This window comes from Dermochelys coriacea, chromosome 2, assembly GCF_009764565.3.
Source record: "Dermochelys coriacea isolate rDerCor1 chromosome 2, rDerCor1.pri.v4, whole genome shotgun sequence".
NCBI lineage: Eukaryota > Metazoa > Chordata > Testudines > Dermochelyidae > Dermochelys > Dermochelys coriacea.
This window is the reverse complement of record NC_050069.1, coordinates 229,301,409-229,589,766: the sequence shown is the minus strand read 5'-3', so window position 1 is coordinate 229,589,766 and position 288,358 is coordinate 229,301,409. Positions and strand designations below refer to the sequence as shown.

The window sequence follows — 288,358 nt, the reverse complement described above, 5'->3', positions numbered from 1 at the left end:
GAATACTGCATACAGATGTGGTTCCCTCATCTCAAAAAAGATATACTGGCATTAGAAAAGGTTCAGAAAAGGGCAACTAAAATGATTAGGGGGTTTGGAATGGGTCCCATATGAAGAGAGATTAAAGAGGCTCGGACTTTTCAGCTTGGAAAAGAGGAGACTTGGGGGGATATGATAGAGCAGTGTTTCCCAAACTTGGGACGCTGCCTGAACTGGATAAATTCATGGAAGTTAAGTCCATTAATGGCTATTAGCCAGGATGGATAAGGAATGATGTTCCTAGCCTCTGTTTGTCAGAGAGTGGAGATGGATGGCAGGAGAGAGATCACTAGATCATTACCTGTTAGGTTCACTCCCTCTGGGGCACCTGTCATTGGCCACTGTTGGTAGACAGGATACTGGGCTGGATGGACCTTTGGTCTGACCCAGTATGGCCATTCTTATGTTCTAGGCACTGTGGGATTATTTAAGAATTGAAATTCAGCTTTACATTGAAACTCCTTGCCAGACCACTAACGTGGGTTTTTTGTAGCTTAATTTCTTTGGGTTTTATTATTGCAATTAAATATAAGTTAACACAGCAAAAGAATGGAAGGACAAATTTTCACACGTTGTGAATATGTACCATATTGCAGAAGTTTCAAATGAATTCATAATGAGATATACCCCAAGGGCTAAAATGCTTACAAAAAATAGAGTGAGTCACAGGATCACTATGAAGTAGTTTAGGCCCAATACTTAGATTGTGTAAAGAGAAAATTACAAACCTAGTGTTTAGAAATGTTTTCTTTTCTTTCTGAATTTCCATACCATGTAGTATTGTAGGTTACTGTTCTTCTCCATACTGTTCTTTCTAGGCATTTATAACATGCTCACTATAGTTGTATCTGAACATGTTAATTTTGACAATGTAATTTTGTAGTAACATTTTTTCTTAAACTACCATTTAAAAAGAGATAATACTTTGGGGTGGAATTTTAAAGAGCACTTAAGTAATTTAGGAGAACATGTCCCATTGGAAGTGAGTGAAACTTTAACTCCTAAACCACCTAGGCACTTCTGAAAAATCACACCCATAATCCATCGATCACTAGCCACTTAAGGCCTGATCCTGCACAAGTGGACTGAATTCATTGGCACTACACCCATGCACTAGAATTCACCCAAAGGGATTCATTCCAGCAGGTCCTAAATCATCAGTCTGTTAAGATAATGATTGTTCATATAAAACTAAATGCAGGGGGCCAAAATAATATGGCAGCCTGAGCTCTGAGGTGATAGCAAAGTACTTTGCCTCCACTAACCCCACTAAACCTACTAAACTCACCCCACCCCCAATCCCCACCACCAGCCAGAAAAAAGCACAGAATTGCAGAAGATATATTCTCCAAAAATCCACAAATTTAATGAGATTAATAGGTTCCAAAGTCAGAAGATGCCAAGGAGCTGCTGGGGCTGCCGCCTGAGGGATGGCCTGAACTCTCAGCCTCCGAGAAGCTCCCCCACAGAAGGCCCTAGAAGGGGAGAACCTGACAGGGGATCACCAAGTTGGGCAGAGCACACACTGACAGCGCGCCTGCCTTGCCGGAGGATCCGGTCACTGAAGAAGACAGTGCCATGCCTAAGGCAGATGGGGGGAGAGCTAGCTGGGATGCAGCGATGAACTTTTGCCGAGACCAGAGAGACGACCCCACATGGAGACATATGTATGAGCAACTGGCCTGCATGGACAGGGTCCTGGTAGATGCTCAGCAGGCTGACCAGTGGCCGTGATTTGAGCTCACACAGGATCTACTCTACCAGGTTGAACGAGACCCTCAAAGCCGCAAACCATCGTCCCAGCTAGTGGTCCCAGAGTGTCATAGATGGGCCATGTTGAACCTAGCCCACAACATCCCAGCGGCCAGCCACCTGGGTCTGGAGAAGACCCTACCTTGAATTTTATCCCATTTCTACTGGCCCAGCATGCACCAAGACACTAAAGATTACTGTGCCTCCTGCCCTGAGTGCCAGTTGGTGGCACTGCCTGGAGTACCAAGAGCTGCCATGGTCCCTCTCCCAGTAATAGGTATGCCCTTTGAATGGGTAGCTATGGACTTGGTGGGCCCCCTCACAAAGAGAACTGCCAGATTCTGGTATATCCTCATGATGTTGAACTATGCAACCATCACCTGAGGCCATCACCCTGAGGAGTGCTACAGCCTGCATTGTAGCCTCCAAACTCCTATTGATCTTCACTTGGGTGGGCCTGCCCCGGGAGATCCTCAGGGAGCAGGGCACAAACTTTACCTCCCGGCTATTCCAGGAGGTTTGCAATCTTCTCGAGATCAAGAGGCTGAGAACGTCCATGTACCATCCCCAGACAGATTGGTTGAGAGGTTCAACCGGACTCTAATGAGCATGCTCCAGAAGTTTCCCCCGGAGGAACTCCGCCACTGGGACCGACTTCTCCCTCCCCTATTGCTGGCTATTCGGGAAATGCTGCAGGCATCCACGAGATTTTCTCCATTCCAGCTCCTTCATGGCCATCAACCTTCAGGGGTGCTGGACCCGGTGGTAGAGACGTGGGAGCAGACCCCACCCTGGGCTGAGGGAATACTCCAGTATATTTTACAGCTGTGAGAATGCCTAACAAAGACCGGGACCCTTGTGAAGGAGAATCTTCAAACTGCCCAGTGGGTCCAAGAACAAGGGTACTACCCGGTGACCCATGAGTGGACCTTTGAACCAGGTGATTAAGTGCTTCTCCTGCTCCCCTCTGCCAAATCCAAGCTGTTAACCCGCTGGCAGGGTCCATATGAGATACCCCGCTGGACGGGCCATGTTAATTATGAGATCTGCCAGCCAGACCACTGGAAAAAGTGACAGATTTATCTTGTTAATCTGCTGAAGCCCTGGTGTGAGCAGGAAGGTTTATTGGTCACCCCATACCCCCCTCCCCGAGCCAGAGCTGGAACCACAGGTGCCTTTAGAAGCAGAACCCAAAACCCCACAGCTTGGGGATAACCTCTCGGAGGAGCAACTAAAACAGGCCTTCCCCAAGACTTCCATGGCTGTCCCCAGATAGACTACCCAGATGTGCCACACCATCATCACCAATCCTGGAGAGTCGTACGGAAGACAACCTGACCACTCCCACTTCACATGCAGGAAGCCGTGGAGCAGGGGGCAAAAGCCATGTTAAAACTTGAAGCAATCGAAAGGTCTTCCAGTGAGTGGCAGAGCCCTATTGTTCTTGTCCCCACTCCAGACAGTATCTGCAGATTTTGTATCGACTTCTGGAGTGTCAATGCAATATCCCGGTTTGATGCATACCTGATGCCCAGAGTAGATGGGCTACTCCACCAGCTGGGGGAAGCCCAGTATATCACGACAAAGAGTACTGGCAGATCCTGCCAGAGGCCTAGTCAAAGGAAAAGGAAACCCAATCAGATTCTTCTTCAAGAAACGCATTTTTAGGAGGTGCAAGTTGTGGGCATGAAAAGTAATTCGTTTCAGCAGACCTTTTATTGTTTCAACCAAAGAAAAGAAGAGGAGAAAAACATTTGCTAAATATGTACCTTTTCAGATTAAAGACCAATTTAAGTATCAGGAGGGATGTTTTATTTTATTTTATTCAATTTCTGGATTTTTAATAACAGTGCGCTCTGTGAATGAGTCCAACAAAAAGCAAAGAAAAAAATGTTTATAGGACTTCTTTAAAATAATGCATGACTTTGAGGAAGGGGAAATTATACTTGGAGGATATTTCAATTGCACGTTCACTTCTTATGAGGACACATCTGACAAAAAAGACAAGGCATAGGGAAGCAGGTACAGCATTGACTTCTCTGCGCCAACAAATTAGTCTCTCAGACTGGCAGAGAGAATTGCACCCAGGAATTACACATTTTAGTCACATCCTCATCATTTATATACGAGACCAGATTTAATGTTACTGTCTAGATCTTTAATGAAGAAGACAAGATCTGTAAAAACTGACAGTATTGCAAGGTCAGATCATGTACCAGTGGAAGTAACATTTGATAGCTGTGTTCTGAGTCCCAAAGATCACTTTATTGGAAAATGAACTGCTTGCTTCTGCCAGACAAAGATCACACTGCAACAGTTAAGGACATTTGTTCAATGCTTTCAAATAAATGAGGAAAACAATATACAAAGAGGCCTTATCTAGGAGACTGGTAAAGCAGTAATTAAGGACCAGTTGATAAGCAGAGCTTCTTGGCTGAAAAAAAAAAGAACTCCAGGGAAAAAAATATAACTGGAACAGGAGCTACAAAGCAGACATTTTATGACAAAGGAAATAAATGTGGTCAGCTGTTGACTTAAAAGCTTAAAGGAAGTCAAGAGCAATGTATTGTTCCACTAGTTAAAAACAATCAGCAAAGGAAAGTTCCACACCCTAATGAAATATGTGCTGTTTATTATAAAAACCTCTATACCTCAGACACTCAAAGCTCTGAAGTTATTCAAAAATAACTGGAAATAGCAGGCTTGCCAAAGATAAACAAAATTGATAAAGAAACTTCAGGTAAATAAGTTACAAAAGAAGAAGGGTAGAGGCTATTATGAAAAGTGGTAAAACTCTAGAACCTGATAGCTTTCCAGCTGAATTTTACAAAGTATTTACAGAAGTAAATCCTTGAAGTGGTGCCTTCAATGCCATTCTAATGAGGAGGAAATTCCACAACTATGAAAAAAGCTATTTGTTTTTTTCCCTAAAGCTGAAAATGACTTTTCTTTATTCAGCTCGTATAGATTCAGATCACCGCTGAATTATGACAAAGATTTTAGCAAAAATACTAGCTAACCAATTGCAGTCCATGATCTCAGTTTATATAAACCCAGATCAAAGTGGATTAATTAAAGATAGACAATTGTCAGACAATATTTGAAGAGTAAGTGAAAGCATCCATAATGCCAGATAAAAAAAAATATAGATTTCTTTTATCACTTGGTGCAGAGAAACCTTGATAGAACAGTGCCACTTTGTTTCAAGTCCTGTCCCCTGTGGAGATTGGCCTCTGTCATAAATATAAAGGGAAGGGTAAACATCTTTAAAATCCCTCCTGGCCAGAGGAAAAACCCTTTCACATGTAAAGAGTTAAGAAGCTAGGATAGCCTCGCTGGCACCTGACCAAAATGACCAATGAGGAGACAAGATACTTTCAAGGCTGGAGGGAGGGAGAAACAAAAGCTCTGTCTGTCTGTGTGATGCTTTTGCCAGGAACAGGAAAGGAATAGAGTCTTAGAACTTAGTAAGTAATCTAGCTAGATATGCTTTAGATTCTGTTTTGTTTAAATGGCTGAGAAAATAAGCTGTGCTGAATGGAATGGATATTCCTTTTTTTGTGTCTTTTTGTAACTTAAGGTTTTGCCTAGAGGGATTCTCTATGTTTTGAATCTAATTACCCTGTAAGGCATTTACCATCCTGATTTTACAGAGGTGATTCTTTTACTTTTTCTTCTATTAAAATTCTTCTTCTAAGAACCTGATTACTTTTTCATTGTTCTTAAGATCCAAGGGTTTGGGTCTGTGTTCACCTATGCAAATTGGTGAGGATTTTTATCAAGCCTTCCCCAGGAAAGGGGGTGTAGGGTTTGGGGAGGATTTTGGGGTGAAAGACATTACCAAGTGGGCTCTTTCCCGGTTATATATCTGTTAGACTGTTAGTGGTGGCCGCAATAAAGTACAAGGGCAAAAGGTAAAATAGTTTGTACATTGGGGAAGTTTTAACCTAAGCTGGTAAAAATAAGCTTAGCGGGTTTTCATGCAGGTCCCCACATCTGTACCCTAGAGTTCAGAGTGGGGAAGGAACTGACAGCCTCCAATTCCTTAAATGAATAACTGTTCTTTCCACCAGTCCCAAAGATGGTATGAGGTTAAATCTCTCCTTTGAATTAGAGAGGGACTAGGCAGGCATGTCCATTGACTCCTTTACTTTTTGCATTGGCCATGGCGCCTTTTGCACAGAGGATAAGAACAATGAATCTATCACAGGAATAAAACTTGCAGGGCCACATCAAAAATATATGTATATGCAGAGAATGCCATACTATTTGTATCTAAAACAATTATTTCTCTAATATTAGTATCTAAAGAAATCCATGAGTGTAGGAAAGCATCTGGATTTAAAGGAAACTATGGCAAATCTTAAATGCTAGCTATAAATTTACTAGACTCTGAGAAGTCATTCCTCCAGAAAACATTTTGGGTACAAATGGGCAACAAATTCCATGAGTTATCGGGGAATTCAAATCTCAAACAACCTAGAAGAGTGCTATGATTTAAATGTCAAGTTCCTACTTCAGCAAATGAAAAAAAGATCGGGATCGTGGGGAGAAGTATGCAATTTCTTGATTGGGAAGCATAGCGACGGTCAAAATGAACATTTTTTGCCAAGGATATCTTTCTTGTTTCAAAATCTTCCTGTAATCATCCAAGATAAAACCCTAGCAGGACTACAGAAGATGTTAGAATTTATATGGAATAAGAAGAGACCAAGAGTGAGTGCAGATACTTTGAACAAAAAAATTATGTTGAGTGTGAACATTACTAGGCTACCGTGGATTAATAAATAACAATAAAAATCATACCCTATGAATTTTATACACATCTCTTAGCAGAAATTTATACACATCTCTTAGCAAAGGTTTGGGATAGAACAAGAGATAAAATAAGTTCTTGTCCCTTGACAATGACACTCATTGCAAACAATTCTTATAATTACCCGAATCACAAAGCTTTAGAAACTGGGAAAGTCATGGAATACAAATGGCTGGCCAGTTATTCAGCAGAGAAAGTTTTCTAACTTATTTAGAAATCAAAACTAACTTTAACTGGCCCATTCACTCATGATACCAATACTTTCAAGTTAGGCATTATGTTTGTCATCTTTCTAGAAAAACTATTTTATACAGAAAACTAACATTAGACAGCTTAGACAACTGCAGTGGCACAGGAGCCAGCAAACAGAGCTGTAAACAGGGGAGTCTGAATGGGAGTTCTGTTGGAGGAGAAGGTATTTAGGCTGGTAGGGGCAGTGTGCTGGGAGAGAAGCTGAGCCCTGATTAGGAGGGGGGGGCTTCTCTGACTAGGGGTCCTATAAAGGTAGCCAGCCAGCCAGGCAGCAGCATAGACAGCTGCAGTGGCACAGAAGCCAGCAAACAGAGCTGTAAACAGGGGAGTTTGAATGGAATTCTGTTGGAGGAGAAGGTATTTACTAACAGGACTTAGGTGGGAAGGCTATGACAGATACGGAGGCAGCAGTGGTCTTGACCCAAGCAGTGGAAGAGACAATGAAGATGACTGGATATGGAATCTGTGGCATCTACATTATCCTGGAGGTGGTGCCTGAAAAGAGTTTCATCTACATGAAGTGCCACCTGATAGATGCCACCTGATGGAAGAAAAGATCTGAGGATTGGAGATGCAGGTGGAAACTTTGGTTGAGTTTAGAAGGGGGTTCAAGTAGATGATGGAGGAAAGATATTAGGAGGCTGAAGGGAAATGCTCAGACTTGCAGATGGAAGCAGAACCAAAGAGCTCTGAGGGTGAGGAAAGTGAACAGTGGAAGCATGTGATTAAGAGAACCAGGCAGAGGAAAAGACACACTAGTGAAGGAGAAATAGAGCTCAGAAACAGGTTAGCGAAGTTGGAAAATGAAGAGGGGGCACAGCAGGTGGTCACTGAAGGTGAGAGGGCAAGGAAGAAGAGAAGAGCAGCTAGTCCTATAGGAAGAGAGGAAGAGTCAATGGAGATAACAACACCAAATATGAGCCCCAGGAGGATACGGGATGGGTTGCAGAGGATTGCAACGTACAATAGGAATTGAGAGGACTTGCAGCCAGAGGGAACAGGGGATAGACTGGAGAATCGCACCATCACCAGGAAAAGGCAGGTCTATGTGACTGGGGACTCCTTACTGAGAAGAATAGACAGGCCTGTAACCAGAGCTGATCCAGAGAACAGAAGGGTGTGCTGTCTGCCAGGTGCTAAGATACGGGATGTGGACCTGAGGCTGAAGAGGATCCTAACGGCAGCGGGAAAGAATCCACTGATTGTCCTTCATGTGAGAACAAATGATACAGCTAGATTCTCGATGGAACGTATCAAGGAAGACTATGCCAGACTGGGGAAGATGCTTAAGGAAATCGAGGCTCAGGTGATGTTCAGTGGGATTGTGCCTGTTCCTAGAAAAGGGCAACAAAGGTGTGACAAGATTATGATGATCAACAGATGGCTCAGGCAGTAGTGCTATAAGGAGGGCTTTAGGATGTATGGCCACTGGGAAGCATTCATGGACAGAGGACTGTTCTCTCAGGATGGACTTCACCTGAGTAGGGAGGGAAATAGACTTCTAGGGTGGAGGCTGGTACAACTGATTAAGAGAGCTTTAAACTAGGAATTTGGGCGAGATGGTTGTGAGATGTCCAGGTAATCTCCACGCTGGATTTTAACATCAAGTGGGAAGAAAACGAAGTAAGAAGGGATACAGCCGTGGGTAGAAGAATGGACATAAGGAGGAAGGGTAGTGTAGATACCGGTCTAATAGGTGATACTGGTGGTAGAATGTCTGTGCCTAATCAGGCAACGAATGTGAGAGAAGCCAAACAGCAAAAATTAAGATGTTTGTACACTAATGCGAGGAGCCTAGGTAAAAAAATGGAGGAACTAGAGCTATTGGTGCAAGAAGTGAAACTAGATATTATAGGGATAACAGAAACATGGTGGAATAGTAGTCATGACTGGAATACAGATATTGAAGGGTATGTGCTGTTTAGGAAAGACAGAAATAAAAACAAAGGTGGTGGAGTAGCATTGTATATCAATGATGAGGTAGTCTGTAAAGAAATAGGAAGTGATAGAATGAGTAAGATAGAATCTGTCTGGGCAAAAATCACATTGGGGAAGAAAGCTACTAGAACCTCCTCTGGGATAGTGCTTGGGGTGTGCCATAGATTGCCGGGATCCAATCTGAATATGGAGAGATACCTCTTTTAATGAAGTAAATACTAATGGGAATTGTGTGATCATGGGAGACTTTAACTTCCCAGATATAGACTGGAGGACAAGTGCTAGTAATAATAATAGGGCTAAGATTTTCCTGGATGCAATAGCTGATGGATTCCTTCACCAAGTAGTTGCTGAACCAACAAGAGGGGATGCCATTTTAGATTTGGTTTTGGTGAGTAGTGAGGACCTCATAGAAGAAATGGTTGTAGGGGACAATCTTGGTTCAAGCAATCATGAGCTAATACAGTTCAAACTACATGGAAGGATAAACAAAAATAGATCTGTGACTAGGGTTTTTGATTTCAAAAGGACTAACTTTAAAAAATTAAGGAAATTAGTTAGGGCAGTGGATTGGACTGAAGAACTTGTGGATCTAACAGCAGAGGAGGCCTGGAATTACTTCAAGTCAAGGTTGCAGAAACTATCAGAAGCCTGCATCCCAAGAAAGGGGAAAAAACTCATAGGCAGGAGTTGTAGACCAAGCAGGATGAGCAAGCATCTCAGAGAGGTGATTAAGAAAAAGCAGAAAGCCTAAAAGGAGTGGAAGATAGGAGGGATAAGCAAGGAAAGCTACATATTGAGGTCAGAACATGTAGGAATAAAGTGAGAAAGGCCAAAAGCCATGTAGAGTTGGACCTTGCAAAGCGAATTAAAACCAATAGTAAAAGGTTCTATAGCCATATAAATAAGAAGAAAACTAAGAAAGAAGAAGTGGGGCCGCTAAACACTGAGGATGGAGTGGAGGTTAAGGATAATTTAGGCATGGCCCAATATCTAAACAAATACTTTGCCTCAGTCTTTAATGAGGCTAATGAGGAGCTTAGGGATAATGGAAGGATGGCAAATGGGAATTAGGATATGGAGGTAAATATTACCACATCCGAGACAGAAGCCAAACTCAAACAGCTTAATGCGACTAAATTGGGGGTCCAGATAATCTTCATCCAAGAATATTAAAGGAACTGGCACATGAAATTGTAAGCCCATTAGCAAAAAATTTTAATGAATCTGTAAACTCAGGGGTTGTACTGTATGACTAGGAATTGCTAACATAGTTCCTATTTTTAAGAAAGGGAAAAAAAGTGATCTGGGTAACTCCAGGCCTGTTAGTTTGACATCTGTAGTATGCAAGTAGTTAAGGACATTGAGGTCAATGGCAATTGGGACAAAATACAACATGGTTTTACAAAGGGTAGTTTGTGCCAAACCAACCTGATCTCCTTCTTTGAGAAGGTAACAGATTTTTTAGACAAAGGAAACGCAGTGGATCTAATTTACCTCGATTTCAGTAAGGCATTTGATACGGTTCCACATGGGGAATTATTAGCTAAATTGGAAAAGATGGGGATCAATATGAAAACTGAAAGATGGATAAGGAACTGGTTAAAGGGGAGACCACAACAGGTCATACTGAAAGGTAAACTGTCAGACTGGAGGGAGGTTACCAGTGGAGTTTCTCAGGGATCGGTTTTGGGACCAATCTTATTTAATCTTTTTATTACTGACCTTGGCACAAAAAGTGGGAATGTGCTAATAACGTCTGCGGATGACACAAAGTTGGGAGGTATTGCCAATACAGAGAAGGACCGGGATATCATACAGGAAGCTCTGGATGACCTTGTAAACTGGAGTAATAGTAATAGGATGAAATTTAATAGTGAAAAGTGCAAGGTCATGCATTTAGGGATTAATAACAAGAGTTTTTGTTATAAACTGGGGACACATCACTTGGAAGTAACAGAGGAGGAGAAGGACCTTGGAGTATTGGTTGATCACAGGATGACTATGAGTCGCCAATGTGATATGGCTGTGAAAAAAGCTAATGCGGTCTTGGGATGCATCAGGCGAGGTATTTCCAGTAGAGATAAGGAAGTGTTAGTACCGTTATACAAGGCAATGGTGAGACCTCATCTGGAATATTGTGTGCAGTTCTGGTTTCCCATGTTTAAGAAGGATGAATTCAAACTGGAACAGGTACAGAGACAGACTACTAGGATGATCCGAGGAATGGAAAACCTGTCTTATGAAAGGAGACTCAAAGAGCTTGGCTTGTTTAGCCTAACCAAAAGAAGGCTGAGGGGAGAAATGTTTGCTCTCTCTATATAAATATATAAATATATCAGAGGGATAAATACCAAGGAGGGAGAGGAATTATTTAAGCTCAGTACCAATGTGGACACAAGAACAAATGGATATAAATTGGCCATCAGAAAGTTTAGACTTGAAATTAGACGAAGGTTTCTAACCATCAGAGGAGTGAAGTTCTGGAATAGCCTTCCAAAGGGAGCAGTGGAGGCAAAAGATATATCTGGCTTCAAGATTAAGCTTGATAAGTTTATGGTGGGGATGGTATGATGGGATAGCCTAATTCTGGCAATTAATTGATCTTTGACTATTAGCAGTAAATATGCCCAATGGCCTGTGATGGGACACTAGATAGGGTGGGATCTGAGTTACTACAGAGAATTCTTTCCTGGGTGTCTGGCTGGTGAGTCTTGCCCACATGCTCAGGGTTTAGCTAATCGCTATATTTGGGGTCGGGAAGGAATTTTCCTCCAGGGCAGATTGGCAGAGGCCCTAGGGGTATTTCACCTTCCTCTGCAGCGTAGGGCATGGGTCACTTGCTGGAGGATTCTCTGGACCCTGAATTCTTTAAACCACAAGTTGAGGACTTCAATAGCTCAGACATAGGTGAGGGGTTTGTTAGGAGAGTGTGGGTGAGATTCTGTGGCCTGCGTTTTACAGGAGGTCAGACTAGATGATCATAATGGTCCCTTCTGACCTTAAGTCTATGAGTCCATGAATCTACATTCAAGTTAGGCATTATGTTTGTCATCTTTCTAGAAAAGCTATTTTATACAGAAAGCTAACATTAGTAGAAGTTTCCATCCCACCATCAACCTCAGCCTGGACCAGTCCACACAAGAGATCCACTTCCTGGACACTACGGTGCTAATAAGCGATGGTCACATAAACACCACCCTATATCGGAAACCTACTGACCGCTATTCCTACCTACATGCCTCTAGCTTTCATCCAGATCATACCACTCGATCCATTGTCTACAGCCAAGCGCTACGATATAACCGCATTTGCTCCAACCCCTCAGACAGAGACAAACACCTACAAGATCTCTATCATGCATTCCTACAACTACAATACCCACCTGCTGAAGTGAAGAAACAGATTGACAGAGCCAGAAGAGTACCCAGAAGTCACCTACTACAGGACAGGCCCAACAAAGAACACAACAGAACGCCACTAGCCATCACCTTCAGCCCCCAACTAAAACCTCTCCAACGCATCATCAAGGATCTACAACCTATCCTGAAGGACGACCCATCACTCTCACAGATCTTGGGAGACAGACCAGTCCTTGCTTACAGACAGCCCCCCAATCTGAAGCAAATACTCACCAGCAACCACACACCACACAACAGAACCACTAACCCAGGAACCTATCCTTGCAACAAAGCCCGTTGCCAACTCTGTCCACATATCTATTCAGGGGATACCATCACAGGGCCTAATCACATCAGCCACACTATCAGAGGCTCGTTCACCTGCGCATCTACCAATGTGATATATGCCATCATGTGCCAGCAATGCCCCTCTGCCATGTACATTGGCCAAACTGGACAGTCTCTACGTAAAAGAATGAATGGACACAAATCAGATGTCAAGAATTATAACATTCAAAAACCAGTTGGAGAACACTTCAATCTCTCTGGTCACTCGATCACAGACCTAAGAGTGGCTATACTTCAACAAAAAAGCTTCAAAAACAGACTCCCACGAGAGACTGCTGAATTGGAATTAATTTGCAAACTGGATACAATTAACTTAGGCTTGAATAGAGACTGGGAATGGATGAGTCATTACACAAAGTAAAACTATTTCCCCATGGTATTTCTCCCTCCCACCCCACCCCCCACTGTTCCTCTGATATTCTTGTTAACTGCTGGAATTAGCCTACCTGCTTGTCACCATGAAAGGTTTTCCTCCTTCCCCCCCCCTGCTGTTGGTGATGGCTTATCTTAAGTGATCACTCTCCTTACAGTGTGTATGATAAACCCATTATTTCATGTTCTCTGTGTGTGTGTATATAAATCTCTCCTCTGTTTTTTCCACCAAATGCATCCGATGAAGTGAGCTGTAGCTCACGAAAGCTTATGCTCTAATAAATTTGTTAGTCTCTAAGGTGCCACAAGTACTCCTTTTCTTTTTGCGAATACAGACTAACACGGCTGCTACTCTGAAATTAGTAGAAGTGATGGTGTCCAGTCAATTAGTAAATTAAACAATAACTAATTTTTATCAGTCTTTACAGACAACTTTCTTAACAAAAAAAGTCTATATATGAGCTGCTAGGAAAAGATTTTTCCAGAAATTGGGGTTGATCTGGAAAAGCAGATCAGCAGTCTCAGTCTGTAGCACAATTAAAGAAAAGTTTTTAAGATACTCTTTCAATGGTACCTCACACAAATCATGTTAAAAATACAGAGAGAAGTTGAGCCAAAGCTCTAGTGTGATGCTGTGATGTTGGTGTGTTAGACTCAGTTAACCCTGGAACGAATAAGAATAAAAATGACCTGACCGATATAGTCATGTCAGTTGGTTGGCGGGGGTCATCTTTTTTTTAAATGCTGATGTTTTTATACTAGCAAAAGCCCTACTGTAGACTCAGTTATAAAGATGCTTCTGCTGGTATAGCTTACTTTGTTTGGTTCAATAGGTACAAGCTATAATGGCAAGAGCCCTCTTTTGCCAGAATAAGCTGTATGTACACTAGGAGGGTTTGCTGGCATAGCTAAAACCTTTCCTAGCATAGACAAGGCCTAACAATTTCTTCAGCAACAGAATGACCATGAATTTCTCTGATCTCAAAAACACCTTATGCAAGTTTTAAAGTCCCACTGATACTTCTTGGGAACAGATCCACTATGAAGGCTGCTCAAAAGACAAATGTTCCCAGCTCTTTGAAGCACATTATTCTAGTCCCAAAAGCAGAACTGGCCTACACAGAATGTGCTTGAACTTAAACTGCAAATTCCGGCATCTCTTTTCTGATTCGTCTACCCCATTCACAGCTCTCTTTGTAAATAGGTGTTCTATTTGTTGCCAGCAGAGAAGGACATGCAGACACAGAGGAGCTCATTTAAATTAAATCTTTATTCTTCTGGCAGCAAAACTGAAAACAACATGGAAGTGAGGCTTTGCACTGGGGATGAGTGCTCAAACATTTAAAGGGACAGGTCAGCACAATAAGATTAGTGGTAAAACAAAGATTTAAAGGGGTAGGAGAGGCAGGGATTCAGATAAATTTGCCTGTGTCCAGGTCCATAAATATCACACTGAAGTTTATTCCAGAAATAAAAGATCTAAAAATTGAAATTAGTTTTGGAGTGAAACTGAAGCCAAACTAATGTCTAAGAAAAGAATAATATTTATATTTTCTTCAAAATATCTCCAGTAGGAAGGTATCTCATATAAAAGAAACCACTAATTTCAGCAGAATGTCAAAGCACATCTAAAGACCAAAATAGGTGCTCCCTCTCTTGGAAAGAAATAGGTATTCTTGCTCCTGGCTGAAATACAATAAAACAGGTTCCCTTCTGCAAAGCTCAGCCAGTGGTAACGTAAGACATACACAAAAGGGAGTGCTATGATCTCACATTGATAACTAAAGTTTTCACAATGGTTGAAGTATTTGGAACCTCACCCATTCCCCTTCCCCCAGTTTTTGCCTGAGGTTATACTTTCTCAATGCTCCCTACTCTGGCTGGCTGGGGTTGTTGTAGTATAGGGGCAGACAATTTAGTTTGAGTCCCATTTCATACAAACCACTGAGTCTCTGTCTGCACTGCATTACAGGTGTCTGCTATAAATTTATGCTTTGAATGCATTTATTGCCTAAAGATAAAATGGTTCAAAGTTCTAGGAATATATGGTTACAGAAAATAAGTTGCAGTTTGTTGTTTTACTCTGTTAAGCCAGGCCTTTAATACTAGATGAAGAAGCAGAAAAGCTCAAACCATGTGACTTACTGTTAGGCTATTGAATCAAGTTGTCCAGCCATTTTAAACTGTGTTTGAGACATTTTAGCTTAAGTTCTGTTTCATACAAACCCCTAACTCACTCTCTGCTCCAAATTACAGGTGTTCATACTATCTGAAGTCATAAAGACTCCTATGCCTTCAGTGAACAGAATCTGTGTTGCAAGTGTCACAATAACTGTAGGTCTGGCATCATGCACTAAGGGCTTGGCTACACTTGTGAGTTACCGCGCAATACAGGAGCCCCAGGTGCACTAGCTCACCACCTGTCCACACTGGCAAGGCACATAGAGCGCTCTGACTCCATGGCTACAGCACTGCTGGTACTCCACCTCGGCGAGTGGAATAACGTTTGCTGCGCCCTCGCTGGAGCGCCGCGGTGCCAGTGTGAACGAGGTGTTGCTTTACTGCACTCTGATCAGCCTCCGGAAAAGTCCCATAATCCCCTTAAGTCAAGGAGCCACTTTTGTCATTGTTTGGAATTGGCTGTAGGAATGCGGAAATGCCCTTTGAAAGCTCCGTTTCTGACAGCCGGCCGCTTATCTGCTCTGAGACAAAGCAACCATTAGTGTGGAATGCTTGTGTGTGAGAGAGAGGCAGGGGGTAACAAACTTGAGTTAAACATGAAGGAGGTATCCTTAGTCCTGCTTTGTGAAGTGGCATCCTCTAGTCACAAACAGTGGTTTCTCGGGAGCAATTTTATTTTATGAAGCATCAGAGAGCCAGTTTGTGGATTATCTCCAATTCCTTTCCCGCAAAACCAAACCAAACATACATGTACAAAGGCCAGGCAGAGTAATAGGTAACATGCAAGCCAGCTGGAAGGGGAGCAGTCCAGAAAATGTTTCTATGCTAAATTAAGGTATGTTTTTTAAATAACATTTCCGCCTTCATTTAGAAATCCTCTTAGACCAAATTTTGCTGACTTTGAAAGAAAAGAGCAAGGCTTTCTATTTGTGTAAATACTTAAGCAGAAAAAATGCTTCACGGGGATAAAAGATTGCCATAGAAATCATAAATCTTTAAGAAACTTCTATATTGTACCGTGGTTAGAATGTTAAATACCACCTGAGAATCTATAGTTCTCATTCTTCATCCCACCAGCTTCGCAGGCAAATTTCCCACCAATGTCAAAGTGTAAGGATTTTTTTCTTTTTCATAGTGTTGGCTTCACTGAGCCAAACTGTAGCAGTTATATCTGGCCCCAAAGCTACAAAACTTTATTTTAAGTTGTGCTTGATAACTAAGGGATTGCACATCCTACTGACCAAGTATATTAATACCATACATAATTAATCATACATAATTAATCTGCACAGGAATCCCTCAGTGCTAAGCCCATTCTATTCCCCACAACAACTTCATGCAGTTGGTTGCAGTACAATTTTCTCCAGAACCTTTATTCCTTCAACATTTTGCAGAGGGTGCCATCAATGACACAAACCATTCAGCTGTGGGGAAACTCAGTGCCATCACTGGATCTGTGAGAGCCTCTTTCCATTTGGAGCTGCACTCACTTCTGTGAAACAATGATTCCACGCCATTGAGCTGCTGCTCCTCCTAGAGAGCTTGACACTCGGAATGACTCAAGTCATCCCTTCACAAAAGACAGCCAGGGCAGATTTTCACAGGAAGTCTGGTTGTTAGGTAATTGCTGAACAGATAGCGGGGAATTGATCCTGCCTGTTCTGCTCCTGGCAGGCATCAAATAATATCAAAGCAGACAGTCAGTCAGAAAGAGTCAGGTAACCATGACTGGCCATTTTCAAGTACTGCTTTAAAAGATTTTGTAGCCATGTAGCTAGGCACAGAGCTCCTACCGTGTGGCTCTGTGATGGCCATATGTTCAGCAAACAAGTATTACTGTAACTTCCCTAGTGGGACAGCAGGCCATACAAAAGAAACTACTAGTTTCAAGTGAACTGCAAAATGCAACTACTGAGTCTGATAAGCATTTGCCCACCTGGACAAGAGACAAAGATAAACTGTATTAGAGACTTGATAAAATCCCAGTCTTGCCATCAGTGGGTGTATGGACTGCAGGCTCAGGCCTTATTATATAGTAGGTCTATAGCAGGAGTTTTCAATGTTTTTTAACTGGGAGAACAAAACCAGCCACTTTTTTCCCTTCTCTGCCCTGTCTACCCTAGGAGGGGGATCGATCTAAGTTACGCAACTTCAGCTACATGAATAACACAGCTGAAGTCAACGTACTTAGATCAACTTACTGTGGTGTCTTCGTCGCGGTGAGTCGACTGCTGCCACTCCTCCATCGACTCTGCCTGTGCCTCTCGCGGCGGTGGAGTACAGGAGTTGACAGGAAAGCACTTGGGGGTCATTTTATCGCATCTAGACTAGACGCGATAAATCGATCCCGCTGGATCGATCGCTGCCTGCCAATCCGGCGGGTGGTGAAGACATATCCTTTGTGCTGCTTCAGCCAAAGAACCCCAAATGTCATCATACATAATGTTATGTATGTTAATTTAGTTAAAGTTTAATGTGACATATGTTGCCAAAGTAAACTTTTGAATTAAATGTATATGTGTGATAATTTCATATTATAACATACATCAGAGTTTAAATTATAGATTCTTATTGAAATTTCCATGACTTGTGCTTTTCCCAATGTTATGCACTCTAATGTACCAAGTCACCACACAGGTATTTACATTTAGAAGGTTTTCTTCACTTTCAGCTGGGCTAGACATTTTTTTTTCATAGCAATTGTTGTGATCCCATGAAAAGGCCCTTACCTAGGGCTCATGACACCAAGATGTAGAACCACTGGGCTATACAAATAATATACTATTATTAAGGAAGCGCTGTCACAAACAATGGTTAAATTGTCTTTTTAATTACATTGGGTGATGAAACAACTACATTAAATAACTTAACTATTCACCCAGCTTCACTGGACAAAGTGCAATTAAGGAGATTAATTTCTGCCTTGAATTTTATTCAGACAGAGAAATGCTTTCCCATTGACACATTCGTAGAACAAAATCAATTTCTTCTGGGCAGTCAGAGGTGAACTGTTGAATTCCTTTGTGTTTTAACATTATCCAGTTTTTAATATTTGAAAATATTTAACTAAATTGATTTGGTTTTCTCTGTTCTTTTTACCAATTAGTTTGTTTCTTTATAAAGCTGCACAGATTTTTGTAAGACATAATACATAGGAACTCTGCTCATCAAAAGACTGTTTTTATGGCTCTATGTTTTCTCTGTTCAGTCCCATGAAGAAAGTGATATCAGTGCACCCGTTTTTTACGACACAAGCGGGAGAATATCAGGATGCATTTACATAGCCATTGCCCTCAAAAATGACAAATTCTCAAGTTAAGCTTACTGACCAATAAATTATTGCCGTTCAAATCCAAGATGACCAGCATGGGAATTCCTCCTTATATTACATCTTTAAACAAATATTTCCTGCATTTTCTGTGGGGCATAAAAAATGAGAGTGGAGAAAAAAAATGTGTGTTTTAGGTCACAGTAAGTGAAACATATATAAGATCCTTTTATGAGGCCACTAGCCTTGGGATACTTTTCTTCTCAGTTCCAGGGTGCAGTTCTAGCTGACACCATTGAGGGGCAGAAACCATCTGGAAACGGAATTGAGACACATGAAGATGAGCCAAAATTTTTCTGGAATGTATGGGCACCTCTATACGAGTGACTGCACACATGTCCATGCTCGAGTTTGTGCCATAACCCTTATATTCTCCACACCTAAATTCCAAAAGCATGTGTTGGAAGACAAGCAGAGGATGAGTAAGCTGGCATGCCTGAGGGGTGTGAGTAAGTACACGCCTCAGGCTGTGCATGGCCTGGTACCCATGCCAGTTTGCAGTGTAAAAGGTAGCAGTGAATGGGACTGACCACATTAGAACACTTTCTGTTGCACTGTTATAATCAATACAAGTGAGTACAACTCCTGCTCTGAGAGCGGCCACCTGGTCCACCAGTCATGTCTGGGTGAAGATCAATGTGTTGTTAGAGTACATTATCCATGATGTCTCCTGGAGCGGCAGGCAGGTAGACCTGTACTGTGATATGTCACAGAGGCTGGAGCAGACAGACAGCAGACTCTGGCCCAGTGCCAGGAACGCATAAAGCACCCAAGGCTCTTGGACCAGAGAGCAAAAGATACCAAGAGTCACTCCAGGAGGATTGTACATGCCCCTTCTACAGGAGCGTGACTGGGTACTGTCAGGGACTCCCAGGACAGAGGCTGAAGTGGCTCATAATCCCCTCCTCAACCCTACCTCATCTGATGGGATGCTGATGAGGGCTAGGGTGAGGAGGCAGCAGGGACCATAGAGGATGCCCCAGAAGACAAGGAGCATGTGATTCTACACCTCAGTGTGAAGGAGCTTATTGAGGAAGCCCCCTGACAAACATGAGGAGGACCCTGAGCCATGGCAGGAACCAGAACCAGAGGCTGGTAAGTTACAGTAGACCCACACACACACACACACACCCTCCCCTCCAATATCTCCTCTTGCTCTAATGCTACAGTCCTGATTTTACGTCCCAGGGCATATGAAGTATTGTGTACTAACTCTTCCTCTATGGATAATATGCCATGCATTGCTATGTCTGTATTTGAACTGCAATCCTGAAGCTACAGCACTGTCATGCCACGTCCTCCTAAATTCCTCCAACTTCCCCTTCCCCCTATCCAGCTCCCACTTTGCTCTATCCTGAAATGATCCCCAAACAAGACATGGCTATAAATCAGTAGTTTTATTGATTTCTGATGAACCATTATTATGCATTTAGCTAAAGCTAGGTCTTAAAAACAGATTATTAATGAAAAATTATTGTGTCCCCATGTCTTGCATTTCTCAGCTAGCGGTCAGGCAGAGATGGTCCCCGTACAAACGGGATCCACACAGAATGGAAGGAGGATTGGGGTGAAGGGGAGATTAGGTCCGGGAGGGGAACACCTTGGCTGTCTGAGTAAAAGTTAGTCACAGCAGTCATTCTCCTTTGGAAGATTACAAAATGTTTACTGGCTCTGTCCCTGATGTCTGGCCTCTCTTTGCCTCAAGCTATGCAGTACAAGTTGGGGAAAACTGGTGTGAGAAGGTGGTCTGGTGGTTGGATAAACAGTGTGATGCCCGTTGGCAGTGGAAAGGCGAGGACCTTGTAGTGCTGATCTAAAACTTCAGGGAACCAAATAAAGTTGTGGTCTGTCTGTCTTTTCCTGTCCGTTTTACTGTTGTTAGGTGGGTAGAAGCAGGATGTTCTGGTGACGCCAGAGAGAGGCAGGGGTGGGGAGTGGGGAGATTGTGGTTTGCAGCTCCCTTTGCACAGAAACGCTCTATGTTATATAGTCAATTTCCAGTCCAATTGTCTCCCAGTCCTGTAAGCATATTTCAGCAAATTTCTGGTGTAGCTGAAAACTCCAGCTGGAGCTTGAGGTTCAATAGCAGTGCAAAACTACATGGTTCATCGGCCTGGGCCGGGGAAGTTCATGATCCAACCAGAGGACCAAATTTAGTGATGAATCATGGTCACATGCCACCTGAGGCACATTGCACATATGCTAAGAAGAAGCTGACCAAACACCTCCATTCAGCAATTTGTAGAGAGGTGACCATTAGCAGAGACATCTCTCTGGCATCGATTGACAGATCTTCTCCACAGGGCTGGAATGGCACTTCTTTTTTTCCATTCTGGTACCTTGAAAACCACTATTTTCACCAAATGTTGGCTAGCCTTTAAAGAAGACATTGCAAACTGGTAACATAGCTCCCGGAAGAAACTGCTGCCTCCTCCTGCCTCACCTTGAGACACTATGGACAGTTTACATTTTTAAAAACATGAGGGTTTGGGGGTTTGCTTTTGTAACCATTAGAAGCCTCTGCTCCTTCCTTATGGCTGCAAAAGCTGCCTGAGAACCACAGAGAGTCTAATCGATGCATTCCTGGAATGCTGAAAAGTATCAAAATTGTGGCCTTCTACAACAAAGTTATGTTATGTGGGGAGAGTCTCAGCTTCTTCAAAAGAAAAATATATATATATAATGCTCCTCTTCTCTTGGAATTGGCAGGACCCTCAGCTCCTAAGAGGGAAATTGTTCCACCAAGAAGGCAGGAGCAGCATCCTAGAGACAGGAGAGGCAGATGGAGAAGGATCCTGGAGAGCTGCTATAGGGATGGACAGGAAAACCGAGGAGCAGTTTAAATTCCTCAAGGCATGGGAGGAGTGGGCTCTTCAGCAGGAAAAGACATTGGTGAACCGGTTCCCGGAGTAGGAGGCACGCCTTAGGGAAAGGGAGTGTTTTCTAATGGAGAGGCACATTGAATTAGTGGCTGAACAAGTTTGAGGTCACCCTGGGCTGAGGCCACTGAACCTGTCCATGAAACACTATGACCCTCCTCCTTCTTCTGCCATCTAGGGTGCTGCTAAGCCGGAAGATCCTCTTTCAAGGAACCCCCAAGTGACTGGGAGGAGAACAGGGAGCCTCTAGAGACTCCCAGGACCTCACCCTCCACCAGCATCTGGAAACCTCTCATAGAGGGATCCACCCAGGTATCCAGGAGGGGAACGATGAACCTGCGGGAATCCCAGAGCCCCAACAAGAGCCTGCCATAGGAGAAGTTCCCAGTTTTCTCCAAGAATGATTTCCCCCCTTCATTTCCCACCTTATTAGGAGGAGGACAAGGAGATGGGTGCAGAGACAGTAACATTTGGCCAGTGTTCACGGTTGCATTCCCTTAATGTCTTGAAGATTTTTGGTTGACCTTTCTTTTTAAAGGTATTTCAATTACATGTTCCATCTAGTACTTTTCATAAATGTTATCATTTCCTTGACCTGTGTGTGGCTCCTTCATCCTGAATGTGATGAACTGAAGATGTTTTCACATTCTGGAGTGAGTCCCACGATACACAGCACATGAAACTGAATGGTGTAAAACTGTGTGGTGCTATGATATTCCAAACACCTTTCTGTTTGTCCCTCCCCCACCCACCTCCCCCAAGTTCAGAAATATCTGAAGTCCCAAGGATACATGGGAGGGATGGGGAAAGTGCCATTAATGTTACATGCTAACAGAAAGCAAACTACCAGTTTTCAATGCAATGGAACTCTACAACACCGAAAAGAGGTAGATGATCTTCTTTATGGCTTTGTTCACATGCATAAAATTGAAACAGTATAAGCAATGACAGCATCTGCCACTATTCTGTGCATAAATGGCCCTTCCTTCCTCCTCCCCGCCCTCTGAAGCCTTAGTCACGTTCAGCCATAGTAGGGATTAGTGCCTTTAGCACTGCTGACAATGAATGGTTAAAAGGAAGAAGAGCTGCATAACCCCCACACAATCAAATCTTCATAAGGTCGTTAAGAGAGACTGAGTACACCTGATAACAGGCTTGTAAACAAGTGTGAATAGTGAACTCAAAAAAGTGTTACAACTCAGCCACCACTTTCCACGGCACAAACCCCACCCTAAGGAGATAACCCAGTGGAGGTGCCCTGTCATAATTGTCTTTAATGTGTGCAATGTCACAGGAACAAGTGGCTAATGACCTTTGGCAACATGGGAGCAAAACCCTCCCAAAGCTATGTAGCCTCACAAATATGTGCCAATGTTCCCGTGTGTGCATTTCCACAGCTGCAAAAGGTGTGGTGTCCCTCACATAGGCAGATGTTGTCCTATTCCTCACTGTGGTGCCAAAATGTGTTCAAATAGGGCAGCCCTGGATGGGATCCAGCTACCTGTACAGAGTTTGTGAGCCAGACTTGTCCTGAGTCCGCTTAGAACGGAAGTACTGCAGACAGCTGCAGCGGCACATGAGCTAGCAAACAGAGCTCTAAACAGGGGAGTTTGAGTGGGAGTTCTGTTGGAGGAGAAGGTAGTTGTACTTGGTTTTGTATTTTTAGTATTTGTGTGTGTGTAGGGGCTTTGTGCTGGGAGAGCAGCTGAGCCCTGATTAGGGGGTGGGGCTTCTGACTAGAGGTCCTATAAAGGTAGCCAGCCAGTCAGGCAGTGGCACAGACAGCTGCAGTGGCACAGGAGCCAGCAAACAGAGCTCTAAACAGGGGAGTTTGAGTGGGAGTTTGCAAGGGGAGTTTGTATTGTAGTGCTTGTTTGGGGTTTGCTTTTGCTGGGGGGGGGTGGTCTTTTTGGTGTGGCTTGTGTTTCCCAGATTAACAGGATTTAGGTGGGAAGGTGATGACAGATACAGAGGCAGCTGTGGGAGTGACTCCTGTAGTGGAAGACACATTGAGGATGAATGGATGTGGAAGCTGTGGTATGTACATGATCCTGGAGGGGGAAACCGTTAAGAGTTTTTTCTGCATGAAATGCCGTCTGATAGAGCTAATGGAGGAAAAGATCCGAGGTTTGGAGATGCAGGTGGAAAGTCTCGTTGAGTTTAGGAAGGGGTTTGAGCAGATGATGGAGCAAAGATATGAGGTATCTGAAGGGAAAAGCTCAGACTCACGGATGGAAGCAGGGCTGGGGAATTTTGAGGGGAGACTGGATGAGGAAAGTGGTCAGTGGAAACATGTGACTCAAAGAACCAGGCAGAGGAAAAGATGGGCTAGTGAAGGAGAAATAGAGCTTAGGAATAGGTTTGCAGAGTTGGAAAATGAAGAAGGAGCTCAGCAGGTACTTGTTGAAGGTGGAAGGGTAAGGAAGAAGAGAAGAGAGGCTAATCCTATAGGAAAAGCGGAAAAGTCAAGGGAGACTACACCAAATATGAGCCCCAGGAGGATACAGGATGGGTTGAAGAAGATTATAAGGGAAAATAGGAATGGAATGAACTTGCAGCCAGAGGGAACAGGGGAGAAACTGGAGAATAGCACCAGGAAAAGGCAGGTCTATGTGATCGGGGACTCTTTATTGAGGAGAAGAATAGACAGGCCTGTAACTAGAGCTGATCCAGAGAATAGAATGGTGTGCTGTCTTCCGGGTGCTAAGATACGGGATGTAGACCTGAGGTTGAAAAGGATCCTAAAGGGAGCGGGAAAGAATCCCCTAATTATCCTTATGTGGGAACAAATGATACGGCTAGATTCTCACTGGAAAGTATTAAGGGAGATTATGCTAGGCTTGGGAAGACGCTTAAGGAAATTGAGGCTCAGGTGATCTTTAGCGGGATCCTTCCTGTTCCTAGAGAAGGGCAACAAAGGTGTGACAAGATTATGACTGTCAACAGATGGCTTAGGCAATGGTGCTATAAGGGGGGCTTTGGGATGTATGGCCACTGGGAGGCATTCACGGACAGAGGACAGTTCTCTCGGGATGGACTTCATCTGAGTAGGGAAGGAAATAGACTTCTAGGATCGAGGCTGGCACAACTGATAAAGAGAGCTTTAAACTAGGAATTAGGGGGAGATGGATGGGAGATGTCCAGGAAATCTCCACGCCAGATTTTAGCATTGAGAGGGAAGAAGATGAAGTAAGAAAGGATACAGCCGTGGGTAGGAGAATGTATATAAGGAGCGAGGGCGGTGTGGATACTAGTCTAATAGGTTATACTGGCTGTAGAATGACTGTGCCTAATAGGGTACAAAATGTGAGCGAGGCCAAACAGCAAAAATTAAGATGTTTATACACCAATGCGAAGAGCCTAGGTAACAAAATGGAGGAACTAGAGCTACTGGTGCAGGAAGTGAAACCAGATATTCTAGGGATAACAGAAACATGGTGGAATAGTAGTCATGACTGGATTACAGGTATTGAAGGGTATGTGCTGTTTAGGAAAGACAGAAACAAAGGTAAAGGTGGTGGAGTAGCATTGTATATCAACGATGAGGTAGAATGTAAAGAAATAAGAAGCGATGCAATGGATAAGACAGAGTCCGTCTGGGCAAAAATTACATTGGGGAAGAAAACTAGTAAAGCCTCTCCTACGGTAGTGCTTGGGGTGTGCTAGAGACCTCCGGGATCTAATTTGGATATGGATAGAGCCCTTTTTAATGTCTTTAATAAAGTAAATACTAATGGAAACTGCGTGGTCATGGGAGACTTTAACTTCCCAGATATAGACTGGAGGACCAGTGCTAGTAATAATAATAGGGCTCAGATTTTCCTAGATGCGATAGCTGATGGATTCCTTCACCAAGTAGTTGCTGAACCGACTACAGGGGATGCCATTTTAGATTTAATTTTGGTGAGTAGCGAGGACCTCATAGAAGAAATGGTTGTAGGGGACAATCTTGGCTCAAGTGATCATGAGCTAATACAGTTCAAACTAAATGGAAGGATTAACAAGAATAAATCTGCAACTAGGGTTTTTGATTTCAAAAGGGATGACTTTCAAAAATTAAGGAAATTAGTTAGGGAAGTGGATTGGGCTGAAGAACTTATGGATCTAAAGGTAGAGGAGGCCTGGGATTACTTTAAATCAAAGCTGCAGAAGCTATCGGAAGCCTGTATCCCAAGAAAGGGGAAAAAATTCATAGGAAGGAGTTGTAGACCAAGCTGGATGAGCAAGCATCTTAGAGAGGTGATTAAGAAGAAGCAGAAAGCATACAGGGAGTGGAAGATGGGAGGGATCAGCAAGGAAAGCTACCTAATTTAGGTCAAACATGTAGGGATCAAGTGAGACAGGCTAAAAGTCGAGTAGAGTTGGACCTTGCAAAGGGAATTAAAACCAATAGTAAAAGGTTCTATAACCATATAAATAAGAAGAAAACTAAGAAAGAAGAAGTGGGGCCACTTAACACTGAGGATGGAGTGGAGGTTAAAGATAATCTAGGCATGGCCCAATATCTAAACAAATACTTTGCCTCAGTCTTTAATAAGGCTAAAGAGGATCTTAGGGATAATGGTAGCATGACAAATGGGAATGAGGATATAGAGGTAGATATTACCATATCTGAGGTAGAAGCGAAACTGAAACGGCTTAATGGGACTAAATCGGGGGGCCCAGATAATCTTCATCGAAGAATATTAAAGGAATTGGCACCTGAAATTGCAAGCCCATTAGCAAGAATTTTTAATGAATCTGTAAACTCAGGAGTAGTACCGAATGATTGGAGAATTGCTAATATAGTTCCTATTTTTAAGAAAGGAAAAAAAAGTGATCCGGGTAACTCCAGGCCAGTTAGTTTGACATCTGTAGTATGCAAGGTCCTGGAAAAAATTTTGAAGGAGAAATTAGTTAAGGACATTGAAGTCAATGGTAAATGGGACAAAATACAACATGGTTTTACAAAAAGTAGATCATGCCAAACCAACCTAATCTCCTTTTTTGAAAAGGTAACAGATTTTTTAGATAAAGGAAATGCAGTGGATCTAATTTACCTAGATTTCAGTAAGGCATTTGATACCGTGCCACATGGGGAATTATTAGTTAAATTGGAGAAGATGGGGATCAATATGAACATCAAAAGCTGGATAAGGAATTGGTTAAAGGGGAGACTGCAACGGGTCCTACTGAAAGGCGAACTGTCAGGTTGGAGGGAGGTTACCAGTGGAGTTCCTCAGGGATCGGTTTTGGGACCGATCTTATTTAATCTTTTTATTACTGACCTTGGCACAAAAAGTGGGAGTGTGCTAATAAAGTTTGCAGATGATACCAAGCTGGGAGGTATTGCCAATTCGGAGAAGGATCGGGATATTATACAGGAGGATCTGGATGACCTTGTAAACTGGAGTAATAGTAATAGGATGAAATTTAATAGTGAGAAGTGTAAGGTTATGCATTTAGGGATTAATAACAAGAATTTTAGTTATAAGTTGGGGACGCATCAATTAGAAGTAATGGAAGAGGAGAAGGACCTTGGAGTATTGGTTGATCATAGGATGACTATGAGCTGCCAATGTGATATGGCTGTGAAAAAAGCTAATGCGGTTTTGGGATGCATCAGGAGAGGCATTTCCAGTAGGGATAAGGAGATTTTAGTACCGTTATACAAGGCACTGGTGAGACCTCACCTAGAATACTGTGTGCAGTTCTGGTCTCCCCTGTTTAAAAAGGATGAATTCAAACTGGAGCAGGTACAGAGAAGGGCTACTAGGATGATCTGAGGAATGGAAAACTTGTCTTATAAAAGGAGACTTAAGGAGCTTGGCTTGTTTAGCCTAACTAAAAGAAGGTTGAGGGGAGATATGATTGCCCTCTATAAATATATCAGAGGGATAAATATAGGAGAGGGAGAGGAATTATTTAAGCTCAGCACCAATGTGGACACAAGAACAAATGGGTATAAACTGGCCACCAGGAAGTTTAGACTTGAAATTAGACAAAGGTTTCTAACCATCAGAGGAGTGAAGTTTTGGAATAGCCTTCCAAGGGAAGCAGTGGGGGCAAAAGATCTATCTGGTTTTAAGATTCTACTTGATAAGTTTATGGAGGAGATGGTATGATGGGATAATGGGATTTTGGTAAGTAATTGATCTTTAAATATTCAGGGTAAATAGGCCAAATCCCCTGAGATGGGATATTAGATGGATGGGATCTGAGTTACACAAGAAAGAATTTTCTTTAGTATCTGGCTGGTGAATCTTGCCCATATGCTCAGGGTTTAGCTGATCGCCATATTTGGGGTCGGGAAGGAATTTTCCTCCAGGGCAGATTGGAGAGGCCCTGGAGGTTTTTCGCCTTCCTCTGTAGCATGGGGCATGGTTGACTTGAGGGAGGCTTCTCTGCTCCTTGAAGTCTTTGAACCATGATTTAAGGACTTCAATAGCTCAGACATGGGTGAGGTTTTTCATAGGAGTGGGTGGATGAGATTCTGTGGCCTGCGCTGTGCAGGAGGTCAGACTAGATGATCAGAATGGTCCCTTCTGACCTTAGTATCTATGAATCTACTCCCCTTAAGCCCTCACATAAATTATGCAGTGCACAGCAGGCTACAATTATACAAATTGGTATCAAGACAGGTGCATAAGCAGTTCCAATGAGTCTACCAAGCACACACTCCACAACCATTCTGGAGCTACTGGCCTTGTGTCTGAATTCCCTTTTTACAGAGTCATTGCTATAAGAGTAAAAAGAAAAGGAGTACTTGTGGCACCTTAGAGACTAACAAATTTATTAGAGCATAAGCTTTCGTGAGCTACAGCTCACTTCATCGGATGCATCCGTGAGCTGTAGCTCACGAAAGCTTATGCTCTAATAAATTTGTTAGTCTCTAAGGTGCCACAAGTACTCCTTTTCTTTTTGCGAATACAGACTAACACGGCTGCTACTCTGAAACCTGCTATAAGAGTACAGTTTCATGAGCTAAATCAGAAGTGGGTGTGCGGGGTCCCCCAAAATTACTGTTGGTACAGACACACTGTTCAAAACTATGAAGTTTCTGGGGGGGAAAGTCCCTTCTTCCCCTTTCAGGTATAATTTTGATTTGCTTAGCACTGTTAGAACAAGCAGGACTGGAACATGAAACTATAGGTATCTGCATCACTACAGGAGGCTTAGGTTGGGCTCCCACAGGAGGATCCTGTGAGGCTGGGCTTGGCAGGAAGTACCACGCAGCAAGTACCCACTGATTGGCCAGTACCAGTACTTAAACCCAAAAGCCATAAAGGGGAGCTGTCTGAGCAACCACACAGACTGCCTGCCTGTCTCTGCTCCAGACTGAGTTTTCATAAGACCCTAGACTCTGGCTTCCAGCCATTGTTTGTCCTTGACTGCAGTATTTGATTGCTGTCTGTAACCTCGTGCCTGATCCTGATCTCCTGGTAACCTGACCCTGCCTGCCTCCCAGTTCACGCTCTGACCTTCCAGTAACCTGACCTTGCCAGCCTCCTGATGTCTGATTCTTGGTCTGCCCACTGGCCCGTCTCAGATGCTGACCTCCTGATACCTGACTCCCATTCTGACCACTAGGTGTGACCACCCACATCTCAGTCATGACAAGCACCGTGGTGTGATGAACCTTTCCATGTTTCATGTTTGTATTCATAAATCTGCCTCTGTGGCCCATTAAGCCTTGCAGATGGCCTTCATGAATGTGAAGATTCACATTCTGGTTCACATACTCGATTGCCCCTCGTGGTGTGCAAAGTATTGGGCTATGGTGCTGTTGATGGTCCCTGCAGTTAGGAAACCCCATCCTTTCAAATTCTGGAAAATATGCTATAGCAACCATCCATGGGTCGATTACAGTGTTGATTGCCTCACAAACCTGCACAACCACAACCACAACAGGGGACTTTCTAACCCCAACGTGGGTTACAATAAGCCAATAGCTGTCTGCTGTTGCCAACTTCTACAGAGCAATAGCAACTCACTTCTGACCCAGCATGGCTTCCCTGAATCAAGTGTTCTGGTGCTAAAGGTGTGGTGCAAGCTCCTCACACAGCTCCATGAAGATCTACTTCCTCATTTGGAAGTTCTCAAGCCATTACTAGTCATAGACACCTCCCCCTCACCCCCACCAGGAGCTGCAGAGACGTGCCAGCAGCCAGCCACTTCCAGGAGCGGCATGGGGCCACAGCATCCAGGCAGCCTGCCTGAGCCCTGCTGCGCCGGTGCCCCCCTTAGCCCAGGGGCCTGGGCTGCAGACCCTAAAGCCCTTGCGTGAATCCAGCCCTGGGCATACTATGGTAATACCGGCATTCACCATATCTGTACCATGTGAACTAAAGGAATTGTCATTTATCTTCAAGATCAGCCATCTTTTACATGTCAGAAAGTTCTGCCCAAATTCCATCCAGTATCTCGCTACTCCACTGCATAACCATCGTCCTGCAATAAAGAGCAGGAGCAGAACCGGTTAATGATCCCATTGTGCCATGTCTTCTGCCCTGTTTGGAAGGGAATAATAGTGAGGGGGCAACATGATCAAGAACTGGTAATCAGCAAATATGTGAAGGCAGTGGACAGTACCTACACCACACAGCAAAGCAGCTCCTAGAGTGTCTCCCTGTAACGCATAGATCATGTATGATCATACACACACACCAGTACTCAAGTATGTATGCCAGTGTAGACTTTTCCAGTGTCATAGACCATAGCTGTACATATGTAAAGAGAGGATATTATAATAACCACAATGTGGGAGGGAGAGGAATTGCAACAAAAATATCTGAATATGAATGAAGACAACAATAATACAGAACAACCAACATATTAGTGCACAGAGAAAAATACTGTCTAATGAGTACACTGGAGCTCCCAGTGCAGTTCTCTTCCTCTGACGCTAATTTCTTAGCGTCACAAGCTGAAACTAGGGTGCAGTAGAAGATTCTTGCTCTCAGGTTCCTGTATCCATTCTCATTTAAATGTTGGGTCCAACAAGTTGATTTATGCTTTTTCTGGCCTCATTGATAGCCAGGTTTCATATCTGGGCCCAATTGGAATGACTATCTTGGCTTGTTTGTGTACATGCATACAATCCCTACTGAGTGTGATTAATCTCTCTATGTACCCACTGTACTCCTACAATCCAGTCAACTGGGTAGCATAGTTGAAACTTTTGCTTATCTCTCAGAAGTTGTATAATTTATCCCATAATCAGAGATGGAAACCTATTCAATTGAAAAGCTATATGGAGGAAGGAGTGACGGAGATAAGTTGGTATCCTGGAACACACCCATACTGGAAAATTGTTATTTCTAAATTAAAACACCTGGTATCCAGAATTTGCAAGCTGCTTTGTGAACAGAACGCTACTGGAGGCCTGAAAATAGTACAAGAACATGATTTCATTGTAGAAAGAATTTTCCAACTAAAATGGAATTTCATTCTTTGTAACATGCACAATTGGACTCTGAAAAAAGCTCTTCTAGGTGCACTTTAGGGCAACCAAACATCATAAAAACAAAGGCACATCAATGCATCTTCTCTGAGACTGCCCTAAAATCCAACCCTTATGAGAGAGGTATCCACTAGACCTGCTTTAATTTTACACAAGTATCCAGGTTCTTTCCATGGGAAAGTCCATCAATGGGAGCAGAAGCCCACATCACCAGGGGCTATGCACCCCCCACTTCACCAGGGGCTATGCACTGGCAGGTACAGCCTGTGGCAAGGTTGGCTCGGGAAGGAGCTGGAACAGGAAGGGTGGGAAATTGACCAGATCAGCTCTCTTCACCAGCAGGGCTCCCCTCTAGTGTTAAAATTTAAACATGTTTGTTATTACATTAAAATATCCTAAACATCTGAAAGCTTGGACATATTTATTTTGTAATACCATCCTTAACTCTGTCTTCCATACCCCAATGATTCTTCACAGGTTAGAACTTTTAAGTAAAAGCCACAGACTCCTATTATCCCAAAGAAAACTCTACATAGTGGCCTGTGAACAGCTAACATACCCGCTAACTGGAGATCAGATCTGTCCTTGCTGTATAGACCAGAGATCACAATATTTCATATATTACCCTCACCACATGGCTACAGAAGACCCTTCTATAGTCCTTCAACTCCTCTATAAACTGGAAAGCCAACTCTATTCTGTTGCCCAGTGTTGGTCAGAGACCATCACACTCCAAATATAGTCCCCAAAGACCAACATTGTCCATGTTTGCTATCAATTTATCCAGCACAGACCCCAATATCATAAAGTTCTCTCTGCACTTGATATAGGGTGACAGGGGTGTACATTTCACCTATGCTCATGCATGAATCAGAGCTTGCAATATGGATGGGTAAGCAGCCTTTTTAGGGCTGCTGTTCCCTCTCCCACACAGATGAAGGAGGTGTGGGTGAAGCCTTAGCTCCACTCCCACCCCCACCCAAAGGTACCAAACAGTACAGCTGAATCAGCAAAGAGGTGGCAATTAGCTGGAAAGTAAGCAGACTACAATCATTTCTGCGATTTGTCATCTGTATTTGTTTCTAAACTCCCTGCTTGACACTGCCATTTCACTTAGTACACTGAAAACAGCAGAAGTAAAAGGGTTTATTATATTTTATTTTTCAACAATGTAGAAAAATGGGGGAGAAAAAAAGGAAGAACAGATAAAGTTTCCTGGTGCTCTAAAAAAGCCAAAGGAAATAATAGACATTTTTACGTTATCCAAAGGAAGTAAATATGAAGCATTTCTGACTTAAGTTGTGCAATGGGTTTTTAATGCACCAGAAATCTCAAAGATGGTTATTCACCATCAGTAGAAAGACAGAAATCAAATTCAGATATATACCTTGCCTCATTTAATTGAATGCTCTGAAAGTACACCACCCCCATCTACTGTTCAGTGGGCTGAACTACTAGCAAAGGCCCCAGTTCAAGAAGGTGCTTAGGTAGAGCTTGGTTTCAGAGTAGCAGCCGTGTTAGTCTGTATTCGCAAAAGGAAAAGGAGTACTTGTGGCACCTTAGAGACTAACAAATTTATTTGAGCATAAGCTTTCGTGAGCTACAGCTCACTTCATCGGCTTCAGTGAAACTACTCACAGCCTTAAAGTTATGCAAATGTTTAAATACCATCCCATATTGGGCCAGATTTACTCACATGTTGAATTTGTTTAAAAACAGTGGTTCAGGGTAGCTATAGAGGACAGCAAAAAAAACATAGGCTCACTAATAATTATCTTTCCTACTATCACATTTTTATTATTATGAAACTAGAAAACTTCACTATTTAAGTTCAACAGATGAAGTTGAGCTATCCCAGGAAATTAATAGATACAGGTTATTCAAATAACATTTTGCATACAGGTACAAGTTATTCAAAACTTCTGATAATAGATTCTTTAAGAAAGAAACCCTGGTTAACATTACAGCTAGAAGATTTAAAAATGGGTTCTCAATTGTTAAGTAATAAAAACCCAGTCCAAAAATTTTTGTGTATAAAAAATTGAAAAAATTTAGCTGTTAGAGGTAGAGTGTACCAACCGCAGACTGGGTCAGTAGGGGTTAATGAGAGCCTGGGGCCTCAATCAGCCTTGCCCTGCTACTCCTGCCCTAGGTGTCAAGCCTGTAGGGAGGACTTAAAAGAGCTGAATCTGGCTCAGCTGGGGAGTGGCCAGGAAGGACAGTAGTTTGCTAATTCTTTGTGAGAGAAACCTGGCTGGAGCCAGGGAGTTGAGTTGGACTACTGGCAGACAGCGTTTCTCTGAAGGAAGATAGGCCTGCATCAGGGAGCCTAAGGCAGTTGGGAAGGAAAGCTGGAGGAAGTAAATCTGCTCTGTATTCTTTATGGAGGTGTCTGCAAGGAGCAGGAAGGCTCCTGCTGAGTCAGTGACTGTCCTGCAGCAGAACTAGCTAGGTGACCAAATGTGCTGAGAAGCTTGGTGGTGACAGTGAACCTGGGGAGGAGGCTTGGCAGTAGCGGGGCTGATATGCTGTGAGCCTGGAAAGTGGCTGTGGCAAAGGCTCAAGACACAGCAAGGTAGGAAGCAAGGATGCAGAAAGGGGTCTGTGTAGTTGGGTGTTGGCTGCTTATTAAGGGTCCCTGCACCAGAACCATGTAGAGAGGGAAAGCTTAGGCTCCCCCATCTGCCCTCTGAGGAAGAGGGTATGGAAATCCCCTGGCAAGGGGTAAGGCCTATTTAAATCCCTGAGAGCCAGGGTAAAGATGAGTGAGTTTGGAACTGGACTCAAGGCCCAATGCAAGGTCAACAAACTGTTAATTTGTTGAACTATTGGCTTACCCCAGAAAGGGGGAGAGATTAAGTCGGCTTGGAAGGATTCGATTTTAATCAATGACCTGTTGGTAATGTCAATTTCACCTAACACACTAAAATTGGTCTTAAAAAAATCCGTTGGTAACAGCGTGACTGCAGGGATCAGGCATCACCAGCCCTGGGCAGCACAGGGAGCCCTCTGTAGCCCTGTTGCCGTGGGAGGGAAGGAGTGTTCAGGTCTGTGACAGCAGCGTTGCAGAGGACTCCCTGTGCTGTCTTAGGGACAGGGGACACCTGATCCCTCACAGGCACAATCTGCAGAGGGAGGCAATGGCCATTGTGGCAGGGCAGACCCCCAGCCAGCACTGTGAGGATGGTGAGCCCCTGACCACATGGGAGGTCGTCCCCTGCTGAATGGCTCTCTCTCTCTAGGCAGGAATGGATCAGCAGTAGCATGATCTCCCCTGTGCCAAGGGCTTGTTGTCTTCCTTACAGTCCTGGCTGGGGGGGTGGTTTCTGCTCCACCAGGATGACTGTGGACTCCCCCACACATTGTGCCCTGTGTCTGGGGCAGCTGGGCAACACAGGGAGCCCCCTGAAGCCCTGCTGTCAGTACTACCGTAACATTAACCTCAATCCTACCTCCACAGCTGTAAAAAACATAAAAATAGTCCATTTTATTGTTAAGATATTTTTCCTTCATTTTTTGACTTCTGCCTAGCCTAATTCCATGTGACAGCCCTCCAGTTGGATCCCAGGAAGAAGCAGGACCAGAGTAGCTGTCAGCAGGTGCTGCCAAAGGAAAAGATGTAATGTCATCCCCAGCTACAAGGAGGTGTGTGAGCTGGTGAGTTGCTTATTTAACTTAATCATTTAACATGATTTAACTTAATCACAAATCATTAGGAGGATGGCTAAGTTGGCAGTTAGAGCTAATTACATTTGTTGAACTTGACCATATTAATAGTAATCCTTTTCCATTTCATAGATATAGGGGCTAAGTATATGCATGATGCAACTTTATTTAGTTAAATGGATTAATTGGGCCTGTAATCTTTATATGGTAGAATTCCTCAGGGGTTTTTTTACTTGTGAAATATTTAGATTGGCTCTTTTGGCTTTGGTTGAGAATTAACTCATCTACGCTTCCATTCATGGGGAAATTATTAATAAGAATGATACTGATGCTAAAAGCTTCGCCCTGCTCTGCTAACTCTTCATATTTCATGGAACACTTTGGGGTCTTGCTCTGCTCTCAGTTGCACTGGAGCAAATCAAGGTAACTCCAGTGAAGTTACACTGTTTTAAAACAAGCCTGCAGGTATGATTGTGTGTTGCTCTGTAACTTGTACTGTCACTTATACCCAAATAAACTGGGTGAAAAAGCTATTGGATTGGAACAGTAGCATTTTACACATACTTTGTACTAGTGTAAATGTCAACCCAAGGTGCAATGCAACAGGGAATCAGGCCGGCAGTCATCCTGTCCTACTCGGTCTCCCCAGCCTCATTTCACGATGCCCTTTATGCCTGTATAGCCTCCCTGATCCATGTATCTTTTCTCTGTGTGCATGCATGTGTTTAGATATGCTAAGAAAACTGTCAAACCTCAACAATACATAGGACCAAATTCTCTTCTAGTGTAATCTGACACAGTTCCCTTGACGCTAATGAAGCTATGCATTTTACACCAGCAGATAACTTTGGCCCACACTCTAATCATATGACTTTATTATCCATTCCTCTCCCCCTACTATGCTTGTGCATTGTCTAAATTAGATTGTGAGGGCCAGGAATACAGTAGAATTTTATTTGCCTTTAAATACCATGAACACCTCTGGGCCTGTAGATACAATAAATAATTGCTTACTACCTTTTGAACAAACAAGCAGATACAGAACAAGTGGGTTGCCTTGTCTTTGAATACAACCCGGAAACTTTACAAGTTTTGCCACAGGAGGGCTCTCCTAAAGTGTCCTAAATTCAATAAGGAAATCAAACTGAATAAAGACCACATACAGCAGTTTAAAACAAACTTGACCCCTACCTAGTTTGTACCAAAAGCATATGCAACACTTATTGGGGGGGGGGGGAAACTACAGAAGAATGACCATACTGGATTGCAAAAAAAAAGGAGTACTTGTGGCACCTTAGAGACTAACAAATTTATTAGAGCATAAGCTTTCGTGAGCTACAGGTCCATCTAACCCACTGGAGAGGCCAGATGCTTGAATAGCATGAATAAATCATGGCAATTTTGAGTGATCCTTCCCCTATTGTCCAGTCCTAGCTTCCGACAGTTGGAGGTTTAGGGACACCGGGAGCATGGGATTGTGTCCATTACCTCTTGGCTAATAGACATTGAAGCCATGAACCCAGTTATACTTTTAGCCTTGACAACATCCCCAGGCAATGAGTTCCATAGGTGTTGTGTGAAGTACTTTCTTTTGTTTGTTTAAACCTGCTGCCTATTAATTTCATTGGATGAACTCTGGTTCTTATGTTTAGGTGAAGGAGTAAATAACACTTCCCTATTCACTTTCTCCACACCATTAATAATGTTAGAGACCTCTAACATATCCCCTCTTAGTTCTTTTTTTCTAACTTGAATAGTTCCATTCTTTTAATCTAATCTGTTTCATACCGCTAATTTTAGTTGCCATTCTCTTTTCCATTCTAATGTATCCTTTTTGAGATGGGTCGAGCAAAACTGCATGCAGTAGTCAAGGTGTGGATATACCAAGGATTTACATAGTAGTATTATGATATTTTCTGTTTTATTGTCAATCCCTCTCCTAATGGTTTCTAGCATTCTGTTAGCTTTTTTGGACTGTTGCTGCACATTAAGCAGATGTTTTCAGAGAACTATCCACAAAGACTCCAAGATCTTCCTTGAGTGATAACCGCTAATTTAGACCCCATCATATTGTATGTATAATTGGGATGATAATGTCCATTGGAAAACACTTTTCACTTATCAACATTGAATTCCATCTACCATTTTGTTACCCAGTCACTCAGTTTGGCGAGATCCCTTTGTAACTCTTCACACTTTCTTGAGCAATTTTGTATCTTCTGCAAATTTTGCTACCTCACTGTTCACCTGCTTTTCTAGATCATTTATGAATGTTGAAAAGCACAGGTTCCAAACAGATCCTTGGGGGACACCACTATTTACTTCTCTTTATTGTTTAAAACAGACCATTTATTCCTACCCTTTGTTTCCTATCTTTTAACCAGTTAAACTACCAATGCATGAAAGGACCTTCCCTCTTCTCCCATGATCACTTAGTTTGCTTAAGAGAATTTTGTAAGGGACCTTGTCAAAGGCTTTCTGAACATCCAAGTACATTATATGGACTGGATCACGCTTTGTCAGTGAACATGTGAACATCTCAAAGAATTCTAATAGATTAGTGAGGCATGATTTCTCTTTACAAAAGTCATGTTGATCTTCCCCCAACATAATGTTCATCTGTCTGATAATTCTGTTCTTTACTATAGTTTTAATCTATTTGCCTGGTCCTAAAGTTAGGCAATCCTGGCAATTACAGGACAATAAGCCACAGGAGCCTTTTTTAAAAATGAGCACTACACTGCTAATTTAATTTAAGTGATTAGTACCTACCACAGCTAATAGTTCTGCAATTTCATATTGGAGTTCCTTCCAAACTTGGGTCGGGAGGGGGAGAATACCATCTGATTCTGGTCACTTATTACTGATTAATGTATCAATTTGTTCCAAAACCTCCTCTACTGACATGTCAGTCTGAGACAGTTTCTCAGATTTGTCACCTAAAAGGAATGGCTCAGATGTGGAGATTGCCCCTATATCCTCTCCAGCGAAGACAATGCAAAGAATTCAGTTAGCTTCTCCACAACAGTTTTGTCTTCCATGACTGCTCCCTTAGTGCCTCGATTGTCCAGTGGCCCCACTGACTGTTTGCAGACTGCCTGCTTGTGATGTACTTACCAAAAACTAACAATTTTTTTTCTTTAGTTGGTTGCTCATCAAACTTTCTTGGCCTGCCTTATACTTGACTTGGCAGAGTTTCTGCTCCTTTCTATTTTCCTCACTCAGCTATGACTTCCAATTTTTAATCAATGCCTTTTTGTCTCTAACAGTTTCTCTTTACTTTGGTGTTTTAGCAATGGTCACATTTTTTGGTCCTCTTTCTGTTTTATTAACTCTATTCTATTTTATTTCTTGAAAAAAGTTTCTTCTGGCCTTAAAAAAATAAACTATAAAAATCATCTGACCTCCTGTATAACACAGAGCATATACTTTTACCCAATTACTCCTGTTTTGTTTAAATGATTTCTCTAAATGTGGAGTGGGGGGGTAGCTGGCTCATCCTTACGCAAAGCAAGTTTCTGAAGCATGCCACTAAAGAATAATTGTATTCAATTAATTCTCTCATATTTCTTAAAATTTAAATATTTCCCAGTTTCCTATAGTCAAATTTTTCTCTTTACTCATTTTGTATGCAACACTTTGCCTGATTTTTTTTTTTTTTTCAGAGGTGCTGAAGTCTTGCAACTTGATACTACAGCACCTCAACAGTCTGAAAATCAGATAATGTCTCAGTCTGGCCAGAGGAAAAAATGGGTGCACACACTCTGAAAATGTGGCTGTAGTTCCTTTGGGAGCTGTCTGAGCCAGTATCATACTAACATAAGCTCCCTGGTAACCTCACCAAATATTGGGCTTTTACTGACACCTCAGAGAAGTCTGACCAAGTTGTGATTCATATACAAATACTCTTGTCTGATCATGCCTCTCACAGTAGACCCTGTCAGCATTATAGTGTACACAAAATAAGTTCAAATCCTGCACAGGCTTCTAAAAAGCAATTTAAAATTAATCATGCTCAATTTGCTGTGACAGTCCTTATTGCCTTTTATAAAACACATTGCAGTAGATTCATTTTAGTTTTCAGGTATGGTGAAACAGTGTGTTCATGGAAAGCATGAACCTATCTGTTTCAGTGGTTGTATCATAGATGTACTGTAATCAGTTTGACAATGGCAGCACTTTTGGTGAGGAATAAGTACAGTACTGGGATTGAGTCAGATAGCAGCCTGCATTATGGTCCCTTCATACAGCTCCAGCTGTGTATAGGGATTATAAAGGAACAGAGCAGCCCCTGACAATTTCTGCAGTGCAGGGGTAGCATAGAGCTCATATATGTAGTGGTTGTAGTTGAGAATGCTTAGTAACTACTCCTAGGTATAGTCCAAGGAGAGGAGGGTATGTATAACACTGTGATTTTAAAAAACAAAACAAAACCTGTGGCATTATGTCTCAGAGCCCAGGTCAACTGAGTTGGCCTCATGGGGCTAAAAATTGCAGTATAGACATTCAGTAATGGGCTAGAGCCCAAGCTTTGAGACCCTCCCCCATAGGAGTCTCAGAATCTGGGCCCCAGCCCAAGCCTGAATGTCTACACTGCAATTTTATAGCCCTGCAGACTGAGCCAGCTGACCTTGGCCAGACACAGCCATGCTGCTGATCTTTTAGGCTATTTGTATACTGCATTAAGAATCTGGGGAAATAGGAAATAAAATTAGTCTTGCATTCACTTCATCCATGGTGGTCTGGGTCTGTGGAATTTCTACAGTACACATCCTTCCACGTCTATTGGATTCCACTAGGCCTTGTCTTCATTAGGAAAAAAGGCTTTCCCTAGATTTTCCCCATAGTGTTTACTTTGATCTGCTAGTGTGTTTAAAAACTCCAAACTTCCTTGTCTTCACTAGGATTTTGCTACGTGTTAGTTAACATGAGATGAGAGCATAGGATTTTTCCCCCTAGTGTAAGAGCATGCTGGGAACAGTCACAAAGTGGGAATGGCTGGAGGGCTGGGTTATGGAGCAAGCCACTGAAAGTAGGAGGGAAGGTTGCCAGAGATTGCATTCATAGAATATCAGGGTTGGAAGGGACCTCAGGAGGTCATCTAGTCCAACCCCCGAGATTAGAGCAGATCCCCCCTATACTGGCTTTCAGAGTGGTCCAGAGCCCAGTAACAACAGAGATTTAAATTACTTTTGCCCCACCTCTCCTGGGTTTGCCTTCTGAGAGTCCCGAAAACTTCAGAAAAATAAACCAACTTCATGTCATATTTAGGCTCAGTTCTGATGAACAGCCTTACCCACTGCTAAACTACACTATCCTATTCTGTTTATCTCATTATATCCTATTTCAATATATCCTATTTCAGTATGTTTCTCTCATTTGTTACTTCAGCTTCCCCTCAGCTGACTGTTAATTCAGATACAACCCAACATCTGTGCTTGCCACTCTTTCAGATAAACCAAAGAAAAATGGGAAAAGCTGATTCTCAAGTAAAATCTGAAACAACCATTTCCACATCTTTTTATTTTCACATAAAGCAAAATGTCAACTCCTTTGGCATATCTGAAACAAGCAGTGCAGGTGTCAGGTCTAGTTAGCAGTCAGCTACAGGATCTGTATTCGTGCTTCAGCCAGTATAATAAATTGTACATAAGGCATAGTGCAAACTTACAATGAGAATTATTGCAATACAAGAGAAACACTGGCCATATCTGAATGCTTTATGCAAACACAAGAATGTAACTGAGAAAAACAGGTGTAGAGGGCTGTGTCTGCATTTCTAATGAATAAAAGGAAATGTAACAAGAACTATGCAAACCCTGACCTATGTTCCCAATGGCAAATATATTTATATATTTGCTAGGATGGTAGTCAGCTTATTGGCTGAATCTAGCATCAAAGCAAAACTTTAGTCTCATTACATTCAGGAATAATTAGCAACTGACAGTAAACCACAATTTGTATTGTCTAAAGAAAAGTAGTGTTGCCACCCATTCAAAAATTGAGACTCAGAGGGCAAAAATTTTGAAAGTGCGTTTTGAGGTGTTTGCCTTCTGACTTTCTTGAACCAATTGGGGAAGCCTCTACCTCCAGTTTTGTGTGTGGTCATTCCAGTGTGAAAATCCAATCTTAAATGCACATGCAGACATCTCCCTGGTTGCTAGGTGGGGAACTCAATTTCTTCTCTCCTAAACCCCAGAGGAGAAAATGTCATTATCTCCCTCTTCATCATCCTCCTTCCCCATATTCTCAGCCTCTCCATGCCCAGTCTACTGCCCCTTCATATTTTAACTTGAGCTCTCCTTCAGTTTTCCATCTGTCTTAGGTATCCCTCTCCGCTTCCCCCACCTTTTCTTTTCCTCTGCCCAGTCCACTACACACACACACACACCCACACCCTCCCCGTTTTCTTAACATCTTGTCTATGCTATATATGGAGAACAGAGGGTTGTCATCTTCACTGAGGATAGCTTTGCTTCTGTTCCACTGAAAAAAAAATAGGAGACAATTTCCATTTTTACTACCAGCACCTTTACTTCCATCTGAAAAGGTTGTAAGGAGCTACAATCATCTTAAGGGAGCTTTGGTCACATTAAAAGTAACGAGACAGGGCAGGAGTGTATGAAATAAAAGCAGGAGATCATGAGCCACTTTACTATTACTGAGAATCTTTTTTTTTAATAATGAGAACTGACAATTCAGTAGAAGTATTTATAAGCAGGTGTGAGAACATAGCAGTTTCTTCTGAGCTGTTTCCATGTATTGATGCTGCAAATAAGGGGATTTTTTTTGTATTGTCTATCACAAAGCACAATTTTGTAGCAAGCTCTGGATGAACTTGGAACTACATATCGCAAGAGCATTTGAATTTAGTGACCGCAAAAAAAAAAATCCCTTGAAAAATGCATCAACTTAATTGTGGTGGGAGTGGTGCTGTTTATCACTAGCTGATTTGAAAAGCTGGGCTCTAGGGAACCGAGAAACTTGTTGTGTTGGCTGGCACAGCTGTAGCTATCTAAGATATTACTCAGCCATGATGGGATGTGTGAGGTAATCAGAGATTCAGCAGAGCAGTCATGTGAGTAGAATATCAATAATTGCCTAGAGACTTATTTCAAATAGTGATAAGACAGTCCAGAAAATTAATTCCAGAACGAACAGATACTGCAACTAATGGCTGTATAACATGGTAAAACTAACCGAAGAAATGTTTAACAATTCCAGTTATGGTGCACCTTGTCAGAGACCCAGACTGGAAGGTTTTATCTTCTGACGGTGTTCTCTTCACAATGTGATTACATGATCTTGTAAATTACCACATAAATGTGGATTGTTTTTCAGGTGCTATGTAATTGTGTTTCAGAATCTAAAGGGTTTTTTTTGTTTATTTTTAAAAAAAGATAGTCTCTAGCTCTTATGAAGAAAACCTTAGAAAGGTGAACCAAATGTAACCCAATGCAGTAAATCAGCAGATCACTTGAAACAACACACAAGAGAGGGCCACAGGATTGCCTCCCTCTTCTACAGATTTCGGAAACATCTGCCTTTTGGCTAGGCTAAGAGAGGAAAGAGGATGAGGCGGGAAGGCAGAGGAGAGGAGGCTGCAGTGCTCAAGATCAAGTGACTAACTTGAGAGGCATGAACTAGGATTTTATCACATCAAGAAATGGAAGGATTTTAGGGATTTTATGAAGGATGAAGTGATGGGACTTAGAAGGAGCCTAAATGTGGGGAGAAGGGGGGCAAAGAAGACACTGACTTTCTGAGCCTAGGTGACAGAATAATGGGGAGCTATCAGCAATGACAGAGGAGGAAGACATGGGAAAGGGTTTTGAAGGAAAAGTGAGACGGTCAGATTTCAACATTGTTGCATTTGAGATGGGAGTGGGCCATCAGGAAGAGCTGTCAGAGGAAGACTCAAAGCTGGGAGGCTGAACAGAGAAAGGGGAGGGTAGCTGAAACTGTGGGAGCTGATGAGGTGTCCCAGAACAGAGAGAGAAGGAGAACACAGAAGGATGCAGAAAGGGGAGCCAATGGAAGATGATCTGGTTGAAAATTATACAAAATTTTCCCCCGTTTTGAAATTTCAGTGACAAGTTTTGCCGAGAAACTTTTAGAAATTTCCCATGAACAATTTTTGCTTGCTTTTGACCAGCTTACAGTGCTCCTTTTTTTTTTTCTTTCCAGAAAAGGCTTTTTCATTAACCACTTGGGGGGGGGGGGTTCTGCCTTTTTTTGTTTTGTTCTGATCAGCTGTAATGATGAGGGACCGATCAGTGAGTTAGTAGGAGAAACGGAGTTGCAGATCTTCAGGAAGAAGTGGTTGGTTCAATCAAAAAGTCTGGTAGCAGCTGAAAGATGAAGGAGATTAAGTAGAGTAAGAGACCCTTAGACATAGCCAAAAGGAGGTCTCTAGTGAAGAAGATTTTGGTAGAGCAAAGAGGCGAGAACCCAGAGAGGACTGAAAAGACTTGGAGCACAGGAAGCAACATAGCCACCATTAGATGTTGGGGACCAACAAGAAGGGAGGTTGGGTGAGATGATATATGGTAGATCGCTGGGATGGTTCAAAGGAGTGCTTCTTTAAGGTAGGGATTCAAGAGCTAGCTTGTATTCTGAGGGGGCAAGTCATTTTGTTTTTGCAATCCGTTTCAGCTTCACATTAAAATTTACTTTTGAAAAGTGACCAAGCTATTAGTGCCCATTCGCTATCACTTCTCCCAGTACAAGGTGAATTTTGTATCTTGTGGTCTGCCTTTTGTAGCACTTTTAATCATTTGAGAAACTCAAAAGCCTTGTGGCAGCTCAGCCAATCACATGGGCCCACCAAGAGTGATATTCAGCAGAGTTTGAATCTAATATTGTCTCCATCGAGTGTCAGACCATTGCTTATAGTCATCCTTCCCCACAGTACTGCCGAGGTCCTTGCCCTACGGTTTTGAATATTGGATGTGATATAAACAGTATTGGGAGAGGAAAATGAAATGCTGTTGGGCAACAGAATGCAGTTTTTTATGGTGGTTTTCCTTGATGTTTTTCTAGTTTGCAATGGTCCCTACTGTTGATATGCACTATAAAGATAGTGGTGTCAACTTGTATCTTTTATCTTGAGTCTTGCAGTATTTTGTTTTTCTTAAATCCCCAGCTCCTGAAGTCACATGACTACATAAGAATCTCAGCTGTCCTTTTAAAAAAAAAAAAAAAAAAAAAAAATTTCAGCCTTCGTGATTACAGAGAAACTTTAAAACATGAATCCTAAAACTCTAAACCAAGAATTGCAAACCACTTTCCCCAAACCCAAAACGTATTTTTTTAAATCTCTTGTTTTGGGGGCCTGCCTCATGTTTTTTGGGTGTTTAGGTAGTCAATGTGAAATAGTAAATGGATTAGAAGCCTCAGTGGGGTTAGGATCCTTTATTTTCTTTGATTTATTGATTCTAAGGTGTTACATTTTCAAGTATGCAAGGACAGCCTTTAAAAGCAGGACATGCTAAGTGTGGTGATTACAGTATAAAAGTGCTCTAGTCTGAGGACTGCAATAAGAACTAGAGTGGGAGTCACCTGATTCTAAAATGAATCAGAACTGCAATGCTGATACTCTATTACTGACTCAAAGCACCAGCAGTCAAGTCCTGTCTGTATTCCTGTCTGTGCACTATAAGTTTGGGTTATGTTAGGTTTTGTTTTGTTCTGTTCAGTTAAATCAAAAGCACCTGAGCCTAGCATAATTGAGTTATAGTTCTTTTCTTGCGAGCAAACCATATGTACATCCACACTGAACAACTCCCTATTGTCCCTTGGTACCATGTATAAAATCTTAATTTATAAACTAATAGATCAATAATCCTGATTTAAGCAGAAGCCTCTCTTTTAGGGAGAGACTTTTATACGTTTTTGTCTTAATTCAGTAGACACAAACTGGAAGTATTAATATTTATCCCTGGAAATGATAGCTTAGAATTTGAATATTTAGGCTAGACTCTCTACAACTAGACTCAAATCTCAACAGGGTCAATCCAACCCCTTCTTTCAAAGTAGATTAAACTCTCATTCAGTTACCTGTATGAGGGTCCTTAAGAAGAAGCCTTTAAAAGCAAAGAGCTAGACTCTTCTATCTGGAAATTGAAGGTTTCATGGCAACTTTCATAACACTTAGTTTTTGCTACAGTGTTTTTTGAGCAAAAATTCCTTTCCTACCTCTATGAAGAGTGCTGTGCACTGGTTGGCTTTCACTGTCTACCTCAGAAGTGGTTGTGTTTAAGTATCTCATTTTTTAAGCACTTTGAGACCTCTAGGATAATAAGTGGTTATATAAGTGTTAAAGTAGTCCCAAACGTGGCTGCAGCAACTTTTGCATCCAGGCTCAACATGATTACAAAGAAATCTATAGTCCATGTTCAGAAACTCACTGTTCTGTTAGCAAAACTTCTGCTCTCACCCACAAGAGACAGCACTAAATAACTTTCACCATCTTCTCACAAAAAGGTAAATGCGTCATAATCAGAATATTGCTGATTCAGTTTGCTGGGGACACGGCAAAATAATGATCAGGACTGTATACAAAGACATTGTGGTCTTTTTAATGGATTTTGTGCACAATCTTGCACAGATGCAGGAATTTGTCCAGTGTGGAAGCCAATAACTATTCAAGAAATGATGCAAGTGCTTCAAAGCCAATCTCAAATGCACTGTGCTGTACTACTAATCAGCAAGGTAGGACAGCAACTTGCTTGTAAGTATGTTTATATTACAATTATTTGCATTTCTTGGTTCCCTGTGTTCACTAGTTGTAATAGAGTTTAAGGCAGTATGGGTTTGGCACTGATTACACAGAGCTTTGTGGCCTGATAATATTATGCCCATATAGGTGGAGGTTGGGGGGAAATGAATAGGAATGAATTGGGCTAAATAAAAGTTCCGTGTCCTTTTTTTTTTTTTTTTTTTTTTTTTTTTGAGTAATGTCCTGATGGGTGCTCTGTTCTAAGTGCAGCAGCACCCCCTGTGCCTGGGATTGGAGCTCTTCATCAGCAGTACCTATTGGACCGCACATGCACACCTCCCGTTTTTGTGCTTTAAGCAGGATGTGTATATATAGTGCTGTTCAGTCCGACCGCCCACAAGTTCCTTCTTTACCACCTTTGGTCTGAGAGGGAATCTGCAGCAGAGCCTGCTTCTCCCTTTACCTTACTAGATAGTGACTTACCTGTTTTAGTGTAGTATTGCTGCTTTTTCTTTCCTCTATCTAAAGAAAAACACACACTTTTTTGTTCACTCTACCTTTACTGTTTGTTCCATAGCTTAGATTAATTTTCTACCTGTACAGAACTAAATCTTTTAGAAAATAACCATGTCTATTTTTTTCAATGACTGAAAGATCCAAAGGTGCAGCCGTCTCTAAGCAGTGCCTTTCAAAGTGGACCTCACAATGTAGACACCTGTCCTACCAGCTACACAATCAACAACTTCCTACTGTAATTAGAGCACATTCCACATGCTCACTTTCTACCTCCATTGCTTTTCTCAGTGTTCCCTTCGCTGACATTTGCAAAGCGGCCACATGGGTATCAGCAAATACTTGCCCATCGCTACACCATTACTCACGATGCCACAGCAGACACTTTCCTGGTACATACTGTCCTAGCATCTGCAGTAAATGCCACTCTGAAGCACCAGCTTTCCAATTAGGGGCTCCACTTTTGAGTTGCCTATAGTGGACCACCCATAGGGACATCACTCGAAGAAAAGGTTACTCACCCTGTTCAGTAACTGAGGTTCTTTGAGATGTGCACCCCTCTATGGGTGTTCCACTACCTGCCTTCCTCCCCTCTGCTTTGGAGCTGACAGTAAGCTCTGCTGCAGAGAAGGAACAGAGGGATGGTTGGACCATGCAGCATCATGTATACATCCCGCTCACAGCTCAAGATAGGGAGGTGCGCATGTGTGGTTTGATGGGCACGGCTGATGATCTCTGACTCCAGTCTCGGGGGGCATTGTCAAACCTACAGTGGAGCACCCATAGGGGGACACCTCTTGAAGAACCTCCGTTGCTGCATAGGGTGAGTAACCTTCTCTTTTGAATGCCACAACCTGAAAAATATGTTGAAACCATTCATGCTCAAAATGTTTGATAGACCCCAGAATGTGCTTAATAGACCCAAACTAAAAATGTTCATTATAGACATCCAAGCATGTTTTTAAGATGCATATACAAAACTCTTCAACAGAAGTAAATGTCATACTTTTTAACTTTTCCAAATTTAGCACTAGGCTGTTCTGGCTTTTTCTTAATAATGTGGTTATTTCACTTTTTGTTTAATCTAGGAGAAAATCTTCTCTCCAGGGCTCAGGCTGAATAACTAGGATGGGCTCTGGGGAACTCCATGTGGGGAGTATAAAGTATTGCCAGGTTGGAACAGGAGAGGAGCTATTCCACGGCCACCTTTCCAGACTCCGCTTCTGTGGCCCTGCTTCCCCTTCTGAAGAGTGGAAGGGACAGAGGTTCCTCATGGTGGCAGCTCATTTTGCTTTGCCTCTTGAACCCCCTGCATGAGAGCATAGGTGATTGGTAACTGCTGTTGGGGAGGGGGGCACAATGGTAGGACCCCCCTCGCTGCCACAGTCAACTTCCTGGTGACTGCAAAGGCACCCTCTAGAAACACCCACTTTACCACAGTGCCCCCTGACCATGGCACACTGGGCAGGAACCCATGTCACTCACCCTTAAGGCCAGCTGTGCCAGGGTCAGTCTTAAGGAGAATGGTGCCCCGGGCAAACTTGTATTTTGGCCCTAATCCCCACTGCCCTCCCAATCCCTCCAATCCTGCCTGGCTGCCCACTTCCTCTCTGGAGTCCCCTCCCTATCCCTCTGGGCCCCCCACTGCCTTCCCTGGCCTTTCCACCCATTGCCTCTGGTTCCCCACTGCCTCCCTGGACTCTAGGGTTGCCAGGCATCTAGTTTTTGACTGGAATGCTCAGTCAAAAAGGGACCCTGGCAGTTCTGTTCAGCACTGCCAACTGGGCTGTTAAAATTTTGGTCAGCGGCACAATGCGAACCTGGTGCTGAGGCAGGCTCCCTGCCTACCCTAGCTCTGCACGGCTCCCAGAAGTGGGAGCCAGCTGAGGACACTCAATCAGCGTGAACTACAAACAGAACAGGGTGGACAAACCCCAAAAGCTGGTGGATATTCCAATACTTAGATTTACCAAGCCAGCAGAAGACAGCTTCTATAGTACCTCACTGGTTACTCAGAAGTCCAAATAATGCAGTTCCCTTAAAGTACCTAGCCTCAGGCATCCATCCAGACACGCATGTCAAACCTATGATGATAAATTCTGAAAATCTTATTTCATCATATAAAAGAAAAGGTTTTCCTGATCCCAAAGGACCAAGCCCCAGACCCAGGTCAAATGATAACTTGGATCTTACACAAAATACATGCTTGTAGTCAATTCTTATCAACGAAACTAAAATTTATTCAAAAAGAAAAGTGTTGGTTAAAAGATCAAGATACATACAGACTTGAATTCAATTCTTAAAGTTCAGATACATAGCGGAGATGAGCTTGTAGTTGCCAAATGTCTTTTAGAAATAGTCCATAGGTTATAGTCTAATGTCCATATTCAGGGTGACTCCAGTCAGTGACTGAGGATCTCAATCCTTATGGCTCAAGGTTCCCCTTCTTGAAACCCAAAACAGATCTGAGATGAAGAAGGATCATGTCCCAGGGTTTTTACATTTCCAGCAGCATTGTGGCCTGAGAAAACAATAGGCTTAACTTTCCTTCTCCTAAACATCATGGCAATTAGCACAGGATAATTTATCCATTAAACAGTTCAGATACAGGTTACCACAACCTTCAGAGACATAGAGACAATAATACTATTTCACTCAAGTGAGTTCATAAATGTTAATCCTTTTTGATCTGTGAATCAAAACTATAGTAATAGACAAGACTTGTTTGCTTACATCACAAGACCTGAGCAAACATCTACCCTTCTAGCTCTAACAATGCAGACTGCATTTCAAAGCTCTATTCATTTACATCTCTTCCTAACCAGTTTCTAAAGTTTGGCCATGGGTCAGTCTGTGAGTTAATTAACTCTTTCTGGCCCTGTCACCTTTCAAGGAGATATTATATTACCCTCATAACATCACATGCCCCTTCTTGGGAAGTGGAAACACCCCTGTTCTACTGTATGTGGAACTCCACAATTGTGAAAGTGGGGGAAGGATTTTCTCTTGAATAAACTACTACAGTGGCCCTAGGGGTTGGCAGACTACGTCTAAAATTTCCAAAGGGGTCTACACCTCCATTAGAAAATTTTTAGGTGTCCATGAATGGAAAAAAGGTTGGAAATATTACTGAATTACAGAATGCAAGGGGTGTGTGTACGTACACACATCCCCCACCCAGGATATGAACTGAGCCCTTACCCAGTGGTATGGTGCACTGTTATCTCCCCCAAGATGATGCCTTTTCAGTGACTCAGCATTTTTTTAAAAAAAATTTAACTGTTTCTAGCTGTTAGAGTGGCAAAGAAAAGCTTGGAAAAATGACCTGACTGTAACTGTTGCAGCAGTGATTACCTGAATTTGAAGATAGGTTAAAACAACAGATCTGAGGAGTGTGAATTGCCCCATTCATCTCAAAGGGTATTAACTTGGAGGCCAATCATACCTAAATGTCAGTGTACAACACTATTTTCCCTGCTATTTCCCCTCCTCATCCAAGCATGGAAGAAAGGAGAGGAAGAATCATATGATGAGCTTCAGAGTTTATGGAATGACAGAGCAATTTGGTGCCAAAGATGGGTGGATTTGTGAGATTACCACTGCATTATTTTTTTTACTTAGTCAAAAAGAGGCCAAACTCAAATTGCCTACTACAGTCTGTACATGTACAAAAATGAGGAAACTAGTTAAGCTGAAATTAAAATGTACAGTCACAAGTGAAATGCCTGCAAACTGCATGGAAACATTTTTAAAACACAATGCAGCTCAAATTAAATGTATACCCTAAACTAAAAAACATAGTAAGAGGACCAAAAAAGTGCCACCCTGGCTGAACAACAATGTAAAAGAAGCAGTTAAAGGCAAAAAGACATCCTCTAAAAATTGGAAGTTAAAAGAGAAAGGACCACAAACTCTGGCAAGTGAAGTCTAAAAGTATAATTAGGCAAGCCAAAAAGAGAATTTTGAAGAGCAACTAGCAAAAGAGGGAAATACTAGTAGCAAAAAAACCTGAAGTACAACAGAAGCAGGAAGACTTCTAAACAATCCGTGGGTCCACTGGACGATCGAGATGCTAAAGGAGCACTCAAGGACGATAAGGTTATTGCAGAGAAACTAAATGAATTCTTTGCATTGGTCTTCGCAGCTGAGGATGTGAGGGAGATTTTCAAACCTGAGCCAGTCTTTTTGGGTGACAAAAGTAAGGAACTGTCCCAGATTGAGGTGTCATTAGAGGAAGTTTTGGAACACATAGATAAATTTAACAGTAATAAATCACCAGGACCAGATGGTATTTCTGCCAAGAGTTCTGAAGGAACTCTAATAGGAAACTACAGAACTACTATTTGTGGTATGTAACCTTTCACTTAAATCAGCTTCTGTACCAGATGACTGGAGGATAGCTAATTGGCACCAATTTTTTTAAAACAGGCTCCCTTGGTAATCCTGCCACTTACAGGCCAGTAAGCCTAATTCACTACCAGGCAAATTGACTGACTGAAACTATAGTAAAGAACAGAATTATCTGACACAAATTACTTGATTTGTGGGGGAAGAGTCAACATGGCTGGTGAGACACGATTTTCCTTTACAAAAATCTACAAGAATTTTTGGGGTGTTGACAAATATGTGGACAAGAGTGTTCCAGTGTGTATAGAATTTTTGGATTTTCAGAAAGCCCTTCACAAGGTCCTTTACCAAAGGCTCATAAGCAAAATAAGCAGTCATGGGATAAGAGGGATGGTCTTCTCATGGAACAGTAACTGCATAAAACAGGAAACAAAGGATGGGATAAATGGTGTCAGTTTTCACAATGGAGAGACAGATATTGATACCCCCCAGGGATCTGAACTGGGGCTAGTGCTGTTCAACATAATTATCAATGATCTGGAAAAAGAGGTAAACAGTGAGGTGGCAAAATTTGCAGCAGATACAAAATTACTCAAGGTAACTCAAAGCTGATTACAAAGGGAACTCACCAAACTGGGTGACTGGGCAACAAAATGGGAGATGAAATTCAATGGTGATAAATGCAAAGTAATGCACATTAGAAAACATAATCCCAACTATACATCCAAAATGATGGGGTCTAAATTAGCTCTTGGAAAGAAACTCAAGAAAGATCTTGGAGTCATTGATCAGATATTTTTACAGAATTATCCACAATGTGCACTGGTAGTCTAAAAAGCTAACCATGTGAGGAACCATTAGGAAAGGGATAGATAATAAGACAGAAAATATCATAATGCTACTATATAAAGTCATAGTATGCCCACAGCTTGAATACTGCATGCAATTCTGGTCACCCTATCTCAAAAAAGATGCATTAGAATTAGAAAAGATGATTTAGGGCAGCGGTTCTCAACCTTTCCAGACTACTGTACCCCTTTCAGAAGGCTGATTTGTGTACCCTAAGTTTCACCTCACTTTAAAAACTACTTGCTTACAAAATCAGACATAAATACAAAAGTATCACAGCATACTATTACTGAAAAATTGCTTACTTTCTCATTTTTACCATATAATTATAAATATAAATATTGTACTTGCATTTCAGTGTACCGTATATAGAGCAATATAAACAAGTCATTGTCTATATAAAATTTTAGTTTGTACTGACTTTGCTAGTGCTTTTTATATAGCCTGTTGTAAAACTAGGCAAATATCTGGATGAGTTTATGTACCCATTGGAAGACCTCTGCATACCCCTGCCTGGATTAGGGGTATGGAACAGCTTCCATATGAGGAGAGATTAAAAAGAGTGGGACTTTTCAGCTTGGAAAAGAGACTATTAAGAGGAGATATGATAGAGGTCTATAAAACCATCTACGGTGTGGAGAAAGTGAATAAGGAAGTGTTGTTTACTCCTTCGCACCAAATAAACAATATATTGGGTGACCCCTAACAGGCAGCAGGTTTAAAAGAAAAGGAAGTACTTCACAAAAATGCATGGTCAACCTGTGGAACTCATTGCCAGGGGATGTTGTAAAGGCCAAAACTATAACAGGGTTCAAAAAAGAAGTAGATAAATTCATGGAGACTAGATCAATCATGGCTATTAGCCAAGATGGTCAGGGATGCAACCCCATGTTCTGGGTGACTCTAGCATCGGCCTGCCAGAAGCTGGGAATGGATGACAGGGGATGGATCACTCTTATTGCCTGTTCCGCTCATTCTCTCTGAGGCACCTGGCATTGCTAAAAGACAGGATACTGGATTAAGATTGGCCATTGACCTGACCCAGTACTGCCCTTCTTATGTTCTAATCTTAGTCCTGGTTGACACTGAGGGGTGGGATCAATCTAAATTACACAACTTCAGGTACATGAATAACATAGCTGACGTCAACGTACTTAGATCTACTCGCTGCAGTGTTTACACTGCGGTGAGCCGACAGCTGACGCTGCCCCGTTGACTCTGCCTGCGCCTCTCGCTCCAGTGGAGTACCAGAGTCGACGGGAGAGCGCTCAGTGGTCGACTTATCACATTTTCACTAGACACGATTTATCGACCCCTGCTGGAAAGATCGCTGCACGGCGATCCTGCGGGTAATGGAGACAAGCCCTTAGTGAGGGGTACCTAAGCCCAAGGAGGCCAGTAGAGCCCAGAGAGCATGTGCTTTGAAAATCTACTCAGAACGGCATCTCATTTTAGTGGGTGGAGCTTAGAAAAATCCACACACACTTTTCTAGTTTGGACACTTGATGATGATATAAACTAATACAAACAAACCATAGTTTAAAAACAATAGCCAGAAAACAGACATTTACAGACAAGCTGTTATTCTCATTGTGTTTAATTATTTCAGAAGTGGTGGTAAATGATGTCAGCATTCAGCTGTATCATTTCTGGGAAGATGCACTGCATATTTTCAGGACTTTTCCTGGCAAATGAAAGGGATTGCATTTCTCTGGCTGAAAGCAAACAAAAAGCCATGATTTTTGCATCCCTTCATCAATACATGAGTCTCCTTACTGCCTTATCTCCAATACAAAAATAAATAAATTTCTTAACTCCAGCTAGCTAACTTGAAGAAATATCCTAGTAAAAACAAGGGGGGAGCCTAGTTTTTAACCTGATTTATTAACTTGTATGAAAACTACAAAGCACCTTGTCTTCACGCAGATTTTACCTCAAGTTGGTTAACTCAAGTTAGTGGATACAAGTTAAGAACACTTCTCTTGTCAGAGTGAAGACAAAACTTTGTAGTTAAATTAGAGTACTGCAGGTTGCTATTTATACAGGGCAAAACTTGATGGAAATATCTAATTCTGTACAGACCTATAATTACTGTTGTATGTTATTAAGTGTCCAATTCAAAGAAAAACAGTAGAATTCTCACTTTTTTTTGAAAAAGCAAAGTACAGAAAGTCAGACTTTTGTAAAGTTTTATGTGCCTTTAGAAATGTATGAATAAGGACGTATCTTTTGTTTAAGCGATATAACTTCTGCATAAAAGATTAGCAAATGAAATACAGCCAGAAGTTGGGTCCTGAAAAATCTGGTTTATTTACAGTTAATGAAGCAGAACAGTCTTTAACAGAACAGTTTTGTTTTCACACAAACATAGACAAAATAAGAGCCCACATGATGGATCTTCCTATGCTATTTATAGTATAAGTGCTGGATCAGAACCAATTCACCATCATATTGCTTTTTCAGGCTTATCTGTTATGTGGCTCCAAACATCTGATGCCAATAGTGCTAGTTGAAGATAATTACCTGTATATTCTCACAATCTCTGTCTTGTTACAGTTCTATCTATATATTTTATTTCTACAGGGCACAAAAAAGGACATGACTTTTGGCCAGTGTTTCAAGTTGCTTTTGTGGGATTTTGCCTTATTCTTATGTATTATTAAAGGTGGCTACAAACGTTTTCTTGATGCAATACAGAAATAGGAAATTTGATTCCTTACTTGTTACAGATAGCTAAACATGCTAGACCAGAACCGAAGTAGCATATCTATAACATGATTATATTTATTTGTTGCTTAGATTGATAGCTGTAAATTACTGAACATGGATGCATGGATTAGCACCCTCTTTGATTATATTAAAAATACACAGAGATGGAAAGGATAACTTTTACACAGCATATAGTGCTCTGAAAGCATTATTTTAAAATGTCAATAATGCTCTGAATATTTAGCTATTGATGTCTAAATATATAAAATTAAAGATCTAACAGTTGGACTGTAGTCAGGAAAAATGTACTATATTTTGCTCTAGTTTTCCTCACTGACTAAAATATCCGTTGTACTAGTTTAACTCCATTGACATCAGCTGAATTACTCCTGATTCACATAGAGGTAAAGGATGATAGAACCAAGCCCTCAAAATAGACTATAAAGTAGCACTGTGTCACTGCTTCTTGACCATTGTCTCTTGTAAGGTGCAAAACTCTTGACTACAGAAAAGCAGACCCTAAAACATGGTACGAAGTTCTTCTCTGGCATGATTCCCTTGACTCTTGTGGATTCCAACTCTAGCTATGTGTTCTATCTTAACTAGAAGTTCATGCAGGGATTACTGAGTGAAATTTGTTGTTACACCTGAGGTTAGAATTGATTATCCTGACAATTCTTTCTTGCCTCAAAATCTGAGCTGGATTGTCTCCATGTATCTGCTACTATGGGTTCTTGGTTGTGGGTTTTTTTTGTTTTGTTTTGTTTTTAAACAAAAAATCTTCCAGGGAGAGAGAGAGAGGAGGAGAGAGAAGACAGGAGTCCCAATACCATACTTAAATACTTGATATGCATTCTGTTCGTTTTTGTTAATCAAGTTTTCTTCACTATTAGGCTACAAATGGACTGCACTGCAGAGAGCTGAATAATTTCAAGCAATTAACTTTTACCACATGGCACCAAACTCAGAAAATTGATTTAAAATCAATTGAAGAAAAGGCTCTTGAAGGGAAATAAGTATGTTGTATTGCAGAACCACGGTTAAAAGTTTCTGGAAGACACGGTCTTCAGAAAAATTTTGAAGAGGAACACTCCACAGACTCTTACTATTTAGGAAAGGTAGTTCTGAACTGAAACTGAATACTGCTTCCTAAAAGTAATAACATAATACACTGCATTTTATAGCACTTTTATCTAAGCATAGTTTGAACAATAAATTGAGCTTCACCACACCACTGTGGGGTATTAACCTAGGGTTTCCAACTTTCTAATCAGACAAAACCAAACACCCCTGCTCCGAGGCCCTGCCCCTGCTCGCTCCATCCCGCCTCTCTCCCTTGCGTGCTCTCTCCCCCATCACTCTCTTTCAGCAGAATGGGGCAGGGAGTTGGGGGTGTGTGTGCGGGGGGTGAGCTCTGGGGTGGGGCTGGAGGTGAGGGGTTTGGGGTGTGTCACGGGACTCTGGGCTGGGGTAGAGGCTTGGGGTGCAGGAAGGACTGTGGGGTCCCTGTTTGGTGCTTTCCCCTCTCCCTGCACTTGCTGGGGTTCCCAGGAAGTGGCCACCAGGTCTCTGCAGCCCTATGATGCATTGGCAGCCAAGGAGGCTCCACATGTTGCACTGCCCCTGCAGCTCCCCTTGGTCACAGTTCCCAGCCAATGGGAGCTGTGGAACTGGCACTAGGGGCGGGGCAGCACCCAGAGCCTCCTGGCTGCTCATGCACCTAAGGCCGCAAGGAGCTGGTGGCTGCTTTTGGGAGCCGCATGGAGCTAGGGTAGGCAGGCAGCCTCTCTTAGCCCCGGGGCCCCACTGTGCCATCCACCGGTCTTTTAATGGCCTAGTTGGCAATGCGTTGGCAGGTGTTCTGGTCGAAAACTGGATGCCTGGCAACCGTATATTAACCTTTCACAGGTATATAACCTTACAGATAGGTAAACTGAATCAACTACTACTTAAGGCAGGGTGGGCAAACTATGGCCACCAGCCATTTTAATCTAGCCCTCTAGCTTCCACTGGGGAGTGGGGTCTGGGTCTTGCCCCCCTCTGATGCTCCAGCTGAGGAGCAGGGTCAGGGGCCATGCCGTGCGGCTCCCGGAAGCAGCGTCATGTCCCCCCTCTGGCTCCTACCCTGTCGAGGCAGCCGGGGCCTCCACTCTGCAAACTGCCCCTGTCAAAAGCGCTGCTCCTGCAGCTCCCGTTGGCCATTCCCGTTGGGAACCACAGCCAATGGGAGCTGCAGGGGCGGTGCCTGCGGACAGGGCAGTGTGCACAGCTGCTGGGCTGCACCTCGGCGTAGGAACCATAGGGGGGACATGCCGCTGCTTCTGGGAGCCACTTGAGGTAAGTGTCGCCTGGAGCCTGCACCCCCGAGCCCTGCCCTAGCCCTGATTCCCCCTCCTGCCCTCCAAACCCCTCGTTCCCAGCCCAGAGCACCCTCCTGCACCCCAAACCTCTCATCCCCAGACCCACCCCAGAACCTGCAGCCCCAGCCACAGCCCTCACCCCTTGTTGCTCAGTGTGGGGTTTGTACACAGAGGCCTGTGAGTGGATATGCTAAAAGCTCTGCTTCCCTAGCAGACCTGTACAAGGATGACTCATGTTAACAGTCTGTCAATGGCAGATGCCAAACAGGGGGTGGGCAAAAGGAGATGTTAGAGTCATGGCCTGGTACCCCCTTCACAGTGGCCCAGGGAGAAGGGCTGACATGTCGAGGGAAGCCTTAAGGATGGATCCTGGAAGAAGTCTCAGGAGAGACTCTGCCTGCCTTAGGCATAATCTCCTCAATGCTCCTCTTGTAGCCTCCTACCTAGAACAGTGATGAAATGTTACTAGCTAGTCCTAAGTGACTTATCTAGGTCATACATTGAGTTTATGATAGAAGTGGGTACAGAATCAAGGCCTCCTCTCTCCCAGGCCTGTGCTTTAACTGCTAGACACTCCTGTTCATTAACAGTTTTATGGTGACATTTTTAGACAATTTCACACAAAATTCAAACAAACAGAACAACTCAGGTCTGCCCCACAAACATAACAGAAGTAAATATTATATAAAAGGAGCAGGAGCAAAACTGACTCTCACTGAGCATTAAGGAGACCCAGTTGCTTGTGACTTGGGTTACAAGAAGCCATTTAAGGGTACTTTGTGTGACTTATCATATTTGACGTCTGCTCTTGGATCATCACATTCTTGTTTTCCTGCTGTATTGCAGATGGGAATGAGGAAAGATCTAATAATACTAGTCTTGAGCCAGTAGACCAGAAACAAGCATCACCCAGGATGCATTTTTATATCTGTAAAGGAAAAAAAAAAAAAAAGGAGGTCCAAATACAGTGACAGGTTTCAGAGTAGCAGCCGTGTTAGTCTGTATTCGCAAAAAGAAAAGGAGGACTTGTGGCACCTTAGAGACTAACACATTTATTAGAGCATAAGCTTTCCGATGAAGTGAGCTGTAGCTCACGAAAGCTTATGCTCTAATAAATGTGTTGGTCTCTAAGGCGCCACGAGTCCTCCTTTTCTTTTTGCGAATCCAGTGAGCGAGTGGCTGGCAGGTGAATCCTGTAGCTCTTGGAGGCTGAGGGTGGGTGACAGGAGCAATGCACGAACTCGCAAGCAGCAACGTGTCTCGAAGGAGGATGAGCTCCTAGGGCGAATGGGCTGGCGCCGCTGGGCTTCAGGCCTGTCGCACGCGTCTCCCCCTGCCACCGCTTGCCCCGTTTCTCTTTCTAGCAGCGCCCCGCTCTGCGCTAGGCATCTCCTGCTTTTCTGCTCGGGCGATGCGGGGTTGGCTGCCGCAGGCTGGCCGGCAGGTGGAGCCCCCTCCCGGCTCTGCGCGGCTGCTGAAGCGGGGCAGAAAGGGTTAAACAGCCCGGCTGCCTCAGCCTTTGGGGACCCCTCACCCAAATCAATCAATAAGCAGCGCCCTGCCGTCCCCCCCCCTCCCGCTTTGCAAGGCGCCGGCCGCGGGGACGCAGCGGCGGGGCCAGGATGCGGCAGGGGATCGCAGGGGGGGCTGCAGCCGCTTTCGCCGCAGCGAGAGGCAACATGGAGGGAGGCGCGGAGCGGGCCAGCCCCTGATGCGGCGCTTTCTCCGCCTCCTCCGGGCAGCGGCGAGTCCCTTCCTCCCTCCCTCCCGGCGGCGGCGGCGGCTGCTGCGGCGGCGGCTGGAAATGAGCAGGTCGGCGGCGCTTCTCCTCTGCCTGCTGGGCTGCAACGTGTGGAAGGCGGTGACCAAAACCCTGGGGGCGCCGGCGCCGCTCGAGGTGGGTGCGGGCCGGGCGCGCTTTGTGTTGCTGGGGGGGGGGGGCGCATTGTGGGGGGGGCGCTGCCCGGGCAGGCGCGGCCGGAGCCCCGCTCCCCTCTTTCTGCGCTGCGGCGGCCGCCGCCCCCGGCACCGCTCCGGGGGCTTTTGTTAAGGGCAGGGGCTGCTGGCCAGGCCCGCCTGCTCCCCTTGCCTCGCCCCCAGGTCCTGTCTGGTCCTGGCTGCTGAGCGCCCCCCCCCTCCCGACGCAGCGGTGATGGGCGGCCTCGTAAAACCTCGCTCGCCTGGGGCTGGCCGCTTTGCGCCCGCCCCCTCCCTTGGCGAGCCCCGTTTGGGGCTGGTTGTGTTGTGCCCCCTCCCCCGTTTGGCGCTGGTTACCGTGCAGCCTCCCTCCCGCTCGGCAGGTCCCGCTGGGTGCTTTCCCCTTCTCCCTGCACGTCTGGCCGGGGGCTCATTGCACCCCCCTGGTAAGCCCCACGTGCGGTCGCCTGCGTTGACCCTGGCTTAAGGTCCTATTCCCTGACCCAGGCGGGAGGCCCCGGAGCAGCCCCCAAAACTTTCCTGTCTCTTCCTGGCTGTATTCCGCGGGGGGAAGCGCACTGCTGGCTTGTTGTTGCTGACCATCCTGTCTCTTCGCCTGCGCCTTTTGTTTGGAGAGGTGGCCAGTCCGACTCCCCATCCTTACTGCATGTCATACAAGCAGCGTGCCCCTTGCTAGCAATGCATGTGGCACTTCTGTTTGGGCGGGGGGGGGAGGTGTCCTATTTTAAAATTAGGAAAAATCTGCTTTAAATGACTGTCCCGCCTTTCCTCCAGCTGATGTCACAGCAATATAATCGTGGACTTTAGAACCAATACCAACCTCTTCAGAGGAAAGAATGGACATCAGGGGGCAACTATTTTAGCATCTAAATTAACTTCGTGGTCCTTTTCACTTAATTTGAGCCCTTTCTAGCTGAGTAGTATGGCTCTGTAGTAATCTTATAGTTACTTCCCTCATGTGATGTGGTTTCATCCGCAAAATGTGTCTGCACTGTAAAAATGTGATGCTGCCAAGGAGATACTGTAGGTGGGAGATACTCAATCACAGATTAGTCATGCTTCCACGCCACATTTCTATCCTTTATTATTGCAGTAGTGTTCAATTTCTCTCCAGGCTTCATTCTGCATAGCTCAGAAAGGGATCATACATCTTGGCTTCCGGGAGCTCATAGGTATGTTAAACAGCAGAAAATGTAGTTTGCTGGTGGTAAATAGTTTGCTACAAGAGAATATATTTGCAGACTGGTTAGTATTTGCCTATTAGTTAACCTTGTGAAACAGCTAAGTATCAATGCCATTTCATGTGGGAGAGATTCTCTCCCCCCGCCCCCTTTAGCCTTCAGGAGAGCAGGTTAATTATATCCTTCTATAACAACCAAAGTGGATATGCAATACATCAGGGTTACAACTGTACCCTATTTCCTCCCACATTCTCTTCCCCCCCCTTGTATGTCTTTAAGGGTCAGTAGTCTCTAAGTGCCCCCCCTTTTTTTATACAAACAAGAAAAATGACATTTAGGTTCTTAGAGGTCATTCTGTTTTAATAAATTCTTTTGTTTTTTGATTCCTAATCATCATTTCTACAACATCCAATAAAATACAAACTATATAGTCCTGTGGTCTGATACCGAGTGATCAAAATTTTGGTATCTTGTGGTAAAATCTACTGTGCTATACAAGATCTTTTTTAACAAGATTGGAAAAGGGGCAGAGGATTTGACTTTGAAACTTGAGATTTCTTATTTCAAATCAACTATCAACTATTCTGCTAAACTTTGTGCTTGGAGCACTTGCAAAACACAGAATTTATACTGAATTAGTTCACAAATATGTCAACAAAAATATACACAACCTTTGAAGATGACATTTGACAACAGAATATGATTTTTATGTTGGTATATAATCAGTATAGTGATATGGAGAATATTTACTGATATATGTCAAAACTCTTGATATGTTAGTCAAACTGCACTGTAATTTCACCATCTTTTTTTTTTTCTTCCTCTTTCACTGTCAGCTCTTTTTAGAGGCAGCTCTTTCTAATTCATAGTAACTGGAAAAACTAATGGCTGTAGCAACAATATAACTTGATTTATTAAATTTATTTTTATGTAAGTCATGGGGAAAGACAGGGAGTTGGCCATTATACAGTATCTATACTGAGGACTGTTTTTAAACTTGATAGTTTGACCTTTTTATTGCTTGCGGATATGTCATTCTTGAGTGAGCAGAGAATATTGATGTATTGTGAATAAAATGATCAAATTCTGTCTTCAGTATTTGAACATCTGAAGTTTACTGATGTAGAGTAGACCGCTTTCTGGGCTTTCACTACTGTTTTCAGTTTTCCCCTCTATTCTAAGCTATCTATATGCATGCTTTGGAAGATAGACATGTGGAGGTTCATTTTAGTATTACAAAGTATCCAGTTTAGCTCAGGTAAGTAGTGACCACAAGTTTTTTCTGGAAGCTTATGAATTTGTGGTCATAGTAAAGTCTAGTGAACAGGTAGCTAAATCCCCCAAATAACCATTGCAGTTTATATCAATTGGGACCCCTTATTGGTAGACTCAAAATTAAAGGCAAGTGTTTGAATGGTTATGAAGACTGAAGTTAACCCGCTTCAGCACTTGTGTTGGTACTTGTAGGTCAAGGTTGAGGCATACTGGGGTCAGGGGTTAGAAATCTTTGCAATTGTCCATGTTGTATCTCTTGTGTGGATGAGGTATAAGATTGGTCTGGGAAGAGAATGGATTTGGGAAGGATTAGAGAGGACCACAAACTGGATTGGATCAGGTTGGTGAAGAGAATGTAAAGTCCGGGACAGGAAGCAAGGAAAATGTTTACAGTGAGATACAACTAGATAGTTGAATAATTTTCGAAAGAGAAATGATGGCTGTCCCATCAACTGCAGTATTTAAATTGTAACTGGACAAAACACTAGAAAACTCTGTAGAGAATAGTCCTTGTTGACAGGGTTGGACTAGATGAGACTTGATTAGATTCTTCTATATCCCTATAATCAGATTGGCTATGTGGAATTTGAACTTTTTACCATATGAATGTGGGGTTATAGTTGGCACCTTTAAGGAAGAGGTGAAGAGAGAATACAGCTCCAAAAAAATCTCATGATTTGATATTTTTCTTCCTCCCCTGGCACCATTTGAATGGCACCAAGTTCAAATTCTGCTCAGCCAGGCTGATTCCACAATTCAATGAATATGAAAGGTACTGATGATTAAGCTTCATCGTTCACACCCCATTAAAAAGATTTGGTAACATTGGCACTTGAAAATCTCCCCACTGTATTTTCCACCGAATGCATCCGATGAAGTGAGCTGTAGCTCACGAAAGCTTATGCTCAAATAAATTTGTTAGTCTCTAAGGTGCCATAAGTACTCCTTTTCTTTATTGGCACTTGAGTTGTTTCAGTATATCTGGCTCAGCATGTAAATGGATGGAAGCAATGTTGCCTCTGAAGATGTGCCTCTGAACCACAAGGATTAGAAAATATTTTAAGAAATCCCCTAACTTCTGGAGTATACAGCAAAATCCGCACAGACGCTAGTTTTGTTTATTCTATGAATGTTGAGGCTTGGTGTCCCTGCGGATGAGGTAATTGTGAGCTCATGTAGATAAATTTAAGAATTAGTAGGATTATAAATTTTCACCCTCTCTAAACTCTACTGCTTAAAATTGAATCAATATTTTCCCCACCCCCCCCCCCCCCCCCCCCCCCCCCCCCACCCAAATGAGGACTTAATTTCAGGTTTTAAATAAAACTATAACATCAGCTATTCTTATATTTGAACATTTATTGAAAGAATACTAACACTAACGTAAGCCAGTGTCTAAAGATAACCAAACTACTTTGGCTGTATGTGCACTGGAAATTGTGTTGAAGAATCTAAATAAAACATAGGGCAATTTCCGATCATGTGAACCAATGTCTTCCAAATTTGGGAGGTTTTTGCCAGGTTTCTCAGTAGTCATTCCTTTAAGCATTGCAGGAAGGACAGTACAAGTCTGTGGAGACTTTTAGCAAAATTTGTTTAATTTCTGCAGGAATTTTTTATTTTCTAGTTGGTGCATCCTATTTTAACAATGTGGGGCCATTCTGAAACTAGGTTTTTTAAGATGAGATGCCATGGCTGCTTGAGGATCACATTTTAGAGATATTTCGGACAATCTCTAATTGCACTGCAGGAGTCCAGCATGTTTTTATGTGACACTATCAATGCCATTTATAATTTTTAAGGTAGTAGCAAACGTCTCATTTGTTCAGAATATTTCACTACAGTACTTAACCTGTTCAAAATCTGTAATCTTATTGGAATTGCTTCCAGTTGATGGAGGAAGTCGCAGGATGTGTGCTAAGTATCTCCCCCTCATCCCCCATGATTATTAGTTGGATGTTTCTAGTATGAAAGTAAGGAAAGGTAGACAGACAAGGTAGTGAGGTTGAGGTAATATCTTGTACTGGACCTATTTCTGTTGGTGTGAGACAAATTTTTGAGCTAAACAGAGCATACAGCAAGGAAAAGAAAAGGAGTACTTGTGGCACCTTAGAGACTAACAAATTTATTAGAGCATAAGCTTTCGTGAGCTACAGCTCACTTCATCGGATGCAACAGCTGTAGCTCACGAAAGCTTATGCTCTAATAAATTTGTTAGTCTCTAAGGTGCCACAAGTACTCCTTTTCTTTTTGCGAATACAGACTAACACGGCTGCTACTCTGAAACCAGCAAGGAAAAGGTTAACAGTTGGGCTTTAAATGGCCTTAATTAGCCTTCACAGTATCACCTCACTTGGATAAATGGTGGGGGAAATCTGACACTTTTTGGTGCTATTGTTTGTTTTTTACTGACTGGCTGCAGACTTGGACAACATTCCATTAATTCACAGTGTGCAAGCTAATTTCACAACCATAAGGGCTTGGTATTTCATGAACATGATTACTCTGAAGAATTTGGTAAAAGCAACTGAGAAACCCTGAATTCTTGTTTTTATTGGGTGGGTTGGTTGGTTTGTTTGTTTTTTGAGCCCTTTCCCCAAACTGTCAGTTTTAACCTGGACAATAGGTAATGTTAGGGGGTGAGAAGTGCAACTAAGGACACTAACACTTTTTGCAATGCAGATTTTGGCCTTCACATTTGGACCATATCTACTTAATGAGCTACTAATTACTTAAAAAAAAACAGGAGTACTTGTGGCACATTAGAGACTAACAAATTTATCTGAGCATAAGCTTTCATGGGCTACAGCTCACTTCATCGGATGCGTAGAATGGAACATGTAGTAAGAAGATATATACACAAACACAGAGAACATGAAAAAGTGGAGTAAGAGGCTAATCAATTAAGATGAGCTGTTATCAGCAGGAGAAAAAAAACTTTTGTAGTGATAATCAAGATGGCCCATTTAGACAGTTGACAACAAGATTTGAACGTACTTAACATGGGGAAATAGATTCAATATGTGTAATGATCCAGCTACTCCCAGTCTCTATTCAAACTCAAGTTAATGGTATCTAGTTTGCATATTAATTCAAGCTCAGCAGTTTCTTGTTGGAGTCTATTTTTGAAGCTTTTTTGTTGCAAAATTGCCACCTTTAAGTCTGTTATTGAGTGGCAAGAGAGGTTGAAGTGTTCTCCTACCGCTTTTTGAATGTTGATTCCTGATGTCAGATTTGTATCCATTTATTCTTTTGCATAGAGACTGTCCGGTTTGGCCAAAGTACATGGCAGAGGGGTATTGCTAGCAAATGATGGCATATATCACATTGGTAGATGTGCAGGTGAATGAGCCCCTGATGGCGTGGCTAATGTGATTAGGTCCTATGAGGGTGTCACTTGGATAAATATGTGAACAGAGTTGGCATTGGGCTTTATTACAAGGATAGGTTCCTGGGTTAGTGTTTTTGTTGTGGTGTATGTGGTTCCTGGTGAGTATTTGCTTCAGGTTGGGGGGCTGTCTATAAGCAAAGACTGGCCTGTCTCCCAAGATCTGTGAGAGTGGGGGATCATTTTTCAGGATAGGTTGTAAATCTTTGATGCACTGGAGAGGTTTTAGTTGGGGGCTGAAGGTGACAGCAAGTGGCGTTCTGTTATTTTCTTTGTTGAGCCTGTCCTGTCCCATAGTAGGTAACTTCTGGGTCCAGACGATGAAGATGTTATCAATGTAGCACAAATAGAGTAGGGGCATTAGGGGAGGAGAGCTAAGGAAGTGTTGTTCTAAGTGAGACATAAAAATGTTGGCATACTGGATTGGTCTAGGCTAAGGTTGATGGTGGGATGGAAATTGTTGAAATCGTGGTGTAATTCCTCAAGGGCTTCTTTTCCATTGGTCTAGTGCTGTCAGTACAGTGCTTTCGTCATCATGAATAAGTTGGAATATGAACAAGAGGCTGCTAGGCAGCTCTCTAACTCCACATTCTACAGGCCATTATCCTCTGATCCCACTGAGGATTACCAAAAGAAACTACACCATCTGCTCAAGAAACTCCCTGAAAAAGCACAGGAACAGATTTGTGCAGACACATGCCTAGAACCTCGACCGGGGTATTCTATCTGCTTCCCAAGATCCATAAACCTGGGAATCCTGGACGCCCCATCATCTCTGGCATTGGCACCCTAACAGCAGGATTGTCTGACTATGTGGACTCTCTCCTCCGGCCCTACGCTACCAGCACTTTCAGCTATCTTCGAGACACCACTGACTTTCTGAGGAAACTACAATCCATCGGTGATCCTCCGGAAAACACCCTCCTGGCCACTATGGATGTAGAAGCCCTCTACATCAACATTCCTCACAAAGATGGACTACAAGCTATCAGGAACAGTATCTCTGACAATGTCATGGCAAACCTGGCAAATGTGACCTTTGACTTTGTCCTCACCCACAACTATTTCACATTTGGGGACAATATATACCTTCAAGTCAGCGCCACTGCTATGGGTACCTGCATGGCCACACAATATGCCAACTGCATTTGCTCCAATCCCTCAGACAAACACCTCCAAGATCTCTATCAAGCATTCTTAAAACTACAATACCCACCTGCTGAAGTGAAAAAACAGATAGACAGAGCCAGAAGAGTACCCAGAAGTCCCCTATTACAGGACAGGCCCAACAAAGAACATAACAGAACGCCACTAGCTGTCACCTTCAGCCCCCAACTAAAACCTCTCCAGCGCATCATCAAAGATCTACAACCTATCCTGAAAAATGATCCCTCCCTCTCACAGATCTTGGGAGACGGACCAGTCCTCGCTTACAGAGAGCCCCCCAACTGAAGCAAATACTCTCCAGTAACCTCACACCACACAACAAAAACACTAACCCAGGAACCTATCCTTGCAACAAAGCCCAATGCCAACTCTGTCCACATATTTATTCAAGTGACACCATCATAGGACCTAATCACATTAGCCACGCCATCGGGGGCTCGTTCACCTGCACATCTACCAATGTGATATATGCCATCATTTGTGAGCAATGTCCCTCTACCATGTACATTGGCCAAACCGGACAGTCTCTACGCAAAAGAATAAATGTACACAAATCTGACATCAGGAATCATAACTTCAAAAAGCGGTAGGAGAACACTTACCTGGGAGTAACTGGGTCATTACACATATTGAATCCATTTCCCCATGTTAAGTATACTCAAACCTTCTTGTCAACTGTCTAAATGGGCCTTCTTGATTATCACTACAAGTTGTTTTTTTCTCCTGCTGAGAACAATTCATCTTAATTAATTAGCCTCTTACTCTACCTTTTCATGTTCTCTGTATGTGTGTGTGTATATATATATACACATCTTACTATAGGTTCCATTCTATGCATCTGATGAAGTGGGCTGTAGCCCATGAAAGCTTATGCTCAAATAAATTTGTTAGTCTCTAAGGTGCCACAACTACTTCTGTTCTTTTTGCGGATACAGACTAACATAGCTGCTACAATGAAACCTACTAATTACTAGCATCCTTCAAACACAAATGTTTACCTAGTGAAACTATCAGGATACTCGCATGTAATTCAGTACTTTATCTGGGTAACTCTAAGGCCAAAATGTGTAGCTTTATTTTTTTATTTTAAAAAAATTACTGTTGGCTATCATATGGTAAAATCCTAGTGCGGATAAGGCAGTTGCAGTTTTCACACAGGCCAAGTAAATCCTAGGCTTGCCCCCAGTGTGTACTTCAACCTGCTAAGGCATGTGAAAACTACAAACTGTCTTGTTCATACTAAACCAGTGTTAACTGCCATTAACCAACATATGGCTTAAATTCCCCCCTCCATACACACAAGCTTTTTTCCTGTTGGGATGCACCCTAAGGCAGGGGTGGCCAACCTGTGGCTTCAGAGCCACATGCGACTCTTCAGAAGTTAATATGCAGCTCCTTGTATAGGCACCGACTCCTGGGCTGGAGCTGCAGGCACCAACTTTCCAATGTGCCAGGGGGTGCTCACTGCTCAACCCCTGGCTCTGCCACAGGCCCTGCCCCCACTCCACCTCTTCCTGCCCCATCTCCTGAGTGTGCAGTGCCTTCGCTCCTCCACTCTCCCCCTGCAGAGCCTCTTGCATGCCACGAAACAGCTGATCTGAAAGTGTAGGGAGGGAAGGGGAGGCGCTGATCGGCTATGCTGCCAGTGGGTGGGAGATGCTGGGAGCGGGGTCAGGGAGCTGATGGGCTGCTGATGTATTATTGTGGCTCTTTGGCGATGTACACTTGTAAATTCTGGCTCCTTCTCAGGCTCAGGTTGGCCACCCCTGCCCTAAGGGGTGAGACTAGAACATGGTTCTTGGAATTTGTGGGACAAAGGACTGCCTTCTTTGCCAATTGCTCGCTAAATGGACAGCTTTGAACATAATCTAACTTGCCAGAGAACACTGTTTGTATGATAGGTTCCCAGTAAAAGCGGCTCTAGCATGTGCATGTCACCTTCCCTTAACCCCCCAGGGTAGAGGGGCGTGTGCGTGTGTATTGGAGAGAGGAGGTTTGTGCTGATCATGTTTGTTGCAAAATTGAAATATGCAGGACTTTTTGTGAAATTTCAAGGAGCCTTGTGCTTCAATGAATAATGCCTACTCACGTTTCTTAGGCATCAGTGAGAATAGGCACCTGTGCATCAGGGAGAGAGAAAGGTTTTACTATTGCAAGGTCTGCGCTAGGAAGTTAGGTCAGTGTAACTTCGTCACTCAAGGATGTGAAAAATCCATGCTCCTGAGCAACGCAGTTAAACTGACCTAATCCCGGAGTAGACAGCATTAGGTTGACAGGAGAATTCTTCCATTGACATAGCTACCACCTCCTGGGGAGGTGGAGTACCTATGCCAGTGAGAGAAGTCCTCCCATCAGCATAGGTAGATTCTTCACTGAAGCACTACAGCGGGCACAGGTGCAGTATTTTAAGGGTATACCTGTATATAATAATGAGTCTGATTTTAGTAATGTAGTGACATGAAAAATAGCTGTGCTTATCGTTATACTGTCTATTGTTGCTTAAACCGTACAAAGGAGTCCACCCTCTTTATAACCAGGGGGGTTGAGCATTCCCACAGCCAAGCCCTGCTCACAATTGTCATGGAGTCTCCAGGAATTAAAGATTAATCTTTAACTAAGGATTATGTCATGTGATGAAACCTCCAGGAATACGTTCAACCAAAATTGGCAACCCTAGTTCCAGCTCACGTTAAAACAGAGCCTGGGTTTCTTTCTCTCTCTCACATACACAAAATCAGTTGGCTGGGCCAGGCTTAAAACATCTCTAAACCTGGGTCAGAAATTTGTAAGAGCCCAGGTTAACTGCACAGAATAGACATACACCCAGATGTTAAAGTAAGGGGTTGTGGTGTGGAGCAGAAATTGTCCTCTGCTAAAAGCAAAACTGAACTCTTCCTGAGTTAGGTAAACAGTGATGGCTCTCTCTTGTTTCAATTTACTTTAATCGTTGTCTGCTCGCAATAGAATAAAGTTCTCTTTTGTTTCAGATTTAAATGTATATATTAAAATTGCAACAAGTATTTCTCAAATGATGATTTGAATACTTTCTTAGCAATAGAAAAACTACAATGAATAAAGGTAACTTTTATATACAAAACTTCTTGGATCAACAGTTTTGCCCGATTTTTCCCCTTCCAATTTACACCCATATCCGAGATACTAGAACTACGGATAGTTGTGTGACAAACTGTTGAATGTTAGGCAAAATAACTCATTAATGAGGATGCCAGACACTTAACAATTTGTATATTTGTTTTGCAACAAGTAGTTTTTGTTACACAACTATAGTCCTGTTTTACCTAGTCAGGTTTTGCTAACACCGTATTGCAGTCTGGCCCTGTCTTTGTGAAGCTGGATATCCCGAATAACATACATAAAATAAACTATGAAGGGTCAAAGATGTGAAGGCTTTCTACTGGTCAGGCTTGCAATTCATTAGGCTAAGCTACCTTGCCAAAGAGTCTGAACCAGGAGGATAACTTTTTTTTCCCATAGGTTTCAGAGTAGCAGCCTGTTAGTCTGTGTACAGCTCACTTCATCGGATGCATCTGATGAAGTGAGCTGTAGCTCACGAAAGCTTATGCTCTAATAAATTTGTTAGTCTCTAAGGTGCCACAAGTACTCCTTTTCTTTTTTTTTCCCATGGCACTGTTTGCATGTCTAATGGTTCCTTGTTCATTTATACATAAATGTAAGGAAAGGCTTGGTGAAACAAGGCAGGGATTTCTGGAGCTATTTGGGCTTCTCCTCATGATTAATGAGGGTAGTTATACTGGTATTTATTCCTTTATGCTGGTACAACTGCATCCACCCTAGGAGATTGCATCCCTTTAACTAAATCACTTATTCTGCCAATTTAATTAAATTGTTGTGTAGACAACTTCTTAGTTGTCTTCCCCATGTCCCCAAAATCTCCAGAAATGTATTAAAGGAAATGGTCTATTTTGAAGAAGAAAATGGAGAAGGAATCAGAAGGGCAATACTGAGCAGCATAGTAATAACTACTGCATCAGAATATATTCCTCAAGAAGGTTCTGAGTGCTACTCCTATTGACTGACATGAGCAACACTTTCTAGGGTGCGCTAGTTTTGCTTGAGGCGGGCAAGTACTGTCTGGAAAATAAATGGGTTCAGGAGCTCTGGGGAGACCAGTGGTGCTGCAGGTGTGAGACAGGCAATGGAAAGTAAACACAGCTAAACAGTAGAAAAAACTCTTTTTATTCTTCACACTGTGTTCAGGGAAAAGGGGTGGCACAAACTCAAGATTGCTGTGGCAGTTGCTCTTTGCTCTACTGTAAATTATTCCCGTGGCAAGTTATGAAACTATTGAGTGGCATGCTGTCCTGGACAAATCCTACACCAGCTTTAAAAAGGTATTTGTGGTAATACTGATGAAAGCCACTGTGAAGTAATGTGGCATACTTGCTGCTGCCACTTCACTGTTAATACCCAGCTATTTCCATACCAGAGCTTTTGTTTTGTTTTGGGCAAGCATCTGGATTCAGTGTCTTTTATTTTCTGTGATTTGCACGATCCCCAAAAAGGTGAGAAACAAAGCTGCTGGAACAGAAATTGAATAAGCAATATGAACAATTGCAAAATTTAGCTCTTCATATTGAGGGAGATTTTTTTCAAAAGTGTGAATGGCAGTTAGGTACCCAATTCCCACAAAGTCAGTGGGTGCCTAACTGCCATTCGTACCTTTTGAAATCTGCCCCATCATGCTACGCTAATTTCCATCAAAAGTTAGCTCTCTCACAGTGGTGTGCAAGAAAATGTGTTCCTTTCTTTAGGATACCACTATGAACAAACATTGACTAGTGACAGTTACTGTAGCTGACTTATTCCAAGTAAATACTATTGTTTGGGATCAAGATAAGAAGGATAAAATATGCTTGCTTTAAACTGACTGTAGTTTTAAACATTAATCCCAACCTCTACTTTTTGCTCCCGGCTATTAGTTTAGCCACAATTGGAATATTTAACTATTTTTTTGAAAAAGTAAAAAAATCAGACAGTGAGTGAAGAGGATTTGAAGTATTAAAGATCACTTTGAAAGCAATTAACTTTTCTAGAATACTGACTAGATAAGGACCTCCTTCTGCAAGTCACATCTGAAAAGCCACCTGCTCCCTGAAATTACTCAATAACATTCATGTGTCACTCTTTCTTAAATTGTTCTTAGATTGTGATCTCCCTGTAGTAAGGATATTGGTTTTGTCTAGAGTCAATTGGTTGTCGTAAAGCAGTAGTTAGTGTTGTAATAAAACAGTTTTGCATTATAACACTACTAAATTGTATGAATATTCTATAACTTGCTTTGAGAAAGAGGGGATGGGCCATATCATTTTTTCTCATATTTCTCATGCAAGGGATGTTAGGAGCAGAAATCTTGCTTTTTTGAGGCCAAAGTCAGTTAGTGGAGAGGGGATGAAGGCAATGTGACATCACCCACTTGCCCTTCTGCACAGTAAGGCTTCTGAGTTTTTAGAGTTTTTACAGCATCCCTTGAGAAGCTAGTGAGTATTTTCATGAGTAAGTTAATGCACACACTTGAGTAAACTACTATATGCCTTCAGAAATTCATTTGTGTGGGGAGTGAACCAAGCAAAGGTGGGATAGGTCATGGCAGCACAGGTCCTTGAGGAGTTATGGAGAGGAATGGGGAGCCTTTGCTGTACCATGGGTGGTATGGGCCTGAGATAAATGAGGAAATCCTATGTCTTTCAAGGCATCTGTGGGTTAGGAGTGTCCCATCCACTGCCCACTCTGAATGGGCAAACACTACACCCAGTCTCGGTGTGGTGGAGACTTCCAAGCCTCAAGTCCTTAGATTGTTCTGCCCGATGAGATGTTTTTCTGCAGGACATGCAATGCATGCCTAAAAGGTGTGTGAGAGGAGGGCAGTTTCAGAGATGCAATATGCTTTACAAGGTTGCGATGAAGCAGAGAAACTGCCAGCCAGCACATAAAGTGTTAAAGAGAGCCTTTGGGCCCAGGTAATCCCCTCCCTCCTCTCATCTTATACCTGCAGTTAATACCAGGTGTGGAGGGGGAAGAAAAGGAGAGTGACAGGCTCAATTGGGGCTGTCTGGTGAAGGGGCAGAAGCTAGCCACCTCTATAACTGATCACTAACTTGCCCGCCAAGCAGCCACATGGAAGGAAGTACTGTCTCCCCAACCAACACGGGAGACTGTGGAGGAGACCTAGGAACCTCTGTCACTGTGGGCGACTGAATGGGAAAAGCCCAGGGACGTTGTGGGGCTCGCCTCACCAATCTTTCAGGCCGCCCCGCCCAAAGGAGCCTGGGGCTGTGACAAGGCACTGCTCAAGACCCACGACAGTACCCTACTGGATGCAAGCTGCCCAACTAATGGACTAGAGGGGCCACGTCCCAAACTGAAGACACTGGTAGGAAGGGGCCCATGGCATGGATTTAGACCAGGGCTGGATTAACCCATCGGGGCTAATAAGGCTATAGCCTTAGGCCCTCCCATGTTAGGCCCTACTTTAGGCTGTAATTTTAGGCCCTACTGTAGGACCTCCATTCCATATTGAAGTAACAGCTGAGGAATGGTAGTGGGGCCACTGGAAATTTTCTGTTTATTAGATATTGCTTTGTACGAATTAATCCATCCAGATTGTGAATTCAATTTATTGTGGTTGTGATTTTGTCTTTGTGGGCTAAGTAAATGTTTGTGGGCCCAAGCAATATTAAACTTTGTACACAGTAGGCCCACATTGGGACAATAGAAACCATGTTGAAAGAAAGGAGGATGGCAGAAACTGAAGGAGGCCAAAGAAAGAAGGCAAAGACAAAATGTAGTGCTGAAAGGTTCTCTTCTTTCCTAGCGTTTTTTCCTTCTACTGAGTCTGGTGGTGAAGAAGTCCAGGCGAAATAGCAAGCCCAAGTGAACCTGGCTGTGCCTGCGCCTGATGAAAATGAGCAGCCTCCTGCGACTTCTCTAGCTGCAGTCTCGCTCCACTCGTCTGAAGACTTTCCCAGTGATAGTAATACAAAAATATCCTCCTCCAATGATCCCGGCGAGTGGGATGTGACTTCTCAAGATCTTATTGCATATTGAACTGAGAAGGGCCCACAGAAATGCCAGAATCTAGATGCTGTTTTTTTTTCATTGACTAAGCAAAAGTACATCAATCAGAATGGTTATCTGACCAAATCAGTGTTTGAATATGTGAAGCCTAACAAACAGATTGGCAAGCAAGTTGTACTGTTTTTATTGCTGCCTGTTTTCTGATACCAAAAAGTGGGCAATGTTCTGCTAAGGCTTCGGTGATGGAAGAATACTGCATACATTACCAATCATACAATGAGTGAGCAGCATACATTGTCAGTTAGCAGCTACCATGCCCCAAAGAAAGTTAGTGGCAGAATTGATACCCAAATGGAAAACTAGTTTTGGAAGCTCATGCTTATTGGAAGAAAGTTCTCAGACGCATAGTTGAAACCAGTTTTTCTTGCTGAGTGTGGTCTGCCATTCTGTGGCTCAAACGAGACTGTTGAATATCGAAACAGAGTGGCAATTACTCTGGTGTTCTAGAGCTATTTGCTAAGTTCAACCCTTTCTTAGCTCAGCACATCAATAAACACACAAATCATGGAAAAGGCCATGCATCATATCTATTAAAGACTATTTGTGATGAATTCGTTGCACTGCTGGCAAAGAAGACCCTATCAGCCATTGTAGGCGAGATCAAAGATGTGGGATATTTTTCAGTGTCCGTTGACTCAACACCAGATATGTCATGTGTAGATTATCTGACTGTCATCTTGCATTATGTGCTACCCAGCGGACCAGTTGAGCATTTCACAACCTTCATAAACATCACCAACCATACAGGGAGAAACTTGCCTCGTACCTACTCAATTCCCTCACCAAAAATTGGATTGACTTCAGCCTTTGTTGTGGCCAAAGCTATGACAATACAAGTAATATGAGTGGCAAATATTCAGGGATGCAGCAAAGATAAGAGTGGAATGCTTTGGTTGATTACATACCATGTGCTGCACCCTCACTTAACCTTGTTGGCCAGTCTGCCTTGGATTGTTGTGTTGAAGCAGTTTCTTTTTTTGGATTTGTCCAAGAATTGTACAGTGTTTTTTTTTCTCTGCATCAACCAGTTGTTGGATGATTCTTAGAGATTCACTACTGTGACAAAGCTCTGTCCTTGCCTCTGTGGGTCCTGCATTTCCTGGTGGATTTCGCTAGCCTCAGAGGCTCACTGTGACCCTCCACGTAACCCTTCTTTCTCTAGAGACAAGGGTCACAGTCTACTGAGTCATTTTCATCATAAGCCAGCGAGGGAGGTGAGGAGAAGTTATCCATCCTTGCACAGTCTCGGTTGTCTCCCAGTCTCCGTGATTAAACAGGGGGCAAAGGTTGGGGGGGGGTGAGCCCGGGCCCACCCTCTATTCCGGGCTCCAGCCCAGGGACCCTAATTGTATCAGCTATGGTAGCTGACCTTTTAGAAACATGACGTGTACAATTCCCTGGGCTACTTCCCCACAGCAGCCCTCACTCCTCAAGCTCCACTTAACCCTACCTCAGGGTCTCCTTCCTTGTGCCTGATATGGTGTGTACTACTCAGCTTCTCCAACAGCACAACTTCTTCCCACAGCTCCTGACATGCACACCCACCTGACTGACTGAGAGGCTTTTAACTAGTTTCAGCCAGCCCCTGATTGGCTTCAGGTTTCCCAATCAACATAGCATTCCCCTTGCCTTCTGGAAAGTTCTTAATTGGCTCAGGTGTCTTAATTGACCTGGAGCAGCTTCCATTTCACTTAACCTGGTACCAGGATTTGGTTAGCCTGGAGCTAATATATCTATCTCCCACTACTTTTCTATAGCCATCTGGCCTTGCCCCGTCACACTACCAAAGGAATGCCCAGTGCCCAAATCACTCTCAGGGACATGGTGGAGTGCTAAGGCTGAAGCTGTGAATGCAGTTGTCCTGGGATACCCCAATGTCCTTGAAGCACTAGAGAGCATCAAGGATGAGAGCATCAAGAATCTCAAAAATCATCACAAGAAAAGATGCGAAGATCCTGTGATGCAATGCACACTTTGGAAGCTGCTTTTTTGTGTGAGGCCTGGAATGATATAGTTCAGCCATTCAGACAAATCCAGCTTAGGTGCAGTCTAAGCTCGCAAAGTGCTCAAATTGACCTTTCCACTGCTGTAAATAATGAGGAGTCTTGGAACTGTTCTTCAACAAATGCATGATGGTTTTGATGAGTATGCAATTTGGGGGCTCCAAGGATTGCTAACCATGAATATAAGTCAGCCAAATGCCGCAAAAGACGGAACACATGCGACAATGCAACTGCACCCTCATTCAATGACAAGGAGGCCTTCAAGAGTTAATATCTTCATCTTAATCATCGACAAACTGAAGAGTTCATTAGAACATCAGATCAAGACTTGCAGAAATATCGACAAAACCTTTAGAGTACTTACAAATTTTTCATTTAACATTTCAAGTTCCAAAGTCAGTGGAGGTATCAAACGTGTCAGAAGTACCCAGATGATCTCCAGTACGTTTACGAAAGAATGTCTTCAATTTGTTGAATTCACATCGCTCTCAGATGTAGAGAGAAAAGATGATGAAAGCAAATCTATTTGGATGTACCAAGTTACCACTGAATCCAATGCAATAGAATGTTTTCTCAAATGTTGAAACTGCATTATGGCTGTATTTGTCACTAAGATCACTAACTGTGGTAGAGAACATTCCTTCTCTCTTCTAACAAGGATAAAAAATGTTCTCCGATCCACCATGACTCAAGAGTATCTCAGTGCTTTGTCCCTCTGAGCATTGAGAATGAAATCATCAGGTCTTTGAATCACAATGACATCATTCATGACTTTTTTCCCTATCTTTAGCTGTGGCAAAGTATTTGAAGAATTGAGTGTAATGAGAGTAGAATAAATTTGTTAATTTTACATAAATTAATATGTAAATATGTATGTAGATGTTTGACTTCACAGTTTTTTTTTGCAATATGTAATTCATACTTAAGCCCTTCCTGCCTATTAGCCTTAGGCCCCTCATAACCTTAATCTGGCCCTGATATAGACTCCCGGCCAGGAGGGTGATCCCTGTTCATGATCTGACAAACACAGTGCCCTGGGTTGGGACCCAGTACTGTAGGAGGGCCTGGGTCCATCTACCTGCCCCACACCTTAAAGATTGAGGCCTTGCAACCAAGCATGGGAGTGAAAGCCACATGCTCTAACTACTAGGCTGTCCAGCGTTCCAGGCTTCCTGTTACAAAGAAATATGGTGCTAAAATACCTAGTTACAGCTCTGCCCCCAGACTATTTATTTATTGGGTCACAACAGGCCGTAAATGTTTACAAATGAGTCCTGAGCCCAAAAAGGTTGAGAACCACTTGACTAGATGATCTTTCGTGGTCCCTTACAGCCCTATATTTCTGATTTCATGTTGTTTCAGAGTTGGTTACCATTTATTAATTTTATTCTAGTAATAGCTAGAAGCCCAAGGCAAGAACAAGGCCCTGTTGTGTTTGCACATTGGTGATCACATAGTAAGAAACAGTCACTCCCCTGAAGAGCTTGCTCTTTAATTAGACAAGATGGTCAAAGCATGGGGGAAAGTACTATGACTCATTTTACACATGAGAAACTAAGGAACATGCATGCCCATGGTAACACACACAATATGGGGCAGACCTGGGAGTTGAACCAGATTACCTGTTTCAGTCCTGTGCATTAACTTCAAGACCATCCTTCCTCTGCCATTTTTCATTTAATAACCAGGAGCCTGTTTAGTGGCATTGCTTAGATGCAGCTGTCACAATTACTTCCAAGGATGCTCTTGAAGTACTACTATACAGCTATTTTAATGGCTAATGGACACTCTTTTCGTCTTACCATTTGCCTTAGTTTTATATACTGCATGCGTGGATGAGCAGATGGACAAAGGATGGAAGACAGGGCTGCAGCCAGAATGTTCAGCTGGTAGGGGATAGAAGGCTGTACTTCAGCAGTCTAGTCTAGCTTTCCAGACAGGCTGAAAACGGGCAACTGTCACCTTAAAGATTGGCCTATGCTGTATCAAGCCTGGAGTCTGAAATTGTCAGACTGTCTCTGAACACTAGTGTTTCTGTTTACAGAAAAGTATTTACTATTGTTTTGACATTAAAGTAGATAAAAATTTGGTTTGTGAATTTGCATATGTAGCTTTTTTTTTTTAAATAGCTGGCAGAAAGATGGTATCCTGGCATAAAAGCCTTCCCATTTTCTTATGTAGGAATTACATTTTGGGTAGGTTCCAAGCTAGCTTTATTTATTTGTTTGTTAGAGAGGTGACCAGGCAGGCAGGCATATAATATTGACTTTATCTAGGTTTGTGGGGAGAGAAACAGATTTATTCAAAAATAAATTTGTCAGAACCTTCAGATTTCAAATATGTATTGTGTACACAAACATTAGGCTCTATGTTTTAAGTAGCATTGAGGGTAAAATCACACTTGTTCAGATCACGTTATATTGGTTGCCAGTAGAGAGTCACTCCTTGCCCACAATTACAAGGGCAGAAATACCATAGGAAATAATTACTGTGTTTCACGTAGCAGTGTGAAATAACAGTGGTTAAATGTTGACTTTAAATAGCTACCACTGTAGTTGTCTGAACTCAAGCATAAAGTTAGTAATCGGTACACTTGGAGTAAATTGGTTTTTAGGGTTCTTTTGTTTTTTAGTCCAGGGTACATAGTTGTGAATATAACTGTACAGAATATTGGATTCATGAATTGAGTTTTTTCCTGTACCAAAAGGGAATGTTTCTGAGGTCATACGCCATGTAAAAGGGGGAAAAATTAAAACAGTACAGATTGAGCTAACCTTTGGCTCATGTTTTTGAATAATATATTTTTTTTTAAAATCTGCCATCTGTCTGTCTCCTTCTTTCACACCACATGTTCACATCTACAGTGAATTTAGAAAATTCCTAGCAGAATGGAGAGAAAAATAGGGCTGTCAGCGATTAAAAAAAAAAATGAATAGCGATAATCGCACTGTTCAACCACAATAGAATACCATTTATTTTAAATATTTTTGGATGTTTACTATGTTTTCAAATATATTATCAATTACAACACAATATAAGTGTACAGTTCTCACTATTTTTTTGATTACAAATATTTGCACTGTAAAAAACAAAAATTGTATTTCTCAATTCACCTCATACAAGTACTGTAGTGCAATCTCTTGACCATGAAGTTGAACTTACAGATGTAGAATTATGTACAAAAAACTGTTGTTTTTTTTAATGTAATCTAAAACTTTAGAGCCTAAAAATCCACTACCCGGTACTACTACTTGGTCAGCCAATCACTCAGACAAATAAAGTTGGTTACAATTTGCAGGAGATATATCCCTTCATTTTTTAACCACCATTCCAGAGGACATGCTTCCATGCTGATGATGGGTTCCGCTTGATAGCGATCCAAAGCAGTGTGGACTGACGTGTTCATTTTCATCATCTGAGTCAGATGCCACCAGCAGAAGGTTGATTTTTCTTTTTTCGTGGTTCGGGTTCTGTAGTTTCCACCTTGGAGTGTTGCTCTTTAAGACTCTAAAAGCATGCTGCACACCTCATCCCTCTCAGATTTTGGATGGCCCTTCAGATCTTAAACCTTGGGTCTAGTGCAGTAGCTATTTTAGAAATCGCACATTGGTACCTTCTTCGTGTTTTGTGAAATCTGCTGTGAAAGTGTTCTTAAAATGAACATGTGCTGGGTCATCATCCGAGCTGCTATAATATGAAATATATGCAGAATGTGGGTAAAACGGAACAGGAGACGTACAGTTCTCCCCACAAGGAGTAGTCACAAATGTAATTGATGCGTTGTTGGGTTTTGTTTTGTTTTTTTTTTTTAAAAGAGCAACATCAGCATGCAAGCATGTCCTATGGAATGGTGGCCGAAGCATGAAGAGGCATACGAATGTTTAGCATATCTGGCATGTAAATACCTTGCAACGCCGTCTACAAAAGTGCCATGCAAACACTTGTTCTGACTTTCAGGTGACACTGTAAATAAAAAGCAGGCAGCAGTATCTCCTGTCATGTAAACAACTTGTTTGTCTTAGCGATTTGGCAGAATAAGAAGTAGGACTGAGTGGACTTCTAGGCTCTAAAGTTTTACGCTGTTTTGTTTTTTGAGTGCAGTTCTACAACCCCAAAAAAATCTGCATTAGTAAGTTACACTTTCACAATAAGGGATTGTACTTCAGTACTTATATGAGGTGAATTGAAAAATACTATTTCTTTTGTTATCATTTTTACAGTGCATATATTTGTAATAAAAATAATAATATAAATGAGTACTGTGCACTTTGTATTCTGTATTGTAATTGAAATCATATTTAAAAGTAGAAAAAAAATCCAAAAAAAAAAAATTTCAATTGGTATTCTAGTGTTATAGTTCGATTAATCATGATTAATTTTTTTTAGTTAATCACATGAGTTAACTGCAATTAATTAACAGCCCTAAGAAAAAACAAAATGCAGGGCAGCTTCTTGCAGTAGACTCATTTTAATAATTAACTTCAATTTGAGTTAATAATCAAGGTTCTGAGACAAAGCTGTGAACCCACTAGAATTAACTTTCCTAAAGAAATATGAGACTGTGCTTTCATCCAAACGAGCCCTTCAACTCTTCATCTCCAGTATGAAAGTGATAGATAAAACCCTAGATCTGACACAAACAATAACTACACAAACATACAAATCATAAACTTGCATGCTTTGTAGGAGTATTTTGGATGTGTCCAGCTGCTATCACAGTTTTTCTCCTGTGATATACTGTCTATCATCTTTACCTTTAATTTTTGAGGGTGCTTCCATAGTATGCTTTTCAGTACTGTGTACAGTTTATACTAGTGTATTTTGATGATGATCATGACCATTATTCCATTAAATTTCTTGTCCTCGATGCTTTTAAATGGATATCTTGGGTCAAAATCTGTCCTCGCACTCATCCAGCTGTTGTAGTAACACCACGATTTGGCCTCTTTATGTTTTGCCAATCAGTTGCCTTGTGAAAGAATCTTTGGCTTGGAAATTTTTTTTTCCCCCCTCTCCAAACTTTGGCAATATATTGGAAATAAATCCTTGGTTCTGTATACAAGGCATGTGAATTAACTGCAAGAGTATGTACTTTCCCCCCCCCCCCCTTAAGTAATCTGTGTTGTGGTCTATGTTAAGATTAAGTATCACTGGCTTCTTGTCTTGTATTTCTGCAGTTTGCATGATATTTGAAGACTATTATTACGACTCTTTATATATAAATTATAAATTTCCGACTTTCTTAGACTTCAGTTTAAACGTTGTAACCAAACATGCATCATTGTGGGCTGGATTTTTGTGTGTGTGTGTTAGATTGTTCTATTGCTTTATATGTGTGTCATACCTAATGGCAGTTGACACCTGCACCTGTAATTAATGAACAGGTTACAGCCTTTTATTTGTATTAATGTCTTTGGCACTTTACAAAAATCCATAATTTTCTTTATTTTAAACATCAACATTTATATTATTTTAAATTTACCAATGAAGAGAAACTGGCATCAATGTGTTATTACATCTGTGCTAAAATCAGTATGATTCAGGAGCTAATAAAGTTACCCTGAAAATGAACATGATTTTAAAAAAATACACGATCATAGAAATAAATGTGATTCATTAGCACTGTTTCCGATTTGGAAGTCAGTTTTGCTTTCTACTAAATATCATCTGATCCAGTACATATGCATTGCAAGGAAAAAGGAAATTCACATTCCAAGATTATATTACATATACACTGTTATTGCTACATAGATGTAAGATGAGTCAATTAACAGCTACAGTGCCTGTAAGAAGAGAATGCTGCTTTAAGACCATATTCAGTCACCTTTATCCACATAGAATAATACCTTACTCTGCAAATAATGCTATTGGAAATCAATAGGCCTATTTGCACAGTAAGCTGCCATTCAGAGTCAGTAAGGGTGGCAGAATTGGGTCCTTAGTGTTTAAGTATGTCTGTCTGCATTTTCACTACACCAGTCTGGAGCTAATGGTCTGCTCTTCATCTTGTCTTTGTCAGCATAAAACCTTCAATTTCTAATACAGTATGTTCTGTTTGGTGCCCTCTGGTAGCATCCCACTCTCCCTGCCCCCCCCCCCCCACCTCCCCAGGTCTTGTTGGTTTGTGTTGCAGAAAGAAACCCCAAGTCAGAAATCTTTTAAATATTCCTATCCTGGCTGACTCTTCTGCCTCTCTGACATTTGGCAGAAAATACTTCTCTCTTAGGCTATTGCAGTAGCTCTGTGTATAAATGGGGTTTAACATTGCTGCTCAACTCTGGCCTTGGCAGAACAGCTAGGATCTTAAGCAACAACCTCACCCAGTCATGCAAATGTAAGGCTTATTTTTGGCCCCCGAGCATATTCCTTCCCAGTATGTCCTTGTAGCCCACTGAAAACGTGGAGCATGGCCAAGCCAGCCAATGCCCGCTTACAGGAGGTAAGAGAGATTGGTGGGTGAGGTAATATCTTTTATTGGATCAACTTACAGAAGGTTAGTGGTGCTGGGACAGTTTGTATAGTGGGGGTATACTGTAAACCGTGTATAGGATGGAAACCACTTCGAGTTAAGGGGGTGCTGCCACACCCCCAGCACCTCTAGTTCCAGCACTTCTGCAGGAGGTAATCATTTTTGGTGACCTGGGGTTCAGCTAAGGCTGTGTTTAGTTAGTCAACCCTGCTCCTTGTTTTTGTGGTGACATTTCAGGAGGCATTTATGCAAAATGGAACTCTCTTCAACCTATCTCCAACTAGCAGTGCAAGCTCTGGGCCATTTGCTACCCCAAATAAGATGAGGAAATACAAGTTTCCTCCCAGCCTGCAGTAGCTCTTGCAGTAAATGTTTTGTTGCTTTGGGCATTTGCTTCATTTAACTATGAGGTAGTTGGCCCTGACAACTGCTAGTTATGTCTCTTCTGCAGCCCTTATGGCTCTTATACCTCCTTCTGTGTCCCATCTATGCTTTGTATTAACCATTCCTTTTCTTCCTTGCTCTCAACCCTCAGCTGAAGTGAAAAGGGTTTAGAAGGACTTGTGTGATTGCTACTCTCCTGAGGGAGATGACTACCATTTAGAACTAATAAGTGGAATAAAACATCTAGACTGCCTTCTTTAGTGCACACAGAAGTATGTCAGAATACCAGACAGTAGCTATTTTATTTACAGAACTAGAAGGAATAGACTTTTTTTTTTTAAATGGAAGCTTGGTTGCTGTAGAAAACTTTTCTTGGCAGCGTACCTATCGCTTGGTGACCTCCCGTCGTTAAGAACCACTGTGGTATTGGCTTTGGGATCCTAAGCTTATGGGAAGTCATAGTTTGACATGAGTTCTGGTTGCTGTTTGTCATAAAAAAGATGAACAGCAGCCCATCAATCCTGAATTGGGGTGGTGAGATTCAGAAAACCAAGTAGCAGGTAACTACATTTCTGTTTCTTCTTTGAGGTTGTGACAAATGTCAGAGTAATTTTTTTTTAAAGTGACCTATAGACCAGGTTTATTTCTGGTATGATGCAGATCCACATAAAGAAATAAGAACGAGGCTTTCTACTGTCTTTGTACAGAATTTTAAAATAAACAAAACTTAATTGTTCCACACTGGCTAAGTGCTGTAAGAACAAATGCACAATTTTGTGCTCTCTCTGCTTGAGGTAGGCAGGTGTTGGACTATACAGTGTATCAGCACTTTTATTGTTCTGCTTTATTATTAATTATTGTATTGCAGTAGTGCCTAGAGGCCCCAATCATAGACCATGGCTCCATTGTGCTAGACATTGGCTGGTGGTTCTGCTCTGTTTTAGTAGCAGAGAGAAATGAACAAAATTCCTTAGCTGTGTAGTGCTTCAGAGATCAAGAATCTTGTAAATTTCACTTTGCTTCATGCATGGGGTGCTAAGCAGCAGAAGTGTGATGTTTAAGGAGAAAGAACAAAAGTGGAAAGCTCTGGGGTAGGAAAATCACATAGGATGGTTGGTTAGCGGAATAACAAAGGAAGGGAAAGGAGGGGGATGAGATCCCATGGAAATGACAAGTAGCAGGTAAAGCTAAACTGAGGGCTTGTCTTCACTTTCCAACGGATCGATTTAGCAGGTCTAGCCAATTGCTCTCCCATGACTCCGGCACTCCACCGGAACGGGAAGGGCAAGGGGAGGCGATGGGAGAGCATCTCCCGTCGACATAACATAGTGTGGACCCCGCAGTAAGTAGATCTAAGCTATGTTTATTTGAGTTGCGCTACTAATGTAACTGAAATTGCATAGTTTAGATTGACTTTCCCCTGTAGTGTAGACCTGCCCTGTAGACCTGAATGGGAGTGAAGGACATAGTGAGACATGGATGTCTTCCTACTATTGGATGTTTGTTCCAATCAGGAAAGAAAAAAGCAGGGAATAAATCTACCACTCACAATCTGTTCATTCACACTTGCTAATATTTATGTCTATATTTAATAATAAGGGTAACTTGCTTAAGACTTGTGTGGAGTCAGTGTTACGTACTGCCAAGCAGGAGACCCAGGGTAGATTGCTATCCATGCACTCTTGCAGCAGGACTGGGAGTGGGAGTGATGGACTTTTAGAAGCAGAGTATTAAGGTTGTAGACATGGTAGGAGAGGGCAGTATTGTAACTTGTTTAACATACAACTCTCTATTGAGGTAAGCAGGGGCACTCTTGGATTCTAAAGGGTGTCCTATCCGCTTTACTGGGAGGATGGATATAGTGATATCGATGACGGGAATCTTCAGCTTCTGGATGGCATGAGGAAGACCCTCAGAGAAAGAATAGTTTTCTTTGGGATCATAACAGAGTTCAGGATCACATTAATTGTCACTAGATTCATCTTGCTTGTTAACCACAACATAGTTGTTTTTTTAATCTTGTTTTTTTTTTTCAGCAAGGTTTTGGAGAAAACCATCTCATCACCTCTCCCAACACAATCTCTTATTTTTAAAATATATTTATAGTGACTTTCACAGCACAAAGTCTTCCCTTCAGTTACTCTAATGCTGACTTCCTTGCCTTTGATTCTCTCTTCATACTCCGATTTCAGTGTGGCTGGCTTTCAGTGTATCAATCACTCATTGCTCCTTAAACTCCTCTAACAAGAAGCTGGTGTCCGCAGTGTTATCCTAGCCGGTTTATTTTCCTTTTGTTCCTTTCACCGTGTCTCTAGGCTCTGTCCTTGGCTCTTCTTTCCACATTTTCTCCCTCTAGGAAATCTTATTTCTGTGTTCAACCTTATGTATCACTTTCCTATAGGTCATGCCCAACTCTACACATTCTTTTAACTCTGATTTCTCTGTCTGCCTTTCTGTCGGCTCCAGGCTACACCATAATTTTCTGCTGTTGAATGGTTCAAAGAATGAAGTTCTCCTTTGCCCTATGTCCTGACTATTATACTTATGCACAGTGATCATGCTGTGGCATTCTTCTGCTTGGGAATGCAAGGGTGTAGGATTCCTGCCCACACCATGAAATGACAGAAGCAAAGGAGTTCAAAGTAACGGCTGCTATTCTGGCCTTAATTTGCAACCTTATGTCTTATTTCATGTCATGGGTGAAGAAGAACAGTGTTGGCGTTAATTTTGTTTAAATATTTTAGACTACACCAAAAAATGTTAAAAAGGCCAAATGAAGTTGGGCTTTTTAAAATTAATGTGTTGATTGATTGACTGAAGTGTTAAGAACGATTGAAATGGTGAAAATCTAGCTGGTATTGTGCGTCTTTGTCGTGTGTCAAGCTTAAACAGACATCGATGTTTTTAATAAAAAGCCAGACATTTAATTTCAAGAAATATACAGGTCATATGCAAAAACATTTGCAGTTTGTGACTTTTGGTTGATTTGTAGAATTATTTCCTTGGGAGTCTGTTGTCCTTGGAACACTTTTATAACTTTCAGTACAAGTCTCAAGTTTTTGTGAATTACATAAACTTCAGTTTTCCTTGCTAACAATGCACATTTTTGACATACTGAAAGTTATCATAGGCACTAGCAGTAGCCTGCACTTGATTTCTTGGATTAGTTTTTTCCAGTTCTGTGGTTTAATGGTGCAGGCTGCTGCTTATTCTTTCCCTTGGAACCAGAGCAAGATAACTGTTAACTGTGGAACTTGGAAAGCAAATATTTACAAGCTAGATTTAAAACAAGCACCTTTTTTTATTTTTCATTTTCTGTGTGTATAATTGTGGTCACACTTAATTTTCTGAGTGAATTGCCAGGTACATATGGCTGCAGCTGGAACTTGTGGATGGAGGGGGAAAATGAGAACGAGGTGAAATTCTTTGGCCTATGCTATACGAGAGGTCAGACTACATGATCATAATGGTCCCTTCTGGCCTCAAACTATTAATGTGTAACTGCAGAAATGATGGGAGAGACCTATAAAACCTACTTTTTAGAAACTTACTATCTGTATGTAGAGCCAAGTATGGTAAACTTAGATATGTAGCAGTAGGCAAGATGTTTATCATTTTGTTCAAACTACACACGTATTAAGGGGCCATTGCTTCAGCCCACACTCACATGAGTTTGAATTTGGGTCCTGAGAATAGTGCAATAAAATTAAGCACAGTGTCTGTCTTTTGACCCTGGCTGATCAAGCCCTTCCCGTGCTGCTATAACATATACTTGCCTACACTAGGAAATGGAAAAGCCACAGTCTCGTAGCCATTCATGGACCTCTGCCTCCTAGCTTCTACTTGCCCCAGCTTTGCAAGGAGAGTCAATAGGAAAAAGCTAGAGAAGCTGAAATGCAGAATACCCTGAGGAGCTGATATGCCTTTTGTCTGCCCAGCAGCAGGTGGGAAGAGCATTACCAGAAGTGAAGACTTTAAATGGGAATTATTTCAGGTAGTTGGTGTGATGTTACACCCCATATTCTTCATAGAAATATGGTTATGATATGAATATGGCATAACTAAGATATACTTTATGCAAGATGGCTCATGTAAGATATCATTGGAAAGGATACGATTTACTGAATGTGATTATCCGATTTGTATGCATGTATCATTTCTGTATATAAAGTTAGGAATATTGATTATGTAACCATTTAAACTGTGTGTGTACTTGCGGGGGGGGAACGCCCCCAGACAATAGGCAATCCTCCTGAATGACCCATTTAAGAAGGACAATAGACTCTGAAGACACTAATCTCTCTTCTTCCTGAGAGGCGTCCTGGGACATAGCTGTGACACTACAAGGTCAGGTGATGATGTCACCTGATGCAAAATACCCCCTTGGACACTGCTGGTACTTTTCCACTGTAGGGGGTTGGGGATCAAACAAAGGACTGCTGCCTTAGGTAAATCCTTTTAAGTCTGGGGAGGGGGTTGATCTTCTCCACTGCCTTCCCACCCAAAAAGAAAGACTGCAAAAAACACCTGAAGAGATAAAGGCAAGGGCTGAGTCCAGACTGAGACAGAGGAGTTTAGTCTGTAAAGAGAAATAACTGGAACTTGAACCTACAGAAACTCTGCATCCTCCCTAAGTCGACATTTAAGGTGAGAAATTCAATTTTGTAACCAGTTTCTTTAAGATCTTAAGCTTAGTATGCGTGTTTTTTTGTTTTATTTGCTTGGTAGTCTGCTTTGTTCTATTGCTATCCCTTATAGTCACTTAAAATCTACCTTTTCTAGTTAATAAACTTGTTTTTGTTTGTTATTAAACCCAGTTTGTGCAATCCATATCTTAGGGGCAGGGCAGGAAGCTGCATTTATCTCTCTTCACATTGCAGGAGTGGGCGAATTTTTATAAACTTGCGCTGTGCAGATCTTTCTATACAGCGCAAGACAGTATTATTTTGGGTTTATTCCCTAAAGGGTTCATGCACCTGAGTGCTGGGATAAGTCCCATAAGCCGAGTCTTCCCAGAGTTGATCTCAGTGTCTGTGCCTTTCTGCAGCTGGGTGTGCAGCTGGAGGACACATGAGCTGGACCCCAACTTCAGCTGGCTCTGTAATGGCTCTTTATTGGGGGACTGGTGGCTTCAGCCAGGTATCACCTCCTGTGGATTTTCTTTATGCTGCTTTTGTGGCTGTGGACAGTCCTTGGCTTCCTCTTCTCCTCATTAGTCACCTTGGTGGTGGGAGAGCCCTATGATTTTTGGCCCTGGAATGAGGCGTTTCAAGCCATACAGAAACTCATGACTACCCCCTTTAACAATGAGAAGCTGATCAGTGAAGCTTTTGATTGGGATCTGCATGAAGAGAACTGCCTGATGGAGCCAAAGAAATTCCACTCCCTTCTCCTCCTTGGCAGAACTGCTCTGGCCCTTGCCAGTTTCCTTCAGACCCCAGGAACATCTCTGGAAAGGAGGCTTGTATAAGGCCAGGGCTCTCAGAAATAGTCAAGTTGGGTGAAGTCTTCCTGGCTGGCTAAGGAATGCTTTTCACACCAGGGAAGGATTTTTCTTCCAGTACCAATGTGGGAGGTCTGAGGATTGCTGGATACTCTGTGAGCTCACTGGGGTAAATCAAGACCCTCCCATAGAAATGCAGCCCTCTCCTCCTTCCAGTGAAGAGGGAGCCTGTGCAAGGCCTGAATCACAATCTCTTGAATATCCATGCGCAATGAGCAAGGATAATAAATGAATATCTTAATTTTAGTTATTGTTTCTTTTAATTTTATTAGACTCCAGCTTCTAGTGATGAAATGCCTTTGTACCTTTTAATGTTGTATCCCAACACTAATTGAAAAGCTCTTAATTTTATCTCCCAAAAGAGATTTCCTAAGTATCATTAATAAACCTTTTTTCTTCAGTTGAAAAAGTCTCTCCAGTTTTGTTTTTTGGTGTTTTCATCAGATTCCTATTCAAAGAGCAGCTCCAGAGTACGGCTTAGTTCTTTTATTCCTTGATATACTGTCATGCTTCCCCATCCACTGATGTCAAGCTAGTCCTCCTTCTCTTCAAAACCTTCTCATCCTTTCAAACTCTTCTGCTTGCCTTGCTGCCCTTGCCAGAACACTCATCCTATTTTATTTATTTTAAAAACAACAAACAACTAGCATAGTAGCGGATAGAAAATTATCTGATTGAAGTTCATTGTCATGGCTGTCTGTGCTCCCAGCAATGGAATCTTCACTGTGACAGATGTAAAATGAATCTAACAAGCTTAAAATTAACAGGATAAATGCATCCAGTCACATCTGTCCCATTCACTTAATGTGCACAGTAATGTCTTGAAATAAATGATTTCATGATGTAGTAGACTACTAATGTGGAAGAGCCACCATATTGGTCAGGATTGCTGAACAGTTTTATTTCATGGGTTTAAAAATCTGTGTGTGTGTGTGTGTGTGTGTGTGTGTGTGTGTGTGTGTGTGCGCTGTTTTCATGCATCCTACTCCCTCTCCCATTTGCCTAGTAAATGCCTTTATACGTATTCTGGTTTTCAGAACTGAGCTGGAATTTTGGTAAGGAAGAATGTTAAATGTTTTTAACTCTCTCTCCTCGCCTTCTGGAGTTAGAGGGAAGATACAGAAGGTAGTTATGATGGGGAACGCTTACGACTACTTTTCTAGTTGTAGCAGATTTTAGTTTTGCAATAATTGGCTTTGGCAAAAGTGATCTTGGGCCTTTCTAGATGGCATATTAATATGGACCCTTCTCCCAAGAATTTCCTTAACTGATGCTTGCTGTTACATATTGATAAGAAATTCAAGGCATTACATACTGTTCACCCCCCAACCCCAAAAAGCTGTTTTATAAGATGACAAATGTGCAGGCTTTCACTAAGTAAAGTTTAAAATGACCAAGATGCTGACTTACTGTATTAGTACTAGCATTTTTGACAACTGTTCCATAACAATCTTGATAAACATTTGGCATCGCCAAGACATTCCTGTATAAGCCATCACAGTGTAGCCTGTAAATGCATGTTAAATATATTACTATTGGATTTTTTTTACTAAATCCTTTATTTGCAAAACTCCTAGATTTATCCAGGTCCACTGATAATTTTTCAAATAATATATATGTTTCCTGTAAGCACTATTTTTAATTGCCTTGTATATCAAAAATAAACTAAAAGAAAATTGTATATTAATTTAGGTTTTTGTGGTTTAATTTCCATCTAAAATGTTCTCTAGTTTAATTTCCTGTATATTTTTTAGTAGTAGTTTTTTTTTAAAATTACCTTAAACATGCTATGTGGACCAAAAATTACATAAGATAACCCAATATTTAAAACAAAACAAGCAAACAAATATCCTACAGTAGGAAGGGAATGGGGGGAGGGGAATGGGTTTTATTGAGGGGGTCACAATATTGTTTTATTTGTAAAAATGAGTTTCCTTGCTCTTTTGGGTTCACATTTATAAGGATTAGCCTGTTCCTTGATATTTTTTTTTTACAATTTAATTTTAATTTTTATTTTATTCTACTTTAATGTAAAGTGGTTTAACAAAATAATAATTCTTCCCTTGCCTTTTTTCACTGAAATTGAATTAGTCACTGTGTTTAAAACCTCAGTACACAGAGAAAACACATTATTATTGAGAGGAAATAGATGCATGCACATATATTAAGAAGAGAATATTTTTATATCCAGGTTTCAAGTCTATCCATTAACATTGACTTGAGCACGTGAGGAATATGTTTGGGTTTACTATTAATACAAGAAAACAAAATTTACTCCATTTGATAGTGGAGGGTTTGTAAAGGGAATACCAACCATGTAAATGAACATTAAGCTGTTTAAAAAGCTGTCCTAAAAGTATTAACTACACAAGGCTTTTTTTATATATATATATTACTAATACAAGCATAGTGTATCTTTAATTGATGATTTTAAAAAAAAAAAAGCAACAAAAAAAACTGGGAACCTGGCAACCCTAAATGGCGCCTGGACACAGAAACCAAAAACTGGGTAAAATATAAAGAGGTGGCAACCCTAAACTTGAAATAGTTTGTTTTGAACCCAGATGTTCCAAACTTTTGTTCTTACTAGACTACTGCAGTAAGTACAGAGGTGGTTGTGCAGTATTTCGCTATATATTGATAGCTCCACCAGTAGCTGGTGTAAATTTTAGAAACAGTAGGCATCTTGTGTATGTGGTAAATTATTACTTATCTATTGAGTAATACACATTAAAATCTTTCTGGTGACAAAAGTGATCTGACCTGTCAGCAAAGCTCTTCTCCACGATCTACTCTTTAGTACTCACAGTTCAAAAGAAGAAAGGTCAAGGACAGCTAGTATTGGATTTGAAGTGTTTCATTTCCTATGTTAAGACAGGTATTGCAAATAGTGCTTGCTCAGTATTGGTTGCATTCACAGTAGAGTTATGGGATTATCTAGCATCCATGGATTTAAGATTCTAACCTATCACACTCTCTCAAAGATTACTCTGATTTTTTTTCTGGGGCTTCATGCTTTGCTCTTTGACCTCATCTCTGTGTTAAAGACTTTATCTTAGGGTATGTCTGCACTACAGGTAGGAGCGTGCGTCCCAGCTTGGGTAGACAGATGTGTGTTAGCTCTGCTTGAACTAGTGCACTAAAAATAGCAGTGTAGCTTGGAGTGGCATGGGCAGCAGTTCAGGCTTAGCTGCCTGAGTACAAACCTGTCTGGATCCCCCGGGTATGTATTTAGGTGGCTAGCCTGAGTTGCCACCTGTGCTGCACCTGGCTATGCTGCTATTTTTAGCATGCTAGCATGAGCAGAGCTAGTGTGTGTCTGTGTTCCAAAGATGAGAAGCACACTCCCAGCTTCTAGTGTAGATGTAGCCTTTGTGTCCGGCTGTTCTAATATGATTTAGTGGGACTGGCCTTTGGAGAGTTGTAGCATGAGCCTGTGTGCTCTGGCATCTGGCCTACCATTTTTAAGTTCACCTCCTATATTGTAAATCAAACTACCTTCACAAAATACTCTCCCCAGGCAGTTTATAAGTGATGTCCTAATACCCAAATGCTGGAGACCCCATCTGGTTGGTTGGTTGGTTTGTTTGGTTGTTGTTTTGACCCAGTTCCTTTGGAATTACTCTACCCATTTCACTTGGATGGAACAATCACTTTTGTCAAACCAAATCTAAGAGAAACCAGTAGAACAATTCCAGTAGAACGGAGTCCCAAAACCAGATGAGTTATCCAGTTTCTAGATATTAGGATATCCTTCTAAACTGGTTGGACTATATGACCTCCTGAGGTCCCTTCCAACCCTGATAGTCTATGATTGTATGAAAGTCTTGCCTCTTGCTATGAGTGTTGCATTCAATTTTAGGCTAGTATGAATTGTCTATAGGCAGGTCTATCATTGGGCATCTCAGTTACAGTTTCCTCTTATTGTAGAAGAGTGCAGAGAACTTTGAAAAGGGGGATGCCCTGTGGGAGTCTTGCTGGAAGGTGATCCCCTCTGAAGTCCTCGAACACGAATGGGTAGAATGGAAGGAACAGCTCGGCTCTGTTTTTCTGCCTTGTTCAGACACCCATATTCTCTTTCACTAAGCAATGAAATTTGGTTCTGTTTTGCTTCAAGAACATAGTGCAGCGATAGTTAGTCCTTATTGGAATATACAACACCTTCCATGGCACTTGTCTGCCTTGCTTGTAGATATACACCAGGAGCAAGCCCTGTACGGGGGAGCCTTAATCCTGATGAAATGGGCAGAGAGTATCTGTTGGCTATCAAAATGATGCACCTGACAGTTTTCAATCAGCACTTCAGTTGCCTGATTTGACAGTCTCTCAACCTGTGGAATAGACAGGTAAAGCCAAAATGATAGGAATGGTCTTGTTTTATACCATTCTTTCAGTGTACTCCATCTATCTAGCCAAGTATTCCAGATACTTCAGCTTTTTAAAAAAAAAAAATTCAGGCTATGTAACCCAGTTCTTTCTTGGTGAGTGATGCAACATCTGAAATCATTCATGCCATCACGCCCTCATCTGAATTCCATCACAGTGTGATACATAAAATGCACAAGAATAAAGAATATGCAGAAATTTATTTTGTGGGCCATACAAGGATCATCTTTAGGAGCGATTTCCAAGAGCACAGTTCGTGTATCCAGTGGGGAATTTTCCCAGCAATCCTGTTTTTAAAATCCCTTTATCAAATGTGCATTTTTGACAGAATGGAGCTCAATATGTCACACCACCCCATAAATGAGACAACAAGAGATATTTAGCATTTCTAAATATGCTTTTTTCTTTGGTTGGCATGCACTCTTTTAACCCTTAGTTTTTAAAGATGAACTGTAGAATCCGGCTTCAGGGTATAATCTAATTTGTATTAAGGGGTTAGGTAAAAATTACTTTTTCCTTGTCCTTCTCCCCTTTCAACCTTCCTACCTGTGTGGTGTGCAAGTGGTCCGGTTTAATTAGTCCCTTTTTAAAATCCCTTTTCCTTGAAACCTCAGGTCTAAGACACTGCCAAAGGCAGAATATCATACTAGATGAACTAGTGGTCTGATCTGGTTTGGCAAATCCTATTTACCATTCTTGTCTTGTCTTGATGTTTTTAAAAATGCAAGCCAAGTCGCTGTGAAATGTTGCCGATACTTCTCTTCTATGAATTGTATATTTTGGATTCAGCCATAAATTTAATTAGGTCTAAAGCATAAAAGAATACAGCCCTAGGGAATGTCAATGCAATGTTTTAAGTAGTCAGGTGAATAGCTTTAAGTTCAGTAGACAAATCAGTAAAATGCACTATGATGAGAGCCCCACAAAAGATAATGTAATCGTAATGTATAGGATCATTGCTTCAAGTTCCACCCATATATATCGTTCAATAGTCCAAACTGTGAAGTTATATTTGATGCTACCATAAAAGAAACTGCCAGAAGGCACATGCTAATGGTTCAACATCATTTCCTGACTTCGATGTTTCCAGCCAAGGCAGTGACTGAATCCTGTCACAAGGGATCTATCAGGTGGACTGTGCCTACCCTCTGGCTCTGTATAACCCTAAATTTGTAAGGTTAAACCCATCTCAAACACTTGATCAGAGATCAATGTATTAGTCAATTCTCTATTATGTTTGCTGTCTGTTAAAGGGGACTGTACTGTGCTTTGTAGTAAACCTATAGTTAGCAAACATACGTTGTCTTGAAATTACATATTTCCCAATTTAAAAAAACTCCTTCATTCAACACCCCATGTGACCTGTTTCTAAGTATCCTTCCCTTCTACTACTTTACATTCATTTTTTTTTTGTCTTAAAAGATGCACACTTTAGGACTGTGTTCTTCACTGCAAGGCTCGCGAGCCAGTGGTGGCTCCCATGGACTCTTAAGTGTGGCTCCCTATTGATTGCGGTTTCTGGCGGCGCAGTGGGGCTGCAGCTAAGGCAGGCTTCCTGCCTGCCCTGGCCATTGGCCGGGAACAGGAAATTGGGGCCAATGGGAGTTGCGGGGCTGGTGCCTGCAGAGAGGGGCAGTGTGCAGAGCCATGTGTCTTCCCCTCTCCCCCCCGGAGCCACGGGGTGCGTTGGCCCCTTCCAGGAACAGCGTGGGGCTGGGGCTGCCCAAAGTAATTGCTGCCCCCTTCAATGGGCAGGTTCTGAATAGCTCTTCCACCACCCAACCTGCAGCCTCCCAGAGCCAGCCCCTGCCCCAGCCCTGAGCCCCCTATGAGAGCCTGGAGCCATCACCCCATACTCCCTCCTGCACCCGAACACTCTGCCCTAGCCTGCAGTTCCCTCCTGCACCCAAACTCCCTCCCAGAGCTTGCACCCCTTGCCCCCTCTCAGAGCCAGCCCCCGCATACCCTTTCCTGCACCCCAAGCAATATTACCAATAATGTTAATATTACCATATCAACCAACAAAGAACTTGGAGTGTGTCTGTGTCGGGTATGTGTTCAACTGTCTGATGTGGCATTCACATTGAAAGTTTTTTGCCAAAGTGGCCCCCACTTCAAAAAAGTGAAGAGCACTGCTTTAGGATAATCGGGGTATTATGGGAATAATTTACAGTCCGTTTAGAGGATCTTCCTTCTCTGAAGACATAACTTCGGTCATAAATTATCTCATGGGTTAGTGATATAAACTGAACATAGCTTCACACAGTAGATTGAGAATTGCACAAAGGAAGTTATGTTTTATCCATAATTATAGCATGGTATGGCTTAATGGTCAAAGAATCAGGTTTGGAGTAGTGGTACTCTGGAACCACAGGCAGACCACATCTTCCCAGAAGCAAGGTTATTGCTGGAAAAAGGCTCATTTCACTATCTCTGACTTTAGTGTGTTTGAACTGCCTTGCCTGTTGTGAGGGCACTTTTGCTTGCAGGGGTTTTGCATCACGCTTAATGGTTATCAGTGATTAATCCACTAAGTATATGTCTTTTCATCATGTTGCTCTTATTAATCCACCGCTGAAAAGAATTTAGGATGTTTTGGGGGATTTTGAGAAGCGGAATTCCAGGCAGCTCATATGGTAAAGAATCACCTATTGGAGTGGGAGTAAGAGAGAGTCTTGGTTGAAGAGCACTAGGTATATGCAGGATACATTAAAGTCTTGCAGATTCCTCATGCAGTAGGCCATCTTCTATACTGATACAGCTAGGGTCATGGAGATCAGTTTAATCACTTTTATGGAAACAGAATGGCTAGGCATGTATCTACCTGAGCAAATGAGCAGTGTTTTAAGGAATCACTTTTGTTGGTAACTATGCAGAATCTCTCACCCATAAATTACTGCAGTCTTGATTTAGCTCTCCAGTCTTGGGCACTGGAGAGATGTATATTGTAGATGTTACAATAGTTTAAGCCTTCTCTTGAGTCTTTGATTGCATAAATTTTGTACTTGAGGTATAAAATTCTCTGGACCTTCTATGTGTGGGGTTTTAGGGTCTAAAAAGTAGTTTGAATAAAAGCCAGGAAGAGTGTGTGGGATTTAGGGTTGCCAACTCCAGCTTTGGTTGGACCTATTCCTGGAGGTTTCATCAGATGACCTAATCTTTAATTTAAGATAAATTTTTAATTCCTGGAGACTCCAGGACAATCCTGGAGGGTTGGCAATCCTAGTGGGATTCCCTCCTCCCCAGCCAAATAGGGTTGTTTTTTTTTGTAGTTATATGGTAAGCAATACACTTGGGTCTTGTTTGGACATAAAAAGAGATATGAAATTACAAGTCTTGGACAGAGAAGAAAAAGACCTTTTTTTTTTTTTTTTTAAACCTGAGACCAGAATAATGTTTAGACCTGTGTTAGTATCTCAACTGGATCCTCTAGAGAGTTCAGCACTGTACATTTACATACATTAGGAGCAACTATTTTTCTAACTTTTTTCAACAGGCCGGAGCCTGGAAAAAGCAATGATCAGCATTCCAGAATCTGAGTTATAATGCTCTCCTGCAATGTTCCCTCTAATTTTTGACAGACTGTGTGTGCAAAAAATTTCTTCTGTACAAATTTTTGAAGCAGAGTTCAAATTTGTGCACCATCAGGCAAATTCGCCCAAGCAAGTAAAATGCTTATACATTTAAAAAGTTTTAATTTGAAATTTGTGGTAATAGTTTTACACCATGTTATCTTATAAATGTCATTTTTAAATACTTAAAGGGAAATTTAACCATTCTTCATGAAGCAGAAGTTAGTTTTAAGCATTACGCTTTGAGTTTTTTTAATAGACAATCATGAGCATATATCAATCATGATCTTTATCAATCCATAGGCATCTGCCCATTGGTTTTCATTCTATACACATATCTGAAAAGATTTGGATAAACATATAATAAAGACAATTTAATAAGTATGCCATTATGTCAATTTATATGGGTTTTCAGATAGAGACATCATAAGGTTAAAAAAAAAAGAAAAGAAAAAAAAGAAAAACAAAAGTTTGTGTTTTTAAATTTAAAACTTTCCTAAAAAATATCAATAAATGATTATCAGCCAAGAATAAGATATGTAATTAAAAATGCATTTTAATTTCCTTATTGGTCGAAATGTCAGACTGCTAAACTAACCTTACTGTTTTTCCCTGTGGTCTTTTTCATTTGCCCATTCAATATAAACTCTGTCCAGATCTATCAGTCCTCCATCCAGCTGGTAACTCTTAATACACATCAGCATGTCCAAATGATCTACTTTACTTGTAAACAATTCCATAGTTTGTTTTTTAGAGTGTTCATTAAGCTAAAGCCATGCTCACAGTCTGCACTTGATGCTAGGAATGTTCCTCCAATATCCATCAACTTTGCAAGATCCTGAAACTGTTCATTCTGGTGAGCAAATCCAGGAACCTTAAAATCAGTTGGCTTTGGTTCTTTCGTCTGCTGCAAGCTTGAAGTCATTGTACTGACTGATTATAACAATCTCTTCAGCAAGGAAGTCTTTCTATTTTGAACATAAGGATTTGACAGATGATGCTTTAAGAAATCCAACTTCCATACATCGTTCCACATTCTTCCTGTTGAAAATTCTCCCGAAGCTCTGGCATCTCGACAGTATACACAAACCACTACATTGTCCTCATCATATGTGAATATTTCACAAAGTTTAACACGCCTTACACTATGTGACATCGGTGTAACCGTCTCTATAGCCTCATCCTTCCATCCAAATTTAAATGAAGTCGCTGTTCTTTTACGCTTTAGACCTCTAGACAGTGACATTTTGGGATTGATATTTTTTACCAGATTGGTTTATTTTAAATTAATACTTTCCTTAATGGCTACTATTTCAATGCGCTTAACAGCGTGACTCGATTTAAAGGGCAAATGGGAGATCATTCAGATCAGGATACTGAAAGTTTGTGCATAGCTCCAATCACGTCCATGCATCTGCAACAAAAAAACCACAGGAAAATGGAGATGTGTGGGTCCCGACCGTCCTGACGTGATCAACGTTCCATGTTCTAAATGCTGGCTGGGAGAGGTACGATTCTTGCCCTCCTTTCCCTTTCCCCCCTTGCCAGCTAGTAGAATCTGGCTGTGTTGATAGATGGTGGGTGAACAATGTCAAAAGTCGCCCGTAAACAATATTTCGGCCTGGCTCCAATGTAGTATTTCATTTTTTGTGCACACAGTGTTTTGCCGTGTGCACGGGGTTTAGGGGCTGTGTGTGTGTGTGTGTGCGTGTGTGTGTGTGTGTGCACGCGCGTGCGCACGCACGCACACAGCTTAGAGGGAACATTACTTCTTCTAAGATTGGGGAATAACTTAATAGAATCAAGAGTTACGTCTGATAGAAAAGTCAGTGCCTAAGGAGTTTTAATACTCCTGTGTGGTTTAACTGAGAGGTGATCTTTGATACCTATTCTGACATTAGTAGCTCTGGCTACATAGGCAACCCGGATATATGGAGCTGCTAGAGCAGTGGTTATCAACTTGCAGCCCAATTTAGCACACAGCTGTGGCCCAGCTGTGTGCTAAAGGCTGCCAGCCACATACAGCGGGGGTCCGGGACCAGCTGGCCCCGTACAGAGAGAGAGTCTAGGGTGCTGCCCTGCCACCCACTCCCATGCGGCAGGATCCAGCAGGTCGGGGCTGCCACTCAGCCCCCTACCCAGGGCTCCACTCTTGGCCCCACTCTGTGGAGGAGTCTCTGGGCAGGAGGCACTGGCATAGCGGTCTGTGTGGGGACACACTGTGTCCTGTGGCCCAAGTAACACATTGTGTGCCACATATGCGGCCCACAAAAATAAATAGGTTGAGAACCACTGTGTTAGAGGAATGATAGATTGATTGATTGATTGATTGATTATTTGAGCATTCGCTTCCTATCTTTTTACCCAGAGATTCATCAGGAAACAACCTCCAAGACAATATTTTCCTTTGACAGTATTCTTTTTAATTTGTACAGCACGTAGCACAATGTGACCCTTAACGAGATGGCCTCCAGGTGCTACCACAATATCAGTGTTGAATAATAATTCTGATGGTATTGAATGCAGGATCCTGTCCATTACTAGGTAGTGTGCTTAAAATGTTAATTGGGTTTTTATTAATTTGTTGCAAACCCTGAAGGAGGAAGAAATGACAAATTACATATTGAGAAATACAAGAAATCTACCCCCAAAATACAGAATAAGCCTGTATTCATTTACATGATTTATTTCATCTCTGCACTTTTTCATTTGTACATGCCAAAAGGAGCCTTCTGTTCACCGGAAAAGGAAGCACTGTATGTTTCCCTTCCCTTCTTCTCCCCAGTTCCCTGGGGTGAGGTAGAGAGGATCATGGGAGTTATACCCAAGTGTGTGGAGAATCTTTTTGAAAAAAGAAACTACTTAGCCAAATGCAGACACTCCAAGCAAAGCCTGAATGCAATTAGTGAAGAATATATTTGCCAACTTTCTTTCCAAAAAATAAATAGCCTAACAGTCATGTGAAATTTATAACTTAAAGACAGAGCAATGTAGTTGGTAAACTGTACTGAGTTTACAGCAGGAAAGTCTAATGCCAGGCCTCAATCCAAAAATTTCCATAAATATTTACAATAATTATGAAAGTTCTAGTCATTAATAGCATGACTCGTAATCAGCTAAGTCTTTTTCTTTTTTAAAGCAACAGTGAGCTAAGCCAATTTAAGTTGGCTAAATTTGAAAGATTATGTGCAGTATTTGGAAAAATATGAACAGTTAAGTAATGAGGGTTTGATTTATGTTGTTCCTGGCAATTAACTGATGTTTGTCATTTGACCATATTGCTTTTTCACATAGCTATTGTATTGCACTGACTTGAGAGCAAACATTTAGCTTTTCTTGAAAGTGAATGTCACACTGCTAGTTAAACTCTATTTGTACAATATACATTTGTAACATGCGCACACATTTAACTGTAACAGATTGAAAACAGGAGGACTCTTAAGAGTGGAAGAATTTGTGTTTTGAAAGCTTGCCCACTACTATCCTTTGTATCTGAAGTTATAGTAAACTAATGTAATCTTATAGCTCTAGCTTCTGCTGTTTTGTAGACAATAGGTGTGATATAAGGGAATATATTCCTTCTACTTGGTCCAAAGGTGTAAAAGCTCAAGATAAGCATTTACCCTGAATAAACAAAATATATGTTAAGTGTTAAACTCAGTTTTAATTAAGGTGTGATGACGACAATTTTTGCTGAAAAACCATTTCATTTGAGAGGCATTGGTAATGACAGCGCCTTAAAGGAGATTGAAGCCAGTTCCCAATTTACAAAGTGGCTAATCATAAATTTATAATTTATTAATTACATTAATAATAGTCTACTGAGCATATAAAAAAACAGATTGTTTAAAATCAGTTTTTTTCAGCCTGCTTTAATGTTTCTTCAAGTCTTTTCCATGAGGCTCTCTCAGTGCTGCTTTCTCTAATGAGCCCTTTTCAGCAGGATTGGCATGTTCTAAACTAGGATCAGAAAAAAGTCCTGAATTTCTTTACAATTTGAGGGTCAAGAACATTTTACCATGTGAAGTTTTAGATGGTAAACAAATCTGGTGGCACATCTCCTAGGAACAAAGGCTGACTACATCTTTAAAGATTGGCAGAGACATGTGGATGCAAGATAAGATCTTGCAGACTAAAATTTTAACACTGTGTGCCTTTCAGGGTATAACTGAAAGGAGACAGGAACATATAATACACAAGATTCCATGTTTCATAGACAAACATGCTTAACATTTGTAGGTTACCTAATGAAGATTCTAAGCAAAGGTCAGTTCAAGGCAAGGTGGAATTGCAGAGTCTCAAATTGACATGTTGTAGGGAACACTGCTTTACTTATCCTGTATAGAGTATGGAAAGAGACTTACATATGAAGTTGTACCATAGTAGTTTTTACTGATAAGTACAAAAAGGATATCATTCCACCAACCTGTGTTTCTTTGTGCCCTACCTGTGGAACCAGGATTGATAAAAGGCTTATTTATTGCATGGTTTAAGAACTCTACAGTGATCAGATGTGGTGAGAAAAATACGACTGAGGGTTAATAACTTTTGTGAAATTGTTCTAAATTGGCAAATAATGCTTTGCTTTCTTTGACATCTGTTAAATAACTGAATATAGCTGAATTCAAATCAACCACGAGGGAATTCCATTCTGTTCATCAGTTCTGTTTCCCTTTGCTTAGCAAGTACTTTTGGGAAGACTGTTTTATAGAAGACTCTATAAAAGGATTACCATTTACTTATTTAGCAGCAGTTGCCTTTATGTAGATACATTGTGCCTTCAGTGGTCTAAAAATCTAAAATGATTTTTATAATCTTAGACATGTATCTGAGTATTTTGTAAGACTAGTTGAGTTTTTTGTTTTTAAGAAGAAATCAACTTAAGAGTGGTGGGCTAGCTGCCAGGGTCTCGCTACACTGCAGATGATTCTGCAGCTACTCTCTGAAGGCCAGTCCCCTGAGTCTTATTAGAAGATCCTGAGGAGCTGTTCCAATTTGTGCAAAGCAGTACTAGCCCCAACAGGCCTAAAATGTAGCCAAAGATCAGTATGGCATAATCACCCTGCCCATGTCCCCTTTCCTCCAGTTGAGCCTCATCATTCCTGCTATACCAGCAGCAAATGCGGTGGGGAAGTGGTGTAAAAGTATTGTTGCTGTTATCAGAAGGTTATTTTATACTGGGTGTGATCCTCCCTGGACCTGTTTTAGGGTTAGCTTGCACTGACAATGTGGTACAAAACAGCCGCACTGCACTGAAGGTTACTACCTAGAGTGTTCTTGTATGCCATTTTCATCTGCAAACAAATCAAGTGTTACCTTGTACTAAACAAATATGCTGAACTCAAGCTATAACTTTGAGAATCTTCTGAAATCCAAAATTATTTGGCAAGCAAAGTTATTCAAGTGATCAGATCAAATGAGATTATAGTTTTGGACTAAAATTGCTTAAAATCATTATCTGTACCTTCCTACTGATGTTTATTAGCCCTGCACTAGTTCCATATGGTGAAGGGCTGGGACAAAAACTAAATGAACTGGAAATCATGATTTATTGGCAAAACTGCAAAATAGCACAGTCCTCCCACATGCCTGCCCTTGTTGTATCTGAGTCAAATACTTCCGTCTAAGATTCTCTTACTAGCCCACGTGATAACAACTCAGTGCTCCCTTTAACTCTCTTCTATTTTATAAAAGAACACTCCTAAAAGATCTTTCCTTCTTCTGAACTGTTTTTTTTCTTCTGGAAATATTGATAAACACACAAGATTTTTAAAACAACAACAAAAAGCCCTCATGCTCTAATTTGCCTCTCAAATAGTAATAAACCACAACAGGATGTAGCAGACTATTGGTGAACTCCTATGGTTGTTGAATGTACTCTGCCTTTAGCCTAGTACCTCACAAAGCACTTGGTATGCAACAATGGACTATTAGTGCACCTCCTGCTCTGGCTTGCTGCTCAATTCTCCTCAGTGTAGCTCAAGAGATGCAGCCGTAACCACTCAAAAGTGAAACTGCTATTTGTGAGAGGTCCTCCACTGATTGAATTTGATATGTGACAGAATTTTACCAGCTATTATCTATTTCACTGACTGCCAAGTTATCGACAGTAAAAGTTTTTAATGCAAAAGTGAAAACTATCCATAGTCTTGTAGACATGTCAGAAGCCACAAATCTGCTACTGATAAAGCAAACCGCAACTTGGTGTATCGGTAATCCAGACAATACCTTTTTTCATTTTCAGAGTAAAATGTCTTGCTAATCCTGTTTAAGCAAGTCCCTGCATGCATTCAAGGCCACATATTAAAATCAACACAATGGATCTGAGCTGTGAGGCAGTAGAGTATCGGAATGCACAAAGGCTGTTGGTTCAGCTTTGTTATACATATTGGAACTAAATTGTTCTGTGATGTAGCAAGGGGTGTCCCTCTTCACCTGTCAATCAGACAGACAGTCCAGCTAAAGAACTTTCATGCCTAGACATATCCTCCCCCCTGTTGTGGACAGTCATGAGAGGAAGAGCAGGTTCCAAAAATGAAGCCCCCATCCCAGAGAGCGCCCTGGTGCCAAGTCCTTTTTGTTTTCATTACTATCAAAGGGTTCAAGATCAAGCACCTCATCCCCCAAATGCTTTTGCACTGCTATGGCAGCAAGGCAGGGGAAAGAGAGAGTCTTTCAGATAGGCCGATCCAAAGCCACATTGAGATTTATAGGTGAACACCTATAGGTGGCTAGGACAGAAAGCAGTAACTTCCCAATTTCTAGACTCTTCCCCACACGGAATTTCGTTCCTCCTCATCAAACCACTCACCAAAAGGTAAAAGCCTCTCAGGCTTGCTCTGCTTGAGAGTCTTCCCCTAGGAGGATAATCATGAACATCTCTCTGCTGCTGTGGCTGAGCTTGGTGGACAAGGCTCCCCTCAAGAAAAAGAACAAATCTCTTATCATGGATTCCACATAATTCATACAAATATCAAGTCCTTATCAATCTCCCTGCCCCACATACTGTAAAACCAAGGTTCCCAAACTTCTTTGTAGTGTGGATCACCTCTTAATAGAGAAAAACAATGAGGAGTCTGGTGGCACCTTAAAGACAAATAGCTTTATTTGGGCATAAGCTTTCGTGGGTGAAAAACCCCCTTCTTCAGATGCCTGGAGTGAAAATTACACATACGGCCATAAATATACTGGCACATGAAGAGAAGGGAGTTACCTTCCAAGTGAAGAACCAGTGTTGACCAGGCCAATGCAGTCAGGGTATATCACATTAGTAGATGTGCAGGTGAATGAGCCCCTGATGGTGTGACTGATGTGGTTGGGTCGGCTGATGGTGTTGCTAGAGTAGATATGGGGACAGAGTAGGCAAAGGGTTTGTTGCAGGGACTGGTTCTTGGGTTAGTGTTTCTGTGGTGTGGTATGTAGTTGCTGGTGAGTATTTGCTTCAGGTTGGGGGGCTGTCTGTAAGCAAGGACTGGCCTGCTTCCCAAGGTCTGTGAGTGAGGGATCGTTTTCCAGGACAGGTTGTAGATCATTGATGATGTGCTGGAGAGGTTTTAGCTGGGGGCTGTACATGATGGCCAGGGTGTTCTGTTGTTTTCCTTGTTGGGCCTGTCCTGTAGTAGGTGATTTCTGGGTACCTGTCTCACTCTGTCAAAAACAGATTTCAAAGAGAAACTGCAGAGCTACACTTCATTTGCAAACTTAACACTATTAATTTGGGCTTGAATAGGGACTAGGCGTGGCTGGCTCACTACAAGAACAATTTTCCCTCTCTTGGTATTGACACCTCCTCATCAATTATTGGGAGTGGACCACATCCACCCTGACTGAATTGGTCTTGTCAACACTGGTTCTCCACTTGTAAGGTTACTCCCTTCTCTTCCTGTGCCAGTATACTTATGCCTGTATCTGTAATTTTCACTGCAGACATCTGAAGAAGTGGGTTATTTACCCACGAAAGCTTTGCCCAAATAAAGCTGTTAGTTTTTAAGGTGTCACCAGACTCCTCATTGTTTTTGTGGATACAGACTAACATGGCTACCCCTCTGATTCTTAATAGAGAGTCTCATGGACTCCTCCTTTCCTGTTCCCAGTCACTTGGATTTTTCACTTTGGATCCCAGTCACTTTTATTTGTATTTAGCATCAAATCCCCCAAAAACAAAACAAACACATGTAAACTAAGTAAATAGAAAGAATATTATATCTATATCCCAAATATCCTTAGTTTCCTTTGTAATGTCTTCCAATTTTTAAATAAACTGACTTGACAGCTGCCTCGCATTACAATTTCCTTCAGAGCTCTGTCTGCTTCTAGAATTAAGATTCATAAGCTTTAGTTAAAATTTTTCTGTGAAGGACAACACTTCAGCTATTTTTATTTAGGCATTTGCAGCATCCAGGGCTGAAACTGTATTTCTTTTAAAATTTTAAAGATTTTAAAATCTTTCTTGGGGGCATAAAATCTGTCATGTCACAACAAAATTGCATCCGTGTTAACAGCGAAAAGCTACTTACATTTTTAAAAAGCTGTTGTGAATGTTTTTACACACGCAGGTCAACATTTTCAAAAATAGCTGAAGTTTAAACTCCTAATGGTGGGATTTTTGAAAGCACCTCATTGATTTAAGAGCAAAAGTCCCATTGACTTCACACTGAAAACCGTAACGGAAGAGTATAGCGTAGTCAGCATACTTAATTTTTTTTAACTTGTTGTAATTCATTGCGTCAGAAGAGGACATTGGCTGCAAATATAACCTGGCTATACTTATCAATTTTGTGTTTGTTTGGGCAGTTCTCACAGTATGGCTATTAATGAGTCCCTCGACTTGCATCTTTGAGCACACATGACCACCTTAAGTGGTAAACCTCTTAGAAAATATGTATGTAAAACTGAAATTTTACTAAGAATTAGGAAGCTAATTAAAGGAAAACTGTGCAAAATATGGTCTTCAGCAATTTACTCCCCCCCCCCCTTTTACAAACAAAGAACTAGTAACATCTAATTTAAAAAATCAGATTTAAATGAAAAATATTGTTTTAAATATTTATAATCTGGTTTTTTTTTTTTTTGCACCCTGGTTCTATGAAAATGGAGTGAATAGGCCTCAGTAGAAGATGGCAATGAAAATAGCTGAGATCTGGATGACTTCTGTACACCTAATGTTATGCACAGCATTTTTTTAGACTAGCTGCACAATTTAAATGTTGCATTACAAAACAGACCGGCATTGTCAATTACTGATGTATTCCACAGAAATACAGGCTTGCAGCTGCCAGCTACAATCCTTTGCCATATTACATAATGTTTAATTTGTTTTTCCATAAAGCAGTTTATGGATCATCTTCTAGTTTGCACTCAGCTACTTAACCCACAGTTTGCTAAAAGATGTGCACAACATCAAAATTGTAGTCCTTGAATCAGTTGGTGTTTTGTTTTGTTCTGTGTTTGGTTTTATAGCCTACAAATTGCAGCAAGTGTTCAAGAAACTGAAGTCTGCCACGAAGACCACAATTAAAATTGCTACATAAATCTGTCTGCCTCAAGCCATGCTACCTGGCACACTTCTCCCCCCACTCTCCAGCTTAAAATGTTCTGCCTTGAAGTTTGTAGTTAGCCCTTCTGTTTGTTATGGGCCAGGCTGTGTGACCAATGCTATGCACCCATGGGGCGGGGGTAATAAGGTACTCCCCTTGAGTAGCTACCAAACTAATCACAGTGCATGAGACAGAGCAGCCTTTACAGGGCTTCTACTTCTTTTCTAACAAATTTATTTGAGCATAAGCTTTCATGAGCTACAGCTCACTTCATGCATCCGATGAAGTGAGCTGTAGCTCACGAAAGCTTAGGCTCAAATAAATTTGTTAGTCTCTAAGGTGCCACAAGTACTCCTTTTCTTTTTTGCGAATACAGACTAACACGGCTGCTACTCTGAAACCTACTTCTGTTCTGTGCGGGTGGCAGGGTGTTGGCAGAGCCTTGATTTCTCTCCCTTTCCTCGGCTCACTAGCTATTGACACTGAGCTGACGTGGGGGGGGGGAGTAATCTGTACGAGGTACGGGGCTGACTGAAACTATTTCCCCTTTCCTCTGTCCCTGCTGGAGCAAGGGGAAAGCTAGGGACAATGTAAAGATGAGGAAACCCAGAATCATATTATGACATGTTTAAAAAGGGGGGAAAGGAGGAGCTGGGGAACTATAGGCCAGTCAGCCTGACCTCAATAGCTGGGAAGCTACTAGAGCAATATATAAAACATTCAATTTGCAAATACCTGGAGGATGAAGGAGTGATCACTAGCAAGCAGCATGGATTTACCAAGAACAAATTATGCCAAACCAGCTTGATTCCCTTCTTTGACTGGGTAACCGGTTTGGTTGTTAGGGGGAATGTGGTGGACATAATATACCTGAACTTTAGCAAGACTTTCAGCAGTCCCACATGTCATTCTCATAAGTAAGCTGGAGAAATGTGGGGTCAGTAGAGCTACCATTAACTGTATACATAATTGGCTAAACAACTGCAAACAAAGAGTAATTTATTAATGGAATGATGTCAGAAAGGAAGGGGCTCTCAAGTGGGGTTCCACAGGAATCTGTTCTGGGTCTGGTGTTATTTAACATCTTTATTAATGACCTGAGTGAAGGAATAGAGAGCCTACTGATCAAATTTGTACAGGACACAAAGCTGGGGGAAGGGGTTGCAAACACTCTTGAAGATAGAATTAAAATTCAAAGGGATCTTGATAAATTGGAGAACTGGGCTATAGACAACAAAATGAAATTTAGCAAGTCAAATGTAAGATGCTACACTTAGGAAAGAAAAACCAAATGCACAAATACCAAATGGGGGATAACTGGCTTGGCGGTAGCACTGCTGGGAAGGATCTGAGAGTTATGGTGGATTACAGCATCAACATGAGTCGTCAATGCGATGCTGTTGCCAAAAAAAAAAAAAAAAAAAAAAAAAAAGGCAGATGCAGTTTTTGGTTGCATTAACAGAGGCATAGCGTGCAAGTCATGGGAGATGATAGTACCACTGTGGATGGCGCTGGTTAGGCCTCAGCTGGAGTAGTGTGTCCAGTTGTGGTCACCGCTGTATAAAAAGGATGTAGAGAAACTGGAAAGAATCCAGAGGTGAGTGATGAAAATGATCAAAGGGATGGAATGCAAGCCATATGAGCAAAGGCTGACGGAACTGGGTATGTTTAGTTTGGAGATTAACGGGGGACATGATAGTGGTCTTCAAATACTTGAAAGGCTGCCGTGAGAAAAATTGTTCTCTTTTGCCACAGAGGCAGGACAAGAGGCAATAAGTTCAAAATACAGCATGGCAGATTTAGATTAAATCTCAGGAAAACATTGTAACTTGTAAGAACAGGACAATGGAACAAACTGCCTAGGGAAGTCGTGAAATCTCCTTCACTGGTGGTTTTCAAAAAGAGGCTGGACAGCCATCTGTCTTGGATGGTTTAGACACAGCAAATCCTACATCTTGACAGGGGGTTAGACTAGATGACCCTGGCAGTCCCTCCTAACCCTATGGTTCTATGATTCTATGACACCAGATGGTTACTGGTTTGTACCTGGAGCAGCACAAGTACATACTGCCCATTACTTGGGGTTTGTGACGGACAAAACCACAGTTTACCCCTATATAATCAAGGCTTACAGCCTGAAATACATTACTTTTTTGTAATGCTCCCATCTCTAGGGAGGGAGGATACTGTGTGAAAATTAAACACAGAAAGAGCTAACTCCAAACCAGCCATTTTAACAAATAAAACTAGACACAGGGGAGATAATCTCAAAGAACACAAAGCACAATAATCAGATGTTCTGACCCATGAAAGGCCTTCAGAGAGTGACTGCTGGGTGTACTCAAGGAGGGATTTGCTTCGATAAAGTCCATGAAATGAGTAGGCCTAATGCCTCTAGCCTGATCAAGGCAAAACCTTGCAACAGAGAAACATCAGCCGGGCGTCCCCAGCCCCTCCTCCTCCCCCTCCCCTGGCAGTGATTTATCTTTCCTGTGGCTGCTCCAGGTGCCCAAAATGATGCACCGGCACTGCTGGGAAGGGGTTTGTGACTGCTCTTGTAGCTTCCCTTTGCTTCCCGGTCAGAAAGTCATTTTTCTGCAGGGAAACAAAGAAATCTGTGGGGGACATGAATTCTGCATAGGCGCAATGGCGCAAAATTCCCCCAGGAGTAAATTTTTCCTCAAACACCTCTGCCTCATTTTGTTGCATTCTGCCCAGTCCAAGAGGAAGGACAACAGATGTGGCAGGTTGATTTCCATTTGTTTTTTGCAAAAAGAAAAGGAGTACTTGTGGCACCTTAGAGACTAACAAAGTATTTGAGCATAAATTTATTTGTGAGCTACAGCTCACTTCATTGGATGCAGCTGTAGCTCACGAAAGCTTATGCTAAAATAAATTGGTTAGTCCATAAGGTGCCACAAGTACTCCTTTTCTTTTTGAGAATACAGACCAACACGGCTGCTACTCTGAAACCAGTGAAGTAGTTTTGTAGTTTTCATACAAGTTAGCAAGCTGAGTTAAAGACTAGGCTCCTTTATAGTCTTTAATTTGACTTGCTAACTCATGTGAAGCATACAAACTGCCTTCTCTTCACTAGGATTTTACCATGTGTTAGGTAACTCAAGTTAACATACCGCTTTTGCTGAGAGAGGATGCACCCTAAGGGATATGCATACAACTGGAAAACAGTGGTAGAGAAGGGTACATGAGTATCCCTTCCTGACACACCCAAACTAAAAAACAAAACCTGTGAGCAGTCCCACTTGTGTCATCTCATCAGGCTGCTTTTCTCATAAAACCAACAAACAGGTGGTTACCATAGTCAGATTAATGAACAGAATCGGGGTGAATCCAGTAACCAGCGCTAACCGTTGCAAATAGGTGACATCCAAAGTTAACTAGGGCTGCACACACAAAGTGAGAAAAAGATACTACTGTTATACAGGAGGCTGCTGGAACCTGTAACTTCCTTTACCTAGAAGTAGTAGTGGCAGCCTCCTTAATCAGGTAGGGCTAGGATTCAGCTTTTAGTTTACAGGTTCCAGATTTATTTAGTGGCCTTCCCTATGTTCTGAACTTCGTGTTAATGTTGCACTTTGGAATACGGGCATGAAGTTCAGAAGATAGAGTTCTGTATATTTGGGTGGACGCTAGAATGCAGAGAAAATAAGAATATAGCCCATCTTTAGTGAACCATTAACATTGTTCATGGAACTTTGAAGATTTTTCAAGCCTTGTTTAATTACTCTAATCTTAGAATGCTGTACGTACACACACACACACACACACAAACTTTTTTTTAAATGTTATGTCTTAACAGTTTTAACACTTGTCATAATTTTTTTCTCATAACTTCAAGATTAGTATTTTTCAACAAAAAAAGTATGAAGATTTGTGAAAGCTTGATATAGATGGATTATCTACAATTTTAAATACAGTCCCTACACTACTAATTTTATAAAGCTCCTTGGAGACTACCACTAAATATTTTTTACTGTCCTGAATATGGGTTTCTTGCATTTTTTGCAGTAGGACTTGTGGATTTCATAAATTCTGAATTTCATTGTTTCAGAATATATGTAGCTGATAACTTCAAAATTAAGCTACCATGTTTTTCAGGAACAATAGAAAGCCTGTCTTATTTTAAGCTAACAATATAAAATTATTATGAATTTTGAAAGACCAGGCCTTTTTGGAGGTGAGGTGACAAGGAAGGGTAGGAAATTAGTTTAAAAAAAGCTGTTTATTTTTTCAATTTCCTTTCCTAATACCTTTAGTGATGACCTTCTAAACTTTCCAAAACCTGTTCTCTGTTGTTAGATGAAATTGGTTTAGCTTTTTGCAAAGAAAGGGAAGTAGGAATTGTGATTTTAAGCTAAGTAAGGAGAGACTGCTGTATCTCCATAATTATTGTTTAAGCAAATACAATGAACAAAAAGTGCTGCTCCTCTTTTGTAACTTGATACAATTGCAGTTACTGCATGGTTACAAAGCGAGGTTTGTAAACATACTTCTGTTTCCAGGCGTTCACATTTAGGGGGGAAACCCTTGAATATCAAGTCTGGCATACAGTTTTGGAGTTTATAGATGTGGCACTTTATAGTATACACAGAGTTATCTGAATTACTCCAGTAGTCGTTCAGCAGATCAGAGAAGCAATTATTTTAAACTAAAACAACTTAACTTCAAGAAAAAAACCCTCCCAAACTTACTGGGTGAGACACTCAACATGCTCTGTCCTTCCTATGCTGTGTAAAAGACCTGGAACAGCATAAAGGGCCCCTAACAACCCCCTATCAGGCAGAGGAAGGATTCCCCTGGTGTATGTGTGGTCGGAGACCACCTTACACTTTCATCGCTGCTTTGATATGGGGTTAACAGCCAGAAGATGAACTTCACTGTGCAAAGATATTAAAGACTTTATTACATTCAATATTAAACAACAAAGTTTTTATATTACATTTGAATGGAATACCCATTATCTTCCTCCATCAGGCATATTTTCCATTCGCCCAAATGAGAGAATCCAACATAATTATCATCTCTGTTGTTGAATCTGAGTGGTGCCAAGTTCATAGCACCTTTTCAGTACCCGTTGTTCTGACATTGCCTAGGATCTTATGATACTAGAATAAAAACTCTTGCTGCCAGGAAAGTTCTGCTGTGCAAAAACATTAGCATAATTGGACAGCAATTTTTAAGTCTGCTGGAAAGCTCTACTCTCTCTCCATTGAAGGCAAAAGAAGGAGAAAGTACAATGAGAAAAATAGGGGGAAGAGTGACTGATGGAAACCAAGGAACTGTAAAGAAGTGATAGGGTAGGGAGGAAATTGAACAAGACACAGACAGAATTAGCAAAAATGAGAGGGGATTTATTCTGTTGGCTGAAATAAAACTCCTCCTCATATTGTGTTTCTTGTGCGCGCACTCCCTTCTCTCCCTCCCCCACCCCATCCCATGTGATTTTCTTCATATTTTGGGCCAACTCTACATGGAAAAGCTGCACCAGCATTTTTTCAGGCAGTAATTACAATGAGTTGATACTCCAAATTGTCTTGCATGCCACTTGCATCAAAATAACTAAATCATTTTCATGTTAACATAATTCTGTTTTGGCAGGAGTTATATTAATGCAGAGCTATGTGGCTGAATCATTATATTGGTACATCTACACTGATTCAATCAGGCCATGTCTACATTAGGAGTGCATTGCCAGTATACCATGCCAGCAGACTCCTAGTGTGGATGCAGCTTATACTGACAAAGCTGAGCTTTTACTGGTGCAGCTTATTGTGTCATCCCCCAAGAGACACCACATATACCTTTAAAACAGTTTTGCCAATATTACTGTCTCTGCATTAGCTGCTTTTGCCAGCATATCTGTATTGTTCAGGGATCACACTCTTCATGCCCTTGGCTGATGTAACTTTGCCAGCAGAATTCTGTAGACATAGCTTAAATCCTTCCACTGGTGTCCATCACTGCCATCGGTTTACACTTGCATTGACCTGTTTGGTTATCTGTGTGCACTTCACTGCTTCAGGGTCATCTGCACTTTCTCTTTAAATGGCACTTGCAGATGCTCCAGGGTCTCTGTTTATAAAGCCCAGACCAAGTTCTCGGGACTGACTTTGTACAGTAACAGTAGGCAAGCAGGCACAGCCTATCATTAATATTCCCTTAAATAAATAATTTTGAAGACTAAAGAGATTGACTGACCAGTGGGATTATTAGATTGGTTGCTGCTGAAACTAATAGAGCAGCATAAGCTTTTGTGAGCTACAGCATCGTGAGATGCATGCATCCGATGAAGTGAGTTGTAGCTCACGAAAGCTTATGCTCTAATAAATTTGTTAGTCTCTAAGGTGCCACAAGTACTCCTTTTCTTTTTGTATTTATCTTGTGACTTAAAACATAAATGTGTAAAAGAAGAAGAGTATCAGGGGATAGCCGTGTTAGTCTGTATCCACAAAAACAACAAGGAGTCTGGAGAGGAGACTAAAAACAACAAGGAGACTAACTATCTGTTAGTCTTAAGGTGCTACCAGACTCCTTGTTGTTTTTAAAAGAAGAAGAGTTGCCTTATTTTGATCTTGATGAATCTTAATGCCACAAATCAGGAACATATAAACTATTTAATTTTTTAAAAATTAAATCTATAATAATAATACTGGCAAACTGAACATCAAATAAAAAATAACCTTTTAGAAGTCAGTGTGCAAGAATAGATAAAACCTGGAGTAGAAAAATAACACAAAAAGATAATGGCCTTCTACATATTTAAAAAAAAAAAACAAAACAAAAAGAAGACAACTAGGCAGCTTTGTAAGGAAAGATCAGGTTTTCATCTCATTTTGTTTTACATACTTACAAATCAAGGACCTGATTAGTACTTGTCCAGGAGTCAGTGGAACTACTTGCATAAGGAAAGGTGGTAGCCTTCCATGTTTACTGGCTTAATTTACTGTGCCAATTTAAAAAAAAAAAATTGAGACTGTTGGTCTATCATAACTGCCCGTTTCTTTTTATAAGTATGAAAGAGAATTGCATGGCAAGCAAAAAGGATATAGATTATATCCAGGTCTGAAATATACTATCCTCTTCCCCTCTCCCTTCCCCCCCCCCACCCCAGGTCTTCTAAACTGGTACTCAAGAACTTTATTTTTTGCCCCTGAAAATGCAGAAAAGAGTAGTAACATGAAAGAATAAAGGCGAGCAAACTTCTAATAATTGTGTTTTTACAGTTGTGGCAGGGTGTTTATATCCTTTCACACCTATAAGGAAGAGGTTAAGCAGCTGCTTTGGGCCCAGACAGCCCCACCCTGCCACATCTGCAAAGCATACATAGTTTGGCAGAGGTGCTCAGCAAGAGAGTAGGGCAGCACACAGTGGAGGTGAAGTGACCTACACACTCCTAGGAAGGAGCTCTGGACTAACTATAGCAACATGGCCAAACCCTAAGGAAGAGACCTGGGATTCTCAGAAGGTCTAAGACTTTATCTTTGATTTCTAGTTATGTAATGACTTTTTTTTTAACCCATTGGGAAAGACAGAACTGGTAGGAAGTGATGCAGAGAGGCAGCAGTATAACATTTTGACAGTTCAGGACTTAGCTGCTTACACTGGGCCCTGGATTGGAACATGGTGGAGAAGGTGGGACTGGGTTCTTCTTCTAACCACTAAAGGGTGCTGAAGGCAGAAGTTGACCTCTGATCTGGATAGTTTAGGGGAGAGAAGGCCCTTAGGATTGAAGGGTCAAGATCCCAAGACCTCATCCCAGGGGGAGATCTGGAGACCCTTGTCTAACCTAGAGGGCTACTCCATTGATGGACTTTATATACTTGGAAAGGGGCTGACATAAAACATGTGACTGGCCCAAGGACTGAGTCATGGAAGGGACAGAACACTGCCGGATTAGAATGGCTGTCAACAGGGGCACTGGGAAAGATGACCTGCCATGCCCTGCATAACCACTGGGTGGTACTTGCAGTGAGTGATCCCCTTCGGCATGGGCTGACAAAATCAGGCAAACTTCAAAATATGTCTTGTCCGTTATTCCTCTTGTGCCTAGGTATACCCTATATCCTTTTTGCATAGTAAACTGCCCTCTCCTTTACTCAAGTATACTTGAAGCACTGATTTGTGATACCTGGAAACACCACGTAAATGTGTGTTTCACTTTTTCAGATGCTGATTATTGACATCACTGTCTGCATGCCATTTCAGCTGTTTTGGATTCTTTCAAACCTATCCTGTGAATACAGCTGCCATTTGAGTTCAGTGTCTGCATAATTTAATTATTCAGAAACTCTCTCCCATTCTCTCCTTCCCCTTTTTAAAATATATATATTCACAGTAAAGGATTTTCCAAACAAAACAGCTGTTTGTTTAACCTAATTCAATGCTTAAAGGTGCTAACCTACAATATAAACTAATGTACTACAAAATGTTCTTGCCAACACCAGCAAAACAATAAAAATATATTGGTATATTATAGATGTGTATGTTTCTATTTATTAATGACCGAATGGATTTGTCTGTCAAGTTACAAATGCCTGTAATCCTCGATGACACATCTTGATTTAAATGGATGCGTGTTTGCAGTGCTGGTATCCTAAACAGAGGGCTGAGAAGGGACGCTTTTCAGAATTCAGTACTTATTCAGAATCAAGGTGAGAGCCTTCTTAAGGGGAATGGTTCATATGGTCATGACATAAATTTTCTGCCGATCTTCACAGCATAAGTAATGATCCCTCTTTTCATCGCCACATGATCTATATAACAAGTTGGTAAATACAATAGTCAAGTTTTATGTTGAGATCAGTGTATAAAGAGAGCAAACAATGACCCCGGCATTCACTCTGACACCTTGGTGCTGTGGTGATGGGGATATGACAAGTGCCATAGATGGGCAGAATTGTAATGCTACCACCAGCTAATTAGGTATGCCCCATTTTCAAGCTGTGCCAAAAGTAGCAATGTAAACTGGACTGGTGGCTTGACAGCACCCTGTTAAATAAATTTTGAAACTGACAAGTAGCTAGCAAGGAAGATGCACAGCAAGATGTAGATATAACCACATGATTCTCATTAAGGTTTATGGAGCGTGTGGAACACATGAGCCAATAAGTTCAGATACATTGAATCCTGCTTAAAGTGTATTGCTAAGTGACTGCTATATAAGATCACTTCATATCAGGATGGATAGAAATAAATTTTGAAAAAAGATCAGATTTTAATATTAATTTGATATTTTAAAATTGAATTTAGATGTATGTAGCTTTTAAAATTATCTGTCAAGAGTAAGATCAAAAGTTAAGATCACTATATACTATTATAGTAATTTAAATAGCACAAGTTTTGTTTGCTGATCAGTTGTCATGCACTGAATAGTGAGGCAGTCATCACAGCTGAAATTTTACATGGTACAACAGCCTTCATGAAAACATTAATTGAAAAATTAATTCAAATTGACTTGGATGAGAATGCTGCTGCATGCATTGGAAACTGGATGAAGACGCATACAAATGTAATGACAAGTGGCTATCTGTCAGACTGGAGAAGTTTTATAGTAGGATGCTATAGGAATCTGCATTGGGTCCCATCTTGTTTAACATCTTAATTTAATTATCTGGAAGATGGGATAAAGGTGTAAGTTAATTAAATCTGCAGATGATTTTAAACAGGACAACAAACATTGATGAGGGAAGAAATAACACAGATGCCTGGAGATATTGGAAGTATTGGCAGGAAATAAGATCGGATTCAGTATGGACAAATTCATGTTAATGCATGAAGAGGAAAAATAATCAAAACACAGATACTGAATAGTAGGGAGACCTTAAAAAGAAGTAAAGGAAAATGACTCTAGAAATAATACTGGACAACAAATTAGATATGATTTTTCAGTGTGATATGATAACAAGAAAAGCTTAACATGACTTAGGATGCTTTTATGTATTCAGCCCAGTTTGCAAGTACAGTATATGCCTAGATAGCTCCAAGTCAAGCTTTGTCCCAACCACTGTCATGAACACTATAGCATCTATTGTCTGTATAATAACGAGTAAATTGGACCACAGAGAAACACAATCACTGCCATGATAGGTAGGAGACTTAGGGCATGGCTAAACTTGCAGATGTAGAACGCTTTGAGTTAAACCAGCCTTCGAAGAGCGCAATAGGGAAAGTGCTGCAGTCTTTCCACACTGACAGCTTCAAGCATACCGGCATGGCCACATTTGCAGCACTTGCAGCGGCATTGGGAGCGGTGCATTATGGGCAGCTATCCCTTCATGCAAGTGACTGCAACGTGCTTTTCAAATGGGGCTGGGGGTGGAGTGTGACAGGGAGTGTGTTGTGTGTCTGTGGGGGGAGAGAGAATGGGTTTTAGGGGACTGAGAGCATGTCAGCATGCTGTCTTGTAAGTTCAGACAGCAGCAGATCCCCCCCCCCCGACCCCTCTCTCTCTTACACAAGCATTCCACACTAATGGTTGGTTTGTCTCGGAGTAGATAAGCAGCCGGCTGTCAGAAACAGAGCTTTCAAAGGGCATATCTGCATTCCTGCAGCGATTCAAAAACAGTGACAAGAGTGGCCACTTGACTTAAGGGGGTTATGGGACATTTCCGGAGGCTGATCAGGGCGCAGTAAAGCGCGGGGGTGCAGCAAATGTTATTCCACTTGCCAAGGTGGAGTACCAACAGCGCTGTAGCTGTGAAGTCAGAGCGCTCTACGTGCCTTACCAGTGTGGACAGGTAGTGAGCTAGTGTGCCGGGGCTCCTTTATTGCGCTGTAACTCTCAAGTGTAGCCAAGCCCTTAATAAGTACATGCAAGAATAGCAAGCCTCCACCCAACTGGAACCAACTAAAAATATCCCATTACTATTGTTTATTTCAACTATAGACATCAAAACATGGCCTGTCAAAGAAGGGGGAGAAAAATTGGTGTTGATTATAAGCCAGAATAACCACAGAGATGTGGTTATGTTTTGAAGAGTCTTAACCATGAGACCAGGAACTGGAGCAGGACTTGGGAGATGTGAGATCCGTTACCAACTCTGTCCCAGACTTCCTGTGTGACTTTGACTATTCCAATTGATCTTTTTGTGCTTCAGTTTCCCCAACAGGAGTGTAATACCTCAGAGGGATGGTGTGAGGGTAAATTCACTGCTCAATTGCTTCAATTATGGGAGCATGTAAGTGCTTAGATAGAGTTCAAATACACACAATCTGAGTCAGCACTGCAGCCTTGACTCTGTGGGAGTCAATGAGACTACTCATGCAGCTTGAGTAAGGGTTATAGAATCATGCTTGCTTCAGTGATCACATCCCACTTTTTCTTTCAAAACTGAGCTTTACTGATTTCAGAAACATGAAGTAAGGATTTTAAAATACTCTGCAATAAGCAAAATTAATGCATGCCTGCTTTCCCTGCCCAGCATGTGTATCCAATTTCAATTAAATTGAGTAGTTAATAAATGTGTGTCTGATGTATTCTTACGGTCATGTGTGTTGATTTATTTAACATAATTGCAGCTTTGAGACTCCATTCTAAGAAAAATTAGTATGTACAGCAAAGGATCCTTGAAGATGAAGGTTTTCAAAGTAGGCTACTGGTGCATTACATGCAATTTTGGCCTAATATCCTTGTGAGCTGTGCAGCATTTTCAGCTCATCTGTGTGTTGTTGTTCTGGAAACATCTCATAGGTGGTGATGCAAAATCAGCAGTGATTTTAACCTGAAGCAGTGGAGAATTAATGCTCACCAGCTGAAAAATATTAGTGCATAGCTTTACTCTTGTATTGATTTCTCACCTGTGTTTTGAAAGAATCCGTTGATAAAGAGTGGATATTTTTTAAAATTAGGATTACTTTTTCATGTCTAGTAAAGAATGCATATGTAGACTGATCCATAGATTATGAATAAAAATTCCCAGTTATCACTTTGAACATTGACAGGTTCTTATCCCAAGATCAGGCCCAGTATTATTAAAATTATTATATACAGTAGTTGGGAACCCCAGTGTGCACAGGTGCAACACTCACACGATAGGAACTCTTTTATATTTACAAATAAATAATTTATAATATATTTAGCGAAGTCCCACACACTCTAACTCAGTAAAGTAGATAGCAATAATACAGAAAGTACATCTGAACATCCATACTCTCACCATCCCTTGCAGAACAACCTGAAATGTTAGCCATTATCATCTTCATCACCGTCACCTTCCTTATCTTCACCAGTGGCCATCTCTGGCCCCTCCCAAGAGCTACATCTCTCTTCCCTATTGCCTGGGATGCCACTTTTATAATATGTTATGCTGGCGTTACCATGCCTAATACATATTCAATAGGGGTTTTTCCCCTCTTCCTTATTTGTATTTCCTCCCCTTACCAATGTTAAGGTATCCATTTTCTATAGGTTAGTGTATTTATGATTTCACCCATTATCATATACGTCAATTCGTTGCCATGGCACTCTTGAGGTCAGATGTTCCATCCAAAATCTTCCAGAAGCTGGTGTGTGTTCATGTTCTGTGGTTGGCTGAGGTCATTATGGACAGAATTACCCCCTACATTCTACTTCCAGTTCCCCAAAACTTATGAGTTACCTAAGTTTATCTTTGCCAAAGTTCATAGGCCTCAAGCCTCATGCTAACTGCTGAAGCCAGCGTCTTACAGGATACAAGCCTGTAGGTTCTTTGCATCACTGCTGAATATAATAAAGCAGAATATAATGCAAAGCAGTGAATATAATAGAGGTAAACTGGACCACTGGGCTACAATTACATGTGTGGCAAGCTAAAGCCTTCAAACTCTACTTCTGTCTGCATTCCCTGGCAGTATCTTCTTATAGTGCAGGGTCTATAAAATACAAGTTTTGGAAATGAAATTACTGAGTGTCACACACAGTTCCTATAAAGATCAAAGCTGGGGCTATTAATGTAACTATTGCTATTCATGAGTTTCATAGTCATGCAAGTTTCAGGTTAATTATAAACGCTTGTTTAATCACTTTACAATAGGGCATCAGAGTCTCATCTAGGAATTATGCATATAGCTCTCTCACTTTTAAATTAAAGCAAATTCCTACTGTTTTTACAAGAAATTAATTTGTAGTAGCTCGGGCTTTGCAAGTCCCCTTTGATACATGGAACAGTCAAGGATGAAGTTTTTCATATGATCCTTCACTCACCCAAGTACATGCTTCTGCAGTTGCCTGGCTGTCACTGGAAATGGTATAGGAGTACTCTAGTTTACCTTCTGCTCAATTAGTTTTTTGTGCCTCTGGTTTAGAATACACATTTGTGTATTGTTATTATATAGATATAGAAGTTGGGCTAAATTAATGTATTTTTGCTTTGATTTATAAGGTGCCAGATTACTGCAGGAAGCACATACACAACTTAATACAGCAGAGTATTTTTTGTGGGGCGGAGTTCCACCACAAGACAAAATTGCATTTCCCTTTAGACAAAAGCCTTAGAGATAGGCCTTGCACTGTGCCCTAAACACAAACTCTGTCAGACTAGCAAAGGGTCTCAATGTAGGGGCTTAGATTTCAAGCAGTAGTGAGGCTAGGCACTACTCCTTATTTTGCCTTTGAGTTCCTAGGAATGGAGACTCTTAACAGGTGACTCTTCATCCTCATTATGGGGCTTGCAGGCAGCTCTAGTGTGCTGCTGATCCATGCCCATGAAGTCAAACTGCAGAAGTATAGGGTCCCCAGATATATTTACCTGCTAGCCTGTGAGCTTTGATAGAAAATCTTCCCTGTCTTTCTTTTCTAAGGCTGGCCAGCTATTCCATTTTATTACCTCTTTGTCTGCAAGGGACTCTTTTTCACACTATTGCTCAGGGGAGTACAATTTATTAGGTGTGGGGAGAGAATGCCTCTGACACAGTTGTGTGGACCAGGATTCAAACAGGGTGTGTGAATCCTTGCTGACTTTGTTGTTGTTTTTTCTTCAACATAAACTTCTTCAGATTGTCTCTTCTCTAAAAGACCTGGGTCGTCTTAATTACACATCTAGCTGCATCCAGTCCAGAGATATGGAAAACCCCCGAGTTACCCCAAACAAAGCTTGCTGCATTTAGCACTATAAAAGGAAAGAGTTTTAAGTACAAGGTCTCAAGAGAACTTTCCATTGGCTACAAAAGCCTGGCTGGCAAGCTGAACGAGTGAGTGGTCAGCAAACAGGTACTTATAGTTGCCTGGTTAATAAATTAAACTTTACTCCTAAGATATCAGTTACCTAGTTTTAACCAGGATTTGTTTAGCTGCTGCTTTTGTTTTGGTTTGTTTCTCAAATTTTGTTAATAAATGGCCTGTTTTGGCACCTGACGCTTTTATTGGTATAAGTTCTGTTCAATCATTGTCGCGCAGGAGCATTTTGGCAAGTCACTGTGAGGTTTGCTTTTGCTGTTTCATGTGCTTGCATATTGCTCTTTACAAGATAAAGTTAACAATTGAGAATTATAAAGAATTTGATGACAGCATCAGAGATCATACAGAACAGAGATCAGATGCAGACCTTTCGAGCTAGATCCTTTGCTATTGTAAATTGGCACAGCTCCACTGAAGTCGATGCCAATTTAGAACTAGCTGAGGTCTGGCCCAGGTTTTAGCAATCATGTCTTGTGACCCACACAGTATACCTGCATTTTCTTTCCCTCTTTTGATTCATAGATGCCACGGCTAGAAGGGACCCCTTGGATAATTTAATCTGACCTCCGGTATAACACAGGCCATAGAACTTCCCCAACATAATTCTTACAGAACCAAAATAATTCCATGTGTTAGATACCCCTATAGCAGGATCGGTCCCTGTTTTGTACATATTTTGTCTGGTTTTGATGTGGATTCTTTACAGGCTTGCTTGATTTACTATTCGATGTGGTTCATGTAAATGCAGCCTACCAAAACCACTTTCATTAGCCAACTCAAGGTCCATATGTTACTGGCTGTTGGATACATTTTTGTATGCACACTCTTCCTTTCCCCACACACAGCCACTTGCATACTCGTACTCTGTTATTTTAAAACCTCAATTGTCGGTAAAAAAAAGACTTCTTGCTACTGCCTGTTTAAATGAGATGGCAATATTAAATACTTGAGCTGGCATTTGTGACAAGAGGGTGTGGAGCATTTCTTTATCTATAAAATATTTTCCCCCAGATAGATGGAAATCCTATTGTTCAGAAAGGATGACCTTACAAATGGACCAAAGGTTTAAAACAAAAAGAGGAAAAACTTACCCATTTGTCATGTAGGTATCAATACCAAGTGTGGTGTTAGTAAACTTAAGCTGTGTGGAGGAAGTAGCTTTAAATAGAATTCATAACTGTGTTGATGGGGTTTTTTTTTAAATGAGTAGACTGTTTTCCTTTCCTTTCTTTTTCTTTAATCACAATCTAGGAATTTATACAGTTTTTAATTTTGTAATATCCTGAGTTTGTCCCTGCTTAGGAAAGTCCCAGAGGAAAAATTCTGCTGTAACTAAGATGCGTAATAATTACTACCTTGATTCTGTAAAGCTTATCAGAAGCAGACCTCTGCCCAGTTGACATTGGTTGGACTTTGCACAGACGTAGAAGTGTGTTCTCACAGATCATTTTGTAGGATTGGGGCCTAAATCCAATAAGAAGTGACAGTTCTTTACTGGCTTAAAGTTACAACTTCATTCTGTTGTTGTTGTTTTTTTCTTTTATTTTCAGCAGAAGTTCTGATACTTAGCATTTCTCAGGATCAGGCCTTTCAATTGTATTTGCCATTATTTGCTTATGTCAATAAAACCCAATAATTTTCAAGAGGCTGGTTTGGGAGACTACACTGACTGGCCTCAGTTCTTGAGGAAACTGGTATCTGATGAAGGAAAAACATGGTTCATGAAACATGGCATTGAGGGGGTTCTTCACATGAGCTTTAGATTTAGTAAAAACTCTTAAAAAGATTGAAAAGCCAGATAGGATTTTAAGTTTGAATGTCAGTGTTTTGATTTGGCTATCCCAAATGATAACCTTGGGGATACTGGTTTTCTTTATAAAGCTGAAAATAAATTTAGTTCAAGAAATTGAGAGTTATAGTTAAGTGACTGCTTTCTCTCAAACTAGTGGTTTTTGGTTTGTCCTTGTTGTTGTAAAAACAGATAGGATGTGATTACTCAGGAGCACAAAGGAGTGTAACTGTAAAGAAGGAGACGCTGGTTAGTGGTGCTTGCTTGAGTGCACAACTGCAGTGACTCTGATCCCATCTCATGGATTAACTCCATATCTACCGCATTACTAATTTTCTGGTTATCTGTAGTCCCGTTTCCCTTTTAAATTCTTGAGTCCTAAATCATAAGATTTTTCCACAGGTCTCTCTTAACACTTTATTGTTTGTAAGCAAAACATTTACAACTGCCAGATTTGCCACCCCTCAGTTTTCAGATCTATTTAAACAGGAGTCTGCAAAGCGTAAAACAGAAGCTCTCTTACTCTGCTGTTTTATAATATATAGAGAAGACCTGAAAGGAGAGTGGTTGTTTTTTTAAAAGAGGGTGGATTGGGGATTTGGGTCTCATTTCTTTTATTTTTTTCCTGGAAGAGCTTATGGATGACTGGAGAGCCAGTAGGACTATGTCACCCACACGTATTAAAGAAGCTACGCCTGAGTGCATGAGATAGTAACGGACTTTTTAAAGCTTAAAACTTTTTAAATTAACCACTATTTTACTGACAGACAAACTGAGTGAAAATATCTTTTCCAAAGCTCCTTCAATTAATAGCTGTGAAAGCTCCCACCCCAGTTCTTTAATCCTCCAGATAGATCTCTAGCAAAATCCCGGAAATCAAGTCTTGATGATACTCCTGAAATGTGGAAATTTTTTTTAAAAAAGCCTGAAAAAAAGATAGCTCAGCTTCCTTTGTATGAGTTAAGGTAAAAACTCGATTCCAGCACCCCAACACGCCCCTTTGACTCATGTGGTGATGGATCTATTCTTTTAGAGTATTTTCTTTTGTCATTGCTGTGATGCTGGCAAACCAGGTGCCAGCTTATGCCAAGACCCCATTGAACATTGAGAGATGCATAACTGGAAACCAGCCTGGTTCACCTGTGTTAGTATTGGGAGAATGGATATTAGAATTGTAAGAAACTTTTTGGTGTTTAGACCTTATGAATAGCTTGTAGGATGCTGCATGTATTAGTTTCACTTATCTGTACGCTATGTTTTAAAGCAATAGCAAATGTTTACATTGTAACCCTCGGTAACTCATCAAACAGGAAAGAAGCCTTCTCTAGTGCAAATGCCGGCTTCCTACACAAGATGTTAGGTTCTGCCCAACCAGAAAGCTTTTGAAACCAAATACACCATTGCGAGATGCCAAAAGAATAAAGACTTTGTTAATTGCACTCCTCACCCCCTCCATGAAGAGGAGACCTGCACATGATGAACTCATCCCATCATCTTGGACTCTGGGAAGAAGGGGATAAAAATCCCTGACAAGGATAAGCTAGGTACTTTTTTTGCTGTTTGGGCTCTAAAGGGCCAAGAATCATTAAGGATAAGGAAAAGACACCTCCTCCCCAGATGTTTTACCAGATTTAGCGCTAAAGGACATATGAAGTTTGCTTATCATAAATTGTTTATTTTTTGGAATCTACAACTGTAACTCATTTGTGTGTGTTATATTACCTGCTTTAATCTTGTAAATAACTCTCACTACTTTTTCCTAGCTAGTAAATCTAGGAAATTTAGTAAATTATTACAGGATTGGCTACAAGTTAGTCTTTGGTGAGAGATCTATGGTACAATTGACCTGAGGAAAGTGACTGGTCCTTTGGGGAATACTGTTATGATTTTTGATGTAAGGGACCATCAGTCACAAACACTAGCTTGCCTGGGTGGCAAAATAGACCAGAATGCCCAAGTGGACTGACTGACTGTGACTCCATGTTAAGGCTGTTATAGTGCTAGAGGAGTTCAAACTTGATACTGGGTTGGTAATATGTAATTCTAGAACATACAACCAGTTTGGGGGTTTTCTCTGCTTCTTAACAGTCTGCCCTGAAGTTGGCACTCACACTTGTGAGCCACTCCAGAAGGCATGACAATTGCATTCCATCATTCATCTCTTATTTTTATTATATAAATATATGTATTACTTCCTTTTTCCCAGTATTCAATGATATTTTGGGTTGCTGTGTAAGGTGTTTTCTTTGTACAGCTGCAAAATTTCCTCAGAGACCAGTAGAAACTATTGCTTATGGAGGTGCCATTTCAGCACAGGGAAATTAGCAGTAGGAGTTGCAGATAGTTCAGCATTTTGGTACTGCTACGATAATTTATCATCGATGGTTCTGTCTTGATGGGCAAAAATGGTATATTTTTCAATCATGTTAACTCCCAACGAGAGCCTCCCAACCTGGGCCTGCTAACTGCTCCTTACTAGGCTGCCATGTGGCCAGCTAATATGGTTTGAAACACATTAGCTAGCATCTTTAATCAGCATTAGGACTTCAATCCATGTTAAGCTAACTCAAGTGAACTAATGTGGATGAAAAACAGGCATTGTTACACACAAGTTGCATTGCTTTATCTTATATTGATTTAGAATCACACCTTAAGCTAAACCAGTACAACTTTCTCATGTAGACAAGTCTACCTATCCTTTTTGCCCATCCAGACAGTGCCCCTGGGAGCATCCAAAAGAAAGGAGTTAGAATATAGCTGGGTCTCAGACTTGCTTTGGGCATATAGCATTGCTAAGGCACTGTAATTGCAATGATGCTGTGAACCTTAATTTTTCCCTCCCTTCCTCCAAGACCTTACCTATAGAATCAATAGACACTTCGTTTTCTGCTAGTATTAATGAATGAACATAACTTTTTTGTAAATAAAAAAGCACAACACTAATATAGTTCTTCAGAAGACTGCTACTGACTCTTCTTCCTTAGAGCATATTCTCTGAGTACATCTTTCCCCTCTGCCCAACCCCCGGACTCTCTGCTTTCTGCTCTTCATCCAATTTTCCAACCATGTTGGACTCTTCCTTTGAGTTCCATGTGTGTTTAATTCTAACGTAGCTCTCTGCTATGGTATTCTGGTAAAATCAAGAATAATTCATCTGCTACATCTCCTCTGTCTGTCTTCTTGATATTTCCAACTGACAACTTTGCCAGATGTTTTAAATACGGTCTTCCTGAGTTCATACTGATTCGTCTAAAGCAGCTTTTACTAATTAAACACTCCTTTTCGGTGTATCTAATAATTCACTCTAAAACCTCACTGTTAACTGGAGGTCAGACTGTCTGATCTAGAATTGCTTACTGTCTTTATCCTTCTCTCTCCCCACCCTCCTTAAATCTCTCACTTCCGATCTCTTCCTTAAATAGAATTTACTCGAGTATTTCAGTTCTGGCTGTGATCCCTGTGCACCAGTTAGATTTCCTCTGACTTTTGCATTTCTATAGAGATGATCTTGCTATGGGACCTCATTCTTAACACCATTTTGTTTTGAGAAAGGATTTTTCTGCAGCACTCTCTCTCCTGATTGAAGTTCGTAATCAGTCTGTTGCTGTTGAAATTATTGTGATGCTGCAGGTACAGCATTCATGACTTCACTGTTGGATTAGATAAGAAGCAAAAAGGAGCTGTGGGGGAGAGAGAGCCCTTGTTTTAAGTAGGTCTTTGACCGTTCACAATGTGTCAGTTAAGATAAACAAGGGAAGAGGAACTGGATGTGTTTAAGTCTACAAGAGTTTTTTTTCCTCCAGTACAAAATAAATCAAATTGAAAAAAAAATCTATTGAAAAAAGAGGAAGGAATAGATAAAATCTGGGTGGGTGATCCAGTGACATTGACTTGGAACAGCATTTCCGGTATATTTTCCTAACTTCCCAGAAGTGGAGGATGCGTTGCTGTCCAATGGCCTTTATCGTAACAGGCTGATAGCAGCATTCCTGGACGTGGAAAGTCAGATCTAGCCCACCTTACTGAAGAGAAAGTTGCCTTGACGCAGGGATTTGTGTAGAAAAGAAATGGGGAGAAGAAAATCTGAATGGGGTGTCCTGGAGGGGAGGACCCATAGTCCCCCCACTCTCTCTTAGGAAAGAGAAAAGGATTTACATGTAGATATTTTTATTACTGTCTTCATCACTTATTCAATTCTAGTAGCAACCTCTATTCTAAAATTATAAATTTTGAGAAAAAATTCAATATGTATGACATTTTGTAAGTTTTCACTTCTGGTCTCCTCCCCTATTCCATTCTAGATCTCTCTTAGCACATTATTAGTTCTAGTTGTTTAGAACTGTGCTTCTTATGTTACCAACGTTTCCTGTTACCATAATATTCAGTTAGCCTTGTTTCCTTGCTCTCCTTTTTAATGCATGCCTCATTATCCTTTGCTGCACTTATTCTTCTGGCTTTTGTTAGCATTTCTTTTCCTTTTGACTTGCCTAACAACTTGCCTGTCTCACTTCAGATCTAAGAGCACTTGTTTTCTGCAGCTTTCAAAAATTAAAGCACATTTCCCTCCTTGCCTTTCTGCTTCTTAAATACATGTAGAAAAATAGTCTGTCTGTGACTAGTGTGTAAGGTGGGACTCCTTATGAGGCTCTTCGTACCATATATTAGTGTCCGGGTCTACTGCAGTACATATGTATATACATTTTTTTTCAATATATGTTGGGATTTTTAACTATTAAATGTAAAACTGGGAACAAATCCAGAATCTTTAATGGCCAGAATATACTTCATGCTGATTTACTTTAAACTAGCACCCTTGGTTGCCAAGTTACAAATGGAGGTGTTGTGGTGGTGATGAATTAGAATGGGATTTTTATTTAGGGGTGTCTGGCACTTATCATTCTTGTGCTTGTAAGTGTAGTCTTTGGCTATGTCTACATGGCCCCACAGTTCAGACTACAAAGGTGTGAATTGCAGTACACACTGCTCCTGTGGACACTGCTGGCACAAACTAAAAGGTATCTAGTATGCATTAAAGTGCTACATTAACGCAAACTAGTTGTGACAGATACGGTAATTTCTTACAGTATCCTTGGGAGACCTTATTGAATTAAGAAAAGGAGTACTTGTGGCACCTTAAAGACTAACAAATTTATTTGAGCATAAGCTTTCATGAGCTATAGCTCACTTCATGTTGCATCCGATGAAGTGAGCTGTAGCTCACGAAAGCTTATGCTCAAATAAATTTAAATTGGAGTAGAAATAGAATATCAGAGTTGGAAGGGACCTCAGGAGATCATCTAGTCCAACCCCCTGCTCAAAGCAGGACCACTCTCCAATTTTTGCCCAAGATCCCTAAGTGGCCCCCTCAAGGTTTGAACTCACAACCCTGAGTTTAATAGGCCAATGCTTGTTAGTCTCTAAGGTGCCACAAGTACTCCTTTTCTTTTTGCGAATACAGACTAACACGGCTGCTACTCTGAAACCTGTCATTATTGAATTAAGTTTACGTGACTTTGGGGTCCATTGTATTAAATGAATAGTTTTATGTATTATTGCATGTAACAATGGTATGTAACTTCTCAAGGGGGGAGATGTGAGACCTAGGGATGCAAAGGACTATATTGAACAATATGCCAGACAAGAATGTGCCAAAGTGCTAACTGGTTTTCCTGGGAAATATCTAGGGAGGAGTTAATGCAAATTCCCACCTCTGGTTGTGCAAAAACCCAGCTATGCCCTGATGAGTGGACCATTGTCTGCTGATCACCTGTTGCATGAGGCTTCTATCAAAGGCCCAAACTTTACAAAAGAAAGACTCAACTATTCATGGTTGTTCTGGTTCAGAATCGGAGACAGTTCTGAATTTGTAACCATGTGGAAAACCCGGTTGTGGGTTTTAAAGGACTGACACCTACCACAGCCTGAGGCTGGAGTTGGGGTGGCCTCTGGTAAACATTTTTTTTTCATGGACATAGGTTCTTTTTATTGTTTTTAATTGTTTTCCCTGTAATGCCTTCACCTTGAGAATAAATGTGCTTGCTCAGAAAGAGCTGTGTGGTAACTTGTGACTGCAGCAGTTATGCCATTCATAGACTCTGGAGAGAAAGCAAAGTGCATCTGCTGGCCTTTTAGGTGCTCTGGCTTGCTGGATACCACTGTGTAGGCAGAGAACTGTGAAGCCTTGAAAAACTCCAGTCAGGAGGGAGGGAGATGCGGGTCTCTACCCATGAAAGGTGAAGGCTGAGGAACTGGGAGCCTAGAGTGGGTGCCATCGAGGGACCACAGAGGAGGAATGCAGGTGCAATTACCTTGAATTGTGACTTCTTGGGTACCTTCTGATTTGCACCTTCAGGATCCACACAGGGGAGTTACAGTGCAGCACTGCACTCTAGTACATGCCTCAATTCACACCCCTGTAATCTGAGTTGCGGGGCCATGTAGACAAGCCTCTTGGGTCTAAATTTCTGAAGGGACCTAATATTTTCTTGCTGATGCAGGGCCCATAAGGAGAGGTGCTCTTACTTGAAGGATTTCATTAGACAATGAAATCCTTCTCTAAGTATTCACCTTCACTAGCATACTCAGTATTATTTAACCACTGAAATCTTACAGCAGTTTTACTTGTTCCCTTCTTGGCTTTGTTACTTGATATTATTTCTTGCTGCTTAGTGTCTGTATGTACAGTTTGAAATAAAATATATAATACTACAAAATATTTATACATGCAACAGAACTCAATCCCACTTACTGTGGGAGGGATAGGTCAGGCTCATACTTTGGGGAGTGGAAGAGAGAGGATAACAGACTGTGAAGGGGAAGCCTGAATAGTGCTTTAGTGAATGGGTAGAACCATTGCTAGCACTTTGAGCACTGTTCTGAACATAGGGCATGACTGCTGAAGATAGCAGCTGCTGCTGTAGTAGTGGCTATTGGGATGGGGTCAGTTGGGGACTATTGTAGGGAGAGGAAACTATCCTGGAAATAGAGGAACTTGGTAGCACCAGCCACACAGTGTGTCTGGCTTCTTATCCATCAAATGCAATATGACATAGCACATATTTTAAAGGCATAAGAGTGCCTCTAATTTGGACAAATAAATTGTACATTTGAAGGCACTTGCAGGAGTAGTTAGTTTCTGGAATAAGGACAAATTAAGCCACTGCCCCACCCCCCCCAGCAAAATGCACCATCGTGGCTGTTTCTGAAGTTCTAGTATGGATAAAGTTGTTCTGCCTTGGACCATTGCTTTTTGCTGCTTATACTGACTGGTTGTCTTCTGCCCAGATACCATGGTGATGTGTGCAGTATAAGCACCTCGATAGTCTGTGCTAACAGCAGAGTAAAGATCAGGGGAGCATGGCAGGTATCCTGCAGTGTATGACAGAACCCTACATATAAATGATATATATGAAACATTGGGCCTGTGCATGCAGTACTGCCAGGTAGCAGCTCTGTAGAGTTAACAAACCTCTCTAGACGGCCATGACCTAAAATAGAGAATCATAGGTAGGGATGATCAATAGCAACATACATCTGTGTGTCAGTGATTAGCATTGAGCCCTGTATCTCTTACTGTTAGCATCCTAGTTTGTTCTAACTACTACATGTAACAAAAATTTTCCAAAGGCTAATCATTGTGGTTGTCTGTCATTACAGAAGTGGCGCTGAAGGTCCATGTAAGCGATGCCAGCACGCATCAGCCAGTAACTGAAGCCTTCATTGAGATTTTTACCAACCAGATTTCCATTGCCTCTGGAACCTCAGGAGCAGGTGGCACTGCCTTCATCAAGTTTCAGTATAAGCTGGGCAGTCAGCTGATTGTTACTGCTACTAAACATGCTTATGTGCCAAATTCTGCACCATGGAAACCCACAAGATTGCCTGGTAAGAGAAGTTTATTTTTGTTCTGAGGTAAGACTTTGCATCTAAAGGAAGTTACAAAATTATGTGTGACTGACTTAACGCTTAGGATTGTAATCATGGGTGGTTGTGGGGAGAAAAATATTAGAGAGGCACACCAGCACCACGTATCTGGACATCTTTGTAAAAGTTGATCTTTCTAAGTTCTCTAAAATCACCACACTTAGTCAGATTTCTTTTGAAATTTGGTGTGCTTCAGGAGGGTGAAGGGTAAAATTAGTGACTCAAATTTGGAGTCATTTGAATCAATGGTTCCAGAGAGAGAAGCCCTGAAACAGGCACTTTAAAAAAATGTTTCTAGGTTGGGGGAGAGGGGGTATAGCTAGAGAGCAAACTATTTGAGATGCCGGTCACTATGGTCTCAATCTGTTGAGTTTTACCCAAGGCAGAGTGTGGCACCCACTAAATCTTTGGAGGACCCAAACAGAGAGAAATATTTAAGAAAATGTACTTTTTTTTTTACACTGTACATGCTAATACAGAAAAATGGCAAACAGGTTTTCATTCCTGCCATTTTATGTGGTTTAAAGTGTGACTTTTGTAAGTGCTCTAAAATCCAAATGGTTAATCAGATTGCTTTGAAATTTGGTATGCCTTATGGAGGGGCAGGGTATTGTTAGTGACCAGATTTAGGGTCAATTGGCTGAAGGGTTCCCAAGTTACATGCCCCCACAAAACCCAGTTTCCTTCCGCTTCTTTGTACTGTTAAACTGAGGGGTATTAATCACTGGGTGAATCGCAGACCTTGTTGAGTTTGACAGTAAACTCACCCTGGATGGCTTTGAACTTGACCCTTCTATTAACATAACTACAGATCAATTAATCACAAGCCCCCAAATAAGACCAAAGGAGTTTTGCACTAAGTGGCTGGCGGTTGCTACAATTTGTGAGTCAAGGGTGGCGGTTTGATTTTGGGAGGAATGTGTGGGGGAAATTATACATGTGAATGCTTCCTGGGAGGAGAAGAGTATTAGGGGGCAGAGAAGTGGGGGGAAATTGAGGGGAGAGAGGTTTGGGGCTGCAGCGAGGGGAGGGGGATTATAGAGGGGCATAAATGGGGACAAATGAGAGAGGTTGGTATGGTTAGATCAGGGGTTCTCAAACTTAATTGTATTGCAACCCCCTTCTGACAACAAAAAATTACTACATAACCCCAGGAGGGGGGACAGAAGCCCGAGTCTGCCCAAGCCACACTGCCCAAGGTATGGGGGACGGCAAAGCTGAAGCCTAAGGCCTGTAACCTGAGCCCCACTGTGGAAGGCTGAAGCCTTTGGGCTTCGGCTTTGGCCCTGAGCGATGGGGCTTGGGCTTCAGCCCTGGACCCTAGCAAGTCTAAGACAGCCCTGGTGGCCCAATTAAAATGGGGTTACGAACCACTTTGGGGTCCCGACCCACAGGTTGAGAACTGCTGGGTTAGATGTTTGGTTGTGTGTGTGCGTGTGGTTTTGTATGCTGTCCCAGCTCTGTGCAGACAGCTGGCACAGCAGATCTTGAGCAAACCACCCAATGACCACAAGATCCGTTAAGGTACAAAGGCACCCAGCCAAGTTTATTGTTGATGAAGTATGGTACTAATATCCCGCAGACTCTACCGGACCACTAATACATGTATTCCTGTAACAATGGAACAGCTCAGTGAACAGCGGAACTTTCTGTTCCTCCCCAGGCTAGACAAATACATTTCTGGGATACATTTTTATACCCTGATACAAACAAGTTATGTACTGCCCCACTGACGTAGTAAGTTACTGCCCCCTGAAGTGACTAGTTATCACCCATAACCTTGTACGTATTGCTTCGATTAAAACATCTCTATTATGTACTGTCATCCTGACCTTATCTTTTATGGGGGTGGTGAGTGTGTTCCTGTTGTTCTTGGGGAATGTTTTTGTACCATCCTTGATATCGGGATGTGTTTTCATGAGTACTCTGTGCACATCTTAGGAATGTGTATTTCAGTAATAACAGCCCTCTTGACAGATTCTGTGAGCAGGTTCTGCCTCTTGCTCACAGCTTGTCTTTGCTTTATATTAGTAAAGCTTTGACTACTACTTTAGCTCAGGCCTCATAGCAGGCCTCTGATACAAGGGCTTACGTCTCAGGTTCTCTTCCTACTATAGTTGAGGGCTCAGATGAGGAAGGCATGGCACTTCCCAGCTCTGCCAGTGCACCCCAACCTTCCTAAATATGCACTCCAGCTCTGCCAGGGGACCCAACCCCCTCTCCTCCGATCCCCCACTTCTCTGCCCCCAACTCCTCCTCCCTTTCCAAGAAGCATTCACATGGCTGATTTTCCCCCCCAAAGACTTTGGGTGGTACATGGGTGTTGGGGTGCACTAGCAGAGCTGTGGGATGCAGGTGTGTTGGAGTGCAATGGCAGAGCTGTAGAGTGTAGAAGCTTGGAACTGACGTACCTTTTTTTTTTTCTTCAAAAGAGTAGGAAATTGTGGCAAAATACTACACTAATGCAGTCAAAGTTGAGGGTATGTTGTCCACTTGCAGAACGCTGAGCTCAGCAAAACTCAAACTTCTGAAAACCCGGAAATGCAGAGTTAAGGTTTCCACGCAGCCTTAACTCTGACCTCTTTCAGCAGTGATCCAATATGCCCCATTAACACACACAGATTTACTCTGCCAGCCCCACAGTTTGCTTCCCCCCACAGCACTACTCAGGTTGGAATTCGGGCTCTCAAGTCTCAATGTCAAAGCAATGTCTACACAGCTATTATTAGCGAGCTACCAAAAGTCCCCCTAGCACAATTCTGTTTACCTTGGCTGGGCTTGCTCTGAGATGTAGTGTAGACATACCTGGAGAGGTTAAGTGACTTTCCCAAGGTCACACAGCAGGTCTGTGCCTCTTCCAAAACTGAAAACTGCTTTGGTGGTTATCCTTTTTGTGTAAACTCCTTTAGTTCTACCAGTCACTGAAGTCTCAGCTTCTTTAACATTCTTCTTCTATTTCCTTAAGAAACAACTGACCTATCATTAGTCCATGCATTGCCAATAGGCTCTTAAATGTTTTTCATTTTTCTCTTCCCCCTCCTGTTTCTTTTGAATAAAGTGTGCCTTTACATGGCATGTTTTCTTCTGATGTTAACCTTGTGAGAGGGCAATCAAATGTGATGCTATTGTTTTGATAAGCCATTGAAATCTGATAAGCAATAGCTTTGTATACACTTTTATCAAGATTTTTTTCTAGGCAACTGAAATAGGAGCACATTTTGGAAAAACAAAGATTTCTTTGGCTCTGGTCCTTCTCCCATTGAAGTCAATAGGCAATTTGCCATTGACTTCAGTGGGAGTAAGGATCCACCCTTTGTCTTCTTTACCTTGAACTTAATCCCTCTCCTGATTAAATGGCTACACAAAACATTGCAACTAGATATGTGTAATGCAGATTCAGTATGGCCAAGTTGAAAACTTTCTGTACTTTGTCCCTTTTAGAGAACTCCATTATTCAGTAGTGTAGGCCCAAAATATGTAAGTTTTATGGAGGATTTTTTTAATTACAAAACTGAATATTAAATATTTTATTTTTTAAAAATATAAAGAACATTTTTTAATTTAAACATTTGTGTTGGTGTTTACAACCCAGACGTTGCAGCACTCTCCTAGTTCATGAGAACCAGAAAGTGAACTAAAATGGACTAAAAATAGAAATGAAATTGATCAGTCCAAGCAGAGTGACATACCAAAAGTGAACAAACAGCATATTTAGGCTCTGATCTTGCATCAAATTCTACACATGCAGAGCTCAGCACCCAAATGGAGCTTAATGTTGGGCCACAGTTTAAGTGACTTCTCAATTAAGTTCCTAAAACTTACATAGTAGTAATACCTAGTATAGGGGGCAGGATCTGCTGTGTGCTTTGCCTCACAGACCAGGTATACCATTCCAGGCATCAATCAAGTGTGTTTATCTTATATTGGGGGGAGAGATAGGAAAATTCACTAATAAAACAGAACACTGAAAAGCTATGCAGCCACTGATCTAGTGATGCTCCTATAATAACTTAAGGTGCAAGTATCAGGAGTTGGTGGTATTTTCATAATTTGGGCACAAAGTAACTTGGTCTAAATATCAACAAAAATATTTACCATGATTTTGCCACTTAGTTGGAAATTCTGCTTAAATTGCTTAGCTGGAGGATGCAGGAGAGAAAGGATTGGGGAGGGAGTTGGGGAGAATCTTTAAAATTATTTTATGAACACAGCAAAATTCCCTCTCTAATTAAAGATACATTTAGACATTGTTTGAACTATTTATAAGTTCATAATAGAAGAGACACAACTTATAATACTTGTATATCATTCATGTTTGGTTTTTTTAATGACTTTGGGAATTACCTTGAGCATGAAAGGTGCTGTGTAATCAAATGCAGTGTATATGTATAATAGATCCCTCTGTCTGATGAGCCAGCTCTTTACAGTTCAAAAATTTTATGTTGTTCTAATAGAACTCTCCCAAGAACACAGTAGAAAGGACTCGGATTACCCAAAGTAAAGGGAAGGTGTTGCCATTGATGTGTCTTCATTTTGGTTCCCCAAATGTTCCCAAACTACTTGATTTTATCATGGGCTTCTAATGTAAAGGACATACTAGAATTTACATCTTGGGAGAAAGAGCTCAGGGCATCTCATTTGTCATGCTGAGAAAAAGCCCAAGGGAAGTTCAAAGGTTATCTATGCACCGTGGCTCAGCATGTGATGGGAAAGACATTGGCACATAGTCTTGTATTCAGCTCTCCAGGGTGCTTGAATTACATTGGCTTTCACTCCTACAAATTAAATTACTGGAGTAAGAGCAAGCAGTTTTTCTAATTGTGTGGCTTTTATACTACCTTCTCTATAGCTCTTCTTTTCATGTGCTTGATGTGTAAATCCACTTGGACATGTAGAATATTAAAAAGATAGTTCTTATTATGAAATAGCTGCAATTTGAGTTATATTCAGTTTTATTCTGTGATTTCACCAGAGCTCATGTGAGCGAATGAGGAGTTATGTTTTATTAAGCGGACACAGTCAATGTATTTCTCCTAATTTGAAAATAACATTTCATCTTTTAAAAACTATTTTGACACATTGGATTTCTGTTTCAAGCTATGGACTTTTGGTTACAACAGGGTCTTTATTGGTGCTGCGGTAAAAGAAAATATTAATTCAGAGGAAAATTTTCAAAAGCTCCAAAAGTAAATGGGCCCAGTGTCCTAAATTACTTAGGATCTTTTAAAAAAAATCTCTTCCTCAGTTTGTGGTAGTATACAAAATATTTTAGGCCCTTTCCAAAGGCAGATTAAGAGAAAACACCTGCATCAAAGAACATACTATCCATAAGGAATTCCTCCTCTTTCCCTCCTCCCATCCCTAAAGCTCTAGAGCGGATGCAGAGCTGCTCCTTGCTGTTGCTACAGTTGCAGGGTGAAGTATGCTCAAGGACTGCTGCGTATGGAGCAAGGGATATGTACCACAGAGATTTGACATGCAGGTGTCTAGTGCCCACCCATACAATCCCCCTAAGAAACTCATGTGTGCTAAGGCAGATAAAACCTTTGTTTCACACTGGGCGAATCCGTTGCTGCAGACTTTCTGCATCCTACCCATTTTCTATACCACATAGTAGAATCTGACTGGTTCAGCTGCATATAGGACCTTCTGTCCTGGGCTGGTGGTGGGTGGGCAGGATCAGTTCTGTAAAAACTCGGGAGTATTTTGCAAATAATAAAAGGTAAGCACAAAAGCTTAACTCATGTTGATACAGAATCACCACAATACTTTGCACTTTTATAGTGCATTTCATCTAAGTATCTCAAAATACTTCAAGTTAAGTCTTACTACATCTTTCTGAGGTAAGTAAAATCATTTTACAGACTAATAGACTTAGGCACAGGTGGATTCCAGGTTTTACCTAAGATTACGTATTAAGTCATTAGTGGAGCTGGAAATAGAAGCCAAGAGTCCTGACTCTGAATTTTCTGTTTTGTACTCTACTTCCTCTCAAGTGTGTTCAACTTCACTAGAGGCAGAAGATGAAATGTGGTGTTTGGATCAATAACAAATTACTCTGCCAACCTAGTTACTTGGTTTATAAAACACACTGGAGCAATTTTGTGTATACAAAATATTTGCTTTTCAGTCTTTTTATAGTGGTTTGGACTGACTGTCCTTCTAAGGGTAACAGAGAAAAAAAATGTTTGTATTCAAGAGAATTGTTAACAAAATTGAGAGAATCTTGGATTTAGGCATCTTTTTTTAATAAAGTTTTTTTAAAAAAGAATTCAAATATATCCCACTCAAACCACTTTCCTTCTACAGTGTTTTCTTCTCTGAGCCTTGGACTTCTTCCTGAACGATCGGCTACTCTGATGGTCTATGATGACGTAGTCCAGATAGTCTCAGGATTTCAAGGTATGTATGTTTGTAGATTTGTAAAAGTTGGAATTGGAATTTAAACCATATTTTAAAAACAGTGGATGAAATCCTGGCCCCCATTGAAGTCAGTTGGCCAGGATTTCAGCCCTTGTGCTTAAGCGTTTAAAGCCGGGTCCCTAATCTATATCATGACTTTGTTAAATTATTTTATGGCAAAGTTCACCCCTGTCTACATGTCAGTAACCATGTCAGTACATTTTTAACCAGTTTGAACTTCTATATATACAGGGGCTCTGGTCCATCTCCCTGCATTTCTGCTATTCTTCTATCTCAGAATTTCTTACCTTTTGGTATATTAAATAGAGCTAGAGATGGAAGTTCTAAAATCTTTATTGGCTTCTTATTCTGTCATCCAGCATCATGGAACCATCTTTAGTTATAAAACTTCTGTCTGCTATTCAGTCTAATTTGTTTCCTGCTTACTGCTGTGATTATTGTGGTTGGATTTAAAGAATAAAGTATGATGCATAGAGACTTCATCACATGACCAAAAAATGCAAACTAATATAGGGGCACTAACAGTCAGGTGGACACACTGTTGCGACTTCTGAATGTACAGCTGAATAGCAGAATTGAAGGTTAATTCACCCAGCTCTTTATCTGTCACTCAAGTACTGTAAATTAGATCCGGTCTAATTTTATTATAATGATTTGATTTACTGAGGTTAGTTTGTTAATGAAGCTCTTACAGATGCTTTGATAACCTTTAAATTAAAGCCACGACCTCTTTCTGCCTATTATCTTAGCTGTGCATGCTGGTAGGAAACCAAGCAGTAGTTTTTCATCTAATTTTTAAATATCCTCTTATCAGAAAATTAATGAAAAACTATGTTTTTCTTTACTGCTTTGTAATCCTGTAAAATGGCTATGCCCCATGGAATATTAATATAATAAGGATTTCCTAACATGTTTTTATGGGCAGAAATCAGCCAGACACAATAGGCTTTTCATAAGTGAGAACTCCACTGTGGAAGAATCACTAAACAGATTATATAACTGATGGGACACTGTTAAAGAGGGCTGTATAACAACCCAGCTATAGTGCATGCATTCTGCAGTTTGGGAGCTGAGGTTATGAATTTAATTAATAAAAGGCGGAGATTGGAGAAGACCTTGAACCCCAAGAGCCTTCATCAGATAAACAATGAAACAAGCATTATTCTATTAGCGTGCTGGTGTTAGAGATTCGCATTCTTCTGCAAGTTTGCTAACAAATCTCACAATTCACTGTACAACAAAAATCTTTTTCTGGAAAATTGAGGCTAATAGCTTCCTTACAGCTTTCCTTGCTTTGCCTCTTTGAATAAAGATGGCTTGGTGAGAAACAGAAATGCAAACAGTACCCGTCACACCCATCTGGTTGCCACCCCCACTTTTCCTCTTTTTCAGACATTCTGATTCAAGAAAAGAGTCAGGAGCACAAGTATCCAAAATGCTATTAACTATGGAAACTGGCTGATACCTAGTCTCCCATCTTGTCAAAGTAAAAACCGCTCACAGGACCTATGCTGTCTTCTTAACTTAAGAATTCTTTCATATCCTTATTTTTCTGTAAAAACCAAGAGTGGACATCTGTATTTCTGTTGTATTGAAACATGAATGAGGAACAACATAGGCATTTAATCAAGAGCTGGGAGGGCTCTCCCTAATCCCTACCCAAAACTTTTATGGCTTGATTCTTCTCTCTTACACTGAAGTAAAACTGGTGTAGATTCAGTTACTTCAGAAGAATTAAACAGCATTTTCCCCAATATAAACATAAGAGCTGAATTGGGCTTACTCAAGCCACTGAGATTCTATACAGATTGGGAACTCTACAGTGCACTGATCAAAGGTACAGAAGAACCTGCCCAGCATAGAAGTTACTAGTTGTCATTGAATAGTTAATAAGATGAACACCTAAATATGCCTTTGCGACGCTTGTTTTCAAGTTTGCTTCCAACCTCATTTTCATGCTGAAGGTACAATCCATTGCTGTACTCTGGAAGTAATTGCGCAGATGGAGTTTGCCAAGCATAGGTCATGCAGAGTAGTGATGACATCTAAAAATGTGCTAAAATACCAGTTTATCAACAAGCAGGGTTGAGTACTCAGTTTATGGGAGCTATAGATATCTTCTCTCTCCACTAATACATAAAAGTAATGTCAGGCATTCTTTACAATATCTTCCCTACGCTTGCACTAGGCCAATCATGCTTCAAATGGTTATTTTGCACACATTGAAACACAAACAGTGACTCCACACTGCGTGCCCTGAGGTGGATTATGGTTTGACCTGGCATTCACACTAAGGGCTGCCTTAAATCATTTCTGAGGAGGGGATAATAGCATGTGGGGAGGGGCAGAGAGGTGACTCTCGGCTGACGAAATAAGGAATGTTGCCAGCTTAAGGAGTTGTAAGCTCTGACAGCTGACTAAAATGATGGCTATGAAAGTTGACAACCCACTGTTTGTGCCAGTGTTACATCAACACTGGGACTTGATCTACAGAGTCTCTTCAAAGATTGGGAGAAACTTGTGCCCATTGCTGGTCCTCTGAGCCATTGGTTGTGGTGCTTTTTGTACTTAGAACCAAAAGTGCAGTTCAGTTAATTAGAGACACAAATTTTTCACCTTGATACATTTCTCCAGTGTAGAGAAGGCCTTAGCAATATGCATATCTTCCACTAATAATATGTATTAACTCTTTCCACTATAGAATTTCAAAGCATCTTACTTACAGAATTAAGCCTGCATTTGAATGGTACAGATAGGTAAATATTACCATACTCATTTTACGGATTGTGGGGGCGGGGGAACGAGGCACAAAGATCTTAGGTGATTTACCGAAGGTCACATAGCCAGTCTGTCATCAAGAACTCAGTTTTCTCAGTCCTGTGGTTTAGCTATAAGACACAGTTTGTACCAACTGTATAATCTATAGTATTTGAGGAAACTGAGATTCACTTGAAATTTTTTGCCCCTTTGTAAAAATATTTTCAGTAACAAGTTGGCAGCTCTCAAAGGCTGTGCTATATCGAGTTTCCATAAAAGATAATTTATTATTCTCAATAAATTATTGTTAACAGGCTCAATAAAGAATTACTTTCTTTTCTATTTCTTAATTACGTGACCCTTCAGAAATATAATACTGGTACTTGGCAACTTGACTGATTAATCTTAATTATATCCATACACTGCAGCCTAAAATCCTGCAATTTTTGCATTGAACTGTTATAGAGATAATCCTAATTCTGCTTTCTTTTTTGTTGTTTGTTGTTGTTGTGGATGCTTATCCATATGGAACATATGCATATACAAAGCAGTGCGGGCAGAGATTGTTGAATATTTGAACAGATCTGTCCCTGAGGTGCGGCAACTATTATCATATTGCACATATTCCCTTGAATTCATTGAAGTTAATGTCTTTAGTCTGTAATGTTGCTGTTTTCCATTTAGGCCTGGAAACTGGCTAAGAGAGATTTCTTCCTGTTTCAGAAATATGTTTAACCAGTTAAAAATGATATTAGTTTTAAGAAACTGGTACAATTATTTCAAAAACATTCCAGTGATTAAGCCCCCCCCCCTTTTTTTACTGAGCGTTACAGCTTTCCTTGCAAAACTTTCAAAATGTTGCTTTTTTTTTTTTTTTTTTTTAAAGGTTCAATACAATTGTGTTGGACAAATAAAGCTTTGTGCCTGTGATCAGTGTTTACTTTGTAGGCGGATGAAATTAAAGCTAAACTGTTTACATCCATCTGTAGACAGATGCTGCAGTTTTTGCTCGTGGCAAAGTTGAATTCTGTGAAATTCTGTGTTTTGTTGTAACAATAACTCATTTCTGGAAACTAATTAAAGAAAACTGAGAGAAGGGACTAGTCTTCTGGTTAGTGCCCTAAGCAATTGTAAAAATAAAGCGCTTGACTTATCACTTGGTAACTTGGTTGACTTCAGTGAAGTGACGTGTAAAACTGGTGTAACAGAGTGCTGGAACAAGCCCATCCATGTTATGGTTTGGGCATCTTGGAACGGTCATAAATTACAGTCAGAACAGAGCGTTATTTGGCTCTTGATCCTGTGTCACTTAGGAAGCATCCTTTGAATATGGAAAAGAGCTCTTGGGAATAGAGTAGTTTTGCCTTCAACAGCTGTTTTAAATCTCCATTTGCTTGTTGTCTTAAAGCTTGCAGATGGGGCCTTGCTGTGTGCTGCAAAACTGTGTGAATGGTGAGAATCCATTGAATAAGGCTATTGCTAACGTGGATGTTTAAAGGAGACTAAAATGTAAAATACTACGTGGAGTTGTCTTAAATCCTGGTGCACTGGAAAACCTGCAGTTCATGTGTATTGATTTTGAACAAATGCAGATGAGTGTCTAATAATGCACACAATGGGATAACAATAAGGATGAAATCTTGAACACAGAGTCTAAGGAATCTAGTTTTATATGTGTGGCGTGTTAAGGATCTGGGGAAACCAATCTTCTCCTAACCCTGGGCAAGTGAATTGGGCTGGTATAAAGAAAAGGAGTACTTGTGGCACCTTAGAGACTAACAAATTTATTAGAGCATAAGCTTTCATGAGCTACAGCTCACGAAAGCTTATGCTCTAATAAATTTGTTAGTCTCTAAGGTGCCACAAGTACTCCTTTTCTTTTTGCGAATACAGACTAACACGGCTGCTACTCTGAAACCTGGGCTGGTATAGTAACTGTAGCTTTTCCTTGTCCATGGGCTGGAGTGTAAGAGCCAAAAGATCTTTGTACATTTTTCACCTAATCTGTCCCCTCACTGCAGCCGTGTGCGGTGGCTGCGTAGGTCTGATGCGTATACCCATACTCTGAGTACCCAAAATGAGTCCTTATGCAAGATTTAAGGTATGGAGGTGTTTGCACTAGAACGATAGAAACATAGAGTGGGAAGGGACTTTGTGAGGTCATCAAGTAAACATGGCAAACAACTGATCACCATCCTCTTTATAATAGCCCTTAACATATTTGATGACTGTTATCAGGTTTCCCCCGACCGTTCTTTTCATAAAACTAAACATACCCCAGTTTTTTAACCTTTTCCTCATAGATCAGGTTTTCTAACCCTTTTATTCTTCAAATGCTTGCTCATGTCCGTTCCACATGTTGCCAATTTAGCTACTTTCTCACAAGATTTAGCGACTTCTTGGTTTCTCTAGCAAGAAAATAAGTGTCAAATCTGGTGACTTTCATTGACAATTACAGTGACATTCAGAGAAAGAAGTCACCAATATCTATAGTCACAAAATCATTCACAAGCAGCTCAATAGTGTTAATAAAATCCATTCTATGCTCCTCTTACTATATTCTTTTGCACGCCAAGTCAATGTCATTACATGTCAATTGAGCATGTCCTCGGAAGGAATCGCATTCCAGGGCTTCTTGGGCTGAGATCACCATAATCTGCAGGCGAGGAAAAGAAGTTTCTGGAGGCTAATTAAATACTTTGCTAAAGCGAGGTGCACTTTGGAGAGAGCAGCACATTAGCCAGGGCTTGTTTTTAACCCAGAAGTGTTCTTTCTTGCTGTTCCGTAGTAGATAGCGAACCCTGTGATGCAGTGGAAGATGGCTAATGAAGCAGGCAGCGTGGGGGAAGCAGGTTAGCCAGCAAGGAGAGCCACATGGATGGAAGGTGGGGTGGGATGAGACAGGGCCATGTGCTCCAATGGGGCTAGGGGCACTGTGCCTCCAGGGATGAAGCCCTTACTACAGGATCAAAGGTGGAACTAGCTTGATTTTGGCTCCCCTTTACTCCTTCCCCAGTCTTGGCCTGGGGTTAGCTGCCCAGCTGTTTTCAGAAATCAAACCCTGGAAGCACAGGATTGGGAAAGGGTCTGGCTAGCGGATTTTTGTTTTAAAATCTACTTTCTTGGCTCCCTGCAGCGCTGAGTTCAGGTCACATAAATGTCCTCTTCCTCCTGGCTCTGGCTTTCGCTTTCACTAACCTTGTGGCTCAGATTCTGAGCTTGCCTGGTTGCATACACATATATATATATATATATATATATATAATATTCTGGGAATTTTGTTTAGGGACATTTTTTACTCATTTAGAGTGCTTAAACAGCTACATCTAGCGACTTTTCAGGGTTTGTCTGGTGACTTCCTGTTATGTGGAGTTGGCAACACTGAGTGCGTGCACAGTCACTGGAAATTTCCCCCTCAGTAGTACCTGTTGGGTCAGCTCTCGTGCCCTCTGGTGCCACACGCCTGTGGCTTAGGATAAAGGGTCCAGCTGACCCAGCACCCTCTCTGTTCCTTTTGCTTTGGCAGGCTATTCTCAGTGGCTCTCATTTGTCACTCCATCCCTTCTTTTTCTTCTTCCCAGTAGTTATTTCTCAGTTTGGACTTCAGTTAGTAGTTGTAAATAGTTAGTTGGACTTTCACTACATTAGCGGAGCTTCCTCCGCTCCTGGAGCCGGGCATGCCTGGGTCTCCAGGCATCAAGCCTTGCGCCTCCTCTGGCAAGGCCATGCCTTTGAGCAACACACACTCCAGTTGTCTTTAGTACTTGGGTGAAACTCAGATCGAGGATCACTATCAGATCTGCCGCCAGTTCAGATCACGTATGAAGAAAGACTGGGAGACCAGGTGAAAGTGACTCCTGATGGTGGTGGTGTTCAGACCCTACTCGGAGCTGAACCAGTCAGACTCAGCACCCAGTACCTCTGCATCAGTATGGAGTGCTCTGCTCGTCGTAAGGGACTCTCGGCACCATTCCCAGTCACTGGCTGATAGGGGGCGTTCCCCCACTCTAAAAAAGGCTAAGCCTGGGGAAGGCAGTGGAGTGCAACCTGAGTCTGGCCACCCCTCTGCCACCACTCAACAGGCTGTATGGTTGACACCATCCTGTTTGCAGATTCCATTGAGTTTGGTCCTGGATCAGCCATCACAGGGACAGCGTAGCGCTAATGAGATAGCGGTGCTGTCCACTCTGGAGGCATTTGTTGTGATCAGAGACTTGCTGGCGCTGTCGGTACTAGCATTGCTGGCAGTCCAAAAGTCAGCATCCTCGGTCAGTGAGCAGAAGGGAGCATGTTGCCCTGAGCTCCTGTTCAGTACTGGGGCCACTGGTACCATCTAGAAGTACCAACCTCTAGCTAGCATCAAGAGGTACCATCCCTGCTAGCATCAATGTGGGATTCCCCACCTTGGCATCAGTCCCTAGATCCTCAGCACTGACCCCTGGAATTGATGGATACCACACCTCCGTGGTCCCTAGAGGAAGGCTCAGAGTCAAAGTTGTGCACCCAGTTGAGGAATCCGTACCAATAACCTCCTCCCCTCTCCCCCACAAGCCCTACATGATGGGGAATCTCGGTGTGGGGATATCTATATATAGGCACTGGCCTATGCAAATGCAGTGGTTGTTCTGGAACGTAGGGGGCTTCCCCCCACTACCAGCCCCCCCCAGATGCTCTTACTTGGTAGTGTCTGAGAGAAGGGCTCCTCCATCTGACTGAACGGCACCTGACCCAGACTCCGGTAATTACTTTGATACCAACATTCAGGACCTAGACCCACGGGATCAGTATGGTGCAGAGGAAGAAGAGGAGGAACCCCTGCTTGTGCAGGCCTCCTCCTCCACCACCCCAGATGAGGTAGTGTCAGGGCCAGGCACATCACCCCCTATCCCCCATGAATGACTTTAAAGCTCATCAGGAGATGTTGAAGAGGGTGTCCTCAAACCTAGGACTGGAAAGGGAAGTAGTAAGGGTCCTCCCACAGCCTAGTATAGTCTAGCAAACCTCTTGGTTGCGGTGGCCCCATCAAAGGTGGCTCTCCCTTCTTAGTTAAAACCCTTTGGCAAACCATATCCTCTCTGCCCCCCACTTCGAAGAGGGCAGAAAAGAAGTATTTTGTCCCCACCAAAGGTTATGAGTACTTATACTTCTTAGCCCCCCCCCCTCCCCAGGGTCTCTGCTGGTGTCAGCAGCCAATGAAAGGGACAGGCAGGTGCTGCAAGGGTTGACCCCCAAGGCAAAAGACTCAAAGAAAGTAGACCTCTTTGATAGAAAAGTTTATTCTATTGTCAGTTTAAAGTTTCACATCTCTGACCAACAAGGCGGTATGACTTCAACATCTGGGAGTCGATGTCAAAATTTAAGGACGCTCTCCCTCAGGAATCCAGGCAGGAGTTTTCTGGAAGAAGGGGAGGTGATAGTCAGGGCTTCCTTGTAAGCTGCTCTGGATGTAGCAGATAGATCTATGGTGTCTGTGGTGGCCATTCTCTTGGCCCCAGTCCTCTGACCTACCGGCAGAGATCCAGCAGTCCCTTCAGGACATCCTGTTTGAAGGGTCCTTACTCTTTTCAGAGCAAACAGGTGTGAAGCTCCCTGGCATGAAGGACTCCAGAGCCACCATCAAGTCCCTGGGTCTGTATGCCCTAGTACCTTCAAGGAAACATTTCAAACCCAACAGCCCACCTGTTCCTCGGCTCTACCGCCCTGTCAGGACCCACACAAGGAGCGAAGTAGTGTCTTTAGTCACAGGCAACTTCCCCCATCCTCATCAGCATTGCTGCCTGGCCCTCCCAAACATTCGGGGGGGCCCCCAAACAGAACTTTTGATTGGGGGCCCAAGGGCATTGTACCAGTTCCCATACCAGATCCTGCCCCTTATTTTCAAACCATTTATCCCACTTCAGCTCAGCATGGTCGCGTATCACCACAGATAGTCAGGTCCTGAGCATGGTGGAAGAGGGGTTTACCCCTCCAGTTTGTTTCCACCTCACCCTCCCTCCCAATCCCACTTCAGGGACCCTTCTCACAAGCAACTTTTAGTCCAGGAGGTGCAAGCCCTCCTCCAGCTAGGAGCAGTGGAGGTTCCTCAGGACTTAAGAGGGAAGGGGTTTTACTCCTTTTACTTTTACTGTCCTATTATAAAGGTCAAAAGTGGTTTCCGAACCATTTTAGACCTGTGCGGCCTCAAAAGCTATCTGAAAAAGCTGAAGTTCTGCATGGTCTCCCTGGCCTCCATCATTTACTCCCTGAATCCCAGGAACTGGTACACTGCCCTTAGTTTGACAGACGCCTATTTCCATATCTCCATTTTCCGAGGCCACAGAAGGTTTCTCAAGTTCTTCATGAACCAGACCCTCTGCCAGTTTGCTGTCTTCCTATTCGACCTGTCAGCAGCCCCATGGGTCTTTATGAAATGCATAGCGGTAGTGGTGGCCTTCCTGAAAAGGAAGTTTTAGTTTTACCAGTATTCATTATTGGAGGTATGCAAGGAAACTTAAAGTAAGACGAGGAAATATTTTCAAAAACCCCTAATGTATTTAGGTATCTTTGTACATTTTATCTAGTAACGCTTTGTGACAAAATATCACCCATTGCAAAGTTAATTCAAAAATATGATATTATCTTCACCTTCATAGTAGCTCATTGTTGCATCTATCCATCACAGAAAGATTTTAATTTGTAATGGAAATTTTAAATGCATTTTTAAAGGGCTGTTTGGTATAAATATAAGCTCCTAAACAATCTACCCTCCTTGGATAATGTCACCTTTTAATTTTCACAGGTGCACGGATTCAACCACGAGTTCATTTTCAAAGAAGAGCCCTAAAGTTGCCTGAGAACACCAGCTACAGTGATCTGACAGCATTTCTAACTGCAGCCAGTTCACCTTGGGAAGTGGACAGTTTTCCTTATTTACAAGGATTAGATGGAAATGGAACTGGTAATTTTGAGTCTCTATCTTTTTTTTTGTTCTGAGTTGATATTTGTTGGAATGTAGTTTTGGGTTTTTTGGTTTCTTTTTTACTCTCTCTCTCTGTCATTTTCTCCCTTCCCCCCACAACATACCTTTTTAATTTTGAAAATATAGGTTCAGCTCTCTGATCAAAATACTGTTCCAAAAAAAAGCAATAGTCCACATGACAACATTCCTGTGCAACTGACACTAATAGTTCTCTGTATTGGCAATCGCTAGATAAGAGCCCTGGGTTGAATCAGCACAGAGACTGAATGTCCTTCTCGTCCCTTATATATGGTCCCTGCAGGACAAAGTTGGAGGCTCACTGACATTGGTGGGTGAATAGCTTTCTTATGTTGCACCTGTCATTTGAAGACTGGCTTTCTAGCATGTCAGTTTGGGTATCTTTTACAAATGCTACATTTACCTTCAATTAAAAAATTGAGAGATGTGGGGAGGGGAAAAGATTTAACCTTCTAGATTCTGCAGCATTCGTCATCTCTAATTATTCCTGTGCCTGACAATCTGTACAATGTCCACATTCTAAGAATGTAATGTTTTGTAGCACTGTGCTGTGCCAACAAAGAATTGTTTCAACAGTCTTGTTAAATGCACAGTAATTTTGGATCCTGCTTTGGCCAAAAATGTTCAGATTCTTTTGAAACAAAGAAGAAAGCTGTGAAGGACTTTTAATAGAAACAGCCCCCAGTGGACTTTGAACTTTGAGTTATTTTGTCTACATTCTTACATCTTGGGATGGCAGCAGGTGAGGCAATTTAACTCTTCTAATTTAGTCTTCTCCGGATGCACTTATTTCTCCTAGTTAATGTAAGTTATTTCAAATATATGCTCAAGTGTATAAGGTGTGTGTTAGTGTATTTTGTGAATTTCTTCCAAGAGAAAATTGTGTGACTTTCCCCCTCCTCTCTGTTTTCCTTTCTTTCCCCTCTTACAACTCTCTCCTCATTCACAGTTGCAGAGGTTTCTTGCCTGCTCTCCTCCTCTAACCCCTTCATTTGCTGCAGTGATCCTGTCCTGTTCCATCTCTGGATCTCTCTCTCACCCATGCTCATCTCCTCCTCTTACTCATTTGCAAAACCTCTGTTTCCTCTCCTTTCACAATATCAAGCTTGGGGTAATCTCTCCCTTCTTAAACCCACCTTTGACCTCACTCTCCTCTTCAACTACTGCCCCATCACCTTTTTCCCTTTTAAGCTCATTGAACGGGGACTACAGTTGCTGTCTGGAGTTCCTCTTCTCCAGTTCCAGCCTAGATCCTCTTCAAATCAGCTTCTGCTCCCTGCATTACACTGAAAATATTCTCACCAAAGTCTCTAATGATCTCTTTCTAGTCAGAGCCCAGAACCAATACTCCATCCTCATCCTCCTTGGCCTGTCAATTGCCTTTAACACAGTTGACCATCTTCCTCTTCTCAAAATCTTGTCCTCCCTTGGCTTACATGTCTCTGTCCCCTTCTGGTTCTTCTTCTGCCTCTCATCACTCCTTCAGTGTGTCCTTGGGATGATCTTCGTCATCCCACCTCCAACTTTCCCTGAGGGCTCTATGCAGCTCTGTCATTGGTCCCTTTCTCTTCCTCCTCTACACCTTATCTCTGAGTAATCTCATTCACAAACACAAATTCTGCTCCATTCTCTACGCGGGTGACTTTCAAGTCTCCCTCTCTACTCTGGCTTGTCTCTTGTCCAATATAAAATCTCAGTCCATCTCTATTACATGGCTTTATGGATGTCTACCTGTCAGCTCAAGCTCAACATGGCTCTTAATCTCTCCCCCTCCAAGTCTCTCCTCCCTGCAACCTTCTTTCTCAATCATGGTGCACAACACAACCAGCCTGCCTGTCACTCAGGCCCCTAAACTGAACATCGTGCTAGACTCAGACCTCTCTCTAGATCCTTTCATCCAGGCTATGACTAAGTCTTGCAGATTCTTGCATAACATATCTAAGGTACTTCCTTTCCTATCCATCCAGAGAGCTACAACTCTCATTCAGGCTCTCACCAACTCATCTGTCGATTTTAGTGCAACATCCTTCTCTCTGAATTGACAAATGTAGTCTTGCCCTACTCATATCCATTCAGAATGGTGCTGCAAAGATTATTTCTAGCCAGTCACTTGTTATCCCTCTCTTTATATTCGTCCTCTGGCTCCCCCTTCTCTTTCACATTGAACCTAAGCTGTTTGTCTTCATTTTCAAGACACTTGATGGCCTATCCCCACCCTACCAATCAGCTCTCATTCACTCAGACCATTATGGTAGCCTACGTTGCCCACTTGTTAAATTTCAAACAAGCATCGCTGTGCTCTCTCCCATGCTGCCGTTCACACTTGGGAGGACTTACCCATAAATATCTACAAAGCTACCTCTTTACCCTCCTCCACATCCCTTCTCAAAACGCCTCTTTGCCACAAGGCCTACAAAAAACTTAACAATGGTTAGGCTTCTGATGCACTGGGAACACTGCCTGTCATGCTTACCAGTATTGTCTTACTGTTTCCGTGTACCCTCCGAATGGTCTCTCTGCAACCATCAGTTGTCTTTTGTCTTATATTTAGATTGGAAGTTCTGTAAAGCAAAGACTGTCTTTTTGTTCTGTCTGCACAGTGCCTAGCATAATAGGTTCTTGGTCCAATACTAAGGCTTTTAGGCATGATGATGACACAAATGATTTATTATAAATAATAATAAAAAGGAGGTGGTTGTATGAATACTATTTGCCAGAAATGTAAAGTGCCTGAAATAGTCTCTACAGGCTTTTAAGTAGCCCCGCTGTATGAGAAGACCCAAGTAGAGTACATTCTTTGGACTCCCTCCTGGGTGTCAAACTGGGCATGGCTTTGTGAATACACACTTGCTCTACCCACTTACCCTATGCCACACACATTTATACTCTCATATGTAAACTTCCATTCAGGGGCACAGCTGTGGTTGAGGAGGTGGGAGATGTATTTGGCCCTTATTAACCATCATGCAAAAGTATCCATATCACTTTAAAAGAAAAAAAATGAAAAGAGGTTGGAGGTCTGAGAAGAGACTTTGATACAGAATTACAGTGCAGGCAAGTTGCCTTCTACACATACTACTGCTTCTCTTGGAGAAATGTTAGACTATCAAACCTTAGGTTTGGATTGGCTACTTCGTTTTTTAAAGTTCACCAAATATAATCTTTGTCAGTAGACCCTTCTTGCAACAGCTGTTGAATATAAGATCACCACCAGCTGGTGGCAATTGCTGATTTTTTTTTCATGTTTCTGTTTGAAAAAGGAAACAAAAATGGGACATGCAAATTATAATTTTCACTTTCCTGAGCATAAACCAATAATTTGCATGGGAGGAAGGGATTCTTGTTGAATAGAGCTTGCTCTCTCGGTCTAACAAATTTATTTGAGCATAAGCTTTCGTGAGCTACAGCTCACTTCATCCGATGAATTTGTTAGTCTCTAAGGTGCCACAAGTACTCCTTTTCTTTTTGCGAATACAGACTAACACGGCTGCTACTCTGAAACCTCTCTTTTTCTGTGTCTCTGCTAAATTTCTGTCATGTTTAACTGCGTACAGTGAACTCAGGAGCATTGCAATCTGGTCCTCCCATTGTTTAAATGTGTTACACCTGATAGTGAGTGTTTATCCATTGTAACTTTGTAGTAGTTTTAACTAGAAACTTTCCCTTTGCATTCAACAGTACTTTCCAAGGAGTTCTAACAATGTACAGTTACGAGCAGTACAATTAAAACCCAGTAAGTTAATCAGCCTATCTAAACATAAAAAAATAAAGCACTTTTTATGCAAATAATAAGCCTGTTGTGTCTTGTCTTATTGCTTGTGGCACCTTAGAGACTAACAAATTTATTAGAGCATAAGCTTTCGTGAGCTACAGCTCACTTCATCGGATGCATTTGGTGGAAAAAACAGAGGAGAGATTTATATATACACACACACACACAGAGAACATGAAACAATGGGTTTATCATACACACTGTAAGGAGAGTGATCACTTAAGATAAGCCATCACCAGCAGCAGGGGGGGGAAAGGAGGAAAACCTTTCATGGTGACAAGCAAGGTAGGCTAATTCCAGCAGTTAACAAGAATATCAGAGGAACAGTGGGGGGGTGGGGTGGGAGGGAGAAATACCATGGGGAAATAGTTTTACTTTGTGTAATGACTCATCCATTCCCAGTCTCTATTCAAGCCTAAGTTAATTGTATCCAGTTTGCAAATTCCAATTCAGCAGTCTCTCCTTGGAGTCTGTTTTTGAAGCTTTTTTGTTGAAGGATAGCACTCTTAGGTCTGTGATCGAGTGACCAGAGAGATTGAAGTGTTCTCCAACTGGTTTTTGAATGTTATAATTCTTGACGTCTGATTTGTGTCCATTCATTCTTTTACGTAGAGACTGTCCAGTTTGGCCAATGTACATGGCAGAGGGGCATTGCTGGCACATGATGGCATATATCACATTGGTAGATGCGCAGGTGAACGAGCCTCTGATAGCGTGGCTGATGTGATTAGGCCCTATGATGGTATCCCCTGAATAGATATGTGGACAGATTTGGCAACGGGCTTTGTTGCAAGGATAGGTTCCTGGGTTAGTGGTTCTGTTGTGTGGTGTGTGCTTGCTGTTGAGTATTTGCTTCAGATTGGGGGGCTGTCTGTAAGCAAGGACTGGTCTGTCTCCCAAGATCTGTGAGAGTGATGGGTCGTCCTGTCAATCTGTTTCTTCACTTCAGCAGGTGGGTATTGTAGTTGTAGGAATGCATGATAGAGATCTTGTAGGTGTTTGTCTACCCATCGCAGTGCCGCTGATTTGAAGGTATACATTGTCACCAAATGTGAAATAGTTATGGGTGAGGACAAAGTCACAAAGTTCAGCCACCAGGTTAGCCGTGACAGTATCGGGGATACTGTTCCTGACGGCTTGTAGTCCACCTTTGTGTGGAATGTTGGTGTAGAGGGCTTCTACATCCATAGTGGCTAGGATGGTGTTTTTAGGAAGATCACCAATACCCACCTGCTGAAGTGAAGAAACAGATTGACAGAGCCAGAAGAGTACCCAGAAGTCACCTACTACAGGACAGGCCCAACAAAGAAAACAACAGAACGCCACTAGCCATCACCTTCAGCCCCCAACTAAAACCTCTCCAACGCATCATCAAGGATCTACAACCTATCCTGAAGGACGACCCATCACTCTCACAGATCTTGGGAGACAGACCAGTCCTTGCTTACAGACAGCCCCCCAACCTGAAGCAAATACTCACCAGCAACCGCACACCACACAACAGAACCACTAACCCAGGAACCTATCCTTGCAACAAAGCCCGTTGCCAAATCTGTCCACATATCTATTCAGGGGATACCATCATAGGGCCTAATCACATCAGCCACGCTATCAGAGGCTCGTTCACCTGCGCATCTACCAATGTGATATATGCCATCATGTGCCAGCAATGCCCCTCTGCCATGTACATTGGCCAAACTGGACAGTCTCTACGTAAAAGAATGAATGGACACAAATCAGACGTCAAGAATTATAACATTCAAAAACCAGTTGGAGAACACTTCAATCTCTCTGGTCACTCGATCACAGACCTAAGAGTGGCTATCCTTCAACAAAAAAGCTTCAAAAACAGACTCCAAGGAGAGACTGCTGAATTGGAATTAATTTGCAAACTGGATACAATTAACTTAGGCTTGAATAGAGACTGGGAATGGATGAGTCATTACAAAAAGTAAAACTATTTCCCCATGGTATTTCTCCCTCCCACCCCACCCCCCACTGTTCCTCTGATATTCTTGTTAACTGCTGGAATTAGCCTACCTTGCTTGTCACCATGAAAGGTTTTCCTCCTTCCCCCCCCCCCCCCCCCCCCCGCTGCTGGTGATGGCTTATCTTAAGTGATCACTCTCCTTACAGTGTGTATGATAAACCCATTGTTTCATGTTCTCTGTGTGTGTGTGTGTATATAAATCTCTCCTCTGTTTTTTCCACCAAATGCATCCGATGAAGTGAGCTGTAGCTCACGAAAGCTTATGCTCTAATAAATTTGTTAGTCTCTAAGGCGCCACAAGTACTCCTTTTCTTTTTGCGAATACAGACTAACACGGCTGCTACTCTGAAACCTGTCTTATTGCTTGTATTAGTAGCATATTGTGGAATACAAGGCTGGTTTCTAAACAAACACAAAAACCTCTGTATTCTACAGTAATGGACCAAAACCCTATATCAGGCAATAATGTTTTCTCAGCATTTGGGGCTATTGCTGTGTAATATTGGCTTATTTATAAAGGGTGAATTCAAAGTCACTAAAAGCATCTATTTTTCCTCATAGATTTGAGGTCACCATGTGTCAAAACATAAGCTGACATTTATTGCAGTCATTTAATATATGCATATACTTACCAACCCCCCAGCATCTGTTTCACAAGCATTCAGTTAACTTAACCTTCACAACATAACACACACTAAGCCAGAAACTTAATTTTTAGATAAAAGTTTAGATTCTATGGAAATAGATATCCTAGGCCTTTCTTATGAGCCAGTGGATTTTAGAAATCTGCCTGCTTTCTTAGAAAGTAAGCTCTTCAGCCTGGGACTGCTTGGCCATAGTGTCAGAAGGAATCACGGTGCTTTAAATAGAATGGAGGCAAACAAAGCTCAGCTAGAACTCTTTTTGTGTGTGTGTGTGTGTGTGTGTGTGTGTGTGTGTGTTTTTTGTCCCCCGCAGCTAATTATTGATTTTTCCAGTCATACGCACAAATGTAAGCAAAATTCAAAACAAGTAGAAATAGTCAAGTAAAATGTATTACATAATTTATTTTCAGATATTAATATTGCATTTTATAAACCTTTAGGTGATAACATGCTTCATTAGGGATTTGAATTTGGAAAAACTGACCAGGTCATGACCTCCTTTAGCAATTAGAAGTTATTTCTCTATCAGATGCTGACAACTCATGTCTTCCTGAGGAAGCAATGCATTCTATGCTAACACAGATAACATATGTGGTTATTGTAAATTAAAATGCTCTGATACGGTTTCTCGTAATATAACTGCCGCTCAGTAAAACCCAGTCTCTATCTTACAGCAAGCTCTCTGCCAAGGGAAAATTCGCATAGTTGTCTCTTGTATTTCAACAAACAGTTCATATAAATACATTCTTGACAAAATAATCTGTAGTACTAATGCATCCGATGAAGTGAGCTGTAGCTCACGAAAGCTTATGCTCAAATAACATTGTTAGTCTCTAAGGTGCCACAAGTACTCCTTTTCTTTTTACGAATACAGACTAACATGGCTGCTACTCTGAAACCTGTGACATTTCACAATTACTTAGGCTTGGTCTACATTACAGCATTAGGCTGATGTAAGGCAGCTTATGGCGACGTAATTATGTCAGTGTATATGCTGCACCCTTGTTCCTGCCAATATAAGTGCCCTACTACACCAACATCATAACTCCACCTCAATGAGAGGCGTAGGGCTTATGTCAATGTAGTTAGAGCAACACAGCATCAGTGTGGGTACTGCAGGCTACTTATAGCGCTGCTGACTCATTTTTGTCAATTTCACGGCTCCATGCTATAGCATGAAATTGACAAGAAAGCCTGGTGCGTGGAGGGCTCCAGCTACAAGCCTGCTGCCCACAGACTCTCTGCCAGGCTCCTGCCTGGGCACCCCATCCCCAGTGGGAGCCCGGGTGCTGCCCCGAGGCTCCTGCATCCTTGCTTCCTGAAGGCACCTGGGGCTCTCTGCTCCCCACCAGGAGCATGGGAGCTGAGAGCTGGGTGGGGAAGGCAGCTGTGCTTCTAGCGGGAGCCAAGAGCCCCTGCAGCTGCTGTGCTTCCTGTGAGGGGCAGGGAGCAAAGAGCAGAGGGAGGCAGTCCCCAGGCTGGGAGTGGGGAGGCAGCCCCCCAAGTGGGGAGCCAGAATCCTCGAGGCAACTCCCAGGCAGGCATTGGGGAATCAGGAGCCTCATGGCAGCACCCAGGCTCCCCAGGGGGGAACCAAGAGCCCAGGGGCAGAGTTGTGTGCAGAACTGAGAGCCCAGGCTCTCAGTCCCCCACGACGCCCCTCTTAAGTCGGCGGAAGTGCTCCTGGTGAGGACACATACCACTAACAGAAGAAGGGCAGTATGGATATGAACCACTGCAGTAATTACTGTGGTGGCTGTACGTCGACCTAATATATATTGACTTAAGTTTTTAGTGTAGACATGCCCTTGCTCTTGTGTTTAAGGTGCATAATGGATGATTTAGGAAAATGACATGTGTGGCCTTATGTTTTTAGGTCACTGGTTTTTATATGGTCTAGGTCAGTAGTGATTGAAAGTCATTTCCCTTGTGTGTCTGTGTGATGGCCTATGTGAAACAAGTTGGTGGTCTGAGTCCGGTTACTAATGGACACAGGCCTACATGACAGAAACTACCACTGAGGTAGGCAACTTTTAACAAGCTTATTGGAGAGGCCAGAGTCTGAGCCAGTATGTAGAAAGGAACAACCTACTCTCCCTCTTAAGGTTTTCCTTCAAGGGCAAGTTGAAACTTAGCATCAAGGCAATGTGAGGGTTGTCTTTCACTACTGAAGCCTATGCTGTCAGTGCATCTGGAGAAATGGTGGTGTTGTGCAGTGTCCGGTACAGCCAGGCATATATCTAGGCCAGGGGTGGCCAACCTGAGCCTGAAAAGGAACCAGAATTTACCAATGTACATTGCCAGAGAGCCACAGTAATACGTCAGCAGCCCTGCATCAGCTCTCCCCCGCCCCGCTCCCAGCACCTCCCACACACCAGCAACCTCACCGATCAGCGTCTCCCCCTGCCTCCTCACACCTCCCGATCAGCTGTTTTGTGGCATGCAGGAGGCTCTGGGTGGGAGGGAGAGGAGCGAGGGCATGGTAGGCTCAGGAGAGGGGGTGGGAAGGAGTGGAGCGGGGGCAGGGCCTGTGGCAGAGCCAGGGGTTGAGCAGTGAGCAGCCCCCGGCACATTGGAAAGTTGGCACCTGTAGCTCCAGCCCCGGAGTCGGTACCTATGCAAGGAGACACATATTAACTTCTGAAGAGCTGCATGTGTCTCCAGAGCCACAAGTTGGCCACCCCTGATATAGGCCATGCCAAGAGTTCTAGACCATTCTGATATCAGATATAACTCAACCAATCACCACCCTTTTTCTACAGCTAACTTGCATGCAACAGTTTTGTTGTTTGTATGAGACTGCACTGATAGATAGTGGATTACTTGGCCTAGCTGCCACACCCGTGCACCCAATTGCCACCCAACCAAAGCAACACAAATCTTCTAGACACAAATCAACACCACAAATAGCACACACAGCCCCTCACCACAGCATACCCCCATTCACCAGCTGCACAAATCCACACAGCTCAACCCACACACAAATCAACACAGCCACCCACACAACAATACAACAAGCACATGCCATAACCCCAAACATCACTCTGAGGCCTAAAAGGACTGTAAAGTCAGTGTGAAGCAATGGAAACAGCTACAAGCATGGTTGAGAGCTCATCATGTTTAGAATATCACCAGGTTCAGTTATCATGGGAATTCACTGTCTGTGACCAGTTTTTAAGTTTTCAGCCTTTTTTTGGCTTTTTAATAAACAACTTTTTCAGCTCTATCTGTACAATAGCACAGGCTTTCAGGTACTAGTAAATAACCAAAAAGGAACATCTCAGATCATGGGAGTTCTCAGTCTGGCATCTTTTGTAAGTGCTATATATTTTATTTTATTTTATTTTATTTATTTATTTATTTATTTATTTATTTATGGGATTTATGACTCTGTCAGTGAGATAAATGGTGTTCAATAAAGGCCATCCATGAAGTCTTACTGACTTTTAGGAGTCATAGTAAAAATCTTGTATGCCTATTTGTAAGCCCTGGCTATACTGAAACCTCATCCTAACAGATACCTGCATTGTGATACCACCCATTGTCTTGAGATCCCATTTCATGTCTTAGATTAGTAGGTGATCATGTCTGTGCTCTGGCAGTCTCTAGGTTTAGTGTTTTTGAGATGCTCACTTAATCTCATACCTCCCTGCAAAACTTTTATTTCCTAAAGGTGCTGCCCTCTCTTGTTCTTTCCTTTTCATTAGTAGCTCTTTTCCACTTTCTTCTCTATGGTCATAGAAGCATAGGTTTATAATGTTTTTAAAAAAAATCAAATTTTGATTAGTACTTTGGTGGGTGATCATTTTTAAACATAAACTATCTATCACTGTGTCTACTAAATTCTCTTAATATACATGGATCTAAGAAAAATATTATTACAGATCATAAAAATGTATATGGTTTGGCTTTTAATATCAGTGAAGAAGCAAAGCAAAAGCATTCTTGAATTTTAAAACAATAGTTAACATTGTCCTCTCTTAAACTATTGCAAATGTTGGCCATTAGTGCATTTAAATTATAGGCTATATGCATTTGCACTGTGCTTGTGCAAATCTTCTTGAAGAATGGAAAGAAGAAAATGTATTTTAAAAAAAATATAAAATACTTCTTGCAAATCAAAGCTTTTTCTAGATTATCAGGTGGAAAATTAAGAAATTTTAAATGAGTTTTCTGGCAATATTAACAGGTTAGCTTTAATTTCACCTTCCCTTGATAACAGATAATATAATGTATAATAATTAACACAAATATGTAACATACCATTATTCTTTCACTTGATAGGAAATAGCACCAGGTATGACCTTACCCCTGTCACTGCAGTCAGTGTTCATTTGCTCAACAGCGATGGTTCTGCAATCCCAGTGAATGGCCCCATCTATGTAACAGTGCCTCTGCCAACAAACAGCAACCTGAAGCACAATGGCCATGTTCCAGCATGGAGGTTTGACCAAAAATTTGGTAAGCAACACTTTGTAGTGATCCTGCAATCATTTTCATTCCTCTGAAGCTTGCTTCTCACTGTTTTTCATTTAATGTCACTTCTAGAGAGTATAAAAATCTGTTTTCTTGCTGTGTCTAAAAGTAGAATTTGTATTAATAAAGCTACATGATTAGATATTAAAAGCCAAACAGTTGTGTAGGATGTATATTGTTTTCATATACAACTTTTTTGTGTAATACTCAGTGTTTTGAATAAAAAATTAATCTGCTTTTAAGTTATCTAACGTAGATTTCAACATCTGGAAGGGTTTTGTACATCTAGATTAACAAAAATCAGTTGTCAGCAAATGAGAGCCACTGAACACTTTTTGAAAGGATGAGAAATGCCATGAACCTACACTGTCAAACAAATTGCACTGAATTGTCTGTTGCTCCATGAAATTCATCCCTTGACAAAAAGCCAGCAGAAGGCATATACATTATGCAAACCATACTTAAAACTTGTACCACTTCAAACTATGAGGGTTTATGTGCCTTGTGCTGGCCCTTTGTACAGGTGTGAATTTTACCTTGAATTATTTAATTGGCTCCTGAAGGGTTTATCTGATTGAGAAGCAATTTCAGGATGAGGAGAAAGAGGAATGGAGGAGGAGAAAAGTAGAGATTAGACAGAAAGAAAGAAGTGTGGATTTCTGGAGAGAGAGAAATATGTGCTGGGACCCAGACATCTCAAAGCTGCCTATTACTGTGTGACCAAATAGGCCCAGTATAACCAAAATAGATTGGCCCAGTCAACTTCTGTACAGGTGCAGTGCATTGTGGGATAGGTGCCCAATGTCCTGTCTGTGAGTTGGAGGGACTGTAAAATTGTTTTGGTGCTCCTGGCAGTTGAGAGATTTGTCCTAAATTATGATATCTTGTAGAAGATTTCAGAAATAGAAGAACAAGCATGAAACCATTTTTAACTCAAATGAGCATTTGGCTTATCTCCTGCCTCTATTAACTGAAGGTGGATCTTGGGTTTTCAAGTGTCGTTCCTAATAGAAAAAAATCAGTTAGAGAAGATCTGTTAGAGCAAAAAATTATTAAAGGATTTATTTAGAAATGACTCTGAACAATCTGTAGAACTTAATAAAGAATGATATGCCTTCTGTAGAATGTTCAGATCAAATGCAAAGAATGTAATGGAGAAGGCTTTGGGATTTTTACACAAGGTGTGGAATAGCTAGTTTTCTGTTTACCCCCAGCTAATTTGAAAATCCTTCTCTTAACTCCTACTTGACCTGCTTTTTATGACACAGTTAGCAGTAGTAATAGAATGCATTCAAGTTCTTCCTGAAATTGATTTTGATTTGTGATTCTCGAAACTGTTCTGTTTTTCACTTATTCAAAAGAAGAATGGGAAGACTGACTCATTCACTTTCCACACAAGAAGCCGTCCATCCCTAATCCTTCCTGTCTGCTGCATTATAACTATAGCATGGCTCACTGCTAGTTACTGTAAAAGATTATGATTTTGATTTTAAGGTGACTGCTGATTTATGACTAAACTTCCATGTCCCAATAGTGGGGCAGTAAAAGCTCTTTGTTTTTCACTATTGCATATAAAGGACTAGATGGCCAGTCACCCAGTTTTGTGGGCAACAAAATGGCAGATGAAATGTATTGTTGATAAATGCAAAGTAGTGTGCCTTGGAAAACATAATCTCAACTATACATACAAAATGATGGGATCTAAATTAGCTGTTACCACTCAAGAAAGAGATCATGGAGTCACTGAGGATAGTTCTCTGAAAACATTCACTCAGTGTGCAGTGGCAGTCAAAAAAAAAAAAAAAAAAAAAAAAGCTAATAGACGGTTAGGAACCACTAGGAAAGGGATAGATAATAAGACAGAAAATGTCATAATGCCGCTATATAAATCCATGGTACGCACACACATTCAACATTGCATGCAATTCCAGTCACCCTATCTCAAAAAAAGATATATTAGAATTGGAAAAAGTACAGAGAAGGGCAACAAAAATGAATGGGGATATGGAAAAGCTTCCCTATAAGGAGGGATTAAAAAGACTGAGATTGTTCAGCTTGGAAAAGAGACAACTATGAGGGAATATGCTAGATGTCTATCAAATAATGAATGGTGTGGAGAAAGTGAATACACAAAGAACCAGGGGTTGCCCAATGAAATTAATAGGCAGCTGGTTTAAAACAACAGGAAGTATTTCTCTACACAACACACACAGTCAGTCTCTGGAACTCGTTGTCAAGACCAAAAGTATAACGGTTCCACCAAGAATTAGATAAATTCATGGAGGATAGGTCTATCAGTGGTTTTTAGCCAAGATGGTCAGAGATGGAATCTAATGCTCTTGGTGTCCCTATACCTCTGACTGCCAGAAGCTGGGACTGGACAACAGAGGATGAATCACTTGATAACTGCCTTGTTCTGTTTGTTCCCTTGGAAGCACCTGGTACCAGACGCTATCAGAAGACAGGGTACTGGGCTAGCTGGATCATTGGTCTGACCTAGTATGGACGTTATGTTCTGCTGAGTCCAGTGTGCACTGGATGTAATTGAATGGGGGTAACTTGTGCCACAAAAAGGGGCTGTTCGAGCCCTCTCAATCCTTTTGTCTGGTTCTGTATTGGCTGCCTATACAGATGTGCAGTGAGGCTAGTAGAGTATTGCTGGAGACTTCGAAGCTGACTTACAAACCATAAGACCATCTGCACTGATGGTCGTTCAGAACAGTCAGGGAATTTAAAGTTCTACTCCTTCATCTCTCTAGTTGGCAGAGCCTGGAAGTGGTACAGAAGGAGGATCAAGAGCTCATTTGGGTAGTGGGGACAAGGACCATAGTACACAACCCCACCACTTCTGGCTGAATAGGAACATCATTTAATAGACTCCAGGAAGGAGTCCTGGGTCAGAAGTATGGTGGCCAAGAACACTGGGAACCCAATTCTTCCTTTAGTTACGTGGGTGTACATCCTGTTGAAATCAAGGAGCTGTATGGGGTTGCCCTTCAGGAGTGAAATCAGTCTAAAGTCTCCGTTTTTTTTCTGACAGGTTTCAGAGTAGCAGCCGTGTTAGTCTGTATTCGCAAAAAGAAAAGGAGTACTTGTGGCACCTTAGAGACTAACAAATTTATTTGAGCATAAGCTTTTGTGAGCTACAGCATCGTGAGATGCATGCATCTGATGAAGTGAGCTGTAGCTCACAAAAGCTTATGCTCAAATAAATTTGTTAGTCTCTAAGGTGCCACAAGTACTCCTTTTCTTTTTAGGTTTTTTTTTATCTATAAAGAGAGAAAAATGTAACAATCTGCAAAATTCTGAGAGGACCAAGGAAAATCTTAGAAGAGAAATGGCAAGACAACTTTGATAAATTTCTTCCAAATATCCCTTACTTTCAAAGTTATAATATAAATCTGTAATATTAAGTAAAAGTAACTCCCAGTGTATTCTGAGATTCAAAAGAAAGAAACCTACAATTCCCATAAATACCAAACATACGTTTGCTAACACAACAAGATAATGGGCCTCCATTTTGGCATATCTTTAGAAGACATGACTCCATAATGTTAATGCACCTGTGCCTGCTATTCCCAGTACTAACAGTTGCTGAAGAGTACAGAATACCATCATGAAAATAAAGTTGGATTCATTAATTTAGACAAAACTTTTCAAGGGCATAATTAGTTGCTGTTTATTTTATTAAGTAGTCAGAGATACTGCTGCATTAATTTGCTTGATGTGCCATGCATTCAAATCAGTACATTTGTTTAGTAATGAACCATCTTATTTGGACAGTATGAAATAGATAAAGCAGATTGTTATCAGAATGTTTTTTCTGACTTCCCATTCCACCAGTGTCACTGGAACAGCTTTCACTTAACTATGCTCTGTTTTCCCCCCAATCCCTTCACAGGGTAGAGCTTATGTTAACAAAAATGCAGATTGCCCATGGCAAACAACTTAAAAAACTGTTAATTTTGGCCATTGCGATATGTAGAGAGTCATCTCTCCAGTCTCCACTCTGAAGAAGCCATGAAAATTCCTGTGTTTCGAGTCTAGAAGCCAGTGGGTTTGTATTAGGACAACATTTTCCCAGCAAAATTTATTGAATCCAGAGGATGAAACATGTCTAATATTTCTCTTCCCCTTCCAGAAAAGTGAGAAGTATTTAAGCTTTTTAGAGTCAACTATATTGCATACAGTAATAATGCAAAACACATGAATGTGGAACAAAAACTAAGCCTTGCCCTAGCAAATTGTTGCTGTTTTCTTCTATTGAGAATGTCAGGAAAAGACCAGTTAAATTATTGTATTGTAATATATTTAATAATGTTCAACTCTGGCATATACCCCAATTTCCAAATCAGAGTGTGAAAATAATTGGCATAGTGTGACAATTTCCCAAAGAGAGTCTATAACACAAACTACTGCTGGGTGCCTGAAACTAAACACAAGAACAAAAATTAATCTTCTAAATTTAGAGGGTCAGATCCTGGCCTTTGCTACGGCCCCTTTGTTCATTATGGCTCTGGTGATGCAAAGGGGCTGTCAAGTCAGCTCCCTTAGCTAGTTGAGGATTCCCCCAGCATGAGGGAAAACCTAGATGGCAGAGAGCCAGTTGAGCCTGTCTTTGCAGCCTCTAGCAGGGGTGGAGGAAAGGGGTATGACAGAGTGCTGCTGTGCTTCTATGATCTACAGGCCTTGGAGGCCAATGCAGCCAGCATAAGTTAGGGCAGGCTTGAGCCTACTTGTGGGGATGGGGCCAAAGAGGACCCCAGCCCATAATAGGACTGAAAAGTTGCAAGGAGGGCTTAGTGCCACCTTTTATTCCCTAAGCCTAGGTGCACAGAGCAGATCTTGGCCTCAGCTGAGGAGTGAGCCTAAAGTATTTGTGCGAGATCTGTAACCCTGCCTCCTCTTGCTTTATGTTGGTACTCTTCTACCTGAGGAATCCCTATGTTGTGTAGTGGTCTGAACATCATCCCCCTTCCAGCTTCACAGTGCTCCAGCAATACCCTGCTAACCTAATGGCACAGCTGTGGCAATAGGTAGCCAACGCACAACCAGCTAAAGGACTGGGGGGGCTCAAACGCCACTTTTGTGTCACCAGTTACTCCCAGGCGGTTACATCCAGTGCATACTGGACACAGTTGGGACCCTACTTCCACATGGTGTCATGGTATCCTCTTGAACTGAGGATACCCCAGTTATTGGGAAGAAACTGGTAATAGCAATGGGTGATTCAGTTATTAGAAATATAGATAGTTGGGTTTGTGATGACTGTGAGACTAGATGGTAAATTGCCTACCGGGTGTGAACGTTGCAGATTTCATGAGATATTTAGACAGGCTTATGTGCAGTGCTGGGGAAGAGCTGGTGGTCGTGGTACATGTAAATGACATAGGAAAAAGGTAGGAGAGAGGCCAAATTTAGGCTGCTACTTAAGAGATTAAAGTCCAAGGCCTCCATGTTAGCATTCTCTGAAAAGCTTCCAGTTCCATGCACAGGGAGAGAGAGACAGGCAGAACTATAGGGGGCCACTGGATGATCAGAACGCTAAAAGGAGAACTCAAGGAAGACGGGGCCATTGCAAAGAAGCTAAGGGTATGTCTACACTACGAAATTAGGTCGAATTTATAGAAGTTGGTTTTGTAGAAAGCGTTTTTATACAGTCGAGTGTGTGTGTCCCCACACAAATGCTCTAAGTGCATGTAATCGGCAGACTGTGTCCACAGTACCAAGGCAACAGTCAACTTCTGGAGCTTTGCACTGTGGGTAGCTATCCCACAGTTCCCACAGTCTCCACCACCCATTTGAATTCTGGGTAGAAATCCCAGTACCTGATGGGGCTAAAACATTGTCGCGGGTGATTCTGGGTACATATCGTCAGGCCCCCGTTCCTTCCCTCCCTCTGTAAAAGCAAGGACAGACAATCGTTTTGCACCTTTTTTCTTGAGTTACATGTGCAGACGCCATACCACGGCAAGCATGGAGCCCACTCAGATCACTTTGGCAATTAGGAGCACATTAAACACCACACGCATTATCCAGCAGTATATGCAGCACCAAAACCTGGCAAAGCGAAACTGGGCGAGTAGGTGAGGTCAGTGTGGTGATGAGAGTGATGAGGACATGGACACAGACTTCTCTCAAAGCACAGGCCCTGCCAATGTGGGCATCATGGTGCTAATGGGGCAGGTTCATGTGGTGGAACGCCGATTCTGGGCTCGGGAAACAAGCACAGACTGGTGGGACCGCATAGTGTTGCAGGTCTGGGACGATTCCCAGTGGCTGCGAAACTTTCACATGCGTGAGGGCACTTTCATGGAACTTTGTGACTTGCTTTCCCCTGCCCTGAGGCGCAAGAATACCAAGATGAGAGCAGCCCTCACAGTTGAAAAGCGAGTGGCAATAGCCCTGTGGAAGCTTGCAACGCCAGACAGCTACCTATCAGTCGGGAATCAATTTGGAGTGGGCAAATCTACTGTGGGGGCTGCTGTGATGCAAGTAGCCAATGCAATCAAAGATCTGCTGATATCAAGGGTAGTGACCCTGGGAAATGTGCAGGTCATAGTGAATGGCTTTGCTGCAATGGGGTTCCCTAACTCTGCTGGGGCCATAGATGGAACCCATATCCCTATCTTGGCACTGGAGCACCAAGCCAGCGAGTACATAAACTGAAAGGGGTACTTTTCAGTAGTGCTGCAAGCACTGGTGGCTCACAAGGGACATTTCACCAACATCAACGTGGGATGGCCGGGAAAGGTACATGACGCTCGCATCTTCAGGAACTCTGGTCTGTTTCAAAAGCTGCAGGAAGGGACTTTCTTCCCAGACCAGAAAATAACCGTTGGGGATGTTGAAATGCCTATAGTTATCTTTGGGGACCCAGCCTACCCCTTAATGCCATGGCTCATGAAGCCATACATAGGCAGCCTGGAGAGTAGTCAGGAGCTGTTCAGCTACTGAGCTGAGCAAGTGCAGGCTGAGCAAGTGCAGAATGGTGGTAGAATGTGCGTTTGGACGTTTAAAAGCGCGCTGGCGCAGTTTACTGACACGGTTAGACCTCAACGAAACCAATATTTCCACTGTTACTGCTTGCTGTGTGCTACACAATATTTGTGAGAGTAAGGAGGAGATGTTTATGGCAGGGTGGGAGGTTGAGGCAAATCGCCTGGCTGCTGGTTACGCACAGCCAGACACCAGGACTGTTAGAAGAGCACAGGAAGGTGCGGTGCGCATCAGAGAAGCTTTGAAAACCAGTTTCATGACTGGCCAGGCTACGGTGTGAACTGTTTGTTTCTCCTTGATGGAAACCCCCCGCCCCTTGGTTCACTCTACTTCCCTGTAAGCTAACCACCTTCCCCACCTGCCTTCGATGACCACTTGCAGAGGCAATAAAGTCATTGTTGCTTCACGTTCATGCATTCTTTATTAATTCATCACACAGATAGGGGGATAATTACCAAGATAGCCCAGGAAGGATGGTGGATGAGGGAAGGACAAGGCTACACAGCACTTTAAAAGTTTAAAACTTATTGAATGCCAGCCTTCTGTTACTTGGGGAATCCTCTGGGGTGGAGTGGCTGGGTGGCCGGAGGCCCCTCCACCACATACTTGGGCGTCTGGGTGAGGAGGTTATGGAACTTGGGGAGGAGGGCGGTTGATTACACAGGGGCTATAGCAGCGGTCTGTGCTCCTACTGCCTTTCCTGCAGTTCAACCATATGCTGGAGCATATTAGTTTGATCCTCTAGTAGCTTCAGCATTGAATCCTGCCTCCTTTCATCACGCTGCCGCCACCGTTCAGCTTCAGCCCTCTCTTCAGCCCACCACCTCTCCTCCTGGTCATTTTGTGCTTTCCTGCACTCTGACATTGTCTGCCTCCATGCATTCATCTGTGCTCTGTCAGTGTGGGAGGACAGCATGAGCTCAGAGAACATTTCATAATGAGTACGTTTTTTTTCACCTTCTAATCTTCACTAGCCTCTGGGAAGGAGAAGATCCTGTGATCCTTGAAACACATGCAGCTGGTGGAGGGGAAAAAAAGGGGACAGTGGTATTTGAAAAGACACATTTTATAGAACAGTGGGTACACTCTTTCACAGTAAACCTTGCTTATATACATTAAGATAACATTACATACATAGCACATGTGCTTTCATTACAAGGTTGCATTTTGCCTCCCCACACCGCGTGGCTAACAGCGGGGAACATTTCTGTTCAGCCATAGGCAAACAGCCCAGCAGGAATGGGCACCTCTGAATGTCCCCTTAAGAAAAGCACCCTATTTCAACCAAGTGACCATGAATGATATCACTCTTCTGAGGATAATACATAGAGATAAAGAACAGATGTTGTTTGAACACCAGCAAACATATACTGCAATGCTTTGTTCTACAATGATTCCCGAGTACGTGCTACTGGCCTGGAGTGGTAAAGTGTCCTACCATGGTGGATGGACTAAGGCTGCCCTCCGCAGAAACCTTTTGCAAAGGCTTTGGGAATATATCCAGGAGAGCCACGAATGCCAAGGCAAATTAATCATTAAACATACTGGCTTTTAAACCTTGCATAGTATTTTAAAAGGTACACTCACCAGAGGTCCCTTCTCCGCCTGGTGGGTCCGGGAGGCAGCCTTGGGTGGGTTCAGGGGGTACTGGCTCCAGGTCCAGGGTGAGAAACAGTTCCTGGCTGTCGGGAAAACCGGTTTCTCCGCTTGATTGCTGTGAGCTATCTACAACCTCCTCATCATAGTCTTCCTCATCCTCAAAACCTGCTTCCGTGTTGCCTCCATCGCCATTGAAGGAGTCAAACAACATGGCTGGGGTAGTGGTGGCTGAACCCCCTAAAATGGCATGTAGCTCATCATAGAAGCGGCATGTTTGGAGCTCTGACCCGGAGCGGCCGTTGGCCTCTCTGGTTTTCTGGTAGGCTTGCCTCAGCTCCTTAAGTTTCACGTGGCACTGCTTCGGGTCCCTGTTATGGCCTCTGTCCTTTATGCCCTGGGAGATTTTCACAAATGTTTTGGCATTTCGAAAACTGGAACGTAGTTCTGATAGCACGGATTCCTCTCCCTATACAGCGATCAGATCCCGTACCTCCCATTCGGTCCATGCTGGAGCTCTTTTGCGATTCTGGGACTCCATCATGGTCACCTGCAGCTTGCCACACTGGCCAAACAGGAAATTGAAATTCAAAAGTTCGCGGGCCTTTTCCTGTCTACCTGGTCAGTGCATCTGAGTTGAGAGTGCTGTCCAGAGTGGTCACAATGGAGCACTCTGGGATAGCTCCCGGAGGCCAATACCATCTAATTGCATCACAGTACCCCAAATTTGACCCAGCAAACCCGATTTCAGCACTAATCCCCTTGTTGGGGTGGAGTAAGGAAATCGATTTTAAGAGCCCTTTAAGTCGAAAAAAAGGGCTTCGTTATGTGGACGGGTGCAGGGTTACATCGATTTAATGCTGCTAAATTCGATCTCAACGCCTAGTGTAGACCAGGGCTGAGTGAATACTTTGCATCAGTCTTCACCGCAGCTGATGCTAGAGAGGTCACCACACATGAGAAATTCTTTTTAGGTGACAAATCTGAGGAACTGTCCAGATTGAGGTGTCCATAGAGGAGGTCTTGGAACAAATTAATAAATTCACAGTAATAAGTCAGCACAGCCAGATGATATCCACCCAAGAGTATTTTGAAGGAACTCAAACATGAAATTGAAGAACTACAAACTGTGGTATGTAACTTATTGCTTGAATCAGCCTCTGCCCCAGATGGCTGGAGGGTAGCTAATGTAATACTGACTTTTTTTTTAATGTTCCCAAGGTGGTCTTGGCAATTAAAAGCCGGTAAGCCTAACTTCAGTACCAGGCAAATTGGTTGAAACTATAATAAAGAACAGAATTGTCAGATGCACTTGAATATCAATACATTGAAGAGTCAACACAGCTTTTGTAAAGGGAAATCATGCCTCACCAATTTATTAGAATTCTTTGAGAGTGTCAAGCATGTGGACAAAGATGATGCAGCTGATGTATTGTATTTGGACTTTCAGAAAGCCTTTTAACAAGGTCCCTCACCAAAGGCTCTTAAGCAAACTAAGCAGTCGTGGGATAAGAGGAAAGGTCTTCTAATGGATTAGTAACTGGTTAAAAGGTAGGAAACAAAGGGTAGGAATAAATTATTGGTTTCACAATGAAGTGAGGTAAATAGCGAGATTCCCAAGGATCTGTACTTGGACCTGTGCTGTTATCATAAATGATCTGGAAAAGAGGGTGAACAGTGGCAAAGCTTGAAGATGACACAAAATTAATCAAGATAATTAAGTCCAAAGCTGACTGAGAAGAATTAGAAAGGGATCTCATTAAATAAGACAGCTGGGCAGACAAATGGCAGATGAAATTCAGTGAAAGTAATGCACTATACGTACCAAATGATGGGGTCTAAATTAGCTGTTACCACTCGGAGATCTTAGAGTCATTGTGGATAGTTCTCTGAAAATATCTGCTCAATGTGCAATGGAACTATTAGGAAAATGATGGATAATAAAACAAAATATCATAGTGTCACTATATAAATCCATGGTACTACATGGAGTTCTGATTGCCCCATTAAAAAAAAATAGGAAAAGGTACTGAGAAGGGCAACTATAATGATTAGGGGTATGGAACAACTTCCAGATGAGAGATTAAAAAGACTGGGACTGTTCAGCTTAGAAAAGAGACAACTAAGGGGGGATATGAATTTTCCTCCAGGGCAGATTGGAAGAGGCCCTGGAGGTTTTTCGCCTTCCTCTATAGCATGGGGCACAGGTCACTTGCTGGAGGATTCTCTGCTCCTTGAAGTCTTTAAACCACAATTTGAGGACTTCAATAGCTCAGACATAGGTGAGGTTTTTCGTAGGAGTGGGTGGGTGAGATTCAGTGGCCTGCATTGTGCAGAAGGTCAGAGTAGATGATCAGAATGGTCCCTTCTGACCTTAGTATGTATGAATCTATAGAGGTCTATAAAATCATGATGGTGTGGAGAAGGTAAATAGGGAAGTGTTATTTACCCTTTCACCTAGCACAAGATCTGGGGATCACCTACTGACACTAATAGGCAGCAGGTTTCAAACAAACAAAAGGAAGTACTTCTTCACAGAATGCACAGTTAACCTATAGAACTCATTGCCAGATGATGTTGAGAAGGCCAAAAGTATAATAGGATTCATGGAGAATAGCTCTATCAATGGCTATTAGCCAGGATGGTCAGGGACGCAACCCCTTTCTCTGGGTATCCCTAAAGCTAGACATGGATGACGGGATGGATCACTTGAAATTGCCCTGGTCCATTCTCAGACAACAGGATACTGGGTTAGGTGAACAAGTGGTCTGACCCAGTATGGCCATTTTTATGTTCTTACCATTTGACTGGCTTCTGCTTCACTTGAACATGCTTGGTTTTTATTTGTTTCAGTGAGGAATCCTTGGGGTCAATCAGTTTACGTTTCAAGTACTAAGTCAAGGGTGGGCAAACTTTTTGGCCTGCTGGCCACATCGGGGAATAGAAATTGTATGGCAGGCCATGAATGCACACAAAATTGGGGTTGGGGTGTTGGAGAGGGTGTGGGTTCTGACTGGGGGTGCAGGCTCCGGGCTGGGGCTGGGGATAAGAGGTTTGGGGTGCAGGAGGGTGCTCTGTGCTTGGATCGAGGGGTTTGGAGAGCAGGAGGGGGATCAGGGCAGGGGGTTGGGGCATGGGGAGAGGTTCAGAGCGGTGCTTACTTCAAGTGGCTCCTGGAAGCAGTGGCATTTCCCTTCTCTGGCTCCCATGCATCGGGTGGCCCCTGACTCTGCTAGAGTGCCGGAGTGGGGGCATGCTGCTTCCGGGAGCTGTGTAGTGCAGCCCTCAACCCTGCGCCCTGGAGCGGGGCCGTGCCGCAGCTTCCAGAAGCCGTATGGTATGGCTTCTGCCCTGGCGCCCCGGCTGGAGCACTGGAACAGGGCCAAGCCGCGTGGTGCAGCCCCTGACCCAGCGCCCTGGCTGGGAGTGCTGGAGCAGGGCAAGCACCAGACCCCACTCCCTAGCGGGAGCTTGTGGGCCAGCTTAAAACATCTCGCGGGCCATAGTTTGCCCACCCCTGTACTAAGTCCTATTCTCTGTGTGATGTGAAAGTGCTTGAAAATGTGTGTTTGGTGTCTAATTTTTCAAAGTATGTGGCAATGCATAAGTAGATATCCCAGAGTTCATAATGTAGAGATCAGGATTGATCCCTCAGTGAAGGTTTTGGTATATCCAATTAACACCTTAACTCCAAATTGTCACATGTGGCTTGTCCTGGATGTAATGGCAAAGGATTCAGGGGTGAGGAGGTTAAAACTTTTTTTCCTTTTTTCCCTTAGTAAAATATTTGTTCTCTTTCATGCACTAATATTTAAATGAAACTGAATGTATCTCAGTGTCCTGTTTCAGTGTATTTCCTTTTCCCTGAACGCTTAACATACATCTTGGACATAACCTTGTTGTCTTTAACTTACCAGCTTCTGCGCAGAGAACAGAACGCATTCCCCGATGAATGAAAACTCAACCATGCATTAATGTAAAGGATAGCAATGTGAAAGGAAGAAAAGTATCTTGGGGATCTCTTTATGGTTTTACAAAGAAAGATGTTTTATACACTGGTATGTTACTTAGTGCTTTGACTGCATATGATCCTGCTAGGTGCTTATCTGCATCTTCATATGCCTAAATACCTTTGAAAATCTCACCCCAGTTAAGTCATTGGCAAAATGTCTATTGATTTCAGTGGGGTCAGGGTTTCATCCTGTCTTGATTCCTCATCTGTAAAATGAGGATAATACTTCCTACCCTCAAATGGGTGTTATGCTGATAAATACATGAATGCAGAACCACTGGTGTTATGAGTGCCACAGAAAAGCTCATTAAATATAAATATGAAGGAGGCTTTTATTTGTTTTTACTAAGTAAAGTAATTCTCACTTTTTATTTCCTGTGAACACTGTCACATGCTGAGGAAGATTCTAGAGCATTGAAGAATTAAAATAGCTTATTGTAGATTCCAGCTGTCTGTTATACTGCAAATTATTCTAAAGCAATTGACTGGTGAATCCCCTGATTAAACCTCTTTTGGGGAGTCTAGGAGATTCAGCTGGACTGAGAGGAGACTTGCCGCATTCACATGTTCTGTGACAGGTATAGGCAAATCACACTGTCCACATAAGGTCTTACGTATTTGGCAGGTTTATTTACTGTGATACTGACCAATCAAAAGTTATGTTAGTGAGAGCTGTGGTGGATGCAGTGAGCATTTGGTGTGATAAGTGACTGGGAGAGGAACAACTGGGAACATCTGGTGAGGCATAGGTCCTGGGGGGAATATTTTAGAAAATATTTCAGACATTAAGACAGGAATCTAGAATTTTTTTAATCTTAAAGTGAATTATTTGTAATCTTTGGTGGGATTGATAATTTACAGTTCTCTAGAAAGTCTGTTGATTTTATATGAATGGTCTTGAAGGGTATGTCTATATAGCAGCGGTCCCCAATACCATGGCGCCTGCCAGGGCATTTATGTGTGCCCGCCTACTGAGAAGGGAGCGCTTCCGCTGGACAATCGGCTGCCGAGGAATGCTGCCACCGGACAACCAGCCACCGAAATGCTACCGCTTCTCAGCGACATTTCGGCGGCGACACTTCTTGATGACTCCGCTTCTTGGCGGTATTTTGGCAGCTGGTCATCCGGTGCCCGCCATACTTTTCTGGAAACACGAATATGCTATAGCAACAGAAAGGTTGAGGACCACTGCTATGTAGCAAAGAAAAACGTGCGGCTGGCCCATAACAGCTGACTCTGGGTGCAGGGTTGTTTCATTGCTGTGTACGCTTCCAGGTTCTGCATAAGATCTGGGATACTCCCACCTCACAGATCCTAGAACCTGGACTCCAGCCCAAGTCCGGAAGTCTGCACAGCAATGAAGCCTGCGAGCCTGAGTCGGCTGGTCCGGGGCCAGCCACGGGTGTGTAGTTGCTATGTAGACGTATCCTAAATCAAGGATAATTGGACTGCAAGAGATAATTACTGCACATACAGTGGTTTACTTCCTATGGGATTTCACACACTTTGGTCTTTCAGCATCCCAACAAAACCCACTGAATACCAAAACCTCTCTGTATGTGATTGTAATATAGTCCACATATTATGGTAACTATTTGTATTATAGTAGTGCCCAAAGGCCCTAGCCAGGATTAGAGCACCATTGTGCTGGGTACTGCACGCACACACAGGAAGACCTGTTCCTACCCCAAATAGCTTATAATCTAAGTCAGTCTGTATAACCAGATTCAAAATTCTGGCTACTGTATCGCCAGGAACTATCAGGTTAGCTGACCATATGGAAATTCTCTTGCAAATTGTGAAGCGGAAATCAGCCTCTATAAAGTTCCCAGCTTACACTGTGTATTACTTCTGTAGTTTACAAGCTCTTTGACAACTTGATTTTGACTTTTTTTAATCTCAGAACTGTCAAGGTTAAATTCCTCTTTTTAAAGATTAAATACACTAAGGAATACAGTTTAACTGCTTTCAAAGAATTCTGTTCTTTCTGAGTGTTGCCATAGAAATGGCAGTTACCAAAACAGCTTTTTAATCATGTAAGAAGCCTACGTAATATAATAGATGCAAATATAATTGCAGAGTAGTAGACAGATCTTCAGTGGGGGAAGAGGGGAGAAGTTTGCTGATGCTTCACATGTTTAGCTCTCTGAGGGAGGTTTTGGCTAACATGATCCCTTTGGAGGAGTGTAATTAAGACCATGGGTCATGGGCATTTGTGGTTGTGTTTTATTAACATGCAATATGTGTTTTATTTTACTTTCTAAAGTACAGAGTAGAGCTTTCAAAACTAGAAGTGTTATGAAAGGGTTTTTTTACCCCCTCCTTCTCACTGATATACCATATATAGTGCTGGAACAATAGTGACAGGGATTTTGTGGCATAGCAAATGAGTCAGAAGCATGAATGTTATGGTGAAGTATAGCGAAGGAGGAATGCGAAAGAAGATAGACAAGTAACAAAGTTGATGCTAAAATATAGTAATATGCCCAAACAATGTGGTATTAAAGTTGGTGAACACAACGTACCTAATGCAAAATTGCAAAAGCAAGGAAATAAACTTTAAGACCAGGAATGTCATATACACTGTATTCCTCCATACGGCAATATTGATTTCACTAATGCACAACCGCTATACGCTGCAGCCAGTACACAGCAATAATAGGTCTGCCCCTTTCAGGATGCCAGACTTCCAGTTTCTCTATCCCCTCCTTGCTTCCCAACACAAACGTGTGTGGTAGAGAGGAGAGGTAGACATTGGATTTGAGACTGGGAAAGGGGGTGGTGCCGGGGGCAGAGGTGTTATGTGGCCTGGGACTGTTGTGGGGAGGTGTTGGAAGCTGTAAGGGTGGGAAGGGAGTGGAGCTAAGTAGCGGAGCTGCCTGAGGATAGAAGCTGGGGAAGTGTCGGGGGTAAAGCTGGACGGGTCTCAGAGTATCAGGACAGTCTTCCTGTGTCACATAGGCTAACTATCAGTTAATAATTCTAAGTGAAATGTGGAAGTCACTCTAGCCAATGGTACTACAAACTCTAGGCCTGATCCTGAAACCACTGATCACCTGCAACTCCAACTGACATCAAAGGGAGTTTCAGGTGCTAATCATCTCTTAATGTGTTTCTGCCTCAGTTTCCAAATCTGTAAAATAAAGCTAATGCATAACTACCTCACAGGTGTGGTGTGAAGCTGAGTGTATTAAAGGATGTAAAGTGCTTTGAGGTCTTTGAACTGGAGGAGTTAGAGTTGCAGGGGTTTATGTATTTACTTATTATTTATATAATATTGTATTATTTATTTAAATTAGTCAATAACATGTGATAAAGGAAATGTTAAAGGGTCTGTTTCATAGAAACCCAGAATCAGACATTGAGATGGGGAAGGCAAAGCCAAGCTTTCCCATTTGAAATTTAACGGATTTATGTGTAATAGAGATTTTCTTTAATAAGCCTTTTCTGTTCTGGATTTCAGGGGGGAAAAGAAACGATGGAAATAACTTTTGTATACAATTTACCCCTCCCCTGCCTCAGATGCTATTAAAATTACTAAGTAAAGAAAAATGGTATGTGCTTTTGTTAAATATTAGGCAGGTAATTTTATTTAGCTTCTCCCTTATATAATTAAGACAAAAGTAACAAAGGAAAACCGCAGCGCTCTGTTCAAACTTCAGTCATGCATTGAACAATAACATTTGTGGTGCTGGGGTTTGTTTGTTTGGGTTTTTTTGGCCGAAATATTTTAGATTCCATGTAATGTGTATTTTTCTGATAGTCAGTGGTCTGAAACACACCAAATTGTTTTCTATTTGCCAAATACTTATGATGTTACTAAAATAGTGGCAGGATTTAACTACGCTACTTCCGAATGCCATACAACAAACGCTGGAAGAGTAATGAAGGTATGATCTCAGAGCATGGACATTCAATTATTGGTGTAGCCTAGCAACTTCAAAACCAATATTGTAATATTCTCTTATTCCTAAGAATTGTTAAACTCCTGTGTATTTGTGGCAAGAAAAAATAGCATTTCTGTATTATAGCAGTGGCACTTCTGATGTTATATTGATTGTCAAGTAGGAATTTTCCAAGTTGTATTTTCATGGCTTATGGCTTTTACTTTTAAAAAAACAAAAAAAAACGCCTTCTTGTTAGACTTAAATTTCTTATGCTGGTTGCAGCCTAGTAATTTTTGCTGCCAATTTTAAGAAAATCCTATAGTTTTTCACTTATCAGAATAAAACAGTGGCCATTTACACACTTGAAGAAAATTGGGGCTTCTTTACTCAGAAGAAGAATGTAAAGGTTAATTTCATAAGTGTGCTGTGGACTTAATTCTAAGTGAGAGCAAGTGCCTTTTGAAGTGTCTAAAGAAATTAGTTTTAGAAATAACCATGTTAGCTATATTTGAATATCACATACAGCACATGTATAGTTTAATAGCTTAATGTCCTATCCCATTCTCTCTAACACATGCTTTTGTTTTTGGACCCTACATCTTCATTTATAGACAGTGCCATCCTGTGTGAAATCACAGCCATTGCAGAAGAAATCATTAGCTGAATGAAAACTAATTTTTATTAAGAATGGTATTTATTACAACTAGGCTATTGTGTGGTAATTTTAAAAATCATCCCCATTTTATTTCCAAGGCTCTGTCCAGTGAGGATAATCTTATGCATAAAAAGTAAATCAGAATAGTTGGCTTAATTTGATTTCTGTTTAATTAAATTGTCCATTTTATTTGTTCATAACAAGGGAAACAAATCATCTGCATTGTAAGTAGCACAACTTTGATCCTCTTACTTAGATTACCTTCAGCAGATCTGGTTGGATAATTTCATCACTGGTCATTTAAAAAATAATTTCTAATTAATTATTAGGGAGTGCTTCCTGTAAAAAGGTCATGTAGAAAAGTAATTGAGGAGGAAAAAATGGGTTTCTCTGAGGAGGAAAAAACACACCTAAACTTCAGATTGAGGGTGAAAAAGAGGAAGATCCAAGACAAAAATGTAACTAGCTACATTCAAACTAAATGTTTGTGTAGTTTGGACATTCCTTTTTTTATATTAAAGAGTGCTACTTCGCTGCATACAAACTATAGTAAAAGCCTTGTGAAATTTTTTATTTTTTATTATTTTTCATTTTATTTTGGGGAAATTTTGTAGTGTTTTATTTTAGTCATTAAAAATTTTGTTTCATTTTTTAATTACATTTAGATTAATAAAATACCTCAATGACCATATATAAATAAGAATAGTGTATAAATTCCAGTCTGTCTATACACATCATTTTATTAAGAATTATACCATGGTATTGAAAGGTTTTAGGAATTAAAAGCAAGCACAGAACATTAGCTCTTAAATATCCCCCTCTCCAACTGAACCCAACCACCCAATAGTCCCCCTCCCCCAGGGATGGGTAGCCCTGGGGAGGGTCAGGATGTGCCCCTGGCGGGAGGAGGGTTACATGACGATGGAGGGGTGACCAGGCCAAATCTGAGCAGCGCTTGGATCCCAGGCACTGGTTTGCGATGCCTGTCGCTGGGAGCCAGGCCCATACCATGGGGTCAGGAGCTGCTGCTCGGGGGTGAGGTTTTTGTTTTGAAATTTTATTTTTGTTTTTATTTTTTTACATTCTTTTTTAGGTTTGTTATTTTTCCTGTGCAAAATACGTAGGGCTCTAGTGATAGTGTACTCCAGGGGTCTCCAAACTTTTTGGCTCGCGCACCCCAGGGTGAAGACTGGAAGACCTGCCGCAGACACGCCGCCGACGGAAAAAGAACGGAAGACTTACCACAGGCAGGCTGCCGGAGGGGAACACCAGCCGTGGACATGCAGAGCTGCCGCAGAAGAAAAAAAAATGACAGAGTGCTGTCCGGCGGCACTCCTGGTGCCGCACACCCCCTGAGATCATCTCGTGCACCCCCTAGGGGGTACGCACCCCAGTTTGGAGACCACTGGTGTACTCCTCTGACAGTCACATACCTGGTTGTTTTGATCAGTGATAGGAAGAAAACTTAATCAACAAAAGACAGGGGTGTATCCTAGGACACAATGAAATGGTCAGATGAGAATGCTTAATACAATAAGAAAAGGAGTACTTGTGGCACCTTAGAGACTAACAAATTTATTAGAGCATAAGCTTCGTGAGCTGTAGCTCACGAAAGCTTATGCTCTAATAAATTTGTTAGTCTCTAAGGTGCCACAAGTACTCCTTTTCTTTTTGCGAATACAGACTAACACGGCTGCTACTCTGAAACCTGCTTAATACAATATAACCAGAATTTAAAGATTCTCCATTATGGCTGAGTTCAACTCTCAAATGTTGCTGTGCAACTCCCCCTGAAGTCAGAGGGCATGCAGCTAAGAATGGAATTTATCTCCTCTATTCTTGACTCATACTAACAGTTACATGCATTACTCCTGGGGGAATTCTGCTCCACTGCCCAATGCAGAATTTGTGCAGAATTAATGTTCTGCACAGAATTTCTTTTTTCCCTGCAGCATTAGTGCTGCTGGCTGCCATTAGGGTCTGCTGGACCCAGCAGAGCCCCATTGTCCATCTCGCAAATACAGGACACTGCCAGGGGAAAGGGGGAATTGAAGGGTTCTGGGCAGCTGCAGTTCCCAACATGTCCTGAAGGAAAGAGGTGGCATGCAGGAAACTCCGTAAAGCTCAGGACCCTGCATCAGGCTGTTTCTCTCGATCCCTCGGTTGTGAGGGGTAGGGGATGTGAGTGTCTGAGCCAGTTGGGTGCTCCATGTCTGGGCTTTTGCAGGGAGAGAGTGTGGGTGTCTGAGACCAGAGGGGCAAAGTTTTCCCCCAAGATGTGCCCAGCTGGCCCATGACACACCCAGATATGCCCAACAAAAGCATAATGGAAAAACAGGAGTTGGGTTGTTGTAGGGGTTTCTTTAGCTCTCTACTCTTGGAAGGAATCTTTTTTGTTGTCAGACATACTTTCTGACAGGTATTTTGAAATAAGTTACCAGAATAATTGAATCTGGTGTGATTATACTGTGTTGTCTTGGCAAATAAAATATGCAGAATTTTTAAATATTGTATGTGGCATTTTTAATTTTTGGTGCAGGAGTAATGTATACACCTGAAGTCCTTTTGCCTGTATGGACACAATCTGCATTATTGAAGCCATTGACTTCAATGGGAGCATGATCTAGCCTTGTGTAATTGTGAGCCTGTGTGTATGCATGCATGCACGCACACAGACTCTGCCAGGGCTTAGATTGGCTTGTGTTTCACTCTGAATGCATCTAAAATAATAGGGTTTGGGGATTTTTGAAAAACCATAAATAATGCATGCACATCTGCCCTGTAAAAGCAGAACCAGCCCTAAGGGCCAGGACCCGTCAACACCTTTATGTGAATAGTGCCTTTGAAATCATAGAATATCAGGGTTGGAAGGGACCTCAGGAGATCATCTAGTCCAACCCCCTGCTCAAAGCAGGACCAATCCCCAATTTTTGCCCCAAATGGCCCCCTCAGGGATTGAACTCACAACCCTGGGTTTAGCAAGCTAATGCTCAAACCACTGAGCTATCCCTCCCCCCCTCATACTTGAAGACTAGCCATGCAAGTATATGGTTGCAGTATCAAGCCCACAGGTTGTCTGGGATAAGTGAGCACGTTTCCCAAAATCCAAGTAATGCAATGTGGTGTCATGTTTTCTGCCTAACAGAACTTTTTCTGCTGCTTTCTTGAAGTCTTTGTCTGGCCTCTGACATTGTGTCCAAGGTTTTGTTTGGCAGATACTCAATTTGTGCTCCCCCCCCATATGTAGTTTATATTTAAATATTTTATCAAACTATTTAAGTTTACCTTTAAAAGAGAGTCTTTTTTGTATTTACTGCCTAATACAGTTTTCTCTTTATTCAGAGTGTGAGTGAGTACCATTGACAACTGTGAAATCTTGGTGAGGGAAGAGTTATAAGAAAACTATAAAATTCCCTCTAACTGCTCATTTAAGCCAACATGGTTTAATCCTGGATCAGCATATTGGCTCCATGGAACAGTAATGGGGGGAAACGACAAAGAGAGACTCCATACAATAGTAGTGGCGGAAAAGACAAAGAATTGTCTCTCCATGTAGAAGTTTTCCATGAAACACCAGCTGGTCTTTATAGATTTAATGGCAATGGTGAATTGGCCCAAACCATACGCTAATCACATACCATATAAAACTTACTGTTTCTGCTTAAAAGATGCACACAGGCACTGTGAAATATTCTTTTGAGCTGTAGGACCAGAGCCTTAACAATTGTCAACTTTTTATCCAACAAATGCTCATCTATCTATGCATACTAGTCGCTAACAACTGTAGCACTTCATCTAAAGCTTACTTAGTGGTGTGGATGATTTGTAATTGTCTTTTTGTTTTGTGGTTTTGTGAAGGGAGGGAGAAAGTTGGGTGCAATGGACTAGTTTTTCATAACCCTTTCTCAGCCAGAGCCCTGGCTCTATTGCACTCCAACTCCCTGTTCGCAGGCTAGAGTATCTAGCTGGGCACGCTGAAAGACAGTAGGCTACTCTATGAAAAGGGATGAAGTAAGTTATTCCACATCCCATCCTCATGCAAGGAAGAGGGAGCATGGGGCTGGGATGGGGACTAATTCTCTGTGCAGTTCCTGATCCAGCACAGTTATGACCAATGCTTATCCAGGGCAGAATGAAAAGTTGAAATCTAGAATAGAGAGATTTTTTTCCTTTGGGTAATTATTACAGCTGTCAATTAATTGCAGTTAACTCAAGTGATTAACGCAAAACAAATTATCTAGAGTTAAAAAGTCAAAATTGCAGTTTTAATTGCACTGTTAAACAATAATTGAATACCAATTTAAATTTATTATAAATATTTTGGATGTTTTTCTACATTTTCAAATATTGATTTCAATTACAATACAGAATACAAAGTGTACAGTGCTCACTTTATATTATTTTTATTACAAATATTTGCACTGTAAAGATAAAAGAAATAGTATTTTTCAATTCACCTCATGCAAGTACTGTAGTGCAATCTCTTTATTGTGAAAGTGCAACTTACAAATGTAGAAATTTTTTCCCCATAACTGCACTCAAAACCAAAACAATATAAAACTTTAGAGCCTATAAGTCCACTCAGTCCTACTTTTTGTTCAGCCAATCACTAAGACAAACAAGTTTTTTTATATTTACGCGATATAATGCTGCCCACTTCTTTATTTACAATGTCATCTGAAAGTGAAAACAGGTGTTCCCATGCTAATGATTTAGCCAGTGTTGCAAGGTATTTACATGCCAGATATGCTAAACATTGGTATGCCCCTTCATGCTTTGACTTGTAGATTGTACAATCTCTTTTTAATATTTTTACAGTGCAAATATTTGTAATAATAATATAAAGTGAGCACTGTACTAATAGTGAAAATATAATGCAGTGTGACAAAGTTCCTCCTCTACCTTGGTGGGTCTTGTGCTTATTGGCGGATTTGCTCGCCTTGGAGCTTCATGGCAGCCCTCAATTTGGCCATTTTTGTGAACCCACAGTCCAGTTCAACTCCTCCTGTGTCTGATCACGAGTTGGGAGGCTAGGGGGGAACTCGGGCCCGCCCTCTACTCCGGGTTACAGCCCAGGGCCCTGTGGAATGCAGCTGTCTAGAGTGCCTCCTGGAACAGCTGCGCAACAGCTACAACTCCCTGAGCTACTTCCCCATGGCCTCCTCCCAACACCTTCTTTATCCTCACCATAGGACCTTCCTCCTGGTGTCTGATAATGCTTGTACTCCTCAGTCTTCCAACAGTATGCATTCTCACTCTCAGCTCCTAGCGCCTCTTGCTCCCAGCTCCTTACACGCTCAACACAAACGGAAGTGAGCTCCTTTTTAAACCCAGGTGCCCTGATTAGCCTGCCTTAATTGATTCTAACAGCTTCTTGATTGGCTGCAGGTGTTCTAATCAGCCTGTTTGTCTTAAGTGTCTCCAAAAGGTTCCTGATTGTTCTGGAACCTTCCCTGTTACTTTACCCAGAGAAAAGCGACCTACTTAACCTGGAGCTAATATATCTGCCTTCTGTTACTCTCCTGTAGCCATCTGGCCCGACCCTGTCACAGCAGTTATATACATTGATGGTGCACCCTTGCCAGGAATACTGTGTACATTTGTGGCTAGCTTATCACAAGAAAAAAAATAGATGACTTTGATCAGTAGAAGAACTGGCACAATCTACTGCTGCTACTATGGAAGATGGGAGTACTTTGGCCACTGCTTGGGGGAGAGACTCAAATGTATCAAATACCTATAAGTGAGAAATGACAGATAGATATAAAAGATGAGAGGGACCTTTAGCACAGTCTTGGAGCAGGGAGGGGTACCCACTGGGCTTCCCATAAGGGCCCTGGAGGACCCATCCTTGTCATTGGCTTGAGGCAATGTATTTCGTTCTCTGAAGATAGTGATCTCCATTAAAAACTCAGCATTTTCCAGTTGTCACCACCTAGTGGTATCTGATGTACCAAAGCTTTCTCTGTATTTAAAATAGGAAACAAGTGTATAACTGGCCAGTGGTGACCCATGTACTAGGTACCTGGAACATTTCTAGAGCTCTGGCCCTCTCTTAAGAGAGAGAACGCTAGCTTTTCTTGCTGTTGTTTTGTGTTATGTTGACCAGTTAGTGTTCTGAAGGATAGCCAGCAGTGAGCAAAAACTGGTGGGTGAGCTAACTGAGTGGAGGACAGGCAAGAAGGCTGGCTAGCCTTATGCTTTGTATGCCCTTTTGTTTGCTTTCTCTACAAGTACAGAGCTTCCTTTTGTTGGAAAAATGTGAGCAATCTTGTTCTGCTGGAATGAAAAGTGAGCTTTGAGTGCAGTCTCTGTTAGCTTCTTGGTCACTGTGCTGTGCAGGCACATAATTAGCAGAAGAGCTTTTTAAAGAGGCACTACAAGGATTCCGTTTGTTCCAGAGCAGTGTGAGTAAGGCAAGCTGGACACATGTTCCCCCTAGTGAATAACTGCAGTGATGACTCCTGCCATAAACGTGGATTTGGCTGCAGATATAAAATTCCTCATTCTCTATGGTTATCCAGTAATGATGTGATGAGTGGTTCATGTATAAACTTGAAGATCCTGATTCTCAGAAGTGCTGAGCACTCAGACCCACTGAAGTCTATGAGAACTGCAGGACCTCAGCTTCTAGATTTTTGTGACTCTTTGACTCCTCTTAAACTTGCCTCATTGCAAAGATTGAAATAAATGGCATTTTAATGAATTTCTTGAGCAGTCAGACCTAGTGATTTTTGAATCACAAAACTTGTGTCACACTTTCGCCTGTGTGAAATAAATATATTTTAAAATAAACTTACACCAGAAAGGATGATGATACTTTCTGCCCTAATTTGTCTCTCAAGCCCTAAGAGAACAGGAGCCTGCTCCTCTCTTCTTCTATAATCTTGGATATTAGTCCTGAAAGCCTCCCTGCCTTATCCTTTAACTTGATCCAAAGTAATGGTAAATTAATCCATTTATGTTAATGTCCAAATGTCTCCCACTGCTGTTGTGTAACCCATAAAATACCAAAGAAGTCAGCTTTGCTACAAGGTAGAAATGTGCTTGTGCCTTCAGGGCTATTGAGATTGTAAAAGAAACTTGGCTTGAAGAATAAGTCTACTCATCACCCCTACCACTCTCTCTCTCTCTCTCTCTCTCTCCTCTGTTTGGTTCCTGTTTTTCTACCTGCCCTTTTAGACCTGCAGCACACTCTCCAAATGCTCTTTTATGCTGTACTTTTTAATAATATTTATTCATTTTGCATTGAACATCATGTCTTTGAAACGGGGCTTTTTCCAAGCCAAGGTGGTTTTATTATCAAGGCTGATCCTGCTGAGGATAGTAGAAAATTGGGGTTTCAGCCATGGACATTGTTCTTGCTGATTGTCATTTCAGTCACAGATAGCAGTCACTGTACTAAAAGTTGATGGAATAAGGACATTCCCTATGAGATTGTTGGATATGTTCTCAGCTTCTCATTCAAGGCTATTGGAGTGGCAAATTTCTGCTACTGGAAAATTACCTGGTGGAAGATCTAGAGGAAAAATGGCTGTTTGGGAGTTCTTGATTCATTTTATTCCTTGGGCCTACTAGAAACTTCTTTTGTGACCTTAGCCAAGTCATGTCAGTGTCTCTGCCTCTGATAATACTTCCCTACTTTGGAGGCTTGTTCTGTAGATAAATTCATTACAGTAGATGAGGTGCTCAAATTACAATGTTGATGCTGATGTTGTGTGAAATGACACATTATACCTATTGGATATCTCCCTTACAACATAGAAAATACTTTCCTCTCCACCCCCTACACTCCACACCAATCTTGAATTACTGGCTGATTACTGGCTACACGTTCAACCAGGTTTCAAATGCCAAGTTGGTATATGTCGATGGTTTTCACCTCTATGTAGCTATCTGTCAAATACTGTGTGTCGTGCAAAAAACTTTTACTATATCAACACAAGCTCTATGCTGAGACAAAAAATTATAGTTTACAAGGATTTGATTATGTAGGAGAAAAAAAATGAATATTCAAATATTCTTTAAAAGAAGCCAGGCATCTTACACTTCCATGATTTGCTCATGTGGATAATTTAAGAACTACAGTGGAAATCATCAGAATCTTGAGGTTAATTTTGTGGTATTACATATAACTAATGAAAATCTCTTTAATGTGTTTTACAGTCATTTTCAAATTTTCACCTTTCCTCCACCACCTCTTTCTCCTCTAATTCATTAGTGACATCGTAAAAAGGGCTTAGTTTCAGCCCAAAGCCACTGACGACCATTTGGAAGGAGGGCTTGTCAGAATACAATACTGTACTGTATATAGCTTTCTTGAAAACTTGTTAGGTAATTTCAGCTTCCCTTTTGTAGCAGAAATTTATACCTTTGAGAATGGCAGGTGTTTATCCGTTGAAGTACATGGGATACTATGTATACTAATTTGATATATTTTTGATAGTAGCAAAGTGTATGAAGAACTCCAATTTTATTTAGGTTTTTTTTATTTGTTGTCTAGTTTGGCACCCACTGGTAGAAGTAAAACAGAAGTGCTAGATCAACATAAATTTAAACGTGTCTTTTGGGAGCCTTACTGTTCTGAGAGGCATTCTAAAATTACCGCAAAACTCTTAAATTTTCTGTATGAACTGCAACAATTTCTTTCTAGGGAATATTAGCTGCACCACAGCACACAGCAATTTTCTCTATTTGCAATAGCCCTTCAGAAGCCTGAGAACATCCTGTTACAATTTTTTAATTTTCAGTAGTCTGAAGCACAGTAAGCCAGTATGTCATTCAGGGAGAATGGAGTAGTCTACGAGCATTATTAAGATGCTTTGGCTCAGAAGTTAAACTCATTTTTTTATTAGGCCCCAGAGTTGGAACCTTAATGTGTAACAAAATGCAAATAATTATCTAATTTTAAAGCTTCCTCATAAACCTGTGGTTTACAATGCACTGTATCTTTTGAAAATAGAAGCACCATTTTTTTTTAAAGTTAGTGCTCTGCATACTTCAGGATGAAAGCCTGACCAACTTAATTTCCTTTGGATTATCGATACCTGTTTAAAATATATATCCACCATTTCCCCTGAAAAGTATGTTTTAAAAATATTCTGCCCTGTTACCTAGTAAACACTAGTCACAAAACTATGTGCATTTCAACTGACCCTCTGATGGTGCTGCTGAAACAAATTGCTAAACACCAAATAGTTTCCTCTCTGTTGTAAACACAGGAGTTAATGAATCAAAGTTTTCTAGATGAAAAAACAAAACCCTCTGTAGGGAAATAAAAATGTTTATGCTTCTAAAAGACGATTGCAAGTAAGGGAGATGGTATGCTGAATACATGTGTGCATACAATATATGTATATCCATGTTCCTTAGTAGGAAATCTTTGCAGCCAAAATAGAATTTGCTGTAATTCCACAATGCCTCTTCAAACAGCGAGAATTCTAAAAGGGGCTTTATAAATTTTAAAACAATATATTTGAAGTCACTATGTAGTAGCTTCAGGAATAACCTCCTCCAACAAGGGGAATCCAGGATGGCAACCACGATTTCCCACATCCATTTTAGAAGCTTTAATCGCTTTACTTTATTTTAAACAGCTTCTTTTTAGTATAAAGCTTCTCAAATGACTTCTCATGGAAGGACTCAGTGATGACAGTCAAAGAGAGATGTGTTAAAGACCTGCAAGTTCCCCATGTTTTAGAGTGATATGTGACTTATCGTGCTCAATGATAAGTTTTAAGGCAAAAGTTTTGTTACAGTTTATTTTTTCCCCACTAGTATATACTGATCTCATATTAAAAAATAAGATGCCCTATTTTGGATCTTCTGTTTTACAGGGACATGGTTGAAGAGTAGTTTAGGGCTTGTACAACAAGAAGGAAATCAGCTGACCTGGACATACATTGCCCCGCAGTTAGGTTATTGGGTTGCAGCCATGTCTCCTACTAACCTAGGTAAGACTGAATTGAAATGTATTAGTATTTCCAGTGATAAATATTAATGTATTCATATATAACACTTTTATATTTTTCAGGATGACCTCATCTGAGATGCCCCATCTTGATCAATGATGGATTATTAGAAAAGAGAATCTGAAAGTAAAGGGTTAAAATCTTTTGGGGACTGTATTCAAAACCACTTATACATGAAACATTATCAGGAAGTATTCCTTGCACTGGTGTCACTTGTCACCACTATCTGGTGAATTAATTGCTAGAAAGTGAGGGGAGTAATGATGTCAATGTACTTGTCAGTTCCAACAATTACTAAAACATCTGTTATGAAGTTTCTGAAATGGATTCACCTGAAGCTAATACAATCACAATTTAGAGTCGTCTTAATTGTTCTTTTGATAGCTTTTGAAAGCTTGCATTTTTAAGTTTTGTCCGGCTACCTGCTATAATCTCATTGACTTCATTGAGCTTGCACCAGGTGTAATTTAGGGTGGAATTTGGCCCTAAATAAACAACATTCCAGATTCTGTACTGGTTGACTGCCCTTGGTAGATTGTCATTGGTTGGTATTCAGGAAGCTATTTAAATAATATAGAAATCAGTGTAAATTAGCTGTGATGCGTACCTGTACTCCTGTGGAGACTATTCATGATGTGGCTTGATAGTTGTTTTTTTGTTGTTGTTGTTGTTTTTTCCTGTGGCCACCTCTTTTTTTGTTCCAGTTCCCCAGCTTCAAAATAAACACAGGCTTCTTTGTTTTAAACCAAACAAAAACCACCTCCTCAGAGAGTCTTCAGTCATTAGATTTTGATAAGTTCATAACAGAGGTAGTGTGATGAAAATGCCTTGCCCTGACTACACAAACAAACCAAACAATATATAACACATAAACAAAGCTACCGACTGTGTAAGGATTAATTCTCAAGTCTGCCCAAATAGATTCCACTGAGCTTCCTCATTATATGGAGAAAGATTCCTTCTGGCAGCTTTCTTTCCTTAAACGATATATTTAAGTTTATGCTACAAAAATACAATTGCTGAAAGATCCAGCTTGACCCAGGGCTGAAACAAGGTTTAGTTATGGGTGTAGACAAGGACAAACTGTGGTTTGAATTCAAAATAATCTTGTAAAATTAATTGTACTTTTTTTAAAAAAAAGGGGGGGGCCAGATGTTTTGCTTGTGTGACTTTCTTGTCTCTGACTTTAATGGTGTTATACCAGTCTTGAATTTGGCCCCATATGTCTAAAATATTTCACCTTATCAGGAGTTTTGATTGTCCTTGTAGTTCTTCCTTTAGGGTAAAGACTCTGCTTGTGCTCTGACTTTCCTTTCTTTTTAAGTCTAGGCCAGCGTTTCTCAGACTTTGTCACAGTGGAACCACTCTTTAATTGAGATTTTCATGGGCCATATCCTCCCCCATTCAAATAACATCTTGTAGCAACTAAAGCAGTAGTTTACATGGAAAAGTAACAGGAAAGAAAGAACAAATGTGTTTTTAGCTCTCTTTAATACAATATTTTTTTCCTTTATTTATTTTTAGAACAGGTTAATCGCACTTTCTGTTTTTGTTCTTCATTTCATCTCCCCATCCCCTCTCTGTTTCACATCTGGAAACAAGGAGACTCAGCACCGTGTTCCCAGTCAGGTCTCCAAGGACCACCAGCAGTGGCTCTTGAAGTACAAGTGGTTCATAGACCACTGTTTAGAAACCGCTAGGTTAGATCCTTAACATTGTTCAAACAGGTTTCAGAGTAGCAGCCATGTTAGTCTGTATTCGCAAAAAAGAAGTGAAGTGAGCTGTAGCTCACGAAAGCTTATGCTCAAATAAATTTGTTAGTCTCTAAGGTGCCACAAGTCCTCCTTTTCTTTATTGTTCAAACAAACAGGCAAAATTCTGTTTAGTCACAGTACATACCCATGTAACCCGGTCACTGGGAGTTGCACCTTTCTATCTGAAAACAAAATTTGTCTCTGTATTTCAAACTGTGAAGGATCTGATAAACCAATGGGATTACACATACATAACAGAGTGGAAATTGTATGCATGTCTCTTTCTCTGTGAGTAAAGAGTTTATCAACAGTTCTTAAAATCTTTAGTTTTTACTCTACTGCATTTAGCACCTGGCTTTTAGAGGTGCTTAAAACCCACAGTTCCTATTGACTCAAACTGGAGATACGAACAATCAGTACCTCTAAAGATGAAGCTTTTAGTGTGCCCCATCTGCTATTTCCTGCAAAGTGATCAAATTGTGGTTAAAAAGAAATCTCAAAACAGGCAGCAGAGGGAAAGCAGTAGTTCTGTGGCATTCATGCCACTAGCTGAAAACACTGCAGTGGCTTCTGCACTTCAGCTGTGTGAGGTTCATAGAATATCAGAGTTGGAAGGGACCTCAGGAGGTCATCTAGTCCAACCCCTGCTCAAAGCAGGACCAATCCCCAACTAAATCATCCCAGCCAGGGCTTTGTCAAGCCTGACCTTAAAAACCTCAAAGGAAGGAGATTCCACCACCTCCCTAGGTAACGCATTCCAGTGCTTCACCACCCTCCTAGTGAAAATTTTTTTCCTAATATCCAACCTAAACCTCCCCCACTGCAACTTGAGACCATTACTCCTTGTTCTGTCATCTGCTACCACTGAGAACAGTCTAGATCCATCCTCTTTGGAACCCCCCTTTCAGGTAGTTGAAAGCAGCTATCAAATCTCCCCTCATTCTCCTCTTCTGCAGAATAAATAATCCCAGTTCCCTCAGCCTCTCCTCATAAGTCAGGTATTCCAGTCCCCTAATCATTTTTGTTGCTCTCCGCTGGACACTTTCCAATTTTTCCACATCCTTCTTGTAGTGTGGGGCCCAAAACTGGACACAGTACTCCAGATGAGGCCTCACCAATGTCAAATAGAGGGAAATGATCATGTCCTTCTATCTGCTGGCAATGCTCCTATGTATACAGCCCAAAATGCCATTAGCCTTCTTGGCAACAAGAGCACACTGTTGACTCATATCCAGCTTCTCGTCCACTGTAACCCTAGGTCCTTCTCTGCAGAACTGCTGCCTAGCCATTCGGTCCCTAGTCTGTAGCAGTGCATGGGATTCTTCCGTCCTAAGTGCAGGATTCTACACTTGTCTTTGTTGAACCTCATCAGATTTCTTTTGGCCCAATCCTCTAATTTGTCTAGGTTGGGGCACTGTGGTATTGGATGGAGCCAGGAAGCAATGCTTAGCATGGCATGCTGTTCTTGCAGTCAGATGGATTTCCACGGAACAAACTGGAGTTGTTGCCAGCAGAACCATCAGTCACTCTCGCCACATCTTTCTCAGATATGGCATAAGCAGGCACTGCAGGTGGGGAGCACCTAATGGCAATTTTGCTCATTTAGCATCCTGACAGCATGGAAGAAGGTGTCATGACTGTCAGCTAATTTGCCTCTCTTTGTTTAAAGGTTGTCACAAGTCTAAACTCTGTTTTCTTGCCTTCTAGGTCCCATAGTAACACAGGACATTACCACCTATCACACAATGTTCCTTTTGGCAATTCTAGGAGGGATGGCTCTCATACTTATGGTTTTGCTGTGTCTCCTTTTGTATTATTGCAGGTAAAGTTTACCATTTTGGTCATTCAGTTTGCATTTAGAATGTAAACATCCCTGCTCGCATGATGCTGAAATTATGTACAATTTTCTATTGAAAAAAATTTACGTTTAAAAAAAACAAGAATTAAGTACCTCACTGGACTTCAAAAGGAAAGAGACAATGAGATAAAGTCCTTCCTCATGTTGCTGGTTGCATATAGTGCAAGCTGTATTCCCCATGTTTGTTAGGAAAGGGATTGTGTGAAGCATGGCACCTTCATAACTTACAAATTTTCTGTAGAAGATGTTTTAGTACTGTAGATGAAAGAGAAGATGTGTATATCTTGAGCCATAACTCTACTTGTTTCAGTGCTGTGTGTGATCAGTTTTCAACAATTCCTAGTCTAAAACAAATTGTAAGCCTTTGTCAGTGAATACATGCTGTTGGCTCTCATTAGGTTTTCCTGTTCCAAACACTAGCCCAGTTTAAAATTAAGTGCTTGGGGTGTTTCCCTAATGCTTACTTAATTCACACAGATTCCTTTTTAATTGAACTTTGCTACTGAGAGTTGAGCTTTCAGTCATTGCTTGAAAATCCCATTATTTCACGCCTGATCTTATTTATGTACAACAGTCATAAACGTGTGTAACTCTTTTTGTTATGGCATACTATAGGAGGAAGTGTTTGAAACCACGTCAGCACCATAAGAAACTGCAGCTTTCTACAGCATTGGATGGTTCTAAGAAAGATCAATCAACCTCCATGTCCCATATCAATTTAATATTTTCCCGGCGGGAGTCAGAATTTCCTGGTGGGATGTCTGTTGCCAGCAATGGGCACACTGAAAACTCAGGCGTTAAGGAGTTAATCAGTGCTGTCCACATGGAGATGATATCTTCTAGTGGAGAAGCAGATTTGCACATTCCTATGCTCAAACGTTCGTACAGTACCTCACAGGAGTTTAGCTCCCGGGAGGAACTGCTTTCTCATAAGGAGAAAGACAAGAGCCGAATCTCCTTGGAGAACCTGACTCCTCGGGGGACTTTAAGAAAAGACTACCATAAGTCAGTGGATACTTTTCCTTCAAAATTAAGAAATTCCATGGAAACATCAGAAGGATATGAGTCCCCTATAAAAGAAGATTACAGGAGCAGTTACAATGCTATGCTGTCTCAGCCTTTATTTGAAAAGCAAGAGAGAGAGATTCAAGCATCCATAAACCATATTTCTTCAGGAAGTAAATACAATATTCAGGAACAAATGTACCCCTCCCCATCAGCCCCTGAAAAAGAACTGCTAGATTGCAGACCTACTGAATGTATGATGTCTCGTTCTGTCGATCATCTTGAACGACCTACATCTTTTCCTCGACCAGGTCAGTTGATTTGCTGCAATTCTGTTGACCAAGTTAATGACAGTGTTTATAGAAAAGTATTGCCTACATTGGTCATCCCAGGTCATTACATGAAGTTACCAGGAGAACATCCTTTTGTTAGCCAACCGCTGGTTGTCCCAGCTGACCAGCAGATTGATATTGAAAGACTTCAGCCTGAGGTTTCTAACCCTCATGTGCAGCTTTTTCCGCATCCTCAGCAGCAGATACAACCCCAACAATTATCATCACAAGCAATATCTCAGCAACATTTGCAAGATGCGGATGCAAGTGAATGGAGTCCACAAAACGCTTCAATGTCGGAGTCCATATCCATTCCTGCGTCACTTAATGATGCATCTCTGGTTCAAATGAATAGTGAAGTGCAGCTCCTTACAGAAAAAGCTCTGATGGAGCTAGGAGGTGGAAAGCCATTGCCTCATCCTCGGGCATGGTTTGTTTCTCTAGATGGACGTTCAAATGCTCATGTTAGACATTCATATATTGATCTCCAAAGAGCTGGAAGGAATGGAAGTAATGATGCCAGTTTGGATTCTGGTGTTGATATGAATGAACCAAAATCTGCCCGAAGGGGAAGAGATCATTTGTCCCTGCAACAGACTCACCAGCCACAGCAGGCGAACCATCAAAGAGAGCAGAAAGTTTCAGATAGCACAGCTTACACACAGCTTGTGTATTTGGATGATATGGACCAAAGTGGCAGTGAATGTGGAACAGCAGTTTGCAGCCCTGAGGACAGTACCCTAAGAAGCCTATTGGATGGAGCTAGCAGGAGAAGTGGTGTCCAGTTGCCCAGCCTGCAGGAGGAAACAATAAAAAGAACTGTAGAAACTACACCTGACCCACTAACTAGTCCCGAACATGGAACATCCATCCATGATGAAGACGACGACGATGAAGATGACCAAGAAGAAGATAAAAAGAGCCCTTGGCAAAAACGAGAGGAAAGACCACTGATGGCTTTCAATATAAAGTGAGCTATTGCAAATCCACCTTTCTGTGGACTATGAAATTGCCAAATATTCTTTCTATGGAAGTACTTAATTGTTTATGGAAGAGAGAAGGAAAATCTGTGGTGGGCAACATTGAAAGAACTTTAAATGCATTACTGTGTAAATGTTAGAGAAGAATTTAAATCATTACTCTGAAAAGTGATTTAATGGATGCCTCCGATGAGACAGCTGTAAGAAGAGTGTGATTGGTATTCCATTTACTTGATGTTCATCATCAAGGATGTTGAAAATACTGACATTGTTTTGGCAGGTTTAAATCTCCTTTACACAGGAGCAGGTGAAACTTTGTTACATTTTCTTAAGCCAATTTTATCATGATAATGCTACTGAAAGGGTATCTTAAATACAAGAATTTGACACTTGGTGTCTAAAGTTATGCATTATCTCAAAAGAAGGCTATGCATTGCTGCTTTTTAATATTTTGCTTATACTATGCTTTTCTTATTTTTACAAGTTGGTTGTAAACATTTGTGTCTTTATTATAATCTGTTCAGCAATTTGTTTTAATGTAAAACTGCAGGAAACTTGAGTAGCATCCCTTGGTATTGGAACCTTTTTATGAAACAAAATTGAACTTTGTGTCAGCTGCAAGCCCTCCAGTTCTGGTCTCATTAACTCCCAAGTGCCTTTTTTACGGTAACAATGATCAGTCCCTTCTTTTTCTAATTGCTTTTAATTGATCTATTTGGATTTTATAAATTTCTGAAATTATTCCTTTTATTTTAACTGCATGCCACCAAGTGTCCCATTTGTGCTGAGCATTTCTCATTTCAATACAGTGTATTCTCTAGTTATCATGTGTACTGTGGATTCTGTTTAGCTAAGGTAGACTAGAGGACGTTTTAAAGGCCCGGCCCTGATGAAGCCAAGAAGATAGTTTCATTGACTGTATATATGGTTACTTTCCTCTGGAATCCTATGAGCGAATCTAGCTCATATAACATGGACTATGGACCGAGCAAGTGGACTGAATGTGCTTTAAATTTTTGGGGGAAAATGATGTACTATCCAAAAGTGCCAGAATTACTCTTCTGTGCTTTCTCTTTACAGAACTGCTTGGTTATCCAAAAATTATAATTGAAAATAAACTTCAAAAAATTAACTTTGTGGGGGTTTTTCTTCATGTTGTTGAGCAGGCAAAACTATTTTGGTTCACTTTTTGTAGTACAAAATTCATCCCATGGGATTAATTTTTTTAAAAAAACTCTAACTATTAATTTACCACACATTTAGGCCCCATTCAGGAAAGCATCCCTATCCAGAAAAACACTTAAGCATGTGCTTAAGCCTCATTGAGGGCAAGTGGGGTGAAATCCTGACCCCACAGTTGGGCCAGGATTTCACCCCAGGACTTCAGTATGTTCTTAAAGTTAAGTGTGTGCTTAATTGCTTTTCTGAACTAGCTCCTAAGGGTAAAGGTAAAGAAAAGAAGATACAATAAACACAATGTAGTGGAATAAATCCACAAAAGTGGAGGATGTGTATGTATTTAGTTCAATCATTTCCCATAGCATTAGCAGCAAATCTTAATAATTATGCATTATGTAATCTCTTGTGGCCTTTAGAGAAACTTTATATTAAATATTTCACGTTGAATGCTTTTGTTATGCTTCAAGCCTGGAGATGAACTATAATATACTGTACCAGAAATCTAATCTACTGTTTGTACCATGCATTGAATATGTAAAGCACTATATAAGTGCTAAGATATTATTAATTACATTCTAGGCCCATCCTGGTCATTTTGAAGTTTGTGGGAGTTCTGCCACTGACTTCAAAGGAAACAAGATTGGGACCTTTGAGATGTATTGTGTGGCCAGGTCACCACAGTTTTAGGAATAATTCTGTTTAAATCAGTGGACATTTATAGGATTTCTAAAGCCACTGGTAACATTTGATGATTAATTTGATTACTATGTAAAATAGATTTTGATTAAACCTACATTGAGCTTATTAGAATTACTATGGTAATTATTTTTCAACTAGGGGTTTTCTTAAAACTATCAATTCTTTTTTTTGGAGTACATGCTTACTTAGATTTAATCTTTTCAAAAATTCTATTACATTATCTTGTAAAGACAAAGGCAAATATTACTAAACTAAATTGCAGAAATTTATTTCTAAAACTGACTTTAAATTTGTGCTGCTTTTACATTTAAAGGAAAAGCATATTGATGGTTAACAATTTTTTATTGTATTGTATAAAAATTCTACTTGAAGTGAACTAAGCCAAGATGGATATTTGCACTTGCAGACCTCTTTAAAAATAGTGTTGAATGTTTTTAATACGGCGATCACTTGTGGTAATTAATATTTTGATTGTCAGAATATGTATAAAATATGAGCCTTAGTAAATCAGATGTCTGAACTACATAAGAGAAATTAAAAAAGAATAATACAAATCAGACGACAGGTAGGGTTCTTGGTTACCAGCTGGTTTATCACGCCATTTCCATTATAAAAAGTTAACCCTTCCCATAATCTCACAGGCAAGTGACACTAACCCTGTGCTGACTTTCTCTAATACTCAAACCCACACTAACCCAGATCTGGAAAATGTGAAGTCACTTGCTTATATTTTGCAGCTGCACAGTGATACAGAGACGGATTAAAAGTCCTAAAATCTGTAGAACCACACTGAAATTCAAGAATATGACTTGACATCTGCAGATTGAAGCAACTCTAGTCCAAGTAGCAGATGACTGAGAAGATTAGTGTAAGATGGTGATTTTTTTCATTAAAAGACGGTAGTAATTACAAAGTGAAAAAGTAATGAAAAAATACAATAATTGAAAAATATGGCCATTATTTTGCACCTAATATAACCATTTTTACTATTGTACAGACATCAAGGTATCTAGAATATAGGGAGCTGATAGGAGGATAAGGATGGCAACTCCTCAGTTTTATATATGCATGACATATAACTTAGTTTAGGATCAAGGAAACCTCATGATCATGCTTGGAATGAATGTTCTCACTGAAGTGTGCACTGATCTCATGGTTTGCCCATAAATTCCCACTCCCTTAACATTCTGATATCCAGCTCTAACTTATTTAAATTGTTCATAAATGAAGTTAAGATTGTGTCATGTTACTTTTAATAAGTCGCAGACAGGTCACAGGCAATAAACAAAAAAACACAGAAGCCCATGATCTGTCCCTGGTTTTTACTAAAAATAACTGACAATGTGGGGCTGCTTGGGGGGGGGAAATGAGAGCCCAAGTCCTGCTGTGGGAGGAAGGGTGTGGTCCAGCGCCTACCATCCACTGTGGCTGGGAGCTGTGGGATCCCCCTGCTGCCTTGGGGCTGAAGCGGAAAATGTCAGAGTCTGTGACTACAGTTGGTTAATAATAAAGTAAACGCATCCTGATTGGTTAATAACTGATTAATTATTAAATCGCACACTTTAATATCATGTGCTGCAAAGCGTCGCAGGAGGCACATTAGGGACACTTGTGACTCGTGAGCCTCAGTCTGTATGTCACTGTTCAAGGTGCAGTACAAACATGGACCCAAAAGACAATCCCTGCCCCAAGGAGCTTGCAGTCTGACAGATGTTCTAGAAGTACAAGACTTTCTGGTAACCAGTGCTATTGGTTTGCAAAAAAAAAAAAAAAAAAAATAGTTTGCAAAAAAAAAAAATAATTTTTAAATAGTTGAGACAAAGCTGTGACCCTCTTTATCAGGGCAGTAGCAGAGTTGACCAGTATTGGAAAGTGAGTCAAGCAAATGACAGTTAAAATAGCCTTGAGCATGTTTTCTGTCTTAAGGAGTCCCCCTAAATTTTCTCCTACCCTTAGCTTCTTCTTTTAATTTATCCTCAAAGGCTACATGTCACAGGCATCCATCTTACTGAACTAGCAAGTACAGATTTCACCATGCAAGATAATGGAGATGGATGTGGAACCCTTTCCTCATGTAAATGGATCAGATGATGATATTCACTGTTTCTCTGGGACTGCTGCAGTCCCTAGTGGAACCGGAGGGTGAGATTTGTAACCAGCTAACATTCACTTGAACAACCCAGGCAGCTCCCTTCCCTCCATGGCAGCTCAGTATTGTTGTATAGATAAGACTAAACCTTGCTATAACATAGTCCCAATTAAACTGCATACACAGGCTCTAGCCCTGACTGTGTTAACCAGCCAAGTAATTTTGAGAATATCCTTAGACATGTTTGAATGAGGAAAAGAATATAACCTTGTTTTTCTAACAGTAATGTACAATAGATTAGTAATCTTGAGTCAGTGGGGGATCAAAAGTATCCACAAACTACAGTGCTCTCAAAAATAAAGTTGGATGCCTGCCACCTAGCGGCAAACAGTTTTATCTACTAGTGAGACTAAGCTATGAGCACTAGACAGCATTTTTTGAAAGAATTTAGGAGGTGAAGAAATCTAAGCAGATAAACCTATATAGACATTGCAAATCTGTCCTTTCAGAGCAGCAGATATTTAATAGAAACCCTGTCAAAACTGATGGTTGACAGCCAAACCAAGAACAGAGCTACTGTCAGTTAAAAGAAAAGGAGTACTTGTGGCACCTTTGAGACTAACAAAAAGGTGCCACAAGTCCTCCTTTTCTTTTTGTGGATACAGGCTAACATGGCTGCTACTCTGAAACCTGGCAGTTAAAGTGATTCCTGCTGAATAGAATAGCTGGGACACAATCCAACCTACTCACTTTCCATTTTAATCACTAACAGCATTTTAATGCATTAAAGTGAATTTTTCTGCACTTTCCTCTCTCAGCTTATTACGTTCATCCTATTTTAATTTTCAGCTTTCTTTCCTTCGGTAAATATAGCTACTCATTTTCCAAGATCAGTTTAGAGAAAACGTAATCTCTGTTCTTTTCCAGTTCTGTTGCCTGCTGTCACTTTAAACCTGACATGTTCAGCACTAACCAGCTCATCATTTTCTTGATCTTGTCACCTCAGAGCTGCAAAGCCCTAGGAATTTTGAACTTGGCACTTGGCTGAAGACGAGTGCTAATATAAGAATAAAGAAGTGGTTAGATTGTTTGATTTCATGCTGACCTAGAAACTGTGATCAGGGACATCATTTGTAGTTAATGATAATAGGATGGGAGCCCAGTTTTCTTCGGCAGTGACCTTCAGTTATCCACCTAGAACCAGGTTATCTTGTAAAATGTGGCACTTGCTCTATTATCCCTTAATTAAAGTACAGCTTGGTTTATTGGCATGATTTCCTTTTGGCTTAGTGATGGTATGATTAGTCACTAAATATCCTCAGATGCCTTGAACATTTACAGAATCGGGAATAGAATTTCACAGAATCATAGAAATGGTGGGCTGGATTTAACCTCCATAATAAAGCCAGGTGTAAATGAATTTCTTTGTTATGAGTTTCTCTCTAATTATAGTAGAGAGACTGTGTGTAAGGAAAGGTGGCTGCACACACAGTGCTGACTTGAGCCTTGTTGAGGGGTGGGGATGCCCGTATAGCACCATAAAGTTGGGGAATGGTATTCAAAAGTCTGCTGTGGATGTTGAGTTCTTTTCCCAAAGTGAAAAGTCAGCTGGTCCTCACCCATGAGATGTTCAGCACCATGGAGGATTGAAGCTGGAGGAAACTATTTGACAGGACTTGTTTTTAAGAATTGTTTTTAAATGGTTTGTCAGTAATATAGATGTGCACAGTCATGACAAGTCCCAGATATAGCAGTGACCCCTACATGACAGATGCAATCTCGAATTTAATCACTTATGGCATCAACTATCCCAAGGAGGTTACCAAAGAAAAGATGTTATAGAAACCCTCTCAAACTCAAAGGCGTGTGACATGCCCTAGCCACTGAAAGAAGCAGTTGTCACTGAAACTTGTTAGTTTGGGATCAAGTTTCCGGATAACATTATAACCAAATTAAAGTTCATAATTTCAGATTCAGTTGCTATATGTAAATCTGTAACAATAAATCTGAAGTTACTATGTAACTATGTATTACAATATAAAGTTTCTGCCCTACAGAATTAATTGGTATGAGATTTCTTGTTTTTCAAGTATGTGTCACTGTGGATCGTTTAGTAGATGTGCATTCATCTTGTATACAAAAGATTGGATTCTTCTGAACAGAACTGGCTGGGGCTGTGTATATACTATGTGCCTCCACATGGTCCCATGCAATGGCATAAAGGGCAGAATGGCTGTGACCCTCCGTTTCTGCTTACCATCCATGGCAGAAAGACAGAACCTGGTGAGTGTTTGTCTCACTAATCTTGATAAAACTCTTCAAAAGTCTTCAGAACTCTTCTGTTTTATCTTATGAAGACTGCAGTGAACAAACTAGATCTACCTGAACTGATTTCTGACTCAGATTCCCCCATACACCCTCTCCCCCTCCAAAAAACACCTATCTGTTCAGGGAATTTTAATAGAATCATAGAAATGTAGGGCTGGAAAGGACTTTGAGAAGTCAAACCCATCAAGCTGCCTGTGCTATGGCAGGACAAAGTAAACCTACACCATCCTTGACAGGTATTTGTCCAACCTGTTCTTAAACACCTCCAATGTTGGGGATGCCACAACTGCCCTGGAAAGCCTATTTCAGAGCTTTAAACTGCCCTTATAGTTAAGATCTCCCCCCCCCCCCCAATATCTAACCTAAATCTCCCTTGCTGCAGATTAAATCCATTACTTCTTATACTACCTTCAGTGGACATGGAGAATAATTGATTCCCATTCTCTTATAATAAGCCCTTAGCATATGTGAGGATTTATCAGGTCTCCCTTCAGTCTTTTCTCCAGACTAAACATGCCTAGTTTTTAAGCTTTTCTTTATAGGTTTTTAACCTTTTATCATGGTGGACTCTCAGCCTGCAGGCTTCAACTTTACCCTTCCTACAGCACAATTATCTCATTAAAGGATGGGCATAGCAGATTATTCTTACCTAAACAGAAGAGGCATCTACCAGATAACTGGTATATCGAGCATCTCTCATTGAGAACTATCAAGTCATGGGCCACTTGACTGTTTCACTTGCTGGATCATCTATAAAGGTCTCACCTCCAATCAGCAGAAAACCCGCTTTCCTAAGATCCATGGGCAAGTCAGCAGAAAGAACAAGTGGCTCTCCTTATAGAGCTTAACTGCAACCCATCAGGAATGACATTGGGCTGGCCAATATCAGACAAGCCAGCCATACTATTACAGCATGTCACTGTGGTCCTATTGAGCTTACTGGGGTCTGCCTTCACACACATCTGGGAGCCAATCCCTGGAAGAGGTTGCGCTCCCCAGGGACATCCCTGGCCAGACCGCTGACAATTGACAGGAAAGAATGCCCAGAAAATCTGGCTATGGCACCTGAGAAGCATCAATAGCATCTTGCTTCACCACCCAGGTCTTTCCATTTTCATCATCTGATGAAGCGGGTGGCCCTGCAATGATGCCAATGACTGACTTCAAATCATTTCAGGAATTGCTTGTGAGCATTGCAAATGCTCTAGAAATAAAGATGCCTTTCAGACAAAAGACGTTGCATAAGCTGTTTGACATGTTTAACTTCAGATCCAGCCAGGATTACCCTCCCAATAAATGAATGACTGTTTGTCCCTAAGGGTGTGTCAAGCGCCAACCACTACAAAGAGGTTACAGAAGCAGTGCCAAATCCCTCCAAAAAGGGTCTGATTACTTCTATGCCCATCCCAACCCAGGTTCTGTGGTTGCCTCAATGGTGTAGGTGAAATCCACATCCAACAAAAGCATCTGAAAAGACAAGGACCTAAAGAAACTCAAGCTGTTCAGAAGGAAATCCTACTCCTCCACTGCCTCCAACTACAAGTGGCAAATCACCAGGCCCAGCTGGTCAAATACAATTTTTTAATCTGGGACAGAGTGACACCCTTTCTGCCACAGATTATGCCTGAGAACAGGGAAGATCTCAAGGAGATAGTGGGTGAAACACCCCTACAAGCACCAATAGATGCCTCAGACACCATGGCTGGATCCAACTAGGATGCCTTGTGAACTAGAAGAAATCCTCTTATCCAGTCACAGACTGAGGTAACAGGAGTATTGATCAGCAGGAGCCTGTCTCTCGAGTCCATGGCAAATGACATAAAATCAAACCCAATGACAAGTGTGTACCTATTTAGAGCTACTCAGTCATGTGTGGACATGGACCTATTGAGATGCTGCTTGCCAGACTTTACCTGTGGCTGCTACAGCAGTGGCTGAGGTGGATGTACTCCCCATCCAGACACCACAAGAGCAGGAGAGTCTGCGACCAAGTCATCTGAAGTCGTTGGCTGGACCCAGAAAACATACAAAAAGGGACTCCATTCCTTTCCCCCACCCCAACAATGACACTTGTCACAGCCACGTCAGGGTAGATTGGAGAGCCCACCTGCAGAGACACTGATGAAAAGACGACAGATTCAAATCACATGAAATATTTTAGCAAAAATATTGAAAAGAGCTGATGTACTTGTGAAAACTAGTATTAGAATATGTATGGACAGTTACTAAATTAAAGGAGCTTATGACCTGTATCTGATATACGATATTAAATGTGAAGTAGCTTCACTGCTCTTTGTGAGTAGGCTCCCTACAGGCTGCATCTCTAAATGTACCTCTGAACTCTTTGGCACCATGGATTGTAACCTCCTCAGTCTTCCATGCTCTTCTGTCCTATGTTGGTGGTAGGTTTTTAGCTGGTGTAGCAGCAATCTGAAACACTCCCACTGACCCTCTATTGTGTATTAAAATGCAGCTCACAACCCATCTCTTCTATGCTATTTTCAGCCATGAAGCAGTCATCTACTGCCCCATACCAGTGCCTGCATTCACTAATGCCAAGAGTTTAGGAGGGCTTGGAAAGGGGTTATACACTTAATGCACAGTGAGAACATTCACAGTTACATGAGATAGGATTAAGAAGAAGTGTATTAAAAATATAAACCCTTATCCTTCAGGATATAAGACAACCATTGAGTATGAAAGAGCTAGGGAAGGCTTTTCCCCTATAGGCAGATCACCACATTTAGGAATTTGATCCTTTTTTTTGAAGCATCTAGTACTGGTTACTATTAGAGACAGGATACAAAACTAGATGAAATACAGACAGTCTAGCTCCAGTATGAAAATTCCTGTGAAAATTCACCACTCTCAAAGCATTCTGTTTTGCAAAATCTTGAGCAGATGCACTTGATGTGGTCCGAGGATAACGTGAAACACCATATGAAACTCAGAGCTCAGGCTTATCAGATTGGCTTGTACAGAATTCCTAGCTGTTCAGCAGAACACATCAGTGATGTGCTGCAAACAAACAAGGAGGTACTCATTCTTGCCTTGTCTGCCAGGAAACTACCACATGATGGAGAGGGCAATCACACTGGCTTGGTACCTTCCAGGTGCTAGCAACAATTTACTGGATTTCTTAAGCAGACATGCAGTAGCTAGCCATGAGTGGTCACTGCAGACATCCATCATAGAGCTGATATACCATCCAAGGGGGGATTCCCACAATAGACCTATTCGTCACAGAGGAAAACACTAAATGTTCAAACTTCTGCTGCAAAGGGGGCATGAGCCCAGGCTTCTTGTCAGACATATTCCTGCTACGATGGATTTAATGCCGCTTATATGCCTTCCCACAGATTCTCTTGATCCCTAAGGTAGTATCCAAAATTAGATGGGATGGGGCCACACTGACCCTGATAGCTCCTTAATGGTCAGGGCAATTTTGGCTGTTGGACCTATTTCAAATATCCAATCAGCCTCCCATCCATGCACTGATACAGTTGTGCTCAGTCTTCGCACATCCAACAGTATCAAAGTTCCTCAAGGGCCTCTTCCATACTTACCCACCTGCTAAAGACCAGAATCCTACATGGCATCTCAGCATTGTCCTCCAGAAACTCATGGAGCCTCCTTTTGAGTCCCTTTCTGATTGCTCAAGACATTTTTCTAGTCGCTATCATTTCGGCTTTGAGGTCAACGAGCTACAAGTTCCTGTGGTATCTTCTTATACCCCTTTTCATAGGAACAAGATGGGGCTGAGCACAGACGCCAGCTTCCAATTTTCCCCCAGGGTGCTCAATTCCTGCTCAGCCCTAGACCCCCACTCCACCCCTCCCTCAAGTCCCACCCCACCTTTTCCCACCTCTTCCCTGCCTCTTTCAGTCCCCTTCCCCAGAGTGTACCCTCTCTGCTCCTCCCCCTCCCTCCTGAATGCCACAGAATTGCTGATCTGTGGCAGGCTGGAGGAGCTGGGAGGGAGTGGGAGAAGTTGATCAGCAGGGCTGCCAGCAGGCAGGAGGTACTGGGGGAAGGAGGAGCTAATTGCCAGTGAGTGCTAAACACCTAACTTTTTCCCCCATGGGAAAAATTTCCCTAATTTTTTCCCCCTTGCTCCAGCCCTGGAGCCACCCGAGTCAGTGCCTATGGTGCTGAGACTCACACCCCAAGTTCATTGTTAAGGTGATCTCAGAATTTCACCTGAATCAATTAACCTGCCAGTCTTCTTCCTTCTTCTACATACTTTAGATCTAGTTTCAAGATCTTGCTCTATTACTTGGCAGGACCGAGCTTTTTAGGTTGTCGCACCCACCTCTTTGTGCACACATACAAAATGGGAAATGACTGCCTACAAAGAAGTACCGCAGAAAGGGATCTGGGGGTCATAGTAGATCACAAGCTAAATATGAGTCAACAGTAATGCTGTTGCAAAAAGAAAAGCAAACATCATTCTGGATGTACAAGCAGGAGTATTGTAAGCAAGACATGTGAAGTAATTCTTCCGCTCTACTCTGCGCTGATGAGACCTCAACTGGAGTATTGTGTCCAGCTCTGGACGCTACATTTCAGGAAAGATGGACAAATTGGAGAAAGTCCAGACAAGAGCTACAAAAACGATTAATGGTCTAGAAACCATGACCAATTAGGGAAGGTTGAAAAAAAAAAAATGGGGATATTTCTAGTGAGGTATCCTAGGTATTCATACCAGGCCTGATGCTATTCAACTTTTTCATCTATGATCTGAAAGTAATGACTGCCTCAGAAAGAGTATTGCAGAAAGGGATCTGGGGGTCAGTGGATCACAAATTAAATAGGAGTCAACAGGCTAATGCTGTTGCAAACAAAAAAAACCCCACAATTCTGGGATGTATTACCTGGAGTGTTGTAAGACAGACAAGTAGTAATTCTTCCGCTTGACTCCATGCTGATTAGGCCTCAACTGGAGTATTGTGTCCAGTTCTAGGTGTCACATTTCAGGAAAGATGTGGACAAATTGAAGAAAGTCCAGAGAAGAGCAACAAAAAAGATTAAAGGTCTACAAAACATGATCGATTAGGGAAGGTTGAAATAAAATTGGGTTCGTTTAGGCTGGAGACTAGAAGATTGAGAGGAGATGTACGTTTAAGTACAAAAAGAGTTGTTAAAAGGAGGAAAGAGGTAAAGTGTTCTCTTTAACCTCTGAGGATAGCACAAGCAGCAATGGGCTTAAATTGCAACAAGGGAAGTTTAGATTAGACATTTGGAAAAAACTTCCTAATTGTCAGGGTGTTTAAGCATAGGAATAAATTGTCTAGGGAAATTCCAAATCTCCAATGATGGAAATTCCACAGAGCAGGTTAGACCTGTCAAGGATGGTCTAGATCAGTGGTCCCCAAACGGGGGTTTGCAAAATGTTACAGGGGCTTCTCAGGAAAAAATTCGCTAATGGCAGACAGTTGTCCCTAGGACCCCTGGGCAGCAGGGGGCCAGCAGCATGAGCCCTTGGACTTCCAAGAGCTAAGCAGATCAAAGCAAGCATACCTATCACACTAAGGAGATTTAAACTTCAAGACTCCTTATAAGAAATGGAAAGGGAGGTGGATATTTTTTGCTGTTCTTAAAAATAAATAGGCAGCTAGTATTGTTTTTAAAATTATTATGAAGAACAAGTTTAAGCTTTGTTGTAACGTGCATTATTTGCCTAGACTGCTCAAGACCTGAGTGCTTGTAGGAGGAACTCTTTGAGTTGACTTCTTAAATACCTTCATGCTGTTTCACATCTGATTACTCCTGGATGAAACATAGGAGCCTTGTCTCATAACAGGCTTATTCAAAGTGATACAAGCTACAAAAGTGAGATCTTGGAAGAGTGTTGCTGTTTTCATAATGTAATAAAAATACTGTAATGATAAAATAGTGTGTAATAAGCGTGTCATAAAAACAAATTTTATATTTCCAAGATCACTGCTTTTATACTTTATACTCGGGTAAAGGAGAAAATCCCTAGAAATACTCATTTTTAGGGAGGGGTTCGCAAGACTTGACATTTTAGTGAAAGGGGTTCACAGTTGTTAAAGTTTAGGAACTACTGGTCTAGATAATACTTAGTTCTGCCATGAGTCCTGGAGATTGAACTAGATGACTTTGAGGTCCCTTCCAGTCCTAAGCTTCTATGAAGTAAATCTAAAATTACTGCTGATAAAATTTGTGAATGACCCAAAGATTGGTGAGGTGGTAAATGACTATGAGTACAGAGCCACCACAAAGTGTTATCTGGATCATTTGGTAAGATGTATCCAGTCAAACAAAATGTTTATAAATACAACCAAATGCAAAGTTATACATCTAAGAATAAGGAATGCAGATCGACAGAATGTGTGACTGTATCCTGGAAAGCAGTGACTCTGAAAAGGATTTAGGGATCCTGGTGCACAAGCAACTCAACATGAGCTCCCAGCTCAATGCTGCAAATAAAAGGGCTAATATGATCCTTGGCTGTATAAACAGAGGAATAGTGAGTAGGAGTAGGAAGGTGATTTTACCTTTGTATGCAGCATTGGTGACATAGATACTGGAATGCTGCCTGCAGGGATGGTTTTCACATTTTAAAAAGGATGTTGAACAATTGGAGAGGCATAAGAAAAACATATGGCTGGAAGCTGAAGTCAGACAAATTTAAATAGTAAATAAGGTGTTTTTAACAGTGAAGTGGCTTAACTAATAAATTATCTATAGGGCTAAACAGTCTATGGGGCTCAGGTTTGGGGTGTGCTGAGGAGCACAGGCCTTCTGGCCTATGGAGGGGGAGTACTGCCACAGGGATGGGATGGCGGGGGGGGGGACGACACACAGGCCCACCCAACTCCACCACGTCCCAACCCAGGGCCCTAACAATGGTGGAGTAGTCTGCCACTGGGTCAGCAGGGATCCACCCACAACACACTGACCTGATTTCAGGCTCTCTCTCCACCAGATTATTGCCTGGTTCCACTGGGTTGCTTCCTTAACTACCCCTTGGGCATACCAGGATACAGGGGTCATCCTCAATCTCCCTGGGTTACACTGCCAAGGGTAGCAGATCCTTCACATCAAGAGCATCAGGGCTCCCTGGAAGCTCACGCTGTCTCTGGGGCAACAGCAGTTCTCCTGGAGCTCCACTCAAGCAGCAGGGAAGAAACATCTGTCTCCAGCAGCTTCCTCCCAACCAAGCTGATGGGCTAGCCTTTTATATTTCCCCTTCCTGCCCCGCCCCTCTGCTTCTGGCATGCGGGGCGTGGCACACCTGGCTCCACCCACCAGGCAACTTGCTGTGTTCCCTCCGTGTTTGCATCTGAGGGAGGCCATGCCTCCTCGCTACACCTTCTCTGTAACTTCCAATTCTCATATATCCTTTTTGACATGGGGCAACCAGAACTGCATGCAGTATTCATGGTGTGGGTGTGCCATGGCTTTCTATACTGGCATTCTGATACTTATTGTCTTATCTATCTCTTTCCTAATGGTTCCTAACATTCTTAGGTTTTTTGACTAATGCTGCACATTGAGCAGACATTTTCACAGAACTATCCACAATGACTCCTAGATCTCCTTCTTGAATGATAACAGCTCATTTAGAACCTGTTATTTTATATGTATATTTGGGATTATTTTCCAACTGCATTACTTTGCATTTATCAACACTTAATTTCATCCCCTTCTTTGTTGTCCAGTCACCCAGTTTGGTGAGATCCTTTTGTAACACTTCACAGTCTGCTTTAGACTTAACTATCATTAGTAATCGTATATTATCTGCGAACATTGCCACCTCCCTATTTACCCCTTTTCCTAGATCATTTATGACTATGTTGAATAGCACTTGTCCCAGTACAGATCCCTTGGGGACCCCACTATTTACCTCTTTCCACTGTAAAAATTGGCCATTTATTTCTACACTTTGTTTCCTGTCTTTTAGGCAGATACTGATCTATGAACAGACCTTCCCTATTATCCCATGACTATTTACTTTCCTTATGAGCCTTTGGTGAAGGACCTTGCCAAATGCTTTATGAAAGTCCAAGAACACCATATTCACTGGATCACCCTTGTCTACCTGTTCTTTGACACCTCAAAGAATTCTAATAGATTGGTGAGGCATGACTTCCCTTTACAAAAGCCATGTTGACTCTTCCCCCAGAAATCAAGTTCATTTGTGTGTCAGATAATTCTGTTCTTTACTATAGTTTCAGTTACTTTCCCTAGTACTGAAGTTACTCTCACAGCTTATAATTATCAGAATTGCCTTGGGAGTCTTTTTTAAAAATTGGCATTACATTGACCTCCAGTCATATAGTATAGATGCTGATTTAAGTGATAGGTTACATACCGTAGTTAGTATTTCTGCAATTTCATATTTGAGTTCCTTCAGAACTCTTGGGTGAATACCATCTGGTCTTGCTGACTTATTACTGTTTATCTATTTGTTCCAAAACCTCCTATAGTGACAGTAAGAAAACAAAGGAAAGAAGTGGGACTGCTAAACACTGAGGATGGGGCAGAGTAGAGATTAAAGATTATCTAAGCATGACCCAACACCTAAACAAATACTTTGCTCAGTTTTTAATAAGCTGAATGAAGAGCTTAGGAGTGGTGACTAATGGCAATGAAGATATGGAGGTAGAAATTACCACATCCAAGGTGGAAGTCAAATACAAACATCTTAATAGGACTAAATTGGGGACCCTGGATAATCTCCATCCAAGAATATTAAAGGAACAGGCACATGAAATTGCAAGTCCAATAGCAAGGCTTTTAATGAATCTGTAAACTCAGGAGGTCATACCCTATGACTAGAGAATTGCTAATATGATTCCTATTTTTAAGAAAGGAGGGGAAAAGTGATCCAGGAAACTACAGGACTGAGTTTGACCTGGATTGTATGCAAAGTCTTAGAACAAATTTTGAAAGAGAAAGTAGTTAAGGTCATATAGATGAATGGTAATTGGGTTAAAATGCAACATAATTTTACAAAAGGTAGAGCATGCCAGACCAACCTGATCTCCTTCTTTGAGAAAATTAACTGATTTTTAGACAAAGAAAATGCAGTAGATCTAATCTACTTGGATACAATTCCACATGGGAAATTATTAATTAAATTGGAGAAGAGGTGGATTAACATGAGAATTGAAACATGGATAAGGAACTTGTTAAAGAGAAAACTACAGATGATCATACTGAAATGGAGAACTGTCAGGCTGGAGGGAGATTACTAGTGGAGTTCCTCAGGGATCAGTCTAGGAACCAGTCTTATTTAACATTTTTAGTACTGACTTTGGCACAAAAAGAGAGTGCTAATAAAATTTGCAGATGACACAAAGTTGGGAGGTATTGCCAATACAGAAGAAGACTGGAATATCGTACAAGAAAATCTGGATAATCTTGTAAACTGGAGTAATAGAAATAGGATGAAATTGAATAGTGCAAAGTGAAAGGTCATGTGTTTAGGGACTAACAACAAGAATTTTTGCTATAAAATGGGGACATATCAGTTGGAAGAGAGAGAGGAGAATAAAGACCTGAGCATATTGGTTGATCACAGAACGACTGAGTCATCAGTATGCTGTTGCCGAGAAAAAGGCTAATGAAGTCCTAGGATGCATCAGGCGAAGTATTTCCAGTAGAGACAGTGAAGTGTTAGTACGGTTATATAAGGCACTGTTAAGACCTCATCTGGAATACTGTGTGCAGTTCTGGTCTCCCATGTTTAAGAAAGATTAATTCAAACTGGAACAGGTGCAGAAAAGGATTACTAGGATGATCTGAGGAATGGAAAACCTATCTTATAAGAGGAGACTCAAAGAGCTTGGCTTGTTTAGCCTAACCAAAAGAAGGATGAGGAGAGAGATGATTGCTCTCTATAAATACATCAGAGGGATAAATTTCAGGGAGGGAAAGGAGTTATTTCAGTAAGCACCATGGTGAACACAAGAACAAATGGATATGAACTGTCCATCAACAAGTCTAGGCTTGAAATTAAGCAAAGGTTTCTAACCATCAGAGGAGTGAAATTCTGGAATAGCCTTCCAAGGGGAGTAATGGAGGCAAACCTAACTGGCTTCAAGACTGAGCTTGATAAATTTATGGAGGGGATGGTATGATGGGACTGCCTACAGTGGCATGTGGCTCTTAGTTAGCTGCCAATAGCAAAAATCCCCATGGCTGGAGACAGGACACTAAATGGAGAAACTCTGAGTTACTACAGTGAATTCTTTCCCAGGTATCTGCCTGGTGAGCAAAATCCACAGTGTCCTAGCTAAGGATCTACATAGCTGTAGTATTTACCTGCACTCCAGCTTTCTATGTGAAGTGGAGAAAATCATGTGGAAGAATGGAAAAATCAGACATAACAGAAGATGGTTAGAACCAGAGGTTTTTTACTAAATGACTCACCTACAGTTTTTCACTTCCTCCCACTCATCATTAGTAAACATAATGAATAAAACTGGTCTATTACTAACCATGGGGTGAACTTTCCACTCTGTGGTGAAGCTGTTCACTAGAACCTGCCTCCTGTTGTTTAACTAGTTTTTAATTCACAACAGGGTTTTGTCCTTTTATTCTGTACTTATTTTCCCTTCTCTCTCATACAGGATCTTTTAAAAAAAATACAAATAAATAACGTTAAGAAGATCACCTCTGTATAGTCTGACTTTTCCAAAGAATGCTAACAGGTTAGTGAGGCATATTTTTCCCTTACAGCTGCAGTGATGCTTTGACCCTATCAAGTTATACTTGTCCAAGTGTTAATTACACACTTCATCAGTTTTGCTGGAAGTATTAGACCCTCTGTCGATAATTCTCTGGATCTCTCTCAGTTCCTTTTTAGAAGATAAGCACCACATGAACAACTTCCCCATATACAGGAATAGTTGCTTTTTCTAAAGATATATTCCTTGTCAATATCTCTGCTATTTCTCACTTCATCTTTAGAAGCCTTGGATGAATACTTTCTAGTACTGGTGATTTATTATGACTTTTTCCAGTTGTTCTGGAGGAGTTACAAGATGAAGAGATGGAGAAGACCTAGACTATTAAGTGCAGCTTCCTGCAAGCATAGGATGTAGTCCCTCACAGGTGATATTACCAGAGCTTACTGTTCTTAATACTCTATTTGCTCATAAGTGTACTAAAGCCACACTTCATTTTTCCATTGAAAAATGTTTTTAGAACATAAATTTTTTTCATTATCCTCAAGGGAGATGGAAAATGTCAATGCCAAAAAAAAAAAAAAAAGCAAAAGCTCCCACACCTTCTCTGCTGCCTCCCTTTCTTCTTTAATTGCCCTCCTAGCAACCTGGAGTGAGCTACAGTCACACATTATGGTACAATTAAAATTTACCAGCAAAGCAAGGACATGGTGCACACATTCATAGGACAGTGAAAGCAGTCGCAGAGGTTCTTTTTCTGAGCTCCTCCCTTCAGAGTTCTTTTAAATCAATTGTTTTCTCATCATTAAAGTGAGGGAATGGGAGTCAGAAGATGCAGAAATCTTAGACAAAAGTCAAAATTTTGAATCAGAGTAATTCATTAAGGACATATAACTCCAAATTGGTTTGGTTTGATAAGCTTGCCTCAGACTTTGCTGGAACATTCACCTTCAGTTTTAGAGCAAGTCTGGCAATTTTCCAGCACACCAATTTTCTAAGACAAGATTGGCAGTAAGGGGGTCCTAAAACAGGGCTTTATAATGAAAGCTGCTTCTATCCTTACCACTTCTTCATAATAATATTGCTACCTCAGCTATGTATTTTGAGGCTTACTTCAGCAGTGTTTGTAAAGTGTTTTGAGAACCTGAGATGCAAGGTGTTATAAAATTGCAAAAAAACTATTATAATGCTTGTGACAATAAACATCAAGAATGATAGTGGTGCTGGAGGATGAGAAAAGCTTCATGCCCAGACTACCTATGGAAAATGGCTCCCTCTGCAGGAGGAAGAGAGGATCTGCCAGAGGCCTTTAGGGGCAGACTGGAGATGAAGCCCCATTAGAAACATTGCACCCCCACCACACACCCACACACTCATTTTCTATCTGGGAGAAACAGAGAGGAGCAGAGGACAATCTGTTATGAAGAGGAGCGTGATAAATTGTTCTCCTTATTCACTGAGGACAAGACAAATAATGTTGCAACAAAGGAGATTTAGGTTAGACATTAGGAAAACTTCCTAACTATAAGGCTAGTTAAGCATTGGAACAAATTACTAAGGGAAGTTGTAGAATCTTTGTCACTGGAGGTTTTTAAGAACAGGTTAGATACACATCTGTCAGAGGTGGTCTAGATAATACTTAATCCTGCCTGAGTGCAAGGGATTGGACTAGATAACCTATCAAGGTCCCTTCCAGTCCTCCATTTCTATGATTCTATAAGGCAACTGGCAACATTGCCAAACCTGAGTATTCAAACATCACAAGTCATCCCCCACAAAATTATGAAGTGGATTAAAACTCAAGAGGTTTTTAAAAAATAAATAAAGGTTGAGGGGTTTTTTATGTGCTTTCTGGTTTCTGAACCTTTAGAATGTACTAGCTTCTCATTTTCAAGCTTTTCTCTACAACCACTAGGACTAGAAACTTACTTTAAAAAATAAAATCTGAGATTCTGATTTAATCACATGAATTCAGGAGCTGGGGATTTCTGAAATACATCAACTATTGCAAAAGTTAGCAGCGCCGAGTTGGAGAGCAGTAAGTGGTGAAGCTCTTGTGAAGGCACAGCTGGACTTTGGAGCTAAAAAAAGGAGGGACAAAGGACTTAAATGGGTCAAAGACCCTAAAATATAATAAACATCAAACATATTCCATATAGGGTAGGGCAATGGTGTTTAAAGCCTTTTTTCATGCTATTTTTTCTAAGAACTCCTTTTCCTACTGAAAAGCTACATTACATAAATATCCCCAAATAGCTTATGTTCTCCCCTTCCTGCATGGGTCATGGGGAGGATTTCCTGCATTTCCCTCAACATGCTTATAATACCTGTAGTTCTGCATTAAGGTAATGATAACTATAATCAAATCTCAGACTTTTCTGGTCACCTACAGGATCAGAAAGGAATATTTTCCTTGATGCACAATTGGCCAGATATAGTCTTTCCCCCTCCCTTCATCTTCCTCTTAAGCTTCAGAGGTTTGCTGTAGCTGAAGACAGGAACATTGGATGGGGTGGACCAGTGCTCTGAGGAGGTAGAGATGCCTGACTGGTGTGTCTTGCTCACATATTCAGGATCATACTGATCACCCTATTTTGGGTCATAAAAGAAATTTTTCCTCAAGTCAGATTGGCAGGGACCTTGGGGGCGGTGGAGTTTCCTTCCTATGTAGCATGGGGCATGGTTCACCTGCTAGGATCATCTGGACATATCAATTCCCTGCTATTTCCCTATTACAATGGTTTTCAACCTTTTTTTCATTTATGGACCCTTAAAAATTTTTGAATGGAGGTGTGGATCCCTCTGGAAATCTTAGATATAATCTGTAGAGCCCCAGGCATCCGTGGATCACAGGTTGAAAACCACTGTTCTATGGTAACAACAATCTTTTGGGGACATCCATTCTGTTACCTGTTCTGTTCATTCCCTCTGAAGGACCTGGCATTGGCCACTATCAGAAGACAGGATACTGGGCTAGATGGACCATTGGTCGGACCCAGTATGGCCATTCTTATGTTCTTATGATCCCTTAGACAGAGTCTGTGGACCCCAAATTGAAAACTGCTGTCCTAATGAATTCCCTGCCATTGCAGGGTCTTGAATGTCACATGCAGTTCTGGTCACCTCATCTCAAAAAAGATATATTAGAATTGGAAAAGGTTCAGAAAAAGGCAACAGAAATTATTAGGGATATGGTACAGCTTCCATATGAGGAGAGATGAAAGACTGGGACTGTTCAGCTAATAAAAGATAAGATTAAGGGCAGGGCTGTCCCTAGCCATTTTGGTGCCCTACGCAGCCCTCCCATGGGGGGCGGGGGTAGCTGTGTGGGCCCCAGGTCTCTGCGAGAGCGCAGGAGCAGGCTTGGAGGGCAGTGGGGAAACTGCCCCCCCCCAGCCTGAGCGAGCAGAGCGGGTTGGGGCCAGGTCGCTCCACTTCCTGCCACCAGGTGAGTGCAGGGCAGGTCCGACCCCGCACTCATGAGGCAGCAGGAAGTGGAGTGGCCCGACCCAGCCTGCTCTGCTCTGCTCCCAGGCATGGGGGCAGGGGGGAACCACCCTCCAGCACCCACTGTTGGCACAGAGTGGGCTGGGGCCGGGTCACTCTACTTACTGCTGTTGGTGAGTGCAGGCCCTTAGGGGAGTAGGGGCAAGGCTGGGCCTGGGGCAGAGCAAGGGTGGGAAGAGGTGGGGATGGGACGGAGGCCATGGGGAAGAGGCGAAGCAGGGGCTGGAGCAGCACACAGCTGCATAGGGCACCAGGAAATTTGGCGCCCCATTCCAAATGCCCTACGCAGCTGCGTACTTTGCATATGGGTAGGGATGGCCCTGATTAAGGGGGGGATATTATAGAGGTCTATCAAATCATTAATAGTATGAAGAAAGTGAATAGGAAAGTGTTATTTATGTTTTCACCAAGCACAAGAACTAGGGAACACCCGCTAAATTAATAGGCAGCAGGTTTAAAACAAATAAAAGGAAGTACAGGTTTCAGAGTATCAGCCGTGTTAGTCTGTATTCGCAAAAAGAAAAGGAGTACTCGTGGCACCTTAGAGACTAACAAATTTATTTGAGCATAAGCTTTCGTGAGCTACAGCTCACTTCATCGGATCAAATAAATTTGTTAGTCTCTAAGGTGCCAAAAGGAAGTACGTTTTCACACAATGCACAATCTGTGGTATTCGTTGCCAGGGATTGTTGTGAAGGCCAAAAGTATAAGTAGGTTAGAAAAAGAATTAGATAAATTCATGGAAGATAGGTCCTTCAATGGCTATTAGCCAAGATAGTTAGGGATGTAACCCCATGCTCCAGGTGTCCCTAAACCGCTGACTGCCAGAAGGGGTGAACACTCAAAATTGCCCTGTTCTGTTCATTCCCTCTAGAGCATCTGGCACTGCCATTGTCAAAGACAGGATATTGGGCTAGATGGACCATTGGTCTGACCCCATACGGCTGTTCTTATGTTCTTAGGGGCACCTTGGTCTCCCCTGTTCTTTTTCAGTGACACACAACAATTTAGCCCTGGTCTATATTTAAATGTAAATCAATCTAGTTATGTTGCTCAGGAATGTGAAAAATTCACACCCAAGAGCTGTAGTTAAACCAATCTAACCCCAGGTGTGGAATGCAGCTAGACTGACAGAAGAATCTGTCTATTGACTTATTTCAGAGTAGCAGCCGTGTTAGTCTGTATTCGCAAAAAGAAAAGGAGTACTTGTGGCACCTTAGAGACTAACAAATTTATTTGAGCATAAGCTTTCGTGAGCTACAGCTCACTTCATCAGATGCATTTGAATTTGCATCCGATGAAGTGAGCTGTAGGTCACGAAAGCTTACGCTCAAATAAATTTGTTAGTGTCTATTGACTTAGCTGCTGTAGCTTGGGGTGGTAGATTACTTACATCAATGGAAAAAACACTTCTGTCAATGTAGGAAGCTACATTGTAGCTTGTACATGTAGGTGCTACAGTATCGTAGCCCCTAGTGTAGACATACCCTTAATCTTCTGATGACTGAAAAGTCTTAACTAAAGACTTTGGGCTTAGTATAGGGGTATCTGGGTTGATATTATTAAAACGGAACTATAAAATTCATGAGCAGCTATGATAGCACTAAGCCATATCAGACAGTGTATCATTCAGGCATTGGGACACTTCTTGGATGGCTGTAGGCAACAAGACTCGAATCCTGCTGTGACCCTAAGAGTCCTTAATGCCCACTGGCATAGGGCATACTGTCTCTGATCAGACCCAACCAACTCACTACATCCAACTCTGTGTTAAGTATCATATGAAAGCTAATAACATGCTGGTTATTAATATCATTGCCAAATACATGTTAACTTTATATGTGAAGTTATGAACTTCCTCTGTATGATGTTTCTAAACACATTTACAACCAAACAGTCTAGCCTAGATAAAGGTGATGATAAACACCTCTGTCCTAGACCAAGGAATGTGGGTTTCTAGAAAACTAATAGGTTGGAGTGTTTTACAGTCTCTGTAGAGGCACCTAACGTAACACTTTCTCTGTGAGTGCCAGTGAGAGGGACTGGTCCCTGCAGAAGGAAGATTTGGAGGCAAATTCAGGGCTGGAAAGCTACTAAGGTCAGCCTGCAAGGAGTAACCAGGTTAGGCAAAGCCAGGGTGAGGCTATGGGCTCCCGGCAGGCAGGTAGGGTCAGAGCGCTGGACCCAAGCTGCACAAGTCACAAGATGCTGACTGAACTCTTTACTGGTCTGAGTGAACCCCAAAATGTCACACATGCAATGAGCTCCATAGGGGCAGAACACTGCTCCCCTGCCGGAGTTCGCTGCAGGACTGAGGCCCAGCTACCACTAACCCTCAGGCTGGTACATGCCAAACAGTCCGAGCAGCCAGGTGCAGTGTGCAGCCCCTTCGGCGCAAGGGGGCCAAGTGGCCAACCTCAAGATCCCGATTCCAGGCTCACCCAGCAGTTTGGAGGTGTTTGGTGCTGCCAGCTCAGGGCAGCCTGAATTCCAGCTCCAGCCTGAGGTTTGGCTGCCATCCGCCCCTAACTGGCAGGGGCCTGCGTCCAGCTCAGGCCCCCCTCTGAGGGCTGCTGTGGGGCTGAGCCGGGCGAATCAGTTATTTAGAAGTGGCACCAAGGGTGTGGGCTCCATGAGCCAGCAGGGCTCGTGGGGCCCTTACCTGCCGGCCAGGGAAGCGGGGGTGGCAGCTGAGCTGGGCTGGGGGCTCCCGCTCCCCGAGCCGGGGGAGGACAGCAGCTAGAGGGAGCTCCTCCGGGCCGCCTCTGCCTGTGCGCCCCGGTTCCTTTCATAGGCTTCCAGTCCCTCCTCCCCGCCCTCCTTCCCCCGTGATGGCGGAGGACAGCGAGTCTGCGGCCAGCCAGCAGAGCCTGGAGCTGGATGACCAGGACACCTGCGGCATCGACGGCGACAATGAGGAGGAGGCCGAGCACGCCAAGGGGTAGGCGGCAGCGCCCGCGGCTGAGCCGGCGCGTCCGGCCCCGGCTGTAGCACCGCCGCGGGCGCGGGGACGAGGAAAAGCGCTGGGCTCCCTCCGGCCCGGCCCCTGGCTGCAGCGGGGCCCGGGGGCGCTCCGGCGGGGCGGGGCGGGGAAGGCAGCGCGGGGCCCAGGTGCAGAGACGGGCCCTGCGGCTGGCTGGGCTGGAGCAGCGCGGGATCGCCGTAGCTGTTGTGCCGGGCGCTGGGAGGCGGGAGGCAGCCGTTCGCCCCGCGCCTCTTGGGAGCCTGAAGCGGGGCCTTCCTGCAGGGGGCGGCGGCGTGGGGCGGGGAGCTGTCAGCGGGCAGGTCCCGCGCTGCGGGGCCTCCAGGGAGGTGCCAGGAATCGGTGCCGTAGCCCCCCTCTGCTGCCCTGCTGGGCGAGGCTTGCTACCGCGCCAGCGTGTGAGCCTGGCTGTGGCAGCGCCCCCACCCCTAGCTTGCTCTGGGGCCGGGCCGGTCTTCTGCGGGCATCGCGGCCGGCCGGCTGAGCCCCTTGGCGGCAGGCGGGCTCTGTTCCTGTCCCCGCCCTCAGTGGAGGCACGAAGGGCTTGTGCTTGGAGATCAGTCGCCCTGTTTGCCGCTGGCGGCAGCGTCTCCTGAGTTAGGTGAGCTGCAGTGTTTTGTTTTGTATGTACGCCCCGACTCACCCAGCGCGGTGAGATGCCCCGGTTTCCAGCAAGAGGAGGCCTTGAGTAGAGGGTGTAGCCAGCAGCATGTCTGTGGAGAAGCACTGTCCTTAGGCTAACCCTCGGGGGAAGGTGGTCACATGCTGGCAAATCCATACTTACAGGCGACCCCCCCCCGTTAAAAAATCAACCTGATGCCACAGGCATTTCCCCATATATGCAAGAGCCCTGTGAGAGAAACAGAGCAGTGAAAGGTGGCATTTTATTGCCTTCCTGCTGAGGAAGGAATGGGATAGCATCTGTTGTGTTTTTATTTACCATGATTTTTCGACTTGAGGCCTCTCCAAAGCTCTTCTAATTCACTGTATTTCTGTGAAGTTAAAAGATGCCCCTCCATTTTCCCGCAGGTCTTTTTGTTTATAGCTTTCAAACGAATGGCAAATATACAGATCTCCTGAATGAGCAGGATAGGCTCTCTGGAGAAAATATGAAGATATTTTCAGGACTCTTGAATTATCCACCTCAGCCTTGTCGTTCATTAAATGAAACTATTCTTCCACCTCAACACCACCTACTGTCCAAAAAGAAACGTGTATAAATCTACTTGTAATTGGAGTAGGGCATGAGCGTCTCAAGTCATTAATACAGCAAGTATATTTTAGTGGTAGTCCCTTCTCCTTATTATTCTTAATCACTTTCTACAAACTCATTTTACTGTAGATTAAACTTTGTCTCCTGTTTCTGGATGAGAAACAGGACAGTCTGTCTACATATATACAGCCCTGATCTTGCAAAGGGATCCAAAGGTGTGGCCCCCTTACACATGCTCAGAGTCCCATTGATTTCAGTGGGTCTCTGTGTGGACATAAAGGACCATTTGTGGATCTCGCTGCTGGATTGAGGCACTGGGGGGAAACAATGTTTTAAGAGTTAATTACGTTCAAATTTACATTCTTATCTTTTGGGTTAGAAATATGTTAGCAAAGGGAAAATACTGTCACAAGGAGTGGCCACGGTGACCTAAAATAGAAATAGGTTAGCTTATAAACAACTATATAAATATCTTCTTAGTCATTAATTTCTTATTCATTTGGGAGACTTATTCATTTCCATAAGTGATTATGTTTGAGAAAGTATGCTGTTTATTGTCTGCTGTCCCCCAGGACTTGCTTGGCAACAAACTGCTCTGTACCTTAAGTGTGATGTAAAAAGTCTTTAATTTAAGATTTAGAAAGACCGACTCCAGTTTTTCTTGTACTGCAACTTCCTCTGTGTATTCATGCCTTGCATACTAAAATAGCTGTGTCGAAAATAATTATAGTAATATAAATTTGGAATATTTAAAAAAGGAAGAAATTGTGCTGTGCTAACTTGGAGCTTTAATTTTGTTTGAAAGAAAATTCCAGCATTTCTTAATTTCTAAATACATGAAATTAATACCACTGAAAATACAGTATGACTGTACATTATTGTCACCAGTGGGTCACACTGACATTCCAGGCCATTCAAGAGCCTGCTAATGATTGTCTAGAATTTATGCTTGGTAACTTAACTGTTGGAAGTCCAATTTCTCTTCTTTTCTTCTGTTTTTATTACTTTTCCTTGATTGATCTATTTCTGTCCTATAATAGAAGTCCAGCCTTCCAAGCCATTTAACTAGGCTTCTTCATAATCATAGTGAGCGCAAGAAGCAGTGTTTAAGTAGGAGCAAGGGTACAGTTACGCATCTCTACATGGTGATACATAACTTGCAGCAATACTTGCAAAGCAAGGTGACTGCAGTCTTTAAATGAGAAGTAATATGGCCATGGGCTATACACAATTCTTTTTGCAATCTGTTAAGTATTATGATGAGTTCTCCACAGAAGCCAGTTTTTATGGGTGAGCAATAAATGAAAAATAGGATACTTTCAGATACTATAAAGTTTAACAAAAGGAGTGGCTAGATCACTCCAGTAAAACAAACAAACAAACAAATGATGGGTGTTGTTAGTTTCATAGGACTTGTAATATACAAAGTCAGGTATGAAATTCTGAGTTACTGCTATGTTGATCATCTTTTTTTGGCACAGTATCTGCTATTAATTGGAAGTTTTGTGTAAGGCTGGCCCTTTTTGTCAGCTGAGATACTCAATCAAAAATTCCAACAGTAGTTATATTGAAAAGCCATGTCAGAAACTAGTAACTGAAAACCATGCTGTTGCATGGATGTAATTTGTAAAGTCATGTATGTAAAACAATCTGAAAATGGCTCAGAACTTAAAAATTGGAGAGTAACAAACAATGATTTCCAGAGATAATTAAACCTGGTGATATTCTAAACGGAGCTGTCAACCATGCTTGTAGCTGTTTCCTTTGCCTCACTGATTCAACAGACGTTCTGTGCTTCAGAGCAATGTTGTGGGTGGTTGTGTTGATTTGTGTACGGATTGTGTTGTGCTGGGAAATTTATGTGAGTGGCGAATGACACGTGAGGCACTACATACATTTGGAGTTATTGTATGTGCTGGTTGTACTGTTGTGTGGGTGGTTTTGAAGAATTGTGGCAGTTGGGCCATCTGGGCAATGTCACTCATACAACCAATGACAGGTTTCAGAGTAGCAGCTGTGTTAGTCTGTATTCGCAAAAAGAAAAGGAGTACTTGTGGCACCTAAGTACTCCTTTTCTTCATACAGCCAATGACACTCTTGCATGCAAATTAGCTGTAGAGTAAGGGTGATAGTTGGTTGAGTTACCTCTGATATCACAAAGGTCTAGGATTCCTGGCATGGCATAGATACATGCCTTACTGTCACATGGATGTAATTTGCAAAGTCAAAATGGCAGATAACTTAAAAATTGGACAGTAACATATCATGAATCCCAATAATTGAACCTGGTGATATCTGAACAAAAAGAGCTAACAGCAATGCTTGTAGCTGTTTCCATCGCATCACACTGACTCTACAGAATGTATACAATTCAGAGTGACAATCCTGGAATATTATTAAGTAGATTATAGCAAAACATAACAGCATTTTAGCATTCTGCTTCAGAACTGGAAAATTCAACATCCCCATACAAATTCCCTCCTCTGCTCCCATTGTGATGTTTTTGCTTTTGATGTTACTTTAAAATTTGCTTTGAGATTTCAGATTAGTTCCTATTGCACAGATATGCTATGGAGTATTTACAGGCTAACTTGGTGCTTTAAAGTATGGTCATGTAAAGTGTCTTGCTGAGTTTGGAATAGTCTGCATTAGTGGTACTGAATATTTAATTTTATTCTGTCTCAGGCTTTACTTTTCTTATAGGGAGGGGTATTGTTTATCATGTGTCAGTCTTTGGTGTGAATACTACTTCAAGCTGTAGCTTGACATTTAAAATTGGGTCATACACTGTTGACCATAAATAATGCTGTGACATAGTGATGGTGGATTGTGTGTGTGTGTTTGTGTGTGTGTTTAATGTGCTGTGGACAGCAGACGACAGGATAAGTATTCAATAGAAAATAATACAGAACTCTCTAGGATGCGAGTGTCTGTGCCCTACACATCTGGTCCCATTTTCAGGATGCAAGATCATGTATGTTTTGTGATTCTCATATGTTAGTCTCCTTTTTCTCCCTCATCTCTGAAATTTGTTCCTGTTAAGTTTGCTGTCTGCTGCACTACGTTCCACTTCACAGGAAAAGACTGTTTCTAAAACGGCTTCATTAGTAAATGTACTTTAAAATAGGATTAAATACATTAACTCAGTGTTTTTAAATACAGTTTACTTGACCCTACCCCACATTTCCCTTTCTCTGTAGGGTCTTTCAGTCTATTCTCAATGGCTCTTTGCATAGGAATTCTGTGATAGAAAGGGCACAGAGAATTTTCAGTAGACAGCTTCAGAAAGATTGTAAACATCAATATGAAATGCTTGTATGAGTTTTTTTAAAAGTACTGTAATAGAACACTAAGATATAGCATTGTTGAATGGCAGCTTTATAAACATGTTTTTGTCTAAAAAATTTTTCAAAATTGTTTTTAAAGAAATGTGTAACTGTTTTAGTCCAGAACTTGGCATACAAAGTCTGAGTCCTGGAGTGCATTCTTAAAAAGAGATTTGTAGAGCAAAGGGACAGAAGAAACATATTAGTTTAACATTCTGAATATATGGCATGCTGTATGTATGGCACATTTGGTTTATTACTAAACTATAATTCTTGAAGAAAACAGTGTGTTTCCAAAAATTAGTCCAAAAATGTTCACCTAGCTACTGTTTGTGTTAACAGTGAACTTCAAAGGACGTTATCAAGGCTTTCTGGTTCAAAATATTTTCTCTCTTGAAATAGTTATGATCTAATAGGAGAGGGGACACTCCCAGAATCTTAATATTGATTTTTTTAAAAATATAAAAACTCTGAGCCAAATATAGCCCTGGTGTAAATATTATAATTCCTGAGTTCCATGAAATCAAACCCATTTACGTCAGATCTGAATTTGGTCTTATATTGCAGAAACTATTTAAAAAAATCTTTGTGGTCCCCTGCAAAAATGCTTTTGTACACTGTTATTGACTGATGCAGAGCCAAAAACCACTGTTTGGAAGAGCTGTGCAGGTAAAGAGCTTGGCAGCCAAAATGACCTTAAACATCTGAAAGATGGGCTTGTTTCTGAAATTCAGAAATTTTTTACTTAAATTTATGGGTAATGGCAATTTTTAATAGAGATGTTGGTGTTTGAAAAAGCTGGTTTTGTTCAAGGGATACTGGATATTCAGCAATACAGTTTAAAATAACACTCAATGATGTGCTTTGGGAAAGGTATTAAGATCCATTCAAACACAAAAGGAAAAACAGCAATTGCCGCACTGGGGATAATATGTAATACTCTGCCCTTCTTTAGCCTCTTCCATCTGAGAATCTGAAAGCTTTGCACAGATTTTAATGAATTAAGCTTTTCAACAGCCATATAGGGAAAGTAAATATCCCTGTTTCTCAGAGGATGGAACAGAAGCTCAGAGAGGCTAAGACCCCTTATAAAAAAAAATGTGCATGCACTTTTTCACACTCATGTAAAACAGCAGATGTGCGTCCACAAGTAGAAAGGAATGTGTGGGTGGAATTACAGATTTACATGCATAACTGTTGTAGACATTTGTAAAAATGTAGGCCTAAATAACTTGCCCAAGGTCATACACATAATCTGTTTCTGTGGCAAAGTTAGTCTATCTTGAGGTAGAGCCAGGTTTCTTGACACTCTGCTTTTACCTTAAGTAAGGCCTGGTCTACACAGTTTTTGTAGCAGTATGTGGATGTAGTTAATGGCGTCTTATACCAGAATTGCTTATTCCCCTTCCCCTTTATATCTGTATAGTTGTGTCCACACAGTTGTACTTCTTTAACTATGCAGGTCCAGTATGGAGGTGCAACCAGGTCATATTTCACTGCTGTTGCGACTATGTACCTGGAGCAGTGTTCTGGCAGCAGGACCCTGTTTAAAAGTGGTCAGGGCCATGGCTGGCTCTCTCTGTAGCCTATGGAACCGTAAGCAAGTGCAAAAACTTTGGGAGAGGGGGATTTACCCCCTGCAACTCCTCCTAATTGGTGTCTCAGTTGAATGGGTGCAGAATCAAGCCCTACAAGACTACAAAAACTGGATAGTTAAACATGGTGTGTAAATGACCAATTGTTCAGGTACAAATACGTTGTGTGTGTGTGTGTAGCATGCTCTTTGAACGTCTACCTTATAGGATATTCTTCCTTCTTATGCCCACATGTAGCTACTACAATGTGAATGTGATTTATGTGCTGGACTAGTGGAGGAAAGACTAATATTCTCCCCCAGCCCCAGTTGTAAAACTCCTATAGTCCTTTCAGTTCAGTAGTTTTGAAGAGAGTTAGAAATATTAAAGGTAGAGGCTTGTCTGTTACTGCTTTTGCCCTCAGCTCTGCACAGTCACTGTTTCTAACTTGCCTCCATAGTCAATAAAAGTTGCTGACCACTGCTGAATCTTTCTGCTGCAAACATGCCTAAAGAAAAGTGAAGTGAAGGACAAACAGATCTGTCTTTTAAAATGTTTCATATTCTGTGAAATGTAACAGTAATGAAAGGCCAATTTAAGCAGCTGACTCTACAGAGCATTTCTGCTTCTGAACATTCCTGTTGCATGGACACCCTGTCAAAGAGAGAAAAATATTTCTTTTGGATCAAGCATTGTGAACATTTTAAAACTGAAGGTTGTGAACCAAAACTGGGATTTGAGTAGAGGCATACTTTAGAAATGGTAGGGAGAGGGATTATTCAAACAAACGTGTTAGCACTTTTAATGTTGCTGATCTGCTTTATTTTTCCCTCAGCTGAAATCATAAACAAAATCAGAAGTAGTTTTAAAAAGATGGGTCTGAACACCACCAAAAAGTATTGTTCTCAGCTGTCTAATTTTTCATATAGAGTCACACATGTTTAAGAAGAGAAAAAGCAACCCTCTCCTGGCCAGTAACCAAATTGAGTATCCTGGTATAAACATGATTTCACAGGGAGAACATTAGTAAGACTTGACAAAGCACCATTCTTTTGCATCGTTACCAAAGTGACATTTTTGAAGTGTAGTAATTTCATTACTTAACTAAACCAAATAAAACATTGACCTTTTAACGATCTTAATGAGCAAAATTCCACCGTGGTGTAAGTCGGAGTAGCTCCCATTGAAAAGTATGTGAGTTGCACCCACTTATCCCAGAGCTGAATTGGGAAAAGTGGGCCCAGTGGAAGTGCATGTTAGAAGAATAGTGTTTGCAGTCCCAGATACCAGAGCTATATTCAGGAGTAATGCCACTTTTGCAGTTCAGCTCAGGGATCAACTAGCATCATTCTTCTGTCATCAGTAAGATGCTGAGGGGAAAATAAAAGTTTAGTGGAAAAGATCAAACCAACAGAAACATTAGATTTAGTTGAGTGTGTTTATTAATATAAACAATATAGAAAATGACTTTTTTTTTTGTTTAAAACTGTAAGGCACTCAAATGTTTTGCTTTTGCCATAGTTTGTGAAGTCCTTGAAAACTTAGGTCTGCTTGCACACATTTCAACTTACTCATAGCTATAACCTCTATGTGGATCTTTAGGACTGTTCTTTCATTATAGCGTACACGTACCAACAACTTAGCACCCAGGCATACTAAGTAATTTTAAGTGTGATTCTTTTAAACAAATATATCTTTTAATTGTTTAGGCTGGTGCAGTTTATAAACATGATTCCAGAATTAAAAATTCTCTCTGTGCCTCATTTATGCAGCTCAAATTCCTATTTCTTCTTTGAGTAGATGCAGCCATGTATTACATGTAGGTGTGTGTATGGCTCGGACACTGGAGATGGTGAATTTTGCCAAGGAGTACCCATAGAGGGGCAGCATTCGTACCTTGTGGCCATAGCCCCTCCCCTGGTTATATGAGGTGGTGGAGCTGTCCTGACCCTCCTCAGTTCCTTCTTTCCACCTGTGGCTGGAGTCAGAGCTCTGTGTGGTCTTAACTTCATGACCTCTCACTATTTTAGTGTCTTCTAGTTGTATATAGTTAGTAGTACCCTTAGTGTTAGGTTAGTGTTAATTGCACTTAGTTAAGTATTTCCCTGTGAAGCCCTCACTGGGATTTATACATTTTATGTCCTGTGCGGGAGCAACCCCCAGCAATGATCCCCACACACGGTGCTTGCTGTGCTTGGCAAGGGCCCGCGTCAAGGAGCGGTGTGTGATCTGTAGATTGTTCATGAAACTGACTCAGGTGGCTAGGGACCTTCACCTAAAGCAGCACCTGCTCAAACAGGCTATATAGCCGGCTTCGGCACAAGGCCCTTGTTGGATCAGAGGTCACCCTCAGGTTCTGGAGGTGGTGCTGCTTTGCACTCTGGAGCAGGTGCCTCTCCAAAGAGATGGAGGAGCTGTTCCCTGTTGAGTGCGCCGAGGAAAAGGTTGCACAAGACCAATTGAGACCACTCCAAGTCTTGTGGGGTCTCTTCCAACTCCTCCAGGAAGAGCGTGGACCGGCATGAAGCTTAGTGCCAGTTCTCAGGATGTGCCTAGTATCAAGTAGGGAAGTAGAGACCCTGCACTATCTACTCTGGTTCTGGCTCTGGGGGTCCATTGGGTCTGGTACTGACAAGGGTGATGCTGACACCAACTCTTTCCACATTAGCAGTGTATCAGGCAGCTACAGACTTCCTCTCCCTTGGCCCAGGACTTTGCCAGGTCTGCATTGTTTATAACCCGGTTGGCTGGGCAGGCTTCTAAACCCTTGGGTCTGCTGGCACTGCACCCCAATGTTCTCTTCCACAGCCTGTGGAAGAAGGACCGGTACCAGACTCAGTATAAGGGACATCCTTGGCACCAGGAAACTCCTTGGCATCGGTGCATGTTACCATGGCGGCTCTCACCACTCTTCACTTGGGCACCATCATCTGCTTTGGTACTGCACTGACTTTGGGGTTGACACCACTTATGGCACTGGTGTATTTGGTGCCAGCAGTAGAGCTTCCATCATCAGTCCTGGTCCCTGCCTCGTTCTGGGTGATGGACGAGTCAGACCAGTTACTTGCTCCCTCAAGACTGGATCCACCTTTGTGCCCAGAAACCTGAGGCGCCTCGGCGTTTTGGTCAGGATCTTTCTCCTCCCATTCTTCATCACCTGATCCACTTCGGGGACCATTTATAGAGTACTACGGGCACTGGAATTGGCACTTATCTCACAGTTGGGATGAGGCAACTACTGGCCACCTATGCCCTATCCTTATTTGTAGTCTCTATGGAATCCATGGGACACTCCTGGGTTGTGGAGGTCGTGCTTCTCGGCTTGCTCTAAGACAAGGTCTCCAGCCAGATCGGTGGTGGGAACTGTGGACCCACCTCAGATTCAGGCACCAGTGAGCCTTCCCGGTATGGAGCTGCCCCTTGCAGCTCCACCAGTCCCGGAATGGGAGCCCATTAACCACCTTCTCTTCGTCCCCAAGTGTTTCAGTCTGGCTCTTCTTCTTCTCCAATACCAGAAGATTTCAAGGCCTATTAAGACCTTTTGCTGCAGACCTTTTGCAGCATTTGTCTGCTTCCCTGGGAATTCAGGCAGTATTCCTTCAGGAGGAAACCCATAAATTAGTGGATATCCTGCAGCCGTCTGCTCCTGGGAGAGTAGCTCTCCCTATCAACGATGCACTCCTAGAGCTGCAAAGATCCTCTGGAGTACGCCATCTTTGATTGAAAGCTTTTACTCCCATCCAGACCCAAATTCCCTAGTTGCAACTGCAGTGAACGATAGGGCCAGGCAGAGCAGGTTTAAGACCACTCCTAAGCACAAGGATTCCAAAAGGATGGATTTAATGGTCGGGAAGATTTACACCTCCTCCTTCTCTGCAAATGCAGATTGGGAACCAGCAAGCATTCTTGTATGACTTTTTAAATTGGACAGTTATGTCTTAGTTTGTGGACCAGCTGCCCTGAAACCTCCAGAGAGGAACTTCGGGCATTTATCAATGAAGGCTGCTTAGTGCCCAAGATGTCACTGCAGTCCATGTTGGATATCACAGACACTTTGGCCAGAGTGATGGTTTCTGCAGTGACCGTGAGAAGGGTGTCCTGGCTGCAGAATTCAGGCATTGCTTTCAGTGTGCAGCAGGCCATAGAGGATTTACCCTTTGATGGCTGGGTGTTGGTCTCATCTGTCTTGTCTGAAAACTTGGATTCCTTCAAGAATTCTAGGTCCACCCTATGTTCTTTGGGGTGTATACACTGACTGTACAGAGGCGCCACTTCGTTGGCCAGCAGCAGCAGCAACAATACCATCCATAACGCATCTTTGAGTAGCCTTTTCTTCCCTTGAGACAGTCGGATTACCCCAGACAAGGACATAGATCCTAGAAGAGGAGGCAGTCAGGTCTGGCCCGTCAACCTGGTGGCTGCCCAGGAGCACCAGTTTTGACTCTTTGGTCCAGAGCAGTGGTCCGATCATCACTTCCTTGACCCATCTCTGTTCAGGGACAGGCTCGCTGGCTTTTATGATGCTTGTGGCTTGATTACAGCTGACACCTGGGTCCTAAACACTGTCAGATTGGGCTATGCTACCCAGTTCCTTTCAACTCTTCCCCCCGCAACCTCCCTCCCTGTCCCTCTTCAGGGATCCCCTCACAGGATACTGCTCCTCGAGCAGGTCTACTCATTACTGGCCATCGGAGCAGTGTCCTTTGCCAGGCCCTTACCAACCAGGACTGTTTTTACCTTCAGAACACTGGGATCAGGCTTCAATTCCTGGTACTTCCTGGTTCCCAAACTCAAGGGAAGGATAAGACCTATTTTCCACCTCCGCATCATCAACAAATATGTCATATCCATGATGTTCCATATGGTCACCCTATCAGCTAACCTCTTCACGTTGACTGAATGACTGGTGTGCTGCTCTGGACTTTCAGGATGCTTACTTCTATGCAGCGATTCACCTAAGCCACAGAAGATTTCTCCAGTTCGTTGTGGCAGACTGTCATTTTCAGGAGGCAGACCTTCCCTTCTGTCTGTCTTGTGCCTCCTGGGTTTTTACCAACTGCATGGTCACGGTGACTGCGTACCTCAGGAAGAATGGAATCCGTGCCTTCCCAGATCTGGCTACTCAAGGGCAGGCCCAGGGAAGAAGTCCTTTCTTGTGTATGCATTACACTGTGTTTATTCAACCATCTGGGTCTCATCCTAAATTCCAGAAAGTACCCATTCAGAAAATCGAGCTCATTGGGGCCCTAATAGACTCTACGAGTTGGAGAGCATTTCTGCCAGCCGACCATTTCCAGACATCTTGCTGTCTTTGTCTCGGTCTGCTGTCTTTGTCTCAACCTTCCATGACAGTTTGCATTTGCCTGAAGCTCTTAGGCCACATATCTGCATGTATTCAGGTGGTTCAGTTCACGAGTTTACACTTTTGCCCTCTTCATATGTGGCTCAGGACTGTCCAACTCTTCACCCCCTAGACAAGTTGGTCTGCCTTCCTCCCTTGATCCTGGACTCCTTGCAGTGGTGCCTGGTTCAGGGCAATGTATATCAAGGTGTTCCTTTGCCCAGCCCTTACCAATCAGGACTTGTCACCGATGCCTCCCTGATAGGTTGAGGAGCACATATGGGGTCACTGAAAGTTCAGGGACTTTGGTCAAAGCAGGAAGCTCCACTGTATACCGGTGTCCTGGAGTTTTGAGCCATCTATAATGCCTGTTTCACTTTCATAGACCACATCAAGGGGTTGGTAGTTCACATATTTACCAACAATACCACCATAATCTATTATGTGAACAGGCATGCTCAGGGATCTCTGCCAAGAAGCAATCAGGTTCTGGCAGTTCTTCATTGATGAGAGTATTTTCCACTGAATGCATGCGATGAAGTGAGCTGTAGCTCACGAAAGCTTATGCTCAAATAAATTTGTTAGTCTCTAAGGTGCCACAATACTCCTTTTCTTTTTGCAGATACAGACTAACACGGCTGCTACTCTGAAACCTGTCATTGACTAGAGTATCATTCCGATAGCCATTCACTTGCCAAGATTCAGAATCATCTCGTGGGCCACCTAGCAGGAATTTTTCTCTGATCCACAAATGGTCTCTGAAGCCCTGCATTCTGCAAGTCATCTTTGCAGCATGGGGCATCCCAATGATCAACCTGTTTACTATAAGGGACAACAGGAAATGCCATCTGTTCTGCTCTCAAGAGGACTTCAGTCCCGGCTCCCTGACTGATGCCTTCCACCTCAGCTGGCAGTCAATTTTCCTGTACGCTTTTCCTCTGATCCTGATCATTCCCCATATCACCCTCAAGCTGAAAACTCATCTCGTTGCCCCAGTATGGCTGAAGGAGGGTTGGCTTTCCGACCTTTTTGTGCTCTCAGTTCAACATCCCATATCACTTTCCATCCCAACCAGCTCACGCAGAATCACAGATGTACTTTGCATCTCGCACTCAGCTCCCTGCATCTCACAGCGTGGTTGCTCCATGGTTGAATGATGCAGAGTGATGTTCAGCAGCTGTTTTGATGGGTCCTACTCACTAGCAGAAAACCCTTTACCAGGGTGGCCTATTCAGCAAAGTGGAAGCATTTTTTAGTGTGGTCATTGGCCCACGGAGGTCAACCCACACTAGCTAGTGTCTGAGACATGTTGGAGTATTTGCTGCATCTTCAATCATCGGGCCTTATGCTTAGCTGGTTGAGGGTGCATCTAATGGCAATCTCGTGTGTCGACCCATTCATGGAAGACTGGTGTTTTCCAATGCCATGATGGTGAGATCCTTGAAAGAAACCCTTTGTCTCCAGCCTCCGGTGTGGGAACTTAACACGGTCTTAGTGGCTCACATGGGACCTCCATCCTGCCCTTTTCCTCTGTGTTTTAAAAAAAAAAAAAAAACTGCATTCCTCGTGGTGATAATATCTGCAAGAAGAGTGTGAGAGCTGCAGGCTCTGATGGCAGAGCCTCCTTACACACAATTCTCCAAAGACAAAGTGATGTTGCAGTCCCACCTGAAATGTATGTCTAAAATGGTCTCTCGGTTTCATTTAAACAAGGCACTATATTTATCGGTATATTTTCCTAAGCCTCATTCCTCTCTAGAGGAGAAGTGTCTTTACGTGTTGGACATCAGACGATGTCTGGCCTTTTATCTGGACAGGACTAAGCCTTTTTAGACTTTGCCTTGTCTGTTTGTCTTGTATGCAGAGCGTATGAAGGGACTGGCAGTCTCTTCACAGATGATCTCTAAGTACATCACTTCCTGCATCAAGACTGCATACGAAACAGCTTTGGCTACACCTCCTCTACAGGTTTGAGCTCATTCTACGAGTGCAAGCTACATCAATAGCGTTCTTAAGTGATGTCTCAATTTTGAATATTTGCAGGGCAGCCATGTGGTCATTGATACATATGTTCACAAACCATTATGCAGTTACTGTGGAATGCAAAATTTGTATGCCACAAATGCAAACTTTGGGAAGGCCGTCCTGCAGTCCTTATTTAAATAGACTTTGAGCCCCACCTCCTGTGAGTATTGCTTATGAATCACCTAAGTGGAATACACGGCTGCATCTACGCGAAGAAGAAGAAATGGTTACTTACTGTAATGGGTTCTTCGAGATGTGATGCAGACATATTCCAAGACCTGACCTCTGTCGCTTTTGCATTGGTGTCTAGTCTCTGGTTGTTCGGTGTACTCTTTCTTCTCTTCTTCTGTTGCAACTTCCATTGAACTCCTGTGGAGTTGTAGGGTTCAGTGCTTCTCAGCATTGATCTTTCATATAAGGATGGATTTAGAGAACAATGATATTACCATAGAGATGAGTGTTTACAGTGACTGGTTGGTACTTTCTTAAACACAGGCTTTCAGCATTCAATTTGGGCATGTGGAGCTTTCTCAGGCTTTAGGGTCTCAAGAATTGACCAGCAATGCAATTGCCAAGACTGTGGACACTATAACCTTTGAAATTAGAGTGCAGTAAAGATGACAATAGATTTATAGATATACTTTTATAAGGATTCATGATGGTTGCAACTCTCTGTGCTAATCCACTTGTTCCATGATCTGACTCTTGCTAGAATAGCCAAATGATGTCTCTTGTATGCTTGTCAGTGTCCCTCACGATCAAAGCTGTTTCTCGTGTAAAAATAAAATAAGCAAAGTTTTTATTTTGCCCAGTGCAAAAAAGCATCTATCATCTGCTGTGGAGCCCATGATGTACATATGGTTTTTCCTGACTGTTAACTTCTCTTGGAGAGTATTCAGCTTGTGTTCTAGAGTCTCTCTCTTTCTCCCTTGTCTTTTTTTTTTTCCTGTTTGTCTGGTGGCTGTTACTACCATCCCAATGGTGAGCTCTCCACAATATCTACAGGCTCTACTCTTGTATTTGGTCATTTTGTTAATTGACTGCTCTCTTTACTTAAGGAAAAAAGGGTTCACGGTGTCAGCAAGTGTAGGGTGCAGTTGGTTGGGTTTTATGTGTTTTCCATTAAACTTGATCCAGTAATAGTCATTGATAGTAACTCTTCTTTTACTCAGTGAGATTTGAGCAAGATATATATCATATGTTAAAAACAAAGTTCCCTGAAAAATTGCAGAGTGTTTTCTGACTGGAACCTTCCCTCTAATTCATTCTTCCCAATCCTTTGGTGGGCCATTGATAAAATCAAGAGTATCTGAGGACATGGGAAAGATTTTCAAAAGCATTTAAGGTATTTAGGAACAGAAGTCCTATTGACTTTCAATGTAGCCTGTGCACCTAAATCCCAAAGGCTATATTAGAAAATCCCACCCATGATTCATTGCTGGAAATATCAGAAATGTTCATGTAGTGTTTGTGGTTATAGTGTTTCTAGTTCAATGCAGCGTTATATTCTGAAACTTCAATTATTACTTCTGCAGACATACATAAGGCAAGTTTTAGCTCTAGTGCATTATAGTAATATATTTCTCTTCCTCCCTGAAGTCTCCTGCCCCTTTCTTTCTGCAGAATGACTCCTGCTAAATAAAAGTGTTCAGCAAGACATTACAACTTCTGCTATATACGTAAAAACTGCCACTTCATGTTTCTGCTAAATAAAAGCCATGGGTATGGCATTGACTGTTGCATAGTGCCCAAATGCCCTGTAAATTAGGGGACTGAATGGAAAGCAAATGATCAAGTTAACATAGATAACTCTTCTGCAATTTACTCCTTTGTTTCTCCTGATTTTTTTTTTCCCTCCTTGTGTCATGTCTGACGGTTGTTAGTTTTCATATGTAGGAATAGCGGTTTTCTAAATTTAACTTTCATGTACTTCAAGCTTTGTGGTATTGATTTTTCTCATTTTACCTTCTCTGAATTTCCTGACAGAAGTCCTGGAGGGGATTTGGGAGCTAAAAAGAAGAAAAAGAAACAGAAGAGAAAAAAGGAGAAACCAAACTCTGGTGGCACCAAATCAGATTCTGCATCTGACTCCCAGGAGATTAAAATTCAACAGCCTTCAAAAGTGAGAGCCTTCTTTTATTTTAACTTCTGTGGTTTCCTGTGAAAGTGGGTAGTGCTGCCTTAACACTCATTTGAATCGGGCATGGGTTTGGGTTATTGTCATGATTAAAAACGAAAGGACAAGGAACTATGTGAGAAGGTAAATATGTACAGTAGTTGGCAGCCTTTAAAAAGCTGCCTCTGGCATGCTGGTGATTACCAGGGAGATGTGTCCTGTGGAGGGAGGAGGTGACAGCTTTTTCAGTCGGTTAACATTCAGATTGGTGGTGGCCTTGTAGCAGATAATTTTAATCTGCACTTGTAATGTTTTAGTAGCATATTTTGTGTTTGATAAATTGTCTCTAATTTAGCCCTCATTCTAACTTGTCCGGATTTATACCCAATTTATTGAACAATACGGTGCCATCTGGTAGTGGATTTCAGAGCAGGGAGGCAAGTCTATGCTGACTGCTGCACTTTGAATTGGATCTGTCTTCAGCTGCTGCTGCTGAAAAGGTTGTGGAATCTCCATAGAGATTTTTAAGGTTAGACAAACACCTGTCAGGGATGGTCTAGATAATACTTAGACCTGCCATGAGTGCAGGGGACTGGACTAGATGACCTCTCGAGGTGTCTTCCAGTCTTATGATTCTATGATTTTATTTTTATGGGGAAATACCATACAAAACGTCCGAGGAAACTTCTGTGTCATGGGCATCCACACTTTGATAATGCAAGCCTCAGGTGGGGAAACAAGCAGCCTATTGCCTTGAAATCCACACCTAATTGGCATAAAATGAAGTGAGTTGCACCTGTCCTCTTTAATACTGAGATACAGTCTGGGGAGGCTCCAGATCTGTGCCCGGGACCGTAACTTGGGTAGAAGTGGAGGGCCACCGGTGCTGTAACTGTGGCCCTGTCCTCTGTTCCTCCTCTTCCCCTGGGGCACTGCCCCTGGCCAGGCCGGAGCCAGTGCTGGACAGGTGGTAGGAGCCTTCCAGAGAGCCTGGGCCGCTGTAGGGGGAACCCTGGATCCTCCGCCTGCTCTGTGTCGGGTGCAGGGTACCCAAGAGCAGCTCCCAGCCTGTGTCCCCACCCTCCAGGGCACGCTGCTGCCGGTGGGACCCAGAGGAAGGGTCTCTGGTCTGGCCTTCTGCCCCCTCCCTTCCCAATGCCAGGCTGCCCCTGTTGTGTTCCTCCTGCTCCTGGTAGCAGGTTGCCCCTGCAGCCACCAGGGCTTTGAGCCCAAGGCAGCAATCATGTGTGGCACTGCTCTTCCTATTGCCTCTGGCCCAAGGCTTGCAGTTTGGGGGGGCAATGCCCTCCTGCCCTCCCCAAACTGCGACCATGCCGCTGCCATGCCACGCCTGCCCGAGGCTACTATGCCGAAGTTAAAAAGTGGGCAGGCATGGCCCTCCCATTTTTAAAAAGTGCCCAGTTCTGGCACTCCTAGGCCCCCAGGATATGGGGCATCAAATGTTCTTTGTGCCCAGGGCCCCAATACAACTTAATCCGCCTCTGATGTGATGATCAATTTTCACCTAAAAGGCTTCTGCTTTAAATCAGAATGTCCCATCACACAATGGAATATGTATCCTCCAGATGCTCTGTGTTAAATATGATATTGGCTGTGAGACACATTTGGGCTATGGACCATGCTTTGACCACCTTATTCTAAGTAAACAGGGAAAAACATGACACTTAAAAATATGTGGCTTCAATCAAGAATTTCTAAGTTGCATCACTTGGAACCTTACCCTGAGGAGTGAGCTTCATAGCACAATCATGTGAAAGTTCACAGACCATTGATTGTGCCCGAATAGGGAAGTTGTCTCATCTGATTAATGCAAAGAAACTCATCCTCTTGCCATTTGTCCCCCTGTAAGATTTGTCAAGTGTAATAGTGTAATCTGTTTGTTTCAGGGGAGAAATTGTGTTCTGTTTTGCTGGCATGCTGATACATTATGTATTGTCCACTCTCTAGGGCAGTGGTTCTCAAACTCTGGGTTAGGACCCCAAAGTGGGTCCCCACCTCATTTTAATGGGGTTGCCAGAGCTGACTTAGACTTTCTGGGGCCCAGAGCTGAAGCCCGGGTCTGAGCTGAAGCCCAAGCCCCATTGTCCAGGCCAAAGCACACTGACTGGGGCTGAAGCCCTTGGGCTCAGGCTTCAGTTCCCCCTTCTGAGGTCATGTAGTAATTTTTATTGTTATAAGGGGGTCATGGTGCAATGAAGTTTGAGAACCCCTGACCTAGGGCTTTTTCAGTGTCACCTCCAGTGCTATGTGTGTGCTGCTTTTGTGTTGGGTCACATTTTTAAATGTGTAGCAAGAACATACAGTATGACCAAGAGTGATCACTTTTTAGACTTCTCATGCTCTTTAATTTTGCTTTTCTTTGAAGAATGTGGGCTATTTGGCATGGATCTGCAATAAAATAGACAGTAAACAGATTTGAAGTTAGTTGCTTATAGTAAGGTCAGCTAAAGGATGTTAGAATTTTACTACCTTTCTGAAGTAAAGATGCAGTTCCTTTTTATTATGTTTTGAACTGTGTATTTTAAAATACATAAAATTTTAAATCCCTTTTTGATGAATTACAATAATACTTTGTTAATCCAAATTAATGTATAGACTTTTTTCCCTCAAGAAAGAGAATCTCTAGCCAATCATTAATACTCCTATTTTGGTAAGTCTGGCCAGCAGTTAATTTTTCAGCTACTCCAAGCAGGGTTTAATGGTTGTGTTAGTATGAAAATGCTTTATTTTTTCTCGTTCAGTTGACTCTTCCAGGAGCATCTTTCTTTAAAACTATTTTAAATACATTTCAGTGCATACAAAATATTTTTTAAATGTCAACTAAGTAAAAATTGCTCTCTACCTCAAATGGGGAAACGGATACCAGAGAAGTAACTGAAAGATTTAACACTTTTTATAATAAAATGATATTGTGGGGAGTAGTAATCTGATTCAAAACCAGGGATTATGAGCTGTCATTGACACTATAACCCATGGATCAGAATTCGTTTGTTAAACTATAAAATAAAGATTCTGTAAATTCACTAATCTTGGCAGCCTCACTTTTAGGATGTCAGGAAGTAGTTGGCCTTTGACCTCATGTTACATAGATTCTCATTCCACTTTCTAGGGAGACTAACTTTAATCAGAATAGCCAGATGCTAGGTTTCCATCAAATCTGCAGCACCATGTTTCACAAATTGGTTTATATCAGTAGCAAGCACAGTTAAGCCCTGTGTATGATGGCCAGGGAAAGTGGATAATTGCCTTTCTGCCAAGAATTATGTTTGCTCACTGTTCACCAGAGAGTTGGATGGTTCATGCAAAGTGCTGATGAATACCCTCAACTTCCCTTGAAGTTCATGGGGTTTGGGGGTGCTCAGCATTTGCAGTTTTGTATCCACACTTTTTCTGGCAAATGTAGACAGGGTCACATTATACTGCAGGTGTGATCTGCACACCTCTGTCATATGTTGTTTACTTATGCTCACTGAAACACCTGACGATATGATGGTCACCACAGGCACAAAGCCTCGCTAATTCCACTATGTTTGTAGCCATTTTTATTGTAGCTAACTTGTGAGATTTGATTTTTATTTAAATATATATGCTAATAAAAAGCCCCTCTCCAAACCTCTAGTGATTAAAATAAGAGGCCTTAATTTCAGATTCAACATACAGGTACCCAGTTCATGTGCCTTTGCATTCACCAGCTCTGTTCCTGTCCACACAAGTACTAAGTAAATGGAGCTTTTCTAGCTAGATTTCTGAGCTGTTTTGGACTGTCAAGCTGGTCAAGTGCTGAGCAATATTAATTTTCTTTACTAGTCATGGAAAATGTGTGTTTCTCCTTACTTGTGATTCTTGAGTTTTATAAATTATACTGTGACCTTTGGCATTTGTTTCACTCTTAAGTGAAGGGAGTTTGCAGGTATTTTAGCTGAGATGGGTATTGTGTGTCTTTCCTCGAAGGTAAACATACAGGATCATCTGAGAGTACTGTTGGGTGTAGGTGAGGTTGGGGGCTGAAGGTGGATGATGAGGTGGGACAGCGATGTAAGCAGCTTCAGCAGTCAGGAGACCACAGGAATACAAGACTTCTGAGTCTCCTATGACTTTTTCCTCTTTTGACTGACACATTTGACCTTTTGAACATTTTGATGCAGGTGGGTTCCCAGCAGTAATGATTGGCAGTTGTAACATGTTTGAGGCTGGCAACATTTAGGTGCCCAACTCACATTGGTTTTCTATTGAATGTGGGTGCCTAACTCCCATAGGTGCATTTGAAATTTTCTGCCTGAAAATAAATGTGAATAAGCTTTGAATATCAGTACATTCAGGTTCTTGAATTCAGTACATTCTTTATGTAGGGAATAATGCATAGCAAGGCATGTGATCATAATATAACTACTCATCTCAGGCATGTAATGAAGCTGAAGGCCATTTCTAGGATCTGAGAAGTACCATTATCTTAGAACTGTCATGGTTTTTACACTTACAGGAACGTACTGTTGTCATTTTTAACTTGAAAAAACGTTTAGGTTAAGTAATTGTGTCAGATGGTTGGTGTCCCATAATCACAGGGGGATAAACTGCAGTTACTCAGATTTCTCCTTCCATTCTCCCTGTTTTATAAATGCATTAATAAATATTCCAGTGAACTTTTAAAGGACCAGTGATACAGATGGCTTCAATTTTAATATGCTACTTAAAAATTGCAGATTAACATGCAGATTGTCCTGTTGAACTGTGCAAGGGCTGCAACATAGTCTACATTTAAAAATTAGACTTCAGGGTGAAACTAGTAAAACCAAAATAACTCCTCTCCTCCCCGCCCCCATTGTATTAGTTTTTTGTGACCTAAAGTGTACATATAGCACTTCCCTGTTGACTCTCTCACTGTGCCTGCCTTCGCTGTTCTCATGAGCAAATACGGTGTTGACATTTACAGGAATCCTATTCTGTTAGGCATTTGTATTTGTGAATACGTGAATACAAAGACAGCTACAGCCAAGGGAGACTTGAAGACAGACTGAGATTATTGAGCTACCAGCATGGACCATGGCTTTTAAGAGCAAATAATATAATTTATGTGGGGCTAACAGCAATTCTGAATAGGTCTAATCAGTACAATCTAGATTATGTATGACAGAAGCAAAGACATTGCTGCCAGTTTTCCCCAAAATCGGAAAACTCTTTCCTGTCCTGTAGATAATGAGAATTAAGTTTCCGAGTTCTGAACTGATCTTGCATAACTACTTAGGTGAAACTCCGACTGGTTTTAGTTGGGGATTTGCCTAAGTAAAATATGTGGTGGATCTGGCAATATTTTATTTCACTGGGACTTTGGGACTCTTGGGGTATGTCTGCATTGCAAAAAAACCAGAAAACCTGCAGCACCAAGTCTCAGACCCAGGCATAATTTTTGCAGCTCTTTTCTACACCCTTTCCAACTTTTCAACCTCCTTTTTAAAATATGGACACCAGAACTATATGCAGTTTTGTATTATCAGTCTCACCAGTGCTGTAAACAGAGGTAATAACCTCCCTATCCCTTCTTACTAGTTCCCTGTTTATAGACCCAAGGATTACATTAGCCCTTTTTGTACAGCATCACACTGGGAGCTCATGTTAAGTTGCATGTCCAACTTGACCTCTAAATCCTTTTCAGAGTCACAATTTTCTGTGATACAGTTCCCCCTTCCCCATTCTGTAGGCCTGCATTTCTTGTTCCTAGATGTATAACTTTGCATCTGCCTATATTCAAAGGGCTTGGCTACACTTGCAAGTTAGAGCACATGAAAGCAGCCCCGGGTGCCCTAACTCCCAATGTGTCCACAATTGCAAGGCGCATAGAGTGCCTGGACTCTGCAGCTGGAGCGCTCCTGGCAATTCATCTCCACAACCAGCATAAAGCTTGCTGCGCCCTGGCTGAAACGCCCGGACATCAGTGTGAATGAGGTGTTGCATTACTACGCTGTGATTGGCCTCCAGAAATGTCCCATAATCCCCTGAAGTCAAGTGGCCACTCTTCTCATTGTTTTGAGGGGTGGGGGGGGTCCTGCTGCTGTCTTAACTTACAAGACAGCATGCTGACATGCTCTCAGCCCCCCCAAACCCTCTCTCTCTCCCCCCACGTACACACAACACGCTCCCTGTCATACTCCCACTTCCCTTTGAAAAGCACTTTGCAGCCACTTGCACACTGGGATAGCTACTACAATGCACTGCTCTTTGTGGAGTTGCAACCATAGAACTCCCTGAAAATAATTACTATTAATATTAAAAATGTGTTTTGTCCAGTTTACAGAGCAAACTGGAGCACTTGGTATGACTGCCCTATCCTCATCATTATTTACCACTCCACCAATCTATGCATCGTCCACAAGTATTAATCAGCAGTGATTTTTATTTTTACTTCCGGATCATTGATGAAAATTGTTGAATAGGAAAGTATAAAACCCCTATAATTGGATAATTAAGCAATAACATGCCTGTGGGGTGAGTTTCTTCCTAACCCCAGGCAGCTAATGATTAGGTTATATCTTGAAGTTTGAGTCAGTCTTTGTTTGTAAATATTTTTGAATGCTCTGGTCTCTCATTTGTAATATGAATTAATTCTGTAAACAACTATGTGACGTGAAAAATATTTTGTTTAATATCCTATTGGTGCAAATACATACAGGAAAGGGCATGTGTGCATGAAACTCAGTTTTCAAACTCTCTGCATTGACAGAATATTGTCAGTTCCATCAGGGAACTTTTGTACAGCAGAGACTTTTACTTCCCAGCAGTTGCTGTCTAGGCATATATGTAGCAATCCTTACACAGGTCTCCTTGCTTTCTGAAATCTCATCTGTGCATTTTGCCTCTCTAACCTACAAACGGTGTGTCTATCCTTGTACTCTGTGTCTGTTGCAGGCTACAATGTGAAATTAACTTTGTAGTCTCTTATTATTCAGTCTGCAGTATGTGCGAACACAAAGAAACAAAGCAGCAGGAGGAAATGTCATAGAACACAGACAAGGAGCATAGCAAAAGACCGTCTTTTTCCCCCTCCCACACAATAGACAAATGGAGAGCCACAAAGAACTAATACATGTGTGAGCAAAGGCAAAAAAACAAAAAATATCTGTTTTGAAGTGTAAACGTAAAGTCTAATGTATATATTCTGTACTGGTAATTCCACTCCAGGGTCTACATCTTTGTTCTGTCTTCACTTGCCAAGCAAAATTGGACATAGTCTCTTTGCTGTAAGTAAGCCCTGTCCATATTCTAGTCCAGGATGGTCTTTGTCCACAATCTGTTTGTCTTAAAGTATTATCAATGTTTGTTCTAATCACAGACATTTCCACGGCTGTTTTCTGTGTTTTAAAATGTCAGACTTGAGGATAATGGCATTTGAACAACTATCTAGGTAGTAAGTAGTAGTTAGAGGCCTTTTCTAAACGATGGAACGCCTTAAATTGAAAAGTCAGGTAATTGAATTTATGGTTACAGCTGCCTTGTGGTAGCCCTCTTCCAATTTTGGCCCATTTATTCCATCAATGACAGGTGGCTACTTGGATTTTGGATAACGCATAAACTTCCCCTTGGTAACAGTCTCTCCAAAAAAAGCCATTACGGATCAAAAGGAAGTGTGATATCAATATTCTTTAAAATGTCTCTGGTTCGCTATTCTTTCCAACTAGTCCCTCATCTGGTCAGCATATCTGCACATGTAACAGAATGGACTTCCTCCACAACTCCTCCTGTAACATAAGAGAGGACTCTAGGCACTGACAAAGCTTCACTTTATGCAGAAAAGGGCACCTGCTCCCTCTGTTTTTTCCACCAAATGCATCCGATGAAGTGAGCTGTAGCTCACGAAAGCTTATGCTCTAATAAATTTGTTAGTCTCTAAGGTGCCACCGGTACTCCTTTTCTTTTTGCTCCCTCTGTACATCAGATAAATTTCCTTTGGATCACATAAAATTGTACATTTTGTTTTATTCTTTCAGTCTTTGTGCCGTTCCTCCAGAGGGTTTAGCCAGTCCCTCTTAACTGCAGGAACTCACTCTAAATTGAGAAAGCAAATATTGCTTTCCAGCTTATGTGTGTTTCTTCAGAAAATTTTCCTCCTCTTTTTGGAGAAAATAAAAAGGAACTGAAAACAAATTTCATAACACATACCTATCTCTGAATTAGTTGCAAGGAATGAAGAACCTTCTCCCTCAGGAGAAGGACCATCATCCATAGACTAGTCATGGTTAATGTCAGAATGATATATACCTTTTCCCCTTCTCTTCTATATTATGTGGACAGATGCCTTATTTATAATGGTCATTTGTTATTGGCATAGAAATAGAAAAATATTTTGATCCCCTATTCACAGGCTGGCTAGCCTGTCAAGAGGAGTTGGGCTCAGCCTTGCCTGTGACTTTAGCAGTTAACCCCCAGCTGATCCTGATCTGGTGGCTCAATTACAATTAGAGATCTAAGCTGTGAAAGGCTCAGAGAGAACTACACAGAGAGGGATGAGAACTCGGTGAAAGAAGAAATCCAGGAGAGAGGAGCCTGGGGAACCCTCTCTTTCTGGAAAGGGCCTAATGAAGGCAGGCTGGAGAAAACCATGAGGAGCAGGTTAGATTCCTGTGAGAGGCCCTGAGATAGAGCTTGTAAGAAGCAGGGAAGACCCTGTAAGAAGCTGCTAGAGTAGGAAAGGAAGCAGAGGGGAAGGGCTAGGAAGAAGGGCTTCCAGGGGAAGAGACCCGGGAGGCAGTGCTCAGCCAAAAGAGCAAAGAAAGAAATCTGCAGTCCCCAGGAGTACAGGTGAAGAACAGGGAACTTCAGTGTAGCCTGAGAGGAGCAGGAGGATCTTTTGCTTGGATAATGGTATAGATTCTGTAGTTGGACTTTATTACCCCATAATGGGACAGAACTGAACTTAAGAGATCAACTGGCCAAAGAGCTAGGCCATCACAAGGCTAAAGAAGCGGTCAAGAGGAGGCTGCCCCTGCACATAGTAGCAGTTTCTGATACCAAAGGGGTGCTACAGTAGTGAGAGAAACTGCTTACACTGCTAAAATTAAAAATATCCAAAATACTAATATTGACACATCAGAATTAATATTTGATTAGTCCGTGTACTGGTAAGCGTTAAAAATCTCTCTACTTCCTTAGAAACCTTCATACTAGACCAGTAGGAACTATATAATTTGATTTTTTAGTTGAGAACACTGACCCGTGTCACTATGATTTGGATCTAGAAATAGGCTGTTTTTTTTTTTCTTGCTGTAACAGTGTTGACATAACTGGGTGAACCAAAGCCCATAAGTAAATAAATGTTAATGTACTGACCTCTCAGGCCAAAGAACTGTTTTATTAATATGTTCATAGTATTATTTTGATAGGGAAATCTTGCAATACTTTAGTTAACTAGAGAAACTGCATAATGTATAGAGAATAAAAATATATATTAAATGATAAGACATGCAGGCTTCTTTGAAGTTGAAAGTTCTTAAACTACATGCAGTAGATCTGCCTTTGAGATGGATGGTACTGAAGCCTGCTGCTTGTCCATATTAATTATAGTTTGTGGTGTTTTCTCTAGATGAGTCCTAGAAAGGAAGTGAAATAATCAAAGGATGACAAATTAATATGGAACTGAGAAGCAGGGAGCTTGTGTATTCAACAGTTGGGATAGAACACTTTTTAAATAATATATGTAATATAATGTAGTCTAAAGAATGTATCTGTTGCCTTGGAGAAAACCTGGGGTGAAATCCTGGCCTCCTGAAGTTGATGGCAAAACTCCCAAATCTATTCCAGGATGGGACTTTTCTTAAGAAACAAAAATAGAAATATCCCTTCAGATTTATAACTCACTATACCTATCACTGGTTTGCAGTCTGTATGCACGACACAGGCAAAATTCTTATTGAAGCTGTGGGTGCTCAGCTTTATCTCTGAAATGAGGATTTAGATGCCTAGGTTCAGCCACCAAAGTTGAGAAAGTTTAGCCCTAACTTTTAGGTTGTCTGGGTGGGGAGATGGTTCTGTAAAAGTCTCTTTCCTCTTTAAGTAGAATTTTAGCTTATTTTATCTTTACTCTTAGATGCTCTCTTCATTTTGAAACTTTGCTAACATCTGCAAAACAACGTTAGCTGTAGCACTTGACAGAATGGACTTATAACATGCATTTTCTGTACACTGAAAAGTAAAGCAAGAATTAATAAAAAGAACATCTGATAGAACTTCAGTAAACATTGCAATATGTAGCAATATAGCATAACAAATATGGAATAACGCTGACTTTTCAAAGTGATGTTTTATAGTATGTATTTTATACGTTTATATCTATATATATGTATCTATCTATCTATATATATATTATATACTTTAAATACCCTTATGTGCATTACTAATAACACCTTAGATTGTTAAACCTAAAGGAATTTTAAAATTCATCTTTGCTTTTAGCGGTTTACTCTGTTTTACCATTTCAGCTTTGTTCGGATGGAGCAGTGGGGAAAAAAGAATGGTTAGCTTCACGCTGTGGTCCTCCTACAGTAGCGTAATGATGCAGTATTTGTGTTACAAACACTGCAAGTTCATTATTAAATGTAAACAAACTATTTTGAAGAAGTTTTAAAAATAATTAAACTACTTTTAAAACAAAAGAAGTTTATAAAACTGTTTTTCCCCCAACAAAACCTACATGTTGGGCCTGAACTCCCTGGCAGTGCCTCGCTTAAGGTGGGAGCAAATATACAAAATACTATCAAAATATCGTTGAAGCAAGTGACGTGAATGTGGTGTATGCACTACTTTTTCAGTGTGCATGTAGTAAACGAGCCTCTCTTCCCCTGTTGTCTCTCTGTACAGAATCCAGCCATTCCAATGCAGAAGTTGCAAGACATTCAGAGAGCTATGGAGCTGCTCTCTGCATGCCAGGGACCAGCAAAGAACATTGATGAAGCGACCAAACGTAAATACCAGTTTTGGGATACGCAACCTGTACCCAAACTTAGTAAGTTTAACTGGGCCTATGTACAAAATTGACCTTAACAGTAGCTAAAAGGAGCATGTTGACATTTTACTGAGTGTTCTGTAACACAGATATAAAGTTGGACTGCTTGGATATATTCTTTATCAAAATGTGTTAGGATTCAGTAGTCACTTCTGTTCTTTGCAGCCATCTGAAATTACTGATAAACAACTGAGGTGGGTGGTTTGGAGGAAAAAAAAGTTATGTCATGAAATGAAATATCAGAATGAGTTTCATATATGAAAACAGGAAATATGCTATTACAATGATCCCACTTGGGCTAACTGGGGTTTAAACATGAGAACTACAGGGAAGAAAGGTCTCTACCACTTCAGTGGAAGGAATAACTTTATTAGTTGGTAGCAGTAGTAGACTTTTAAACTGTTATGAGCCAGGTGTCCGAGAGGAACAAAGACCCACACTATGCTGGTGTGAGATGGACTGTTTTTGCATAAATTGATGCTAATTACACCTCTCTCCCAGGCATAACTATTTTTGTTCCTATTTGTTCACCTGCTTCCTCCACTGCATACAATTCATGCGTTCCTCCACTGCATACAATTCTTATCTGTAGTCCATCCTATGTATGACAGTGTTTCCCTTCCTCATGCTTTTGGAGGCAGTTTGATTGAAGACTTCTTTAAACTGATCCAGGGTCTGTCTTCTGCACAGGTGTTGCCTATCTCCAACACTCACTCATTGCTGCCATGGGTGAGTGCAGTTGCTGACTCCTCCACCCTTGGAGGAAAGCCCTATTTCATTAGTCTCCTGTAAGACAATACTGGTAATACCAGGAACTCTTCAGCACCAAAGAAGCTTGGGGACCTTGCAAGTGAAGCAGTCCCTACCATCTCTTTCAGCACTGGTTTTCATTGACCATTTTCCTGCTCTTGAGCCTGGTTCCCCATTCCAGCGCTCTTGAGGGATTGAACTGCACCATCTCAGCACCTTTCCAGCCAGATCCCCTCCAGGCAGCAGTGCAGTAAGTTAATGTCACCAGTCCAGGCTCCCACAGGCATGGAGTGGAAGCCCAGCGAAAAGGTTAGTGCCTGAGGCAGGAAGGGTTTTTCTCTAACCCCTATGCCACAGGTTAAATGAGTTCTCCTCACACACTGTTCTCCCGCTTCCCCAATAGTTCATTATTTCAAGAGCCTTGTTATTTTGACTGGTATTTTGACCCTTTTCTCCTTCCCAATGGCATGATGCAGAAGACCCCTCTTAAAATTAGTACTTATTTTATCACTTAGGGGTTCAACCCAGACCAGTAAGGGGTTGTATCACTGCCTGCCCTGCAATTCTGCATGCCTTAAATGTTATGCTGCTGTGTCTCAGAGTCCTGAGACCACCAGCCAGCCTTACAAGCATGCAGGTCACACCCTGGCTTCTGCCACCCAGTTACTTTTTTGCAGAATAAACCCAACATCCTTCCAGTCCCAAATTTCTCCAAAACTGTCTGCCAATTGGACAATCTGCAGAGGTTCCCAGAATTGTGAGTTCTTCTTGGAGTGCTTGCTCATGTCAGTTCCATTCTAGGTGCTTGCATGCCCATGTGCGCGGTCATTGGAGATATTTGCCTTAGCAGTATCCATAGGGCCAGCTGTGGCATCCCCTTGAATGCCACACTCATGCGTCGGTATATCAGGCACTGTCGGCCTTATGCCCTCTCAGTTCCTTCTTACCACTTGTGGTGTTTAGTTGGAGCGCCTCTCCTTGAATAGCAAGGTCTAGAGGTTTTGTCTTTTCTGACTGAGACTTAGGGCCTTGTAAATAGTTTGTTTGTTGTAGTTAGTGGTAAGTAGTTTTTAAGTGTAGTTAGAAGTTAGAGTCCCAGAGGGGACTTTGCCCTAGGCAGGGTATGCCTCGGTCTCCGGGGTTTACGCTTTGCGCAGACTGTAACAGGTCTATGCCTATAAGCGACCCCCACAGTAGCTGCCTCAAGTGCTTGGGAGAATCACATGTGAACAAGTGTTGTATTTGTAAAAATTTTCAACCCAGGACTCGGAAAGAATGGGATATTAGCTTGCAGGCTTTCCTCTGGAGGCTGCCCTATATCTGGCTTCCAAGCCGTCCTGCCAAGACTCGCCTAGTACTTCAGCCTCGCTGCACAGCGCACCCCCAGCATCGATGCCCAAAAAGAAAACAAAGAAGCATGGCTCCCCAGCACCGAGCAACAAGGGCAATGGGACATTGGGCAAAGGATCCAGTTTGGGCCACCCGGCCACTCCAGAGCCACATGGACATGCCTCCCTGGTCTGGGCCCTTAGCCCCCTAAAAGATCTACCACTCTCCTGGGAGCAGTAGGGGACCCAAACTCCTGGCAGCATCGACACCTTCCCAAGCTCCCCCAGTGCCGAGAGAGCAGAGGCCTTCCCCGGCACCACTGACATGCTGCAGGAAATGGCAAAAGCTCCCCATGGGGGCAAGCCAGCCGCTAAGATCCCTCGGGGGCAATGGAGTGATGCCGATCCCCCAAGACAAGGCAGCTCTCTCCTCCATGCTGCAGATCTCCGGAGTCGTAACCCAGATCCTCTGGGGCTCGCTCTTGATCACCGGCACCGCAATCACGGTCTCCACCGTCTCGAAGCGGATCACCTAAGGGGAGGCGTTGGTGTCCGTGTTGCTGGCACCGTTCACCCTCCCGCCAGTCATCTTCTTGGCACAGATCTCAGTCACCACCCCATGGGAGCATTCCCCATCGCTAATCCGGTCCTCCCAGCCCCGGCACTGGTCGCTCAATACTAGCACTGATCCTCTCACTCCAAGCACCCGTCTCCAATGGCAACAGTCAGCGGGCAGACACAGGAACCGACGGCCCCACCGTGGTCACCGGAAGGGGATTCCTCTGGCACGGAAGGGCAGTTCAGCCCCTAACCCAGACTCCACTGGTGCGATTGGGCTCCTGAAGCTGCGTCAACATTGATGGCACTGCCTTGACAGCATGTCCAGTGGACCGCATAGTGGCCTTATTGGAGAGCGTGGGGCGTGCCAGCCATGATGATGCCCCCTTCACACCGCTCATCTGTCACTGCCTCAGAGCAACAAAACAAACCTCCCTCCCTCACAGAGGACGATGCCCTGGGGCCTCCCCTGGAGGTACAGTTGTTGTCTTCATCCCCAAAGGAGGCAGTTGCAGGATCCTTGAGGGCCAGCACGCCGGATGATTTTAAAGAACACCAGGCTCTGCTTTAATGGGTGGCCAAGAACTTGGGCCTAGAGGTGGAAGAGATAGCTGAGCAGGTGGACACCTTGTTCAACGTTCTCTTGGACTCTACCCCAGCCCATGAGGCACTACCAGTGCATGACGGGGTCCTCAAAATTGCCTAGGCCCTCTGGCAAACCCCGTCTTCCATCCCTCCCACTTCCAAAAGGGCTGAAAAGAAGTACTGTGTCCTGGCCAAAGGGTTCAAGTACCTTTATACCTATCCCCGCTCCGGGCTTGCTGGTTGTCTCTGCAGCCAATGAAAAAGACAAGCAGGGGCACATCAGCTCAACTCCCAAAAATAAAGAGACAAAAAGACTGGATTTTTGGGGGAGAAAAATTGATTCCACTGCCAGCCTGCAGTTCCAGGTGCTGAACCATCAGGCCCTCTTGGGCAGGTACAATTTTAATTTATGGGATTCCCTCCATAAGTTCAAGGAGTCCCTCCCACAGGGTTTGGACAAGAATTTGGCACACTGGTAGAGGAAGGCACCGCGGCGGCTAGGGGTTCTCTCCAAATGGCATGGAACACAGCGGACTTGGCAGCTAGGGTTGACACATCAGCAGTGGTTATGGGGCGCAGCTCCTGGCTTCAGACTCCCAGCCTTTCCCAAGAGATGTAGACTTTGATCCAGAACCTCCCATTCAATGGGAATGGTCTCTTCTCCGAACAAACAGATGCAAGCCTGTATGGGTTGAATGACAGTCGGGCCATCCTTCGCTCATGGCGCAGTCTGCACAAAAGCAGTTCCGACCACCCCCGCCACAAGGCCATGGCAGCCTCATCAGAGTCCTGCTAGGAGAAGGGATAGAGACACGAGTTTTAGTTGTCACCACCCTTCCTCCTCTCGCTCACATGTGCAGCCCAGCCCGGCGAAGCATCCCGGGAGCCAGAAGTGCTTATTTTGCAGGTGCGCTCGAGAGCAACGCCCTAGTCAATTCCCCGGATCCACCCTGTCCTTTCCTCGACTGCCTTCATCCCTACTGTTTGGCCTGATTGCAGGTCGCCTCGGACCACTGGGTGCTGGATAAAGTATCTCGGAGCTATACCCTTCAATTTTCAGCCATCCCTCCCTCTCACCCACCCCTCTTTCCCATCCCTTTTCAGGGACCCTTTTCATGAGCAACTCCTCGTTCAAGAGGTCAAGAACCACAGCAGGACTTTCTCCTCTCGCCATGAGTGATCGCTCCATCCGGAGGTGGTCAGCATAATCTTCCAGAGGTGGGAGACTCCCCAGGTGGACCAGTTCACATCCAGGCAGAACAGAAAATGCCACGTGTTCTGTTTGATCCGGAGAGTGGACTGGGGCTCCCTGTCAGATGCCTTTCTCATTCCATGGTTGGGGGTACTGATGTATGTCTTCTCATCAGAGCCGCTGATTCACAGAGTCCTTGTGAAGATCAGGTAAGACGGGATGAAAGTTATGCTAATAGCCCCCGCATGGCCTGGCCAGCACTGGTTTGGCACATTGCTGAGCCTTTCGATAGCTGCCCCACTGCAGCTGCCTCTCTGGCCGGATTGCTCTCACAGAACCATGGCAGCCTTTTGCATCCGAACCTGGCGCATTGGACTTGACGGCTTGGCTACTGCATGGCTAAGTGCGTATGAATGGGCATGCTCAGCCCGTGTCCAGCAGGTCTTGCTGGGGAGTGACTTACCTGGCCAAATGGAAAAGATTCACGTGCTGGGTCTCGGAATGGTGTATTCAGGCTGAGCAGGCCCCGCTGCAGGATATCCTGGATTATCTACTGCATCTCAAACTCGAAGGTTTGTCCCTGTCATCTATCAAGCTCCACCTGGCCGCTACCTCCACTTTTCCTCCTACGTTCCAAGGCAGGTCAGTATTTTCTCATGACATGACAGCACAGTTTTTGAAAGGTTTAGAGCATCTCTACCCGCACATCCGAGATCCCATTTTCCCCTCTCCTCTCCCCGGACCTAAGTCTCGTGCTGTTGAGGCACATGGGGTCACCATTTGAGCCTCTGGCTTCCTGCTCTCTCCTTCTTCTCTCCTGGAAGGTCTCATTTCTGGTCGCGATAATGTCGGCCCGCAGGGTGTCCGAAATCAGGGCGCTTATTTCAGAGTCGCCCTAAACAGTTTTCTACAAAGATAAGGTCCAGCTGCAACCACACCCAGCGTTTCTGCCCCAGGTTGTTTCCCAGTTTCATACTAGACATATACTTTCAGGACAAATACTTACCTGTTTTCTTTCCAAAGCCTCGTGCATCAGATGAGGAGTGCAGGCTATGCACCCTGGATGTCAGGAGGGTGCAGGCCTTCTACAGAGATAGAACAAGGCCATTCCGTAAGTCAGTACAGTTGTTCGTTTTAGTGTCAGACAGAATGGAAGGTGACCCAGTGTCTGCTCAGAGGATGTCGTCTTGGATCACGGCTTGCATCCACTACTGCTATGAGCTGGCGAAAGTGCCTCTGCCGGCGATCATGATGGCATACTCGACTAGGGCACAAGCGTCATCGTCAGCCTTCCTGGCACAGGTACCAATCCAAGAGATCTGTAGAGCCGCTACCTGGTCATCTGTCTACATGTTGGCGTCTCATTATGTGCTTACCCAGGAAGCTCGAGACAACGCTGGCTTTGGCAGAGCAGTCCTGCAAGCTGCAAGTCCGTGAACTCTGAGCCCCCCTCCACTGATACTGCTTGTGAATCACCTAGAATGGAATCGACATGAGAAACACTCGAAGAAGAAAAAATGGTTACCCACCTTTTTCGTAACTGTTCTTCGAGATGTGTTGCTCATGTCCATTCCATTACCCTGCCTCCTGCCCCTCTGTCAGCGTTGTCGGCAAGAAGGAACTGAGAGGTTGTAGGGTCAGCAGCGCCTGAGTGCATGAGTGTGGCACTCAAGGGGACACCACAAGTGGGCCTATGGATACCGCTAAGGCAAAAATCTCCAATGTCCATGCACATGGGCATGCACACACCTAGAACGAAATGGACATGAGCAACACATCTCGAAGAGCAACAGTTACGAAAAGGTGGATAACCGTTTTTTATTGTTTTCCCTAGTCTAGACTTCTTATACTGAATGAGTCTCCTTCCCAAAGAGAGTTTTTAGGATCTCTCATCACAGACTGCGATCCAGGGAAGTCACCTCACAGTTGGAGAAGGAACCAAGCACCTCTCTCCTCCCTGCTGCTGCACCCTGGAAAAATTAATCCAACAGAAACTAGAAACCTCAAGAGGCAACATCACCATCCTTTAGGATTCCCACTCCTCTGGCATACCAGGGGTGCCTCATCCATTATGAAGGGCAAAATCTCCCAGAATCACACAATTTAGGAAGACATTTTAACTCCAGTAAAATGGATATGTTAAATTGACCTGGTCCACACTACCGTAGAGATTGAAGAATTTGTTTGCCCTCAGACTAAGAAAAATCTACTCAGGATGAAGCATCATAACATCTGAGTCCTTTGAGAAAATAGTCTACTTCACATGGACTCATGGTGGTCACAAACATCTAAGTAGCAGAGCATCAAAAAACACTGCACTAAAGCAAAGCTGTCAAACTCTTTCCTGTCCGCTCGCTCAGTTCCTCCTTTCTGGTGCTTAACTCTAGATGGTTGTGAGCAGAAAAAAATTTACTGTTAAGAAAATAAGGCTTTGAATTCGTCTCCAGTGGCCTCTGAGCCTCTTGGCCCCAATAGCCACAGTCCAAACACCTGCTCTCATGGTCTGCTCAAGTTGTGCACTCCAAAAACGGGAAGTTAAGGAGAGAATCGGGAAAGGTGAAGAAATACCCAGGAACTCTTTTGATTATTCATGTGACAATACAAAATTGACTGCACTTTCCAAGTTAACCTAATAGCTTACTTAGGGTGCTGGTTATAGGGCTTGTCTACACTACAGAATTAGATTGATGTAAGGCAGCTTAGGTTGACCTAACTCTGTAGTTGTTTACACTATAATAGTGTTCCCACCGATGTAAGTCGCTCACTACATCAACCTAATAACTCCACCTCTGCAAAAGGTGTCACACTTAGGTCAATGTATTTAGGGTGATGCAGTATCTGTGCAGATACTGCATTACTGATATTGCCTGTTGTCTGTAAGCCCTGCATGGGACTGACAGCCCGGAGTCCTTCTGCTGCCTCCCGGTGAAGGATTGAGAGCGGGGAGAGCCTGAGCCTGGCCACCATCTAAGCCTAGGCTCTTCTCCCTGGCCTCTCCCCTCCCTGGGAGGCAGCCGGGCCTGGGCTCTCCTCCTTTCCCCCAATCCCTCACCAAGAGGCAGCTGAGCTCAGGCTCTCCTCCTGTCCCCATCCATAACCAGGAGGTGGCCAGGATCAGGCTCTCCATCCCCCCACCTCTACCCCAATCCCTTACCAGGGGAGCAGGATTGGGCTCTCCTTCCTCCCTCTCCTCTCCATCCCCCAGGATCAGGCTCTCCATCCCCCCACCTCTACACCAATCCCTTACCGGGGGAGCAGGATTGGGCTCTCCTTCCTCCCTCTCCTCTCCATCCCCCACAAGAGGAAGCGGCAGGACTCTGGGCTAGCCCTGGTGGTGGGGAAGCTCCAGCTGTCAATGCCCCACTTCACTCAGTGGAAGCGCTAATGGTAATGATGCACACAACCAACAGAAGGAGCTAGTATGGACATGAAAAACTACAATAATTACTGTGGTGGTTCTATGTCGACATAATTTCGGTCAACTTAATTTTGCAGGGTAGACAAGTCCATAGACTTCATCTCCAAAGTGCTGTTTGATGGCTCCAAGAAGCGTTCTGTGTAAAGCTTTCCAGCATTCTTGAGAACTTAACAAAATAGTGTCACAACATTGTTCCCCAAGGGACTCTAAATCCAGCCTTTGGAATTTTAGCCATCTTTTCAGAACACCTCAAAGTAGTAGTCCTTTTACTCTACATGCGCCACGGGAATGTATTTTGCTAGGCAGCAGTTAGTGAGGTCATACCTTGACCATCCTTCAGCATCAGCTGAGAGATGAGAGCTTGCTGGTCCTGTCACTCACCAGTCTAGTCACCAGGAGGGTGAGGAAGAAAATGTGTGGGCAACTACCAACAAATAGAATCTAGAAGAGATTCTGAATGGCTGCTTAATAGAAATAGGGTTTGTAGAATATGAGTGGTCTTTGAATATTCTGTTAAGCAGCCTGTCTGAATCATTTCTACTTCCTATTTGTGAGGAGTGGAAATGGCCTACGCCTTTACATTTTTCAGGAAGCTCTTTCTTCAGTGTGTTGAAGATTATGACTTCAGATAGAAGCATTTAGTCTTTCTGCTTCAAGAAATAGTTGCAGGAATCTGTGTTCATAAACTTCAAAATTTTCCCTCCTTGTACGAGACTGCCAGCAGCAGTCCTATAGGTAGTATACCATAGTAGATCAAGACTATCATTTTGTAGCAATGGTAGCTGGAGGGTTCTCTGTACTCAGAGTCTTCGTGGAGCTGCTGGTGATTTTGGCCTTCCAACTTGGACAGCAGGCAATACTAACTTACCACTATTGACAGGTTTCAGAGTAGCAGCCGTGTTTAGTCTGTATCCGCAAAAAGAACAGGAGGAGTACTTGTGGCACCTTAGAGACTAACAAATTTATTAGAGCATAAGCTTTCATGGGCTACAGCCCACTTCATCGGATGCATAGAATGGAACATATAGATAGATATAGAGACATATATACTGATAAGTTGGAAGTTACCATACAAACTGTGAGAGGCTAATTAGTTAAGATGAGCTATTATCAGCAGGAGAGAAAAACTTTTGTAGTGATAATCAAGAAGGCCCATTTAGACAGTTGACAAGAAGGTGTGAGGATACTTAACTTAAGGAAATAGATTCAATATGTGTAATGACCCAGCCACTCCCAGTTTCTATTCAAACCCAAGTTAATGGTATCTAGTTTGCAAATTAATTCAGGCTCAGCAGTTTCTCCTTGGAGTCTGTTTTTGAAGCTTTTCTGTTGCAATATTGCTACCCTTAAATCTTTTATAGAGTGACCAGACAGGTTGAAGTGTTCTCCTTCTGGTTTTTGAATGTTATGATTCCTGATGTCAGATTTGTGTCCATTTATTCTTTTGCGTAGAGACTGTCCGGTTTGGCCAGTGTACATGGCAGAGGGGCATTGCTGGCAAATGATGGCATATATCACATTGGTAGATGCGCAGGTGAATGAGCCCCTGAAGGCGTGGCTAATGTGATTAGGTCCTATGATTGTGTCACTTGTATAAATATGTGGACTGAGTTGGCATTGGGCTTTGTTGAAAGGATAGCTTCCTGGGTTACTGTTTTTTGTTGTGTGGTTGCTGGAGAGTATTTACTTCAGGTTGGGGGGCTGTCTGTAAGCAAGGACTGGTTTGTCTCCCAAGATCTGTGAGAATGAGGGATCATTTTTCAGGATAGGTTGTAAATCTTTGATGATGCGCTGGAGAGGTTTTAGTTGGGGGCTGAAGGTGACAGCTAGTGGCGTTCTGTTATTTTCTTTGTTGGGCCTGTCCTGTAGTAGGTGACTTCTGGATACTCTTCTGGCTCTGTCAATCTTTTTTTTTTTACTTAAGCAAGTGGGGGTTATTGTAGTTTTAAGAATGCTTGATGGAGATCTTGTAGGTGTTTCTCTCTGTTTGAGGGATTGGAGCAAATGCAGTTGTATCTTAGAGCTTGGCTGTAGACAATGGATCATGTGGTGTGTCCTGGATGGAATCTGGAGGCATGTAGGTAAGAATAGTGGTCAGTAGGTTTCTGGTATAGGGTGGTGTTTATGTGACCATCGCTTATTAGCACAGTAGTGTCCAGGAAATGGACTGCTTGTGTGGATTGATTATCACTACAAAAGTTTTTTTTTCTCCTGCTGATAATAGCTCATCTTAACTAATTAGCCTCTCACAGTTTGTATGGTAAATTCCAACTTATCTGTATGTGTGTGAAAAATATATATAATCTATCTCTTGCCTATATATTCCATTATATGCATCTTATGAAGTGAGCTGTAGCCCACGAAAGCTTATGCTCTAATAAATTTGTTAGTCTCTAAGGTGCCACAAGTACTCCTGTTCTTTTTACCACTATTCAGCAATCTCCAGGCAGAAGCTCTTTCTGCAAAAGAAGCTGCGTAGTGCATCCTACTGGTTATTCAGGTGTATTAATGAGAACTAAGATTGCAATAGTCTTGACATGCTATCAATAATTTGTGCAAACATGGTTAACATGTTCTAATATATTTCCTAATGTTGTTCATCTTTGGAAGCCTCTTGTGGGGCTGGTTGGCTGCCATGTAATAGCCGTCCAACAGAGGAAGAGTGGCTCCTGTTTATATTTTTAAAAATATCTTTAGTCTACCTGCTTCTGAAGTTGTGAAGAAAGACAAGGTTACCCAACAGCAAGTCTAGAACTATAGATGTAACCACAATTTTAATTTAAAATTTACAAATGAAAGTTTTTTTGTTCATCAGCAGCCATTCTGTAAAATGCCCTGATCCTGCAAACGCTGATGCATGTGAGTAGTGCCATTGAATTCATATAAGTCAATATTTGCAAGATCAGCACCATAGCTTGTGAATCTCACTGCTGAACTGCAGAACTCATAGATTCATAGATACTAAGGTCAGAAGGGACCACTCTGATCATCTAGTCCGACCTCCTGCACAGCGCAGGCCACAGAATGTCACCCACCACTCCTATGAAAAACCTCACCTATGTCTGAGCTATTGAAGTCCTCAAATCATGGTTCAAAACTTCAAGGAGCAGAGAAGCCTCCCTCCAGTCAACCATGCCCCATGCTACAGAGGAAGGCGAAAAACCTCCAGGGCCTCTCCAATCTGCCCTGGAGGAAAATTCCTTCCCGACCCCAAATATGGCAATCAGCTAAACCCTGAGCATATGGGCAAGATTCACCAGCCAGATACCCAGGAAAGAATTTTCTATAGTAACTCAGATCCCATCCATCTAATATCCCATCTCAGGGGATTTGGCCTATTTACCCTGAATATTTAAAGATCAGTTACTTACCAAAATCCCATTATCCCATCATACCATCTCCTCCATAAACTTATCGAGTAGAATCTTAAAACCAGATAGATCTTTTGCCCCCACTGCTTCCCTTGGAAGGTTATTCCAAAACTTCACTCCTCTGATGGTTAAAAACCTTCGTCTGATTTCAAGTCTAAACTTCCTGGTGGCCAGTTTATACCCATTTGTTCTTGTGTCCACATTGGTGCTGAGCTTAAATAATTCCTCTCCCTCTCCTATATTTATCCCTCTGATATATTTATAGAGAGCAATCATATCTCCCCTCAACCTTCTTTTAGTTAGGCTAAACAAGCCAAGCTCCTTAAGTCTCCTTTCATAAGACAAGTTTTCCATTCCTCGGATCATCCTAGTAGCCCTTCTCTGTACCTGCTCCAGTTTGAATTCATCCTTTTTAAACATGGGAGACCAGAACTGCACACAGTATTCTAGGTGAGGTCTCACCAGTGCCTTGTATAACGGTACTAAAACCTCCTTATCCCTACTGGAAATGCCTCTCCTGATGCATCCCAAAACCGCATTAGCTTTTTTCACAGCCATATCACATTGGCAGCTCATAGTCATCCTATGATCAACCAATACTCCAAGGTCCTTCTCCTCTTCCGTTACTTCTAATTGATGCGTCCCCAGCTTATAACTAAAATTCTTGTTATTAATCCCTAAATGCATAACCTTACACTTCTCACTATTAAATTTCATCCTATTACTATTACTCCAGTTTACAAGGTCATCCAGATCCTCCTGTATAATATCCCGATCCTCCTCTCCAGACATAGCTTTCAGTAGTTGACTAAGTGATACATACATGGTGATAATTTGCTATTCAATTGTGCTCTGTTATGAAATGTTAAGATATAAACTGCAGTAGAATAGCTCTGTACAATAGCTCTGCTGAAGTATTGGGTAACTTGAGTGAGTAGTAAAACAGAAAAATAATGTAAGCAAACAAAAGCTTTATTTTCAACGTTTTATAAAGGCTTCAGATTCTGATTTCATAATTGTACATTATACCTTGTGTAAAGTGACTTCAAAAATTATTAATTTTAAAATTAGCTAGCAATGTAATTTTTTTCTCCCTTTCTATAACAGATGAGGTTATAACTTCTCATGGTGCAATTGAACCAGATAAGGACAATGTCCGCCTAGAGCCATACTCTTTGCCACAGGGTTTTATGTGGGACACTTTGGACCTGAGCAATGCTGAAGTTGTAAGTAAAACGGTGTGTGTGTACACACAGTCCTTGATGAAACATTCTGGCTGATATGTGTGAGATAAAATTCTTCCTTTTTTGATGTGTGTTTTCAGCTAAAGGAACTGTACACGTTATTAAATGAGAATTACGTAGAAGATGATGATAACATGTTTAGGTTTGACTACTCACCTGAGTTTCTTATGTGGTGAGTAGTAATTTCTGCATTGGATTGCAAAGAAGGGTGTTTTGATCACATTATTTTGGGCACTAATCTGTAATTGTTTCTGCCACTGATTCTAGGGCACTACGTCCTCCAGGCTGGCTACCCCAGTGGCACTGTGGAGTTAGAGTAACTTCAAACAAAAAATTGGTAGGGTTCATAAGCGCCATCCCTGCACACATTCGGATTTATGACAGGTAAATATAAATAGATAAAGATAAATAAAAACAAATGATAAATATTGAACTGTCTTTCGTCGTGGGGATTGTCTGATTGAAGAGCTGAGTGCTAGGCCTCATTGACAGTAGAGGGAGAAGAAACCTTACACAGGTCTGAAATTTTTCACAAGGCTTTTGGAAGTTTCCAATTAAAACTAACAGCAAACAAATGTGCACCTCAGAAACATTCTATTGGTAGAAGGTGTGGAGAGCTGCTTGATGTTATCTGGCCTATTGGAAAGTGTAAAGTGGATGTTTAGTCAGTTAGACTGGTTACCAGGGCTCTCTCAGTAGAGTTGGAGAACTGGAATAATTAAGCAGTGAATATGAGCTGTGGAACCTTTTGATATCTCTTTCCTCCTGCTTTGATTGCTTTCCAGGCCCTTAAATCCAGGCCACAATTCAGGTCATGGTACAGATCTAAAGGGTATTAAAAGCAATTTCTCCAACCTAGGCATCTTACTAGATGCAGTACAGAATATTGACATTTGTTGTATACTTTGAGGATGCAACTTAAGGCAGCCAGGTTAAAAATTTGGATCTATATGCTTAGAAGTATGTAAAATACAAAGAACATATACCAACACTGGATAAGAAATCTCAATGATTTATCTGAGTCCTTTGTTACATAATTGAGTCCTTCTGTTGAAGACTTTAAAATGAGCGTTATTTATGTTTTTGAGAAGCTATCTTGTATAACCTGAAATTCTACTATCAACATGGAAACTAAAACTATATAAATAAGACTATACTACGCTTTAGTGGGTTTTCTAACTGTTTTGTTATTTAAATTGCTTTTAGTGTGAAGAAAATGGTAGAAATCAATTTTCTTTGTGTCCACAAGAAACTGAGATCTAAACGAGTAGCACCTGTACTGATTCGGGAAATAACCAGAAGAGTAAACCTGGAAGGGATTTTTCAGGCGGTTTACACTGCAGGAGTGGTACTCCCCAAGCCTGTGGCCACATGCAGGTAACCTAGGTGTATTCATAGTAACATTGCTCCCAAGAATGATCATTTTAAAGAGGATTCCTTGTCATTTTCACAAACTAGGTAATAAAAATGTTAATTTTTCTGCTGTAAACTTCTGATAAACATTGTGGACTTGATTCTAACTCAGAGGACATGACCAACTTCTTTGTGATGCCTTGGACAAAGACATTTCTTTCAGTAACATCTAGTTCTGTTTGGGGCACTGCCTGCACTGTGCTAGCATTGACAAAGTTGTATACTTCGGTACATACATTTTTCAAGTGACCTATTTCTTGACTGGTGGGGTGAACAGAGTTTCTGGGAATAATATGGTATTACTTTTTAAACACCTTCCTGTAGGGTCTGTTCTCTGCAGAAAGGGAGGTTTGTTGTGCATCTTACAGTGATGGGAAAACTATACTGTCCAGAAAAGTTTTGTGTGAAGTTCAGTATAACTTTGTTTGCATGGAGTGGATTCAATATTGCTTATGCTGCCACAAATTCAAATCACTGTAGGGTTGGCTCAGCCCTTAATCCTTCTGGTAGATAACCAAGCTCTATGCAGTTCTCTGAATCTTTGGATTAAATATTAAAAGCTGAAATCTTGTTTGCAGTTTATGGACATCAGAAATACCATAAGTCTTTTTCGGGGGAAGAGTAGGTATAGCTTTTTCTATCCCTCACCATAATTTTTCCTCCTTTAATGCTGGGTATCCAAGGATGTTCTATCACAGAGACAGTTGGCAGGAGAAGGCCATCCCAAAAAACTACTTACACAGACAAGTAGAGGGTCTTATCCGTATAGCAAAATGAGTGTTGTGAAAACAGCCAAGGCTATGACAAGGGTGAAGTACAATTTCCCTGATTACTAATCTCAATATTAAAAATGTGTGTGGGTACAAACTATGATAGCCAACCATACCATGGTCATTAACGAGTTTAAAAGGTGTAGTGTCAACATTTTATTGGCCTGTTTAGCTACTGCTCAAGCCCCCTACAGATAGCAGTATAGGATTGCTCCTTAGATGCAATTGTTTAATTTTGGGAGGCAGGGATTGGATGAAATATTTATAAAACATATACTATTAAAATTAGTAATTATATTAACGTATTTTAAATTGTATTTCCAGGTATTGGCATCGATCACTGAACCCCAGAAAATTGGTAGAGGTGAAATTTTCACATTTGAGTAGAAATATGACTTTACAAAGAACAATGAAGCTCTACAGACTTCCCGATGTAAGCAATGTATCTGCCTAGAGAACCCTCACAGTTTTTGTGAGGCCCAAAATACCCTTCCATCTGTCTCTGACAAGGCAAGCTTTTCATTTTGAAAGGAAAGCATTTACACAATGTAAAAACATATTTGTTGGTTGGGAAGAGGATTACGAGAGTGTAGATGAGTTTATTTAGAAATACCAGAGACTTTAAACTCACAAAACTCCCCAAGTAAACTTCAACTCAATCCCATTCAACCACAAACTGAAGAGAAACACTTTTTACAATTGTATACAGTTAATTTTTCGTCCAATTAATGTATCATTTTTAATGGAGTAGGAAATTCACAGTTTATGACCTTTCTTACAAAGAAGGCATCCTAAAACGTTGATAAGGCAACGCCGAGAAGCATTTTAACCCAGTTTGCCAGAGAAGGTTTTCTCCATACGGTGACCTGCTTCAGCAAATTGTAGCTCAGGAAATGCTATGTACAGAGCATGTCTTTTCTTCAGATAAAAATCTGCCCCCCCTTCCCTCCCTTCAAGTTTTTCCATAATGACTTACCTGCCTTTGGACAGCTATGTCCGCCATCGTTGTTTGGTCTGATGTCACAGATGCTCATTACCTTTATAGCTTCAACACTATACTAGATGCTCCCCTGCACAGCACAGTCCATTGTTTGTGTCTCAGTACACTCAGTTATCAGTGTGACCCACTTCCCATGCTGCACACACATGCTCTCTCACTTTTGTATACTGTGCAGTCGTTGGCAGAGCCTAAAAATGAATAACTAAATTAATTTAGTTTTTAGGCCCAAAGAACTAAGTCTAACTTTAATCAAATTTGAAATAATTTTTAGATCCTAAAAATCTAGTAGATAATTCAGATATAGGGTTTGGTGGCATTTCTGTTCTGTCTCATGTAGCCAATACAAAAAAGAAAAGGAGTACTTGTGGAACCTTAGAGACTAACAAATTTATTTGAGCATAAGTTTTCGTGAGCTACAGCTCACTTCATCGGATAGCCAATACAGGAAAAGAAAATTTGCTGTCTCTACCTAGTACTATTTAAAGCACAAGGTTCATAAATGAACGGGGTTTATTAGAAAATATACAACTCCTATTCTAACCAATCTTTGCTAATTCATAAGTTACAGACTACAATAGAAGAAAAATAAAGTATAGGGAGGGGTAATATAAGCCCCAGAAAAATACCTAGGAAGAGAGTAGGACTTGTATGCAGCACTGTACGCAATAACTTCTGAGTAAAATTTCCAAAGCACCTATGTCTCTCAGAAAGTCAAAGAGAACTTAAGATCCTTGTACCTAATGGTATGTCTGTGCTGTAATTGGACATCTGATTGCAGCTCAGATAGGCCTAGCAGTAGCTTTAATCTAACTAGTGCAACTAAAATGAGTGGTGAAGATGTGGTGGCCTGGACCTCAGCATAGTTAGCAACACAACTCTTGAAATTTTTTGCTGTCTACTCTGAAGATCTATTTGAAATCATATAAGAATATTGTGATTATATTAACAAAATGTTACTCTGAACAAAACTTCTTGAGTATTTTTCACTTTCCAAGTATATAGTTACTTAATAGGGGACTTTTAAGACAAACTTAACTGAGGAAAAAGTATACCAAAAGGAACATACCTTGCCAATCTGTTGTTGTTTCAGACATTTGTTTTCATACATTCTTCTGCCTGATCCTGCCAGGAGATCAAAATCCTGGGCTAGAGCTGCTGCTTGACCTGGGATACACTCAGAGTAGCTTGATTGGGGTAGGAGGCAAGTGGCTTTAAGCCAGAAATTGTTCCCTAGTCCTGGAGTTGGCAGTGTGCTGGACTGTTCCCCAGCATGTCCAAACTGCCTCAAGCTATTCTGGCAGCTAAAGGATTTCTGGGACTTAAGAATGCCCTAGCCAGGCTTCCTTCCCCCCAGCCACACTCCCTATATGGGCAGCTGCACTAGTTCTACACCATGCAGTGATCAATCTTCCACAAGGGGCATCTTCAGGGATCCAGTAAGCTAGTTTTCTGACTGCTTTGCTTGAATTGGCAAAGCTGTCAGAGCCAGCCTGAAAATTGGGGACCCCTGTATTTGACCTTGCCACATTACCATGAAAATGACTAACATGTTAAACAAATTCATTATATGACTTCATAGAATGATGAAGCAGATAAGCTCTGAAAGAGAATGAACCTTTGTTTAATGAAGAAATATACTGGATAATCAACAAAAATTTGTTGGAGAAAATAAGATTCAGTTGCTTTCCACATATCTAACCTTTAATTACAATGTATTAGAAGTATTTTTTCTCCATTGTATAAAGTCCCTCTGTAAAATATGTTATTTTCTAAAATATATTGTATCTTAGTAATTCCAGGGTGGCCTTAATTTATATGAGAAGGGCTTTCTCATGAGTAGAAAAATGGTTATGTCTGCATAGAAAATTTAGACGACAAACTATTTTGGAGGGGTAAAAGTAGCTGGAAATTTTCATGTTAAATTTTTGCTGACCAAATATAAACACACACAAGAAAGTGATTTTTACTTAGTATCCAACATATTTTTGTCTTCTGGTCAGTTTCTGATAATCAGGGTTTTTTCTGGGCCCTAAGTAATTTAGAAGAAAAGAAATGATCAAATTAAAAAAGGAACACACAATGTTTGAAGTCTAGGCTACAGGCAACAGTGTCTGATTCCCTGGAGAAATTAAATAGTATTAGTATGTAAAGCTTGAAGTGCCCCAGACTGTCTCAGTAATTAGAAGGTAGGAAATATTGATTGAAAGCAGTTTGTAAAGTGGCATAATGAATTATAATGCTAGAGTAAAGTAGGCTAATAATGAATACTCTATAGCAAATGGAGTGTGCTTTGTAACTTACTTTCACATATTTTGTAAATAAATTCTTCCTTTCAACATCTTACTTTTTTTCTTTTTATTATAACAAGGCCACAAAGACTTCAGGTTTGAGACCAATGGAACAAAAAGACATTAAATCAGTGCAAGAACTGATCAACAGTTACTTGAAGCAATTTAATCTGGCTCCTGTAATGGATGAAGAAGAGGTAGCCCACTGGTTCCTGCCTCAGGATCATATTATTGACACCTTTGTAGTTGAGGTAAAAACATTGGTTAACAATGTAAATAAGATGTATGTAAATGCCACCCTTGCCTCCCCAGTAACATTACACAAGTAATTCAATGTAAGGCTATATTGACATTAGGGTTTTGATGGCATCAAGATAACTACCATGAGAAGCAAGAGAGCTTTCTAGTGTATTCAGAGCCATGATCTATACTTAACCTTGCATCGTAGCATTTGTGGAGCTTGACATAGTTTCTCCATTTTGTTCTTTATATTAAACAGAGAACAGTACACATTATTGTACATTCTAATCGCATGATAAGAAAACACTTATTTTTGGAGTCTGTATGGACTGCAGAGGTAATATAATAGGTTGCTTAAATAAGAATTCTAAAACTCTGAAAGTGATGACCATCTGGGAGGCACTCTACATTTTTAAAAATCTTGTTTGCTTTTCACCACCCCTTTTTGGAAAAAAAAAAAAAATTTGATTATAAGTATTAATATTTGAATCTGCTTTTCCAGAAAGAAAGGAGCTGCTAAAATGACTGAGATGAGGAAATGAGAATCTGATTGGGGTCTGATGTCATTCCTTCAGATGTCAAATAGGAACTCCACAGCAGGCCAGCACAAAATTTTAAATCCCGCTTAACTGGTTTCAGGTGCACCTATTTATGTGGAGAGTCCCAGTATTGGATAAATCTGCTTCAAATGTAATCTGATACTCAATTTAATAGTTTAAGTTCACACCTCTTGGTGCTATTATTTGTGAGTAAAATTTTAAAAATGACCCATGTAGCTTAGGAACCCAAGTTCCATTGAAAGCTGCTAGTCACTATATTAAATTTGTTTGCTCATGCTTAGAAATCCTTTTAGGATGAAAGAAACTACAGAAAAGTTAGATTGCAATTACTTTAAGAAGGCTGCCTTCACAGCACAAATTGCCAAAGGCTTTGTTTTGTTTTAAATCCAAAATGTTGATACTAAAGACCATAGCAAAATGAAAGGGGAGATCTTAATAAAGCTCATAATCACTGAATTAAGATTTCTAGCATCCTTAATGATGAACATGCAGAGTCATTGGAGGGGTTTTCTTAAGGTCCATAATTAATTCACCTCTGTGATACAAAGCTCAGCAGACATATCCTCATATTTGATATTTGAACTTTACATCAGAGGTCCTTAAAAAAGACATCCCCCTTATCACACTTCAAGTGCCCTTTTGAGCTACTATGTTGCAATTTGGTATACTCGTTCAATGTGAATCACTAGAGCTGATCTAAATATGCTCCATATTTTCCACAAAAAATTGCTATCAAAAAGCAAAAAATTTCCTTTTCCAAAGAACTGGAAAAATGTTGAGATAAAAAGACTGAGGGGGCACTGATAAGTCTTCAGATATGTTAAGGGCTATTACAAAAGAAGACAGTGATCAGTTGTTCATAGGAAAGTAGGACAAGAAGTAATTGTCTTTATTTGCAGCAGGTAATATTTAGATTAGATATTAGAAAAACTTTCTAACTAAAGGGAAGTTAAGTACTGGAACAGATTACAAGGAAGGTTGTGGAATCCCCATCATTGAAGGCTTTTAAGAACAGGTTAGACAAAAACCTGCAAGGGAAGGTCGAGGCATACTTGGTTGGTCCTGCCTTAGTATGGGGGGATGGACTAGATGACCTCTCAAGGTCTCCTCCAGCCCTGCCTTTCTATTTATGAAATTAAGATGTTCCAAGAGCATCGATTCTGTGCATCTGATTTTAACCAAGAGAATTTTTGAAGTTGTGATGAATGCGCTGTATAGAGACCAGTGCTGATAGCCATGCCCACCTGAAGGGTAGGCTTCTGGCAGCTAGTATTTGTAATTTCCCAAAATATCTGCTGCACAGGGAGATGGCTAAAACTGTAGCTAATTAATTACAAGTTGATTCTTCATTCAGTGACTTTTTTCTTCCCCAGAGTTCAAACGGCATTTTAACTGATTTCCTGAGTTTCTACACGTTACCTTCAACAGTTATGCATCATCCTGTTCATAAAAGCCTCAAAGCTGCCTATTCCTTTTACAATATTCATACAGAGACTCCTCTCTTGGATCTAATGAATGATGCACTCATTATAGCTAAATTGGTAAGTAACTCACTTTCCTTGTCTACTTTTCTCAGAAAAGTAGGGTAATTAAAAAAAAATGAAAGGAAGTATTTAATGTGTAACATTCCATTTTCTTTACTAGCTTATCTATACTAGCTTTTCTCTTCACTTTGAACAGCACTAGAGACAAAGGAAAAAATTCCCATAAGCCTGCACTATTTTTACAAAATATATTTTGAATAGTGCTGTTGATTAATCACAGTTAACTCACGTGATTAACTCAAAAAAATTAATCACGATAAATTGCACTGTTAAACAATAGAATACCAATTTAAATTTATTAAATATTTTTGATGCTTTTCTACATTTTCAAATATATTGATTTCAATTACAACACAGAATACAACGTGTACAGTTCTCACTTTATATTTTTTATTACAAATATTTGCACTGTAAAAATGGTAAACAAAAGTAGTAGTATTTTTCAATTCACCTCATAGAAGTACCGTAGTGCAATCTCTTTGTCATGAAAGTGCAACTTACAAATGTAGTTTTTTTGTTACATAACTGCACTCAAAACAAAACAATGTAAAACTTTAGCATCTACAAATCCAACTTTAGAGCCTATAAGCCCACTACTTCTTGTTCAGCCAGTCGCTAAGAGAAACAAGTTTGTTTATATTTATGGGACATAAGGCTGCCCATTTCTTAATTAGTGTCACCTGAAAGCAAGAACAGGCATTTGCATGGCACTGTTGTAGCTGATGTCGCAAGATATTTGTGCCAGATGTTCTAAAGATTCATCTGCCTCTTCATGCTTCGGCCATTGTTCCCAAGGACATGCTTCCATGTAGATGACGATGGTTAAAAAAATAATGCATTAATTAAATTTGTGACTAAACTCCTTGGGGGAGAATTCTGTGTCTCCTGTTTACCTGCATTCTGCCATATATTTCATGTTATAGCAGTCTCCGATGATGACCCAGCACACGTTGTTTGTTTTAAGAACACTGTCACCGCAAATTTGACAAAATGCAAAGAAGATACCAATGTGAAATTTCTAAAAATGGCTACAGCACTCAACCCAAGATTTAAGAATCTGAAGTGCCTTCCAAAATCTGAGAGGAACGAGGTGTGGAGCATGCTTTCAGAAGTCTTAAAAGAGCAACACTCTGATGTGGAAACTACAGAACCTGTACCACTAAAAAAGAAAATCAGTCTTCTGCTGGTGGCATCGGACTCAGATGATGAAAATTAACATGCATTGGTCCCACTGCATTGGATTGTTATTGAGCAGAACCCATCATCAGCATGGATGCAGGTCCTATGGAATGGTGGTTGAAGCATGGAGGGACATTTGAATCTTTAGTGCATCTGGCATGTAAATGTCTTGTGTTGCCGGCTACAACAGTGCCATGTGAATGCCTGTTCTCGCTTTCAGGTGACATCGTAACAAGAAGCAGGCAGCATTATCTTCTGAAAATATAAACTTGTTTGTCTGAGCTATTGGCTGAACAAGAAGTAGAACTCATTGGACTTGTAGGCTCTAAAATTTTACATTGTTTTATTTTTGAATGCAGGGGTTTTTTTGGTACATAATTCTACATTTGTAAATTCAACTTTCATGATAAAGAGATTACACTGCAGTATTTGTATTGGGGGAATTGAAAAATACTATTTCTTTTGGTTTTTTTACAGTGCAAATATTTGGAATTAAAAAAAAATATATAAAACTGCGCGCTGTACACTTTGCATTCTGTGTTTGTAATTGAAATCAATATGTTTGAAAATGTAAGAAACATCCAAAATATTTAAATAAGTGGTATTCTATTATTGTTTAGCAGTGCAATTAATCGCACAATTAATCACGATTCATTTTTTTAATCACGCGATTAATCGCGATTAATTTTTAAATCACTTGACAGCGCTAATTTTGAACAATGTTCTGTTATCAGTAAGTTCAAAGCAAGTGGTTTATTATCCTGTTTGGTAATGTGATAACTGAAACCCACAGTTTGAGAGTTGCTAGAGCCATGCAAAGCATCTGCAGCAGTGGTAGGCAACCTGCGGCCCGTCAGGATAATCCACTGGAGGGCTGCCAGTCAGTTTGTTTACATTTGCATGGCCGTCCGCAGCTTCCAGTGACCGTGGTTAGCTGTTCCCAGCCAGTGGGACCTGTGGGAAGCAGCGGCCAGCACGTCCCTACGGCCCGCACTGCTTCCCGCATCTCCCATTGTCCTGGAACGGCAAACCACAGCCACTGGGAGTTGCGGGCTGCGTGGAAATGTAAACAAACTGTATGGCGGCCTGCCAGCGGATTACCCTGACGGGCTGCAAGTGGGCCGCAGGTTGCCCACCACTGATCTGGAGCATGCTGGTGAAAATTTGGCCCTTAGTATCCAAATTAACAGTAAGCACTGGATATTCAATGGTAGAAGAATGTATAGTATAATTAAAACGGTAATTCATTGATGGGCTTGGACAACTTATCAAGGTTTGCAGAAATAATTTAGTTTGGATTTGTTTAGTAAAATGGAAGAGTTTATTTTGTGTTTGGGAATTAGTTGAAATTACAGCTAGCAATTAACTGTTTTTGCCTTTTAAAGCTACAAAGTGGTATTGTATATGGAAGCAAAGAAAAGATGCGAAGTGTTTAAATAATGTATTTTCAAATTCTAATTTTTAAACACACTTTCTCACACAGAGAGAACAACATTAATGACGCAGTTTGGGAAAATGGAAGAGAAGCCATTACAAATGAAGGGTTCAGAAGTAAATTTAACATATTCTCATGGGTTCAATGCCATCTAGCACTAAAAGTAGTAGACACCATGCATTACCCTTGTAAAATGTTTGTAAGTGCTTGATAGAGATGTATATGGTGATATATATCTACAGAATCAATACCTCACATACTTACTTTCATTTTTTAAAAGGCGAACAATTCAGAAGTAATATAGAGTACAAATCAGCCCGGTGAGCTAAAAGCAATGTGTAGTATTTTTGCTCTTCTTCCATGCATGAAGTTTTAAGACTATAACAAAATAAGGTTGGCTAAGGTGAAAAGTGAAATGCAAATTTAACAACTTATATATATACCTTTTCAAAGAACAGATGGTCTGGTTTTAATTAGTGCCCTGTTCAAATTGCTGACAGCAAAAGAAAGGGGGGAAAAGCTGGAGATAAGTATTGAGCACTGTATAGTATGTTCCTTTGTAGAGACTGATGATAAACTTCCTTGAAACGTGCAAATATTTCTTTCTGCTGAGAATCCAGTGGCACATTTAATGAACAAAGTGTGTAAACTTGTTTTAGTTTTGTAAATTATACTCATTCAGAAAAATACTTAGTACCTTGTTAAAATAGAATGTTATATAGATTTATATGCAAGTGGAGTACCTTTATTTACTTGAAGCTAAGACAGAGGTCTCCAGCAGTATGTAGTTACTTAATATTTTACATTGTGTATATAAATCAGAAACAACTCACAAAGACAGATTAATGGTAACAGAAGGACTAACTATGTATCATGATCATTCTAATATATTTTTTAATCATATGAGATATTGTACCTTGATCATGGTCCTGATGGATTTCTTAAACTAAACAGGATTGGGCTGGGTTGGAACTTGAATGGGAGATACCCATCAGATGCAGGAAGTAGTGTTTATGATCCGAGTCAATACTGTACGTCCCAGCATGGTGTTCAGGGGCCAGCATACTACTGGAGGTTCAGGGTCAGATTTTCAAAAGTATTTAAGCACCTGAGGATTCAGATAGGCGCCTAATGTGACTTTCCAAAGCATCTAGGGTGTCCAGATCCCATTGAGAGTTGATGCCCGGGCAATTTTGAAAATCCCACTAGTTGTCTATCTGCATCTTTAGGTGCCTAAATACCTTTACAAATCTGGTCCTCGGTATTTTAGATGAAGGGGGAGAGAGGGAATGTAAAATATCACCTAATCATGCGCGAATTACAAACAAAAATCACTCTTAAATAAAAGGAAAACAGGAAGCTGTCCTTTTGTCAGTAATTTATGGTACAGGAAGTGCAGTTCTTTATTAAATGGCATGAGACTTTCAAAATTGTAAGTTCTGTGTTCATTTAACAGTGGTTTTAATATGAATTGTTCTAAATACATATATTCATATAGACCAGGAGTTTCAAACTTGGATGTGTAAAGTTAAATACCTAAATCTATGTTTAAGCAAGTGGCCAGACGTTTTCAGAGGTACAGAGCACTTTTCAGCTTCTATTGAAGTCAGTGGCTTAAATCAACAAAAATATACTGGGCTATACATAATTCTAATAAAAATGGTTTACATATTCAAGAATGAAGAATTACAAGTTGCTACATGTGTAAAATTTTAAAGAAAATTCTATATCTTGTGAAATGATGTGATAATTAGATTACAGTGTAGGGTGTAGAGTTAAGGTTGTATGTGCAGATTTAATTTAGTCATTTCCTGACTTTTGAGTGCTTAACTGTGAAGCTTTAATGTTCTTTTCACTTAGTTCTGATGAAATTTCTGCAGGAGAAAAGCTCTCTACTGCTAATTTTGAAGTAGTTCAGCTTTTACTTTCCCTGATGCAGAGGCCTTGCCTCTTTTTTTGTCTACTTCCTGTACATTTTTTCACATCTAACACATCTAACTTGGACATGTATGCATGGCAAGAACTTCTTTAGTAGCATAATGTAGTGAGAAATCTGTGCAAAATGTACATATGGGGTGTGTGTGTGTGTGTGTGTGTGTGTGTGTGTTTTAAAGGGGCAATAACTTGGTCAAAACAAAAATATTTTCACCAAAATATTTAAAGGTACTTATTATGGCAGAAGTCTGTTTGCATGCCAAATTTCAGCTTTATGCTTCCTGCTATTCCAGCATTAATCTGTTTTTTGTTTTGTTTTTTTAATCATTTTCTTTATAATGGGAAAATGTTTTTTGGGGGGTGGGGAGGCTTCAGTCTTTTCTTGCTCAAACAGCTGAACATTGTTGTTGCTGTTACTAATAAGCTGTATTACAGTTGTGCCTAATGGTGTGCTCCACTCACACAGAGGGGAGCCCCAGTGAATTCAGTGGAGCACGACAAAAGTGCAGCAAGTGTGTGACAAATTGGAATATCAGAGCCTAATTAAAGACTATGGCTCCTAGGCACTACAGTAATACAAATAATAATGAGTCAGTTTAACGAAGAGTGGAAGGAAATCGGGTGGATGGGGATGTGTAAAGACCAGTTTTACAGTAGAAATTCAAGACTACTCCAGTTTCTGTGGCATCTTGATGGTAAAGAGACTTCTGTAATGGCAATGGATTTGGGGAAGGGAGGGAGGGGACAGTTGGCAGAGGCCAAATGAGCAAGAGAGGCGCACATGCAATGAAGACAGAGACGGAGATCAAATTCTTACATCACTTTTAGGAAGGGACCAAACTTGAACAAATTAAATCCTGAAAATATAAAATATATAAATGACACTGAAAACAGGTTAGGATTGATATGTTTATGCAGCCTCAATTATAGCAGCTAGTACTGTGCCTGCTCAAATGCAGTTTAATATAGACTAAAAACAAAGATCAATTTTGACTATTGTGCAAAGAAACAAACCTATAACATTGAAACTGCATTAGGATTATTTTGATGTTTTACCCTGGAATGTCACCTGACGGTGTCCTACCTCCTAGAGCAGTGGTTCTCACCCCGTGGGCCACTTGAAGACCAATCAGCACACAGCTGTGGCCCATGTTGTGACATTCTCAGAGCTCTAACTATGGCAGGAGCACATGCCCCAGGCACAGAGCCAGCAGGGGGGTGCAAAAATGGGGCTGCACAGGATCAGGCCTAGCAGCATCAGCAGGAAACCAGGGTGCTCAGTGCCCCGCCCCTCCCCCCACCCATAGGTCCAGTGATGCTGGCTGGAGCTGGCTCCCTGGCACTAGGACGGCAGTGGCAGGCAGGCAGGCAGGGCAGGCTGCATGGCTAAGCTATGTGTAACCAAGGTAGGAGACCAGTGGGCACAGGAAGTGGGGTTCTGGGTATTAGGGCCTTAGGGAGGAGTTGCAGGGGGCTTGGGTATGGGAAGGCGGGTGCAGCCAGTGTATGGGGGACAGACTGTAGGTGTGTGGACCAGTGGCAGTCCTTGGATGAGAGGCTAGATAGGCACAGTCCCTGGATGGAGGGGTTGAGGGCTGAAAGAAGATGCTGGTGTGGGAGTCTCTGGGTGGGGGACTGGATGCTGGAGGGGGCAGTCCCTGGGGTGCAGTTCTGCCCTGGACAGGGCAACCTGTCTCTGCAGGGCAGACATGTGTGCCAGACCAATGTTGGGGGGGTCTGGATGCTGGGGGGACAATCCCAGGAGGGTTGGGTGATGGGGGGTATTCCCTGGGTGGTGGGTCTGGGTGCCTGGAGGACAGTCCCTGGCTGGGGTGAGCACCCCACACTGGGCAGGGCTCCCAGCCATGCTCTCCAGGCACCAAGCCCAGCCACACCACCACCAGCAGCAGCATGTCATGTCATGCCACCCCTCCAATAAATTAATTGTAAGTTAATGTTTTGACTTATTTTGCTAATTTAAAATGCTCTTGGTAGACATTTGCCAGTATAGAAATGAAAGGTACTAAATTGATTTGAATTGTATTGCTGTCATATAACAAATACTAAATTTTTTTTTTTTTTTTTTTGGTAGCTGTATTGCAGCAGTTCTCAAACTGTGGGTTGGGATCCCAAAGTGGGTCAAGACTTATTTTAATGGGGTCATCAGGGCTGATGTTAAACTTGCTGGGTCCTGGGGCTGAAGCCGAAGTCTGAGCTTTGGCTTCTATTAAGCTTCAGCTTCCATTTAGCTTCACACCCACCCGGCGCGGCAGGGCTTATGCTGTGGCCCCCCTGCCCAGGGCAGCAAGGCTTAGGGGGGCTCAGGCTTCTGTCCCCAGCTGGGGTCATGTAGTAATTTTTGTTGTCAGAAGGGGGCCTCCGTGCAAAGAAATTTGAGAATCTCTGTTGTGGATGGGGCCCACGTAACACAGAGAGCTATGTGCGACCCACAATGGTAAATAGGTTAAGAACCACTGTTCTAGAGATATAACCTTCAGTCTAAATTCCTCTGTGTGATATGCAGACAGAATTACTTCCTATTGGAAAATCTTCTATTCTGCATGCATATCAGAATGCAGGACAGATCTAATGTCTATTTAGTGAAAATTGTTAGACTCTTGGACACATTTATACCCATTATGTGTATATATAAAGTATCATTTGAAAATCAAAATAAAATTTCAAAAACATTTTGATATTTCCAGAAAGGATTTGATGTGTTCAATGCACTAGACTTGATGGAAAACAAAACATTCCTGGAAAAACTCAAGTTTGGGATAGGAGATGGGAACTTGCAGTATTATTTATACAACTGGCGGTGTCCTGGTATGGAATCCGAAAAGGTAAGAGAAGAAAGAGCTTCTGTGCACACTTAACAATAAAAATAAATTAACTTAAACAGACAAAACTTTTAAATATTTTTTTAAATTGAACATCTAAGATTCATAATTAAGTTCAAAAAGCCAATATTTGTTGCTATACTTACATTAATACTGCATTTTGCCCCTTCCTTTAGGTTGGCCTTGTATTACAATAAGGAGGACCCTTGTGTTTCTAGAACTCTGAAGTTGTCATTTGGATTGATTTAATCTATGTAACAGGTCTTGGAACAGTATTGTTCAAGAGGAGTAAAAGCACAACGTCAGTGAAATTGAAATAATCCATCAAAACTAAAATAATGAAGAAATCCATATCTGACGTTTTACACATTTTCAGATAGAATGGAAAAAGTTCATGAAACTTTTATTGTCCATAAAAAGAATAAAAGCACATTCATTTAATTTTCAAAGCTTAGCTCGCACCTTGATAAAAAGAAGGTATTTTTTCCACTCTGTAGAAAAGACTGTTTTGTACAAACTGAACTGCAGTAGTGGATTAGGGTACGAAAATCTTGCTATTATGTGAATGAACTGCTGCATTTCTATTTATTAAGTGGTGGTGTATGTTTGTCAGTGTAACAGAATGAAGGATCCAAACGGAGTATCTTTGCTTATAAAATTCACATGGATGTCATCATTTGGGGTAAAATAATGGAGTTATGATCATTTGTAGCTAATATGAAAGTCTTGGATGTTTTTGTAACTGGAGCAGTATGAAAATGTGCTGGTTTGACTAGTGCATTTGTTTCTCCATAAGCAATGCTGCCAAATCAATAAAAATACAGATTTGTACTTTGATCTTCAATAGATCAGTGGATTGATTCAATAGTATTGCACTGTTCAGTGCAGATACCTATGTTGCCAGAATGATTATAAATTACTGTACTTAATTTATAGTTGTGGCACAAAACCTTAGTTTTTCCTCAGTAGATCAACATCAGCCTGTGTGTAAAACTAAGAATTTTGGTAATGCTATCAAAATATTTATAGTTTTGAATGTTTTCAATGCTTCTGCAAAATTGCACATATTCCTTTGTCTACTTTGAAGTCTGTAATTCTAACAAAAAGTATCTTGTGTAAATAAGTATTCATAAATTGTTACTGGTAGTGTTTTTATCCTGAATTTTGAACAAAAGGTTTCCCTGTATATAGTGCCAGTAAACGAGAGAGATGCATGCTTCTCCTTATCCCCTGGAAAGACTATGTACTGGCCTTAACTTAAATGCAACAACCTGATTTTTATTTCCTCATGAATGCTCTGCAACCAGAAGCATTTAGTATACATTCCATAATGTCATACTCATAGCTTAAATTGTGATGGCAATTCTTAGAGTTTAGGTTTGCTACAGTCACATGAGCAGCAAAATCTACAGTTCTAGCTGAAAGTGCCAAATACTGGTGAAGGTTACATGCTGTGAAGGTATTTTGGACATTACTTGAATATTTGGTGAAATATTTATGGATAAACCTGGCTTTAGCACCCCCATAATTCTAAATGTGAGAGCAAATTTTGCTCAACTTTAGGAGCTGTCTGAAATTATCAATGTAAATAGAGATATTTAGTTGTACCTCTTTATCACTGGACTTAACATGTCTTGTATGGCAGCTTATTTCACAAAAGTCATTCTTTTATAATGGAAGGGGACTCTACCCCATATGTACAGGGGTAACAGGCTCTCAGGCTTTGTCTAAACTGTGATTTAAAGGTATATCGCTAGCTAAATGTGTTCTAACCCATACTAATACACAGTTACTCTAGTGTACACAGTGCAGTCTGCTTCAATATATGCTCAAGTTAAAGCACACTGCCCTTGTTTACATTAGACTTTGAAAGGTAGTACATTCCAACACCCCATAGTTAGCTTCCAATTATCTATAGTAGGATTTTATTGCCACTTATGTCAAAGCTAAAATAGTTTGTACCTTAGAGTCAGTGAGGGCCTATTGCTGGCCTGAAGAACGCAAGGGTGTCTACACAGGCACATCTTGGAAAGTTATGACAAATCATTGATGTACATAAGTTAAAGCCTATTAACCACTCACATAGATGCTCTCATGCAAGAATAAAGCAGCCTTAATCCGCTGTAGTTTAATTCTCTGCTAAAGATTGAGGATTAAACCAGTGGTCCTTGAACTTATTAATGTGAGCCACAAACTGCATTTTGTCTTTTTTTGGACCTACCATTACCCTCAGCCCCAGCACTGCAACCCTATATCCCATCTAGGTCCAGAGGAGGTGGGGGGAGGGTTTGGAGAATTGAGCTCACCCTGGATTCACCCCACAGTGGCAGCTCCTGTCCTGGGGGAGAAGGAGGAGGGTTGGCCCCAGCTGTGGGCATTGCAATGTGGTGCAGGGGGATGCAGCACCACTCAGGTTTGCATGCCCCCCCAAGTTTGACAGAGGAATGGCCAGGCTAAATTTGAGTGAATGGGGGTGCAGTACCACTTGGGTAGGCAAGTAAATTTGAGTGGCACTGCATCATGGCACACAGGATTGCAATGCCACTCATGTTTGGCCCTTCTACTCCTCTATCATGATAGAGTAGCTGCACGAAACTTGAGTGCCACTGTGACCACAAGGATCAAGTTGCAACACCCAGCATGGGGAACTGGACCAAGTCCCACAGGACAAGAGCTGCTGCTGTGGGTGAGAGCTGGGCAGGTTTTTTCTCCAACATCCCTACCATATTGGGGCCTCCCATCTGCAACAAACTGGAAAAACTGTATATTAGCCTAAGTCTGGGCTCAGCAATGGGTTATTCTGACCCTGGACATAGCAACCCACTGCTTGGGAAACACAGTCTTAAACTACAAGAAACTAAGGCTATTTTATTCCTGAATGAGAACAGCTATTGGGGGAAGGGTGGTAATGTGCTTTAATATAGTTGATTCACCTTAACTTTCCTGAGTGACAAGCCCCAAGAACACAGAGCAAGGCTAAAAATTAGTACCTGCCTTTCCCCCCTGCCCCCAGGCAAGGGCCTGTGGGCATTTTGCTATTAGAAGCCTCTGCTACATTTAACCTTCAGATAGCCTCATTACGATGGAATCACTGCTTTTGACCTTTTTAATTTGTTCCCTTAACTTGTACATGAGTGGAGGGAGAAGGGCAATCCAGAATACAGGCAGCCTAGATAATCTTTGACCTGGAACATGGAAGTTTCTCCCCTATTTAAAAAAAAATAAACACAGGCTCACTTAAAGAGGTTTTTGCTAGCTTTCTTCCTGAAGGACAGGAGTAGCTTTTGAGTAAAATGTGAGCTCTAAGTAAACTACTTTATTTTGTTGAGATTAGTTATACACTTTTTTTATTGGCATCTGAGCTGCTTCACTGTTCCCTGCTTCTAAACATCCTTACACAATTTCCTGCAAAATATCCGGTGTGTGCTCATTAAATTCTACTGTTTACTATGGCAGTTTTTTAAAGTGCATTTCCCTTCAAGAGTTAAGTATCATACCATTTTCAGCTACTTGGAATTATTACTTTAAGCCCTGGCTGGGATGATTGAGTTGGGGATTGGTCCTGCTTTAAGCAGGGGGTTGGACTAGATGACCTCCTGAGGTCCCTTCCAACCCTGATATTGTATGATTACAATTCTTACTTGCCATTTTACATACAAGAGTACATAAAATATATCTGAAGTTATTGGAAATAGTTTCAACACTTAACTTCGTCTTTGTATTTTGTGGATCCTGTGAGAGAATGTCATGGTTTGCATACAGCAGTCTTTTTTTAAAATGCATTTTTCCTGCAACAGAAGTACTTAATTATTCATGATTATGATCAAGACTAATGTTTTCCTTTAGCGTATCAGAGACCAAATATATCTGGAAACCATCTTAGCTTGCATCTCTTGACCAAAACCAACCTCGTAGAGCAGAGTATTGACATTCAAAAACAGAGCCTGTACGTGTGCCTACCAGTTAGAGATGTTTGCTTGAAACATCTTACAGACGACCAGCTTTTAAAAAACAAAGTTTATACCAGCATGGACACTTGTTTGAATAAACTTTCAATTTTGATATTCATTTGTTTGAATAGTTACATTTAATTTTAGAGTTTTGTTCCAAGTATATTCATTCCCTAAAAACAAAAGAATTTGCTTGATGCTTTTCATTAATAGCAGGTGCACATTCTAGAACTATACCACATACTTTTAAGCCCAGGCGCTCTAAACACTAATTAAGCATGTCTTAAGAAAGTGGTTATACTTATGCACAATTTTATAGATTGCATGCTTTAATGTCAGAATAAAACAAATCTGAGTTCATCTTCTGTTGGTCAATTGGCTTTACATGTGAAGCCATAACATTTAAAAGCATCTAAACTTAGTTACATTGGGCAGTTTCCAATACTGCATAAAAATCATTCTACTCCACTGTAAAGACCTGTACTAAACGAAGTTATTTTGAAGCAGCTTTTTTATTTTTGGGGGGTTTCCGTATCTTATTTGGATTTGGAACAAGCTTTTTAATTCTGAGAGCTTGTAACGTTACATTTGAAGAATCCGACTTATTACTTTCAGTACATTTCCACTTATGGCTTTGGGAGAACTCCTCCACTGAGGTCTCCATAAGCTCGGTATCTTGAATTTCCAAAGGATCAGTATATGCCTGCGCCATACGTTGCTCACTTCTGTGGTGAATCCAGGGCACATCCAAGCTAGGTATCTGTGGAATTATAGCTTCTACTACTTCAGTAAAAGTATCAGAATTCTTTTTAAAACCCAGTGCTAGAACAGATGTTAAGCCAAGCATAGGTGCTATGCTTTCACTAAGACGTGGAACCTGGCCAGCTGGAACTGCTCGACTTGCACTGAGCTGAATAAGGTGCATGGTGATCATAGTAGGTTTTGCAGATTTACACACCAGCACTAGAAGTAGTTCATTTTTTTCCAAAGATCTAGTAACCTCATTAATTCCAATAGCAAGCTGATTCCTGATGTTTAAGTCAGTCCATCCTTGTTCTTGTTGAATATGGTCTGTTTCCTTCTCCTGTGGAAGTACACTACAATCACTAGCATCACATTTTTCTTTAATTTGCCTTTTTGCAATAGAACGCTTTTTCCTCCTTCGAGTCTCAATCTTTTTAAGTCCAATATGTTTAATCCTTTCTTCCAAAGTCTGGAGTATAAAGTGCATATCATCTCCTTCTAGGGTATTCCACTTGATATCATATGGGTTATTTAAAGATGTTTTTACAGTAATTTTCTTTGCTTTACGGACTGATCCACCCCTGGCCTGAGTAACTGACATCTTGATGCTTTCTCTGTGTTTTGACACTTCAGCTATGAATAAGAGAAAAGAGGAAACTACTAGTTAATATTTTAAAGATACCCAAAGTGAACAGTCTTTAAAGAGTGCCTCTCTTGGGCATGCAATAACCAAACTCTTTCTATTGCAACAGATTTGTGCTTCTCAGTACTTTTCCTAACGTTTTAAGAGATTTAGAGCCTGTTTCACACCAACTCAGTACCACTTTTAAAAAAATCTTTACAAAAAGCACATTCAGGAATCACCCAATGAAATTAATAGGCAGCAGCTTTAAAACAAAAGGAAGTACTTCTTCCACAACACAGAGTCAACCTGTGAACTCATTGCCAGGGCATGCTGTGAAGATCAAAATCATAACCGGGTTCAAAAAAGAACAAGATCGTCAGGGATGCAACTCCATGCTTTAAGTGTTCCTAGTCTCTAATTGCCAGAAGCTGTTCTGTTCATTGCCTCTGAAGCACCTGGCATTGGTTGCTGTCGGAAGACAGGATACTGGTCTAGATGGTTTGGTCTGACCCAGTGTGGCTGTTCTTATGTAGTATTAGACTTCAGTAATTACTTGGTAACATAGCACCTGCTCCATTCATTAATGAAAAAGCAACAAGTCAAGACTTGTGCCAAAAGTGATACATCTGAAACTGCACAGAGGCTGCTAGAGGTTCTACAGATTAAAGATTAATCTACAGATTAAGTCAAAGTAAACTGCTGAAGTTGTAAGAAACAAATACATTTAATTTTTACTGCTGCACATCTCTATTTTGGAAACACCATCAAGAGAACAATGCTCTGAACCTATACTATCTCAACTATAGCAAACTATTTTATATTCTTGAATTCATGAAGTATCTTTACTTTGATTAGCAGTCCTCAATCTTTCCCCTTTTGCGATGTAATTCACATTAGCAGCTGTTCTTGTTTATTGGCGTTTAGAAGATAAATTTTTTTAAAACTAATTAATTGGTAAGATGTCTCATAAAAGGAGAAACCTAAAGGCTGAAGCAACTACAAAACAGAAAAGTAAGTATATGCTACTCCTGGAGAGGCTGAATGTGTGTACAAGGGAACAGCCTAAGAAGATGAGAAATGACAGCCTATGATGGAGTGGGGCAAAATGAGAATTACCTTTTGGATTTTCTTCATCTGAAGACTTTGAATGAGGGACCTTATGGTATATGCGTACCCTTCATACTGGACAAAGACCAAGAAAGAAGACAGCAGTAGAATAGTACACAAAAAGTAGGACAGAAAAGAGAGATTAGCCAGGCTCAGATGTTATTGTGTGGAAGGGGTTTTGCTCCATGAGATTTGATTTCTCTCCTTCCCAAATAATCAGATTAAGGGAGAATGACAGTAAAAATAAATTTCCTACGAGTTCTCTACAATATGTGTACTTTGTACCACAATTTTATATAATATAGGTGCTTTGTTTTTGTTCAGGTCTCATTTAATATTAGGTCCATGGTCCTAAGATCATTCTAGATTTTATAAAGATGAATATTTTAAGGGTGTACATAAATGGGGCTTAAAAATACATTGTGAGCGGGAAGCCTTTCCTTGGGAATGTGCGGGTTATGGCTACGTCTTAAATTTTTGTAGAATTGTTTAAGATCAGTTTTCAGCCCTTATGCATGCAAAGGTAACATCACAAACATGAACCACGTATAACATATGCTGAAAGACACCTTCAACACTTCTGCTGTTAGGTAAAGCTATAAGCAACAGCAGTAGAGTGAAATTAGCAAGTATCTGGTTAGTTTTGCAAGATATTTCTGAGAAACTTGTTGACAACAGTGACGCTGTAAGTAATAATGCATTTTCACATTTGCTGCCCTGGAAAGATCTGAGCAGAAGAGGTAGGCACTGAAATTATTCACTGGATAAGTGAACAAAAAAAGGAAGACAGGATGACTGCCATAGCTAAAGGAGGAATATAGCGGAGTAACAGACTAGAATTATATCCCTGGACTAATCTGGTGGAGACCCTCACGTATCACCTATAGCTTTTATATTTACCTCTGACTAGTAGGTTTAGTTCTCTAAACAACAAATGTTCTAGTAAATATCTGAAGCCCTGTAGATACTTCAGAACATCAAACCTAAGAAATAATGGTAAACTGTGATTATGGGCAAAATATCAACATTTAGCCTTGCTTATCTGCTCCCCATTGGACTAATGTTTAAAACCTGCCAATTCTCTATTCAGAAACGAAGAACAGCATCCAACTCCAGTGACAGACCCGGAACCATGCAGCAGGTGCCCAACCCCAACTCATCGTAACTTATCCCCACCAGACCCAGAACCCCCCCGCCCCCTCCTGAGCCGCAATCCCTCTCCCCCAAACTCTGCCCCACCGGACCCAGAACCCCCCACCCCCTCCTGAGCCGCAATCCCTCTCCCCCAAACTCCCGCCCCCCCAGACCCAGAGCCCCCCGCCCCCTCCTGAGCCGCAATCCCTCTCCCCCAAACTCCGCCCCACCGGAACCAGAACCCCCCGCCCCCTCCTGAGCCGCTATCCCTCTCCCCCAAACTCCGCCCCACCGGACCCAGAACCCCCCACCCCCTCCTGAGCCACAATCCCTCTCCCCCAAACTCCCGCCCCCCCGGACCCAGAGCCCCCCGCCCCCTCCTGAGCCGCAACCCCTCTCCCCCAAACTCCCGCCCCCCTGACCCAGAACCCCCCACCCACTCCTGAGCCACAATCCCTCTCCCCCAAACTCCGCCCCACCGGACCCAGAACCCCCCGCCCCCTCCTGAGCCGCAATCCCTCTCCCCCAAACTCCCGCCCCCCTGACCCAGAACCCCCCACCCACTCCTGAGCCACAATCCCTCTCCCCCAAACTCCCGCCCCCCCGGACCCAGAGCCCCCCGCCCCCTCCTGAGCCGCAATCCCTCTCCCCCAAACTCCGCCCCACCGGAACCAGAACCCCCCGCCCCCTCCTGAGCCGCTATCCCTCTCCCCCAAACTCCGCCCCACCGGACCCAGAACCCCCCACCCCCTCCTGAGCCACAATCCCTCTCCCCCAAACTCCCGCCCCCCCGGACCCAGAGCCCCCCGCCCCCTCCTGAGCCGCAACCCCTCTCCCCCAAACTCCCGCCCCCCTGACCCAGAACCCCCCACCCACTCCTGAGCCACAATCCCTCTCCCCCAAACTCCGCCCCACCGGACCCAGAACCCCCCGCCCCCTCCTGAGCCACAATCCCTCTCCCCCAAACTCCCGCCCCCCCGGACCCAGAGCCCCCCGCCCCCTCCTGAGCCGCAACCCCTCTCCCCCAAACTCCCGCCCCCCTGACCCAGAACCCCCCACCCACTCCTGAGCCACAATCCCTCTCCCCCAAACTCCGCCCCACCGGACCCAGAACCCCCCACCCCCTCCTGAGATGCAATCCCTCTCCCCCAACCCCCCGCCCCCTCCTGAGCCGCAATCCCTCTCCCCCAAACTCCCGCCCCCCCCCGGATCCAGAGCCCCCCACCACCTCCTGAGCCGCAATCCCTCTCCCCCCGCCCCCTCCTGAGCCGCAATCCCTCTCCCCCAAACTCCCGCCCCCCCAACCCACTCCTGAGCCACAATCCCTCTCCCCCAAACTCCGCCCCACCGGACCCAGAACCCCCCGCCCCCAAACTCCCGCCCCCCCACCGGAGCCAGAACCCCCCGCCCCCTCCTGAGCCGCAATCCCTCTCCCCCAAACTCCCGCCCCCCCCGGACCCAGAGCCCCCCGCCCCCTCCTGAGCCGCAATCCCTCTCCCCCAAACTCCCGCCCCCCCTGACCCAGAACCCCCCGCCCCCTCCTGAGCCACAATCCCTCTCCCCCAAACTCCGCCCCACCGGACCCAGAACCCCCCGCCCCCTCCTGAGCCGCAATCCCTCTCCCCCAACCCCCCGCCCCCTCCTGAGCCGCAATCCCTCTCCCCAAAACTCCCGCCCCCCCGGACCCAGAGCCCCCCACCCCCTCCTGAGCCGCAATCCCTCTCCCCCAACCCCCCGCCCCCTTCTGAGCCGCAATCCCTCTCCCCCAAACTCCCCCCCCCCTGACCCAGAGCCCCCCGCCCCCTCCTGAGCCGCAATCCCTCTCCCCCAAACTCCCGCCCCCCTGACCCAGAACCCCCCGCCCCCTCCTGAGCCACAATCCCTCTCCCCCAAACTCCGCCCCACCGGACCCAGAACCCCCCGCCCCTCCTGAGCCGCAATCCCTCTCCCCCAACCCCCCGCCCCCTCCTGAGCCGCAATCCCTCTCCCCCAAACTCCCGCCCCCCTGACCCAGAACCCCCCGCCCCCTCCTGAGCCACAATCCCTCTCCCCAAAACTCCGCCCCACCGGACCCAGAACCCCCCGCCCCCTCCTGAGCCGCAATCCCTCTCCCCCAACCCCCCGCCCCCTCCTGAGCCGCAATCCCTCTCCCCAAAACTCCCGCCCCCCCGGACCCAGAGCCCCCCACCCCCTCCTGAGCCGCAATCCCTCTCCCCCCACCCCCCGCCCCCTTCTGAGCCGCAATCCCTCTCCCCCAAACTCCCGCCCCCCTGACCCAGAGCCCCCCGCCCCCTCCTGAGCCGCAATCCCTCTCCCCCAAACTCCCGCCCCCCTGACCCAGAACCCCCCGCCCCCTCCTGAGCCACAATCCCTCTCCCCCAAACTCCGCCCCACCGGACCCAGAACCCCCCGCCCCCTCCTGAGCCGCAATCCCTCTCCCCCAAACTCCCGCCCCCCTGACCCAGAACCCCCCACCCACTCCTGAGCCACAATCCCTCTCCCCCAAACTCCGCCCCACCGGACCCAGAACCCCCCACCCCCTCCTGAGATGCAATCCCTCTCCCCCAACCCCCCGCCCCCTCCTGAGCCGCAATCCCTCTCCCCCAAACTCCCGCCCCCCCCCCCGGACCCAGAGCCCCCCACCCCCTCCTGAGCCGCAATCCCTCTCCCCCCGCCCCCTCCTGAGCCGCAATCCCTCTCCCCCAAACTCCCGCCCCCCCAACCCACTCCTGAGCCACAATCCCTCTCCCCCAAACTCCGCCCCACCGGACCCAGAACCCCCCGCCCCCAAACTCCCGCCCCCCCACCGGAGCCAGAACCCCCCGCCCCCCTCCTGAGCCGCAATCCCTCTCCCCCAAACTCCGCCCCACCGGACCCAGAACCCCCCGCCCCCTCCTGAGCCGCAATCCCTCTCCCCCAAACTCCCGCCCCCCCCGGACCCAGAGCCCCCCACCCCCTCCTGAGCCGCAATCCCTCTCCCCCAACCCCCCGCCCCCCTGACCCAGAGCCCCCCGCCCCCTCCTGAGCCGCAATCCCTCTCCCCCAAACTCCCGCCCCCCTGACCCAGAACCCCCCGCCCCCTCCTGAGCCGCAATCCCTCTCCCCCAAACTCCCGCCCCCCTGACCCAGAACCCCCCGCCCCCTCCTGAGCCGCAATCCCTCTCCCCCAACCCCCCGCCCCCTCCTGAGCCGCAATCCCTCTCCCCAAAACTCCCGCCCCCCCGGACCCAGAGCCCCCCACCCCCTCCTGAGCCGCAATCCCTCTCCCCCAACCCCCCGCCCCCTTCTGAGCCGCAATCCCTCTCCCCCAAACTCCCGCCCCCCTGACCCAGAGCCCCCCGCCCCCTCCTGAGCCGCAATCCCTCTCCCCCAAACTCCCGCCCCCCTGACCCAGAACCCCCCGCCCCCTCCTGAGCCACAATCCCTCTCCCCCAAACTCCGCCCCACCGGACCCAGAACCCCCCGCCCCCTCCTGAGCCGCAATCCCTCTCCCCCAACCCCCCGCCCCCTCCTGAGCCGCAATCCCTCTCCCCCAAACTCCCGCCCCCCTGACCCAGAACCCCCCGCCCCCTCCTGAGCCACAATCCCTCTCCCCCAAACTCCGCCCCACCGGACCCAGAACCCCCCGCCCCCTCCTGAGCCGCAATCCCTCTCCCCCAACCCCCCGCCCCCTCCTGAGCCGCAATCCCTCTCCCCAAAACTCCCGCCCCCCCCCCGGACCCAGAGCCCCCCACCCCCTCCTGAGCCGCAATCCCTCTCCCCCAACCCCCCGCCCCCTTCTGAGCCGCAATCCCTCTCCCCCAAACTCCCGCCCCCCTGACCCAGAGCCCCCCGCCCCCTCCTGAGCCGCAATCCCTCTCCCCCAAACTCCCGCCCCCCTGACCCAGAACCCCCCCCCCCCTCCTGAGCCACAATCCCTCTCCCCCAAACTCCGCCCCACCGGACCCAGAACCCCCCGCCCCCTCCTGAGCCGCAATCCCTCTCCCCCAAACTCCCGCCCCCCTGACCCAGAACCCCCCACCCACTCCTGAGCCACAATCCCTCTCCCCCAAACTCCGCCCCACCGGACCCAGAACCCCCCACCCCCTCCTGAGATGCAATCCCTCTCCCCCAACCCCCCGCCCCCTCCTGAGCCGCAATCCCTCTCCCCCAAACTCCCGCCCCCCCCCCCGGACCCAGAGCCCCCCACCCCCTCCTGAGCCGCAATCCCTCTCCCCCCGCCCCCTCCTGAGCCGCAATCCCTCTCCCCCAAACTCCCGCCCCCCCCAACCCACTCCTGAGCCACAATCCCTCTCCCCCAAACTCCGCCCCACCGGACCCAGAACCCCCCGCCCCCAAACTCCCGCCCCCCCACCGGAGCCAGAACCCCCCGCCCCCTCCTGAGCCGCAATCCCTCTCCCCCAAACTCCGCCCCACCGGACCCAGAACCCCCCGCCCCCTCCTGAGCCGCAATCCCTCTCCCCCAAACTCCCGCCCCCCCCGGACCCAGAGCCCCCCACCCCCTCCTGAGCCGCAATCCCTCTCCCCCAACCCCCCGCCCCCCTGACCCAGAGCCCCCCGCCCCCTCCTGAGCCGCAATCCCTCTCCCCAAAACTCCCGCCCCCCCGGACCCAGAGCCCCCCACCCCCTCCTGAGCCGCAATCCCTCTCCCCCAACCCCCCGCCCCCTTCTGAGCCGCAATCCCTCTCCCCCAAACTCCCGCCCCCCTGACCCAGAGCCCCCGCCCCCTCCTGAGCCGCAATCCCTCTCCCCCAAACTCCCGCCCCCCTGACCCAGAACCCCCCGCCCCCTCCTGAGCCACAATCCCTCTCCCCCAAACTCCGCCCCACCGGACCCAGAACCCCCCGCCCCCTCCTGAGCCGCAATCCCTCTCCCCCAACCCCCCGCCCCCTCCTGAGCCGCAATCCCTCTCCCCCAAACTCCCGCCCCCCTGACCCAGAACCCCCCGCCCCCTCCTGAGCCACAATCCCTCTCCCCCAAACTCCGCCCCACCGGACCCAGAACCCCCCGCCCCCTCCTGAGCCGCAATCCCTCTCCCCCAACCCCCCGCCCCCTCCTGAGCCGCAATCCCTCTCCCCAAAACTCCCGCCCCCCCCGGACCCAGAGCCCCCCACCCCCTCCTGAGCCGCAATCCCTCTCCCCCAACCCCCCGCCCCCTTCTGAGCCGCAATCCCTCTCCCCCAAACTCCCGCCCCCCTGACCCAGAGCCCCCCGCCCCCTCCTGAGCCGCAATCCCTCTCCCCCAAACTCCCGCCCCCCTGACCCAGAACCCCCCGCCCCCTCCTGAGCCACAATCCCTCTCCCCCAAACTCCGCCCCACCGGACCCAGAACCCCCCGCCCCCTCCTGAGCCGCAATCCCTCTCCCCCAAACTCCCGCCCCCCTGACCCAGAACCCCCCGCCCCCTCCTGAGCCACAATCCCTCTCCCCCAAACTCCGCCCCACCGGACCCAGAACCCCCCACCCCCTCCTGAGATGCAATCCCTCTCCCCCAACCCCCCGCCCCCTCCTGAGCCGCAATCCCTCTCCCCCAAACTCCCGCCCCCCCCCCGGACCCAGAGCCCCCCACCCCCTCCTGAGCCGCAATCCCTCTCCCCCCGCCCCCTCCTGAGCCGCAATCCCTCTCCCCCAAACTCCCGCCCCCCCAACCCACTCCTGAGCCACAATCCCTCTCCCCCAAACTCCGCCCCACCGGACCCAGAACCCCCCGCCCCCAAACTCCCGCCCCCCCCACCGGAGCCAGAACCCCCCGCCCCCTCCTGAGCCGCAATCCCTCTCCCCCAAACTCCGCCCCACCGGACCCAGAACCCCCCGCCCCCTCCTGAGCCGCAATCCCTCTCCCCCAAACTCCCGCCCCCCCCGGACCCAGAGCCCCCCACCCCCTCCTGAGCCGCAATCCCTCTCCCCCAACCCCCCGCCCCCCTGACCCAGAGCCCCCCGCCCCCTCCTGAGCCGCAATCCCTCTCCCCCAAACTCCCGCCCCCCTGACCCAGAACCCCCCCGCCCCCTCCTGAGCCGCAATCCCTCTCCCCCAAACTCCCGCCCCCCTGACCCAGAACCCCCCGCCCCCTCCTGAGCCGCAATCCCTCTCCCCCAACCCCCCGCCCCCTCCTGAGCCGCAATCCCTCTCCCCAAAACTCCCGCCCCCCCGGACCCAGAGCCCCCCACCCCCTCCTGAGCCGCAATCCCTCTCCCCCAACCCCCCGCCCCCTTCTGAGCCGCAATCCCTCTCCCCCAAACTCCCGCCCCCTCCTGAGCCGCAATCCCTCTCCCCCAAACTCCCGCCCCCCTGACCCAGAACCCCCCGCCCCCTCCTGAGCCACAATCCCTCTCCCCCAAACTCCGCCCCACCGGACCCAGAACCCCCCGCCCCCTCCTGAGCCGCAATCCCTCTCCCCCAACCCCCCGCCCCCTCCTGAGCCGCAATCCCTCTCCCCCAAACTCCCGCCCCCCTGACCCAGAACCCCCCGCCCCCTCCTGAGCCACAATCCCTCTCCCCCAAACTCCGCCCCACCGGACCCAGAACCCCCCGCCCCCTCCTGAGCCGCAATCCCTCTCCCCCAACCCCCCGCCCCCTCCTGAGCCGCAATCCCTCTCCCCAAAACTCCCGCCCCCCCGGACCCAGAGCCCCCCACCCCCTCCTGAGCCGCAATCCCTCTCCCCCAACCCCCCGCCCCCTTCTGAGCCGCAATCCCTCTCCCCCAAACTCCCGCCCCCCTGACCCAGAGCCCCCCGCCCCCTCCTGAGCCGCAATCCCTCTCCCCCAAACTCCCGCCCCCCTGACCCAGAACCCCCCGCCCCCTCCTGAGCCACAATCCCTCTCCCCCAAACTCCGCCCCACCGGACCCAGAACCCCCTGCCCCCTCCTGAGCCGCAATCCCTCTCCCCCAAACTCCCGCCCCCCTGACCCAGAACCCCCCACCCACTCCTGAGCCACAATCCCTCTCCCCCAAACTCCGCCCCACCGGACCCAGAACCCCCCGCCCCCTCCTGAGCCGCAATCCCTCTCCCCCAAACTCCCGCCCCCCTGACCCAGAGCCCCCCCGCCCCCTCCTGAGCCGCAATCCCTCTCCCCCAAACTCCCGCCCCCCTGACCCAGAACCCCCCGCCCCCTCCTGAGCCACAATCCCTCTCCCCCAAACTCCGCCCCACCGGACCCAGAACCCCCCGCCCCCTCCTGAGCCGCAATCCCTCTCCCCCAACCCCCCGCCCCCTCCTGAGCCGCAATCCCTCTCCCCCAAACTCCCGCCCCCCTGACCCAGAACCCCCCGCCCCCTCCTGAGCCACAATCCCTCTCCCCCAAACTCCGCCCCACCGGACCCAGAACCCCCCACCCCCTCCTGAGCCGCAATCCCTCTCCCCCAACCCCCCGCCCCCTCCTGAGCCGCAATCCCTCTCCCCAAAACTCCCGCCCCCCCGGACCCAGAGCCCCCCACCCCCTCCTGAGCCGCAATCCCTCTCCCCCAACCCCCCGCCCCCTTCTGAGCCGCAATCCCTCTCCCCCAAACTCCCGCCCCCCTGACCCAGAGCCCCCCGCCCCCTCCTGAGCCGCAATCCCTCTCCCCCAAACTCCCGCCCCCCTGACCCAGAACCCCCCGCCCCCTCCTGAGCCACAATCCCTCTCCCCCAAACTCCGCCCCACCGGACCCAGAACCCCCCGCCCCCTCCTGAGCCGCAATCCCTCTCCCCCAAACTCCCGCCCCCCTGACCCAGAACCCCCCACCCACTCCTGAGCCACAATCCCTCTCCCCCAAACTCCGCCCCACCGGACCCAGAACCCCCCGCCCCCTCCTGAGCCGCAATCCCTCTCCCCCAAACTCCCGCCCCCCTGACCCAGAGCCCCCCGCCCCCTCCTGAGCCGCAATCCCTCTCCCCCAAACTCCCGCCCCCCTGACCCAGAACCCCCCACCCACTCCTGAGCCACAATCCCTCTCCCCCAAACTCCGCCCCACCGGACCCAGAACCCCCCACCCCCTCCTGAGATGCAATCCCTCTCCCCCAACCCCCCGCCCCCTCCTGAGCCGCAATCCCTCTCCCCCAAACTCCCGCCCCCACCGGAGCCAGAACCTCCCAAGCTCCCTCTAGCCCGCAGGGGGGCGGGAACCCTCCCCCCCCTTCGTCATGAGCCAGAACTGCACCCTAATCCCTCCTCCCCCACCCCCCTCGCACGGGGTCCTCACCCCCTCCTCAGGCTCGGACCAACCGCCGGCCCCAGTCACGTGCCTCAACCGCTGCCTGATCCAGCCTCCTAGGGCCGCGCCGGGCCTCTCGGCAGCGACACCGCCGCGAGATTCGCCGGCGCCAGGCCGCGGTGCGCCCGCAACGTGCCGCCAGGGGGCGCTGCACGAGCGGCCGCGCCGCGCGCGCCGATACGCAGCCAGGCCCCGGCCGGCCCCGCCCTCTCGCTCCGTTGGTGGGCGCGTCTAACGCGCGTGTCGCCGCCCCCGGGCTCGGGGCGCCTTTGGCCTCCTCCGGGCCCGGGGTAGCGACGTCCGAGGCGTGGGGGTGTCACGATTTGCTGCCCCTGGACCTTCCGCATCTTCTGCTCCGGGTCTTCCAGGCGCTACCTCAACCCCTGTAGCCCTTTGCCCAGTTTCCCAAGGGGCGCCAACGGCAGCCCCCGCCCAGTCTGTAGAACGTAACATTTCCTGCGGACAGCGATGGCGCCGTGTACAGCTCCGTGCGCCGCGCAGTGGCAATCCGCAGGGAAGCGGTTTCCCCGTAGCGCGGTGCTGTGACACCTGTGCCTTTTGATCGTCTCATTGTGTCCGCTGTATGGGCACACGTGGAGAGAGGGATTTTTAAACATTTTTAAAACTTTGTTGTTATCTGAAGCTGGCGTAGGAACAGGCACGGGTCGCGGTTTGTTCCAAGATGTTTTCAAAAGCAAGCATCTAAACGTACGTCTAGATACAGAGTTATGAACCCCTTTTTGTCTGTACTGAAATGAACAGTAAAATTTAACTTCTCTGTTACTCATTTATATTCCAGCTGCGTTATTTCAGGAAAAACAAAAATATTTTTGAAAACCATAACACAATGTAAATGTTTTCGCAAAAAGAACAGGAGGACTTGTGGCACCTTAGAGACTAACCAATTTATTAGAGCATAAGCTTTCGTGCATCCGATGAAGTGAGCTGTAGCTCACGAAAGCTTATGCTCTAATAAATTGGTTAGTCTCTAAGGTGCCACAAGTACTCCTTTTCTTTTTGCGAATACAGACTAACACGGCTGCTACTCTGAAACCTGTAAATGTTTTGTAAGCTATGCACACTTTTTGCACTTATGCTTTCTCATCAGTTATTTTTTTCTTCATTTGTTCCATCTGGATTTCAGGGCATATGTGCCCACCTCTTACACAGCAATGCCCCTCGGCCATGTACATTGGTCAGACTGGACAGTCTCTGTCTAAAAGAATAAATGGACACAAATCAGATGTCAAGAATTATAACATTCAAAAACCAGTTGGAGAACACTTCAATCTCTCTGGTCACTCGATTACAGACCTAAGAGTGGCTATCCTTCAACAAAAAAACTTCAAAAACAGACTCCAACGAGAGACTGCTGAATTGGAATTAATTTGCAAACTGGATACAATTAACTTAGGCTTGAATATAGACTGGGAGTGGATGGGTCATTACACAAAATAAAACTGTTTCCCCATAAAGAAAAGGAGTACTTGTGGCACCTTAGAGACTAACAAATTTATTAGAGCATAAGCTTTCGTGAGCTACAGCTCACTTCATTTCTCCCCCCCACCCTATCCCCCACTGTTCTTCAGATGTTCTTGTTAACTGCTGGAAATGGCCCACCTTGATTATCACCACAGAAGGTTTTCCTCCTTTCCCCCCCTCCTTCCTGCTGGTAATAGCTCATCTTAAGTGATCACTCTCCTTACAAAAAGAAAAGGAGTACTTGTGGCACCTTAGAGACTAACAAATTTATTTGAGCATAAGCTTTCGTGAGCTACAGCTCACTTCATCGGATGCATTTGGTGGAAAATACAGAGGGGAGATTGATATACACACATACACATACACACACAATCTCCCCTCTGTATTTTCCACCAAATGTATCCGATGAAGTGAGCTGTAACTCACGAAAGTTTATGCTCAAATAAATTTGTTAGTCTCTAAGGTGCCACAAATGCTCCTTTTCTTTTTGCGAATACAGACTAACACGGCTGCTACTCTAAAACTCTCCTTACAGTCTGTATGATAAAACCCATTGTTTCATGTTCTCTGTGTGTGTGTATATAAATCTCCCCACTGTATTTTCCACCGAATGCATCCGATGAAGTGAGCTGTAGCTCACGAAAGCTTATGCTCAAATAAATTTGTTAGTCTCTAAGGTGCCACAAGTACTCCTTTTCTTTTTTGCGAATACAGACTAACACGGCTGCTACTCTGAACACCTCTTACAAGTAACAGATGAGAAAATGAAATCACAGGATTAATAATGCTACACATAATTTCTATTCACTGATAAAATTTATAAAATGCTATTCCTTCCACATAAAGCATTACCTAAGATTTGACTATCAGCATTGGTAAAAATGTTTACTGCTGTGGAATTATTACAAGAATCCTGATCCTTAGGCAGGTTATTGCATTGGATCTGTATTCAACTGGCTAGATGCTGGGCTGTGACTTTTGTTCTTTTTACTACAAACAAGCATATTCTGCTTGCTTATCTGCTCCAACATATGGTGTGTGTTTCTGATACAATTCTGTGTAACACTCTTCCTGTTATCTTCACGTATAATGAACCCATAGTATATGGGACAAAGTCATAGCTTCTTGTGTGGTTTCCACAGTACTGATGTCTTTATGCTGCAAATATGTTTCTGCAAACTTCTCTTCAGAAAATACATCATAATTACACATAAGTAACAAACGAGAATGACAATTTGGAATTCATTACCTTTAAGATGAGTGGTCTGCAATTGTAGCCATCAGTTTGTCTCTTGTGTTCAACAATTTTAGTTCTCCAACACTTTGCGGATTTTCCAGTTACTCGGGAGATGAAGGATATGAAATTTGTAGGAAGTACAATAGCTGATTGTATAAATGGGTTTTTGCTTTTTCTTACAGTTTCTGAACATGTTTAGTAATCCTTTCTTTCTCTATTTAATTAATGGTTGCAACGTCTTAATGCTCATATATATACACTTGGTTTGATATTATTGTCACACTCTTATGCTAGATATCACCTGATTTGCTGTGTCCTGTGTTGCTAATAACACTGTCTCACTCATGCTACAATCTACTGTTTTGTGTCCACATTCTATGAAGTACTTAGCCATGCTCAAATCACACACGTTCACTCAATGTCCATTAGTAAGTATAGTCAGTACAAGTACGTGCTGTTTCCATTTTTCTTGGTAGCAATCAGGAATGTATTTGCCTCATTATTGTTGCATCTATTGAATATAGTTTCACAGTAACACTACATGTAAACTGGAAAAATAAGTATCTAAAAAATCACCTCCAATTCCTCAGGAATTTTGTTTCATATGTCATCTCACAACACAAGGGGTTAATTATTAACAATTCTTTTGTATCCATCAATGCTATCTGCAAGGGTAAATACATATACAAATATTATTGGTAATATGATGATTTCAACAATTTTATATGATTTCTCAAAACATTCCATTAATTTGTAATGTCTCACTAACACACAAGAGAAAAGCATATTGTGAATTCCTTGATCAAATCTATAGACTGTATTCTTCAAATTTAAATTAACAACATAATAGTCTTCACACTAGCATTTTATTTTTTATGTAAGTACTTAGCCATGCTCAAATCACACACGTTCACTCAATGTCCATTAGTAAGTATAGTCAGTACAAGTACGTGCTGTTTCCATTTTTCTTGGTAGCAATCAGGAATGTATTTGCCTCATTATTGTTGCATCTATTGAATATAGTTTCACAGTAACACTACATGTAAACTGGAAAAATAAGTATCTAAAAAATCACCTCCAATTCCTCAGGAATTTTGTTTCATATGTCATCTCACAACACAAGGGGTTAATTATTAACAATTCTTTTGTATCCATCAATGCTATCTGCAAGGGTAAATACATATACAAATATTATTGGTAATATGATTTCAACAATTTTATATGATTTCTCAAAACATTCCATTAATTTGTAATGTCTCACTAACACACAAGAGAAAAGCATATTGTGAATTCCTTGATCAAATCTATAGACTGTATTCTTCAAATTTAAATTAACAACATAATAGTCTTCACACTAGCATTTTATTTTTTAAAACCCAGTCCTCAAAGTGTCAAGAGTTACATTAAAATTCCATTTCCCTTTCTGTGCATTGAACTTACTGAAAACCCACAATACAGGAAATTATATCACTGCTACACAGCTGTGTTTGAAACTGTTATGTAATTCCACATTTAGTGCCCACAATCCCAAAGTACAATTGAAAACATCTTACCACAATAGCCCAATGACCTGGTACATTGTAAGGAAGCAATAATATATCACATTGCAGAAATCTACACTGTGTTCATCAGGAAAAAAATGTAGAAATGCAGTTATAGTTGCCAGTGAAGCAAACCATGCAATGTAGATTATACTGTATTTCCCAATGTCATTACATGATTAATATTACTCATTTTCCACCAAACATAGCATTGTATTTGCTGTTTCACACTGTTTTTAACTGACAGAATGAAAATGTGCTTTGCCCATGTTGGGTATGAAAGCTTGTTAGCATTTACCTCTTCACTTTCGTTTGTGTTGCTCTGCCTGCCAGAATGACAGTGGAAACTGCTGACGAGACCGCTTGTACCTATTGACAGTCAAGCAAGTTTTTAATGGATTAATCATTCTGGCACATAAAGAACACAATGCAGTTCATATATACATACATAAAAGGGATCCTTAGTGTTACAAATAAGATATGTAAGATGGATTACACACCCTTTATATTTTTTTAAGAGTTCATGTGCTCTGTCTTTCTTGCTTTAAAAACTGACTAACCTGTGCACATACTTGTGTTTAAATCATGGCCCCTCTGAACTATATAGCAAAACTAATGTGGCCCTCAATATGTCAAGGATTGGGTCAGTTATACACCTCAAAATATGTTTCAGTACATGTTTGGCAGCAGCAAATACAGTGAAATGTTGCAGTTACAGGTTTATATTGACATTTCAAGGCTATTCGGACTTAAATATGTTGTACCACATATTCATCGGATGGTTTACTTACTGATATAATTGATACTTTCATGTACCATCATAATAAGTGGCCTGTCTTTTCACCTGCTTTCTTGACCACACAGCTCAAATACTCATCAATAGCCTACAACACATGATGAAAGAATGGGTACAATTTAAACAATATTTGATGAATCAATCCAGTCACCATCCATGTTTTCTGCTACTTAAATGTACCTCATCACTCAGCCATCCTCTTGGTTTCAGGCGACGAAATAAAGAGCCATACAATTCAATTTTTCTCACTTTAGGCTCCAGTCTTTTTTTGTGTTTGGGAGTCATTACAAATTTGACTAGAAAAAAAAGTAACACATTTTACATGCCTGGTAATACAGTTTCTTTTTTCTCTGTTTTACTGTTGTGAATGCTGCCACTTTTTACATGAAACCTTTAACATTTCAAAAATGGAAGTATGTTAACAAACTATTTTGTTTTTGTTTTTTTTTTAAAAAGGTGTGGTAACCAATTACCTTTCAGAAACCGTTCTTTGTCTTCCCCATCCTCCATAAGCATGTCATCAACATCACTTGGATCATTGCTTTCAACTTCTTCTATGCACTCTTCTTCCATTGGTGTGACCTCCATGCTTATCACTGTGCTGTCATGAGACTTGTGAGATACATCACCACCCATTTTTCCAATCTCTTCTGAGAGTGGGGTTTTTTCAGTGTCACCCACAGCAATTTCCATTTCAATGTTTTCCTCTGATCTGCTTTCAGCACCTAACGTTGATGGCACTGAGGGAGACGTGATGATGAAATCAAGTGTTGCACTTAAGGTATTACCAGTTATTTGCCAAGCCATTGATTAATTATAAGGCATATGCATATCAAAGTTATCTGTATACTGTAAGAGTCAGAATGCCTTGAGTACAAGGAGGGGAATTTCAGTGTATGGTTAGAACTAGATGTTGATTTTTTTTTTAAAAGTAGAAATCATTACTCAGTGAACATATAGTGATTGTTGTCGCTGCTTGCAGGATACCCTGGATAACCTACTTGAGAAACGAAGCAAAATCATAGGGGTTTTTGGTAACATTTATAATTTATACTAATTTCTCATATAACTGACAAATTCGTTTGTTGCACCACCTACATAGGTAGCAAAGGAGATTTTCTGGAAAATTTGAATAAAACCAGTGATCCTAATCCCGGTCCCATTGAAGGTAAAGTTAACACTCCAGTGTTGGGACATTAGGACCATCATTTATATACTGAAGATTCCAGTGTAATGTATCTGTATTATATGAAAAAAAAATATTCCTTGCCTTCCAAAGAAAAGTTGACAGCAAATCGATGCAGGTTCAGTCTGCCTGCTTTATTCTTTCCTTCAGGATATGTGTTACTCTTCATATATGCAAAAAGAAAAGGAGTACGTGTGGCACCTTAGAGACTAACAAATTTATTAGAGCATAAGCTTTCGTGAGCTACAGCTCACTTCATCGGATGCATCCGATGAAGTGAGCTGTAGCTCACGAAAGCTTATGCTCTAATAAATTTGTTAGTCTCTAAGGTGCCACACGTACTCCTTTTCTTTTTGCGAATACAGACTAACACGGCTGCTACTCTTCATATATGGAAAAACATTTTGCAATTTTTTCCTCAAAAGATTTTCCTGAGTATTGTTCACAGAAGAAAACAGTTATGTAAGTGCAAACGTAGCTTCAATCCATATAATAATCACATTTCAGTTAGTAGCTATGACATATACATTGCAGACATATAAACAGGGTAAGCTAAAATCAACAAGAAGTCCCTCAATGGCTATTAGCCAGGATGGGCAGGAATGGTGTCCCTAGTCTCTGTTTGCCAGAAGCTGGGATTGGGTGACGGCATGGATCACTTGATGATAACCTGTCTGTTCATTCCCTTTGGGGCCCCGGCCATAGGCCACTGTCAGAGGACAGAATACTGGACCTTTGGTCTGACCCAGTATGGCTGTTCTTACATTCTTATGTTCTATTCATAGGCCAGTCACAAGTAAGACATAAGTAAATTGGAGCTATGTGCATAATTTTGACGTATTTGTGGCTTACAAAATCTGG

General features: G+C 42.5%; 3 protein-coding genes and 1 long non-coding RNA gene across 14 annotated transcripts; 3 read left to right on the top strand and 1 right to left on the bottom strand.

Annotated features, from left to right (window-relative positions):
* The first annotated feature begins 32,947 nt into the window (after nucleotides 1-32,947).
* LOC119851830 lies at nucleotides 32,948-54,873 on the top strand. Of its 3 annotated transcripts, none has more exons than XR_005291417.2 (4): nucleotides 32,948-33,323; nucleotides 34,280-34,405; nucleotides 45,024-45,127; nucleotides 54,446-54,873. It is a non-coding gene; the product is annotated as an uncharacterized LOC119851830 (long non-coding RNA). The 3 variants fall into 3 exon arrangements; XR_006279423.1 differs by lacking the exon at nucleotides 54,446-54,873 and adding an exon at nucleotides 46,736-46,917; XR_005291418.2 differs by lacking the exon at nucleotides 45,024-45,127.
* A 2,750-nt stretch (nucleotides 54,874-57,623) lies between these two features.
* Nucleotides 57,624-189,785, top strand: FAM171A1 (family with sequence similarity 171 member A1). Its single transcript, XM_043509385.1, has 8 exons — nucleotides 57,624-57,813; nucleotides 127,452-127,676; nucleotides 134,025-134,117; nucleotides 143,674-143,832; nucleotides 154,562-154,738; nucleotides 181,739-181,855; nucleotides 185,335-185,449; nucleotides 186,101-189,785. Exons 1-8 carry the CDS (start codon nucleotides 57,624-57,626, stop codon nucleotides 187,794-187,796), a joined length of 2,772 nt encoding a protein of 923 aa, XP_043365320.1. The 3' UTR covers nucleotides 187,797-189,785.
* A 20,970-nt stretch (nucleotides 189,786-210,755) lies between these two features.
* NMT2 (N-myristoyltransferase 2) lies at nucleotides 210,756-269,572 on the top strand. Of its 4 annotated transcripts, none has more exons than XM_043509381.1 (12): nucleotides 210,756-211,206; nucleotides 226,714-226,849; nucleotides 237,710-237,812; nucleotides 250,164-250,282; nucleotides 250,381-250,472; nucleotides 250,568-250,684; nucleotides 251,507-251,677; nucleotides 252,808-252,916; nucleotides 255,852-256,022; nucleotides 257,945-258,112; nucleotides 265,370-265,507; nucleotides 265,681-269,572. In XM_043509381.1, exons 1-12 carry the CDS (start codon nucleotides 211,097-211,099, stop codon nucleotides 265,699-265,701), a joined length of 1,455 nt encoding a protein of 484 aa, XP_043365316.1. In that variant the 5' UTR covers nucleotides 210,756-211,096; the 3' UTR covers nucleotides 265,702-269,572. The 4 variants fall into 4 exon arrangements, with proteins under 4 accessions (XP_043365316.1, XP_038245714.1, XP_043365317.1 ...); XM_038389786.2 differs by having other exon boundaries at nucleotides 237,710-237,854; XM_043509382.1 differs by lacking the exon at nucleotides 265,681-269,572 and adding an exon at nucleotides 261,293-261,369 and having other exon boundaries at nucleotides 237,710-237,854; nucleotides 265,370-265,493.
* On the bottom strand, nucleotides 265,874-281,431 carry RPP38 (ribonuclease P/MRP subunit p38). 6 transcript variants are annotated; one of them, XM_038389793.2, is made up of 3 exons: nucleotides 281,287-281,410; nucleotides 272,831-272,913; nucleotides 265,874-270,831 (listed from the first exon to the last, which is right to left on the bottom strand). In XM_038389793.2, exon 3 carries the CDS (start codon nucleotides 270,797-270,799, stop codon nucleotides 269,948-269,950), a length of 852 nt encoding a protein of 283 aa, XP_038245721.1. In that variant the 5' UTR covers nucleotides 270,800-270,831; nucleotides 272,831-272,913; nucleotides 281,287-281,410; the 3' UTR covers nucleotides 265,874-269,947. The 6 variants fall into 6 exon arrangements, with proteins under 6 accessions (XP_038245721.1, XP_043365319.1, XP_038245718.1 ...); XM_043509384.1 differs by having other exon boundaries at nucleotides 268,512-270,831; nucleotides 272,831-272,914; nucleotides 281,256-281,388; XM_038389790.2 differs by having other exon boundaries at nucleotides 268,512-270,831; nucleotides 281,244-281,305.
* Between the last annotated feature and the right edge of the window lie 6,927 nt (nucleotides 281,432-288,358).

Excerpts from the sequence above, each read along its gene's own strand:
- FAM171A1 (XM_043509385.1), top strand. The coding sequence starts at position 57,624 with ATGCGGCGCTTTCTCCGCCTCCTCCGGGCAGCGGCGAGTCCCTTCCTC. Across the intron at positions 134,118-143,673 it reads GATAGTCTCAGGATTTCAAG|GTGCACGGATTCAACCACGA; the intron begins GTATGTATGTTT and ends TAATTTTCACAG. Across the intron at positions 185,450-186,100 it reads CTCCTTTTGTATTATTGCAG|GAGGAAGTGTTTGAAACCAC; the intron begins GTAAAGTTTACC and ends GGCATACTATAG.
- NMT2 (XM_038389786.2), top strand. The coding sequence starts at position 211,097 with ATGGCGGAGGACAGCGAGTCTGCGGCCAGCCAGCAGAGCCTGGAGCTG. Across the intron at positions 211,207-226,713 it reads GAGGCCGAGCACGCCAAGGG|AAGTCCTGGAGGGGATTTGG; the intron begins GTAGGCGGCAGC and ends ATTTCCTGACAG. Across the intron at positions 250,685-251,506 it reads CACATTCGGATTTATGACAG|TGTGAAGAAAATGGTAGAAA; the intron begins GTAAATATAAAT and ends AATTGCTTTTAG.
- RPP38 (XM_038389791.2), bottom strand. The coding sequence starts at position 270,799 with ATGTCAGTTACTCAGGCCAGGGGTGGATCAGTCCGTAAAGCAAAGAAA.